Here is a 252,918-nt window from a genome sequence, read left to right on the forward strand (position 1 = left end):
AGCCCCAGGAGAGGCTGAGGGAGCTGGGAAGGGGCTGAGCCTGGAGAAAAGGAGGCTCAGGGGGGACCTTGTGGCTCTGCACAGCTCCTGCCAGGAGGGGACAGCCGGGGGGGTCGGGCAGTGCTGCCAGGGAACTGGGACAGGAGCAGAGGGAACGGCTCAAGGGTCACCAGGAGAGGTTTAGATTGAATATTAGGGAAAAATTCTTCCCTTGGGCATTGGCACAGGCTGTCCAGGGCAGTGGTGGAATCATGATGCCTAGAAATGTTCACTGCAGCTTGGATGTTACACTTCAGCACATGGTTTAGTGGTGAGCTTGACAGTGCTGGGTTAAGGCCTGGACTTGATTATCTTATAGGTCTTTTCCAACCTTAACATGATTCCCTGAAATACAGGCTGTGAAAAAGCAGCTGTGTTTTACAAATACTTTATTGCACACCAGGGATACTCCAACAGCAGACACAGGACTTTCCCTCAGCTGTACCTTATCAATAAGGGATGGTGCATACACTGTTGAAATTCCAGTAGTCTGGATGCAGAGCTGGGGGCACAAGCCTTTGGTCCCTGCCTGTGATTTTATTTTGTTTTCCACCTGAGCTGAAACCCAGAGCACTAACTGGGTCTCAGGCAAAAAAAAAAAAGAAAAAAAAAAAAAAAAAAAAAAAAAAAAAAAAAAAAGAAAAAAGAGTACCAGGTCCCAAGGTACTCAGCCAAGGTCACTGGGGGCACCTGATGTCACTTCATAAAATGAAGTACCAATTTCTCCCTTGCATTACACTAACTACCATAAAGTACATATTTAGTGCTATCTAAACTCGTGTAGGAAGTGCTGGGGAGGAGGCTGTACATCCCTCATTATGGTGATGGAGTGTTTACAACAGCAACCCTTTTAGCAATAATGAATTTCCTCATTCATAGGAGGGCTCCCTAAGGTAAAGGGAGTATCCAGCAATCAAGAGCCTTGAATTTCCTTTGTGCTCACTAAAATGAAACAAATAGACAAAAAAATCCTGAATAGGGGAATAAAAACCCAAATCCAAACAAGGTGTCAATCTGAACACCACAAACCAGCCTTTAAACAGGAAAAGCTGTGCAAGCACTCTGTTCTTTCCACTTTGTTGAAGATAAAACTAGAGCCAATTTAGAATCAATATTAGCTCAATCATGATTGATCTTCCTTAACTTTAATCTTCCTGCTTTAAGAGCCCAAAAGACTTTTTTACAGTGGATACAAGAGGGGAATGGTTCCAGATCTTAAAACACCTGAATCATATTCAGACCAAGTCCAATGATCCTCATGCATTGCCAAAGGAGTCAGAGTGAACAATTTTGTCATTAACGTAGCTCCACGATGTGACTGACAACATCAGAAAGCTGAAACCTAATTCAGACATTTTCTTATTCACAAATGATCCTCTGTGAAAACATATGTTGTTTCTCTTCTTAGCCTGAAGTGAATGGAAAAATACATTGGAATGAGAAACTGAAGTATTTATACACAGCCCTAACTGAACATGATTTCTCATAAATCTAGAAAAAATAGGTGCTGTCTTTTAGCCCCATCCAGCCCACAATCTCTCACAGCCTCTCTCTAGAAAAACACTGTAGGATTTCTGTTATTTTATCCTCTAAAGTAATGGCTGATTATATTTTAAAATGGGACATTATTTCATAGTCTAAATTGGTATTTAATGTCTTTTTCATTGAATAGTTCATGTGGTATTTATCAAGAGTTTCAAAGATAGAAGCAAAACCCACCTAAATAGAAAAGATTTTTTTCCCCCAAACTTTATTTGTGGCCTTATGTCTTTCAATACAGCAATAGTTTTCTTCTAATTTTTCATTTCAGCTTCTTGGAAATACAACTTTTATGTGGCTAAAAATCTACAATATATAAATTACACCTGAACTTCAACCTTAGGTGATAGCAGAGGGGTTGGATTCTCTTCCCACCCTTCCTTCCCACCCAAGAAAAAAGAATAATCCCTGAAGTATCCCTCATTTTTATAGCCATAAAGAGCTTTTCTTATAACTAATCTAAAGCTACTCAGTTGTGAAAAATGACACTGAGCATGATTGAAAGATGAATTCTCCTAAGAATAGGAAAAAAAAAAAAAAACAAAGACATCAAAAAAAAAAAAAAAAAAAAGGGTGTATAGGAACCTTCCATGTCATGTATTTCTATTCTTTCATGGCCTGAAGCTACAAAGCAATGCTTGCATTTCAACAGAGAGCAGGGACAGACTACTTAAGCTAAATATCACTTTTAACTTCCTTTAGGGACCATCAGTTATAGTTGCCCATAAATGTTTTGTAATAGGCAGGCTCATAAATCCAGGTGACAACCTCCCACTTTCAGCAGCTCTAGGAACAGGACACACTTGGAGTGGGTTTTAAAGCACATTGCCCAAGTAATTGCAACTGGGTGATTTGGACTGTTATTTCTTTTCCTCTACTCCAACACTGGTCAAAGAAAATGTATTCTTAATGGAAACTCTTTGTTTCTTCTAAGTATTTTATACCTACAGACAACAAAGCACTTTTGACAGCTTTTGTGTATTATCCTCTCCTAAAGCTCTTTATGCCCAAAGTGACAAACCTCAATGCTCCAGCTCACACACCTAAACCTCATTATTATTATTATTGTTTGCAAATCAACCTGGTTTTCATAAGGACTTCCCAGGTATTGTCAGGGGAATGTCTTCAAAGGTGTCTCCAAGATGAACAACGTGTCCTCCTCCTCCTTTGTGACTCCCAAGTGCTGCCTGGTGCACATCCAGCTCCTCACTCTCTGAAGTGCACATGGGCCCTTTACCTCAGCAGTGTTTTTTTCAATAATTATAGACTCCAGTCCTCTAAGCCTTTTCCTGATTTAAGAGTCCATTTTTGATGACAATAAATCCCAGTCATTTCAACAGAAAGAAGACAAAGGGGAATTGAAGGAAATTATAGTTTAGTCATGGGATTTTTCTTGTTTTCAACAAGGAAGGCACAATACAGGAACACTTTCTTTTTGTCTTTGTTTTGTGTTTTTGTTTGCTGTGTTCTTCTCACATTTTTTAGCCTTTCCTATCTTTTTCAGACAAATTTCACTTCCAAATTCAGGTGAATATTAGGCTACTCTTTACCTGAGTGGCCACTCCTCCCTTTCTCTTCCCTCCCTTCCTCCTGTCTTGCAGTAGGGAGAAACTGAGTTTAATGAAATTCAGCTGAAACTGAACACCCTCATTAGCCTCTGCTATCAGGTTGCCACATTTTTGTCACAGTGACTGAGTGCCTTCTGCTGTTACTATAGCAATTCTGCCCTTATTTACAAAAGTTAGGCACAAATTACTTAACTTTGTTCTCTATTACTGAGTGGATTATTGATTTAAACATCCAGGCGCACAAAAGCGAGAAGAGAAAAGACTCCAGAAAATTTCTATCAAAGATTTCTGGGGAAAAAAAAAATCTTTCTGAAGATGAATTAATTTGGCATCTCAGTGGTGCCATGCTTAGGTGTTACAACACTTTCAGGGGGTCTCCTGGAAGAGGGGGTCATTACATAGTGCTAATGATTTTCACTAGTTAAGGGTGCCCTACAGTTTACTTGGTGGTTCACCTACCCAGAGTAAATATATGGAAGTTGTGGTAGTTCTTTCTTACTGTCTGTGTGTGTGCTGGCTTTAAAAATGCTCAAAAATATTTATGCTGGACCTTGTCTCTTTACTTTTTTTCTTTCCCCCCCCCCCCCCTCCCATCTAATTAGTGTTCTCTTTCTCCTTGTCTCATATACTTTTCTATAAGCCCTCTTCATTGTTGGGTCCTTTCTCTAAGTTTGTTTTCTCTGCTTCCTCGAGAGTGTACACATTTTACCTACAACATTTAGCCTTTATTTCTTCCTGAAAAGTGCTGTGTAGCTCATGTCTCATGTGACAGAGTTTAATGTTAAATTCAGTGACTGAAGAAACTAAAATTTAATTATTTCAGTCATCAGCTGAATAGTCAGATGGAAGCCTTACAGTCCTACCACAGGAGAAGACTTTTCAATAACTCTTGCAACCACTTTAGAAGTGACACTGATGGCTCTAAATTATTTGGGAATACTCATCTATCAACATTACATTTTGGTGGGGAAGAGAGCAAGCTATTTATTTTTAAATCACAGATGACAGTGAAGTTTTCTGAAAAGTAGGGGTAAATGGAAGAAAAAATACAGAAAACAATGCAAACTTGGTTGCCTGAAACATTGGGCACAAAAAGAGTACACCTATGATTTGCCTAAACAGTGCTAATCACATAGAAACATTTTCATGAATTTGGAGACAAAAAATTAACCATCAACATGTAAATATCTGAAGTATAAATAATAGCATCAGAAGATAATATGGTGAAGGCTGAGAATTTTTCTTCATAATGAAGCAACATCATTCATTAAAGACACATCCGAACTCCTCCTTACTGGTCCTGAGTGTAATTGTTGTAGAAGAAACCACCATCAAGTGGTCAATAATTGACATAATGTGATTTTTCTCAGCAGAAAGTGAGCTGTCATCCCACTGTTGCTCTGCTGCCAGGATGTTCACCTTCAATGGCTCTCCTCGTCCTCCTCCTTGTCCTCCTTGTTCTCCTGTTCCTCCTGCATTGTGTCAACAGCACAGGGCATACCTCCAGGCTGAAACATCTCCAAATTCTTTTCTTTCTCCTTTTGTCACTTAATCCAATGTTCCCTTAGTTTCCCTTTTCTTGTCTTTTTGGTGACAACTTTGCCTCCGACGGGGGCCTGTCCCCAGGTCCTGTCCAGGGTCTCCTGAAGGGCTCCAGAGCATATCAGAAAAACATTTATAACTTTTGACTGTGAGCCAAAATGACCAGCAAAGATCATAACCATTCAGGACAACAAGCTCTGATGCCTTCATTTAAGTCTGATTTTCATCTGTCCATGAAAATCTGAATGCGCACTTATTCTGGAGGTGTGAAATTTTTCCCTTTTCTTCTTCAACCTTCTTTTGTTTCTTAAACCCACCATTTTTTTATGCCTTTAATGTCAGTGGTTCAGTCAAAATTTAGTCCTCAGTAAGAACAGTAGCTGACACCTCCCTTTGTTCTCCATAACAATTTCTGTTCATGACTTGTGTGGAAAAAGTGCCTTCCTGCCATGTAGAGCAGAAATGCAAATTTTCCAATCCTTAATTATAATTTGGTTTGCTTTCAGATAAGTTCCATACAAGCTTATTAATTTACAATATTTGATTTGAATCCTAATAATAACAGTGATGGTAAAATAATAACAGTGATGGGGAAATAATAATGTTAGCAATTGCCAAAAGTTGTCAAGCTTTTATATAATGTGATAGGAACAAACCCTGGGATTCCACACAGGAATTAATTAAAAAAAAAAAAAAAAAAAAAAAAAAAAAAAAGAAAAGGAAAAGAAAAGACAAAGAAGAAAAAATGCTTTTCTGCTTGGGAAAAAAAATAGTGTGAGAAAGAAATATTGTTTAATTTATCATCATGGTCTTTTGTGTCTTTCAGCATTCAGCATGCTTTATTTTGCAGAAATGGACTACAAATGAAGAGACTGGAATATGACTCTGTGATAAACAAAAGCATCAAACAGTAAATAGGGAAATGAGAGATAGAATTACAGGTGCAAAGCAATTATTACTGTGCCACAGCATTTCAGCTGCAAACCATTTTATTCCTGCATATTCTATCAAAGGGATCAGCACTTGGCTTGCAGAGCCACTGATGTTTTCAAGGTCTTTGCATTCATTAGAATTTAATATTGTGAGATTTTACTTTGCTTTGGTTTTTAACCTCTTTTATCCCATTCAACACATTGCAGAAGAAAATTCTGTATTGAAATACTGCCTAAGAAAGAAGAATGCACAGGAATAGGATACATTTTATTGATCAACTCTATTTTTTATTTTAAAATTATTTCAATTTTTTATATGTGAGGTTTGTGTGAAAATATCAATTTCTGAAAGGTTTAAGATACTGTTTTATAAGTAAGCCTTAGAAAATACCATTTGAAATATAAATAGTGACCATTTCTCTGTCTTGGACTCAAACTCATGTTAAAAACACAGGAATTTTCCATTAAGAAAAACTACAAGGGTCCACTTTGAATAAAGCAGAGAGCTGTAGTCATACCATGGTCACGGATCATGCCTGAGACTTATTAGGTGCTTTGGTATGAGAATTAGCTATAACACAATAGAGCATAAACTTGATCTCTAACATCACAGAAGGGGCTTTATATAAATGGTGATTCACACCACTAGGAGATAAACATCTCCAGAGACTCATCCCTCTGTCCTATTTCTCTCCACTGACAAAAAATTAAAAGAGCCTACGGTGACCAGCTCAGATTTAGATCTCTAACCTTTAGATAGCTCAAATGAGATAAGACAAATCCTACCCTTGGATTCCTGCACTGTGAGCAGTGATGGATCAGCCACCCTAAAGGGAGCAGCCCACAAAGGGGATGTGCTGAGCAGAGTTGGTAGGGGAGGTCGGTGGATGTCAGAGTGGACAGCCCTGACCATCTGCCTGGCTCCTTGTCTGGGATGCCCAGCACAAAATGTGGACAAAGTGCCTCTGCCCTTTCAGGACTAGAGTTTCCCTGGGTTTGGTTTGCTCAGCAATGACAATGGCCCAATTTGTTCAATAATTAGGTCGGTCAAAAGCAATGCATCTATAGTATGTTCTATAGCAATGAGGTTCTGCAGCATAAAAGACAATTTCTCATCTACTTTTTTTTTTTTTTTTAATTTGTTTTTCATTATCACTCTGCTGTACATCCAGCTAGGGAGTTAAAAAACAAAGGTAAGAATTTACAAAAAGTTAGAAACATGAATTTTGAAGACCTGCATGAAATAACACACCATTAGACACACTGAGTATTCCTGTTCCATGAGTGGTGGGTTTTAATCAAGTAAGAGGATTTCACCAAGGTTTCACCCTAAGGAAAGCTGCAGTAACTCTCTGTTTCCCTCCTCTACAGGTCAGTTGTCCCATATAAAATAATTTTCAAGTATACTCATTAGAATTGGGAATTTTTGGACAGCACATCTGGAAACTGAGATGTGCAAACCTGTCAGATTTTACCATAGGTTAAAATTTAAAAAGCACCTTGAATACATTTCAAAAATATGGTGAATGCCAGTGTCAAATTTTTTATGTGCCAGCTGTGTGTGATCATCTTTGTGTGTGTGAAGATCAGAACAGGACACAGGGGTGCAGGAGGGGATGGCACTGGTGATTCTCTGTTCTCTTGCTGTGGGGTTTTTCTGGTCACTTTGTGGGTGTTTTCCCCCAGACAAAGATTTTTGCTTCTCTGTGTTGTGTTTTGATGGCATTTGTACTCTTTGTTCTGTGCTGGCTGCAAGTGTCACGCCAAAAGATTGATCAGTATATTGTGACAGATATGTAACCTAATGAGGAAGAGTTTTGCTTTCATGATGAGAATGTGATGCTCTTTATGACCCCAGGGAGCACACATGGCACTCGTGTCCTCAGCTTCATGGAGCTGTGAAGGAGACACTGAAGCCAGGAGGAATTCTGATGATTGATAATTTTACTTTTCTGATGGGTCAGATGGTTATTTAACATTTATGACTTTTCTTATGAATACACAAAGGTGTATGGAAGCATAAAGTTGTCACATGTCATCATGAGAATTTAGTCCTGCATGTAAACTGGAGTTTGGACTTTTAGGTGGCATTGTAGTTGCTAGAAAATGGCAATATTAACTAAAGAACTGGAATGGTATTTATACTGATAAAACCCAGGCTTCTGTTTTCCCTGTGTCTGTCTAATAAGAGGAAATGATCTCAAGGTGTGTCAGGGGAGCTTTAATTATGATATTAGGGGAAAAAAAATAAATTCTCCATGGAGAAGATTGTCCAGCATTGGAACAGGTTGTCCGAGTAGTGGTGAAATCACCACCCCTGGAGATATTTAAAGATATGGATGTGGCACCTAGGGATGTGGTTTAGTGGTGAACACAGTGGTGCTGAGTTAATGGTGCTGAGTTAAAGTCTTAGAGGACTTTTCCAGCCTAATTCTATGATCCTTCTGCACCTTCATCTTCACTAGTTGTTCCCAAATAGCTTGTTTAAAACCCTTACTAAACCCCTAAAAAAAAAAAAAAAAAAAAAAAAAAAAAAAAAAAAAAAAAAAAATGGAGTGAGGAGTGAGGGGTTGCTGTCATGCAGGTTTCAGGAAAGTCTTTGTCACAGTCCCACTTAGGACATCACTGATCCTCTATGCATAGAATTTTCTCAGCAAAACTCTCTGGGAGCCCAACTTACTTTACTTTAGTTCATGCACTTATTTTTTAAGCATTTTACTGCTTAAACTCTTCAGATTTCCATACACTAGTCTTCCCAGCTCTGCTACTAGATGGGCCAAGGCCCAAAAAGAATTAAATTTGGCCAAGACTGTCAAGGATAACTCAAAAGGGCTTTTAAAATACATCCATAACAAAAGGAAAGCAAAGAATAATGTGGGCCCATTAGAAAATGAAGAGGGGACCCTGGTAAGAGAGGGGGCAGAGAAAGCAGATTTATTGAATGCCTTCCTTGCATTCTTCAGTGACAGGACCAGCCCCCAGGGATCTCTGGCACAGGAGACTAGGGCAAAGGAATCTTGGGAGGAAGATCTTCCCTAGTTCAAGGAGGACTGGGTCAGGGAGCACCCAGAAAAACACAACACCCACATGTCCATGGTCCCTTATAAGGTGCATCCATGGATGCTGAGGGAGCTGGGGCTGCTCAGCCTGGAGAGGAGCCCAGCCGAGAGGGAACCCCATCCCTGTCTGTCCCTGTCTCAGGGAGGGGCAGAGCAGGGCCCAGGCTCTGCTCCAGGGCCCAGCAACGGCACCAGAGCCAGGGCAGGGACTGAGCCCAGGAAATTCCTCCTGGATATGAGGCAGAACTCCTGTCCTGGGCAGTGACCGAGCACTGGGACAGACTGTGCAGAGAGGGGATGGAGTCTCCCTCACTGGGGATACTCCAGACCCCTCTGGACACAATCCTGTGTCCTGTGTCCTGGGATGGCCCTGCTGGAGCAGGGAGGTGGGACCAAATGGACCCAATGTGGTCCCTTCCAACAAACCTGTGATTCTTAAATTTCTTCCTTAAAAAATCCTCAAACAAGCAAACACGTGCAGTGAGACTATCTGGGAAACTGAAACAATTTCTTTATCAAAACTAATAATTGTTTCCAATATTCATCATAATTCTTCCTGGATTATGAACAGAAATATGTTATTTTTGTTTTGCTTAAGTAAGATTTAATGCTTTGTTTTCATGTACTGCAGCCCTGAAGTTCTAGGCTGCAATGTAAGTAACACATGGGAGCACTGAGATGTTTTAAACCTTTTGCTCTGGCTTTACAGAGTGCTGTAAGTACAAGATATCTCCAATGGACCTAAATTTTTACGTCTCTCTAAACAGACTGCTGTTAATAGTCACTCTTTGAAAATCTATTTGGTCTGTTCAAGACAGCCCTGAGCTGTCAATCATTGCTAGCGATTGGGATGCTAACAGATGGGATCAATTATTCTAGTCCTTCCCCTTGAGCTCAGATGCTGTCCCTGTTGGAACTGTTTTTGGTGTCTGCTGACAAGATAATACTATGAGTTTGGATACTATAAATCAATTCTTACAGTTAATTCCTTTTTTCCAGGTCTGGGCTCTGTAAATCCTAGATCTCTCTCTCTCTTCACTCAGTTTCAAAGGTAATTTTGCCCTAATAAGACTGCTAAAACAAGGTTCTAATTTTGTGTATTCCCAAGGTATATACTCCACTCAGTCTGAAATAAGGTATAAAAATGGCATGTACTAACTCAGTCAGACCTTCAGAGTTGACACAGTGGCTTTCATTTTGCTTTCAGGCTGATACTGCTGCATATTCATTTCTCTCTACTTCTTATTTTATTTTTTTTTTCTAAGGGATATTTTTTTGCTGACTAATAGCACTCCAAAAGGAATTCCTCTTCTACAGTTATAATGTGAAATAGAGGCAGGGAATTTTTTTTTCATAGTTCCATGTGAATTCACATTGAATACCTTGTATTTTTTGTACATTCAATGGCGCATGAACATTTGCTTTGAGCCAATTTGTCCTTTTCCCAGCACTTGAAGTAGCACTCAAAAAATGTTGAACACTGAAATTGTAGTCAGGATGAAAATTAAACATGCAGTTTTCATCTCCTACTTGTGTTTTGTTCTCCTTCAAAACAATAATTACAAGAGAAAAATATTTAGACATCTGTTAATCAAACCTGAAGAAAAGGTTTGGCTAAAACTTTGTGGTTTTGAAGCCAGGACAGCAACTCATACAGTGCTATACTAAGAAGAAAAACAAAGCAGAAATTATTGAGACATTACATGGTAAAGAATGGAGTTCTTGTCTTCCATCAAATGTTGTAAAACCTCTAAAATCAGACAGAGATCATGGACTGTTTGCTTTACATCTGTCTTTTTGCCAGCAAATGTTTGCATTTTCAAGGCTATTTCAATTTTATCATTTAAACTATAGCTCTTAATCCCTTTTTTTCCCGGTATGCTTGAGGAAGACAATGATTCGTCTTTGCTACCTGACTATAAGATGAAGTGCCAGTACTTAATATTAAAGCCATCATTGCTTAGGCCAAATTACTGGTACCTCAGTGAGAACAAGACCTAACTGTGAGAAGAGGATTTGACAGCTCTGCACCTATTTCAGAATAATGCAATTAATCCCACTTTTTATTTCCCCCCCACGCTTTTCAAGCTGTTATCTTAGTTTTCTTGCTTATCAGCACCTAAAGCCTTTATATTCTAAAAGTTTTGAATTTTCTTTGTTGTGAATGAAACAAAAGTGGCTTCTTTGTCCTACACTCAAAGAAGATTTCCTCAAAACTGTGATAATAAACTCAGTGTATTGTCCTGAAATTGTCACATCATGGCTTATGTATTTACCTTCTTCTAACTGACAATGAAGCACATCAGAAACTAACAGGAAAAAGATAAGGAGGCTGGGGTTTATGGAGAAATTCCATTAAATCTGGTATCTAAACTGGGACATTTTAATGAATGGACTTCTGCAGCAAAATGTGACATTTAATGAGTTTCATTGTGTATATAGTACATCACCTCCTGCAGTATCTTGGGAAAATTTCTCTGCTAAAATTTTTGGTAGAATAAGGCATTTCCAACATGTCCCACAATATTTATGCTGCAAATTTTAGAACTTTATAATTATCCACAAAAAGAATTAATTACCTTTTCCTTTTGCTTGGACGAGACATGAGGATTAGAAAAGTGAAAACTGAAAAAATGTTATTTATATTTCATATAAATAATATTGCCAATGAAAATGTTGGCCTGTAAGCAAGTGTGAACACTCTGGCAGCACAACTGTCTTGGTACAGTCAGTACCCAGCCAGACTTTCATGGTTCTTGTCAAATGCAAAGTCATTGCCAACATAATTCTCTCCTTATTGTGAGAAGGGACAAAAAGCATGAATCAACCACTGTGCACCTTGATGAACTACAAAGGTGGAGGTCTCATACTAATTAAAAATAGGAAAGGTAGTCTTACAACCAAGGCAGATAAATGTGTTTGTTTGTCAGATACATCTCTTCTACTCCTTGTTTGGACTAATGATGCTGTCTGGAAGCAGCATTCATTGTATGCAATCCTTATTTTGCTCAGACATATTTGTCATTTTTCCTTGATTTGGAGCCAAGCAAGGATTGTGCTCTGACCTTGGTGCAACAGGCCACAGTTGTAATCAGCTTCAAAGACAGCTGAAAGCTGGGCAAGCTTTGGGGGAGAGTCCTCTCTTAAGGAATCCAGCAGTATTCCAGCTGGTCAGTGAGAAACATCATCTCTGGAGAAGAGAAAAGTTAAGGAAATGGAACAAACCAAATCAGGATCCCAATGGGATTTCAAGATTACTTAAATACACAACAGTCATCTTAGTTACATTGTAACTGAAATAGATAATTGGAGTGAAATCACATGAATAATTAATCACCTTAAATTCAGGACCTGAGTTTTGAACTGAAGCAGACTTTTATATAAGCACCTACATTGTAATTAAATACACACATATATAAATATATATAAGAATTTTAACCTGAAATAAGGTTTAAAATGGAAGATGCCATGACTGAAAACAGTCACAGGAAAAGAGATACTACCTACTTTAGGTCCCATGTATGTGGGTTGACATCCAAATACTCTATGGGTAAAACTAGGACAAGGCAAAGGTTAGAATTTACTTACTAATGGTAATGTCAGGTATTTTGTCACAAGGCATTTCATGAAACATTCAATTTTTTTCCCCCCTTTGTGTGGAAGAGAATTCATTGCTATTTTTGTTAGAATCTGTCCTGTTTTTTCATTTGAAATGTCTGTTTTTTTTTTTTTTCATGATCTACAATGAATTGTAGGGCTATTGAAAGCATATTTTTCAAAAGCTCCTGATGCAGCAGTAAAATTAAACCCACAGATAATGCCTTCCACTGGATCCCAGCTAGGCTGTTCTAAAAGGTGGGATGCTGGTGACTGGGGATTTACTCTAAATACCCATGGCCAGCTACATGACTTGTTTGATCAATAGTGTTACACTTTGTCTGTCCACATCCTGGAGATTCAAGCTGTGTCTTTGTTCCTTAATCCTAAATGAGAGTTTGATTCTCCTGTCTTTCCTATAAGTTCATTATGTGTAAAGTTAAATCTGGCCATGTTCCTCTCTTTCTTTCCCCATAATCTGCGAGCAACAATATCTGGTTTTCCAATGTATCTCTATCTCAGGCAACCTTATAGTTATTGTTACTGGAATTGCCTGTCGCAGAACTCAAATGTTTGGAGTAAGATTTATCCCCACAAGCTTTATGCACATAAAAGTCTGGTGTGTAGTCTAATTTCTAATTGGCAAAGAGATGAAAGTGCCTCCAAAAGCGATTTACCCCATCTCGCACGCCTGTCGCTGGATGGGTTGAGGCATCCTCAGGAAATGACTATTCCTTTCAATTTCTTTTAACTACATGGCTGGGGTTGAATATTACCATGACAGCGCTTACTGGGAAGAAAAGTCTTCCACAGGAAAATTACCTGCCAGCTGGCGATGGCACTGGGCTATAACAGATTGTCACACAGGGAAGGGGAGCGTTTCAGGACAGTGCAGAACACTGCAGGCTCCAAGGGTTAACTGCACACCATGAGTTGATGTTTGCAAGCAAAGAAGTCTGTGTTGACTTCTGTGCTGAGCATGACTGGAGAAATGAAGCTTATTAAGCAACCTTAAATTTTCCTGCTGTCAATTAAACCAGGATGTCTGTTCTCAGAAGACCTTTTAGGAGTCCCTTCTTTTGGGACTTTTCTGTGATTTTTGACCATATTTGTATTTTTTAAATACAATAAATTGTAATTTTTAAGGTTACTTTTTAAGTGTCTTTCTTTTTCTGTGGAGAATGCAAGCAGTGTCCTCAAAGTATGTAGCAGTGGACACCAGGAATTTAAGAGAAATGTTTACATTACAATGATCTAACACTAGAATTGTTGAGCTAGAACTGTAAAAATGCAGATGGAGTTAAAGGGACTAGCAACTTCTAGAGTGAGTTTCTGAAAATGTTGTATGAATAATGAGGATTCCATCATTTCATAAGGGATAAATTGGTAATTGAATGTGCAAAGAGAGCCTGAAGTTATGAAACAATGCTAAAAATGTCGAAGTTATTTCACAGACCAGAAAAAAAAATAAAAAAGGGCTATTTCCAAAAAGGGAACTCAGTGGTTTTACAGGAGCTCTGAGATTCTTGCTGACAGTAAGCTGAACATCTCACCAGAGTGCTGCTATGGAAAATGCAGAGTATGGGATCCTGCACTACACTATGGATATCTGACTGGTATATCATTCTCTGTCTGATGCAAATGTGAAATCACTTCTTGAATCCTCTGTTCAGTTTTGGGCCACTCACCCCAAACAAGACATTTAGTTCCTGGAGCACATCCAGAGGAGGGCATAGAGCACAGGTCAGATGAGGAGCAGTTTAAGGAACTGGGATTGTTTTTCCTGGAGAAAAGGAGACTCAGGGGGACCTTCTGGCTCTGCACAACTCCCTGACAGGAGGGTGCAGTCAGGTGGGGGTCAGGTTCTGATCCCTGGGAACAAAACACAGGACAAGAGGAAATGTCCTCAAGCTGCATCAGGATGGGTTTTTATTGCATACCTGCGGAATTTTTCTCACTGAAAAGTTTGTCAAGCATTGGAACAGGTTACCCAGTTGTTTCCACCACCTCACCATCCTTCTAGGTATTTAAAAATCCTGTGGATGTAGCACTTGGGACATGGTTTAGTGGTGGCCTTGGCAGTGCTGGGTTAGTGGCTGGACTCCATGACATTACAGGACTTTTCCAACCTTAATGAGTCCACGACTGCCTCAGGCAGTGCTGTCATTCCTGTGACATGGAAGTGGGATAAGTAAGGATTACCCTTTTGAGGCCCAACAGGGGAGTTATTCTTCATAGTGGCTAATCTGGAGTTTGTGTAACCACAGACTGTCATGAAGAATTAGTTCTAAACTGTCTGCCATAAATTGTAAGTAGCTGTGTCTTCAATACAGCTACACAAGGACTAGGACCACGTGGATTAGGGTGTATGAAAAAAAACCAAAACAAACGTGGTTTAAATGAATGCTCTTTATGTCCTTGTGAGGAGTCCTTCTACTGTGTGCTGCTAGGATTGTAGATTGGATGTTCAATTTTCCATGAACCATGGGAGTGAAAATCTCCAGGGAGAAAGTTTTCTGTCAATATAGGATCCCAAAATCATTTAGGTAGGAAAAGAACTCTGAGATCATCGAGTCCAACCCATGACTGCTCCCCACCTTGTCACTGCCCACAGCACTGAGTGCCACATCCTGTCATTCCTTGGACACACCTCCAAGGATGTGGATTCAGCACCTGGGCAGCCTCTTCCAGTGTTCAGCCACCCTTTCTATGAAAAAAATTCCTCCTGATTTCCAGGCTGAATATCCCCTGGTGCAGCTTGAGGCCGTTTCTCCTTGTTCTCTGCTTTGTTCCCTGGGAGCAGAGCCCAACCCCTCCTGTCAGGAGCTGTGCAGAGCCACAAGGTCCCCCTTGAGCCTCCTTTTCTCCAGGCTGAGCCCCTTCCCAGCTCCCTCAGCTGCTGATCATAGGATTTACCCTCTAGACTCTTCCCCACCTCCATGGCCTGACAGCACCTGTACTGGTCCCTGACAGCACCTCTCTTCCTTTGCTTGAATTCCCCTAAAGTAGCCCTGTAAACACATGCGATGTCAATCAATCTCTAAACACCCAGGAGAAGAACTGATTTTATAGGTTATGTAGCTTATAAGGGCATATTCAGTCACCTTTAAGTATTTTTTTTCAGAATTACAAATTGTGGGTTTCATATGCTGACATTTGGGGCCTACAGGGCTATTCAATAGCTGACAGGGCTCCCCTAGTCAAGATATGGCAAAAACTACAGCCAGGGATAACATTAACATTCCCAGTTTCCTCCATCCTCACAGACACAGAGATATATTGATGTGGGCCCTGGAAAAGAAATATGTTGCAGCCTATGGAAACAATCAACGACCATATATTTTGCAAGTATTTTATAACATATATTATACAGCATTTGTCACAAGTCCCGTGCGCTGTAGTCAGAACACACAGTAAAGGAAAAGGAAAATATATTAACTTTCAAGGAGTTATTTTCCTGTAATTGTCTAGTCTCAGACCAAGTCTCAATCAGATAAAACCAACCAAATGCTCCATTGATCAAAGTCTCTCCAAGAGGCAGTGCTATATTCAACATTGATCTCTCATTGATTTAGTGCTATTTAAACAAGGCTAAATTTAAGCTAGCATTTTCAGAGAGATAATCAAGAACAGAACCAAGTTTATTGGGACTCTTAATAAATTATGGTGAATTGAAAAACTCTGTTAAACAAAGCCAACTTATTAAATGAGCCCAGAAATTGTGTCAGACTAGACACGGACCAGACTTGACAGACCAAACATATTTTAAGCAATTTAACTTATATTCAGTGTTGAAAATTTTGGTTATATTTCCATAAAGACATTTGTTGTTGCTGTTTGATGTTGTTGTTTTTTTGGTTTTTGTTTTTTTTGTTTTGTTTGGTTTGGTTTTTTGTTTTGTTTTGTTTTGGTTTGGTTTGGTTTTGGTTTGGTTTGGTTTGGTTTGGTTTGGTTGTTTTTTTTTTTCCATTGGGAACATGAGAGAACAAAAATACATGTAGTGCATTACACACAGAAAAATGGTGGAGTTAGACATCTGTTCTGCTTTACCTCCTCCATAAATATAAAGCATCAGATAACAGAAACCAATTCATGTGATGTACTGTAAGTCAGGCACTATTAGAGTCAAAGTTTACTATCTGCCCTAGTAAATAGTTGCAATAATCTACAGCCTGATACAAGGTAAACCATGGTAATAGATAAGAAGAAAGCCATGATTGCTTCTCACAAGTATTCTCCACTATTTATTTGAATTGTTTTGGAACCAACACGTAAAGATTTTCCTATGCTATCACAATCCAAGGAGTGATTTACATTTCAGCCTGTACAAATTCAGCAAAATGAATAACTATTAGAAAAGTAGATGAAGAAATAATGGTCTGGAGAAGTCAGAACTTCTCAAAAGTATTTCCCTAAAGCTCATCCTCTGTAATACTAATAAACCAAAAATAAGAGGGAAAGGAATGAAAGAAATTTGTTTTCCTTTCCACCAGTTAAATTTGAGGGAAGAAGAACATGTTTAGACTCAGTTTCTAAACCACAGAGACCAACAGCAACAGCTGTCAAATGTTGGAATTGGGACTTTGTGGTTCAGTAGCCTTGAGGAGTCTTCTGACACTGGCACTGGCACCCAGGAAGTTACCCTTCATTCCCAATACACTGAGAGGTGGACAAAGCACGGACAGAGCAGTAAAGCTGCTAGTGCAGCACACTCCAGCTGACTCTGAATTTTACAGACAAAGCTTTCCAGTGTAGTCTGAACTGTTTCCATTTATTGGAAGATGGAGATCTATTTTTCTAAGCATTTATAACAGATGCTGCTTTGTACAAAACCCTCAACAGTACCAGAAATAGAAAACACTTAATGATGTGTCTGATTGTATCAGATGCAAACTAGCAATACTAAAAAGTTTCAGATTTTTTGAACAAAAAAATCAGTCTTCAAGAAAAAATTACACATAACTAAAGTGCAACTGTTCTCCATTTCATTTACACATTGTTTTAATCGCCCTTCTTTTCCCCCACCTTAATTTCTTAATGTCTTCTCTAAATGTACATATTTCCATTTCAGATCTTCAATGTGAAAACTTGTAGTATGTGCTTTCCTGGAATTTAGGCAATTTTCTGCAACACTTTTTGCTTGTACTGATTTGAAGATGAACATATTGAGCAATTCTAGTACATTTCTCAGCTGGAATCTCATTTTTATGAGTCCACTTTGATTATCTTTAGATATTTCTGAATGGTTGGTGCTATTTTGTCTTACTGGTGATTCTTATATCTTTCATGTAGCTGCAGTTAGGATCATAAGCCAGTATTTCCTCAATTCTCCATCAGTTTCTTTGGAGTATGTCTCACAGACATTCAACATGAGCAAAATAGAAAAAGGTTAATATATATAAAGTATGGTGGAACTGATTTGGCAGCTACAGCAAGAAAAAAGCTATGTTTTTATTTAATTCAGTGAAAGGAAAGGATAAAACAGCCAGGGGATTATTTTCTTCCCTTTGGTCTGTAAATCCAAATGACAGAAAACAGCATTCTCAGTACAATTTTGTTCCATGAGACTTCACAGAAATATAAAGGCTCAGGGATACAGAATTTTTCTTTCTCATGGTATATTTCATCCTAACTTTACCAAGGATAGGAAGTAGATTCTTCTGAAGTTTTGACATATTCAAATCACTTTGCAAAATTTTTTTTTTCCCTCTACAAAAGAGAGCACATGGCTGGCAATAAAAGACAGAATACAATAAAAAAGTTCCAGTCAAAACACTTCCTGATATGAATTGGGAAAATATAATAATTGTTTCTACTTAGGGTTCCAACTCAAATTTACAAATTAAAAAAAAAAAAAAAATTAAAAATCAGATAATTCAGCTGAAAATTCAGAGATATGTGAGTGCATCGAGAATATTCTTCGTCTTTAATTGCCCATTGATGCTGTTGACCATTCACACATGGTTTTGGATAGTGACCTTGACCTCTTTTGGTGCACAATCTCATGAAATCTCATTTGGACTAGTTCTGCTGAGTATTGAAATAGGACTTCTCAACAAGTGTGACTATGTTTAATTCTCTAGAAGACATTTTTTTTCTTAAGTGAACCAGTAAGTGAAGAGAATACTATAAGTTTGATAGTATGATTTATATATCACAGTTTCAAAGGTTTTAAACTGATATATTTTTATTTTTGGTACATTTGGTTTTGATAATGGTTGTTTAAATGTTTAAGCAAAGAGGAAAAGTTGTGTCTTTGTGCTGCAAAAGCATCCCAAAACTTTGTGAAGTGCAATGAAGCATGGCCAGAACACCAAGCTATGGAAAGACATGGTTCTGATCATGGTTCTGATTTTCCATTACTTTAAAAAAAAACCACCAAAAAACCAGAAAATAACCCCAAGCAAACAACTTACTCTGCTCTCCACTGTTCAGTAACCACATGGGGCCATTTACAACACCCATGACAGGATGCAGAACCAGTAACTCAAGGTATTTAACCAAAATGGCAAATAGAAATTATTTAATCTTCAAAAAACAGAGAGTGTGTTGCTGTTCAATTTTTCTGTGACAACATACTTCATAAAAATTTGAAACATTTTGAAAAAGAGGGGTGGTTTTTTTGTTTGTTTGTTTGTTTGTTGTTGTTGTTGTTGTTTGTTTTTTGGGCTTTTGTTTGCTTGTTTTTGTTTTTTTGTTTTGGTTTTTTTTTTGTTTGTTTGTTTGGGGTTTTTTTTGTTTGGTTTTTTTTTGTTTTGTTTTCTCTTTCCCTTTTATTTTATTTGGTTTTTAAGCAGAAATTTCTCCAACCCAGTAGAGAGACAGCACAGATTTTTTTTATGGCAACAGTGCTTTGGTCTGGTTGACAACCTGGAGATTGGTAAAGGGCTGGACTTGGTAGGATGGTGACTCTCCCACTGGGGTCCTGCAAGGCAACTAATCTTATCAAAAGCCTCTTTGCAATTATTGTCTCCATTTGACTGCTAATTTTGCTAACAACATTCACCCTGCATTATTGAAATAGGAAGTCCAACATAAACACTGAGCCAAAATCTGTATATAATCCCCTAAATAACCAGAATTTGCATCTTAGAATATTTAAGGGGGATCAATTCACTGTTTTGAGGGGATTAAGTCTTTGTTGGGTTGTTCGGTGCAGGCTGCTGTGTTTTGCTCTGGCTACTTCCACAACTTTTTGTGAGGATTCTTGTGCCCACCTTTGCCTGGTTGTTTACACATGTTTAAAAAATTCCGATTAACTTATGAATTCTTACTGGAGTTTATTAACTTTGTCAGGAAGATGAAAAGGCAAGGCAAATTAAGCATCAAGCAGATGTAAATTTTTTTTAAAGAGAAAATGTCTGTTTCTTCTTTCCCTCTCACTCTTGTCAAAACCCACAGATTTTAGTGAATTTTTGGGAAATAAAATAAAATATATTTACATTTACATTTATATTTACATTTACATAAGTACGTTTAGTAAATATAACTTATTTTTATAAGTTAGGATAATTGGTTTATTTTGAGGTAACTGGAAAACTGTCCATATTCCTTTTACTGTATAACCTGAAATATTTTTACCAGACAACTATTTTATATTAAACAAAAATATAATCTTAGCAGGCAACGGAATATGCAAAAATGGAGATTTCTAAGTATTTTATTTTTTTGTGCTGCTAGATTGATTTTAGCTTTTTTGCTTAAGACTCCAACCATATTTTTTGTATGAATTATGTATATAAAAAAGAATAAGTAGCTCTTCTGAAGAAATTCTTAGAATAATTTGCTGTTGTTAGTGACCTCCTCTGTTTTCCTATTTCTAATTTTAATATTGGAGGTAAAATGCTGAATTTTAAAATGTTTATTCTTGTCTTCATTATCATCTGCTGTGTGGCTATAGTGTGTCAGCTGCTTTTGAGGAAGGCGTGACACACATGACCTTGCTTGCAAAACTTGTGAATTTGATAGCCAAAACAAACAGCTGATGTGGGAAAACAAAGATAATACGGAATTTAAAGGAGTCATAGATTGGTAGCTTCTCTCTATTTTTATTTTAAGGAGAAAAAACAGGTCTAATCCTACAGTTTCTAGACTTTCTTTTAGGTGAAATCAATGAATAAAACAAAATAGGTGGCCATCTAGCTAGAATAGCCTGAGACACCACTGAATAAATTTTAAATTTATTGTCCCAGATGAGGTCATACCATATTCATAGAATTAATACAGGTGATCTTAGCAGGGTATTTATCTTACTACCCTGAATAATCTAATTTCTTCCCAGTAGTATTATTGATCCTGTATCTTGGAAAAAGCCTCAAAAACTAAAAACTGAAAAAAAAAATAAAAGAAGGAAAAAATTAAAGCTGTTTTGGACTTGACATAGAATAATTACTTTTAATAACCAATGTAAATCATCATAGTTTCTTGATTCAATATAGTGACTTCTGATTTACTTTGTCTGATTGATGGGAGAATTGCATTTGCACTTTAAAAGGCCAGTGGTTTCATTTTCATAAGTAAAATAGAGGGATTCTTATGAAGCAACTGTATTTATTTATTTGTGGGTGTTTGTGAGGAGACACCAGAAACTACACAAATGTTGCACTGCAAACCACTCTGATGGATGGGTGGTGTGGAGTGCCCTTAATGTGAGATATTCAGGTTTGCATCTCCCCCACTCATATGTTACCACTAACTTGGTTTTATGCTTCATTATTAATCTGTAAACTGTCTGAAGAACAACAGGAGATGAATGTCCAGGCTGAAATGGGCGGGGGCAGTCATTGATCAAACCACTCAAGACAGCTCCCATCGATTTCTTGGAGATACGCATCCCTACATGTCTGCAGTAATATAGGAATGTGCCAAAAATTAAAAAAAAAAAAAAAAAAAGAGGAAATAAAATCCCATATATTTAGATTTTGCTTAGGAGGTAAAAGATTTTATAGCATTACTTGTGTGTGTTGTGGTTTGTTTTATTGGTCGTTTTGACATCGGTAAGTTCTGGTGGCTGTGCTGCTAAGAGCTTTTTAATTGTGAATAAAAAAGCACTGAACAGAAGAGTGGCTACAGCTTCTGTAGGTGGGGAGTTTAGGTGACTTGTTTTATGTCTCTGAGAAGCTTCCAAAGGCCAGGCTTTTCTTGTAATGGTGCAAGGCTGAGCTGGATTGGGCAACAGGCTTTAAAGTTTTCCTTTCTCTTTGTCAGATATTAAAAATTCTCAAAAATTTAAGAATTTAAAAACCAAAAACAAAAACACCAAAAACCCAGAAAATAACCCCCAAAAAAACAAATGAGGAAAACAAACAAACAGAAAAAAAAAATCCTGTGCAATTTAGCTGAAGACCTTCAAGGGGAAATAACTTCTTTCTGGTCCAGATGCATTCCCTCTTCAGGAATTAGACTGAAATTTCTTGTAGAATATTTGCTGAAATATGGGAATATAAATAAATAAATAAATAACAGAAAGAATTGAAAACTTGTATGCAATGATTTTAAAAGTTGTTGGATTAGGCCTAAAATATGCACACATTGGCTTCAATAAAGAAGGATGTATGTGTATACATGCACACACACACACACCTGTAGCCAAAATATGATGAATTGCTGAGAGTTAAAACTGGGCACTAATTTTGGTAATGAAGGGCATGGAATGAGATTAATTAATTATGTGATAAATTTCATTTCTGTCCCTTGATCAATTAATTTTGTGATACATTTAAGTTCTGTCCCTTGATAATATCTAATCGGGATTTGATACAAACCTGGGACAGGAAAAATTAAATATGTCTCATCAAACATTTATGCCTTGCCTTGTTATATGCTGCCCCTTCAAATTCTGAGGAATGAGGAATGTTAAAAGTTGGCAGTGGTGATAACTGATGCCTTTACAAAGCCCCCCACATCCACTCCTGTTCAAACATGAACATATTATACTTTATTTTAGGGGAATTCACATTTACGTTTTTTCATAATTTCCAACATCTGAAAGAAAATTAATCTGGGTATAATAATAGAGAGAGTTATGTAATAGTTTCTTAGCCTAGAAAAAAATGTGCACCTTTTCCGTACAATGACTAATTTTCATGAATCACATAAACAATAAAGGGGAATATTGTTTGTCTTATAATGTCACTTCCATCTTCCATTTATTCCTCTTCAGTAGCTCTCTTAACTCAAAGATTTCAGCTTTGCCTTGCAGCATGGATCTGAAGCACAGCTGAACTAGTTATTAAAACACAGAGTGTTCTGAGCCAAGGAAATAATCAAAATTCCAATTAATGCTGCTGCAGCATAACACTATTGTCATAGTAACAGTGGCATGAAAGTTTACATCAAAAGCCTTGTTAGGAAGTGCCAGTCTAAAAGCAATCAAATCCCTGGGAAAGCATTCAGAAGTTCAAAAGAAACTAATGAAAGAGGCCTTGAGGATGTAATTTCATCAACAGTTATTCTTAGTTAATAGAGGCAACACAACCAGGGTCTTCTGTTGCAGGGAGGTTCTGTGGTAAAAACAAATGTATTAGAGCAATTGTGCTGGGATTAACAGAAACAAAGGGGCTCTGTGCAGAAACCAAAGCACGGATTTGTGTTTGCAAAAGCTAAATCCAAACAAAAGTAGCAGCATTAGGAAGGTTCTGGAAACGAAGCTGTATGGACTGAAAAAACGCGTAGGGATCTTGGTTTGGAGTGCCTAGAAAGGAGGAGTTTGCAGGGTCTTTCAGACTGAGCAAATGCTTTAAATGCTTAGCTGAGTGGTCCTCGGTGTGTGCCCTTGAATAATATGCTGCCTAAAAGACTGTCTGATCTACCAAGGAGGCAGAGAGAGACGAAAAAAGGCAGGAAAAAGTAAAATACATCGGGAGAGCACATGGTGATGTTAGGCAGCATTAGAGATTTTATATTATTTCCATCATGAATTTAAGGAATATACATCACATGCTTTTTTCCTATTGTGTGTTTTTTGTGGGGTTTTGAAGGGGGAAGTGGGTTGTTGTTGATTACAGTTTGAAAGAAGCTGAAATCCCACAAGAAAAATAATTCTTTAACAGTGTTACAGGAAGAGATAGAGACATTGTCATAAAGATGGATATTCTCATGAGAGTTATGCTGCTTGCTCAAAGGGAAGAAAAAAACCCACACAGGATCAGAAAGTCATTCCAATATCTCCTAGACACATGAGGCTGCCAGATTCAAACTGAGATAGAGGTCTTGAATTGCAATCTAACAGAAAACTTGGTCCTCATTTTGAATCAAATTTAGACTAGCTGGTCAAATTTTGCAAGCTTGGATAGCTAAAATCAAGTGAATGTGTCACACTGAAATAATCATTGGTTCACGTCCCCAGTATGTGCAGTGCAGTCCTGTCAAACCAAAAAGAGACAAAAAAGAATAACAGATGTGAAATAGCATCTAAAATCAGAAGAGAAATGAGAAGTGTAGTCTTGGGAGGAAGGGGAATATAAGAGATTCATGCACATTCAGGTAATGTTCTTTTGATCTGCTCTCACTCCTGTATTTCATGCTCATCATTAATGCCTGCACAGAGGGGAGGAAGGATGTAAAACCAGGTAATTAGTTACATATGTACTTTGATCAGTATTGCGTTTTTCTTTATCAAGTTGTTTGCCAATATGCTAAGAAAAGAAATAGAGGGTTTTATTTATAGCAATTGTTCAGCCCAGTATGTTGTCATGAGTGTTTCCATAATCTCTAAATTTAATCCTGTACTTCTTTAATGACAGATTAAAGGTGATTTGGACTTGATTTTATTTCCATCTCATCAAAGCTTTTTTCCTGATAAATTTCTTTATTTTCATGTCCTTGGTCTCAAGCTGCTGGTAACCAGCATGCTTTTTGAGATTATGAACATTAAGAGAGATAAATAAATGGTGAGTAACAGAAAAGTTAGCATTTGATTTAGAAATTTCCTGCTTAGTGCTTAGATGTTGACTGTCGGTTGCAGTTGGTGCTGTACACTGTCCCCTGTAAAGTGATGTAGTGCCTGTCAAAAGATAGGTTCCCCATCACTGTCCTCAGCTTATCATATCCTCCTTTTGCCATTCAACATCAAAGAGAGGGAAAAAAGGGAGTGAGAAGATTCTTCTATGACAGAAACAGGGTCCTTTGTTCTGCTGGGTGAGCCATTTTCAGGCTAATATTGACATGGAAATGAGGATATAAAGAGGGGCATGGCTGTACCCATTCATCTCCTGGCTAGAAGGGAAAGGGGAGCAATACACTGTCAAATCCCAGGAGCGTGTGTAGCTCTGCGTTTGTCCTCCACTGACACTGCAGGCAGGGAGCTGCTCAGCCTGTGAGATGTAGCACAGGTCATTCCCCTTCACATCTTGGCTGGGGGCAGCCTTTGGAACAGGGATTGTGTGTTAACTGTGGCAATTATATATAGGAACTTTCACTGGAACTTTAAAAATGTGCCCTGCAATAGCCTTAGACAGCAGTCAGCACAGGTCTGGCTTTATGACCCCTCTCCTCTCCATCACAGAGTCCCAGGACACCTGTCCATAGAGCTCCCCACAGCCACCATAACTAATGAGGCTGTGGAGCAAAGCAGAACAGCATAGGTCACTCACTTCCAACAGTATGACAAGTGTTGGTTCTGTATAAATTACCTTGTAGGCATGTTTTGTAGAATATTTCATTATTTTGTGTGGCAGCTTCGATAGCAGGAGTATGGGACACATCTCCCATTAGTAGTGTACAATATATTTTCTTGTCAGTTAATCTTGAAAGCTGGCTACCGTTCCTCAAAAAGCCTGAATCTTTCATTTCCTTCTAATAAATACTTCACACTAAATGCATTATTGCTAGAGAGAAGCCAGTAATCAAATGCTTATCATCACATTTTCCTGTGGCCTATGACAAAAGTATTTTCTGTAGTAGATGCTATAGGAGGGCAAGGGAGTAAAATAAGGAAAGGACATCAAAACAAGTGTTAGATTAATAGACTTCTGAACAGCCTGATCTCCTGTAGACAACAGAAAGACTGGAAGGCTCTGAGAACTGTAAGGAAATAGAGAATATGTATCAGTGGGAAAAAAACCCCAAACAACACAAACCCAGCCAAACAACAAGAAAGTTCTGAAGAACTTTAACAGGTAAAGTATCAACATCTCTTTGAATAGCTTGTATATTTTCTCTGTTCTTTGTACTTTACAGTGTGCAAAATGAGAACCTTTAATCTTGGCCCACTTATGCAATTGAAAAGAAAGTTACTGGGGACTTAGCTACACCAAAATTGTTGTTATCAATATTTTCGTAGCATAAATGTGTGGGCCAGGGCAATCAGCCACTATTTCTCTGGCATCATTATCTTTTGTAGCTCCTTACAAAGAATTAGCTATTTTAGATGTCTTATACGTGTTCCAGTTTTATATGGCATGCAAGAAAACAGCACGGCAGCAGCTTGCATTATATTTATTCCAAACAATTATGGTGCAGCTGCCATGTGACTACTGAGAACACAGAGTTGTCAAAGGTTGAAGCAAATGAAGAAAAATAGAACGACAAAACACAAAGAACTCCCTAAAAATGACTGTGAGGAGGTGGTGAGTGGAGGCACGTGAAGGGACAGGCTTAGGATATTAGTTTGCTTTTAGCCTAAAGCATTTTGAAGAGTAAAGATTCACATAGATTTCTAGAGAAACGGGTCTGCAGATAATTTACTCTGAAAAGCAAGATTTCAGATGATAACTTCTTATTGACTGAATCCCATTTTTCTGCTTGCCCTCCAGGAAGGAGCAGGTTTGTAACCTTGGCTTCAACCTCTCAAAGGCTCCAGAGATCCAACTCCCTCTCAGCATGGCAAAACAACAAAAGTAACCAAAGTAATTCTTTCACAAGCCAAGACCTTCCAGGTCTCTAATGTGCCTGTCCCTGTCAGTGCATATCTCCATCCCTTCCAGTCAGCACATGGCACAAAGGGAAGATGTTGAGGTGTTTTGGTCTCAATACTTCCACAGGTTGAGAAAACCACTTTCTATGCCTCCTTACCCCTATTGACAGAGATAAGATCTGTCATTATTCCCACACTTTTTGTTGCCAATATAATGTATATATAAAGCTCTTAGGCTGAGCTTCTTATTAAGGGTAAAATGGTATTTTGTGAATTGGGCCAATTCTAGTGTGAGAGGTCCTTAGTGAGCTGTAGTACAGTTATTAATGAAGGGTAAGGTGAAGAAGCTGCCTAACTGGAGAGTTTCTTGATATTTTTTAAACTGCTTAAAGCCCAGTAATATATTTAAGGAAAATAAAAGTGAAAAATCAATCTGTTCTAATGTATCTGCCTGTTCATCTGTGTAGGTTTTTTTTTACATTACCATCCTATCACAATATCTGAACAGTTTTCACACAAAAAAATCAATAACAGTGGTGTTATCTCTCCCTGCCCTTGCTGGCTTTTCTCCTTTTCACTCCTTCTCTCATGCAGGCTTCAAGTTCATCTCCTGCATGCTGTGAGCATTAGCACTGCCCCTCATATGGCTTGGCCGAGGAAGGGAACCCATTTCACGTGACAACTTGGTGTCCGGAGACTGAGATTTACCCCTTTTACTGCAGCTACCATGTACCCTGATGAGATGTTGTTGTGTTAAGAGCATAGAAATTTGGGAATAAATAAATCTCTTTGCCTTCTAGATGATTCTCAGTGATTAGAAGGGATGGGTGTGGCTGGGTTTAATTTCTGATTAGACCCAGTTCTGTACTTTATGTCTGGTTATGTGCAATAAATCCTAGATGCAGCAATAGTGTGGCTTACACTGTTATTCTGGTCACAGTCATCATCACAAATTCCCAATTAATACAGTTTACTCATTTGACAGTCTAAGTCTGGCCAGGTTCAATAGGAATTTTTATGAACACAGATTCACAAATAATGCAGCTTATTGAAGCAAAAAGTTTTAGATTCTTGTTAGAATGTTGAGGAAAAATTTACTAGACTTGCAAAATGTAAGTGTTATGTACAAGTGTTCCTGGGTATGTTATGGCTTTCCCAGAACCTCGCTTCCTGGTCAAACCACGACAGATGCACACAAATCTTTATACCAAAATGCTATCTCTGCTTTGGGGAGCATAAAGGAGTGAGCCCTCCAACTAGGCTGTAAGGTGATCATGCTCTCAGCCTCTGCCCTGAAGAATTTAAAATGTCAAATTCATGCTTATGGGAGAAGTGGAGGTGAGACTGTAGCCAAATATCCTGTTACTGCTGTCATAAAACAGGGGTGGGGCGGGCAGGCAGACACTTGATGTGTAAATGGTTTTCATTGGATTGGAAAGGATCTGAGAAATCATCTAGTTCCAACACTGCTGGGTTTATCTGCTCCACTGGACTTCAATCACCTGCTGAACTGAAGCATTCTGAAGTTTTTTGTTGTTTTCCTTTGTAGCTTTTGTATCTTTTATTTTTTTCCTTTCTTTTTTCTTTTTTTTTTTTTCCCTAGTTTGCCAAACTCTCCTGACTTTTGCATTCTCTCTGTATGCGACGAGGGCGGCTGTGTGAGCTGCTCAGAGAATAATTATCCCTGCTGAGACCCGAGGAGGCAATTCATCATGTCAGACTAACAATGGGTGCAGATAGCACAAGGAAGACTACATAACTAAGCATTGAAAATTAAGCACAGAGTGCACTGAATTTCCCTGGTGAATATAGAATTTGGGGTCGTTATCTCACATTTTTGCTGAATATCAGTGGACTTATTTTGAGGCTAACTGATGCATCACTTTGGCTTTATTTCCATCTGCCAGGAAAACAGAGGATTTATGGCTCTTCCAAAGAACCCATCAAGCAATGCTATGAATAGTATCAAAGTCTTTTTACTAAATTCTGCTTGCCTTGGGGGTATGTGTAATTATCTCTTCTGATATATTGCATATTGAATAGTATTTATTTTTATTGTGCTGTGCAATAGTACGTTTCTGTTCCATTTATTGGCATCTTGCAGATAGATGGCAATTTAATATAAATTTGTTATTTATTCCAGAGGAAGGTTTCTCTGAGTGCTTGGATCTGGGTAAATAAACTTCATTTACAACTCCCATACTGGTGGGCTCTTTCCTCCTTTCAGACCTGGCGTGCAGCAGGAACACCCACACCAGGTCTGCGCCTACTCCTGTGAATTCCCAGGCCCCAAATTCAGAATCTGCTGAATTCCATGGCAGGGAGGCATGCAGTTTATATAAAATAAGAGAATTTTTTAGGGCTGCATGGAAGAGAGGTGTTAATCAGTTGGGTATGTCTGATGTTAATGTAAAGAAAAGAAATGAAACCTGGCAGAGATTTAATTTTTTAAAGGGATTTCACATATACATACATACATACATACATGCATACATAAAAATGTATATATCTTAATATATATGTGTATGTTTATGTATAGATATGTATGTTTGTGAGTACATGTATATTCTTATCCTTCTTTTAAGGCTTTGATAACTTTGCAGATAAGATGTTTTGAAGATGTTTTCAGCTAGCTTTTTCTGTGAGTAAATTCTCCTCTATCATTAAGAAGCGTGGGCGGGCAATTCAGGTTGGTAATATTAAAAGATAAACTGCTATGACATTAATTTCACTGCTACGTAATATGAAGGGTATTTTGAAATTTAAAAAAATATCCATGAATAATAGTAATTTGTGGTTTTCTGACTATTAATTTGAAATTGGACCTTTAAAATAGTAATCTTAGCTCACAAAACTCTTGTTTCAGATGTCTTATAAGCTAATGAGAGAAGTCAGGTCTCTTCTGCCTGTGTTTTTTCCAGGGAGTATTTTCACTTATTTCACAGGAGGGAGATGGCGAAAAGCAAAAGAAATTTTTCAGAACTTTAGGGTGAAAAAGTTTAAGAGCCAGATACTGAGCAAAACTATTTTCTTACTTTTTACAAATACAGCTGGAAATGAAGCCATTCTCAAAAAATGTGCTGCAATGGACTGGTGAAGTTCACTAGGGGAAAGCCACAACACAAAGCTAGCTTATGATTGAAAGAGTAATGCCTGTGCACTCAGGGGGATCTGCATGTGAATAACTGTGCCAGGGCAATATCCTCAGAAAAATGTAGTGGAAGGAGAGAATATTTCTGTAAGCAGCCTCTGTGTGCACCAGTACTCACCTGGGTGAATCACTCTTTAAGGGCTGGGCTGTTACACAGATTTCCTGCCCCTGGAAGAGAGAGGAGATGTGTCACATCACTCTCACACCCCTCTAAGAGTGTGAAGGGGAAAGGTGAGGTCCTGGCTCTGTCCCCCCTCAATGCTGCCTCATGCAGGGTGCTGCCCGGGCTGTAAATCACTACAGCACAGAGAGAAAAGAGAACGATACCTGGAGACGGACCTTAAGAGTGGAGCCTTGTGTTTGCTCCTTGTTTTAAGCTGACAATAAGCCCCTTATCCTAGGGTTTCTTGCTGTTATCACAAGTAGTGCTTGTCTTGTCAAGATATCCTTGTGCCAGGGAGGAGGCAGTGTGACAGCCTCCCTTCAGCCTGGTGAAACTGGGAGCATCAAACCTCTGTAATGTCCCAAAGCTTCACCTGGCGATTCACACAGTTTAGCAGCTCTTTTGCTTTTCACTGAGCTGAAAGTCTTCCATGCTGTTGGCCAGAAATAATTTATCTGGAATTCTCACAGGTTTTCATCTTTTGCAAGAGTTTTCTATTCAGTTCCATGGTGAGTCTGTGAGACTGGACTGTGAGACTTCATGAAATAACATCAAACCCAGTCCACACTAGAATCCTTGTACTTGGGAAATTTGAAAGGCATGTGAAAAGTTAAATTAGGCTTAACACAGCAAGTGAGGTATTCCTCATGAAATTCAACAACTGTGCTTAACACAGGAATGTTGTGGTAATATTCCTTATTGAGGTGTTAAGAACTGTACAATGCTGGACTAGTTTCAGGAATTGTGCTCTGTGGAAAGCTGCAAGCCTTGTAGGCCTGTGCAACTGTAAGGGCCAAGAAGATCTTCATAATTTTTGCAAAAATAATTTCTGATTGAGTAAGAGAGTAATTTTTGTACACAGAAGAGTGGATTCTGAACTGGAAAACCAGTGAATAGTCTCGGCTGTAGGTTAGGATACAGAGTTATGTGTATGACAATATCAGGGCCTGCTGTGAAGTAACAGTGTTTGCTCAGTGGAGCAGCAGCTCGGAAACACATGATTTGGGGTTTTGATTTCAGGAAAAGAGGGGGAAAGGAAGTCGCAAAATACATACAATGATGCTAACCTGGAGTGAGATTCTAAGAAAACTACATTTTTGTAATTTTGAAGTAAAATGAAGTGCATGGCTATAATGCTTCAACAAACATCTTCACTCTGTGACTTCTGTAATTGCCAGTGCGGTGTAAACATAGTGATGGATTTTGTGATGTTTCTACTTAACTGTGATGCTGAAAATACAGCTTCAGTCTTGATTTGCTGTTTTCACACTCCCAATTCAGAGAAGCTAAAGGTATTTTAAAATCAGTTATGGACTAAGTGGAATCTGAGGCCCTGGAACCGTTTGGTCAGGGAAGCTGTGGCTGCCCCGTCCCTGGAAGTGTCCAAGGCCAGGTAGACAGGGCTTGGAACCTGGGATACTGGAAGGTGTCCCTGCCCCTGGCAGGGGGCTGGAGCTGGAAGAGATTTAAGGTCCTGTCTAAATCATTCTGTGAGTTTATGAATCATCACACATTCAAAATTCCAAAGTCTGGGTTACATTTTAAGTTTCCCCTTACAGGTGGTAATTTTGGAAAGTCAGGCTCATGACAAACTAGCCTATTGAAAACAGACTTGAAGCACTTGTTTCCCAATTTATGCTTCAAAGTCCTGGTTATAGTCTAGTCGTTATCAATATTCCATATTGGAACAAAGGCTGGGTGCTTTTGAAACATAAAATAATTTGTGGTAGTTGAGGCTGTCTTAGCTTCAGCAGAAAACACTCCCTCCCTTCCCAGCACGGAGAACTACAGGAATCTACCCCATAGTCATTTGCAGTCATAATGAATTTTATAACTCAGTGTATAGAGGATTTGCTGCTAGACCATTAGAACATTATAGTTTAGCAAGGTACTTTGGAGTAGTTTATGATTTTGGGAATATTTCATTAGCATTTCCACTTTGGTGAAGATTGTTCCAATTTTAGAGTAAAGAAATAAAGCTGCCTCAACAAAACAGCCTTCTATCCCATGTTGTCACCTACATCTAGGTTGGATATAGAGTAAGGGTTCTGCTCCCAGAGGGTAGTTGTGCACTGGAACAGGTTCCCCAGGCAAGTGGTCACAGCAGCAACCTGAAGTGGTTTAACAACATCCTCAGGCAAACAGTTTGATTTTAGGGCTGTCCTGTGCAGGGCCAGGAGATGGAGTGATCCTTTTGTGTCCATTCCAGCTCAGGATATTCTGATTCTGTGATTCTGAGATCTAGGTAATGACTCAACCAACTCTCAGGTTCCAGAAGCTGACTTGAAAGACAGAACTCATAAGAGGTTTTAAGCTTTCCTTGGTGAGCACTTCACCCAGCACCTGGCAGCTAGCATCATCCAGGGCTGTATGAACCATCCAAATGCAATTTTGTCCTGCGATCCTGAGTGCAGTTGCCTCTTGTTCACATTTTATTCACTTTGAAGTCCTCCAAGCAGGAAACATTGCTCTACATTTCATGGTCTGTGCTTGTTTGTGTTCTGTCCCCACCACTTCTCCGATGTGTCATCGCTTCCTGCTTGCTATAAACACTGAAAATTAATGCAGTAAGTGATGTGCACTCAGAACCAATGTATTATATAAATGGACAGAAAAAATGTGATTATTCCTGTTTAACAGCTGGGGAAATTGAGATGGAAAAAGTTCAGGAACTAATCTAAAGCTGCAGAGGTAGTGGCAGAAAAAAGAAATGTCAGAATCACAGTTTCAAGCTGTGCAGGCCTTCTTCAAGATTGTAAGAGTCATATTTAATTGATGAGCTGATATAGAATGAAGCAGAGTTTGCTATCAATTACAGAGCAACATTATTGTGTCTAACTTTGCTAGGACCCTGAATCAACCAAAGGTCTGTCAGGGCTGAAAGGGCCCCAGTCAATTCTGCTAGCTTTGTAATTCTTAAACAGAGAATTCTTCTAAACTGTATTTATGCTAAATTTCATGGTACCTGATGACCTCAATTAAAACCTCTCAGAGCAAATCAGAAGTGCCAGCAAGGTCCTGCAAGATGAATGTCCATGGCTTTTTCCAGCTAACTGCTGATAGGAACTTGATGATTTTAAAGAAGATTTTATAGTTATGTTGCTGCAGTTTTTTATTGAAGGTGTCAGAATGCCAGCAGTGATAATGCCTCCCAGAATGAGCAGCTTGCTTTCTCTGGTCACTTTCCTAGAGCACATAATAGACATCATTAGCATCCAGATAAATCTCCCTTTATGGTGCATTTGGGCACAGAGAAGAATAAAGCTGTGTTTTCTTGAAGCTCCCAATATTATTTCTGTTATGATCTTGGACAATGGCACAAGATTTTGTAACTTTATTTGACAAGCCAGTAATATCCAAGAATGAAATAATTTCTTAGGAATGGATGTAGCTTGACAAAGAGGTATAAAACCTGCCTGCCATTGGCTTTAAAGTATACATATACCATAACTTGTAGGAAACAGAGAACTGTACAGGTCAAAATCAAGTGCAAACTCACACATAATTCTTATCTTCCTGAATAAAGGTACATAGAAGAGCTAGAAAAAAAAAAGTATTCTTTGCACTTTATGTTACTCAATGTCATCTTCTTGAAAATATGAAGAAACTAGACTGTTTTTCTTTTGGTGACTTGGCAATTCTAAGCCTTCCAAGTAGTCTAGATATTTCTTTTAAAAAATACCCAACAAAACCACCAAACTTGATTAGTTAAAATGATGGCAGAAGAAGTTATTTCATTTGCTTAGAATTAAAGTCTAGACTTATTGAAGACTCCATACATGTTTTCATTATTTTAATTGTAAAGAATAATATTTGAACATGTCTTGGTTTTGCTTGTGATAAGCAAAAGCCTAGTAAAAAATCCACTGTGACAGGAAACTTTTCAGCAAGGATGGAATTAAAAAAATGTGATTCTGAGGAGAAAGTATTTTTAATTGCATGTCTGTTATGATGCTTAGGACTTGAAATTTATTTGTCTAATTAGGGTGAAGTTTAGGCATATTTTTACTCCATTGACCCACAACATAAGCATTTTTTGGTTGAACACAGAGTTTGTTTGAAAAATCTTAAATCCCCACAATCACAAGCATGCAGCAGCCACAGTCTTAAACTGTTCATTTAATGTTTATCAGAGCCACTGTAACGTGGAACCAACCAGCTCTAAGGGACATGACCTTATCACAGTGGACAGATGGCAAAAAAATTTCAAGCCGCGATAAACTTTTTTCTTCAACACTTTTTTTGTTCTTAACATATTTATTGCTGACACCATATATCAATGTTATAGCTTCTGTTCAGGTGAATACTATCAGTTGGCAGTAATGGGTTCAGCTCTGGGAATCTTCCAGCCATTGTTTTTTGAGCTATTTCTGTAAATTCAGTGTCTTTACAAAAACAAGGTGAAAAAGACAAGTTAGGGAGGGAGAGAGGCTGTTGGAAACCCTTCAGCTTGGTTTAATTCTCATGCAGAGAGGAGAATAAATTAATGCGCACACCATGTTTCCCTGGCTTGGATGTCATATTTTCTTGTGATTGGAAAGATCAGCGCAGTGAAGGATGTGTGGAAGAGAGAGAGGGGAAAAGCAGAAAACAGGAAAAAAAATACTTGAAAATGTTGAACTGGACTCTAGCAGTACCTGTTAAATGTCTTCTGCATTTGTAGCAGAGCAATGTTTCCCTGATTAGCATGGAGCCCCTGTTGCTCCTTTGATGTCTGTCAGTCCAGTTAGAGAGCTGTGTTTTGAAGGCACAGTGGGAAACATTCCTTAATAAATGCAGCTGCAACTGGATCATGTGACTTTATGGATGCTCTGCGTAACTGTGCAAGCTACAGATGTATTTCACATGTGTCAAAGTTTCCCTCCCATTTCTTTTTGCCACATTTTTCTTCTGTTCTTGAAGACAGAATATGTTGGCGCTTCTGTCATTGTATTTCTGGGATGAAGAATTGTTGCTTCCTAACTCCAATTCAGCAAGTCCAGGGGGGGATTTTTAGGTGCAATAGCACTTTTCTCTTTCATAGGCAGATATCCTCATGATACATCAAAAGATTTTTAAAAGAGACTACATTTTCTCTGTGCCAAAAACAGGGTCAGCTGCAGCTACTCTTACTTCCTACTTGGTAAATATCTTGGCTGATATTTTTCTGGTATAAATTTGGCATATGTTCTGCATGAGAATTGTGAATACCAGTAGGAAAAAATAAGAGCATCCCACCCAGAGAATCATAACTCAGAGGTCTTAAGAGCAGATTTATTGGGAGAAGATGGAAGGAGGTGTGAGAATTGCCTGTCTCGGCAGAGAGCAGCACTCATCCCTGAGAAGCAGCATCCCTGCAAAGTTGTGTGGTTGCAGATGTATCAGACTTCAAGTGCACAGCGTGTGTTCTGGTCTGAGAGGCTCAGAGTAATTAAGTTGTTCATTCAATTAAACTTAATGTGCCAATAACTTTTTAAAATACAAAGGGCCCATACCTTCAAGAAGAAAAAAAAATACTCAGGCTCCCTTTACAGGCAAATAAACCTGCAATAAATGCTCATGACTGGAGGCCCAGATCTTTATTTATGGCCACAAAGCAGCATTTCCATTAGTTTTAGCACATTCATGCTGATTTCTGTTGATTGAGGACTAGATCATGAAAACTCTAGATAGTACTCCTGTGCCACTTTTAGAAGGAGGCAGAGGGCAGTTGCTCCTGGTCATGTTTTGGGAGTCAGGGACCTACTTTTAATCTTAGTTCTAAATATTATTTAGTTCCTTAAGGCCTTTCAAAACAAGAAAAGGCCTCAATACCTTTTAAAACAAGAGAAAGTTAAAAAAAAAAAGTCAAAATTGATCCAATATGCTCTATATTGAAAGAACCTTCGTCCAGCTCTCTCACTAAGGGCTCCTGAAGAATTAATCAGGCTGATTCTGTAAAACAGGTGAAGGTTTTCTCACTTAACTTTAGTTCTCTAAAAATCAAGAGAATTGACAGCACGGCTGACTACAGAGAAAATCAAAACACCTGTTTCAAACTAAGTTAATAATTAAGTAGATGCATCTACTGAATGCACAGAGAGGCTCACCTAAAGAACTTATATCAATTTAAGATATTTATATTTAACAGAGTTTAACCACACTCAAATTGAAGTACAAGGTATTTTCATTCTTCTGGAGAGCAATTCCATCTCCTCTCTTCCCTGCCCTAAATCCTGGGTTTGTAGAACCTTAGAATGGTTTAGGTTGGAAGGGACCTTAAAGAGCATCTGGATCCAACCCCACTGCAATGTTGTGAGGGGTTGTGAGCTTTGTCAGCTCTCCACAAAGTGACCCAACAACTGATAATAGCTCTGGTGAGGTAGGGGTACCAACAGAAATATTTAATTACCTCTTGATCGTTGTTTTTTCATGCTCTATCCTGTTTTTTGGTTTTTTTTTTTTTTTTTGTTTTGTTCTGTTTTGTTTTGTTTTGTTTTTTTCTTCTTTGTGTCTCCTGTTTTAGAAGGTTTAGAAGGCACATTGTAGAGAAACTGGGCCTGTCTTTATACTGTGCCAGCAAGGACTTCCAGGAAATCTGATCCTACTTTTGAATAACGACTCAAGTTCTGCTGTATTTATTACTGCTCCTGTTGGTTTTCCTCAGACTAATAATCCTTGGGTATGATAAGAAGGGATCATTCATCATCCCAAATAAAACAGAGCAATTGAATAGAAATAACATTCAGACCGACAGCAGGCCAAACCCAGAGCCTTTGCAGAGTTTTCCTTTCAGATGAGGAATCAGTGACCTGGGACATGGAGGACCACGGCTGGATTGATGGGAGGAGGGAGCTGCTCCTCACAACAGACTTTTGGGATGTGGTGTGACAGTGATTACCCAGAAAACAAAGCTGAGTGTAAAGTGGCAGGGCAGGCTGGGGAGCCATGGTGCTGCTGAACCAAAACTGAAGGAAAAGGTGCTGTTGAACGAGCTGGAAAGATGAAATGTGTACTTGGCTGGAATTGATAATAAAGTACACTGTGTTCTGTTTGGCAGCAGAAACCAAGGGCTTATCAGAAACAATATATTCCCATGTAGTGGAAACCAGGGCTGTAATGGCATGATTGAGAAGCAGGATATGTTAAAATGTATAAAAAATTTCCTCATTATACCTAAATCAGTAGGAGACATCCCACTGGATCCACAGGAAGAAAAGAGACTGGTAGAATCATCCTGGCTTACACAGACTAGAGCACATGGCAAATGGGAATTTCACAGAAAACCTTTTTAATCTTCCATTTTAAAGAAATTTTGACAGCTAAGTGCAAACTGTTTTGTAAAGTGTCAACTGTCCAAATAGTTTTCCTAAAAGAATAAAACTAATAAAGGACTATAGAATTAAAGAACGAAACATTTACATTGTCTTTTAAATGAAGAAATAATTTCAATAATGGGCTATTTTTCAGAATTCCATGGGTAAAAGTTTTTACTGGATGAAAAAATTTCCTAGCCTTTTTTTAATTGGCATAACCATCCATAATAATTTAAAGGACCTGAAAAAAAAGCACAGTAAGTCACAACTTCTCTATCTGCAGATCATCCATAGCTTCTGTATCTTGTCTTAAACTATTTTTAAAGTTAGAGAACAGTTATTGCACACTTGACTTTGACTTCATAGATGTAAATCAAAATACAAATTAAAAAAATAATTTTTTTCCTGGTGGAAACTTTTTCTTAAGAAGTACAAAGCAACTTTAGAATTGGTAACCAAAAAAAAAATTGTTTATAACCATTAGTGTTGGAAAAAAGCAAAAGATTCAAGGACCAGGGAGAATATAGAGTCCCTTCCAGTGCCTAAAGGAAGTCTTCCCTGTGAGGGTGGTGAGACCCTGGCACAGGCTGCCCAGAGAAGCTGTGGCTGCCCCATCCCTGGAAGTGTCCAAGTCCAGGTGGGATGGGAGTTTGGATAATCCCAGGACAGTGGAAGATGTCCCTGCCCATGGATGGGCTGGAGGTGGATGATCTTCATAGTACCTTGCAACACAAACAACCCAAAACTTTCTATAATTTTACGTGTAAGTGGCATAAACAAATATGCACCATTTACTCACTCAGCCTGCCCACACTAGCAGTTCCTTACTGAATCCACTGACCCTCTAATACAGAACAGCACTAATTACCAAGTAGTGACTGTTTGTGATTTTATGACGTGATTAATGAGCCTGATTTTCAACTGTATGATTATTGATTGGAACTGCATCCAGTAATTTTTGCATGGATTTACTACTCCAACAAAAGCCTAAGATACATGTGAAATATGGGAAAACTGTGGCACATTTTAGTCAATGTATTAGAGTTCAGCTCACATGCAAGAAATTCCAGGACTGATATTGAGAGCAGCAGAGCATTGGCTGCCATAGTGTGGCCTGCAAGAGCTGGTGGCTGCTGAACACTTCCAAAAGGAAAGAAAGATCCTTCAAATCCTTCAAGCCTCCTATGCAGTCACTGAAGATTTACAGGATATATTTTCCATCTTTTGCAAAACAAGGTTTTGCAATAGAAATGAAATTGGATTGGACCAGCAGCTGGCTCCATCATTCATATAAGCTGAATTTAAAAAAAAAAAAAAAATGGAAACAGAAAAATTTTTTTACTGTAAGCTGAGCCAGATGGTTGGCAATCCAGACTCATGTCAGAGTAGAAATATATATAGCTGATTTGTCCACGCATTTTTTGATTTATTAACTAAAATTGCCAGTGGAATAAAGACAAGTGAGAAATGGTGATGCAAAACCACAAATTATATAAATACACAAAAAAGGACCATATCAGAGCAGATAGTTCACTTGTACTGGCACCACACACAGCCCAGAGGAAGAAATGCTGTAAATTGTCAAGAAAAATTTGTTAAAAATGGATATGCAGCTGACTTTTAAAAAAAATGTCATATCAATGCCTCAAAAAGACAAGCCATGTTAGTGAGATTTCTAGAGGAAGAGAGAAGCAGAAAAAGAAGTGGCAAGGAGATAAAAAGTGCTGCAGATGTTGTAAACAGTGAACTGGGTAGAAAGAGACAAGAGAAGGGCATGACCATATTGAAAGGATTAAAAAATATAGGTGTAGAGGAAAGAAACATTAGGAAAGCATTATGTTCTGTGTGTCATAAGGGGTTTGATCAGCTCTCAGGAAACAACTGCTTCAGTGCAGCCCACACCACTGCTTGGTGCATAATGGCTAAAAGAGGTGGGAAAAAAAAAAAAAAAGATGTTCAATCAGTAAAAGTACTGGATTTGAGTAGATGGTAAATGGAAAGAAGAGGTGTCTGAGTTGTCAAAAAGGAGGATTTTTACTGAGAGAATCAGCCCCTCATTTTGCTAGTCAACAGGGACTGGTTCGAAGCCCAAGAGAGGCACTTCAGACTGGACAACGACAGAAACCATCTAATTTCCCAGCAAGAGAAAAACACTGAAGAGTAGAAAAGATGAGTTATGCACATTGTAGCGTCTCTGTGAAGGATATGATACTATAAAGAGCAGGAACAACTGAGGACAGGAGACCAGAACATGACAATAATGTTGGACTCACCACTGCAAAAAACATGTACGTGTAGCACTGCTCTTCCATAATGATCCAGAAACAGTATGAAAGGCAGAAAATGGCTTTTTTATGACAGTGACTATTTCTCACGTGGGGAATCCTAAGAAAAAAAGAATGGTGTGAGTCGTTTTCCAATAGCTGTGAAAAATTTTGGAAAAGGAAAATTAAAAAAAGAAAAAAACCCTAAAAGAAGAAGTTAACATAGCCAAATGCTCCTTAGCTCTCTCCAGCTGATTTCCAGCAGTTTGATCTGGACTCTAGTGAAGAACACAGAAGCATTATTCTTTTTCTGAGACCTTCTCCTTTTAAGTGGGGAAGCAAAGAACACATCCTGGTAGGTAAAAGCAGTATTTTTCCCTGTCTGTAACCTAAAGCTTCACATCCCTCTTGGTAAAACTATCCCCTGCATTTAATATCACACTAACTCAAACTCATTACCAAGGATAATCATGTTTAATTTTAATTGTTTGTAAATATTACAGTAAAAATCCAATACAAAATATGTATTTGCAAATAAAATACTTCAGCTCAAAAACTCTACTCAGCACAAGGAAAAATTCTTGACTGATGAAATATAGGAGATGGGTGGAAGCCATAGGTACGTAAATAAACTCTCTCATACAGTGGTCTTTTCTCACTTAAACAAAATCATTTTTTACATACCATTGTTTATATCATTTGTTTGCATCTAAGTAGGTGTTTACATTTTTTCACATATTTTTAACTTGTTCATTTTTCTCTTTTGCTTCAATATTTCTACTTCTTCCTGTCAGCCCTTCTTCCATCTTCAAGTTAAATTGCATACTTATGCCATAATTTGTCATGGTAGAAAAAGAGAAACTTGCAATAAACCAGAAATGCTTAATAACAAACAGGTTCAACAATAATTAAAAGTTGATTTGTGAGTAAAGAAAGCAATGAAAGGACCTAGTGTTTTTCATGTCATTCATCTCCTTGGCCACTTTTCTGGCAAAAACCCTGAGCCCTTCCACTGTTTCCTTCCAGTGATTCCCAGTTTTCCATTTCCCTCAGTACTCTTAAATTTATTCATAAACAAGTACCATACATAACTCTGCCTAATTTCTCTTCCCAATACCTAAACTCTTACCCTCTTCTCTGTGCATAGATTTTTTGTCTTATACCTGGGAAAGATTTGCAAGCAATCTGCAAATATGCAGATTTTGATCTGCTATAAACACCCAAATTTAAATGGATGAAGGCTGAGTGCTTTCTACCTTTTCTCAAGTAGTACCATCCGATATTTTCTTCACCCAGATGTATAGGAACTTGATGTCTTTCAGAATGCTGTCTTTCTCTCAAATTTCATTGAATCTGACAAGAACATTAAAGGATATTAGAGGAAGTTAAATTTACTGACAGTTGGACAGGCAGAATGAGATCATAACTGTAGGAAACTTTTCCCTTTAGGAAACCAGGCTAAAATCTGTCACTTCAGAAATGCAAGGTCTGGTTCTTCTGGGCAGCTGAAGAATTCTTTCAGAGATGAAATACATGGGCGTGATGGTGCAGTGCTGGCAGGAATGGCTGACACATGAAATGATTGCATTTCCCTTTGGAGAGGCCTCAGAAACCTGGAAAAATGCACCCATGGGAATCTTGTGATGTTCACCAAAGGGAAATGCAAAGTCTTGAGCCTGGGAATTACTTTTCTCTGTAGTAAAAGACTTCAGGGTTCTAGTGAACAGCAAGTTGAATAAGAACCATCAATTTCCTCTCTGTGGAGTTGCCATAGAAAACCTGAGCAATAATAAGTCTTCCTCATTGAAAGTATTAGTTAAAGAGAGCTAGGAAATATGCTTTTTTTTCCCCCCACAGATTTATGATAGTGTGTTTCTAAAGAATTCTGATCCTAGAGAGAAAAATAATAAGGAAATCATTTCAGCTTTCAATAAAATTTTCCTTTCCATTATACATTTTTGCTCTCAGATGTTTTAAATAAGCAACTTTGAGGTTGGAGTTTTTTCTCACGCTGCCTTGCACACATAGGAAAATCTCAATATAACGAATATTTGCTGAGACACTTCATTAACCTCCTTGAAGCCATCTTAAAACCCCTGCTGATGTAGAGAACTGAGATTTCAGCAGCTGTATGCGAGCTGACTGCCGCAATTGTCTTGAACAGTCCAAAGTAACCTCTACAAGTGGTGTCTTTTTGCTCAATAGGTGTCATTTAAAATTCTGATGTCGACTACCCTCTCTTTTTCTGCACTTTAGGCAAAGCTAATTATGATAATCAAAATAGTAAGGAACATAATAATAGATTTTTTTGTAACTCTGCATTGTATAATTTCAAGTATACTATTTGAACTACTCCCGTTAATTTTTAAGAAGGTTACAGTCAGAAACTGCAAAAATTGTTATGAGTGAGCGCCTCTAATTGCTCTCCATAATCTTCTGACCTTCTGCAGACCTACTTTTCTGTTCACATTTGAGTTTCTGGGTTCTTTCCTTTTCCTCAGTGCCCAGCAGTGGCGTATTTGCTACACGGTTTTCTTTCTGGCACTTGTTTTCTCCTCTGTGAGCTTCTAGTGGTTTCTGCAATTGTCAGAGAGCACGTTTTTATGGAATCACAGAATGGTTTGGGTTGGAAGGCACCTTAAAGATCATCTACTTTCAATCCCTCCCATGGGGGCCATGCCTACTGTACTGTCAGGTTAAAGCAATGCTCTTGAGGTCAAAAATGTTAAACGAGTTTTTGGTCTGTAGCAGGAGGGGGGAAAAGCTCCTGTTTACCCTGATGTGTTTTGTTTAATTAGAAGTTCTTGGGAACCCCCAACGTGTGTAATTCCATATTTGGGGGCTAGAAAAAAAAAGAGCTCCTTGGTCTTAACACAAAGGCACAAAGGCACTCTTGATTTCCATATGGAACACACCAGAGGAAAGGTTGGCAGTGATGTCTGGCTGCTCCACAGAACAGTCAGACTGACAATTACAGTCTGAGAGCAAGGCAACTCCAACTTTTACACTTTCATGTATTCAGATGAGGTCACGGTGAGGCTGTAAATACCTGCATGACCTGAATGTGGAATAGGGAAACTTGGAAATCCTGTAAGAGATTGTTAAACCCCTGTGCCTCCAAAACTGGGAAGGCAGAAGAGCTTGGTGTTCACGTGCAAGGCACTTGTACACTCTGTGTGAGCAGAAGAGATTTTTGTACCCTCTTTCATTAGAAAGTGTAAGTATACTACCCTCTTTCCAAAAACTATTCTTTTCTTCCTCACTTTTTGAGAGGATGAGTGGTCATAAATCCTTGAAGTAGAGTAGAGGGGTCACAAGCAATGAGCACAGTTTAAGCTTTCTCTGTTTTTGTGTGGAATTCTATAGTTTGAGGGAGATGCAATGAAAAAATGCAGCACTCCCTGCTCTAATAAATATTTAGGATCTTGTTCTCCTGATTGAAGAGCTTTGATACAGATTCTTGCCTTGCTGAGAGAAGTTGTGGCTCCTCTGTCACTACAGGGAGCAAAACCATGGGCCTGAACTCCTGAGAAAGTGGCAGGGAAGGAAGAAACATTCCCTGAGGGTAACTGAGTGACATTACAAGTCCAGAAATCATAAATTTAAGTGCCTGCTGTTTTATGGCACTTGGTTGGGTTTTTTTTGTTTCCAACCCTCATTATAAGAAAATTCTCCTTGCTATCCCTTTTAGGAGGTAAGTACCACCTATCAGCCTCATGGAGAGTCATTCCAGTGAGACCTGGGATGAGAACACAGCTGGCTGATAAAACAGAGTTGCTGAGTTCAACAATTGAGCTTTTGGCTGGCTGAGTGCTAATTAGAAGCTTTAGTAGGTCACGTGGCAGAGGGATTCCTATCATTAGCTTCTTTGCATATGTTCAAATGAAAAAGTTCTCGAATAACAAGTTCTTCTTCCACAAATAGTGTTTTGGATGTTGGGGGTGTGAGGGGGGTTTGGGCTCTTTTTTTTTTTTTTTTTTGTGGTTCTGGTTTTTGCTTGTTTTGTTGTTTGTTGTTTTCTTTTGCTGGGGTTTGTTTAGTTTATTGGGTTTTGTGGGTTTTGTTTGTATTGGGGTTTTGGGTTTGGGGTTTTTTTTCTTGGAAATAATATTTTATCCCAGTTTTCTTATAAATTTAGGAAATACAGGAAAAAGATGTAGAGGAAAAAAGAAGACAATAAATATTATCACACTAACCTCCATCCAACAGTTCAGTGGGCTGTCTCCTTTCAGAACATGGGATCTTCTCATGGATTTTGACCTTCCTGATGTTGGAGTGCCAAGAATAATTCTGCCGCTTCTCTTCCCCAAGCTAGCTGATGTTGAGAGAGGGGGGCGGCAGTTTTCCCCCTGGAGCTCCTTGAATCCCAGTTGTCAGTTGTTTCGGCGCAGAATAAAACACAGGCAGCGCACAGGGGTCCCAGGGAAACTTTATTTGATGGTGTTTCTTCCCCTCTTTCTTCCTGGGCCCCAGCTAGGGGGCCAACAAAGACTTATATCTCAGGGGAAAGGCAGGGGCAGACCCAACTTCCAACAAATCAGGAGAGTTGGGAGTAAAAACCCAGGCGGAGAATAACAGGAGTGAACCAATAAACTTCCAAGGAAGAAAAACAGTCTTAGGAAATGGGTAAAATTTGGAGAAATAGAAACTAGAAAACTAGTTGGCGACATTTCTGGGAAAAGGGTGGAGACAAAAGAAATACCAGCACCAAGGAAAACTACTAAATCACAAATCAAACCATAGACCCACTGATAAAACAAAAAGCACGATACAACAAATAATGACTGGAAATTGTGTGACCACCACATTTTAAATCTAAAGATCATGAAGTTTATCAGCAAGTTCTTAAAAAAGAAAAATTTCCAAAACAGGCAAATAAATAAATGCTAACCCCAAAACCCAACCATCTTTGAATATCCAGGTTCTGGATGTCTAGCTTTAAATGTCATCAAAGCATCATTTTAATTTTTTTTTTTTAACATTGGATTTCCCTGTTACATTCTGATGCAGCAAAACCTCAATGGTCACAGCAAAAACTAAATTGCCAGGTTTACAAGACACAGACACAGAAAATTATCACCATCTTCATACCTACATATTAACAAGGACTGCAGATTTTCAATTATTTGACTCCTGTGTGAAACAGACTTTAATTTTTAGGGAGAAAATATAAAAACCATAACTGGATAAAATCTCCATTAAAATTGTTGGTGATGGGGTCTGAAGTACTAAATCAGTCTGCAAATGTGCCTAGCAGTAGGAAAGATCAATCTTTTGGATATATACCTAAGTATAAATAAGAAAGAAAAATACAGTGCCCTACGAATGTACAGATGGCAGAGTATGCCTTGCACAGAATACACAGCACAATATCTCAGAAAAAGGAAAGAGTTTCAATTTTTTATAGTGGACCACAGGCCTGGGAGCTTACCCTCAGAGATTTAACAAATAAGGGCATAGAAGAAGCCTTGCTATAATATTTAATATCAGATTTGAACCAAGCTGAACTAGTGGGGTACCTTTCACTGAGAAGATAATTGATTTTGTCTGGGGAATATATTAGATCTCATTTGTTTGGACTTCAGTGAAACATTCAATATGGTATGCATAGGAAATACCAGTGATATTTAGGAAGAAAGGAATGAATATTATAATTGCACGATGGATAAGCTGCTGGCTACATAGACACCCATTATCTTTTTGAAAGCTGAACTGTATTACTACAGAATATTTATTAATGGTTTTTATCCAGGACTATTCAACACAGACTTTGATAGTGCTTTTTATTTATTTATTTTATTTTTTTCTAATAAAATTTGATATAAAGTCAAATTAACAGTATGTGATGAAGTTTAGTGAAAATGTGGCAAATAGTGCACAGTGTCTTTCTAGTATCATGTAAGTGTAAAGTCTGGATTATATCTCCTTCTAATTTTTTCCCAATTAATTAATTAATTAATTAATAACAATTAATTATTTAAGGAAATAATTTTAAAAATTCTAAAATATGTCAGTTATAGCCTTTACTGCCTGTGGGTCCTGGGCCATAAAAATATACCTGTGAACAAAGCAGGAAGGGCAATGAAAGTTTTAAGCAAAAATTACAATGATAACTTGAATATAAATAATATTAAATGAACATATCTAGACCAAAAATTACAATGTTTCTAGCAATAAATCAAGGGAGATTCAGGAAGGAGTAGTATGTTTAGGATATCAAAAAGAGAAATATATTCCATTTTAAGAGGTGATTTTTTTGTGAAGGGGATTATATGAGATGGCTGTTGGAAAACTGGTTTTGAGGCAATCCTTGCTTCTCATTATTTTTAATGTCTCTGTGTCTTACAATTACAGAGTTCTAAAATGTGCCTAAAGAGGCTTATTTTAGAAGACTTTTACTTACTGAATTACACCATGAGAAGTTTTACTGGTAATTAACATGCTCCCTACACTGCCGGAAATTAATTTCCACAGAGGCATCCTATGGCTGATGGGATCTCTGCTCATTTGCTGTGTCTGGTCAGCTTTTGGCAAAACTTCAACTTTGGGTACTTTCAGTGCAGGCAGGAAAAAAGGCACGTGCTTTTATTTTCTTTTGCGATTAGAAAGGTTTAGAGATCATAGATGAGTTTCACTTTCAATCAAGGCAGATTTACCACCTCTGAAAAATTGTTAAATTATTCAGATTCTTGGCTTAAGCAAATGCCAGCTTTAGGCTTGATGCTAATATACGTTTCATTATCTGCTTATTTCCTTACTGCTTGTTTGCAGCTGTAACTCAAATTAGTATAGTCAAAATTATTTCAATAACTCTAACAAATTATGGATGTAATTATTACGGCGTGCATCTCAGAATGCAGCTTTATTTACAAAGGACACAGCGTTGATTAAAACAGCTTGAATTATGCTAACTGCAACACTGAGCTCTCTTTGCAAAACCATCTGAGGAGCACAGTAATTTGAGTTCAAGGGAGAGGCAGTATTACAAGAAGGCTAATGATAATCGTGTTTAAGGTCATTGGCAACTAAAGTACTTACTGTACAGGAGCCTTCTGTCACAGACAATTATAGTGAAGGGCCTTTGAATGGGGTCGAAACACTCTGAGTGTGTTTCTGTGACAGCTTTGTTCTTACAATATTTATTCTGGTTTATCTGTAGAGCAGTATTAAATTTAGAGTGTCACGAGCCAAGGGGCTCATGCAAAACTAAATTGACAGTATGCAACGATGTGGTAGTTACACCACAGCCTTTCTAATAATGGCACTGCCTTGTTAGATCAAAAGCATCCCCCAGGACCCAGGAGGCAGCACCAGTACTCCTGTTCACGTGGATTAGGAAACCACTGTTGACTGCACAAAGCTGTCAGGAATAAAGAAAAGTCTGCTAGGATCACCTTCTTTTGTATCTGGCCATCAGCCCACAATAGGTATTTTTGAGTGGTGTCCCGTTTTTTGCTTGTTGTGTGTCTATTTTGTTTCATTTCACTTTTGTTTGTGGGGAAGTGGCTGTGTTAGCTTCATGTGTTCTAAATACCTCACAGCCTTCAGTTAGTTTAATCTCACCACAAAAGTCGATGGTTCTGTGAATATTTCAGATTCTTTCACAAGCTCTGAACTTTGGAGATTGTTGTTTATATTACCTGCTATCAAATAATGACAACAGTGTTTGATGGAACCAAGCAGGCTATAAAGATACAATTATATTATTTTTTGTCTTTGAAAATAAATATATTATTATATTATTATATTATTGCTTGTCTGCTAAAATCAAACACAGAACCAAGAGAGGGTTTTCATGGGAACCTCATTTGATGTGAGCTTCCCTATTCTGTTTTTACAGCAGCCATTTTGCAAACTTCAGTCTTTGCAATTTTCATGAGAAAAATTAACTCACCTGGGTCCTGTCCTCTATGAGGATTAGTCAGAATTGAAAGGAAAGATTAAAAAAAATAGTCTATCATTTTGAAAACAGCTTTTTAATTAACATCTGGATGCACGGATTTAAAAGAACCTTACTATTATAATGAAAAAGTAAAGAAACTTATAATAATGTTGATTCATCTTCAAACAGGTTTAGGATTAACTTTGAAAAATTGAGATAGCATTTACAAATGTCTGACCAACTCCATTATTTGTCTGAAAGTCTTTAGTGCAACCTGATGTAATTTCAAATCTTATGCTTATATCACAATTATGAACCAGACTGTCTTATCAAATAATAATTTCCATTATTTTACCCCTTTAGAGAAGTGAGGGAAATAAGGGCAGATTAGACAATGTATTTCCTTGAGCATGAAGTTTTCAACAGTACACTCAGAAGATATGTGAAGACAGGAAACAAGAAAACTATTTCCATAATGCAATGAAAAATTTTTTTTAATACATTTGCCCCCTTCAGTCTTCAGCAAGTTTACTGGGGCTTTATTTAAAACAAAACAATCTGGATTAGCAAAATGATACTTTGTATAATGGATATTTGAAATTGAAAAATATAATTAATAAAAAAAGTAATTTTCCATCCAAGAACCATAGTGACAGGCATTTTGTATTTTCTTTTTTACAGAACCTAAGATGAACATGTATTACTTTACATCAAACTTTGACCCATTTATGCATGGATGTGCAGAATTATTCTACTTATTTAATTTTAAGCAACAACCAAGAAAAGCAAAATCTAAAGCACATACATTACAGTGTGCATTAGCCACAGACATAAAAAAATCAACCACTCCTACTTTAGCAAATTTATACAGAATGCCAGGCAAAAAGATGTGCTTTTTTCCTAGTGTGTATAGGAAAAAAATGTTAACTGCACTTGCTGTTCCCTGGTGAATGAACATAATTTCCCTGTGTTTAAGCCTGAATACTTTTTATACTTTTTTTTTGCATTAACACAGACCCATTTACATGGTTTTGAACAGATGTCAGGCTCAAAAATAATACACATGGCCAGGGGTTTATTTTTCCATTAAGTGATCCATTTCCTTGTCCAGTGGGGGGCGGCGAGGGGAAGCGGGGAAAAGAGGAAAAGAGAAAACAAGGAAAAGCCTATCCTTTACTGCTTGGTGATAAAGGCTGAGCTGGGAGGGTAAAGCCATTCGAGGAGGTCTCGCTGGAAGGTTTTGGGCAGCTCTGGGATGCACACACAGCGACTGGCATTTGGTTTCATCCTTAATGGTGCCATCTCCTCAGCACTGACTGAGAGGCATTAAATATTCATGAGTTTCTTAAAGGCTTTTGGGAAGAAAGTGCTGGAAAGGAGCATTAACATGCTGATCTCTTTTTTTTACTAGCCTATGTCAACGAAGGCATATTAAATAATTAAGTCAATCTAAGCCATTTTTTGCACAGAAGGAGGTTGAGATTAGCAGCCCCTGTGTGCTGGGAGATGCCACCTTTTCCACTGCTGGTGCTTTTAGGCTAAAGAAAACAAACACAGAATGAAGGGGACAGGTTGAGTCTCAATTAAACAAGGCACTAAAGCACCATTTGTTCCATTTTGTGAGCCCCTGTGTTAGATTAGGAGCGCCTTTTTATGGCTCCAGATGGAAATGTGACCTCGTAAAAACCTCCCTGTAGACAATACGTTCTCAGAACTCCACCTATGAAAAGGCTCATGCAAAAATTAATCACCCTGAAATGACTTGGTTTGCTTGTGAAAATACTGATTCTCAAAGGGCTGTCCTCCCAATTCCTGCCTCCTGACACCTTGTGTGATATTTTCCTTTTCTGTGCTGAGCCTCGGAGAGTTGAGGCAGATGGCTCTCAGAGTCTGAGCATCAGAGACGCCGAATCTCCAGGAGGGTGCTTCAAATGCCTTGGGGCATTTGAATCAACAGGACGAAGATAATTTTAACTGAGTCAAAAATGGGCAAAGCATGCGTATCTGTCATGCAAACACATTTTGGGGAGGTCTACTCCTACAGATACATGCACACACACATGAAAAGGTCAGAACTACAGTCTGCAATCCATCAGGCACCCATAGGAATTATATTTTATGGTTTGAAATTTTATGTCCTCAATGGAATTGGGCTACAAAATGCAAAAAATTGCCTTGGAATAATTTTTGAACCTTATGTCATGTAGACATCTGGCTTAGTTTCCATCTTTAAATAGTATTTAACTGCTTGGACAAATTGGGAATATTTCATGTAGGAGGTTTAGAAACCTCTTTCTGTTGTAGTTCATATTTAGAGGTTGATACCACACATCAGAAGGTTCAAGGCTTTGATCTGTAAAAAGGAGAAAAGAAATGTAAAATATCTCTCTGGCATGGCAGGTGATGGCTGGGCTATTAGCTGTTATGGATAGATTCAGGTCTCTAACCCTCATTCCTCATAGCAAATTTGACAGCTCTTACAACAGTCCTGAGACAGACTGGAGGAGGGGAGAAATATTAGATGGGAATTGGTTTCCTCACAACTCTTCCAAATGGTTCTGTTGCAGAACAGAAAGCATTTGAAGCCTATCAACACATTTTTTCCCCTCAAATATATTTTTAATACTTGTTTTATTTGTAGCCAACTCGTTAATTTCCACATATTTAACTGAGAACTCAACAAAAAACATCACTTAAAGGGACTGATTCTAACTGGATTTAAACCATAGTGAACAGAGAAAACAAAACAAAAAATAATACTGTATTATGACTTTATTAAATATTAGCTGTGTAAAATTAAATATTAGCAATATTAGCTGTGTAAACTAAAATCCCTGTTTTAAGGATGATCTAAGACAACAAAAGTCAAGTTTGTTATGTGGCTGTCAAATCAATCATTTTGTAACCAGGCCGCTGGATGGAGAGGTTGCTTCTATGGGTGTTATTTTAGCGTTTTCTAAACATGGGATTATTTCTATACCAGCCACAGGAGCACAGGTGCATATTAATAACGAGTCCCTTTTACTCAGCTTGTGATTTCTATGCAGCATTGTTACCTTCAGCTTTCTTTTTCATTAATATTTAAGGAGAAAGTCACTTCACTATGATATTCACATTTCAGTGAGATCATTCCTGAAATATTTAAAGTGAATAATGCAAGTTTCCAGAAATAGTGATAAATATAGCCTCAGTCGCCTGACCCCATAATACCTGCAGGTGGGGAAATATACTGGAGGCATTTTAAGATTCACATGCCAGATTGACCCCATTTTTTATATCAAGAAAGAGAGACAAACAAGGACAAAGCCATCAGAAGGTTGTCTGATGTATTCTGGCCACAGTGAAGGTCTTTGCAATCGTTTTCTGAGAGAGGATTTGCAAAGAAAGAAATTTTCACTATGACATTGGGGTAGAATTATAATCCCTCTGTGCTTTAGTTTTGCATCAGAAGTTGGTGATAATAACTACTTCATGTTGGGAAATGTGGATTTAGTATTTTTCATAGAACGGGAAGAAAATAATGAACTTTTTTGAGAGATGATCTGTTCTGGATGATCCTCAAATACATCTTGAAATACAGCTTTTCTTTATTGGAAAACTTAATTTCCTTTTTTCTTCCCCTAGAGAGAAAGGAAATAAAATAAAAATATATTTTATGCCAGAGGTTTTTTTTGGTACTCCCTTCCCTGCCTTTGTCTCATGGGATTTTTTACTGTAGTGTTTGCTTCATATTTTTTTTACCTGATCGTGGCTAAATTACAGGCTCTAAGGTAAGAAGCGACAGTTTAAGAGATGGGTCATCATCCATCCAAGAGGGTCTAAATTTATAATGCAGAACTCAATCTGTCTGGAGCTGAAATGAAAGCTGAAAATGGCACCCTGAACTCTGAGCCCCGAAAACTTTCCTGACGGAGAATATGAACCTCTTCCTCACATTCCTTCTGGTCTGTGTGAGAGAAACACATAGAAAGTGACTGGGAAAATTGGACAGAGGACACAGAACTGGGTGGGGAAGTCACACATTGGAGGAGTGTGTGACATCAGATCCCTCTGATGGAGATGTCATCCAGAGGGATCTGGACAGGCTGGAGAGGTGGGACTGTGTGAAACTCCTGAAGTCAACAAAGCAAAGTGCCAGGTCCTAACCCTGGGGTGGAGCAATCCCAGGCACACCCCCAGGTTGGGTGGAGGAGTGATGGGAGCAGGGATTGTGAGTGGCTGTGAATGAAAAACTCAGTATGAATTGGCAGTGTGCACTAGCTGCCCAGAAAGCCAAATGTGTCCTGAGCTGCATCCTGAGGTGCCTGGCCATCAGGTTAAGGAGAGGGATTCTCCCCCTCTTCTCCAGTGCTGCCTCCAGCTCTGGGGCTCCCAACATGAAGACATGGAACTGTTGGGGCAGGTCGAGGGGAAGCCACAAAGATGAAAAGGGGACTGATGTACCTCCTGTGTGGAAGACAGACTGAGAAATTTGGGGCTGTTGAGCCTGGAGAAGGGAAGGTTCCAGGGGAACACCGTAGCAATATTTCAGTATCTGAAGGGGGCTTAAAGGAAAGCTGGAGAGGGACATTTCACAAGGAACTGCATTGACAGGACAGGGAGGAATATGTTCAAACACAGTGAGGGGAAATTAAGGTTATATATACACAAGAAATTCTTGGCTGTGAGGGTGGTGGGGTCCTGGCACAGGTTGTCCAGAGCTGTGGCAGCCTCATCCCTGGTGCAGGTTAGACAGGGCTTGGAGCAACCTGGGATAGTGGAAGATGTCCCTTCCCATGGCAGGGGGTTGGAACCTGATGGTCTTTGAGGTTCCTTCCAAACCAAACCATTCTAGGGTTCTGTTGTAAGCAACCTGCTTTAAAATTATCTTTATGATCAAAAGAACAAATAACACATTTTGGGATATTTTCCTGGTGGGTAACCAAAAAAGTGTTTGACTGAAACCTGTTTAGTGCTCAGGGAATCAAGTGGTTAAAGACAAGAAATTCTTGTCCTTACTGCTGTTCTGAGCCTGGATTTTTCTGGTTTCTGGGCTCTGGCTCAGTTTTAGCAGCTGCAGGTGTGAGACGGTGTGAAGCCTTTAACAAACATGTCTTTTGGTCGTGACTGTATGAAGTATTTTGCACTCAGCAACTTCTTATTTGGCTGAATAAATAAAAAATTCTAAACAAACATCCTTTGAAAAGGCAAAAAGCTGTGTATTTTTGTTTGTGTTTTGGACTCAGCACTTACTAAATGCATAAATATGCATCAGCATGGCTTGTGGTATATGTGATTAGATGCTACATGGGGAGCTTTGTTGTTTTATAGTTACTGCAGCAGCAGCAGTGGAGCACAGAGTACATGAAATTTGGATAATTGTGGATAGGAAACAAGTAGTATTAGTTACAGATACTGCCTTATCCATAAGTTAATCTAGTTTTTTGTTGTATTGTTTGCAACAAGGACTTCAAGGAGAGCATGGCTGGAACTCAGTGATATTTTCTGCCTCTCGTCCTGTTTGAACATGCAAGTATAACCCATTGATACGAAATATGGGGTACTCATTTCATGTAATATGAAGCTGACAAACGAACAGATACTTACATAAATCCTTTAAAGGACCAAGGGAAGCTTATTTAATGCTCTCAACTGACATCCTCATTACTGCTGTTCAACAACACTAGGCTGTTCATGCAATCTGGCTCACATGCCACTGTTTGGAAACCATAAAAACCACAGACAGCCACACGCTGAGATACAATAATTGTCAAGTCTATAGTGCATATTTTCTAGAATTGTTTAATGCTGGCACAGTGTGTGGTGCCAAAAAATGCATAATCGAACAGGCAGTGATCTTCATTGTGGCCATCCCATTGGGGTTTGAAAATTGCTCAAATTCAACCCAGTAGCAGAAAATGACAAAGGGGAGACACATTTGGATAGAGGCTACCTAGGAGAAGTGACAAGTATACCATTTTTGATCCATCAGTGCAAAAGTTCACCGTCATGTGTGGAAAAAATCAACTGCTAGTAAGCAAGGGTGAAGGAAAGTCTTTCAAATTTCAAGTTTAAAAGAACAGATGGAGGTCAGCCAAAAAATATCAATTATTGTCACAAGTCCCCTGAGGTGCCTTGGCCCAGATTTTGTGGATCATTTCAGTGATTAATACCCACCAGCAGCTGGTATTACTGGATGATAGGAACAGATCTATTTGGGTTTTGCAGACAGTTTGGCACCTCTTGTTCATTTGTCCAGGACATATTAATGATTAGTCCCAGGACATCTCAGCTCATCCACATCTGGGATAAAGGACAGAGTGACATTCATTGCACTTCTCTTCTTTTTTAGAACTGTTCTTTTTTGTAATATATTACAGTAAAAACTGAAAAATAAGGCAGTTCACTCTGTCTCTGCTAAATCTAAGACAGAAGATAAAGGTACACAGGGGCATACTGCCCTAAACAGCAATATTGACCAATGAGCTCTAGAGGGGTTTTAGGCTCTGGAAGATGAGGACCACAAAGTCAACAAAGATGGGAATTTTCCAGCAGCCTGTTTTTATGTTTGGGCTTTTTTTTTTTTTTTTTTTTTTTTTTTTCTCTACCTGAAAAAGCTGACTGGTATAAATAGAGATTCTATTGTTTGACTGGAAGCTTTATCTCTACGAGGAAAAATTTATTCAGTATGGCTGCCAGATATGTAAGAATCTGAGACATATGCCCAACATGTGTGGAAAAGAGCTCCACACATTCACAGTTAGCCTGACACATCTGGGAAATGTCAGACTTGCAGAACAAATTATCTGTGTGTCATGCATGTCTCGGGTTGACTGAGCAAAACCAGAGGAGACAGGAAGCAAATGTCCTGCAGCTGCACACCATTGGACTCACTCAGTGTCCCAAGAATGAGCACACATTTTTTTCTGGAGCTAAAGGTGGTGCATGTGGGTCAAGAGATATTTGAAGACACCAGGTGCAGTCCCGTGACGGGACATACCTGACCAAGGTCCTGACTCAGCACAAATGCAGCTCCATCCAGATCTCCCTGGCTTTCATTCAGGAACTTTGGGTGTCAGGAACTTCCACTGAAATTTCTGTTGGCACTCAGCCTCCAAAGTTTTGCTGTTTTGAACACTTTTTCTATTACCATAGCATAGCAACCTCAAAGATTTTGTCCCAGGCTCACTGTGGCAGTGATATCACATATGCATAGGACTGAAAATGGAGAAGCTATTGCTAATATAAACCAGCAGACCAATCAACAAAGGATAGACTCCTTTCAGTAGATTTATTTTTGTCATTAAAAAAAAACCCCTAACTTTCCCTCTGAAAAAATGTTCCGAAAATTGAAATAATAAGAATTAAATTTAATTTTTCTGGGCTACTTCTGTAGATGGAAGTAGATTAGAAACTAGAATGTCTTCACCACTATTTCTCAGTCTTTTAAAGCTAGAAGTTTTCATCTTTCCCATGAATTAAAAAACTCAACAAATCTGTCTGGTAGCAATATCAAACATTTTTTCCAGTGGAGCAGATGTGGTGTTGTATTAACCTTTTTCTTGAAATTGTATTATTTTCTTTCATTTTCTTCCATATGTTTTACTTCATCCCTACTTTCAAAAGAATAAAAAATAAAGGCTATTACAAGTGTTTTACTGTCTTACATAGTCAGTCCACAGGCAGAGGTAGACAACAACAGCTGTGGTTAAATGGTTAAATTCTATCAGAGACACATAACTGAATGCTTGAAAAAGTAGAACTTGCATGCAAAACTTCAAAACACAGTAAACCAGTTTCTTAACTGCAGACATGATAGAAAGGGAGGAGGAGTGGATGTGTACTGAAAAAAACCAAACATATCCAACAAAAAACAATCAAAATAAGAAAGCACAAAAAAATACAACCAAAAGGAGAGAGAACACTCTTGTAATGGTTTGAAGCCTTCCAGATAATTCAGAATATACTGGAACACAAGTATGATTTGCCACAGAGGAGAGAAATTAAAATGAAGTGCCTGTTCACCCGTGTGTAAACCTAAGGTTAATAATTCATACTCCACAGAGTTGTTCCAGTGAGATGTGATTAATTAATGTTTATAAAATACTTTATAAAAATCCTTGAGTTTCCAGTCTTACTATATATAAATCCATGCGATGGTGGACATTACTCATGAATTTATTTCTGCTTCTTTGTGTCTGATCTCATGAAACTTCTGAAATTTTAGGCTCAAATTGAAATGTTAGTCATCATCCGATTTTGGCATCTTTGCCAAAAAGATGCCTGTGGTTTCGTCAGTTAGGAGGGCACCAGAAAAACAGATGTAATTCCAAAAAGCCAAAATTACTCTTGTTAACACTGCAGTCCGAGATCAAGACAAATCTTTATTAAGAGCTTTGATAGGATGTGAACAGTGTGACAGAATATTGAAGTTATTTGTGTACTACATTATATTCTACATCACTAAGCATCAGAGATTTTACCCAGAACTAGAAGCTGAAGATGTTTGTGAGCTTCATTTGTGGACCTCCATAGAAAAATATGTGACAGAGCAAGTATTTTTCACTACTTTTTTTTTTTTTTAATTATTTATTTTTTTAATTTTTTTTTTTTAATTTTAAATTTTAAATTTTTGCTGTATGAACCATAGGATAAAAGAGGTAATTTCAATTGACTGGTAACATGTTAATTTTTTTTTTTTTTTGAACAGCTAATGAAATCTCTGGTGTTATTGTCTTGAAATAAAAGACTCTGAATAAGCTAGATAATAAAAACTATAAGAGGATTTGTCATTTTCTAGATTTTCTAATTAAAACAATTCTTGTGTGGCCCAGCTCTGCATGACTGCACATGTGTCTATGTCTTTTTTGATTTACCTGCTGCTTTAATAACTTATAAATCAATTTGCCAAATTGCAACCATATTTGATGAAAGATTGGGTACCTTAGATAGAGAAATTTTAACAAGGTTCATCAAATTAAGTTGGCAGGGAGAAGAGAGAAAGCCTGCCAGTATTCTAGCTGAGGTTTAGCTACCCTTTAAGCTCCACTTTTCATTGACACCTGACACTGCACACAAGAAACAGCCCAAAAATATCTGTATGCATTGAAATTTTTCATTAATTAATTCATTCATTCATTCATTTTTGCCCTGGAAGAAATTAAGAGATTAATTATCAACGTGAAACAATGGCAAAAATTAAATTGACAAGGCAGAAATGCTTCTTGCTTCAGAGACAGACATTTTGTTTTGCTTTGTAAGTGTGAAGAGCTGAAGTCAAGGAGGATCCAGAATAAGAGAATTTCAGGTCAATCCAATACCATATATTGAGGGTGCATGAGAATATTCTAGGATATGGAGGTCAACAGCAACCAAATACCCCATCCCGAAGCCAGAAAATTGATCAAACTTTAAAAGCAGGGAGGCAGCATGTTAACTGTTTGCAGAGAAAGGCCCTTCAACTCTTCTAATTACCAAATGATGTCTGAGAGTTACTTAGGGAGTGTGTTTTAGCAATTTGGCAAATATTTTGTCAGATCAGTAGCACAGAACACCACATTTCAGTGCCCGTGAATATTTCCCATCTCATCTCAATTTCTATTATAGACGCAGACAATGCATATTAAAATATTTTAACTTAATCTAACATTTACTTATCTTGATGGCATTTTGCTTGCTTATGATGCGTTTTGTTAGCTGTAATGAAAAGGAGTAAAATAGGATGATAGGGAGGAAAAAAAAGCCCAAAACAGCTGTTAGGAAAACAAGAAAGATTTGACATTCCTGACACCACCATGATAATCCTTCATGGGCAAGGAGATTGCATTTCCTTCCCCTTCTTTGAAGCCTGGGTTTGCTGATGGGAAAAAAATAACTGTAATGGATTGTGACCAGACATACTCAGAATATAAACTCTGTGTGAGTGGAACTGAATTGCTCTGCTGAAAATAAAATGCAAATCAGAAACTTTCACACATTCTTACAATCCTAGGGATCCACTTTTGGAAATGTGCTAGTGGAGTGGTCTTAGCAATGCTGTAGAAATCACTGAACAGCAATAGTTTAAAACATTCCCAAAGGTGGTGCAAAGTGAGCCAGAATTGCACAGAACTAATATTTGACTCAGCTTTATTATGTGATGTCTCAGACTCAGATCCCTTGCTGGCATTTAATCGAGGTTATTGAACATTTTGGACTCAACAAAATGAGGCTGAAATTTGGAAGTCTTAAGAGATCTGACTCCATATAATTATTTGTATCAGCATTGAAGATAATAAAATACATATTTGAGTGTTTTTGGATTATAGAACCATAGTATGCTTGGCTAAGGTGATGAGAAAGCTGAATTTTCTCTGCATTTTTCGATTTATTGTTAATTACGATGAAGTTTCGCTCTATAAATTGTACTGACACTCAGAATTTTTAAATGTATGCCAATTTTCTGTAATAATTTATTAAAAAATGTGCAGAAGTGCTTCACAGAGGAAAATAATAAAACTATTTAGGAAAGATTTATTGCACTTCAAGTGGTGGAGAATCTATGGCCTAAGATCATTATTATTTTGCCTTTCTGCTCCCACATCTGACAATGCATGCGGGCAGATTTACCAGTGGATATTCAACAGCTAAGGTTTATAAAACACATAGATCACTTGTAAAAGATTGTTTACGTTGACAAAAAGCTTGCTGAGACTCATCTCTTTTCGTCCCAAAACACTCTTTCATGTTCTCACATTTCAGCGCTCTCCAGAGCAGATGTGCACAGACAGACACATCGGGGTGCACAACTGAACCCCATCATGCAAAATCCCATAATGAAACAGTGCCTTAATCATCAGGTAAAGATGGAGGCAGGAAAATAAATAACTAAAAACTCACAAAGAATTTAAGGAAATAATGATAATAATGTCATTGGTAACAATGAAGTACTGATGTTCTTGTTCAGGTTTCCTTTGTTCTACTCCAAAGAGGAAAATTAACAAGAAAGACTTGAAGACAGAAATGGCAAATTTAGAACAAAGGTTGAACTTGCAGTAAAGATTTTAGACTGAAATAGACAAGAAACAGATAGACTTTTATAAAGAGCTCTTTGCACAGGTTTCTGACCTTTTCAGATACAAAGGTTCCCACATTGCAGCAGGATGTGAAAATTTGCCAACATCCTGGTGAATCTTCCTCACTTAATTTTTCCCAGTTCCTAATTTCCTTAACATAGTCCTTATTTTCTCTGACAAAGAAATAAAATCTAATATTCTTTTAAGCATTTTTTTTTAGTCTTTTAAAGCTGTATCACCCCTCTCCAGTGTCAACTTTTGTCAGCTCTCCTCTCCTTCGGAAAGAGGTGCTGAATAAAAAACAAACTCAAGATACACCCAGTCAAAGGAAGTATTATAAACTGCAGTTGCACAAAGTACCTGCCTTGATTCCTTTCATACAGGTGTCAAGAGAAAATCACCTATTTAGTTTGGTGAAAACAGAGTTAAATCACTTATCAAACCCTTGTTATAGGAGCACAAAATATTTAGACAACATCAACTACTACCAAGTGCTTGGTTTAGCATGTTGGATGAGCTGCAGGAAGTGTACTAATGAAATTACTGTCATTTGGGAAACAGCCCACTCTCTGGAAGCGTGCCTGGATGATTTGATCTGAATCCAATGTAACTTGGAATTTTTATCTTTTTTTTTTTTAACTGAAACATAGAGTAATGCAAATATGTTAATGAACACTATCTTCATAAAAACCTGCTGCTGTACTAAGATATTCCAGGTTGTTCAAGAATTTTAATTTTTAAGTCTGTAGGAAAATCAACTATTTTTGGCCCTCTTACCTGGAATTATCATAGTAATGAAAGTCCCAGTTTCTCAGTTGAGAGTTGAAATGAAGCCTTTGTGCCCAGCAAGATTTAAGCCTTTGTATTATAGTGTTTTTGTCTCACCATATGTTTAGAATATCACAAAAAACAGAATCACCTTGGCAACATTATTTCTACTGCTCCAGTGAGATAGTGGTTTTATATAAGTGCTAGTACTGGTCAGTCCCTTAATTACGGCAGAGACCTGATAAAAATGAAGCATGTTTTTAAAACAGCGAGCTGCATCCTTAAAAAATGCTTCTAATTTTCATTTTCAGATCTAACTGTTTATGATTTTCTCTTTAGGAGGATGCTCAGCCAGGTAATGTCTTTTGAAACTTTGACAGAATCTGCAGAATGGAACTACCATGCTCCAAATCGAGGCATGTGGACTGGAGGGTAGCAAGTATTCCGCTTCTCCTTTGGAATTTAGAAATACAAACTCACACACCAAAATGCTTGCCCAACTCCTTTGTTGTGTATTTTGTTTTAATAATTTTCATAGTTGTCTTAATTTGGTGTGTGCCCAGACTTTGAGTACAGCAGAGGTCTGGAGGCATCTCAGATGCACGAGTCTGGGCTTGTGGTTGGATGAATTCTCTGTCTTAGAGCCCTGAATCGAGAGTGATCTTCACCTGCTATCCCAGCCTGCTCTTCTCAGTCCATTTCAAGAAAGAATAAACACTTTCATGTGATTAAATGCAGCAGAAGGCACAAACCTAATACAGGTGTTTAACTTTGAGTTTTAAAGAATCCATTAAATTCTGAAATGAGCGGGATCTCGTACACTCTCCTTGAACTGTTTTCTGTGGACTAGCTCCGTCATTTATCAGGCCTGGCCTTTAAATCCCATTGTGCATCTCCCAGCACTTTTTGTGCTTTGATTAAGGTTTAGAAACCCACCTCGGACACCAGATTTAGCAGACTGGGAGTAAAACTGGAATAGCTGCAAGCTGAGGGAGAATAGGTTTACATTGGACATTAAGAAGAAATTCGTACCTATCAAGATGGTGAGGCCCTGGCACAGGTTACCCAGAGAAGATGTGGCTGCCCCATTCCTGGTAGTGTTCTAGAGCCCTGCTACTTTCAATGGAACACTAAAATAAAAATTTTTCAGTGTTTACTAGATAAAACTTGAACTGGATACAAGAAAAACATGTAATGCATTCCTTAAAATTAAAAAAGCCCCAACTTTAATATTTTCAGTCAAAAAGTAACAGATTTCTAGTTAATATATTGATCTCATGCATATATAATTTCACATTTGTAATTTTTATATGTGATATGCAAAAATTATGTTCTTAAAATCATATATGTCAGAATGCAAAATTAATGCACTCTATTATTAAAACAAAGGAAAATTCTCAGTGAACAGGGTATTGTAACAGAAAATCTTTAAGAAACCAATACTAAAATTAATTTTACTATCCTCCCTCATTTTTCACAAAGGGTTTCCTATTGACGTGGTTCCAAAATCAAGAACGGATTAAACCTGAATATTCTAGCTTCATTCCTATTAAAAAAAAAAATCTTCTTGTGTTTGGGGGATTTTGAGGTACTTTGGGGGTAAATGGCAGAGCATATTTTTATTTTATTGGACAGTGACCTTCTTAGACTCTTGGCTTGTACTCTGAGAAAAGGACACCTTCCAGTAACAACACGGTTCTGTGGAAGGTGTCCCTGCTCATGGAAGGGGGTTGGAACTGGATGGTCTTTAATGTTCCTCCCAACCCAAACAACTCTGTAATTCCATGATTCTATAAAAAGTGATCACTACAATGAATTTCCTGATAATTTTATAACTGACTTTGAAAAAGCCCTAGAAAACAGAGCTTGGAGGGGATTTCTGAAATACCCGTAAAGCTTGGATTATACAACCCACACAAGTAATGCTATGTTTTTGATTTCGATGCTTAGATGAGGCAATTAGAACTAAGGTAAATAAATGTAAGTAGAGAATAACATGCAGAGTGGTCCAAAGCCAGAGTGGAGCAGGACCTCAAGATTCATTCAAGTAAATTAGTAGTTGCTTTAAACATTTTCCGCCACCGGAGAAGGCCATTAAAAAAAAAAAAAAAAAAAAAAAAAAAAAAAGAAGAGCTTGCTCAATGAAGTGCTTCTTCTAGACTCTGTAGTATTCTCTGAGGATAGACCCTGTAGTATTAATTTTCAAACTGTAAACTCAGAGACTACACATATTTCTTCCTGATGGCCCATAGAAGCTGGACTTCTGTCACATCTCGGAGCAGCTGCCACAATTCTCTCAAACTTATTTGGTATTTACAAGGCAACGAAAGGCAGATAAACATCTTTGGCATGGTACAGTGACTTGGAAATATGTCAGTAATGATTTTGTGGCTGCGCTGGTCCTGCACATGTGTCACACAGGCACTCAAAGTTTATTCAAGGAGCTGCTTTGGGAAACATGAGATAACTTGCTCCCTTTGCAGTGAGAAAAACAACAATTTGGGGTTTTTTGATACTGATTATTTCAGAGTGTTAGAGTATATGGCCCCATGGCATAGAGTGGGTGGATATATATGGCCCTGTCTGTGGGGATCATGAGGCCCTGGCTACCCCATCCCTGGAAGCATTCCAGGCCAGCTTGGGTGTGGCTCTGAGCAACCTGAGGTAGTGGAAGGGGGCTTAGGGGGATTGTCAATCTCCCCTCCAACCCAAACCACTCCAGGATTCTGTGATCTAACTCCTCTCAAAGTTTTGACGGTAACAACTTCTCAGCTGGTTTTTTCATTGTTTGGACATTGGAATGGGTGATGGATCATCCCGTGTAAGCAGGACACAATGAAACACCTTCATATGTTGGGGTTTATTTTGTCTCCTGTGTTCTCACACATACTTACCTGCCCAAGAATCCTATTGGGATGCCCCAGGGTATTGTGCAGAGCTTCCAGCTTCTTCTACAGAAAAACTTGTGTCCCCCAAGCAGCAAGAAAAGCCCACATTTAGCTATGGAAATCAAGCTCCAGCAGTTCAAATGATGTTATCTGCAGAGAAAATTGTGGACTTATACTACACTTGAGTCTATTCTGCAGTTGGGTAAAAAGAGGAAAAATTGTGTATTTCAAGGTTTCTCAGGAGGGTGCTGTGCAACTTAACTGGATACAAATGGTTTTGCTTTTTGCTTGGATGCCAAAGTTTATAGGTTCAAAAACAAGTTCCAGAACAACTTCAAGTTCCAGAACAATTTTATGAAAGAGTCTCAATTAAGGATTGCTAATTTCTCAGATATAACTTCTGATTCAGGTGATTTCTACTGAACTGGGTTTGAAGGGGGAGAGACAACATACCTGAATGTCTTTTCATCTGCTTTCTGGGACTTCTGCTTTGGCTTCAGCATTTAGTTGGATGCAGTATGAAACATAATTTCTATTGTATTGTAAACCTTTAATTCAGGGGGTGTTTTTTAATTAATTGGTGAAATATACCACCATAAACATGGTAAGGTAAGTGAAATATACCAAAATAAGGATCTACAGAAAGTCTCATCTTTCAAGAGGGGAAGGCATGGTGAATGATATTCCTATTACCTGTGCACTGCAAGTGCTTAAACCCAGAAACTGAACCAAAAAAATATACCATAAAATATACTATGAGTTGATTGAAGTAAAATAAACTCTTATCCTTCTCAACTTATCATTTTCTAAAGGTAAATGCAATTTATTTTTTGGTTAAATCATACTCAAACTTATTTCAAATCAAGGCATTGTTTTGTAGGCAGCAGCATAGCAGTTCTCTGCAGAAATGTGAAAGCTGGGGAGAGAAATGATCTATTAATCTGGGACAGTTCTTAGTAGGACAAGACACAGTGCTTTATCTTGTCTAAATATAGGTGACCTAAATGTAAAGGCCTTTACCAGTTCCCTTGCAAGCCTTGCCTACCATTTGATGTGTCTCAACTGTTGGAAGTTAGCCAAATATTGAACCTCTATTTACTTTCTTCTGCTAGTGCTGATTAATGTAGATATCCAAAGTCATCCCAGCAGACTCTGCTCTCTCACTCTCTCTCTGCTCTCTGGCATAAATTTTTACAGAGATTAAAAATACCTAAGATAAGTCACATGCAAGTACTCCACCAAACCAACATCCTGCTCATCTTCACCATGAATTATTAAAACTTGAATTTGATGCACTTGAACAAATTTAGTACTTATTTTAGGCAAATATGGACACATTTAAATGATACATTTAATTTAAGCAACTTTTTCTGGATTTCTTTGCAGTGAAAAGAAGAGAATTATGATTTCTATGTTTAGGAAAATAATGACTGAAAGACACCCAATGGGACACACAGAAAATAGACGGTGTGGGTGTCATCAGTAAAGTAATGAAGCGTATGATCCATTTATTTTTTCCTCTGGTAGTACAAAGATGTGGAAAAAAAAATCACCCTTATTGTACTATTTTATTTCAGATTCAGGCTGCATGATAAATAGGCACAGATTAAATTCTAGGGTAGGAATGCAGTGTGTATTTGTATTTGTGTGTGTCTCTCAGAATATTTAGGGTGTACACGGTGCATATTTTCCAGTGAGAAAGCAGTCACATAGTGCCTGCAAGGTAAAAAGAACACATGCAGTTCTAAAGTGGTAAAAAATTGGTAAATTTTATTTAACTCTACCATTCTAAGACTTTCTGAAGGGAAAAAAAAAAAAAAAGAGTCAAGAAGAGCCGTTGCTGCCTGTTTGATCAGCACAGCTCAAGGATGGTTGGGAAGGGCTTCTGCCTTCAGATGCCTTCCCAGGGGTGATGGCTCTCCTGCTCCAGCTCATACCCACCCCAGGAGAAAGGACCTGCTGCAGCCCAGAGGGTTGTGATGGATGAAATTCCTCCTGCAGGCTCTGACTTGGTGAGACCCCCAGGTGGCCAACAGCAGGTTTCTGAGGCAGAGCCTGAGGTTCAGCACTCACCCACTGCTGGTGAACCATTTGGCAACAGAAAAAATACATGGAGCTGCAGGTCCTGTCTGGAAGATGCTGGCAAAGGAGGACAGGCTGCTTCAGTACCAGGCTGACAAACAGCACAGTCACTTGTATATCTGTGAAATAATTGACAGAGATTTGTGTCCAGGATGAGCTGAGGAGTTCTAACAGTGCTCTTCAAACTTGCTCTTAATTTACAAAATCTAACTCATGGTGGGCAATCTTCAAGCTAGTCAGACCTCCTTATCCACTAAAAGTGAAGATCTTTTTGTGACACAATAAAGCTTCTCCTGTCCCATCTATTTGAACCACTGTGATTCCCTGTAAGGATTTTTATTACTAAGTGACAAGCGGATTGAAAAATCTGTCAGTTGGAAGAACAGAGATGGTAATGAGTGTTCTCAAATTTCTCTGCAGTCCCTGAAGGTCTATCCTTGTTCACAACTTTTATCACAGCAGTATTTTACAGCTTCTATAACTTAAGTCTTTCTGAAGTTTTTTGTTGGCAGGTATAGCATATTCTCTTAGGCTTTGTGGTATCATCTATTTTTCTTCTCATCTTTCATCCACATCATGTTAATCAACTCCTCACAGGTCAAAAAACTCTTCAAAGTACTTCTTTGAACATCTGCCTCCTTAAAGACATCCCTGCTGTATTCTCTGATAACTTGGATTGCATCCAGTTTTGCTAGATAAAGACTTAGGAGTATTCAGTGAACACCCTATTAACTAAACAGGAGAGCAGAAAAAGGTTCCTACATTTTTCACTAACATCTGGTCTGAGCACAGTGGGAGGGAAAAAGCCAGCAGCTAAAGATCTGCATGCACTAGTTGCAAACTGGTAGCTGCTCTCCCAGATGAAACTATATATTTGAAGTATCATTTAAAATCTTCAGCAGGGAGCTATCATGCCATCTTTTATATTAGTTATGAGGCATACCAATGAGGGTTTTGCTGCTATCCTTCCAAAAGTACAAAGCTGAGCATCCTACTTCTCCCCCAACTATTCTGTTGAAAGAGTTGCTTTTAGTTCCTGAAGCAAAGGCAGACACCAAAAACCATAGAGAGATTTGTTTTCTTAAGTGTCTAAAGAAGTTTCAGTGAGAGATCAACTTATTCCACAGTCAGGTACAAGCAGGTTGTCATTACAAATCTGATGTGAGAGGAAATACAAACTTCCCATTCACTTTACTGAGTTTTGGTATTGTTCCCTCTTGCTCAATTTTCCATTCTGTGCTGTATTCTTTTTATTTGATTTACATTAAAAAGTTTCTAAACCATCTTGCATACTCATAGCAGTTGTAACTTCTCTGATCTCTCCCCTTAATTTTCTAAGCCAATCAAATTTCATAATCCACATGAAGGATGAAGCAAATCTTCATCAATTTCTGTTTCTCTTAGTATCACTCATCTCATCTTAATATTCTCCACAAACTCTTATGGTGAGTGCACTTGAACCAAATCTCTGGAGCTTGCCTTATATCTTTTTGTTATTTTACCTGCTCTTGGTCCCCTTCCAGAAAGTGTTAAGGATCACCTAGAGCAGAGAATGCTGCAAGGCTTTCGAAGTTCACTGAGGTGGTAGATGGAAAAATTCAAGGTCAGTTTGGACAGGGCTCTGTGAAAAGTAATCTAGTTGAAGTTATCCCTTTTTACAGCACTGAGGGCTGAACTAGATGACCTTTAATAGTCCCTTCCAACCCAAACCTTTCCACGATTTTATGGTTTTTGTACATTTACTTATTCTGTATTCTCCTCTATTCCTTCTGCCTATCCTTGTCATTACTAATAGTCTGTTTATTCTGGCTTCCTTAAATTGTCTTGCTTTGGGTTATGGATTTTGTAAGTTTTCAGTGATTGAAGTATATTCAATCTGTGTGATTGAAGTATTTTCATTATCATGGCATAACGTGCAATTTTGTTCTGGAGACAGATGTGAATCAACCAAAAGATTTTCCACTGCCTTCAAAGGCACTACCCACTTATACTGGCTGAATGCTTTATGTGTTCAAGTTTATTCAGTCAATGTCCTACATAAAGATGCATCTGTGATTAGTCAGCAGTGTCTAGCAGTGGAGGCAAATTCAGTTTTTATTCAAAAAGCTGAGTGACTTTGCAAAACTTTATCAGGGAAGACATTACTCTTTCTCCTCAGTGTAAGCATTAATGAGAAATTTATTAAGAAGGCAGAAGACTCTGTGTCTTTGGTTTGTCAAAAGCATTTGAGGCTGCCTTTTAAATAGCTGGGGCTGATGTGACGGAAAAAAATAAAAAAAATCATAGATTATAAAGAGGTTAGGGCTGGAAGGGACCTTAAAGCTCATCTCAATCCAGCTGCCTGCCATGGGCAGGGACACCTTCCACTCTCTCAGGTTGCTCCAAGCTCCATCCAACCTGGTCTTGGATATTTCCAGGGATGAGGCAGCCACAGCTTTGCTTGGGAACCTATTCCAGAGCATCAACACCCTTGCGGTAAAGAAAACAATTTTTCCCTGTACCTAAATCTATTATAAACCTACTCTTTTCAATTTAAATACGTTTCCCCTTGTTCTGTCATTTACATGCCCTTGTAAAATGAAAAAGAGTGAGGTTATTTGGATAGAGCTGAAGACAGGTTGGTTACCCTTGGTATTTTGGGATTGCAGAGAGACAAATGGAAGGCGCTGCATAATAAACTTTTTGCATGGGCTAAATGAAATCACAACCATGGTTTACAGTACAGTTATTTAATCTACTAGTTCTATCCTGATTTCCTCTTTCCAGGAAAAATAATTTCAAACTATCTTGTTTGAATGCAGGAAGAGCATAAATGTATAAGATTTTCTCTGGTGAATTTCACAGATGTAAAATAGACTGCTTTTCTCTTCTATTAATTATACCGAATCTATAAGGTAAAATGATATTGGGCTTTTTTTATAAAACTAAGGCAATATAATATTATTATAGGACCTGCTTTACTTTACCCTCCTAAAATTATGTTTTTACTGGGCTTCTGTTCCAAGAGCACCGTGAGAAATGATGGCTTTCTAGATTGTTCATGCAATTTTTGAAATAGTTGTAAGTCCAAAATAACTGTAAAAAAATGATGCGTGACAAAGTGCGAGGATGGGAAAAATCTAATTGTCACATTAATTATCTATTGACAGAAGATATACAGCAGGTGATGCAATGGCTTTGGATGTTCTTGTCTTTATTACCTCTTGGGGAAAGAGTTCAGATCATGAAATGAGTTCGGTGCTCTTGAGTGGACATTTGTCCTCATCACAAAACAACCCCATAATTCAGCACGATGTAACGAAATTGGAGAGCTCAAATTGAGGAGGTTTAGAACCAAGAGCATCAGGGAGTGATAAATCAGGCTGGAGGTGCAGGGCAATGCCTCTTGGGGTGACTTTCACAGTGTCTGTGAGACAATGCCATCCCCTTTACAAATCATTTTGCCAGACAGACATCCTAACTCCACATGCTTGAAGGGACAGATCAAGCTAGAAATAGTACTACGAGGGAGCTTGATCTGGTCAAAGTCACTATTCCATTCTTCTGCTATTAAAAGTTATGAGAACTGTAATTTCATATTTCATTAAAGATTTTACCATTCCTCTGCTAATTTTCTGGGATATTTTTCAGAGTCATAAGCAATGAGCAGTTTGTGATGCACACTTGCACAAATAACAGTCCCTAAAGGGAATGTCTAAATATGGCTAACTGCTGTAAGTACACTTAATTGAATTATATTTGCATAATTGTCCAGGTTAGACACCCCTTTTTCAATTCTTAGTACAAATTCAGGCCCACACTAGTGCATATAGTTAGCTTTAGGAGCTAACCATAAACTTTGTATGATTTATATGAAATACATGGACAGTTTTCAGTTCAATACTCATCATTATTTCAGTGTCACCATCTGAGGTGGCTGCAGTGGTTACCTTTGGTTACTCTTTCTACAAGAAGACCCACTCACAGCTATTTTGCTTATCACAAATTTCACACCTAGGCCATCAAGATAAATGTTCAACATCAGAGAAGAATTTGACACAGTTGTGAAGTCTAAGTCTTCACTATGAGACTAAGATTTGCTTTCTGCATGGTTTTTTTTGGGGTTTTTTTTTTTTTTTTTTTTGGGGGTTTTTTTTTTGTTTTTTTTTTTGTTTTTTTTTTTTTTTTTTTCCTATCTGTCATGACTGAGAGAGGGTTCAAATATCTAAGCTTACAAATAAGAGACATCCAGAAACTATATATATCATAGTGTACATATATTGCCTATATATTTATATATATATTATATATTTAGTGGACAAAATAAAGATAGTTAGTTCTCTTCATTCTAGCTATGCATTCTTACATCTCAGTCTCAAAACAGACATTTTTTGGGTCTGTAAAGAAACTATTTTCAATCATTTGTAGAGATATCAGATTGCTAACACAGTTATGAACTGCCAGTCTGAGGGAACACAGGAGAATACTGCACAAGAGTTCTAAGGCTGGCATGCAAAAGCCAAAAACCTTAAATTCTGCAGTATTCCACCATGACTTACAGCCTTCCCCAGATCACTTCTCAACTAGAGGCAACATGTGATCTGCCACAGCTGTGAAGAAGGGTAATTAACTGCCATATATTATGTATTTGTGAGAGACACCAAGGATACTTTTGCAAATTGTTATTACTTTATTTTATTTATTAGCTGGCTTTAATTATATTCCTGTAGGAACCTGAATTATGGTTCAATTGCAACACGGTCTGATGGTGGAATAAGTTATAGCTGCTACCTTCATGGGACTGTAGGCAACACAGCAAAATAAAGTGATCTGTTTCCTTCTTCAAATCTTCCAGACACGATTAGCTGAGAGAATACTCAAACACAGAAAAGTCTTCAGACACGGAGCTGCTGGTTTTTTTAATTCTCTTAGCTAGGTCTGACAGCTAAATACAATCTTCTGTGATGGAATCAAAATGATTAATTAGGTAAAGGAGCTGCACCTAGCCCCTTGTGCAGTTATGACTTATGTTATCCTCACTGACTCTAACCTCCATCAGCTCTGCTCAATTAACTGAGGTTAAGCATTATAGATTATTGAGGAATTGGGTCATGGTAAATAAGAATTACTTTCCCAATTTAGAAGTAACGGATGGTGAGGTGTTTCAGAGACAAGGCTCAATGCCTAGCATTTGCAGAGCTATCCTCTGCTGTTGATATTGAGTGGAAAAATCTTTATGGATGGGGTTTATCCCTCATGAATTTAGACATCAAAATGTTAGCTGGGAGACTGGGCTGTTTTTTGTGGAGGGAAATACAATCACTGGAAGGAGACACCCAGTTCAGGAGGGATTCACCATATGCTAACTATCCATGCCATATGGGAAAAATCACCAACATCTCTCTCTGTATTAACCAAAGACAGGATCTGAATGATTGGATGTCATCCTCAAGTTCTACGTGATCAAAGTGGAATGAGATAAATACAGAATTTTCTGCCTAAGATGTATTCAATGCCTGAAATTACTCATAGAAAATGTAACAGAATATCCTTAGAGGGTATGAGGCCTCATTCTGCCTGAAGAGACTAACCTGGTATCAAATACCTTTCAAAATGAGCATTTCAGGGCTGGTCATGAAGACATGCAGAACCTGGAGTTCTCATGGGCTTGCTAGATCAGAAAATATGATGATGCAACCTGTGTCTGTGCCACTAAATAATATTTGAATATATCCCAGTAGACACCTGAGCACGTCCTTACTGCCAAAATGTTAGAATGATGCTTATCTTGGTTTCAGATCAGAAGAGCAGCACTTTTTTGACCCCTTGATCAGTTTGGTGCAGAACCTGGCACAGTCCAGGAGTCCCTTCCAAGAGCAGGTTGTTTGTGGTAACCCTGCTGTGAAGGCTAAAAAGTTTAGCAATATGGGAAGATGTTGCTCTGTACCAGATGACCTTAATGCCAGTGAACGGCTATATTTAATCAAGTTAATCCATTTAAGACTTAATTGTAGACTGTATCTATGTTGTTTTCTGCAACCTTTCTTTGTCTTGCAAACTAACTTTAACCAAGGTACCCCTAAAAATATGGAGCCAAGTTCGTGTTGATATTATATGTCCCTTAGTGGAGGAGGGAGGGTTGAAAGGACATAACCAACACTAAATGATTTTCAATTGACTCAAAACTCAGGCATCTGCCTGAAAAGAACAAAGAACATCCCTCAAGGTTTCTCAGGGTGGCAATTTCTATGCTCTCTTACACAGGGAATGACTGCTTCGTTCCCCCCTATGCAGTGTGCAGGATTGGAACAGACACAGATGTTTCCCCTTGTTATTTATTGTCTCAGAGCTGCCATCTGTCCAGTGCATCCTCTTGTTGTCCCTCCACTAATACTTAGCTCATAAACTCTTTGGACAAATGCATCTTTTTGATATGCATATTTCTCTAGGACACTTGACCTAAAATCTCTGTGGCAATACAGATAAAATAATAATAGTAATTACAATGGTGTTAATGCAGACTTCAGCTTTCAGAGACAGCAAGCAGAAAATTCACCTTGAATGGGTACATGTATTTGTATTCCTCCAAAATAATATTTCTCAAGTAGAAATATAGCCACATATATCTAAAAATGTACAGCAAACCATTACTTTTGATGAAGGATTTTTGACAAGTCACAAAATATCTCCAAATTCCCTTGAAAGGAAGGGAGAGTGGGGAACAAAGCATTCGATTTTAATGAACTAAAGTTATTCACAATACTATAACCTCTCCAAATTTTACAGAGGAAAAAAAATCTAGTCTCACCCAGATTATGCAAAATATAATTGGTTGAAGCCCTGCAAAATAATCACAGGAGAAAAGTGAAAAAGGAATATTTAATAACAAAGATACATATTTTTTGTTATATCAATGATCACTCCAGGACAGACACAAATGACACTGACTACTAGTATGTCTCCATGGAAATCACAATCTTTATTTTTGACAAAACTTATGCATATTCTATCTATAAAATTTATAAATAGCAACAACATTAAGGAACTCCAGGGGGGAAAAATGTTTAGGAGCATATACTCTACTTCATGCCAGCTTTAAAAAGGAATAATAAAAAAGACTTATCCAACTGCTTAATCAAGTGGTTCAGTTGGATGGTCAAGGACTGTGAGCAATGGTGATTGAGCTGCTGCAATTCTCTAGTAAGTCATGGGCTGGATGCTACATCACAGGTGCTATTACATGCTGGGACAGAGCTGCACAGCTCCAGGGAGGGCTCTGGGACTCATTGGACAGAGCAATTGTGAGCTCCTTGATGGGGCAGGGGAGTGTGGCTGACAGTGAAGCACTGGCACAGGATGCCCAGATTGGTGGTGGATGCCCCATCCCTGGAAACATCCAAGGTCAGGCTGAACAGGACTCTGAGAAACCTGATCAAGCTGAAGGTCTCCCTGTCCATTGCACGGGTTTGGCCCAGGTGGCCTTTAAAGGTTCCTTTCCAACACAAACTCTTGTGTCACTTTAATGCAAAGCATGTCTGGAGAATATGGCACCTCTGCCAGCCAGCCCCAGCAGGTGCAGCTCGGAGGAGGGAGAGCAGTACCCCTGCAGCCTCTGCAGGGCTGGTGCGTGACTTGTACTCTGCTTGCAACACCTGCCTGCTGTCTGGGCAGGACACAATGGGGATGGGGCAGCATGGGGTCAGAATTGTGAGTCCCCAGGCTCCCTTTGGGCCTGGCTCACAGACACGTTCACACACAGACACGGGCGTGCAGGCCGAGCACACGCTAACCCTAAACCTACATGTGAATGCAAAGCTGAAGGTCACATCCCAAAAGTCCTTAAAGAGTCAAAATGTCCATTGAAATAAGTGTCATTCATTCCTGGGATGGTGCATGCAGAGGAGGAGGCAATAAGTGTATCCATTGTCCTAGAGCTGGTGGAAGCTGGTTCTGCCTTGGATGCTGGCGTAACTCATAGCATTTGAAGACCAGCCATGGGGCATACGTTAAAAAACACAGTATTTTCTCCACTCAGAGTTGCAGAAAAGATATGAGAGGGTATGCTAAATGACACTATAGAACAGAAGAGTCACAAGGAAACCATTAATTGGGCCCTCAAAGAACAACTTCTGCATGAGAGCTGAAGGGAAGGAACTCCAGGACCTGGCCTGGAAGATTCTGTGTCAATGCTGCCTTTTTGAATTATTACAGGTTACTGTGCTCAGCTCCTAATGAGTGGCTCATAGAGAATTGTCATCAGGTTGTACTTTCCTTTTTTTTCTTCAGGGATCCCTTCAGTTTCCGCCACAGACTGTCCTTCCTCTTCATCTTCTTCTCTATCATGGACAGTGAGGACTCTTTCCTTCGAATTTCCCTCACTAGTCCGTGAAAGACATCATCAATGTAGAAACGGAGCGCAGCTGAAGTCTCAAAAAAGGAGCAGGAATATTCTCTGGCTAAGCTCATTCCTTCTTCAGTTGAGACCTACAAAGAAAAGAAAATTCCATAAATATTGCCTAATGCACAAAACATTAATCAACATGACAACATTACAATATATATATAGTCTGACGTCTTAGGCCCTGCAAATCACTGACCAGGAAAATAATCTGACAGTGTCCAACAGACAAGGATTCAAGGGTGAAAGGATCAGGCTGAATTCATGAGGTATTTGAACAGAGCAGACTGGCAGTATCCATTAGCTCAGGTATATTATGTCCCTAATTCTGATGCATCAATTTTTCCATGTATTTCCTCTCTTTAGTACAGTAATCCTTGGTTTGACAGTGCTGGTACTTTTATTCTATAGGCTGGAATGGATGACTAGAGAGACTTACACAGAATTAAGGCCCTAGATAATCCTTGTAGAGCATTAACCTAATCCTGGAGGAAACTTGACTCCTTAAGCACACCAGCTTTCATACCCTAATATTTTTCAGTCACATTAATTTCTGAACATGCCTTAGAGTGGTTTGGTCTTTGCAGGCCTGTAATCCTATCACTGAGCTCATACCTGAGCTGTATGAAGATCCAAAATCTATTTGTTTTTCAGCTCATCTTCCCTAAGTGGCTTTGTGTACTTACTGCTTCTGTAGAATGTGTGAGAAATGTGTCTGTATTTTAAGGAACTGACGAGCCTAGAGGAAAACAACACAGCTCTTTTCACTGACTTCTGAAGCAGGGCTCATTTTTTCTGAAATCTTCATATTGGCTATCTCTTGGCATTTGACCTGCCAGCCTGCTTAATGGAAGGGTGCTCAGCATGCTGATTAATGTGTGCATCAAACAGAGCTTAAATGCTTATTGTAAAGGCTGCCACTGCCTGCCAATTAAGGTACCTTTTACACTTTGAGAGTTCATCCGATAACAGGCAGGAGAGCCACAGAAAAACAGAGAACAAACCCTGTGAAATTCTAAATGTTAACCCAGCTTCCTACCCAATAGACTGTCCTTTCTTTTCAGTATTTGGACATAAATCTTAATAAATGAATTATATGAACTGCATGTATGGTGTATATTCAAATTCTAGGTCAGATATCCCAGGCTTTGTTTTTATTTATATTTGCATATCATGATTTATTCCAGTCACTTTCCAAACATCTTTATGAAAAGTCAAAGCAATACTTTGAGATGGCTTTGTGAAACGCTACCTAATAAGCTATGGAAAGTCTCAATTGCTACTGTCTACCCCAAGACTTATCTTGGTGTTTTGTTTTAGTTGGGTTTGTTGTTTTGGTTTTTTTCTGATTTCTAGCTTCATGTACCCAACATGCCATTTATCTTTATAGGGAAATAAAGCCCTGTGACTCAAGACACAAGCACACTCTCTTATACCAACCATGAAGAAAATGCCCTTTATGATTAAATTATGACACCACCTCATTGCATTTATTCCACTTATCTGTAAGGCTGGATATGGTAAGAAACAGGATTTGGGATGAAAAAGAAAATTAGTTCATTCCAGCCTGTAAGTAAATCTGCACCAAGCATGTGCCTGCATAGCACAGACTTCAGAATTTCTCACCACCTCCTTTTCATTGCGTCACAAACTTTGTAGCATTTACAAGGATCAGGCCTCTATGCTCCAGGTACAGTCTTAATTTAATTAAGAATTTTGTGAGGGTAAGCAGAGAGGTTGTAGGCCAACCTGAATAATACTTCCTGACAAAATAAAAGATGGTTACCACTTTCCAAGTGCTATAATTGCCAAGCTTTTGCAAAAAGAGATGGGTAGCAATATGGTCCTTGTTTTTCTCTGGGCAGCTGTGTAAGCAAAATGCATGATTCACTATGTCTATTGGGCACCATTGAGAAATTGATTGTCTGGATAGAAAACTATTTTCGTTTATTTTGGACCGTATAATGAAGTCTTTTTTTCCCTTGCAATGCCTTATTTGAGATGAAGGAGGAATTTTTTTTTTATTTTGTTAAAGATGCTGCAGTTCTAAGCAAATGATTGCACAGAGATGCATTTCAATGAAGATTTCATACCTTCATTACCTAAAAGGAAGAAAAAATCAACATGAACCAAAATATCCTTATGTAAAATAATGGCAAGGTCATAAATATAATTAGTGTGTCAGCACAATAATACTCAAATATAAAAATTGCCCATTCTTTATCTTTGTGAATTCCTAGTCTTTACTCCACTTTGCTCCTCCTTTTGACTTTTTCTTTCTTTTTTTTTTTTTTTTTCTTTTCTAGGACTAAAAATATGTGTTCTCTATCCTACAAGGAAGCATAACTGCAGGGAAGACATGCTATGCTCTCAAATGAATCAAGACTGCTAAGAGCTGTGAGAAATGGATAATACTCAGGAGAATTAATAATGCAGAAAAACTTTAACTTTCTCCCCATATCTTTTTGACTGGCGGTTAGCAACTTGGCCAAATTTGGCTGCGTTCCTTTAAAAAGCAAGAAAAGTTTGGTTTTGGACTCCAGTTTCCTGAAAAATTACAGAGACAACATTAAAGTTATTAATGGTGATAGTTCATTTCAAAGCACGGCATTTTTCTTAAATCTTGCCCTCAGGAACTGATTAACTGCTTTGGCAAAATTTTAAGAGCTAATTCAGCAGGAGGAGGACACCTGGCACAAACAATTTCAGGACGATTAACTGATGTTTTTCAGCTTCAAGGCTGAAAACATATTTTTTTAAAATATAACATTGTAATAATTATCATTACTGCTTCCAGCACCAATGAATATAGCTATAGTAATTTAACTAATCTATTTGCTGAAGAATCTGTAAATATAAAGAGGTGTCTAGTGAAACAATACATATTTTTCTCTTGGTTCATCATTCGGTCAAGAGGCTAGACACTTATGGAATGAGAAACAAGGGATAAAGCTTGATGAGGTGACTGAGGCCCACATAATTCCAGGGATTTAGCCTGTTCCCATCTTATTGCCAGAAGAGAAACTATGTTGTAGAAATCCATTCCAAATCTGCGCAGCCCAGGGACTTGTTGACAAATTGCAGCTTCCATGGGTCTGTATCAATGGAAGATATGATCTGTCAGCATGACACGGACAGACAGGTCAGGCAGAGAGGTCATTCTATTGAATATATATCTGGGAAGCAGAGCTTTATATCTCATCCTTAGAGTAACCCTTCTTGATTGAATCTGCCATTGTTTGCAAGAGTATAATTCTGATCATATTGATTCCAACTTAGCTATTTATGTGCTGCTAAGCCTCAAGAAGGGAATAAAGGTGGAAGATAGGTGTAGTGAACATAATGAAAAATTAAAATTTCAGAGCTGACAGAAGCTTCCTGAGTTTGGTTCAAACTTTTAAAAACTGTGTTTGTTTGGGTGGGGTTTTGATCAGCATTTACAGAAGGGCTTGAAGCTTGCAGCACAATCAATCAGCAAGATTCCCCAAATCCATAAAAGAGGAATTAAGCCTCACGGATACGATGTGTTAGCGGCTGGAAAAGCCTTATTTTCTAAAGTGCAAGATTCTGAGTGCCCATTTCTGACAGCACATGTGAGTTGAGAAGGAAGATATACCAGTGACAACATATAACTGAATCTTGTCTAGACAAGATATACCTATTCCAACAGCATATGGGACTGTAGGCTGAACTGGGAATTTCCCATCTCTGCTTAGCTGAGGGCAGCTAGAACACAGCCCAGCTTCCTCCTGAGGGGAACCACTGGCTACAAACTTCATTATATAGCATTAGGATTCTGTTTGTGGCTTTTGCAAACCTCCCCTGGAAAATTGCAAGTTCGATTAAATGCAACGCTGACAGCCTGCAAAAGCTGTGATGGATGAGCTGCCGTCTTTATGACAGCCACTTTATGACCCACTAAGGTCAGCTCCCGCACAAAACCACCTGGGCTGGGTGGTGGGTGGGGAGGCACTGGCAATCACTGGCCCCCAGGGGCAGACATAAAAATACCTGAATACTTGTATCTGAGCTGGAAAATGCACAGAAACAGATCAATAGTCTTCCCCTGCCCTTGGACTGTCATTAGCTGGAAAATCTCCATCATGATCAGATTATTTTGTGTTCAGCTTTGTTACCTCCTTTGGTCGCGACAGCATCAGAAGGATCCCAAACTAGATTTCACTGATGGAGATTTTGCTATCAGAGTCAACAGGCTGACTCTGGGTGAGTCAGTGGGGTCTTCAGGCAGGGAAGCAATGCATTTCCATTTGTGCATTTCATCCCTGCATCCTTGAAGTAGTATGGTCTACTTCAGATGGCTTTTGCAGTTTTCCCCTCATAACTGGGACCTCCAGATTGCCATGGAGAAATCTGGGAGCTGCAGGTGGAGTGCTAAGCATTGCAAAGATTTGTCTAAATTTTTGTTTCAGAGTTCTACCCTGGTTGTCATCATATAACTCAGTTATATAATTCTGGATAATTTTATATCCAAAAACCTTGTTCTGTGAGTATTTTTTTTTTCTCTGAAGGCACATGGTCTAGATCAGAGACAGAAAGGTACACATGTTGCTCAACAAAGTGCTCATCTAAATCTCTCTGAGGGAAATAAGAGGAATTTCTGTTGGTTTTGATCATGGTTTGCATTTTTGACAATCAATAATTTATGAGAGTTGTAAGGAAAAACAGTGAATAGGGAGGGCAGCAGCATATTGAACAGCCTTGTCTGCATCAGTAAACAGTAAATAATAAAAGGAATAGGAAAAGTCATGAACTGGACTAGGAAAAGTTCTGAGTAATGTCCCAGAAAGATAGACGCCCTTCATGTCTGGTGGATTTTTTTTTTCTGTTTCTCAATAAGTCCCATTCCAGAAAAGAAGATCCAGGTGCTAAGTTGTTTATAAGCACCTGGATATCAGTTTAGAGATTGGCAGGCAATCAGGAAGAGTCCACATGCATGTTTGGGTCCATCACAGTCCATTCCATTGGCATATCAGAAAAAATAGAATAAGCTTTTGGTAGAGGTGTAAACCCAATACGTATTAGAGAAGGAAATGTGGAGATCAAAGGTATTGCCATTTTTCTCAGTCTCTAATAAGAAACTTTGCCAAAAGAAAAAGAGAAAATTAATCTTATGGTTCTAGAAAAAGAATCCCATCCTGGACAACAAAAGGGGAAAGAATCGTTGCTGACTGACATGAGCAGTGATTTTTTCAATCCTAGCACTGACCACCAATTTTATGCTTAGAACAGAACACAGAAAAACTGTTTCTCATTAATCATGCAATCACAAAGTCATTTACGTTGAAGAAAAACCCTAATATCAAATCCACTCATTAATGCAACAGTGTGAAACCCACCACTAAACCACGTTCTGAAGCGCCACATCTACATGCCTTCTGTAGGAACAGTGACTCCAACACTGTCCTGGGAAGCCTGTTCCAATGCCTGATGACCCTTTCAGTGAAGACATTTTTACTAATATCCAATCCAAGCCTTCCCTGGTCAATTTGAGGCCTTTTTCTCCCATACTACTTCTTGTTGCCTGGAACAGGGAAAAGCTCATTATTTCCATGGATAACACTGTGTCCAGCAAAGGCAGAGCTGGCAGCCTCTATATTGCCACCTGTCTTTCTTACAGCCAAAGGCATTCACTGTAAATATTTGAACTGAGAAACATGTAAATATTTGTCTTGAGAAACATGTGGTGCAAACCACTAAGCAAAGAGCAGATCCATTATATCTGCGTCAGTTTTGACCGTTATTATTTTTTTTCTTGGAGAAGTGTCAAGAGGCATGGTGGCAGAGACTTCCTACAGGCTGGAATAGGGATCTTTCCAAGTGTGAAGTGCTATTGTTCAGGTCAAAGCTCAAACATTTGGCTAATACAGCGGTGGCTGGGGTTTAAGACATGAGCAGAAACATAAAAAAACCAAGAAAAATCAATCTTTCTGTCTTCTTAAGACAAGCAGCACTGTTGTTATTTGTTCACATAATACATGTCGTGGGATATCTTTTCAAAATAAAATGAAAAAAGTTTTCCAAGGCATTTTACCCTTCTCCTCCTTCTTCAGATCTTTGCACTTATAAACTGCCTATCATATTCTCACCACTGAGCAATGTCGTTTCTGAAAGAAGGGGAAAAACCAAGATCAATTCAAAATCAATTTAGTCTGAAAAAAATATCGAAGACTAGAGTTTGTGTGGAACCAGCATGAACTTTTGTGGCCAGACATTCAATATGACTATGTTTCAGGTCTAAACATGTGCACAGCGAATTCAAAAGTCAAATGGAACTCCTTGACATTAAAACCTCTTGTTTCTATCTCCTTCAACATCAAACATTCTTCTTTTTAGCAGAATTTTAACTTAAAGTTAATTACTGCTTAGAAGTATAATGCTGAAACTATTTCTTTTGAAAATATACACATTTTGACCTTCACACATGGTCCACTTCCCAAATGCAAACACTGCAGTTAACCATTTGATTTGACCATGATTCCTCTGGAGCTCATAACTAGTTTCCACTGTCACAAACCAGCATTTTTATTAAACCAAACAAATGCACCTTACTTTTTCCCCTCAGTCCCTGGGTAAACAATTCTCTTTTCAGGAGCCTGCACAATTAATGAGTAACATGGTAGAGAAACTTTAGAGTAGAAGTTCATATCAATACTTTAATGAGAAACCTCACTCCGATTTCACGGAGGCAATTCTGCAAGCTCAGCTTTGCTGGCTCTCTAGACTGTGAAACCTGTGTTCTAGACACATTCTAGACCAGGCACTCTAGGCATTCTAGACTGTTTTATCACAAAAGTGTTGCAATTAGTTCTGTTCCTCCTTCTCCTTCTCTAGAGTGACGTGTCTTGCAAGAGTTTTCCATGTATTCCTTTTGGCCTCGTCACTCTGTGATGCTTTTTTCTGGCTTCACACTAAAATATTTTTGGTGACCAGAATGGCCATGGGTGTAGGCAGGATTAGCAGAGTGAGCCAAGGAGAAGATGAAGTTTTGCTCTGTGAACTTGTGCCTTGAAGAGACTGGATGCCATGGAAATAGCACATGGCCCAGCAAAGCACATCTCATCCTTAGCTGCTCCAGCCTTGGAAGAAATTCACATTACAAAGGCTAAGATATTCCTTCCCTTCCCCTTGTAACTTGGGCTTTGCTTTAGGAAGGAAGGAATGGACAGGAAGGAAAATGCAGCTTTAGCAATGCAGAAAATAATAGAATTGTCCAGCTCTTCTGTAACGAACTTTGTGCATTATTTTTAGTGGATGAAGGGTGGAGAGTATGGGATTGTAAAATTAATTGGTCATTTTTCTAAAGGAAAGCCATTTAATAGTCTTGACAAAAAATAATTTTTTAGACAAAACCAGAGAGATTGATCTGTTCTAAATAATGTACTTCTCAACAGGTTAGTCACAAAGGTGAGACGAGAAACACTACTTAAAGTCTGTTCTGAGCATGGAAGAAACATGTTTCTATTTGATCCAAGGGAACAGCAGATTGTTTAGGGGTTTTGAAAGAAATCTGATGAAGCATCACTGAACAATTGTTCTTATGTAATTCACTATTGACTCCTGTTAGATTAGACTGACACTTTCTCTGTTTTAGTAATTTCTACACTCTTGCAAGAAGACTCTAAGGTAACTACCTATTTTATTTAAATATATCTATCCTGCATTTTCATACATAAAAAATTCTAGATTCAATTTACACTTGAATAATTTATGCACATTTTTCGCATCTTTTGTGATGACGATTACTAGAATTTGTCTAGTCTTTCTTGTATTTTTGGAATTTTATTCTTTTTCCACATTTTGGATCCAGATTATTCTTGGGTCATAGGAGCTACTCCTCCAGGTAATTTTATTCGTGCTTTGGGCAAAGTTTGAAATAAACATCCTCCATGCAGTTGCTTAGTTGCAAATCTAGCAAAGCATGTTTTGGTCTATAGTTTCCAACTTATGACAATGTTGTTTCGTTATTTCACAGATGCAATGCCAAATAACTGAATCAACATCTCATTTCATGCAAGAATCACTACAGAATCAGGGTGCTGTCTGCAGGTTATTCTTTGAAGCTGTTCTTCTCTACTACAGACTTTACCCTTTTGACTTTATCTTGTCAAAAGTGTGACTGATGAGTGGTTAAGGCATCTTTACATCAGGAAGTGTTTCTAAAGAGATGGCCTCAGGATCTGACTGAATGGGATACTCAAAGCCACATGATCCTACATCAGTCAGCAATAGCTCTGGGTCTAATTTGAAGAGAATGTGGAAGTGTTAAATCCTTAGCATCTGTCTTCAAGATGAATAAGTTCAGGTCAATTGCTCAAAGCATTTTTCAGAGATCTGACAATTTTCTAAATTGTCCATCATCTTTAAAGGTTCTTTGATTGCAACACTCAGCTGAAGACATAGATGGCCATAAGATAGTTGCAAAAAGAAGACATTTCTGCATCAGTTTCACATGGGCATCTGCTGTTTTTTGTAAGGGAAAAAAAATCTAGGAATTTCAGCTATTTTCACAAGAAAGGATTCTTTTTTTCAGTTTTTTAAGCAACAAGAAATCAATTATCATCTGCTACCAGAAGACGTTTGTTTTTAAAAAAATACATATAAAAGGAGCTGCAAATGTACATTTTAGACTTCTTTTTAGGCAAATAGAAAATTAGTGGCATTCAACTCTTATTTTAATACTGTTAGTGGTTTCTATTACTTTGTGAGCATAAGTTGACCATCAGTCCAGTAGAGACATCCTCCATATCTTTTATCTATTTGTAAACTTGTGTAAGGTACTTTCAGTTATGTGTTAGGCATTAAATTTCCACTCAACTTCAGTTCTTCATCAGGACATGGGCACTAAGCACACTGGGGACTGAGTAAATAAACTTAATTCAAGGTAATCTTTTCAAATCTCCCTGGTATTATATAACTTTGTCTCTAACAGCAATATTTTGTCCTGAAAGCCCTCAATTGGCACAAAAAGATGAGACAATAAAGAAGGAAGTATCAAGGGAAGATCAGGGGTCTGCTTTCAGTGCTCTATTTCCCTCAGTTCTCTGCTGAAGACTGAGAAATGTGATTCAAGGAATTTTAAGGGAACCAGAAAGGAATCTGGACACCTAAATGCAAATCAAGGAAGAGGCAGAAATAGGTGTATATTTATTTGTGCATGTTTATATATATGGCTGCAAACAAGAACTGTAAATTAAGGGAAAAAAAAAAAAAAACACCCCACAACCAAAGTATTAGTGATTCACAGAAGTAGAATAATCTTTTGAACCAAAGTAGCCAAAGTTTGTGTTTTGCTAAATGTCTCATTTTTAGACACATGGACAAACTATTGGAATTAAGATCTGAATCTTTTGCCTGAGCTGGATGTGTGTTTCCAACACTGGAATAAAAGGGTCACAAAAATATGCAGTAAAGAGTGTTGTTTGTCTTAACAGCACACTCTGCTTCCCATCACTTTTGAGTGCAGCACACATATATTCTGGTACACAGTTTTCACATCTAAACGTACTCTCAGATCCAGACTGCAGGCAGACAGGGAACACCGTCTTAAGTTTCTGCCAGTGAAAAGAAAATTGCAAGACTCTTCTTCCTCCTTTCATTTCCGCACAGTTGTGATCTGCTGGGATTCAGGGATTCTGTCCAGGCAGCTGAAGTGTTTGACAGAAGGGAGGCAGAGGAAGAATTTAAAATAGATTTATAAATATTTGGACTGAAATAGATTTTTTTTTTTAAGAAATCATTTACTGAGTTTACTGAAGCACATGCTAAAATATATGAGGTTTCAAAGTGTCTTATGCATAGTCTACAGAATAATGTTTCACTCTTCCATGTTTCACTTGAGTTGCTTTTTAAAGCAAAAAAGTTAATCAATACAATGATATGAAGATTTACTTGAGCTTCTTTTAAAATAAAAAGTTACTAGATGCAACGAGAGGGGGTTGAGCTGCTATAAAATGGGAGTGGTGAATCATTGTGTTTGTTTGTACTGGAACATGTAATTAATTTTGAGGTTTTAGTAATTTTGAAGTTTATTAGGAAGGTCTGTCAAACAATCTCATTACAGGAAATATTGCAGAGTATCTTTATTAAACTAATGGCATTGATCTTCCCCATGTCAATACTAATTCAGGGAAAATTTTACACTTTTGCAGAATATGAATTGATTGAAAAAATTATGGGAGCTTTATGGAGTCTTTCTTTTTCAGCTTCTTTCCAGTGTGATGAAAGGAGAGCTCCATGGAAGAGAAGAGTGGTTTTTTGTGGTTAGAGGAACATTTTAAGTGAGAGACCCATGATACAGGAATGTCAAACCAGGAGTGACAGCTGAATAAGGAGCATTAAGCTCCATCATGTGATAAGACCTGGCACGTGCACAATGCATAACAAAAACTTGAGTCAGGGGGACTGAATGTGAAGGGGATAAAAAGGAGAAATGAATGTGCAGAGGGAGAAAAATTAAAAATCTTAACAGTTCAGTGGGTAGGAAGAGCTGTAAGAATACTTTTAATTAGACATAACAAGCTCCCTTATTGCTAACTTTGCTCAAATTACCTCATTTTACAGCAGGTTAAGATAATAGAGTTGCATTGTTTCTGTGGTAACTTGTTCATGTATCTGTGGTTAACCTGTCCTGTTGGCCAGCTCCCTGTTCAGGGGGTACTTTCTTTGGATCACCCTTCCATGGTTCCTGCCCACGGGTTTTGACTTGTAATAAAACTGAGATCCCAAAGTAACCAAAGTGGCACCTGACAGCTGGCAGAATCTTAGCTTTGTGCAACATAGCACCAAACTTTCTTGGTTACATCCCCAAGAGGTGCTGGATTCTTTGCTAACAGAAACTTGAACTATAGTGATGCTTGAAGTGATGTTTCTTTCCTAGATTTTTTTTTTTTTTTAAGCCAAGCCAGTACTTTTTCTTATTATTTATTGCCTCAAAGAAAGGACATAATAAACAAGAGAAGCAGAAGAGTGAAGGTGGAAGGATGGTGGCAGGAAGGAAGACAGATTACATCTTTATTATGCTAGCTTGAGGGTAGAATGAGAAAATAGAGTCTTAACAAACAAAATGGAAGAAATTCCTTGCTAGAAGCATCTGTTTAACCTCTTCTATCTGTGATGTATCCTTCCAATTATGCAGATACTCTTGATATATAAAAACTACTATGCTAATACACCCTGTGAACCCAAATCATGATTATAACTGATGAACTCATATTCTTACCTAGAGAAATAGACTTTTCAGCCCACCACTGATAAAGCTGTAGCTCAGCTTACCCAGCAGCATGTGTGAATATGCATCTACACACACAAACACACAGAGGCCACAAATGCTGCTGTGATCAGGTTGAACCTTTCCATTATACCTGGCAGAAAAGGTTGGCCTTACAGCAAAACCTCGATGGCTATTCTGACAAAACACCATTCTAAAGAGCCCCTTCAGGACTTGGAGGCATTCAGCATTAGCTCCTCTGCAGATTAAAAATGGTTTCTGACATTTATTTATTTCCCATGCTTCATGCAGCTGATTAATTTCAAACCTTCAGTTGGGAAGGGCTCTGGAAATGTCTGTGAAAAGGTGAAAAACAAATTTTAGAATATGAAGAAAAACATTTCAGAATGTGTAGATGCTGAAAGCCAGGATGCCCTTTTCTAAAGGTTTTCTGGATTTTTTTTGTAAAGGAAAAAAAGATGTGCTGCAACCAGCCAAGAGAACAACATCTTCTGCATCCTTCCATAGACAAAAAAAAAAGTGAAAATGAGAAAAAAATGTTGAAAATGAAAGACAGGGAACAAATAACACAGAAGACATGATAAATAGTGCTATGAAAACAGTATATTAAGTTGCATATTCAAATAATACATTAAAATATTAATAGTATTAAGGGTGGGGGGAAGAAAGATACAGATTCTCAGGAGTATCTGATTAAATATTGTCAGTATTTAATCACTGATAATCCCAGTGGCTCTTACATAAATCTGGAACCTGTGCAGGTTGACTTCCATGCCTGAACGAGCAACACCACAGCTCCGGCTGTGGAGTGGAAATCACAGAATCATCATAGAATGGTCTGGGTTGGAAGGAACTGAAAAAAATCATCTTGTTCCAATCCCCTGGGCAAGAAGGGCAAGACACCTTCCACTAGACCAGGTTGCTCCAAGCCTCTCCCACTTTTTTTGACGCGGCCCAGGACGCAGCTGGGGCTTTCTGGGCTGCCAGTGCATGTGGCTGGGTCACATTGAGCTTCTCACCAACCATCACACCCAAGTCCTTCTCCCCTGAGCTGCTCTCGAACCATTCTCTGCTTTGCCTGTAATTTTGTGTTGGATTACCCCCGGCACTTGGCTCTGTTGAACTTCGTGAGGCTCTCATGGTCCCACCTTTCCAGCCTGCCCAGATCCCTCTGGGTGTCATCCCTTCCCTCCAGCGTGTGACCCCACTGCACAGCTTGGTGCCATCAGCAAACTTGTGGCAGAGACAGAGACAGATAACAACACATTTGGGTTTGTTTCTTTTCTTCAACAAGCTTGCTTATTTTTCCCTAATGGCTCTTTTTCTGTAATTTTGTTAAATGCATAAATAAGAATAGATGTGGGGGAACAAAATTGCTGGTGCTAAAAGCAATATCTGGTGAAAAACACTAAGTGCTTGAAGCCTTAACAGTTACTGACTGTCACTAGTAATTCTGGACATGCTATCACCCATTATTTTTTTACCTGTAGAAATCAAATGAATGTTATTAAATGTTTTGGAAAATTACAACTTCCTGCAGTAAAGTTTTGTTTTATGTGGTGAAAGGGATATTAATAGGAGGATAGATACAATATATTTGAGAAAAAGGTGTGGAAAAGAAAGAAGAGGCAGTTGCTATGGTTGACACATATTTTTAAAGATGTAATTAAATATTTTCTGCTGAAAGATGTATGGAAATCAGAATCCAGAATCGCAGAATGGTTTCACATGGAAGAGAACTCTTTAGGTCACCTGATGCAAACTCTTGCTTATAGTGGGTCCACCTGGGACAGATCACTTGTGTAATATTCAACCAAGTTTTGTATTTCCTTTTTTTAAGGAAGGAAATCTTACAGCCATTTTGGGGGTTTGTTTCACTGGCTGACCACTCCAGTGAAAAAAAAAACCCAAAAAAACCCCAAAAATCAATTCTCTTAATGAATCATATTTTCTTGTTCTGCAAATATTTTTTTTTTCTTTTCTCATCATTTCACTGCCCATCTCCATTGGTTTTGTCTTCATTCTAAGATGAATGAGATTCCATCAGGCTGAACAAATCCACAAGCTCAGATGTCTCAGACTTTTCTGTTTCTTTTTTGAGCTCTACCCCAAGACCAGCTTTGGGATTTCTGCTGAACTCACTTCACTATGTCAATTTATTTCTGGTGCTGTAAAGACCTAAACAGGTACAGTACTTCAGACACACTTCTTGAAACATAATTCCTTTCTTTCATCTGCAAAGTCAGTCATCTGGTCATGAAAACCATCACAGAACTCAGGTTCTCAGAGATTTTCCTTTTGTAAACCCATGTTTTAGAGTTCCCAGGCACTTTCTTATCCTTCATGTGCCTGAACATGGTGTTTTGGGATGGTTTTCTTCATAAACACATAATCAATATCTTCTGAAGGCGAAAGATACTGAAAACCAAAATAATTGATTTAGCTCTGAACTACTTAACTCAAGTAAACTGAGTGTACACTTACCAGCTGAGATCCTTCACTTCAACCTCACTGAAGCTTCTTTACAGGTTGCTCAAAGAATGTACATGAAAATGTAACTGGTGAGTCAAGATGAGCATAACAAGGGATAGCTCTGTCCCGTGTAAGTAAATATAAGTGAAAGTTTGTACAAATGAAAGATTTTGGACCACAATGCAAGTTTTTGTGCCTGCTGGATTTCTGCTTTATCCCTTTCTGGTGCTTTTTTGTTTTTCTAACTAAATATCATGCTTTAGAAACTTGATTAGGTACTTTAAACCCTTTTTTCTTAGTAGTTTTTTTAATTAAAAAGAGAGAAAATCCAGAGTAGATTGCATACGATCAAAGAAGGCAGGCCTTGATGCCATGAGAAAAAAGGCCTCACAACATGAGACACAAAAATACTGTAGAAGTACTCAACTCTCTTGTCATGGACATGAACAAATAAAGCAAAATTACTGAAGTAAATGAAAAACTAATGCTGTTTCTCCTTAGCTCAGACTCTAAAGAAAACAGTCTGGTAACAAGCAGTGACGCATCTCTGAGCAGATGTTGTACCTGCCCATAGCAAACAAAAACAGGTAGGAGCAGGGGCGCAGTGAAAGAAGGAAAGAGCTTTGAGCACCAGTGGTGTAAGATGATCCAAGAGAAGATTTGTTTTATATCCAGAATGACCGCACCTTTTCATCATATGCAGCTCTGGACACTGAGCTTTACCCACATTAAAAGGGTTGGTTTGCCCTTTTTTTCCTATGCAGATTTGACATTTATGGCAATGGTTGTTTTTCTCTGATGTCTCTGGTGAAAGAGTAATGATTTTAATCTGTATCCACCATTCAATACTACTTTAATTCTGGAACATACACTGAACTTTGGGCTCCATAATGTGATGGTGGGACACACTGCATACTGCAGAAAAGCTTATGTGATGAGTAAATAGCTTAAATGAAAATTACACTACAGCTCATCCACAATAGGATTCAACAGTTTTCAATTTCTTTGGTCTTCTAGGGATTAAGTGTCTGAGGTTGCCTCGCTTCCTTTTCAGTTCCTGGTGTTCTCTGCATTTGTAAGCCATGCAGTGCTGTGAAATCAATAAGGTTACTCACAGAAAATACAAATGTTTAACTCTGCCCATCATTTGTACAAGTTTTCTTGTCTTGGGCAAGGATCCTTTTAGCTGTCTTAGGTGCAGCCCAAAAAAAGAATTTCTGAGCTGGTTGTCAGCAGATTGAATGCAAATAAAAGGAGAGTAAGAGACCAATATCAGTGACATTGTTGAGGAGAGGAGAGGAGAGGAGAGGAGAGGAGAGGAGAGGAGAGGAGAGAGGAGAGGAGAAATTGTGCTCCATATCACTGAGAAATCTCAGTGAACTACTGTCCTGGAGCTTCTGTACTGTCATGAGTCAGTCAGACAGTAATCATCACCTAACTTCTAGGCAGAATGTATTCCTTGCCAGTAAACTGCCATTAGATATTGTTCCATCATTGTCCTTTGTTTTATATGGTTCTTCCTTATAATTATTTATGTTCCTTCACTTCTTATCAGTATATGCATGTACTTTTATCACACTTTAATTTGCCTATGCTAAAGAAATTAAACTTTCTCTAATTTTCTCTGATAGGACCAGCCTGATACAAATGTTCTGTTTCAATTTGAACTTGCCATCATTATCAATAAACAACTACACTTAATCTGAGTTTTCACTTGTATATTTTATAATACCTTCAATGCTTCCATGTCCCTGATAAACAAATCACTCCAAATGCCTCTTGAAGTGGCATTTATTTTATGCAGAACTTCATGATGTTTGTAGTTTATAATCACCCAGCATGTGGCTGATATATTGAAGATTTCTCTCCTGCCTCCAAACTGATGTGTTATAGTAAACAGCCTTGCTATTAGTCCTTAAGGACATGGCCTTGCACTTTTTACAATTGCATTTAATTCCACTTCTATCACTCCTCTGGGTCACACAGCTTTTCCTCTTCAATAATCCTGTCTCTTCTAGATAGAAAATGTTCCCACTTTGTGTTATCAGCAAATTGTGTCAGAACCCTCCTGCATTTTTATGCCTAGGTCATTAATGAAAAAGTTAAAGATCAGCAAATTGAAGGGTAATGCCTAATATCCTCAGGGCTAGATCCAGTTCCAACTAGTGGGGTCAGAATGAAATCCTCTCCTTCTAAAACGTTACTTAAATTTAAGAGTGTGTGTGGTTTTATATGTGTGCAATCCAGCTGTCATAATTTTTTTGCCAGTAAATCACCCGTTTCTGTTGGCCCATCTCAACTAACCCATCTGTTACGGTTGTGCAGAACATAGTGGAGAAAAAGCTGATTTATGAAATGCTGGATGACTGTCCCTATTTTTATTAATGTGTGATTATAACTTCCCAGCTACATTGAGTGGAAATAGTCTAATGGCATTGCTTTCCATGTGAAAATACCGAGCTGACAGAGACTAAATGCTCGATGGCAAGGAGCCATAAAGCTGTGCTGCTCCAGACACCCCACTCTGAGAATAGCCCTCCATTTGGCTCCCAGCACTATGGGGGGCCTGGTTCAAGACCCAAGCTGGTCAGCAGCACAGCTTTAATTCCAATAATCCAACGCCTTCAGGCTTCTCTGTGAATTAACTGCACAGGCTTGCCATTTTTTGGAGATGGGGATGGAGCAGATGGGGAGTCGGAGAGGCCAAACTGTTGAAAGTCAGTGATAAGGCGAGGGCTGGGGGGAGGGAAAAAAAAAGGATTTAGGAAAAAAAAAAAAAAAAAAAAAAAAAAGAAGCCGTGAAAGACAACCCTGTGGTTTGTGTGCTTTGCATTGCCACCTGCCAACCCCAGGCCTTCTGATCTGCTCTCAGTGAACCGTAGAGGCAGCAGTTGGAAAGATCAGATATAAGCTCAGGGCAATCTGTCAGAAACAACCCTGTCACATTCCCCAGCACTGAAATCCACGGAAATAAAATCTATGTGTTTAAAACTGTGATTACCCCAAATATGTTAGAAGCACTCTTTTAACACAGAAAAAAAAAAAAAAAATCCATGAACACTGCTTCTGTCCTGACATTTTTTTTTTTAACATTATTAAAATATTAACATTGATTTTTTTTATCTCTCTTAAGCATCTCTACCATGTTTGTTTGCCTCTGGCAACACAGTTGTAATGTCATTCTCATGATACTACACTGAATTCCATTATACAATAAGTGAAGTAAAAAATGGCAGAGCAACCCAACAAATAAATCCAACAATTATGGTTTAAGTTATTTAAATATATTATTTTTCCACTTTTTGACATACTATCAGCCATACTTGGGCCAGTATTTGGCTATACTTTATTTTTCCTAAGACATAAGACAGATAAATAACGTATGTGTTTGTTTTCTAAGTGCTGGGTTGTTTTTGTTTTGTTTTGTTTTGTTTTTAAGGTATATTTAAGAATGCCCAAACTGTCCTTGAAGTGGCAAAAAGTTGTGAGCAAATTCCTAGTTTTTTTTTTCTAGAATATTTCCATAGACCACGTAGGATATGAGGTATAGCACACTTTTCAAGTTCAGAGCACTCTGTAGACATCAAATTAAGTTTTATATCAACCTGTTGCACGAGATAGTCTTATACTACCTGTCAAATCTAATTATGAGTATCCAAAGCATATTTGGATAATAAGCATTAAATAAAATTTTTTTATCTATATAATGATATTTTTTTTAAAAAATCAATAATTAACTGTATTAAACTGAGCATTCCAGCTGCAGTGGTGACCACCACAGTGAAGCAGGGTACAATGTCATACCTCTTTACCTGTAGAGTTAATGGAACCCCCATTTTATATTTATCCCTTGGGGTGGGTGGCCTATGCCACCCTTCCATCTAAGTGGGGTATTGGAGTATTTTCTTCTCCTGCAAACCTCATTTTGCCTGGGTCACCCACAGGAATAAACTTGGCATTTCATCTGCTTCTCTACAATGAAGCTACCTTGAGCTGGCAGAATTTGGCAAAGCTGGACGGTTTTTGTTGGAGGGAATACAGGAATTATAATGAGGTCAGAGCTGGAATGTACAAGGCTCAACATCAGGATGTTTTCACAGCATTTCTACAAACTATGCTGGAGTATGCTTGGGATGGTTCAGTGAGTTCCAGTGCTTCTTTGATGCCTAAATATAGTCACATCTTTTGAAAGGTAAATTTAAATCCATCACCCAAGCAGTGTAACCTCTTCGGTAGTCCTTGTTACACAGTGTTGTTCCATGCTGCCCAGAAATCCATAAATCCACTGACTGACCACATTATCTAATATACTCTCAGTAACATAATTTCTTTTATTTTGTGCTAGAAAGTAGCAGATTGTTAGAATAATTATCAAGCCTAGCCATTCTTCAGAATACCATGTCTTCTGAATAATGTAGTTTCCCTGAAATTTGTGCAAGGTGAGTTCAGCTCCATGAGAATATAATTTCTATTCCTTCTTATTACTGAAGCAAAATTTAACATGCATTTTCAGAGTATTATATTCTTTTTTAATTTTTTTTTTCATGTTCTGGCCAGTACTTTCAAAATTTACTATTTTGAGTATCTTAAACTCTTAGACTGGTGAATCTCTGACTGGTCTTAGATTTCAAAGGTCAGGTTCAACTGCCTATTCTAGATAAAAGATGGTTTCTAAGTATTCCTTGAAAAAAAAAAAATCTCAAAATCTATTGTTCATGGATTTTTCCCCCTCATTTACTTATCAGTGACTTAACTTTACTCTCACTACAATTGTGTTATTGACTTGTAATACTTAAAAGCGAGGCCAACAAGAGGTGTTTTTTGAAAATCAAATCACATATCACACATACACCATCATCAGAATCACTTTGAAATCAATGACAGTCATCAGTCACCCACAGAAAACCTAACTAGCCAAAGGTCAAAAAGACAGTTGAATTTATTTGGCTGTGTGTTGTCATGCATAATGTTGAAAAAGTAATACAATTAATATTTTACTTACTAATATTGTATTGTAAAAAGTAATGCAATTAAAATACAATTAATATTAATACAATTAGTTAGCAATATTAAGTATTTTATCAGAAAAGGCTTAACCCTTGGTATATTTTCTTTCTATTTTGTGTGGTCTTGGTGAGGCATTAAGCTAAATTATGTTTTTACAGGCTGGTTGTCCTCCCCATCCCCTTTTCAGATATTTGGTGGCATGCAGAACTAGAAAAAAAAAAAAAAAAAAGAGAAGTAGAGTATTTTAGAGGCAATGTAGATCATATCTGACTCTGCTTAGCTGTCCTTACATATAAACATGTCACACTCCATTTCCCATTACCAGTAATTGTGGTTATCAGATAAAGTAGTCATCAAAAGGTGTTTTATGAGCCATTGTGCTTATAGAGAGCAAGCTCCTTCTTTTTTAAAAAAAAAAAAAAAAAAAGAAAAAAAAAAAGAAAAAAATCAGAATTATCCATTTTATATAGCCTGACAGAGTAAGCTTCTTAACAGTCTGTAGATCTGCTTTCTAAGACTTGCAGATATCTCCCTCAAAGCAAAAGCCTCTCTCCCACAAAGAAAAATGTGGTAAATTTTGACCTCTATGACTGTGCTTACAGCAATAACAATAATGATCCCAGTAAGTAGCGCTTTCCACCGAGACACTTTTCTCTTTTGGACTCATTAAGCCTCAGATTGAACCGATTTATTTACCATGGGTTCCTCTAGTCAACATTAAATAGAGGTCCCAACAAATTTATAATCTTCTTCAGTGTTTTTCTCATTAACAGAGTCTCAAATGCACATTGTATATGGACATAATAATATATAATATTTTCAGGCTTTAAAGTACAATTAACTAATTAGATCTCCTTCAGAGTAACACAAAAGCTCTACACTTTCATTCCTCCAGTTTCATCTCAGCACCTTGAAAAGAAGGAGGAAGATTTTAAGTTTCTGGGCTGTCATGCTGCAGTGGTCAAGCACTGCAGAAAAGGCTGAGCCTCTTCTCAAGTACGAGTGGGCTTCAGCTGCAATTTAATTCAGCTTCCAGGCACTGCTGCTTGTTTCAATGCTGGATGTAGCAAAGATTTTGCCCACATCTCTATTTCCCCTGGGGGATTTAAACTCAGAAAGCAAGCCACCCCCCAAGCTTCTGCTTAATAAGGCAAATAGACTGAGCTCTTTTAAGTGTCTCATGGTAATATGTATCCTGCAGGCCTCATCCCTGGGATGATGATATATATTTTATGACAGGAAAAAAAAAAAAAAGCCTTTTTTTTTTTTTTTTGACCCATTCTAGTTCAATACAGTGTGATATAGAAACTGTTCTAGAAGTCAAAAAAGTACTTCTTCCAGTACTACTTTCCAGAGTAGTACTGGAAAACTGAAGTAAGAACAACTCAATTCCAAATCAAAGCACGATGTGAAGATGGGTAGATCTCTTATTGCTGTGGTGTCTGGAGACTGTAGCAGTGTTAGGATTTCATAGTCCATAACAAGATACAGCCTTGAGATTGGACAACTTGGTCTTCAGGGGCCAGAGAAAAGAAAGATGAGCAGGAATAAGACATAAAAAGAAAAAACTGTCCACTTAATTCACAGAAAAAAGTCTATGTGAAGGCAGAGAATTAAAAAAAAAAGTACTCCTGACTCCTTGTGGAACACTCCACCTGCTTCTATATTGCTGTAAATTAATTTGTGACTGGTTCTATAAACAGTGTTGCCGGAGATTAAGATCTCTTTATCTCAGTTTTGTGCTGGCATATGGCCCTTTGGGTTTTTCTAGTGCATGTGTCTGATTTTGCTCTCTGAGCTGCTGCCTTTGGTCTTGGCCATATTCCCTTCATTTCTCTGGAGCATGAATGAGGAAAGCACAGAAGGAGCAGTGGTGATAGACTATCCTTTTTCACCAAGGCCAGTATCTTCTCTACAGTAGTAGCCAGCTGATATCCAAAAAGGACAATAAATATGCCTGCTGCATTAGAGCACAATTTGTAAGCTGAGGTTTTAGTAAATTTTCCTATATAATGTGCTATATACAAATGCTGATGCTCCTGATGTGTATACAGGATATTTTCTTCTTTTAGTCTCCTGCTCAAATTCTTCCCAACCACTGGGGTGTAGGAAAGCAGCTTTCAGGTAAAAAATTAATTCATTTTTCCCCAGCAGTAATAACTGCTTTGTAAAATATCTGCCAACTAACTCTGGCTGCTTGGTGAGCTGGTGCAGGGGACTTCATAAAATTGCTTGTAGTCTGCAGTATCTCCACAATCAAAATCTTTCAAATTACAAGAATGGCAACATTTTGTTGCTAAAGTATGGCCACAAAAGTTATGTTCTTTGACTATGTCAGGCAGCCCCTGAGGCAGGGAACGAAGTGCATCGACCATGTATTGTCCTGTGCAGACTGTCTGTCAGATACAGTTTTTTGTTTGAGAAGTGACTTACCACATCTAAATCTATCCCAATACATAAAACAGACCAGAGACTATTCTGTAACCCTAAATTTATGTAGCTAAAATGGCCCTGTACCCCAAAGAAAGGTCCTTTTTTCTATAATAACTCTCTGAAGTAGTCTGTAGCCTTGCACTCCTTCAAATCTCTCATGGACATCATACTGAGAGCTGTTTTCCTGTGCATCATTGTTTCTGTATGCCGTGGGAAACCTTGGATTTTTGTGGTAGGTGTTTGGGTGGATTTACTGCAATTTGATGCTTTATTTGCTGCTCAGGACTGTTTTGGGGCAGAGGGAACAGAGGAGAGCTGCAGGCACTTGGATGGCTCATGGTGACGTGCAGACTCACTAATAAATCCGGGCAAGATCTCTGAGAAGTTCTCAAGAGTATCTTTCACTCAGGAGACCTTGCATGAGTATGATTGCTTAACTTATTGATATTGCTGTTTTTATTATTATTGCTCATTTATTTAGTAAAAAGCAGAGGCAGTCCCTTATTGTGGAATTAACTGTGGACACTACCACAGACTTTGTTTCTGCCAGGGAAGTTTTTGTACCTGGTGTCTGCAATTATGAAGCACATCCTAACTTTAAGTCTCTGACATTTTTCCTCACTCCTGGTATGCACTATCAGCTGTTTCCCCTGCTCAGTACAGCCTTTTTAAAATATATTTGTCTTATCCCTACCTTCACTATAAAAACAGGTGCTGAAAGCTTAGGAATGTGCATTTTACAGCTGTACTAGATTTGATAGTTGCTGCACCAGATCCATTTAACATATGAGTCTGAAAAACCAATATCCAATAAAACTGATAGAATTATTATTTGTTGCACTTTTACTATGGCAAAATGCTTCACAATGTGCAATATACCCTGATTCATATCCTGTCATTTATCAAGAGACATCTTCTTCTTAGACCCTGTTAACCAGAAAATAAACCTTTTTTTTTTCCAGTTTATGAGGAGTGAAACATGATAAATAATAATGGGAGAAATAACTGTCAAGCAATTTACAAATGATATGTTGTGAAAATATGGCACCTTGATGATTTCTCCTAGGAAGACATATGCTGCAGCGATACCATGATTCAGAAGGTCCTGTTCTTATTGGGAATAAAATTATATGGATGGACAAATATCAGCTTCAAGTTCAAGTTCAAGCTCACAGAAACACAGAGTGATTTGGATTGGAAGGAACAACAGTCGGATCATATGGTCTCACCTCCCTTCTCAAGCAGTCATCCCAGAGCATAGGACACAGTATCAAAACAACAACAACAACAAAAAAAACCCCCAAAAAATAAAGAAAAAAAAATTGCTTCACACAAGATGACAAGGATTTGAATGTGTCCATCCCTTTTTTTGTCTTGAAGAAATATAGAAGGCCATAGTGAGAACCTTATTGTGGATGTCTAATCAAATTATACAAGACTTTTTAGTACCTAAATATTAAAAAAAAACCCAAAAAAAACCAAAAAAAACCCCTATTTATTCATACAAATAGGTAAAATACTTAAGCAAATGGAACATGAAGAACATCAATAAAAATTCACATTTAGGCTCTGATTGGGAGTATCTGAAAAACATTCAGATATTGGTAGTCTTAAACAGGTCATTTGACTATACCCTAATACTAAATTCACTCTAAGAACTTTTACAACCTCTTTATTACATATATGCAATATTATGTAATTTTTCAAATGTGCTTATATAAACACACACACTCTCAGTAGGAGAGAGGAAGGGAGAGAAAATGTAGCTGAAAAGCAAGGCAATGGAAAAGTAACTAAACAGAAAGCAATTTGGGTCTTGCTGAAATGTTGGAGGTGGTGATTTATATGTGTTGATTGCTTCCACAGTATCCAGGCAAAGTACAAGAATTAGCTTTCTCTACCTTTTTTAGTGGTAATTTTCAAATCATAGTGAAGATAACTTCAGTTCCCCAAAGCACAAGATGATCCTGACAATTTACCCCTACAAAAAAGCTCTATGACCTGAAAGCACGAAAACAACATTAGAATCTTATTACAGACTTGGGACCACTTTGGAGTGTAATGCTATTACACAGATTCTTTCTCTGCAGGATAACAGAGAACTAAAAAAATATTATCTATTGTCTTCAAGATTGCTATACAGCAGAAAGGAGAAAAAAAAAAACATCTCAGCAAAAATGTACTTATATCTTTGTAAGTAAGAGTTCATGAAGGTTTCATTACCTATAATTTAATATATTGAATTAAAAAGACTTAGATAACAAAAAGAAAAGCAATTACCATTTCTGGATCCTCAGCCTGGTATTTAAGTACTTAAATTTCAATGTGCTTCATTATTTAATTTTCCTCTCTTTCAGAACATGTCATTTAACATTTTTCACTTAAACTTCCATATTTCTGCTTAATGTATGCAAGGTTATTTCTGTGCTGTAGAGCTGACCACAAATTGAGCCACGGAGACCTTCTGAGATATGGAATACTTAGATTAAATTTCAGCTAGGGTCCCTATATTGAGAATACCCTTGATCCAGAATACACACAGAATGCAAAGATCTGTTTTGATCCCATGAACTTTCAGCACTTAAGTAATTTAATGGCATACAGCAGTTCTGGCTGCCTGTATTTGTTAAGAACAGAAAAATGAATTCACCTTACACCTGAATTGCTCTTTTAAGGACCCAGGCTACCCTTGTACAAGTTGGTAAGCCACAGTGACTTCTTAATTGAACAGAATATTTTAATTATCTAAGAAATTATCTAATCTAGGCCAAAGTTCATCTCTATTTATATCTTTATGAATGCTCATGAAAATAGCAACTGTCATATTGTTGTATCCTGAAATATCAAAAAAAATTTCTTCATCTTGTGCAAATAAGTGGCTTTGCTTTTCTCAGATTATTGTATCTGAAAATGTGGTGTTTTACTCACATTGCTGGAATATATCTAATTAAGTAGATAAGAAGCACAGAAGGGAAGGGAAAGGAAGGGAAGGGAAGGGCAAAAGGGAAAAAGAGGAAAAAATGAAAGATAAAAGGAATAGAAAAAAGAAAAGGAGAAAATAGTGTTTTTTTTTTTTTTTGTTTTGTTTTTTTTTTGTTTTTTTTTTTTTTTTAAGATAGTTTAGGGGGGTTTTATTCGCCAAATATTTTTACTGTCCTTATGTCTAGTCAGGAATTCATATTGAAGACCAAGCATGTCTTTCTTTGTTTTTATAGTTCCAATCTTCCCTTTTATTTTGTAATTAGCACTTAATATGTTTAATCCAACATCCAGCCTAGGAAAAAGGGAATAGATCTTGTAATATTTGTGAAAAAAAGAAACACTATGGTTGACCCAACGGGGGCTCCTGGGATGAGTGAAGAGATCTGAATCATGACTCCATGTTTCAGAAGGCTGATATATTATATTATGATATCTATTATATTAAAATACTATATTAAAACTATACTAAAAGAATAGAGAGAAAAGGATTCATCAGAAGGCTAGAAAGAGCAGGAATAGAATAAATAACAAAGGCTCCTTACTCCCAGAGAGTCCAAGCCAGCTGACTGTGATTGGCCATTAATTAGAAACAACCAACATCCACCAATCACAGATGCACCTGTTGGTAAACAATGTCCAGACCAGACCACATTCCACAGCCATCAGATGTAATTGTTTACATTTCTTTTCTGAGACTTCTCAGCTAGAATAGGAGAAAAATCCTAGCAAAGGATTTTTCATAAAATATCATGGTTACAAAACACAAATACACTTCTGGGGCTATTTAAATAATGTAAAAAGTTAAAATAATATATGCAAGAATCTTGATCTGTATCGCAATATATTAGACTAGAAGTTTACTAGAAATGCATTTAGCAGTTTTACTGGAGAATCTTTTTCCAAATCAAACAAGTTTTAAATTTATTCTACTGATCTTCTGGGATGAACTTTTATTGTGGTGCTGTTCTACATCCATAAAATAGCACAAATACATATTTCTTGCCCCTTTTATCTAGGAAGTTAGATTCCTATTAATTTAATCTAGGAAGTTAGATTCCTATTGATCTGCTCATATTTATGCTTCTGCCACACACGTTCACATGTATTGGAACCATTGCTAACTTTCAAGTTCCTTCTGACATGGTTATTACCAAAAGCAAATATAGAACCTAAACCTGATTGAATTTCCACTTGGTTGCTACACTAAGGATTTTGCATGGGTTTTACATAAAGAATTAATATGGGTTTCTTATCCTATTACCTTTCCAATAGCATTCTAAAACAAATAGAAATTGCAGCTTTACCTGGAGTGATAGAAGAAAAAAGTTATAAAAGTTGCTGCCTCTAAAAACCTGACCACTGACAAACTAGACTTCTTATACTTTTGGCTGCACCTGAACACATAATTTATTTATCTGAATCTGAAGAACTTCTAGTCAAGGACAGGATGAAATGGACTTGATGATGCTGCAGGTCTTTTTCAACCCTAGTAATTCTATGCTGTTTTACTGTGAGGGTGGTCAGACAGTGGAAGATATCGCCCAGAAAAGTTGTATATTCTGTGTCCTTGGAAATATCCAAAAGTGGACACAACCCTGAGCAGCCTGCTGCAGCTGAATCTGCTTTGAATGTGGATATTGGTCTTGGTGATTGTCAGAGGTCCCTACAAGCCCTAAATAGTGACACTGTGACTCTATGAATAAAATAAAAATTATTTTAATTAAATTACTGACCTGTTTAGAAAGAAACACATTCTATAATACCTTTCATACTGTTTGGAACAATTCTATATACCTGAAGTAGTAGGTCACTGCAAGGATAACTTGCCAAAGAAAAACTTTTGTATTTTATATTTTATTCCAGCTGAAAACAATGTGCTCCAATTATATCTGGACACAGAAAAGCCAAATGATTTTTTCTACAGTGGCAACAAGATTCAAGCCTCCTGTGCTATGAAGATTTCCATGCTCTCTGTTTTATTTATATGGACATGTTTTCACAAAGTAAATATGTCATGCATCTGAAGACACAGGATAAATATGTGCAGAACAAGAGACCAGTATATATTTGATGAAAATAACTTTTCAAGTGTCAGAGCAGATTTGAAATCAAAATCCCAGAGAGCATCCTGCTGAAGTGCTGTACTGGAAATTTACAGTCTGGAATTATTCATTATCTTTGAAGAATGTAAAATTAGGGATGGACCACTTGCAAAGAGTAAAACTAATCTAGTGTGAACAAAGAGATGAATTTTTGGGTTCACAAGGTAAGAGGAAATCTCCCATTAATTTTGTTAATTTACTGCACTAGCAAGCGTTATGCATCTTAGTTCATTCCTACAGTGACTACAGGGATGTATGGCTTTGGCAGATCCAGTTTAATTTGCTTGCTTAGAACAAAACCATGGCTCAGATATGAACAGTGACTTAAACACAGCAGTCACAAAAATGCACAAGTTATAGAAGTTAATCTGATTTTCAGCAACATATGTGCAAAAATCACAGAAAAAAATCCTAGGGACCTCTATCCAAATAGGATAGGCACATGTCAAAAGACATTGTCTAATTAAAATGTATTTGTTTCATAACTTTTACGTGGCTATGATTACTGAGGAAAAGTAACAGCAAAGTTCAGCTGCACAATTTGCCTGAGTTTTCCACCCAGTGTTGGCCAGGATAAACACAAACCAATGTCTCTTCCTTTGGGAATTTATAAAAAGTGATGTCCCAAGGAGTCAAACAAAAAGTGACATGAAGAAAATGCTGAAGTAACTTGACACAAAGTAATGATATTTCCAGAGGTCTATTGCATAGGCTTTCCTGTTCTTTTCATTGTTATCACTGACAGAGAAAATACTGAGATGAACAAAAAAAGTTTATTCAATAAGAATATATTTGTTATTGTTTTTCTCTTAGGTAATCCGCTTCCGTCTGTTGCATTCTGTGAGTAATAACACTCCTTATCTCAATCAATTCTGAAACTTTTTTTCTATTGTATATGACTTTTGAGTTCACTCTCTGAAACTGACTTCATCCTTTATTTTTCATAAATGAGAGATATACATTAGTCCTACTTTCTAGCAATGACATTTTTCTTGTCATTTGTTTTCCATGAAATGATGCAAAACTTTCAGGAATTTACAAGAATAGAATTTATCATTTTGTAAAATTTCAACCGTTTAATGTTTATTTAAGTACTTATGAAGTACCTGCTACCATATAAGCTAGTTATGAAAAAAAACCCCAAAAAGTTATAAATTATTTTTAGAACATGGTGTATAGTGTATTCAGTTGTCAAATTAAGCAAAAGAGAATATGTTTCTCTTGTAAAAAAAAAAAAAAAAACAAAAAACCACAAACAAAACCAAACAAGCAAACAAACAAAAAAAAGTGTCTTGGTCAGTGTCCAAATACATGAATGTTTAGCTGTTTAAACTATATTTTTTTAATAATTATTTCCCTCCCTCTATATTTTCTGTGCACCTTACACCCTTTCTGTGTCTTATACTGTACCAGTTTTTCTACCCTGTGAAAACTCTGTTTCTGTTTTCTGATGTTTTCCACTTACTATTGGCTATGACCAGTCACATTATTCAGCGTAATTTAAGTGTTTGATGCACATAGCTCGTCCTCTACTTCTCTGCTTGCAAACACATCACAAGCAGAGTCATCATTTGTCATTGTACACCAGCAATCTGCAGCCATCAATTTGCAAGGCAAGTTTGTTCCTGAATTGTTTATCTCACCAATTACATGCTTTGAATTCAAGGAGTGCAATTTCTAACCTGCAGGAAAGAAACTGAGTGCCAGGAGGAACAGTTCTGAGGTCCTTGGGCTAGGAATCTGTATTCTAGGTCTCTCTCTGGGATAAAAAGAAATTTTTGCTGTTACTATTCTTCTATTCTTCCAATACTTCTTCTTCGTCAAAATGGCAGGACTGAACTAATAATTTTTCACTGAATCTTGCTTGACATAAATTATCAGTGATTTTTATTTTAACAATGTCAAGAAAATTACCAAAAAATTAACAGTACCTCTTTTTTTGCCTTTTTATTGACTAAATATAGAAAAATAAAACTTTCTGTTCTTTGAACAGTTATTTTTCCTCTTTGACCTTAAGAGAATAACCATTTAAAATCAACATCTTAAAAGCTTTTAATGGCTGAAACTGAAATTTGAATTCCTGAACTGAAAAAGCATTCACCTGGAGTTCACCACATTGCTATTAGTTTCCTATAAAGAAAATCTGTCTGGGAAACATTTAGATATTTATTTAGAAATAGTTATTTCCAAGTAGTGATATAACACTCTGTTGTGCTTTCTCTTCCTTCTTTAAGGACACACTGTGAGAAGCAAATATCTACCAAAACAAGCAAACAAATCAGTAAATAAAATCTCCTGGGGGAAAAAAATGCAAACAAACCAAGATGCATCACCTTATCAAAATGTCTAAAACTTGAAATTGCTTTTAAACCTATTTCAGTAAAACAATTCACAGTATTGTTTTGTTGAAGAACTCAAGGTCAACCTAGAACATATGAAGTCATGAGGTTGCTGCGTACATTAATTACCCTTTAAAACAAACTTGTCCCATAGCTTCAATTAAGACTTACTGCCATGAATATTTTAAAGTCACATTATTCAGGAATTATTTTTCATGATGGGATTCTTCTGATCAAACGTTTATTTAATAGCGAACTAAACAGTAGAGCTAGTTTTAGAAGGTTCTATGTGCAATAAGAGAGGGGAAATCAGCCCTTTTAGGATGGGTTTGATCCCATCATAAAATACTTGTCCAAATCAGTTAAAGAAGTGAATTTGCAATACTATCCTTTTCTTTTTTTTTGCCAGAAAAATACTTTAAAAAAATCCACCTTGACCTTTTATGTCTCCAAGTTACAAGTTAGATGATTTTCAACCCTTGGTTGTACAGAAATTTTGGTCATTTAGCTCAGTGAAACGGGGTGATTGCTCATGCCTCTGCAAGCAGATTTAAACCATCACCCCAATTTTCCCTTCTTCATTGTACAGTATTATCCTTTATGGCACTGCTTTGAACTGCAGGTCATAACCTTGTTCATGTCCTCTGACTTTTCATTTATTTTCTTAAAAATACTAAATAACTAACATTTCCAAAATATTAGAAATCTTCCTTCTGTACACAGGGAAGGTACACTTTGGCATGAAACCTGCAGTGCAAATAAATACATTGATGTACACATGTAGATCAGAACATACAGAAGCAAATTCATTCTCTGATTTTCTGTGTTCTGTATAATACTGTAGATAAAAACAACATGTATTTGATGGTCACGTACATGTGCACAGACCTATATATATTTATTTTTCTCTACATTGTTTTTATATATAGGCACTTAGAAGAACAATCAGATATGTCTTGACAGGGGGGGAAAAAGGGAGAATTTAGTTTTACAATGCTATTAGCTTCTCTGATGAACTTTTAAAGTAATCTAGGAAAGACATGTTCATTAGAGTCTCATTACTTGGCTGGATAATTGCTGTTCGTATCAGAAACACAAATCACAAGAAGGGCTTATTAAAACAACCTATTAAACTCAGACAGACAGACTGCTCTGCAGTATCTGCCACTAAGTCAGGTAAGTAGTCCCAAGGAAATTGCAAAATTGGAAAGTCTTGTTAAGGGTATTTTGTTGCCTTTCTGCTTTTAAGAATAGAGCTTTTTCTTCCCCTACTATTGTCTGTTTGCTAATAACTTATCCCATCTAGTGTGCAGTGAGTCAAAAAATAGGATATCTATCATTTTCTACAGCAGATAATTTCATACACTAATAGACTTTGGTGCTAGGAACTTTATTCATGCTGCTTAATCCTTATTTTTTTTCATTTCATCCTCTCACTTATTAACTCCTTTTACTCTTATCTATCTGCCTGCTTTAAGTGATCATCCATTGTCACAGCTGGTCACTGCACATCACCTCTCCTTCTGCTGACCTAACCTTCTCTCTGTCCTTATCCTCTTAACGGGTTCATATTTAACAAATATAGTTCTGATCCAACAAAGCAGATAAACGCTGCTAAATGTTAAGGCACACTCTTTATACTCCTTAATAGTAGGGTAATGTTATGTATTGCATTATTTTGTTCTAGATATCTATAAATTAATTACATTTAATAACTAAAGAACATAATTTTTTCTGCCTCTCATCATTAAAGTAATTAAAGGTGTCAGTAACCACACAGTGCCAATGACCCTCCCATCCAGTATTCCCCAGCACCACCCCAACATTTTAGTGGGTGAAGAAGAGACCTGGCACATGCAAAATCAAATTTTTAACTCAAAAATCCGCAACATCTGCCCAGAAAATACCAGAGGGACATTCCCTTGGGTTTTTTTTGTTTTTTTTCTTCACAGGTTTAATGCATCATGGCAACATTTATAGGCAATGTAATGATTTTGCAGTCAAACTTATAAATATGCCAGTGTTGGCAGCTTTTAAATGTTTCATCAGTTACATACTAAGATGATGTGGAAGGACACATTTGGTAAATATTTGATGAATGTCATCAAGGGCAGAGTTACACTTCAAAGAGTTTCAAAATCAGTAAAAGAAAGTTGTGGGATGTTTTTTTTTCCCAGCCACCAATCTTCTACTGTATGAAAGGTACTAATGGGTACCCAAGGAAATATTTACAAAGACAGTTGTACATTACTAAATTCATGCTCTTATGTCAGGAAGGAAAATGATGTTATTTTAATCTCACTGGGAACTTTATTGACATCTAAAATGACTGAGGTAATAAATATTCTTCATAACCTCTTGATAAGAGTTTTTTGTGGCATTAGTTTATCATAAGACTGCAGGCAGAATTTTACTAATAAACTTTTTCTGTCCTGATAAAAAAGTAGTAAAAATAAGAGAAATTTGAACTTTCTTTTTAATTTAAAATGAACTTTTTTTCCTCTGCAGCAAACAAGTCTTTGTTATTTAAATAAGAGACCTTGTTACTTGTTAACAGTCATTATTTGTAGGTAAAAAATATTTTAAAAACAACTATCACAGTTTATAATCACATAAATAAAAATAAAAATTGAGTAGATGCAGTTAATGAAGAATAAGCTTGAAGATCTCAACATGAGATCAATAAAATTAATTAACATATACAAAGTTTAAACCTGACGCTATGGCTCATATTCAGGTATTCCAGTTAAGGTTGTGTTCCCTTTTTCTACGGTCTTATCAATTATGTTTGATTTTGAGTATGTAATATGAAGAATTTTGCAGTGCACATTCTTATGTAAAAATTAATAAAATGCTAATGTCTCATATGTCCACTTTTGTATATAATTATATACCATATTGTCCATGACGTCTTAATTCTGCCCATCTATCTGCCCATTCAGCCTCATCATCCAGATCAGTAACACTTTCTCAGCTGAATTACTAAAACTTTCTTACCTTCTAAAACTTTGTTAACCATACTTGACAAGGTTGTTGGAGGCTTCTACCTTTTGGAGAGCCAGCTCTACCAGTGAGGAGATGTAGCACCAAAATATTCTATTGCAGTCCCAGGCTCTGCTGAGGATCTGAGGTTCTTTGTACTGCCAGCTGGGCTCATAACTGATATGGAGAGACACTTGAAAAGTAACACAGCAAAAGAGACCCAAAACGTTAAAAGGGAAGAATGCCCTGTGACAATCCAAGACCTCTCCCTGGATGTACCTTTGTGCCTTATGAAAAAAGGTCATTTGGACTCTCTCTAAATCTGGCTGCCAAAAAATAAAAAAAAAAAAAATGTTATTTGCAAGCTCTTGTTCAGTAGGTAGTGTCAAATTTCACCACACATGGTATTTTGCAATAATTATTTGACTAACTCGAGCAGCTACTGTATATAGTGCCCATGGCTGAAATTAAAAAGAGACAAATTGAAATGAAAAGCTGAGTCTTAGCCAAAGCTGAAGGAATGCTGCTGATACCATCTGCTAGTACAGCCCACAGGAACCAGGAAACCACAGAATTAGCTTTATGTGAGGAATTATGTTTCATCTGCTTTTTAGAGAAGATTAACAGGAGCCTGTTGTCCAATTGCAATATCAGTACCCATTTAATATCATTTCTGATTTTCCTAGGAGTGATTTTTAAATCTCAGTTGAGAAGTATAAATGTTTTTTCCAAATGACACAACTCTTGCTGCATTGGAAACCTAGAGGACAGCAGTTGTCCTGTAAATTTTGTAAATTTTTAGAAGTGCTATTAAAGATACAGTCCTAGGAAACCAAAAATTATTAAAACCTTAAGAACCATTATATGTGAGAATTAAGGTGCTATAATTTTAGAGGATTTTTTATTGTTTTTTTTTTATTTTTATTCAAGTCCAAATTATTTCTTCAAATATGTGCTTCACTGTTACACTAAACATACAAAAGATGATTAAAATATTTTTGGTAGACTGTGGTGAAGCAAGACAAAAAAACCCCACAGACTTTTAGAATAATAGAATAATTGATTCCTTATGATGGAAAAAGACTTCTAAGATCATTAAATTTGTCACTGCCAGGTACAGTACCAACACCTGTTCCTAACTGTAACATCTACACATCTTTCAAATCTCCCCAAGGATGGAGACTCCCCGATTGCTCTGGACAGCCTCTTCCAATGACTGACAGCCCTTTCAGTGGAGAAATATTTCCTAAGATCCAGCCTAAACCTCCTTTGATGTGACTTTAAACCACCCCTCCTTGTCCTTCTGGCCCTCCAGCAGATCCACACTCCCACCCAGCTTGGTGTCATGTGCAAAGTGATGGAGGGTGCACTCAATGCCCTCGTCCAGATCATAAACAAAGACATTAAACCAGACCATCTCCAGTACTGAGCCTTGGACGACACCACAGGAAGCAGCCAACAACTGAATTAAATTCTGTTCACCACCACTTCTTGGCTTTGACCATCCAGACAATTTTTCATGGCACAGCTCTGAGACTTGGGGGCTCAGATGTGTCAGCCCAGGCCTGCTGCAGAGAGAGTGATGGTGTTCTGTGCAAGAATATAAAAATTCCTCCAGTGATTTTGGAGACCAGCAGAACATTAATATGAAATGGATGCGTATAAAAAGAATGGGAATAGCTCTAGCCATACCTATGAAACAAGCGGAGGGGGTGACTGGAAAAGATTTTTTGACTACTTTTATTATGGAAAATGTAAAATGAACTGTACATGGGCAGAACATTTCCAGTTAAATGTCAGATGTTGAACCTGAACCCCAGACTCTTGTAGTGTGTCTCTGATGGCTCTGTAATTTGAAGTGGGGCCTGAATTATGAGCAAAGCTGGATATTGTCCTTGGCCTTAACAGCTACAGAAAATCTTCTACATAGTTCAGCTCCAGAAATTCAAAGGGAGTAAGGGTGGTTTATAACATTTAACGCTGAGATTTATGTTTTCCTAACTGTGTTAATATCATGTGCTTACCCAAAAAAGCAACTGACACAAGGTAAAGTGTGAGCTATGCTTTTTATATCAGTCGTTGCCAGATGCTGGTTTCTCAGCTAAATGAGAGTCCCTGCTAGCTCCACAGTCAGTTTTGCTAACTGCAGTAGCTCTATGGGTGCACTTTTCTTCCAGAGAAAGGCCCTAAAGCTTGTTTTGGTATTCCCTTGTTTTGTGCTTTTTGTTTTGCTTTCTCTTCAAAATTAAATTTTTTATTTAAAGGCAACTGTACTTCTTTGTGTGTGTGTGGAGGGGCAAGCCTTTTAAAAACCATCTTTTGGGGTGTTTCTCCTCAGGGAATGCCCTAAGCCATTACAGACTGTAGGATAAAGAAACTTTTGAGTTATTCATCTAGAACTGGATGTGGAAATCCCACTGGTGTTGGTATGGAACAAAATAAGTTTTCAGCAAAGAACAGTCATGGTTTGCAGAATCACATTCTACTTTTCTAATAAATTTGCACGTAGAAACCCATCAGGAGTTAATAAATTATTTGCACAAGGTCTGCATTCCCATTGCACTATATTTTAGAGAAAAACAGTACGGGTACTAAATAAGAAAACTTTCACCAGAGGAAATGAGATCTAAAATAAGTTGTTGTGTCAAGACTAGGATAAATTCAGGGCTCCAATAAAGTCAGTTGCCAAATTTTGTAAATTATGAATTAACTAGCATTGCAGATCTTTTTGTATGCTTATCCTCAGTGTGAAAAGACCTCTAGCAGTAAGAGACAGGTTCCTGACTTTCATGCTGTATAAAGAGGCCTACAATTTCAGCAATTATTAACCCTGCAATTCATCACTTATGAAAAAAAAAGTTGCCAGTGATTTTTTTTCTCACTTCTCAGAGTCTGGTCAAGATATTGATCTTACCTACAAAAGATTTTTACCTAATGTACAACCTGTAAGATTAATATCTTTGTGCTCTTTTACGGACAATACACAGTTTTCAGTTTATTTATTACCAGAGTATGCACCACAATGACTAAGAATATTGCTGAAACAATATTGCTGTACTGTAAATTATTTCTGAAGTACCCAGTTCCTGGATTTCCATTACACAATGAAACTATTTACAATGCCAATTACTAACACTATGTCATCTTATTTCAGATTATGTTAAATACAGGAAATTTAACTCTGAGTGCTACTTCCTTGTCTGGCAACCTAATTGACATTGTAGCTAGAAAAAATCCTATTTCTCTTCCTTTTGAACATATTCTAGAAGCTGCATAAAATTATATAACAATCGAAGTATTAAACAGGGAGATAATAACTGACATTTTAGCTCCACAAATGCATAGTTATAAATCAGATAATTTTACATCTCAGCAGATTTATTAATCTGAAAAAAATAATTTGAAGCAGTGGGATTTTAATAATGATATTCATATTAAATTACTTTCTGAGCCTGACCTCATCCTAACACTACTTTAAATATTTTTAATGTTTTTAATAAGGTAGAAAACTACACAAGAAAAACAAACACACAAACAAACAAAAAAAAACCCAAAAAAAAAAAAAAAAAAAAAAACCAACAAAAAAAAAAACAACAAAAAAACCCCAAAAATAAAACCAACAACAACAACAACCTGAAGAGCATCATGTAACCACAGGGTTGCAATTTTTTATGAATAAGACACAGTTGTTTCAGCAGGCTGTCTGTGCTACTTTAAGCCCATTCAATACTTAGAACAGGAACTTCTCATCACACTGTGCAAATACCAGGTGTGGAAGATGGGTTCAGTTTAAGACAGTGGGACTCTTTTCACTGATTTCAGTGGCATTAGGATTTCTCCCCATGAATTCAGCTTTTAGTGTCTTCTTGTTTTGACTTCACATACAGCCCAGAGCAAGGGTTGATTTATGAGTAGCATTTAGACAGCAGTAGCCTGTGGAAGTATCATTACACATCTAAATCATAGCATCTATTCTGTTTCTTCCTTGCTTTAAGGGGTTGTAATTTGCTGGTCATCTACAACAATATTAAATTGTTTTACCCATCCTGCATACACACTGAGATATTCAAGTTCTTTACACAGAGTAGTGGAGATATAGGTTTGTTTGAAATTTATTTCCAGCCTGTTCCTCATATGAGCCATTTTGCTCTCTGGGAAAGGAATAAGTAAGCTCTACTTGATTTATATAATAGATACTGAAAAGAAATTTCTGTTGTTTCTTATGTTATGCCCAACTTAAAACTGAAAAACATTTTGTCTTTTTTTTTTTTTTTTTTTTAATGTTTTTTTGTTTTTTGTTTTTTTTTAGTTTTTTTTTTTTTTTTTCACTTCTAAAGATTTCAGTGTTTCTCAGAGGCTCTTTTTAACCCATCTTTCTTCTTCTGGGTATTTTTCCCAGGATTAAGGAAGTTATGGGAGATAATTTTATTTCTAATCAATCTGGGCTTAAAGGATTATAACAAATTCAGGATCATAACAAATTTCTCAGTTTACATTTTCTCCAAATGGTCTTGCTGAAAGAGCTGGACTGAAATCCCTAAAACTGAAACTATAGGGCCTGTAAACTACTGCATCTGGGTTTTGAGTTTTGCTGTATTTTCTCTCAATATGTTTCTTGGCCAAATATTCAGCCTATAGATACTAGTTTTAAATACCTCTTTGCTTCACTTGAATTCCCCCAAAAATATATAGAATAAATACAATATCTTCAAAGTTAAATAAAGAATTTGGAAAAAAAATTCCAGGACCAATCTCTCTTTCTCCTACTGTAAAATAATTTCCAGAATTTAAAAAGCAATGTTTTTTTTCAACAGTTTGGCTACATTTATATAATTTCAGGGAAAAAAAAAAAAAAAACCAACAAAAAAACCACAAAGACAAAAAACAAAACCAAAACAAAAACAAAGAAAGCAAACAGGACTGACCTTTCATTAGATATAGGAAAAACTTCCCAAGAATGAATGAAAAACATGTGAAAATTTTCAAATTACTTTTATTTTTGTGGATCTGATAGTAACTCCTGCTTCTATTTTAAATTAATGTAAAAGCTCTATAAGATACGGAAATTGCTTCAAAGGGAATTGAACTTCTACCCCAAAAGTTTTCCTTTTACTTGATACACTTTAAGAAGAAACATTGCCAGTTTCAACATGCTGAGTTCCTAATTTAGAGACTGAATCTAAGGTAGGTAAATAGGATCAATAACACCTATCATGACTCACAAACACGTGATGAAATCTGTCCTATTTTAATCATTTTGCATCTGAAATATTTCCAGTCTCAAGGAGTCATGACATCAGTAAATATATAATCTACATTCATGTCTTCTCTTTAATAGTATAACAGCCAAAGCCACACTGAAGATAAATATTTTATTCAATTTGGAAGTGAGGTATCTTCTTTTAATCTTATATTTATTGATTACAGTGTCTTAAAGGGAGAAGAATGGAAGGTGTAATTTGAAGCCAGTGCTGGAGTCACCTGAACAGTATTCAGTACAGGGGCAGACAGGAGAGCAGATGCTCTTGGGAAATGATGTGGAACTTCAAACACCGGGATGTCTCCAAGGCAGTGCACTCCAAACTGACCTGATATTCCACAGGTCTTGTTTCAACAGCATGGTTTTATTGCATGTTTTGGTATGTGGGACTACGCTGACAGTCAGGTCCTTTGGTGTTCTATGAAGGCATCAAAAGAGCTAAAAAGGAATAAATTTCCTTCTTTTTGTCTCCTGCGCGCATTCTGAGGGTGTTACAGAAATGATCCTTCCATGGTGGATAAGAAGTGTCTCAACATGGATTAAAATCCTAACATGAACATTTCTTTAAAAGAGAAACCAAACAACTTCAAGCTTGCATATACATTTCTAGTCATAGAAATAAATACCTACTATTCTTTGAAGAGCTCTTTCAGCTGGGAGTAAATCTTGCTGGATGAAATTTTTTTATAAGTGCTGAAGCATTTAATGCTGAAGAATTTGGATTACTTTGACATTCTTACAAATATTAACCATGGCCAAAAAACATGGCCACAATCCAAATGAAATAAATTATATCTTAGTCATAACTTTTAATTTGGATACAACACTGTACTGCATGACAATGACAATAACATTGTCAATGCCATATGACAGCTATCTTATAAGCCTGCACATGTTCTTTTCCTGATACACTAAAAATTCTCACTGGGTTTTGTCCTCTTCCTGTCTGACTAGGACAAAAAAAAAAAAAAAAAGAAATTATTTGTTTATGCACTCTAAAATAAAATATTAAAAAAGGGTTCTCAAAGACAGGAAATTACCATAAGCTCTCAAGAAAATCTACTTTGTATATTGAAATTCTGCCATATTTTTACTTCTAACGTATTTTCTAGGTAGGAAAGGTATATGTTTGATGCTTTACTTGTTTAGGTATGCAGCTGTGTATTGAATAGCTGGTAACTGATGCCATATTGGATGCAGTACTTATGAAAAAACAATCTTGACATGTTTGACATAAATTAATCATATAAAAGGCATCACTGCTAAACTGTCTGAACATAAAACAAAGTTCACTTAATATTGCTGAATGAGCTGATGAGGTGAAAGTCTTCTAGGTGACCTTATTCCCTCAGTAAATGCAACTAGGGAGAGATCAGGCAAGATGCAATATACCTTTCAGATCAGCAGAGTTTAATGAACCCAAAATAGGGTCTGGTGCTTCATTTTGGGCAAGGTGTAGTGGCTTTAAACTCGGAGGGAATAGGTGCAAAGGATAAGCAAGAAATTCTCCTTTCTGAGGGTGCTGAGGCCCTGGCACAGGTTGCCCAAAGCAGCTGTGGCTGCCCCATCCCTGGGACTCTTCAAGTCCAGGTTGGACAGGGTTTGGGGTAGGTGAAGGTGACCCTGCACATGGCAGGGGTAGGAATAAGGTGGTCTTTAAGCTCTCTTCCAACCATTCTATGACTCAGTTCAAAAGTTCTTGTAAATCAATGGCAGTTCTTGAGTTCTGGCCACGTGGGATTTTCCACACTCTTTAGTACTTGACAACATGAATAGTTATTATAGTTAAGTCTGTATTGATATATTTACTAAACAAAATCTATATCTTTGGATGTGTGACCAGTATAATCTGACAGAATGTCCTAAAAGGAACAGAGATCAATTTCACAAGAGACATTATGAAAGGCTGCCTGAAAAAGTTCAGGGTCATAGGTGTGCATAAGAATACCTTGGAAATTGAATGATATGTTTTAAGTCCGTCCACTTGGAATTTCAGAACTAATTCTTGACTCCTTCTCTAGGTTCCTTTTACACTTATGGGAAGAGGTAGATACAGCAGGGCTATGTGCACCACCTGTTGCTACTTTTGGAATCTGTAATTTTGGAATTGTTGGGTTATTCTCTGAGAGTGTTTGTCTCTATTGATTGCAGAAAGGATCTTCAAACAAAAGATTTGCTTAGAAATTTATTTTCAAACCTTCTTAAATATTGTAGCAGCATGAATTCCAATTTGGATGTTATAATATTGCTTTCCTGATAAGACAGAACTGTAAGATAATTTAAGATGCTGTAAAATAATGCAGTGAAAATCCATTTTTCAAGGGTCCAGAGAACAGGCCATCTGACTTTTTTCAAAACCACTTAGAGTGCTGAGTTACATTTTACTTTGTAACTCTGCCCTAATCCTAAGAGAAGTTGCTATCTGTGACCTCAGCCACATTGGCTCATACTTAGCTCCTTTTGAAAATTTCTGCAGCTAGGAAATCAGCTGGAATCATATTCAAGCAAAATAGCTCAAAAAAATGGAGGGTATTTTCAGAGTATTAAAATCTGTTTTCTTTTATAGGAGATATTTCCTTTTCTTTAGTAGCTTTCTTAGTGTGCTTATTAATTTATGTCTCCTTTCTATATTTTGTAGCCTACATTCTAAAATTTCTGCTTCCTATTTTTTTCTGTTGTTTGTTTTGTTTTGTTTTAAGGGTTAATCACTGTAACTAGAGCTCTGAAACTAACTGCAAATAACAGCAACTGACTGCTGAATAGAATGAAAAAGCCTGATTTTACCACGCCACACTGAACAATGTGTTACCTCTGGCCCATGTATTTAGCACCAGAAATCACTTTATTTTTTGCAAAATATCCCACAGGCATATTTAGTTTTCACATGAAGCTGTTACATAACAGCAGACAAGGCATATTCAGATAGCTAGTGAAAGGACTCATACACTAATTTTGTTCTTTCTTTGCAATAGCAAGACTAGCATCAGTTCTGGTCCAGGAAACATGTAGCTGTGGGCAAAATTTCAAGCTAATGTGCTCTTCAAAGAGGAGTTGGCTGTTTTTTACCAGCTAAAATTGTCTGTCCATGTCTGACTCTAAAACTACCCTCCCAGGGGATCAGGGAAGTGGCTCCTTATGTAGAGATGTTTCATGGAAAAACTTTCTTAAGACGAGCAACTCAAAAGGCAGAGGTTAATCTTAAGACTAGGATAACCTAGTTATCCTAGAGACCTGTGTGAATCTCTAATGCACCTTGGTTTTTTCTTTTTTCTTTTTTTTTTTTTTAAACTTTATTTTGTACATAGTAGCAGGAGTAAATGCTTGAAGGGATTATCAGGGTTTTTATAAAAAAGAGTACAATGCTTTGCCCTTCCTCAAGAAACACATTCTCATATGATTTGTCATGTCCAAAAGATTCACAAAAGGCATGGCATGGCCTTAAAGGACAAATCAGAAAGGACTCAGTCTGACTGATAGGAGGAAAGCAGCTTTTGTTGGCCTGACCCATGTCAAGTATGGACAATGAGCCAATGTAAAGGTCAGCGTGAACAACAGCCACAGGGAATTCCAGCCTTCCAAAGACAAAGCAGTACAGCCAGTATTCCTGATGTCTGGACAGCCTGAAATGAATGAAATGCTTTATGAAACCGTTTTATACTTAGCAAAGACTCAAGAGACAAATATGTTTCAATATATTTTCTGCAATTTTTTTTTTGTTGCTGTTTGCATCACTTGTGGCACTTTAGGTCAAAATATCCTTACTGATAAAATTATGTGCTTAATTCTTTTCTGTGTGTAAGTCAGATATCTACAATGATCCTAATTCATAGAGAAGGATTCAGTGCTCCCACAAACATGTCCCAACCTCTTAGTCACTCTTTAAGCCACCTATAATGCTGTTCTGAACTGCCTGGAGAAGGAGACAACTAGAAACCATTTTCTGTGGTATGTGTGAACATATTCATAGCAGAGAGTTAGGTAAAAGACAATTCAAAGATTTTTTTTTAATTGTTTCATATGAATAGAAAAAATAGTTTGGGGACATTCAGGCAGTTTTAGTTATCTTTCAGATATCTGCATGCCATGAAATGTAAATATCCTTTGTATGTGAGGTCACAAAAATTCAATTTAACAAAGTCTATAAAAAGCAAAATAATCTCTGATTAGATTTCTTGCCTCCAATATTGCTACAGGATCACAGAATGAACTAGGTTGGGTAAGACTTTTTGAAATCAAGTCAAACCTATGACTCAGAACCTCCTCATCAACTAAACCATGGCACCAAGTGCCACATTCCAGGCTTTGGAAAACACATCCCGGGATGGTGACTCCACCACCTCCCTGGGCAGATGATACCATTGTCCAATCACTCTTTCAGTGAAGAATTTTTTCCTGATGTCCAACCTAAACTTCCCTTGGTGCAGCTTAAGATTGTGTCCTCAGGTTCTGTCAGTTGTTGCCTGGTGAAAGAGACCAACCCCACCTGACTACAATCACCTTTCAGCAAGTTGTAGAGAGAGATAAGGTCACCCCTGAGTCTGCTTTTCTCCAAGCTGAGCACCCCCAGCTCCCTCAGTCATTCCTCACAGGGTTTGTTCCCATCCCCTCTCCAGCCTCGTTGCCTTCTCTGGATGCACTCAAGCATCTCAACGTCCTTCCCAAACTGAGGTCCCAGAACTGGACACAGCACTCGAGGTGTGCCCTCAGCAGTGCCGAGTACAGGCAAAGAATGAACTCCTGATACGACAGAATGACTGCTCCTGATACAGGCCAGGTTGCCATTGGCCTTCTTGGCCACCAGGGCACACTGAAAAAAAAAACCCCAAACCAGCAACCCTCCCCCTGCCGTCCCATCGCATTCACATTCTCTGGAAAAATCCCTTTGTTCAGGATTTTTCTCCTGGGAAGCTAAGAAACCTCAGAGAAGAAGGAAAACAATTATTATCTCATTTGCTTCTCCTTTGTTTTGCTCATGTGGAATATGTTTGGAGATTGTTTACCCACAGGTGATTGTTTAATTGGTTTCTGGTGTGAGTTGTTTTGACTCATTGGCCAATCAGAGCCAAGCTGTGTCAAGACTCTGGAGAGAGTCACCAGTTTTCATTATTTTGTAGCATTCTGTAAGTATCCTTCTGTATTCTTTAGTATAGTACAGTACAGTATTCTTTAATATAATATTGTATCTTAATAAATGAACCTTCTGAGAACGTGGAGTCAGATTCATAACTCTTTCCTTTGTTGGGTCTCCCTGCAAATACAATACCCCCCCCCACTCAAAAAAAAAAAAAAAAACCAAAAAAAAAAAAAAAAAAACAAACAAAAAAACCCAGAACAAAAAACCCAACTTTTTTGCACCTAGAGCCAAGTTTATTGCACAAGCAGGATCCCCAGCCCCCACTCCCTGCAGCCCCTGAGCCCAGAGCTGTATGTCACCTATTTTTGTCACAATTCAATGGTTGAATAAGCTCTATTACTGCTTATCATAACTTGTGTGGCTGTGTCATCTCAAAGACAAACTTGGTGATGATCAGGTCCCTCCTGTGTTTGGTTCATTGGAAAGTGAATTGGAACATATGACCTCTCCTTGGAAGTACCCAAGATTCAATTTCAGACATAGCAGACAAGTGTAACAAATAATATCCCCATCTCATCATTTAATCTCTAATTATTTGCTTGCAAAGTGCAATAATTCATTGTGGACCCACACTTCAGTAGTAAATTAGTACTCCCACACCTTGTGCTGGCTCAGCTCTTGTGACTATAAGACCAGAATTAAAATTCTGACCCACATCTTCAAATACAGTCCCACCCTACTCCCACTTCAGTAGCTTCTTCAAGAAGGTGAATTCATTATGTATTCTTTTATGAGAGGAGATGTAATCTGAGTTACAGCCAGCCAGTTGTCCCAAAGAGGAGCAAATATTAAAACAATATTTTTGAGTTTGTCATATTTTTTACAATAATTTTCTTTCTTTTCTTTTTGCACTTTAGATTTTACACATAAAATGTATATTGCATTCTTGAAGACCAGCATATAGTAACAGTGGAAATAAATATTCCTGAAAGAACTCACATAGCTGAAGTTTCTTCACAGGTTGTAAACAACTTAAATATTGCATGACATGTAAAAAGGCACAAAAAAGGAAATCAATTCCAAAACTGAAAATGAGAAAAACAAAATCCCAATAAAATAAATTAACAAAAATCAAGAAGGGCAAGTTGGTACTGGTGACCTTAGCTGACCTACATTAGAGGGTAATTACTACCCAATCAATAGTCCTTATGCATAACTACGGACATAAATGGTCAATGGAAAGTGATAAAGGATGGTGATCAATAAACATTACAGTCCAGCATGCAGTTGTCCAAGAAGTGGAGGAAAAGTTATTACTTTTATACTTTGGATTGTCAATATACCAATCAGGATTCATCAAAGTTTGGGATTTGAGCTTTTTCCACCACACACTACATCATCATTCTGTTTTAAATCCTTTCCATAAAACTGACTTCAGTGACCTGATTACAGCATGGCTGCTTAGTGATCACCTTCATTGCAATTCCATGTTATTGGCCTCTGAACTGCCCACATTCCTGAAGAACATCTACAAATATTGTCTGGGTGCTTGTGAAAATAGACATGCTCCTGTAAGCAGCTTTGAGATCAGAGTCAAATCAAAATGTTTCTTTGCCAGGGCAATAGAAAAGAAAGAAGCAAGCCCTTGAGCTTTAGATCCTTTGTTGAGATGCTGAAACTCCTGTTGATGGATGATATACAATTTCAGATGTCTAAAACAAACTACAGTAAAATACCTGAAGAAGGATTTTTTTTTTTTAATGGAATCCAAGCAATCTTGAATCTGGCCCTTGATGAAGCCCCAAGGGTGCAAAATAAGTTAATATTTCTCCCTGATCACTGCTAGTGAATCAGTCATGAGCAGTCATTTGAAGTTGCACATAATATTTCAGAAAGTTTTCCTGATTTTTAATTTTTGCAGTCTAATTTAGATTCACTGAGAGACAGCAGTCAGTCAGCTATGTAATATGAAACATAATTTACCACAGCTTTACACATATGCACTCCTCCTCCTACAGTCTAAGAATGCTGATGAAAATTATCCCCAGGACATGTCTTTTATAGACAGCACACAAACTTTTGCACAGGCAGTGTTTAGCTATTCCTTGTGATCCTGGCTAGGATCCACTCCTAAATGTATGGTTCATCCAAATAAAAAATAGAAACCAAAAGTGTTCACATAAAAGGATTATGATTTTAGCAATTTAGAGTTGGATTAAGAAGCTTTCCCCAGAAATTACAGATTTACTGTTTTAGAAATAAGGCAATCTGGCCAATGGACCTTTCTAAAACCTTCTCATGTACGTTGTCTCAAAAGAATCTTAGATGATTTCAGAGTAGATACACTGCTTTAAGTCAAGAGAATGTACACCCTTTCAAACCCTCAAAAATTAATTTTTAGAAGAATTTTACCTATTCAAGAAGCCATCACTACAAGCAATACTATAAATAAAATTACAATGCTATTGATAATACTTCTTTTAGATCCCATCCCTTTGGATGCCAAGAGCATATTATCCTGATTCTTTAATTATATTAATGGCATATTCTGTAATCAAATTGGTGAATGTTGACCCACTGGTGTGGTTCCAAGAACTTCAGCAGGACAAGTTGCCTGCTATGGAATAAGCAGTGTTCCAATATCAAACAAAGCTAAATAAATTTACCTTCTTCCTCCCACCTGGTTAGAACAGATATATTTGGATTTCAGAATATGACAACAACATTGATGATCAACCCCCCTTCCCCACCTTTGGCTTTCCCATGATAAATTTTATATAATGAATAGTCAATTTACATCTGTGAAGTTCAGACTGACACCAGCCTCTGAATCGTTTTATCCTGGTGTAGTGCTGTGGTCTCTTCCACCATGATGCACATTGTCTAAATTGCTTGAATATGTTTATGCACAGCTAATGCATTGTGTTGTAAGGAATAGTGATTTGGCTACACATAAATCTGCCTTTATGCCTGATTCCATGAAAAATGTGTTAGTGGCTTTTGCACATGATTTGTTTGTACCTCAACACAGTGCACAATTGTCAGGCAGAATGGTGGGTGACTGATAGCATCCTTAGATTTGGACGATTGTGGCCTTTTATTAAAACACATTAAATTTCCTGTGTGTGCTATTACCTGTCTTGGGATTGATTAAAGAAAATATGGTGTGCTTTCTTGGCTATGGATATAAGCCTAATTACTGGTGGTTCTCTTTGGAACAACCATATTAATGAAACTGTTTGATCACAAATTACGAACTCCAGTTCTGTGACTTTTACTCAGTAAAAGAGAGTTTAGTCCTGAAAAGCCAAAAGAACTTCCATGAGCAGCCTCGGACAGGGTAGCAACTGAGTTTACTCTCTCCAGAAAAAAAATGGCAGAGATTTTTATGAGGGTAACACACATATTTGATGGTAGCTCTAAAAGGAGCATGTTTGCCTGAACCATGGCAATTTTCCTTGAAGTCAGTGAACAGACCATTGGGCCTTTTCTTTCCTGGCCTAGCCTCATTCCTCATCCCTCACTGTTAAAGTTCATACTTCCAGCACTGAAATGGCCTATTCATTCCACAGCATTACATTACAGCACGGCCTCAACTATTCTATTAACTAAAATTGATTTTTATATATCCACATAGGCACATATCTCTCTAAATATGTACTACCCGTGTGTGTACGTGTGTGTTTTGTGTTTCAGTAGCAGCTTGCAGATCCTCAGACAAGGAGGTTCTGCATGCTTTTAATGTAGACTTGCCAAGCAGGTAAAGATGATCTTATCATTCTCCAAGCATTGACAGACTCCTCATCAGTAACAAAGTTCCAGGTGTGGGTTTAATGAAGAGCCAAGGCTGTGATCTCCTCCTCCTCCTCCCTACACTGACTGGTGTAGTGTGCTTCTGTTACTCTTCTGAGACGGCAATTTCAAGGGTCTTCATTTTTATTGGGACAACATTCCTCCCATCTGTCCACTAACTTAGTTATTAGAAACAGGTATTTATAACTTAGATTAAATTGAGATCTTCCATCTAAAGGCCATTATGATCAAATGTGACAGTACCATAAGAAGGCATTATTTGATAATTCCACAATGTGTGACATAAGGAAATGTGTGTTCCTTGAGCATTTATGAAGTAAAATCAACCTTCTCTTCCCTACTTTCCACAGATCAAATATATGTGCCTAGCTGCAGATGAGTGATAGGGGAAAGCTAAAGTATACAGACTATTAAAATGTTCTATCTCCTTTCTTCTATTGCTCTTCCTAATTACTGTAATTGGATAGTGTTCTGGGAAGTATCCTGGTAGTAGAAGAAAAAAGGGATGTGGTAGCCCTCACAACACATGACATTATCTGAAAACTGTCAAATGACAATGTTTCTCTCAAGGGGTAATACTCCCTTTATTTGTTAACATTTTCAATGCAAAGACCAAATGCTTTGTAGAGAAAAATCAGCCTGGAAGACAGAACGCAGGCAAAGTCAAAGCAAACACTTTTACAGGCCAAATATTTTAACTGTGTTAAACACTTCTGTAATCATGACTTGCAGAATTAGTTTTTTCTTTAACTTTTCAAGATTACTGCTCAGGGGTAGCATTGCGTGATCCCAATGTGCAATTAAACATGTTCTAACTTTGTTCTTTGCTTCATTGAAAAGAGTCATCTTTGTTTTTGTATGCAAGGAAATATCACACTGAATTCCTGTGTATCCCCTTGCATGCCAGGAGCAGTCAAACAAGTCACACACTATTGAAAGAGGTTAAATGTCCTCTGCACAGTCATAATTCACCAAATATATCAGGCAATAAAATCCTGTGATAACTCACTTTTCATGACAAACCCTGTAATGAGAAGTGAAAATGGGGAAAAATTCATCTATTCACTTGACATAGATTGTAACTAGAAAGAGAAAAACTAGACCAGAATTAACTCATTCTTGCAACAACTACACAGCTGCAAACAGACATTTCTCCTTGGTTGCCTTCTTGACTTTTTGATTTATTTACCTTTTTTTTTTTATCATTATTCTTGAATAGCTTTCTAGCAACCTTACTAGAGAACAGTAACTAAAAATGAATAAAAAGAAAGATCTGAAAGTGTCCACCCAGCTAATGTCTTTTCCCATTGAGCAGAAGAGCAATCCAGAATTCCATTGAATTTAAATGCATAATTGAACCATTGCCTAACAGTTATTTCCCCTTTAAAGAAACCTGATTTATTTTAGAGTTTATAACTCACTAAACCCACATATGCTCAGCTGTCACAAACAGATAACTTCTCCCCATTTTATATAGATACTGTAGGTACAGAGCACATGATACATTGAATAATGGACTGCAAGGTAATAAGAAAATGAGGGAATTAGTCACACTCATCTTTAAAATGTATTGTGCCATGATACAAATGCCTATAGCCAGATCCTAATACTGGGTAGATGATGGAAATAAATATGCTGGAAGTCAACAGATATGAATAATGCAAATTATTCATATATTTGCAAGAAGCCATACAAAATGCTGTTGAAATAAGGCTGTTTCTGAGAGCTTTGCTGCATACAGCATTAAAAGACTCTCATGGGGGCTCTCAAATGACTAGAGGGGCTTTTGCACCTTTTTCTCCGTAAACAAGGAAGTCTAAATGCCTGAGACACCTCAAGAGAGCAGAGTGAAATAGTACAGAGCATATCACAAAGATATGGGGATGAAGAAGTGGCTCAGCTACATAAAATTATATGACAGCAGAAAGCTTAAAAATTATTAAAACTATGGCATTTCTGGGACATTTCTGGAAAGCTACATCATGTAGTATCAAAGTGACCTCTGCCCTTCCTGTCACACCACATCAGCTTGTCTTTTGTCACTATGCCTATTGACAGCACGTTCTGAGATGAAGCATGGCACAGTATGGAGGACAATAAGAAATGAAAAGCTAACCTTTTGTGGCACATATTGCATTAAAACACCAATAATACATTTCGATCTCCTCAGAGGATCAAAATGAATGCTCCCCATTGTGGCATAGGAACACATGTTTACAGATTTGAGGTAAAACAGGTTTTCAAAGAAACAGCCCAGTATCCTGTTATTTTGAATGAAAGTGAGATCCTCTTACACTGAGGATTATTTTCTCTCACAACATATGTCATTTTGTTCTCTTGTATGGTGTCAGTAGTGAGATCTGTTCCCTGGCTTGTACCTTTTCAGGAAAGAATAGAAGTGATTTGGTATCTACTGTGCTATGTGCAGGAAACTTCTGAATGGAAACCACAGGAAAAGTTCTCCTACTCTCTGCAGAGTTAGAGCACTCAGAGGAGGTGAGCAATCCCCCTCTGCCTTTCAGATCCAGTTAAACAGGTGTCTTTATCTAAAAAGATGTATGGGTAAAAAAAAAAAAAAAAAAAAAAAAAAAAAAAAACCACAAACAAAAGATAGAGGATGTAAAACAAAAGAAATGGCAGGAGAAGACTGGTGGCAAAGCAGCAGTAAGGAGAATGGAGAAATTCTCCTTATTAGGACAAAGAGTAATAAAGAACAATATGATGGAAGTTGGAAACTATGGGAAAATATGCGTGGAAGCAGGCAGTACAAACAAAAATGCTGATGTGAAAAATAAAGGTGGAGAAACAAGAAGAATCAGAAAGACTGAAATATGCAGAAGAGAAAAAGGTCTCTGGTAGCCTGTAGCCCACCACTTCATATTTCAACTGCTACTTACACTTCATCATGTCTCTGTAACAGCAAGTAATACATTGTAATATATTATTTTTAATTTCTCTATTTCTCAGCTATGAAACAGAACACTGGGACGAAGTATGCTATCATGAAATACTTAATTTATTAGTAGATATTAATTTTTTCCTAGATTTTCCTGACACAGTATACAAGAAGCTGATTGTGGTTTCTTCCTTTCTTTTTTCATGCATGGCTAACCTTCAATGATATCCTTGCAGTGCATAGCTTATTATTTAGTATACCACAAACACTGCATATTTTTACATAAATAATAACATATTATTTATGTTTCTGAGGAACATGGAGATTACAATTTTTTCATAAATCTTAAGCGGACATAAAGAAGACATTTCTGATCGTTTGCAAAGGCAATGATACAGCTTTTACTATCTGATCTCTCTTTGCATTTGTTATTTGAACACTTAAGTTTATTTAATATTATCACAGACATAAATTTATACAAATATGAATGGTAGGAAGAACAAGAAAAAAGAAGAACGACTTCTCACTTTCAATAGGGAAATAGAAAACAACAAATTAAACCAGGGTAATTATTATGTAAAAACAAACCTAAAAAGAGTTTGAATGAGAAAAAAAAACACTGAGGGCTGGTACATGCAGAAAAATTAACTTCTGGCCAGAAGCTGTTGGAGGATTAGATATGTCCTGTAAGCAAGGTAATTTTTTGTTTTACTGATGTCCCTGGGCTGTGCTGGTGGGCACTGCAGGAGTGTGGTCTGCCCTGCAAGGTCACATCACCTGGGCTGTGCCATAAGGAGAGAAGTGGCTGACAATGTCCGACGTAAAGACTCATGTCTTGCAATGCAGAAACAATCACCCTAACTACCTATCCGTAGTTTCCTCCAGAGCTGGAAAGGATATGCCTCTATCCACACGGTTCTGAGCACAGTGTAGTTAAGCAAGACTAATTAGCAGTGCCTTTGAGCAGTGCCTTACAGAGGAGGCTATACTGTTTCTGGACTACAAATGATCCTCATACTTCTCATCTGCACAATTTCTGTTATTTTATGTGAGGTCTGGGATCTCTGTAGTATACCATGGAGACATGCATGCAGTATCCTTACTATGATATTTTCTTTTTTTTTTTTTTTTTCTACAAGTACTTAAAATAAATGAAGAAGGAACTAATTCAAAATTGTGTCTCCATATATTTTACAATATATGTACACTTAGCATTATCTTGAGTATATCCTTCTTCAGGAAAATTTCCAAGATGCATTAACTAAAACTGTCATCTTATGTATAAAACATTTTTCAGATGTTCTTTCATATTTGCAGCATGAGTCAAACTATTCATCAAACCAAAAATGGATCCCTTTCATTTCAACAGAACTGGCATTCATTTATTTTTAATGGGCTGGCTGAATAGCCCATATTATCATTTTTAGGAAATGGATTTTTTTAAATTGTTTTCCACTAAGGTTTGGGTTCAGGTGATATATTTATTCATCATATATTTTTTCTTTGCTGAAAGATTTTTTTCGTTATTAATTACAATTTAATAATGTTCATTATTAAGGCAGACCCAGGCAGACCAAGGCACATATAAGAAAAAAATTGTTGCTTCTCCAATTATGGAATAAGTTATAATTCAGAATTATTTTAATCTTTACTTTCTGGACTCTGTAACTCTTCATAAAGGTAAAAAAGACATGCTGTTAAACTGCAGTAGATTTGGTCATGTATTTTGCCAAGCTAGAACTTGAATTCTATAGTTTTATTTTTTGTTTTGTGAATCAGTCTTCTCTACATGAACAAGTGATGGTGGCAAAAAAATAAATATAAGTCACTGAAAAAAAAATTACCATTGAGTAGGAGTGCACACTTTTGGTTTCACTTTCCCTGAGAGCAAGGCTCTTTTACTTTGCATTTCAAAGAAGGATGATGTGGACTATTACAATCCCCCACTTTGAAGACAAAATAAGTAGTTCTGAACAGGAGAAAAAGAAAAAAGAGTGCATTTATTCTGTATGAGTTCAAATACCCTTACCACCATCACTTCTAAAAGGTATCCTGAGTTCTGGGGTAGATCACCACATTTTCCCTAAATGTTCAGACCTTCTTGCAGCTTTGCTTTTCAAATTGAAGAATTATGGTTTTATTAATGCTGTCTTCATTGGCTTGAATGCACTGGCTCCAAACTGAGAGGACGCAGGGAGAGCGTGTCCCCTCATAGGGGACACCCTGTGAAAGTGGTGAGGTCCTGGCACAGGGTGCCCAGAGCAGCTGCCCCATCCCTGGAAGTGTCCAAGAAAGACATTTCTGAAAACCTGATCGTTTGCAAAGGCAATGATACAGCTTTTACTATTTGATCTCTCTTTGCATTTGTTATTTGAACACTTAAGTTTATTTAATATTATCACAGACATAAATTTATACAAATATGAATGGTAGGAAGAACAAGATGAAAGAAGAACAACTTCTCACTTTCAATAGGGAAATAGAAAACAACAAATTAAACCAGGGTAATTATTATGTAAAAATATGGCTTTAACCTAAAAAGAGTTTGAATGAGAAAAAAATCAAAGCCTGGCTGGGGCTTGGAGCAGCCTGGGACAGTGGAAGGTGTCCCTGCCCATGGCAAGGTGATAGCATGAGATGATCTTGGAGGTCCCTTCCAACCCAAACCATTATAGGATTCTGTGTGAACTGGTAGCTCCTTCTCAGCATGAGCCAAGCCACTTTAATGACTATTATGTTTTCACAAAATACACTGAGTTAAAAACATCCAGAGGAAAATAAACCCACATTGAATGAAAGAACTGGAGAACAGCCAATATCTCAAACTTTTAATAACTGAACCTAGCTGCAAGTGCTTTTTCTGGCCCTGGCCCAAGGCCAGCCTTTTTATTTCCTTAGGTTCTCTAAGCACATGTAATATGCTCTGCATGTTATTTCAATCATCATTAAGTTGTTTACAATGTGGTGAAATAAAGAATTGTTATAAATTTGAAGTTGTGAGAGAGGGATGGGGAAAAAAAATTCTTGGGTCTGCTGAGCAGGTGAGAAAGTAGAAATTAGACTATAACTACTCTAAATAGTTAACCAAAATGTCACAGGTTCCCTGAACAGTTATGGGGTTTTTTTCATTAATACTTATCTCTACCTCTTTTCTTCAAAATCCCTTTACAATCTCTTCCTTTAAATACAATAGGAATAATTCCCTCTCTTTTGCCATTCCTTGTTTCCTCCATATTAGGATAACAAAGCAACACTATTGTCTCAAGCTGCAAAAGCTGGGACTGACAGGGTGTAGAGGCCCCCTGGGCACAGTGATTTTTGAAAACACAATTTAGTCCTGAGGCTCACGTTTTGCATCATTAAGAACTGGTGCTTGGGTGGCATTATCTAATCAATGTCCCTGTCTAAAATGTAATTAGTCTTAGGACTGAAAGAAGCAAACTCAAGTCATCATAAAAGTCAATCAGCCAGGATATAATTTCTGTGAAACTGCTAAATAGATTACTGTTTTCATTCTATATGAAGGTTTTTAATAAACCTTGCTAGGAGACTTTATGTACTTTCAGGAGCTCATTTTATTATTTAATTTATTACAATAAGTCATTTCTCTTTTGTATATTTTAACAATTAAGTGATTATGAAAGTTGTCAGGTTGACCAGCCTGGAATCTTATTTACTTCTTTCCGTAATAATCTCCCATTACCTTTTGTTCCACCAAAGTCAGTGGATGTGTTCCCAAGAATTCCTGAGAGAAGGATCAAGCCCTTCAATTCTTGTGCTGGTATATCATATCCAGTGGAATTTTCCCCCTTTGCTAAGGTCTTTCAGTGCTGCAAGTCAGTGAATATTTGCTGAATAACTTTGCTCTTTATCCCTCCTTTTTTTACAAGTCTCTGGTCTCTTAGATTCTCAGGGGACACATGAACTTGGAAAGGTGACTCCTATACAGCTCTGTCTAAAAAAAATATTACTTATTATAAAATAAAATAGATAGTAAACAATTTAAATATGTTACTAAATATTTTATTTAAAATATTTTACAGAATATATAACTTTGGTTTCTAAAAAATTTCCAAAACAATGTTTTTTTCTGGTAAAACTTGTTCGTAGAAAATCCAATTCCTCAAAAAATGTGAATATTTTCACTTTTATGATACTATCATCCTGTTTCATGTTGGTTAATGAAGCAATGTTAGAATCTTTCCTGTAGTACTACAGATTTCCATGATCTCTAAGTGCCCTTTGAAAGGATATTTTAGATTTCAGGCTAAACCCAAGATGAATGAAAAAGCGTCTCATCACAATAGGCTCCATAGATCATGGCATAATTAACTGATTGTTATAACGTACTTGGGCTTGACTGAAGCTTTTTACTGCCAGACACAGGGTGTGATGAAAGTCACTGAAATTCCTTTCATTTACTTTGATGAGCTTTCTGTCAAGTTCATAGTATTTACAGTGTTTGAAATTGCATGATTTAGTCATAAGTATAGTTGGCCGGAATATATTCCTTTTGTTTCCAAACAAATTACCAAAGCAATGTTTTTTGGTAAATGTTGTTAATTGAAAATCCATCTTCTCCAAGTACTATAAATAGAATTATTTTCACTTTCTGATGGAAAATTTTGTGTTAATATTGTGAAAGGAGGTAATCTTAGTAGTTGTAAAAAAATCCAGTTTAAATAGAAACATTCCAGCCATACCTGGCCATTCCAAATACCTGCTATTCCAATAGGCAGCAAAGTATCAAATAAACATATTGGCAGGATAAGGTCCTAGGCGAACTTTTAATAGCCAAGGGAACATTAGTTGTAGGGTTAGATGCTTTCACAGTGATTCCTGAGCTTTTTACTAATTGCCTGGCCTATTTCACATGAACAGACAACAGTGTTTTTCTGGCAGTACCCTCTACAGATGTCCTTTTGTCTCAAAACATCTGCAGTTGCAAAGGAATCTAGTCATGTGCCTGTGTAGGTGCAAAGATAGCAGGAGTGGTTAATGAGATTTTCAATTTTCTTTTCAATTTTTGCTTTTTTCACCTTAGGAATTTGAATAATTGAAAAAAGATTTGTGAATTACAAGTCCCATTGAAAACCCTGTATACAATAATCATTTAATTATTTGAGTCTTTCTGCTGTTATCACGAATGCAGTAATTGGAATTTCTTTTGCTCCCTGTATGCTGATTGCATTTCTAAGAGAAGGAAAACCTCTTTATTTCGTATTTCTTTTCTGTTCTTTCCCATTATTCTTTTTATTTAAAAGGAAGAATAGTTGGAATCTGCCTGAACATTTCAGAACGGCTAACCCATACCATTACCCATAAGGCTAAATGTCCAGGCTTTTCATCCAAACAGCAGCTATTCACAAATACGGAAGGAGAAATGCTGCTATTGCCTGATTTCTGAGGATCAGGGAATTCTGTGTCACAGAGTATTTTTGTTTTGTTTCGGTTTTGTTTTATTTTTGGGTTTTTTTGTTGCACTGATGTGTTTTTAGTTGCCAAAGGTTGTACATGTATGGTAAAGAGTGAAAACAAGTGAGTTGATATCCTTTGGGATAAAGGACAGAGGCTGACAGTAAATGTTGGTACTTCTCAGAAGAGTGTGCTTTCATATCTTTGCAAACGTGCACTGCACCTTACACTCCACAGCAGGTCTGGAACAAATAAACATCTACAGGCAAAAAAAGGTACTAAAAAAACCCCTTAACCATGAGTTATTCTGTAAAACACTGGATGCATATCACCCTACTGAACTGGCATCCCTGTCATGCATGGCCATCTCCCATTAATTTTAGAGTCCTGGCTTGAGCCATAAAGGAAAAGCTGGTTTTAAAATGAGACAGATATGGGAAAGAAAAGATAGAAAAGACAGATGATAGATAGATAGATAGATAGATAGATAGATAGATAGATAGATAGATAGATAGATAGATAGATGATAGATAGATGACAGAAGATAGCTGGAGGGGGACTTTATACATGGACCTAGAGTGACAGAACGAGGGGGAAAAGCTTCACATAGACAAAGCACAGGTTTGAATGTTAGGAAAAAAGTCTTGACTGTGAGGGTGGTAAGGCATGGTAGATGTTGTCCAGAGGATCTGTGGCTGCCCCATCCCTGGAAGTGCTCAAAGCCAGGCGGATGGAGCTTGGAGCAACCTGGTCTAGAGTGAGGTAGGAGGGCAGGGAGGAGATGTTCTGTGAGGTCTTTCCAACTCAAACCACCCTATGACTGTGTGATAAGAGAGAGATGAAAAAGGTGCTATTTTGATTGCTGTTGCAGAGTAATATTAGCAACACAACTCATGGAATATCATGGAAACCTCTGTCACGTGCAATGAACCCCTGAATGTCACTACCATCACAAAGAGCAAGAAAGAGTGGAGCTGCATCCCCATTTTTCTACCTGATTTACAGTTGTCTCACTACTTGCTACCCAAGAAACCTGTCTAGGAAAACCTAGGTGTCCATGGCCCAGTGTTGCAACAAATCCGTGGCTGTGCCACGTGGAATTCCTGCACTGAGACTGTTTCCTGATGTCTCAGCACACAGAGCAGAGCCAGTGTGTTCATTAAAAATTGTTTTATGTTTAGAAAAATAATATTAACAGTGGCCACATAAAGCAAATAATCTTATTAAGACTAGAAAAGTGAAAATGAGTGATTTTTATTGAATGCTTATTTTGCAAGAAATGTTAACTTCACCAGCTGATTGAGGGAGGGGAAAAAGCTAAAAAATGAAACTGTATCTATAGGGCAGACTAATAAAAAGAGGAAACTACACTTGACATTCAAAAAGAGTAAGAGTACCCAGATGAGGATTGAATATATTAGCTTAAAATATAATGAGATGATATTTATTAGTAAAAATTAAAACCCTACTCAAAAAAAAAAAAAAAAACACAAATCCAAAACAAACAAACAAACCAAAAAAAAACCCAAACAAACAAAGAAAAAAAAAAAACACAAGGAAATCACTTTGCCAAAATTATAAGATATGGCCTTGATCCTTGATCTCCCTGTGGCTCTCCCTGGAGGAAGACCCCCCTTTTTGTGGAAATTATGGATAGAAAGTCAAAACCTGCCTAGGGGTTTTATATAATTTATTTTACTATATGAGAAATAACAATAATGATAACATCGCCCAGACATTGGCATAGAACTTTGTTCAAGTAAAAAAAAAAAAAAAAAAAAAAAAAAAAAAAAACAAAAAAAAAAGACAAAAAAAAAAAAAACAGAAAAAAAACCGTCTAAATGTTTCCCTTTCTGCAAGCCTTTCTCTCCATTCACAGATTTTATATTTTTAAATTATGATTTGTGAATATTTGTGAATCTGTATTTCACAGCTTTTTGATTTTTGATTCAGATTCATTGGATCTCTCTTAAAACTTAACTACTCTTGGCAAAAACTCATGGCAGTATGGTGAACCTTAAATACAGATTTCTATTTCCCACATCTAGATCCGCCCAACAATGTCTTAAGCAAAGAAATTAATACCAATATCTTCAGCTATGAAAATTCAATTAAAAACACCCTGAATAACAGCAACAACAAAAATGCTAACTATCAAATGTTCTAAAATGAAACCATTATGGAAGTTTGAAAAATTGAGATCCTGAATTTATCAGAACGATCAAAGAAACCTATTTATATTTCTCAGGTGATTTAAGCAGAAAGCTCATCTGTGCTTGGAGCATGGGTCAGTTTTGGAGATTATTATAGCTTTTCTTTCAAGACTCAAGTATGAAAAACATGAAAAAAAACCAAACAACTAAAAAACCCCCACAACACTCCTCCACAAAAAAAACCCAAACAAACAAAACAACACAAAACAAAACAAAATAAAACAACAAACAACCACTCAAAAACAAACAAAAAAACAACCCAAGAAACAAAAAAAAATCCTATTAAATGAGTCCAGACACCGTACTGCAGCATTCTCTGTCTGGACAAACTGCTGGTAATAAATGATAAATCAACAAAACCCCACTCACATCTCTCAATTATTGAACTAAAACCAGAGATTGAATTAAAACCAATTATTGAACTAAAACCAACCCAGAACTAAAACCTTTGAGAATCTTTAACAATATACCATTTTCCTTAGAAAATTATCTCCTGATTTGTAATGATCTTGCCTATATATTTTAATTATTTTTAACTTTTTAAATAGATTTTTGAGTAATAACTTCTTAACATTCACCACTGAAGATAAGTAAATCTTTAATGGACTCCTGGTGTAACCAGTTTAATGTTGCAATTAAATTAAGGTTTATGTGAATAAAGGAAAAAGAAAATCAGAAAACGGATTTTCTTCCACAGTATCCAAAATTGTTTCTGTATTTTCACAGATTTGCAGACTCACAGAATATCCTGAGTTAAAAGTGATCCGTCAGAATCATTGAGTCCAACTCCTGGCCCCTTCCAAGGTACCAAAAAATGTATGTCAAAGAATATTTTTCCCATCTCCCCATTTTTTTTTCTGGTCAGCTTCATCTCCAATTGCACTTTGACCACACAGAATTTCTGTCTGCAGTGGCAAGAGGCATCTCTGTGTTTCTCCCACACCACCTGACATTGCTTCCTTAGAACACACACTTTGTTTTTTTGCCTTGGCTCCGAAAAAATTTCTGCTCATGCAAGCTAGCCTTCTGCCTTGTCTGCTTGACTTCCAACATTTTGGAATTGCTTGCTCCTGTGTCCTTATGAGGTCATCACAGCACCTTCAAAAGTATTTCCCAAGGGGACTTTACTCAGTAGTTCCTTGTGCAGCCTGAAGTTATCACAGAATTGAAAAAAGAAATGTTGGCAACTTTGTTTTCTAAATCCTCAAATAATGTACCTTTAGTCAACTAATTTTGAGAATGCAAAAGTATTTTGGTTTATTTTATATACATACTATTATTGTTCAAGCATGCAGAACCTCCCCCCTACTCTCTTTTCCTTAAGTACAGCCAACATGTTTGATACCTGTTTAAAGATATTTACTAAAAACCACTTTGGGCCAGCTATTCCATCTCCTACTTAATTTTGCATTCTGTGATGTAGATTGTCCAATTCATCTGATAGGATATTTTACTTTGGAGATTTAGTTCCATGCTTGACTATGGCAACTTTCATTTCCACTCCATCAACTCCCACACACATTTCTCATTTTCAACACAAATTCCTTTGAAGAATGAGCAAAGTAAATTTTAGCTTTGAGATCACAATTCAGCAACATGTTGTGTCAGCCAGTCTCTCAGAATGATGGATCCCAGTCCATGCTTTCACCTATTTTCCTAGTTATCTTAGATTATTATTTTTGTACTGTTTATGTTGATTCATTTTTTCAAGACAGAACAAAATATGGTTTTTGTCAGTTCTTCCTCTATTTGCTTATTGACAACAGATCCTCATTATGAATTAATTTTTAAATAGGAACATCTCTTCTTCCTCCCCAGCCCCAAGAGACCTCTGTCACTTCTATTTGAACCTGAACAAATCCCAAGCCTTCCCCACCTCTTTCAGCCAGCTGCATTTCTGGTTTCACTCTGTGAGTATCGAGACAGTTCTAAGGAACCAGTCAACCCATATGCCAGATGGCAAAGCCTGGCAGAGACGCTCAGACCAAATATGCTTATCTAGCCTCTCACTGGTGAAGGCAAGCACTCCTTTTCCTAGCAGCTAACTTCGTTTTTCAAGCCATTCTAGCTACAGCTGGGTCTCGAGGATTTTTTTTTGCCCAAGACAGAAGTGGTGACCCACTGAGAGCACGATCATCTGTGACAGCTTCAAAGGCTTCACGGCACATCTCGTGTGCTACATTTAGAAGATTAAACTAGCTGTTAAACAAACTTGTGCAATTTCTGACGGGCCATGCACAGGGCTCACTGGGGAAGTCAGGGGCAAGCTTTTAGAGCCAGAACTCGTGTTCCCATTTCATGCTTATGATGCAGTAAACTTTAGCATGAAGCCATCCAATATCATGCTCTGATGTGTAAGAGATTTTCCTCTAACAGAGATTGTACTGGACCTTCTTCCTATCTCATGACATCATTTTCTCAGGTATCCTCAACCTCTGACATTATACCCAATGACATTTATGCCATTTATGACACAAGTTTATAATTTCTGAAATATCACAAGTCTGAATAACAACTGTGGTTGAAAATTTTAACTTTTAAATGTAATAAGGATTTTTAAACTACCCCTAAGTTTCTCTCCAGGTACAACAAACCTAATCCAAAATAGCTCCTTAAGCCCAGGAATAACATTTTTGAGGATCGAAAATTGAAATCTCCTGTTGCATCCCAAGACTAAGATTATTTCTCCTTAAGCTACTTTTTCTAAGATAAAAATAAAACAGAATCTATTTCAAAAATCAAATAAAAGGAAACATCGACAAAACAAAGCATTTAACTGATCATATATTGCTTCTCTTACGCTGAGAATGAGCCACATGAGGCAGATGGTGAACATTTTGCTTATTTTACTACAGGAAACCATACAGACAATGCATCAGTGAGAGTTTCATTAATACATACTTGGAAAAGAATGAAATTATATAACTTAATAAATTAAATAAATTATTGTGGAAAAAACCCATTTCCTATTCTTACTGAAGGACATGTAAATCTTCAGATTCCTAAAATAGTTATTATGAGGCTTATCACAAGGCTCAGGATATATCCTCGTAAAAGATCAAAGCCTGTGACTTTTTTCCTCTGTAAAATCTGTGAGATTTTTGAGGACTTCTTCTCATTTAAGTGAAAAAAAAAAAAAAAGGACCCTGTATACAGATCATCCATATTTTGTACAGTGATCTGACGATGACCAGCAACAAAGAAGGTAAGTGGGAGTTTGATACAACACTGATATCTTCACAGCTTGTACAATTTTGGATGCGCTATAAAACAGTTTTCATTTTGGTTAGATTGTCTCTCAAAAATATACAGTTTTTGTTGAATTTGATCTTGAAAAAATGCATTAATTTGAAGTCACTCTAAATAATTTATTCACCTTCAATCTGGACACTGAATATAAAAAAAACATTGTTTCTTGCACAGCATCACAAACAGTTCAGAGAAGAGCAAACTCTCCTTCAGAATGGAGGTTTTTTCTGGTTAAAACCTTTAAATTAGAAGTCCATGCAAACCACAGACTGTTCAGGAGTCACTTTAAATATTAAAAGAAAAATCTGATGTTCTTTTCTCTTTGGCCCACAAGACTTCCTAGTTCTATTATATAACCTCTCTGTAGTTTTGAATTTTTTCCCTCTATTTACAAAGTTCTTGTGATTCCCAAATGTTAGACTTGATATAAGTATGCACTGTTATTATTGCCATTATTCATATTTGTAGAACTTTTTGTAAAACCTAATTCTGTCTCCAGGTGGTGATTGATTCTGCAAGGAAGTTTTGCAGGAAGCAATTAATGAATAGCATTTTCATCACTGTCCTTCTCAAACCATAAGTGCACCTGAAATCAGCCACAGAGGATTTGCACTCTATCGTTTTATTATTTCTGATCCTGTTTAACAGATGGTTTCTGAGACTCATTCAGAGTTTCTCTAATTTTTCTCTGTCTATTACAGATGCTCTTGAGTACACACCTATTGTGCTGCGCTCTTACAATTGTTTAATTTAAGCACGCCACATATACCATACTAAATTACAAACACAAAACCTCAGGAGGAATAATGCAGTAGTTTCTATCGGTAGCCTCTGACAGATGGGCTGCTGTAAATTTCATTTTCACTGGGATTTGATATGGTTTTATCCTAGTTTTTAAGACTAGTTAAGACAGACAAGATTTTCAGTACTTGAAGGGGGCCAGTAAGAAAGATGGGGACAAACTTATTATTGGCACTTGTGGCAATAGAACAAGAGGCAATGGCATAAAGCTGAAGGAGGATCCATTTTTATTATAAGATATTAAAATGTAAAAAGAAATTTTATACGGAGAGGGTGGTAAAACCCAGAACAGGATGCTCAGAGAGGTGGTGGATGACTTAATGCATGAAAGATTCAAGGTCAGGTTGAATGCAGCTGTGAGCAACTGGATCTGTTTGAAGATGTCCCTGATTACTGTAGAGGGACTTAAGTAGATGGCTTTTAAAGGTCCCTTCTAACCCAAAGTATTCTGTGATTCTGTGAGTTTCTACGAAAATAAAATATAATAACCTTCCATTTGAGCTAGTCATCCTGACCCCATTTTCTTTTTATCAGTGAAAGGAAATCAGCATTCCCACATATGGCTCACCCAGAGGTGCTCTTTAGAGCGCCACTCATCCTGCTGTAGAGCTCTACATTTTAGATTTCCAAGGAGAGCAGAGATTTTTCCCAACCCTAACGATGTTAAGGGTTGTGAATCTGACCCTGTGAGCAGAGTATAAGGGCTATGTCTGCTCAGGCAGACATCAGCTTCCTTCTGGTATTCAGGGAAGGAATAAATATTCATCTGAAATATAAATGCAGATGTGAACAGACCAGGGCACAGCATTGTTTAAATGTAATTATACAAAACCCAGACAAGAGCTTTTGTCTGGATATTTTGCAACCAGCAAAAGTCAGCTCTGTTTGTTTGAAATTACAGTTTTCTATGGTATCTTAATTTGTTAGCATTCAAAATAGGAGAGGGGAAATCCTTGCTAATCATAATTTAGACAATGATTGCTTGATGCATACATAAATAAATACATTACTCCAGCTGATTACAGCCTTACACATTATCACTTCTTTTGAAGATATATAAAAAAAAATATTTGGTGAGAGAGAGAAGCCAGACCTAGACCTCTTTTGTTGAAAAAGTTAAGATCTTCTGTTCTGTGATAAAACTGAATGGCTCTTTGCTACCAATTTCCTGATATAAGCTCTCAAATATTAATTTCACAAACTTGAATTGAGTTTTATGTGACAAACTCTTAGTTTTACTGAGATGAAAAGCCCTTCATCTGCAATATAGAATTCAGGATTTTCTTTATACTTATCTTTTGTTTTCTGTCTTAAATGATTTGAAAATTGACTCTCCTTCTGGAGAGGAGCTATATTCCTCTGAGCCTATGTTAAACAGGATGTACCTACAGGTCTAATGGACTCTCTCTTCTGAGGTAATTGCAAAGAAATGAAACTGTGTAGCCAATGTTATTAGTTATTAATGATCACTTTAAACAGATCGCTTTCTAAATTCGATTTCTGCTGTCTTAAAAAAAAAGTCCCTCAGAATCTGCATATTACTGAGCCAGAGACACATAGATCTCAATAGCTGTCCTTAAACTATGAATATTGATGCTGTCTGCTCTGTGTTGATCAACAAGACATAACTGTGAAGGAAACTTCGAAAGAGGGAAGTGAAGACAGAGGAGTAAATCCTTTCTGCAAGTTTTTTTCATCATTTTAGTTACACTATCAGTACATGATAGAGAATGAAAATAAAAATTACTGCATGCAACAGAAGTTACATCTTCTTTGCAAATATTTTGATACGCATATAGTTTAATTACTATTAAAAAAAAAGGAAGCTGTCAGAATCACTAAAAGTGTGCAAAGTGTACACATAGACCTGCTTAGTATTCAATGCAGTGCCCCAAAGCACACAGTGATTACCATAGTTTACTACAGATTACTGTTTACTATAGTTTAGTATAACAATGTGGATCTTTACCATTCTAGGGTTTTAAGTTTGAAAATAGAGGAGGGAAAGATGATTTGACATCAGAATTCTGAGATCCTATTGTCAGCTTCACTAGCTTTTTTGAAACATAACCACAATCATGCTGGTCATGAGGTGCTCTGAGAACCTTCCTCATTGACTACACCTGCACACTGAAAATCTCCTGAAAATGAACTGGATGCAAGCAGGCTCAGATGCTAAAATCTAACACTGATTTTATATTCTTTACAGAGCTGGAGAACTTAAAAAACTGATGACAACATTGGGGTTGTTATATTCCTCTTTAGAATATCGTTTCATCTGCAAGATACCCTCGACATCCTGACACCAGCTGTTCTTTTTTTCACAAATGAAATAACATCAGCTCTGTGGCTTTGCTTGATGATCTCTGGACAGTGGTTGATGCTGGTTGTTGTCAGACATGATCCTGACCCCATTTTTAGAGCTCTTACTTCTGCCTTCTTTTTGGATGTCTTCAGCATAGACTCATCTGAGGATCTGAGCTCTACTCACCACAGCTGGATGCTGCAGGACCTATTGCTGGTGTACTGGATTTGGCTGGGGTAGAGTTAGATTTTTCCCAGGAGTTATGTTTTGGGTTTGTGCTGAACACAGGGCTGATAACACTGAGATGTTTTTGTTATTGCTGAGCAGAGCTTGCACAGAACCAAGGCCTTTGCTGCTTTTTGCACTGCCAGGCTGGGGAGGAGATGGGGGTGATTGGGAGTTCAGGAGGAGACACAGCCAGGACAGGTGACCCCAAGTGACCAAAGGGATGTTCCAGACCCTGTGACATCATGCTCAGTGTATAAAGTAGGAGGGAAGGGGGACGAAGGGGGAATGTTTGGAGGGATGGTGACTGTTTTCCCAAGTCACTGTTACAAGTGATGGATTCCAGCTCTCTGGAGGTGACTGAACACCTGCCTGAACATGGCAAGCACGGAATTAATTCCTCTTTTTGCTCTGCTGGTGTGCATGGCTTTTTCTTTCCCTATTAAACTGTCTTTATCTCAACCCATGAGTTTTCCATCTTTTACCCTTCCAATTTTCTTCCTACTCCTGATGGCTGGGCAAGTGAGCAAGAGCTTGTGAGGGGCTTGGGGTTTGGATGGGGTTAAACCACAACAGTTGTCTAAGCCACAGCCTTGTGATAATGTACAGCTTCTCACTACTGATTCCTGGTATTCCTGGCTTTCCAGAGCACCCAGCCCTTACAGCTGTCTAGCAGTAACTAGCCCTGTGCTGGTTTTTACACTGAAGTCACTGATGTATGTAATGATCTTTCATTTACTTCAATAACAAGAATTCATTCATGGGTGAATACTTTCCTTGCGTGTAGAAAACTTATTACCTGAATTCTCATCAGCTTAGAAAATGAGGGGAATTGGCTCATAATCTCCAATGTGAGGCTTCTCAAAATAAGAAAGGAGTCTACCAGGACAACATCTCCCCAGGTCCCAGCAGTGGGGACATGCCTGTCTGCTCCTGCTTCAGCTCCTGCCTACAGGCCTCTTACTGGGGAAATAAAAAGAAGCAGAACCAGAAGCTTGTGAGCGATGCAATCCATTAAGCAGCAAAAATTGGAAATTATGATGAGCCAGTATTCTTTGTATTAGTCTTTTGGAGCAAATGATGAACAATCTCTAAAACAAACTGTATTCTTGTCTTTTGAATGATAAAGTGATTCATGCAAGGGAAAACATGTTCAGTGATCAATGACAATGAGAAACAGGGATAAATTTGCTGAAAATTCTACTGTTGATCAAAACTCTTATGAGAGAATGTTATTTGTTATGAAAGTTCTATGTAAGGTAAATTTGCATACAGTTTAAGCAAAAATTAAAATAGAAAGACAAGCTCTATTAATTGCTGGAAATAGGGCTGGGATCTTTGCAAAATTCTTTCTTTAGGAACCATTTCCTTTGGTCCATAATTCACCAAGTGAATCTATTTTGTTAACTAAACCCATTTACTTAGTAGAACACACCTTTTTTTTTTTTTTTTTTTTTTTTTTTTGTTTCCAAATATCAGTTCCTCTTTACACTTAATAACACCAAAAAAGAAAGAGTCAGTGCAAACAGATATTCACTAGATAGCAAGGAATTATATTTACATAGGACAGATGATTATATAATTGCACAGAAAATTTGTTGCTCCTCTTGAGCAGTGATAGATTGGGTGAAAAGACCAAATTTAGGCAACTGAATCACAGATTTTTTTTTTTTATGTTTGGCAGATGAGGGGAGTCCTACCCAATGAGGGTATACTTCTAAAAGTATCTTTTATGTTGAAAATGGTGCACTACTGTAGCAAACTCCAACTCTTCTCCCAGCATTTTTCAGTACGACTGGAAATTTTTCTGAACTTCTCAATTAAGAGTAAGATTGAATTCAAACAGCTTGTGCATGAAGTGAATTTTCATTCAGGACTGGTGTCCAATTTGTGCTCAGAATATAACTATATCCAACTACTGCTTCTCCCTGGTAATTAGTAGTTTTATAGACATCATTTTTACAGTCATGTTCTTGCATTATGAGATATGTGGAATACAAATTTGCTTAACATTACTTACACCATAAAAACCAGAATAAATGCAGGGAGCTAATGTCACTGCTTCTCGCAATCCAGCACATTTTGCTTTTCCATTTAGAAGAAAATTCTAACTGCTTCTTCAAGGGATATTTTATTACTGAAAAACAAATGGCAATATCCCTTCAATGACAATGCATCAGCTAATATTCATCTATACTAAAACAACTCCAGCCCAAATAATTTTGGTTTCAGACAATCGACTCTGTACTATTAGCCATAGGATAATTAGAATACAACCAATCTTAGTATTATAATTACTTGCAGTTTAATTCTCACATTGACCTGATATTGCACACCACTATGGCTCATTACACTTGTTTTATTAACGCAGTGTACCAAAAATTATGTTAACATTCTTGCTAGCTACAACATAATCTTCTGGTTCACCCACACACAAAATAGCCTCGATTAAAGGTGAAATAATAATAATAAAAATATTGCAGTAAAACGTAAATGCTTAGTTACATTCTGATTTCCAAGAGTCATAACAATTTACATAATTGCTCAGATACTTTTTGCTGCATATTCCTAACCATTCTATTTTGCTTAGAAAATTATATTTATATATTCTTCTCCAACATTCAAAGACACTTTTTTTGTATGACAGCAGGAATTGAAATAAAATGAGTTCATAAAATTAGTGATGCCAATGTATTAGCAGTTTGCCCTCAATATTTTCCTATAATGGTTATCAAAACTGCATTAATCTCTCTTATTGAAAACTATTTATACACCCTAATCATCATTAAAATGTTATTTTGTATTCAGCACAACAAATTAATCTTTTTTTCTATTAAAAAGAAGTAATCTGATTTTTTTCACAGGGTTTGCCCCTTAATGATGCTTCTGTGAAGAAACACACAAGACAAAGCTTAAAGATAAAGAATTAACAGAAGAAATGAAAGGGAGAAACTAGAAGCCGTTAATAGAAATTGCAGACAAGGTTTATCCATCTCCACATTAATGGTCTACTTTTGCTGAAGGCTGTTTAAGAATATCTTTTTCACTGACACACACAGAGATATTTACTGATTCTTAGAATTGATTAGCAGGCAGGCCACAAAAGCAAAACCTGCAGATCTGTCATGGAAAAAGCCACACTACCCACAAGTCTGAGTAAAACAGGAGTGAGGCAACAGCTGCATTCAACTCAAAACATATTAAAATTCAATGTTATTAAATTAGACTGATTTTTTTAGGCCCAAGTCATTAATCTTGGTCTAAAGTTCCAGTCTTTACTTCAAGAATCTAGAGCAAAGAATAATGAGACATGGTATATTTTAATACATGACAGTACGTCATGTGAATACCTGAAGTTGTTTAGTATGACTGCCAACTTCAGAAATTCATATGGGATTTAAAAAAAGTAAACACTGCAATATACATACATACATAATACTTACAAATTATATGTATAGATATATATATATTTGGAATTTTCCTGATAAAAAGTTCACAAGATGGCAAATATTAGGAAAAACAAACTGCATAAAGAGGCAGTTAGAGTAGAACAAGAATCTCAAATTTGCCTGAAATATTAATATTTATTCAGTAGATATAGTCTGTTTTTACAGATGAAGCATTTTACACCAAGATAATCACTACAATCATACAGACTCTTCCTGAACAATTGAATGTAGAGGTGGTGTTTACAGCTTTGGCAAATGAGAACAAAGTGGCAATTTCCAACCATCTCTAACATGTCTCTGCAGTCAAAAGTTCAGTTCAAAGGCAATCAAACATTTGAGTCTTAATTTGGCAGCTTTCATTTGCCCTTATCCGATGTGTATTATGATACTGAAGATTCAGTTCTAGTGATCTTTCCATTATTCCCCCGACTGAAGGAGCAACAAAATCGTAGCAAACAAGTTGAATGACTTCTGCCTTAATGAAGTCAGGGACTGTAAAGTTCATTTCATTCTGAACCCCTTCCATGGGCAGGAACACTTTTGACTGTCAGGGTTGCTCCAAGCCCCTTCCAACCTGGTCTGGGACACTTCCAGGAATGGGGCAGCCACAGCTTCCCTGGACTACCTGTGACAGGGCCTTACCACCCTCACAGGGAAAAATTTCTTCCTAATACCTAATCTGAAGATCCTCTTTTTCAGTTTAAAGCAATTTCCCCTTGTACTCTCATTCCAGGCCCATGCCCAAAGTTCCTCTCCAGTGATTCACTTTAGGTACTCAAGGGGGCTCTAAGGTACCTCTGGATCCTTCTCCTCTCCAGGCTGAACATCCCCAGCTCCCCCAGCCTCTCTTCAGAGGAGAGGTCCCCCACCCCTGGAAGCATCTCTGTGACATCCTTGGGACTCGCTCCAGGAGCTCCTCATCCTCCCAGTGCTGGGAGTCCTAGAGCAGGATGCAGCCCTGCAGGTGGGGCCTCACCAGGGAGGAGCAGAGGGGCAGAGTCCCTCCCCACCTCAGCCTGGTGGCCAGACTTCTTCTGATGCATCCCAGCACACAGCTGGGGCTCTCTGGGCAGCCAGCGCACATGGCTGGGTCCCGTGGAGCTTCTCAACAACATCCCCAAGTCCCTGGTTTGCCCTCAAGCCATTCTCTGCTGGGACTCTACTTGTGATTGGGATGGCCCTGACCCACCTGCAGGACCTGGCCCTTGGCGTTATTGAGCTTTACAATTTTCAGACAGTCCCACCTCTCCAGCCTGTCCAGGTCCCTCTGGGGGGCATCCCTTGCCTCCAGCATGTGAGTGCACCACAGAGCTTGGTGTCATCACCAAGATTACTGAGGGTGCCTTTGATTACACTGCCCATGTCGCTGACAAAGATCTTATCCAGACTCCTCATCTGAGGACAAAAGTTAATGTAACACAAAGGCCTCAAGAAATAGGTTTGATTTTTTTATTCCCAGCATGTCAGATAAATGGGATAATAGCTCTGTCTATGCACCTAGCATTTTCCCCACATAGCTATAAAGATCTCAGCTCTGTGTTACAGAAAGTAAACACTTTAATGTTGCTCTATATTAGCCCTTAGATTCCAATTTGTCCCTCACTATCTCAGACAAATGGGATCAACATAGATCCTTTGCCTTCTATTTGACTAGCCTTAATTATGTATTTTCTGTCATTCAGCTTTATGAGTGTGTAATAAAAGACAGGTTTAATGGGCCAGTAGTCCAGGATGGGAAATCATCCAGCTAGTGAAGCATTGAGGACATCAAATTAGTGGCACTGCTGATCAGTTTTTTCCCCAGCCTGACATCTGTTTGTGAGCACTCATAGCCAAAATTGTTTTGAAAGGCAATGTCAGCCTTAGGCATTGGAGCTTGCATCAGTGAATCTCTCCACCCCTTACTACTGGTTATTTTCTGCTTTGAAATGAGACAATGCATATAATCATGCATGAGGGAGACAATGTTATCTGATGTTTGATCTGTTATCTGATGTTTGATGAGTAGAAGTCAGGGTTCCTGGGTTGTCTCTAATACTGTTCCTGATTCTTGTCTTATGTGTGTATTTAAAATGTACTTTAGCTTAGAGATGTAAGATGGTTTCTGGAAATCTTTAGTTTTAATTGAATTGGCTTTGTTATCTAATGATTTTTTTTTATTTTCCTTGCCAGAAATTATTCTAATAAATATGACTACTGCTAACAAACTCCCTGAACTTAAGATAAAGTGAAAGAGTATTAAAAGATTCATAGACTTTTGAAAAGAAAGAACTCTTGGGACCAGTGTTCTGGGCTGTTTTAGAGTGCAAACTGAACATCTGCTTCAAGCTAACATTTGCTTGGAAAATAGAGTACCTCAGAAAAAGAGACAAGAAAGAATCCCAGAGGAAACCCATACCAACTATCGTTAGCAGTAATTATCATATAATATCAATGATTATATAATAATCATACAATCATAATATAACTACAGTGATTACTCTATATTAACACTGTGTTAATCCTGCTGTACACATCAATGCATTATATATGAGTACATGGAAATGTAAATACTTATGTAAATGAATGTTTTCATGAGACTTCTGTGTGTTTGCCCTCTCAAATTCCGTTGTTATGGTTCATTTTATATATGTGTTATAGCAGAACAGCCGTAACACTGAATAAATTAGAGCACAGCTCTGTCTTGTCCCTCCATGCTATCATCAACAGCAAGAACTTGCTCAGAGACAGGACATGAAAGTAGATGAAACACATGAAATACTACTGCTGTCTCCTCGCATTTTGGAGGGATCCAAGGCTCAGGCACTTCCTGAATTAGGAATGTCATGTTTTCCTTTAAAACTCCTTGCATAAATGGTTGAATTGCTTTTTTAGCCCATTAAAATGTCTTTTATGTTTGCGATTTCTACATCAATGATTTCCATTTAGTTTAGTTATTTACTCGGAAGGAAAGAATTTTCATTTTTTTAACATATACTTAATCAATTAATTCCCCCTCCAATCTTGTATTGTTAAGAAAAATTTATATTCTTTATATTAAAAATATTGAGAATTAAACTTCTAAATATATTGATAATTGTTCTTAAACCTCATCATGTTTAACTGTCATTTTTACTACCCAAAACAGAGTTAAATATTTACCAAAAGATTTAAATAGAATGCCTATAATCTTTTTGTCCAGACATTGATGGTTCTGTTTCAAAAAAGGAATATCTCTATCTACCTGAACTTAAAAAGCTAACAATTTTTTATTTTTCACCATTTATTCCTACCTTTGTTAGTTCTTCTTTTTCACATTTAGTAACATGTGATATATTTTCCTTAAATTTTGGGGTTTTTTTCCCCATAAAACTATTTGGAAGTTTATGAAACTTATGGCCATAATCCTGTTCCTTGTATGTTTGTTGACTTAATCTGTCAGGTACAAGTTACCTTTCTGAAAGCCACTACAACTTTTGCTTGTAAAATGATATTTATTCACATATTTTTTATTCCTATTTATTCATGTTTATTAATATATTTGTTATTCCTGCTCTTTCTTGTAGTAGATATGAATTTGCTCACTAGAACTCAGGTTTACTGATGTTCAGCTCCCTGGACTCTTCTGCACGTGCCATCTTCCATTTCCCTGTTGCTGATTCCATTTTAAGCACAGTTAATAGTTCAGCGATTTTATACTTGAACTCTTTTGGAACTCTAGGGTGAATACCATCTGTTCCTGATGATTTGTTAGCAGATATATTATCAGTTAGTTGTAAAACCTCTCCTTTCTAGCATTTTTATAAGCTGCCCAAGTATTGAGTTTAGAAAGCCAACTAAAGAAACCTCAAACTTAAAGTCCTAATTCCAAATTTTGGGAAGCTTATGTTCTGACTGCAGATCTTCTGTACCAACTACTCCTACCTTGGTATAAATAATGAACTAAACTTTATTTTATTACACCATTTTTTAGTATTAAGCACCCACATTTCTGTCATTTGAAGTAACCTCAGCATTCTCTGTCTTTCCTGTGATTGTTCAGAATAAAACACCACAAAATCCTATCATTTAGGTGCATTATTCATCAAGATAAAACTGCAGATATTGAAGCAGGTAAAGGCAGAGCATTAAAGTCTGACTTTGCTCAGACTGTAGAATTTCAATGAGAAGAACACACAGGAGGAAAAAGGATATAATATAGGCACTTTTGATACTTCCATCACTACAGAAAAGCGGAGATAACCTAAATTATCCATTTTCAATCACTACCTAGACAAATAAAACCATGCACTGAAGAAACTGAAGGCTTAAAACATTTAAGTGGATAATGGCCTTATGGGGTTTCTGAGTAACAGCTCATTACATAATTTCAGATAGCAGGGTAGGGGTTTCTTTTCCATTCCATTTGATTCATGACATTGTGTTAATTTTCTGTGTAAATAGCATATTTTTTTACAGAAGTATTTTCTCCTGAAGATTTGAATACCATGAAAGTTTGCTGTTTCTTTATATTTTTATTTTTTGAAGGAAAACACTCATTCCAATCCTATATTACTTTATTGAGGAACAATTCTGAAGAACAGCAGACTATCTAGTCACAAGTTTAAGGTATTTGCTGATTATAAAAAATGAAGATTTCTGCACTACTGTGTAATTTTGACATAACAACAAGCCTTTAACTTTATTGCACAAGTAAAATGAAACAGATTCCCATTGGAACTGTTCCACTGTTTTTTATGAGGTTTTTTTTTTCATTAATTATCTTCAGTTTCCCTGATGGCCTTTTTACCTGTGCTCCATAAAAACCAATTTCTCTTTTGCAGACGTTCCATATTGGAAATGTCAGGCAATCGGGACAAATATAAAATTATTTTTTTATATTATAGGGATTTAAAATTAGTCAAAGCAGTATTTTTTGCGTGTGTATGAGTTAAATTTAAATGAAATAAAAGTTGCCAGGTTGACAGCAGTGGAAAGCATGTCAGTCTTTCTGTTCACAGAACAATGGTACAAACAGTGGGAGATTCTCCAGCAAATTCTGAAAAATTAATTGTGCCTAGATAGACATATTTTGGCATAAAGAAAAATACAGTTATTATTAATGTGAATTTCTTCACTCCTATTATTAAGAATGTCAGGAAAGATTTTCAGAATTGAGGAAAAAGGCACTTTTACCACCGTGCCTCATCTCACCATGGCTTTGTGCTCCAGTTTCCACAGTGAGTGAAGAGCAAGTAACACTGAATACAACAAAATTTTTCCCCAGAAATTTAGTAAGCTCAGTTGAGATTTTTAATCTAGGAATTATCCTTACACAAAATTCCCTCCTAATAAAAAAAAAGGACCAAGGTGTATGCTTTAAATAAGGAAAAGCAGTAATTAATGAACTGCTATCTGTAAACCACTCCCACACTTCTTTCTCTTCATAAATAATTATCAAACAAGGTTAAAACCCCAGCAAGAGCAAAGATATCTGATAGTGAAAAACTCTCCGTCTCAAAATACAGGAGTATATTAGCATTAAATCCTTTAAAATTCTTATATCACACTTGGGGAATCAAGAATTTTTTGCAGACACCAGCATGTCTGAGGTGGTGATGTTTCCCAAAGGACTTTCAGGCTTCAGGGTCACTGATCACCAAGTGTTGCTGACCTATCTAGGATCTCTTTAACTCTACCATTCTTTTGTTTGTTTGTTTTATTGTTGTTTGGTTTTGATGTTTTGTTTTGGTTTTGGGGTTTTTTTTTGGTGTTTTGGTGGGGGCTTGTTTGTTTCCTGGCAGATCTCAGGGATTCTCAGCATTGCAGATCCTCAAAATCAAACAAAACCATTCTGAAGTTCTAACTCCCTCCTGGTTTTGAGAGCATTGTAGTACTGAAAAGGTTACCTGCCATCACCAGTCATCTTGTAGTCGCAGGAAATCATCAGTGAAATCATCTCGTTCACTTTAGAGGGGATAGAAAAATGGGGTTAAAAGTGAATACAGCTTGTCCATGAGCAGCATTTCTTCAGTGGGTGGCACTGGGAAATAAGCCACACTGCTCTGATCCCCAATCCAAGCTAGAGGCCACAGGTCTGGAGAGTGCTCAACGTGTATTTCACTCCAAGGAAAACATACATCATCTCCACTTTCTCTTTCACCCTCCTTTACTTCTATTTCCTTCTTTGACTACACAAAACACACAAACGCCTTCAATCTCCCCCTGACCTCTAACAAATAACCTATTAATAAAAACAATTAGGAAAAAAGATCTATATTTTTTAATTAAGTGGAGCAAATCCATGCAGTTTTCTTCATACAGGAAGAAAGAGAGCAAAAGAGATCAGAGGGATGCCACCTGACAACCACATTCCTGCATCAGCTCAGAATGAGTGAAAATGCCTGGATAACTCTGAGGATTTGAGCATTCCTCTCAGCCTGACCACCTGCACTCAGCATAATCCTGGGGTTTGGCATCAGTGGAAAATATTCCAGAACTTGGTGACAGTAGCTGATGTGGAGTTTAAATTAGTGGCTAGGAAGGTTTCAAACAATTATCCTAAGGTCACAAAGATTAGTCTGTAGTTTAAGCAGCCCCAGACTAAACACATCTGGCATAATATCATTCAGATTTTAGAAGAAGCTGGGTGGAAAACTGAGCAAAACAACCACCTTATGCTTCCTCAAAAAAAAATTCTAAGATGTAGAAATAAATGGAACCTAGGGATCCAAGGCAATTTTTTTTTTTTTTTTAAGCCAAGACAATTAGTCACATCATTATGTTAGTCTCCACCACTTCAAAGAAAATGTAAAGTGAATTCAAAATTTCAGTGTTGAACTATTTATGACAGGAATACCCTGGGGTGGCCCATGTGCTGATGAATATCCTGTACTGAGCACAATGTTGGTGTTAAATGATGGTATTAAAACATGCAGACAGACACAAGCACACAGAAAACTCTGCATATGTGTGTCAGTGCTTGTACCAGATGACTGAAAAAAATTAACAAGACATATTTTTCTCCTTATTAACATTTTTTAATTGTAGTCAGTGGGAAAAGTTGCATAGATGGAAACAGAGAAAAAGAACATTTCCTGAGCGACAGAGGAAATAAATACACTAATGGTAGAGGGGCGGTCCATCCTTTTCTTCTTTCAGAAGCAATGCTCATCAGGAGAAGGTGGATGGAGATACTAAGCTGTACCAAACCCAATACAGACTAATTTCAAATAAACAGCACACCATACCTGGACTCCCAGACAGGCTCTGGAGTTCTGATCAGCAAAACTATCTGATTAGTAATGTAAATGACTAACACTGAAACCCAAATTTTGATGTTTTATAGACATTTAACATCTTGAGTTTCAAGTGCGATAATGTGCTTTAATGTCTTTTTAAAATAGGTGATTTCCTGGATCTTGAAATAACTGTGTTGCATCAAACAATTTAGTCAGAGGTTTGGAAGCTGCCATTTTTCCATAGATTTTATATAGTAACATTTGGATACTGGGGATGAGGTATTAACACATGATTTTCCCTTAATTTACTTTTTTGTACTGTGGTTTTGAGAGGCGGAAGGGATAAGGGACTTTTTTAAAATTTTTGTTTTCATGACTGCACAACTTAAACAATGTCACACTGTGTGAAATTAAAGTTGCTATTCTTAGGCAAGTTGTTAGATATGATTAAAAACAAATCTCTTAACTTCCCAACTCATCTGGGAAAAAAAAAAAGTGAGTCATTAAGACGATAACACAAGAAAATCTTAAAAAATCAAAGATGATTAAACTGATTAATCTTCATTTCTTTAAATGTTAGGTCATGCTCTTATTATTAATAACACCATAATGAGCTGTAATTAAATTCTGGCAAAATTTCTACTTTCAAGTAGTTTGACCTCCTACTGCAAAAAACACATAGAAAGCTATCCTTGTTCCCAGAAATTCACATTTTTGTACAAACAACCCACTCTGTAAATGTGGTTGTCTATATTAATATGCTACTTTGCAAAGGTATTTTTATTTTTACAAAGTTGCCCTTTACTGTCTCACTTTCAGGACAGCATCTTCACTCAATTAAATTGAAAAAAACTTGCATTAGTTCCACCCTAATTAAGCATATGCTCAAACAGTTTCCTGAATTGGAACTGTACTAAAAAACACGTAAGGGCTGGCCTGAAACCTTGATTCTGCTGCTGTAAAAACAGCAACAAGTATGTAAAGTTTGCATCCTTTACATGTGTGCCCACGTGGGGAAAATGGCAGGATAAATTCCGAGGTAATGTTGATTCCAGCCTGGAAGTGCTGTGGTGTGTTCCTGACTCTTTGTCCTCTGTGTTAACAACAGGTTGATGCCTGGCTTGTACACAGTGCTCAAGAACAAGATTCACAGGGAAATGAAGGTTTCGGCAAATACATGGAAAATTAATAAAATGGCATTTTCACTCAGCCCTGGAGCAGGGAAAGAAGTCAAGAGAGAGCCACACACACCTTGCTATGCTGGTGAAAAATGAGCTATTGGAATCCTTCAGGGATGACGAGCTTTCTCCAAAGTTGTCCTGGTTTCATCTAAGGTAGAGTTAATTTTCTTTTTAGTAGCAGGTACAATGCTGTGTTTTGGATCTAAAATGAGAATAATGTTGAGAACACAGTGACATTTTAGTTGTTGCTCAGCAGTGCTCACTGCAGGCAAGGACTTTTTAATGTCCAATGTTCTGCCCATGAGCAGGTGCAGAAAAAGCCAGGGGAAAGCATGGCCAGGAGAGCTGCCCCAAACTGGCCAAAGGGGTACTCCATACCATGGAATGCAATGCCCAGGACATAAACTGGGGGATCTGGCCAGGAGCTGCCTGTTTCTGTTTGGGGACACACTGAACATCAGTCAGTAGGTGGTGGACATCACTTGTTTCTCTTAGGCTTTGTTCATCCCTCTCTCTGCTTTTCACTATTATTTTCATTAATATAATTTTTAAAGTTTTTTTTTCCAACTGTTAGCGATTTTTTCCTTTTTTTTTTTTTTTTTCTTTTCTTTTGTTTTCTTTTAAATTTTCCTCCCAATTAGCAGCAGAGGAGAGTGAGTGGCTGCATGGTACTTAGCTGCTGGTTGGAGTTAAACCACAATAAATATCCAGCACAGGCATCTGTACAGGCTCCTGACTGAACACTAGCCACCCAAAAAATGATGTAACTCTGTAACCAACACCTTTCCCTCTGAGGAATTCTAAAGAAAGCTGCAGCACCCTGAACCCTCTTGCAGTCAAGCCCTACACTCCTCCAACCCTGCAGGAGTTTTGTGTGGAAGTTTTTTAATGTGACTCGCTTGCTTTAGTTACAAAGAAAGGTCCTGCTGGCATGACTGCTATATGAAAACCTTCACAAAGAGTCAATCTGGTTAATTTGCAGGACAGGCAGACAAATCTCAGCCCAAGTTCGCCTTGAGGAGTAACCTCTGTCAGTAAGGCAAGAGGTGGGAGAGCCTCTCTGTACCTTCACACCTCTCCTCCGAGGTGTTTTCCCAATGAAGTTCTCCCATGACAAGTCAGGATTCAGCGCACGGGGGGAACCAACAATCCCTGAGGCGGATGGTGAAGTTAAAGCAGGTGGAGATAAGAAGTACTGTGAGCCTTTCAAAACAATATAAATTGTGCTGCTGTTTAATATCCCCAGCAGTGAAGTGACCTTGCAACACCCTCCCCTGTGTATACCCCTGGCTACACGTCCTGCTTTGTCCTGCTTCACCTACAAGCAATTAGCTGTCTTTGGTTTTATCTCTGAATATCTAGGTTTTACATTATAAACATTTTATTATCTGCAGTGCAGCTATTGTTTTGCTGTTGTTTCTTCTCCTACAGAGCAGCTTGTTATCTGCATCTTAGTCCCCTTCAAATGTCTTCTGCTCCATGTTGAAGGAATTACAGGACTTACAGAGTGGTTCACTAGAGGTTAACACAATTATAAATTGAGAAATGAGCCAACAGTTTCATTACAATTGTCTGTGTGTCTGATGGCATTTACTGCTGCCTGGGTAATGTGAAGCTGTGGTTTGGGGGAAGTTGTGGAAACATGAAAGCATTGTTATGACAGGAGGTAAACTCTGTATAAATGAATATTTGCTAAGGACACTTGATAATGATAGAATTTCCTTACAAAAGATTACAGCTGCCAAATTTTCTACTACAATTGCATTGACCTGAAAAAACCACATATTTTTCTTTTTCTTTTTCTTTTTCTTTTTCTTTTTCTTTTTCTTTTTCTTTTTCTTTTTCTTTTTCTTTTTTTTCTTTTTCTTTTATTTTCCTTTTTCTTTCTTTTTCTTTTTCTTTTTTTCTTTTTCTTTTTCTTTTTCTTTTTCTTTTTTTTCTTTTTCTTTTTCTTTTTCTTTTTCTCTCTCTTTCTTTCCCTCTTTTTTTCTTTCTTTCTCTGTCAGAAGGTAAAATGCTACATTCTTTTTTTAAAACTGTGTGAGAACGACTACTTAGGACAATGACCCACATAAAAGAAATGTTGAAAAATCAAAGTCAATTGCAACTAAATAGAAGTCAGACTCGTAGAAGAACATGACAGAATTCAGATAGGCATTTTGATAATGCAAGAAAATGATTATTCAAAGGTCTGACAGTTTTCTAGGATTATAAAACACCATGACAACTTCAGTAGTTTTAATTCCAAATATTCAGACAACTGTCATAGCTCAATCAAAACAGGAAAAATGGCTTATATTGTACAGGATTTGAAGCTCAAACAAAGAATATGATGTGATATCATATGAGAAGGAAATATGTAGGCAAGAGCATGTAACTGATGATGGCAACTCCTTACAAATGCAATTAATTTTCATCAGACACTGATGGAAAATAGGACTATGTGAATATCCATGGGAAATGAACAATCAAATGGAATCAAAATGGATGAAAGAATGAATTAAAAATTCAATTAAAAATTCAAATAAATAGAACCCTAGAATCACTGAGGCTGGAAAAAGCCTCTAAGGCCATTGATCCAACCGTTCCCCAGCACTGCCAAGGCCACCACTGCCCCATGTCCCAAGTGCCACATCCACACAGCTTTTAAATCCCTCCAGGGATGAGGATTCCACCACTGCCCTGGGCAGCTGTGCCAGGCCTGGACTGCCCTTTCCACAAAGAAATCTTTTCCTGCTGTCCAAGCTGAGCCTCCCTTGGCCCAGCCTGAGGCCGTTCCCTCTCCTCCTGTCCCTGTTCCCTGGGAGCACAGCCCGACCCCCCCGGCTGTCCCCTCCTGTCAGGAGCTGTGCAGAGCCACAAGGTCCCCCCTGAGCCTCCTTTTCTCCAGGCTCAGCCCCTTCCCAGCTCCCTCAGCCTCTCCTGGGGCTCCAGCCCCTTCCCAGCTCCTTCAGCTGCTGCTCATCAGACCTGTGCTCCATACCCTTCCCTAGCTCCCCTTTTCTGGACATTACATATTTTTGAAGAATTTGCTCTTCTGTGCCATGTTCTCCTCAGGATTTTTTCCATTAAACTTCCATTATGGTTTTGTAGTTGTTGTCTAGGATCTTGTTTATTCAAAAATCAAAGAAAAGATGAGTGCCTGGTTCAGAAGTACAGTCTGTAGTTAGCAGCAGCAAAAACAGAATGAATCAGTAGGTTTGGATCCTAAACTGAAAATATGTCAGAAACAATTTTATAAGTTTTCATCTCACCAAAACACCACCACAAAAAGGCAAAGAAGATAGCTGTCTGAGCTTCCCTCTGCTGTCAGCAGCAAGACAGACTTCTTCCCAGGCAGATACATCTCATTTTATGAGACACTTCTATGACATGTGATAAATCCTGGTTTTCTGCATGGATTTTATGGAGAGTCTATCCAAGTCATTTAATCTCACCATTTACAATGTCTGTAATTAACACAAATGTATACTATATGTTGTTAATAAGCAGCAAAAAATTCATTTCCCTTGACTTGCAGTTCAGGTTCAAAAGGAAAATTGAAACCTTTAATTCTTTGCGTAGGGCATTGCTCTGAATAATGGGAAGCAAGAGTCTGTCTTCAGTAGAGAAACTTCTACCTACCTTACATTTAATGTTTTCAAGGGAAAGTGGAGCTGCTGGTGTTGAAGTATAGACACAAATTTCAAAGAAGTTTTAATCCCAAAAGAAACAGAATTCAGCCTGATGCTAAGGTAAGAAATTCATAATACTGCAGATTCATGATTCATAATATGAGTAAGGGAGCATCTAGTAAACAGTGCTTCATAGTCATGCACTGAAAAATAAAAAGTAAAATATAATATCTTATTCTTGAAGTATTTTCAGTGCCTCAACCAGGCACCAGAAGGTACAAACTGACAATTTTTTGATATATATATATACCAAAAAGTTACTCACACAGAACAAACAAAATGAAAACAAGTTTTTTAAGAAAATAAAGCTAAACAAAAACAAAGCTAAGCAAAAAAAAACAAAACAAAAAAATTTTTTCTGTCTCAGACTCAGCTGCTATTTCAAGGTTTGAGAAGCATGAAAATAGAGCAACTGTCAAAATGAAAATCTAAAAGTTGACATTCACATTGTCTGATAACCAGTCAGCCTATCTTAAGCAAAATACAGAGTAAAATCTCATTGAAATGAGAATATTCCGCTGGTTCTGATCATGAAAACATACTGTAATCCTGGTTTGAGAATTATTTTCTGGTATAATGAAATTTCAGGGAAAAAAAATACAGTGAAACCTCTGTAATACATTTGTACTCTGAGTAAAATATTGCTCATAGAATAGATAGATATTAAATCATAGAATCACAGAACCACAGAATGGTTTGGTTTGGAAGGGGCCCTGAAGACCATCGTTTTCCTCCCGCTGCCATGGGCAGGGACACCTTCCAGTGTCCCAGGCTGCTCCAAGCCCCATCCAGCCTGGCCCTAAATAAACACTCCCAGGGATCCAGGGGCAGCCACAGCTTCTCTGGACGACCACTGCCAGGACCTCACCACCCTCACAGGGAAGAATTTCTCCCTAACATCTGATCTAAACTGACTCTCTTTCACTTTCAACACAGTGCCCATGTTCCACGACTACAGTTCTAGATGAAAAAGGCAGATTTCATGTTGATTTTTTATTTCTGACTAATGGAGGGGGTTGTAGAGGGAAATGCTTTCAAAGGCACCACTCCTCTCAGATTTTTGCTTGAAGCCAGTAAGACAGCTCATGGGTGGAAGGATAAACAACTGCATAATTCTTTTCAGGAGCACAACCATACTGGCAAAACTAACAGCTTTGATGGCAGGCTTCCCAAAGAGGCCAGGAGCTGGAAGAAACATGAGCTGCCCTCCTAACTTAAGGCAAAATGGGCATCATATTATCCATGGACTGAACTGAGCCCGCAGCTGATTCCTCTGGGGTCAAGAAAAAACAAATACAGGAAACACTGCTCCATGAGGGCTGTGATATTTCTGCATGGCTTGAATTTCCAGAGGGGTTCTAACATCCACATTAAGAGTTCAAAAAAGCTCCTAGAAAGAATGTTTTACAGCTCAGACTTATAGCACATTATTAAAAGGAACTTGAGTAGTCAGTTCCCCTATAAATTGCTCAATGTAATTAATATTTTGGAGTGGTTACTAGGTTAATGCTTTTGTATGTTTTCTAAACAACATTTCAGTAATGCCACAGATCCTATTAATTTATTTTATATAAAGCTGCAATTTAGTATAATTAGTATGGCATGAGCTTGAATAGTTTTAATGTGTTTTTTAAAGGTGAATATGTTCTAATTAGATATTTGTCTGTTACACATGTTTTAAATACTAAGAATCAGGTGTTCATCTGGAGTAAAGAGACAAGGTGAAAGTATCATTACCTAAAGTGAAAATATCAGCATTTTTGAACAGCTGGTTCTACATGTTTCTGAAAATCTGATGATAATTAAAGACATACAAGAATGCATTTACTGATCTAATGACTTTAGTGTTTGAAAACACTAAAATTAAAATGTTACCAAATCATTTAGTTCTGTATTTTTCTATCTAAGAGCTATGGAATAGAATGCATATAATACTTAAGGGTTTCTTAGAGCAATGGCTGAAAAATCAGGGAATTGACACAGACAAATGTTCCAGGCCAGGTTGGATGGGACTTGGAGCAACCTGGTCTAGTGAAAGGTGCTCCTGCCCATGGCAGAGAGGATGGAATGAGGTGAGCTTTGAAGTCCCTTCCAATACAAACCATTCCTTGATGCTATGAATGCCTAAACATTAATGGCTTTTCAGTGAGGGAAGGAAGGTGCCTTGCCACCACATAAACATCAAGATAATGATTTACTCTCTTTTCCACCCAGTTTTTGCACAATTTCTCCCATGTTGTTCAGAGAAAATTTAAAATGTTTATTCTTTAGGCTGGTGAATATAACTAAAACTTGCTTTAAGAAGGAGTAGAAAAAAAGCCATTTCTTAGGACATGAAAAATCACTTGCACACATAAAGACTATAATTTCACTGAAGCCATCATAAAATAAAAATATCATTAAAAATAATTAACTCATTGTTTTTTTCTTTTTCAGCAGTGTTTCGCTTAAGTCACAATTTTAATTGCAGATTAGGTTTTTTTCTTGTAGTACTGTTGATAGATTTGAAGAAAGCAGCATACATCATTATCTATACAGCATGGGGATTCACATTTCAAACAACAGCTTTGTCTGGCCAAGCCACTACAGCCCATCTAATTGTTGCAGAATTGCCATTAAATGGAAATGAGGCCTAGGAATGTTGAACTTAATGTTATGTCCTGAAATAACATTAATAACATTACAGTTGTTTTAATGAAATTCATAGGAGAAAAATGTCATTCAAGAAAGCAACAATATTATCCCTGGTGCCCTAGTCAAATTCCAAGCTGACTGATTGCATTCTGACACCTACTGTTTTTCAGCTGTTTGAATTTGGTGTGCTTGTGTACCTCCCTGTTTGTTCATTGATATGTTAATGCCCTACATCACCAGCTCATTGCTGCCTGTCACTCCAGAGTTAGTTGGCTGTCACTTTCGAAGGTCCAAATGCTTTTAATGAAGCTGTAACCATAGTGCACGACCTTGAAAAGATCCCTTTCAATCTACCTTCCCAGGGCTCGTCCAGTTACTTAGATATTGCTTAACCTTACAAGTGAGCATAGATAAAACTTATTTCAGTGTGTGTTAAACGTACAGCACAGCCTCATGTCCCAGTTCTGAAATAAAGAAACATTGGAGAGCATTAATATGTGCTTAAAGCTGGGCACAGAAGTGTCTTTAGGCACACTGGGGCTTCACTTTAGGTCAGGAAGGTACTCAGAGCAGTATCTGCTCATCACCCCCACTTAACCTGGATTTGCTTTGAATTGTGGAGTGGAATCTGAAATTGATGAAATTAAAGTGAAGATAGATTCTAGGAGCACAACTTACACAACTCAGCACCAATTATGCAGACAACAGTCAAGGAGTAGAGGTAGTCAAAATTTCAAAATAATATCCAAAAGTATAAACTCCATAAAAAGTTGCTTTTCTTTACTGTTGGTTCTAATACTTGCTAATGGACACATAGTCATATTCAAAGGCTATATTTAATGGAGCAGATCTGCTTTACACTGCCTTTCTAGTCTTTGACTTAAGGGCCAAAGTCTGGATTGCAGTACTTGAGAAAACCCTTCTGACACTGCCAAATGTGTTGGCATCAGTAGAGGGCTTGTGAAGGGAAAGCATTCTGAAGGCCTAAATTCTCTTTCATTGAAACTTTTTAAAATGTAAGACCACAATTTGGATTTTCTTTGTTCACATATCCAGGCAGAATCATCACTGGTGACTTCAGAGAATAGTTTTTAGTCTGTTTATCACATCCCACAGGCTCAATTTCTAATATTATTCCCTAAAGCCTCCCCGTGCCCCTTAATCTAAAATGCTGTAGGTGAAATCCAATCCAGACATTCATGTACAGTAATTTTCCTGTTTGTGAGACCAGACAAGGTCACCAAGGAGCATGTAAAAGTATTTAAACCAGGCATATATTTTTACATATGTTGACAGTGATTAAAATATAAAAGTTCAACAAAAGCTGAGATCAGAAAGAGATAGTGCCAAAGATTGGTGCAAGTGTCTTCATACCAATGAGGAAAGAGTGCAATGCTGAAACCTCATCTAGGGGTAGCTGTAGGTAATCAATTGTATCCTGCTTTAGGATCAAGTGAATGTCCAGTTCTCTCAGCAAAAAAACTGAACCCACATCCTTCCCCAAACGCTCATTCCTCCCCTTCTGTTCTGGCACCCTTGTTTGTAGCCCGTGTTAAACTGCAGCTGGATTGTCACCACTAGGGTTTTGTCACAGCCTGATTTGGAGAGGAAGCCAATGATCTGGGAAACAGATGTGAACTTTCAAATGTACATAATCAGACCTTTAAGACTAATTTCAGGCTCACTGCTGTCTTGGATTTTCTTCAGGCAGAATAAAGAAGACAGTGAAATGGGGACAATGACAGGATAAGTGGAAAAGAGTAGATAGGATTGGTGAGCACAGATGCTAATGAACCAAAAAAACACCATTTTGTTTAAGTGTTGCATATGTCTTCACAGAAGTCAGATATTTGAAAGCAGTTCTAGTTGTAGATATTTTCTGTTCAGTACCACATCACAACCAAGCCATTCTAATGATCTCTCTCTAGCTCACCTGTACAAACAGTACTGGTAAGGAAGTAAGGAAGGAGCAGAGAGGAAGAAAAAGGAAAAAAAGTGAGCAAAGATTATTAAAGACATTGAGAGAGCCACAGTCATTGACCTTGTAGTTAAAAAAATTCTGTTTCTCTATGGATGGTAGTAGTTGAAATCTTGTATACAGATCAAAGTGAATTCAATTCTTGCATATCCCCTTTTTACCTGAACACTGCATAGCACAGTCACTGGATCTTCAGGCAAATGTAGTCTCATATAGATATATTTTATTCTTTTTTACTTTTTTTTTTTTTTTTTTCTTTTCAGTCAGAGGTCGAAAAATCTTTACTCAAATCTAGTATGTTTGAGGAAAAAAATAAATCTCTGTTTAATGTCTGGCAGTGTCAAAGAAACCATAGGTATTTTCCCACAAAGGTCCTGATTGAAACTCTTTCTATCTTATATATATATATTCAACATATTCATATATATTTACATTCAGGAATATATATAAATCTTTTGACAACAGTCAAACAGTCAAAGTTTTTAAAATAAAAACAGAGAAAGTTTAGATGTGATTTGCCAAGGCTGCTTCAAGTTCCACAGCATATGAATGAAAGGCACCACGAAGACTTTAATTCATTACAAGTTTCTCGCTCTTTGATTAAACCTCTTCTTGTGCTAATAATTCTCAGTAGCACTGCACAACATATGCTGCAGAAACTCCTGAGGCAGCCAAGCAAAACCAAGCCAAAACCAGCAGAGAAGCCTCTTACCTGTCTGAACTCCTCAAGGTCTATTTTGTTTCCCACCAGCACCACGGGGATGTCGTAGGTGTGCCGGACACGATAAATGAGCTCCTTAAACTCCGCTGCTTCTTGAAAGGATTGGCGGTCTGTGATGGAGTAGCAGATAATGAAGCCTTCTCCACCTCGCATATACTGGTCCCTCATGGCTGTGAACTCTGCCTGCAGGACAGGAAGAATACTCTCAGTAATTTGGCAAACAAAATTATCCATCTGTAAATAACGAACTTGCAGAAAACTTCCCCGGTTCCCTGCATAAATTCACATTGCTTGTTTTGCCCTTGTAAACACTGCTTGCTGAAATTTGTGCACCCTTCTGGGTTCATCAACCCCAATAATAAGGATTTCTCTTAGGGCTTTTTTTCTTATTTTCCCATCTAGGGAGCTCTGTCGTCTAAGAATATTAACTTATTTTGCATGTGCCAGCATATAGAAAACACTGTCACATGAATTACCAGAAATGTCTTCAGTGCTGCCAGTACAAACAGATGACTTGCAACAGAATTAATATTAACAGATGTAAAAAAACCTACATTACTACCTAGGAACTGGAGACAGGTACAAATTCCTTATTATGCACTCAATTCAAAAGCTCAGTAATATAAAAAAGACAGCAGTACCTAAAAAAACAGGGATCCAGTCTGCAAAAAGTTCTACTTTTTTAAAAGGTCTCAGAAAAGATGAAGGTTTCACTTCAGTGTGGGGTAACGCCATTAAATGAGAATGAATGATTTTAAACAGTGCAAGAATTGGCCCCATTTCCTTCTCCCACATTTTTCTCATTTTATGTTTATTGTCATGACAATGCTTCTTGTTGCTGGTATTTTATTTTCAGAAGCTTTTAATAACTGCCACATTGTACAAAAAAAAATCAAGATTTAGTTTTCAAAAACTAGTCTTAGGCACTGTGGCTTGAGAATATGTTTTAAAGCCAATATCTTTCTCAAGTTTGTTTGTTTTTTCTTGATCACAGCCCAGAATAACCCAATACCATGGCAACAGTCGGTCAGGATCAGAATCCTCCTGACAGAATCAGTTCTCCAGAGATATTAAGATGCAGGAAGGTCTGATAAAAAAGGAATGCACATATCAACATTGGACCACTTCTATGAGCAGCAGCATGCAGCATAAAATCCTGTAATTTTTACTCTATTGAGAATTTAGGATTTTTTAAAACAGTTTAGTTTACATATATATATCCTCAGCCCTTGCTGAAAATTGAAGGGAAATAGATTTCTTATGCTCTTTTAAGAGTCTCAGCCTTAAATGTCTCTCAATACTTGCTCATGTTGATTGACAATACTTGCTGTGAATAGACTTTCATGTTGACCATTATCATTTATTTATGATGTATCTTTTACCCAAGGGCTTTATATATCATCCAAAACATTTCACCTGCTGCAGGAATAAGTTCATCCAACTTCAAAATGGCAGACTAATAGGCAATTTAAGGGCAGGATTCTGCTTTGAGACTTACTCAGAATTTGAAAATATCTGATTTATCACCCCATAGCACCCCAGGAGAGTTTATTAACTACTAAGCTACAAGAGGCAGTGGGTCAGGTCGTAACGTAGCCCATCCTCTGGAAACTGGATATGCAAGCAGTAGGGCAGCTGAACACTGAAGATATCAAACAGAAAGGATTCCATACTCTGTGGTTTGGACAAGACACTGAACAGAGCTGTGTCTCTGTTCCCAGGTCTCTTCCAGCCATCTACATTAGACAGCTACTAGATTAATAAATGATGCAATACAAAACTATACGTCACATTCAAAGTCTCCAAGTTGAGAGCAGGGAGTGCTAATGATTAAACACAGTCACTAAATCCATTATCTGTCCTCAGAACCAGGCTTCTACACCAGAACAAAGATCTCACTGCAGCCCCCCTCCCATGTGACCCTGATTTTCTCCTCTCTGCACCAGTCCCTTTGAACTCTTCTATACCATTTTTGAGAGGGTAGTCCCCTTTATAGGAGGAACAGAACTAGTCCAGGATTCCTTCAGGATGAGCAGACAATGGAAGCCTTCAATGAAGTTAAATTTGCGGATTAGGCTTCTGAATTTAGCTGGCTGTGCAGCTGCACTCCACTAAGCTGTCTTTTAAAAAGTGGTAAACAACTCAATGCTATTAATGGACTACAGGCTACTTCTAATGCTGGGAAAAGTTATACTGTTAGTTATCTAATTAGCTATTTTTTGCACCTATTATTTATTTTTAGAGGGTTTATACTACTGAGTGGAGCTGATAGCTAAAAGTGCATGTTTTCACATAGAACCTAACGCCCAGCCCAGATGACCTGTCTTCTTGAGTTAGAAATTTCATAAATCAACTACTGTACCATTGTATGACAGCTCTGCACTACCTTTTACAAAGAATGAGCTCTGTTTAAGTGAGGTGATCCACCTCTAGGAAGTGTTCAGAGCTTTGTACACTCATTTATAGCCATTTACGGCAAAACAAGAAGGAATTAGGTCACACATCCCTGTTTAAGTTACTCACAGTAAGTGATGTTCTGGAGCACAAGTACTCCCAGGATCACTCCCCAAGGATGCTTAATGGCTTTCCCTGACTGACAGGAGGCCCTGGGCTCCTAATTTCACACACTGAATCATTCCAAAGGGACAAAGTTCTCAGCTTTTAGGACTGACACTTTTGAGTCAGAATCATCTACCTACACATTCTGGTTCATGCCGGGGCATAGTTAAAACTTTCAGGATAAGAATGAGTTTACCTATGCAATTTTTTATTATGACACATTATTACTGCTGATAAATTAGACTAAACAGGCAAAATACTTTAGCGTCATTTTTGAAATGATCCATTTTCAGAGGCATTAAATATTCTGTGCAAACTGGATTGAGGACATAGAATTGGCTTTCTGTTGTTAACACAGCTAGTCATTTCCATTGCAATTTTTTGATGTTGACATTCACTTCTCAGCTTTTTTCCCTTGGCACAATTGTTCAGTACAAAGTCAAGGACTCCAAGATCAAACATAAACAAGCCTGGTTTTTTTTATTTCAAAAGAAGAGCGTTGTTTGGGTTTTTTTTCCCTTTTTACCAGGAACCTCAACAAAATAATATATACTAAAAGAAAGAATAAATTTAATTACCAATAAATACACTAAAATCTTTGCAAATCTGCATGCATATTATACAAAAAAGACAAAGGACTAAGAAGAAATTACATCTCTTTGGTAATTTTTTAAGTTCATGTCTTACTCCAGATTCCACTTTTTCATGTTTATCTACAGTAAGCAGAACTAAAACACAAGTTGACCTGGGTTTTGTGAATGGTCCGGTGTAGAGACAAAGCATAAGGTTTTACAGATTTTTCAGTGGTTTTATTTTTATATTTTGTCTGGTTCCCTTATCAAATAAGCTGTGCATCTCTCACACTAACATCTTCTTTAATTGTTTCCTGGTATAAAAAGGACCTCTTAAAAATCATTCAGGAATAGTACTGGATACAAATTTCTACTTAATAAAGGGAAAATACAAAACATTCCCAAATTAGTAAATGCCAGGGGAAAAGAGAGAAGGTAATCACACCCCCTCAAAAGGAAATCAATTCTGAAAATTAAAGCGGAGATTTGTCATGCTTACAGCACTTTGCAGCTTGGCATCAATCTTGAGTACTCTCTTGTGTATTATGACTAAGACTTAACTGAAAAGTGTGGTAAAAACTCTTTTGAAACCAAATCATCATTCTTCTTAGGAGATGTGATACTTGAGAACAAGAATCAAGATTGGACAGAAACAAAACAAAATTTTTTCTAAAAGTTGAAAGAAGGCAGCATAACTTTTCCTTTTCTTTCTCCAGTATAAGTGAATGCAGAAAAAAAAAAAAAATCCACTAATCCTCATAAGACTATATATTTCTACCTGTTGTTGAAGAACGCTGACAAGAAAATCTCTTGATGGTTAAGTTGCTCCTAGAGAGATGTCACATTTGCCTTTCTTCAGTGATCAGGCATCTGGCATGATTTTTCACAGGTATGAGAGCAGCCTCACAATGATATCGAGCAGCTTCCTCAACATGCTTGGATACGTCTCATCCTGTGGTATCGAACTGCCCACACCCAGCTTGATTCACTTCTCCCTTATTTATCCCCCTCTAAACTCTCCCTTCCCCAAACTTTTCTGGGAGGCATAAGAGCAGAGCTTGCCTCTGAGGACGGGGACAGAGGAAGCCTTGAGTGTATTTGTACATTCCATGTTCCTCATCTTTAGAACACTCATGTGTTCCAGCAGCATCTTCACATTTTTCTTGACCAATGTGCAATTGCCAGTGTACCTGTAGAAACCTACCTCATTGCCTTTTAATCTTTCAAAATTCTTAATTCTAGCAACACTTTCTCTTTCATAATCCAATACATTCACACTCCAGAAATACTTCCCTACCTACACTTGGGAGAGTGTTCCTATTTCCACATCTTGTTGTCCCGTATTTTCTGGCTTTTTCTAGCAGCTTTTAAGAAAATAATTTAGCAAAAAGAAAATGCCTAACTTGTTTTCTCTCCTTCATCTTGATTGATACTCTTTTATTTCATATTTCATTATGACCAAGAGAATTTTTTCATAAAAACCAATATTTTTAATTAATTTAAAAATCATACTATTATCATGGATATATAAATAGAACTTGTATATTGGGGTTTTTTTTTTATTAGAGACCAGAATATTTTCCAAGATCAGTATCTTAATGTGCCCAGAAGAGAAAACAAAGTCATTGAGCAATAAAGTCACACTACACTGAGATACCTTGATCTTTATGAAGGGTTTGTCTATGTATTATCATCAAAATTAGTCTGGGTCTCATGGTCAGCTCAGGACAGCCCTGCCTTGCTGACTAAAAGAATCTAGAATGATGTATAATAAAGTTCAGCAAAGCCAGTTTGTTTCTTTGCTGTTTTCTAAGTATTTCCTCTTTAACAATGCTGGAGAAGGAGTGCTGGGTTAGAAAATCTTTTATGCAACTTGGCACAGAAGGTGTTTAGAGGCACTTTAAATCAGCAGAGCTCTAAAGTGAAGACGTTTCTCCCAGATCCCCATGTTGTCCATAGCTAAGAGATGGCTTTGACAGCCCCAAAAAGGATAAAAGAGAAAGAAGAAGAAGAACCACAAAAAACCCCAAACAAACAAACAAACAAACAAACAAACAAAAAAAAACAAACCCAAAAACAAAAAAGACAAGGCAACGAGCAGTGGGTCACCATTCCTGCCCCTCTTTTTCCTTGTGTGGTGATGTGTTTGAGCAGTAAACAGAGCTTGCAAGTGCAGTCCTTCCCCTCACTCCTCAGAAGTGTGGTGCTTAGAAATTTAAAGATGAGGCACCTCCGAAGCAAAGGTGTCATGTTTTTCAAACTACACACACTCTCCACACATTTTGATGTCTGTTCTGGCTTTTTTTATGATCTTGGCTTGTATCTCTGGAAGAGGTCAGAGCCTCCCCAGGGAGGCCAGCCTCACAGTTTGAAGAACGTCGCTTTCTATATCTTCATGTCATGTGTTCTGCTTGACTTTAGAACCAGGAATATGCTAACAGATGTTCTTAATCAAAACTGTCTCCCTGATTACCACAGGGGTCATTCTTATTATAAACTGGTTTTTTTTTCATATTTGTAGTGAACACTTGAGGGGTGGGATATATTCTTGCAAACAGGTGGGATACTGTTCATCTATGGCAAAAAAAAAAAAAAAAAAAAAAAAAAAAATTTTGAAAAAGGGGGGGAATTTTTTTTTTTTGGGAAAAAAAAAAAAAAAAAAAAAAAAAAAAAAGATAAAATGAACAAAAAGGACACGGGGAGGGTAAAAAAAACTTCAGATAGTGAGAGAAGAAAAAAAACAATAAAAAACACGTGAAACTTCATTGTTCACACAGAATTTTCTTATTAAAAGTAAGCTGAAAATTTTGTTTTTCTCCAGAAATTTTTTGCCAATACGGTACAATATTACTTTTTAGCAGCAAATCTTTTTTAAAGACAAAGAGCAAACCCTCTATCTCTCTCTGTTAGTAAGTTCTCTTACACACATAAGCACCACAGCTGACTATGTCAGGATTACATATCATCCACCTGGCACTGCTTGTCATAAATTGTGCTTTTCTTTTACCTCTTGAAATAGATTTATCTAATGAAAGTACACTAGTGAGAAGTGCTGTGATAATTATCTGGTTTTCATGGACTTTTTAGTGGGTTTTTTTGTGAACAGAGGAGGGGACAAAACCAAATATTTTTTAAAAAGCTTGTAATAGCAAGCAGCAAAAAACCTGCAGCAGTTACATTTCGAATAAGAAAACATCCAGGTAAGATGTTAGCTGGATATTATATCGTATAAACATCACAATACCAGTATTAATATAGATGTAAAAGGCTTTATTAAATGTGCTTTCTGCCTCCTGAAGAGGTAGTCAGGTATTCTAAATTTAGAATAATCTTTTTATTTAGTCTTCAAGTCCCTCTCTCTACAGTCATTAGAGAGATACAATTGACTCCAGAGAGTAACTCAACCCACCCTCACCCTCAGGGGAGTGTTTAAGATGCCAGGGATGATTTTCTTTTGTACCTCTCTCACTTCCTTGACAGAGACTAAATAGAGAGCCCTGCTTCTGATGTCCACAATATCAGCCAGGCCCTGCCCACATATCTTTCATGCATTTGGATGATAAGGCTACTCCTCCCCTCCATTTTAGACTTTTCCTTTAGCTTCTGCAAGGCTGTTTAATTTCCAACGGAGGGAAAGGATCAAGAGAATGTAGCATCTAATGCCTGAAGCCAGTCGAGGATTTTTCCCTTCACAGCACCCAGCAGTGGGAAATGCTGTTCCTCAGCATGGGTTGAGTAACATTATGAGATAATAAAGGTACACTTTTTCCACCACAGAAGCCAAAGTTCCCAACCTGCTGCCTTTGTTTGCAGGAGCCCCGCCTGCACCAGCTAGAGATTCCCAGCAATGATGCAGCAGAAAACAGGAAAACACAGAACATTATCAACATCACTTCACACTTTCTTCTTTCCTCCCTCTTATTTCCAGCCATCCTTTGCAAATGATAACAACAACAGCAAAAGGAGTTACATAGGAAAAGAGAGCGAAATATTTGCAGCAGGTGGTACTCAACAACCTGTGCCAGCCTAAACCATCTGCCACATCACTGGGAGGAAGGAAGGGAGCTGAGTAACAGCTCAGAGACAGAGCAAAGAAAATGCAGGGGCTCTGGCTTAAACACTGGAGGACAGAGATGGATTCTTCTCCTCTTCAAGTCTCTACACTGCTCTGGTTGAGCATCAAACCCATCTCTCACAACCCTTTTTGTAACCCATTCTAGTAATGATTCAGGAGCAGTTCAAAGTGGGATTAGTATAAATGAGAATTAGCCCATGAGCTTGCAGTGGATTATTATAATAATCAGTCCCTTGATTAATGATCAGTCAGTGTCTCATGCCTTGTAATTACAGGAAAGAATTCTTGCTTCTGCTGTAAAACAGCAATATCCCTTTTCTTCTGTGAATTTGTACTGGGGACAAAATGCACATAACTGATGATGGGAGAAGTATGAAGATCAAAAAAGATTCAGTCCAAGCTCCCAGCAGACTAATGGCTTTCTGAGCTTTATCTGACTGGGGCAATATTACAAACTCCACGTTGTACAAAATCAGTAGACTTTTCTTAACTCTGGGAATGTACAAGGATAAAGCTCAGACAGCCACTGAAATTAATCTGTAATTTAGAAGACAAGCGGCAACCCCCTGTTTAAGCTAATTTATTTACCTGGAAAGGGAAACAGAAGAAGAATATTCATGACAGGTGTTCTTTCTGGAAGACAAAGGTATGATATCCGTTTCTGTGACAAATAGCAGCATTACATTTTAGCTGCTGATTCTTAGGGGTTTTCCAGGTTAGCTCACCTGTGCAGAGTGATTGACAGCACCTCAAGACCTTGCCTATGGGCAAGAAGATTTTCCTGGCTTACAGGGTCAAGTGAATGGATCAGTAATTCAAGAAACACAATTAGACATGCACTGATTATGAAATTCAAGCATAGATTTACATTCATGGTTTTCACAAAAGTTTGGCTGAAAATTTTCTAAAATTATTTTCCCCTCCCAATTTCCCCTATACTTATGTTCTTCTGCAGAAATCTGCTTACTGCAGAAAAGGGTCTTCAGTCCCAGAAAGGAGATGATGTTGCATTATACCTCAGTTCAGGATTCTTTCTAAAAACTAATGTATCCTCATGGAAAGAGATGGATTCCTTCCCACTGGTTAATACATCGCTTATCTCTGAATACAGAAGAGACTTTATGCACAACTAATGTTCTGAATGTAAAGAGAAATTAATTAAAAATAAAGATAGCAGTTTCTTAATATGGATTACTCAATCAGGGTAATTCATGATGACATTGCTCTCATCTTTATCCAAATGAGTCTGAGGCTCTGAACTGGTATGTTAAGCTTTCACCCTCTCTGAAAATAATGGATTTGTGGTGTTATTTTTTCATTGACTTTAAATCATTGTTAGACACGATCTATTTTTGCCATCAGTGAAATCATGTTGTTTCCCACAAGTGGGCTTATAGATTCAGGTTCCCCTTCTCTTTTCAGCTGTGATACTGCTTCCCATGCTGTCTGGCACTGCTCTCAGTCACAGACTATGCAGGACTAAGCTTCATGAAAAGCAGGTGTCAGTATTCCTTCACATCCTGAGCACTGATGATGACAATTTCACTGCCCTTTCCCTAACTGCAGAGCACTTTATATGCACTCACTGTTCTGCATTCACATGTCCTGCATCATAACTTATGCAGAGAGATTGAGCCACACCAGCCTGATAGAAAGAAAAAAAAAAAAAAACAAGAAAAAAAGTAAGTAAAGGGAAATAAGGCAGAGAAAAAGACAGATTTGAGCAACTTCCAATGAAATAACTCAGAACTATAAAATATAACATCACTGAGTGACCATTCTTTCTTACTGAGGAACTAGTAAATACGCTGCACTAGCACCCAGACTCTCCCTCCAGATACAGCTTTTTTTCACTAAGATTCCCAGTGTTCCCACTCTAATTACCCTCCTGCTTCCACATGATAATATATTTTCCTGTTTTCTGCAACTGTGTTTTTGTTAACTTTATTAATCCTGCTCTTCCCAAGATGGTTTGTCTTGTGCAGTAATGAAAAGATGCAGTCCATCATCTACCTAGGAGATGATATCTACTTTTTATTCACCCCTAAATATAGATGAAATCACCATATCAATTCTCCACAACGCCAGTAAAAATTCCTCAGTGCTACACTCCCTAACTCAGAGAACTGCCTTTTCTTTCATATTCATGTTAATGGTCTCTCTCTGAGGGATAAACACCTTAGCAATTTTCTTCTAAATGCAGGCACTGAAGCAATCTTCATTGTTAACTACCTCTAAAACCCCCATATGCCTTTGGTTTATCATGCACCACATAATACTTTCTCCTCATTTTCATTGATATGCAAAAAGGAGCCAGTTTTCACCTTTTATCACAAATGCATCATAAATGGTTAAAGGGAAAAATTAGTACCTTGGTAATTGCATTTCAGTGAACAGCAGAGATTGAAAGAAAAAAAAAAAAAAGACAACAGCCCAGTGGTGAAGAGGTAATGCCTGCAGCTGCAAGGAAGGACTTTGCAGGGATTCAGACATGCTCTTGTCAGCTTCTGTGGTCATCACAGGCTTGCCTCCATCCCCAGCGAGGCCTTGTGCAGCCTTGCAGAAGTAAACCAGGAGGCTGTGGAGTCAGACACCTCATTGCTCTGATAAATGACTGCAAATTACATTCTGACTTGCATATATGCTCTCTCATGATGACTTCCCTAACAAGTGTGCTGACCTTAAAAATTCCACCATACAGGTTTTTCTCTTCCCTCCCCTGCGCCCTACTCATCAGCAGAGATATAATTTAATCTGAGAATATGAAAAGGGGGAAAATGAAGAAACAAGCAATCTGCAGAGCAGCTATTTTAGACTTTTGTAACATTTAATCAATAGTGCACTCATTTCTGCAATTGAAATTTCCCTAAGTGTTTATCTGATGGGTGTGTTCCCTGGGGACCACATAAATCACCACCAAATTGAATGTAAAATACCTGTGTTACAATCCTGCATGGATTTTGTATTGCTTACAAAGTAAACTTGTGGCACGAAAGGACTGAGTTGTCGTGTCCCTGTGACTTCTCAACGTGCTTTTTCATTTCCATGTGCACAAATATTTCTGAATAGTATTTATTTCATTAGGAAAAAAAAAAAAAAAGAAAAAACAAAACCAAAAAACATGAGGACAGAGGCAGAGCTCTAAAAAAATTAGTCATGAGGTACCTTGGTTGGATCAGCAGATCCAAGAGAGAAAGTGGAGGATTCAGGTAGACCTTGAGGCACTTTCCAGTAGGGGCTACAAGAGCATTAGAGAGGGACTTGGGAACACGGTATGGAGTGACAGGAGGAGGAGGAATGGCTTTAAATTGATGGAGAGCAGGGTTGGATGAGATATTGGGAAGAAATTTTTCCTGGGAGGGTGGTGAGGCCCTCTCACAGATTGCCCAGAGCAGCTGTGGCCGCCCCATCCCTGGAAGTGTCCAAGGTCAGGTTGGACGGGTCTTGGAGCAACCTGGGACAGTGGAAGGTGTCCCTGCCATGGCAGGGGTTTTACAATCACTTCCAATCGAATGCACTCCATGATTTTATGATCCTGGGTGACCTCTGTGATATGCTAAAACTCTCCTACACAGGACTAAAGCTCATCTGCAGGTCCAAAAGTTAGAGGAGTCTGTCTCCTTCAGCTTTGTCCAAGGTGTAAGTCAGGTACCACGCTGATTTCTGATGCAGGTATAGCCAATATAGCCACTACTAAGCTTTTGAGATTCTGTCTCATTAAGAGATAAGATCATTCCCTGGCATGGTTTGTCTCACACCATCCCACGGCTCTGATAATGACATGAAACACTCATGACAAAAATTTATTCTCCTCATCCAACAGGCACGCATTTAAAAAAATAGGAATAAAAGTCTATGCAAGCTGTGCAAGCTTTCGTCTATGGAAGTGAGAGAAAAATATATCCAAAAATATAGCTCGTTAAGAAAAAAATAATAAAAACCCCAAGATAATATTTCATATTTTCAGTAATTATTTTATTGAGTTTCTACTTTTCTCCCCATCCTCTCTTTGAAAAATTTGGATTAATGGAATAACATTTCTCATATTATAAAGGTAACAAGCAATGGAGACTAAAATTTGATGAGGTTTACTTTTCAGGTTTTCTGTTTGTTTGTTGGGAGTTTTTGTGTGTTTGTTTGCTTGGTGGGAGGGAATTTTACTTCCAGGTTCTGGGGCAAAACTATTGAAACTGTAGATTAAAAGATATTACTTGGCTTTAGGTTTTTACATTCCCCTTCCTGCTAGCAGGAAATAAAAATTACATTTTTAGAAAGCTTTTTCCAGCAGTCCATCTCATGTGGTTTAGCAAGTGAAATGTTTGGATGTTTCAGATAACACTATATAATTTTTTGCTTTTGCTCTCTTTGTCTGGAGACAACACCATTCAAAGCTTCAGAACGGCATAAAAGACACTTAATTTTGAAAATCTCATTTTTTGGGGGCAACCTACTTTTCCTATGAAGCATTAAAGCCCTGCTCTGCAAAAAGAACCATTTCTTGGTCATTTGTTCAGGGGAAATAGGCACCATGTGGTGCTGTAATATGTGCCTTTTTCTCAGCATTCAAGCCAATTTTTTTAGTCCTGGAAATATTATTATGATGTGAGCTTTGTGAAAACTGATAGAGGTAGAATTCAGTTTTCTGCCCACCGGTGTTCCTGGTTTGTGTACAGCTGCTTGGTAACAGGTAGGTTTTGATAGAAAACCTCTGTAAAATGGAATTCCTGATGAGATTATCTAGGACAGTCACATATATATAAAGAAATCAGGACACATTTAGAGTATGTGCAGTGCCTGCTGGAACTTCGAAGTACTTCAGTACCATTCACTGGTGTTAAGAAAAAGTGCAGAATATTTTCCAGTAATGGGAGAAAAGAAAAAAATTACATTATCATAATCTTGTGGAGGATCTGGATGAAGTTGACTCATATGGAATGTGTTTATATAGGTGTTTTCCATACAATGTACACCAGAACAAAAACAACCAACCAACCAAAACCACCTCAAAGCCAAATTAAATAAAATAATTTAAAAACCCCAAAACACCCCAACAATAATAAAACGAAAACTCCACACTACAAATAAAGGCTTGGAAAGAAAAAAAGATTTTCCAATTTTTTTTCAAAAATTTAATATTATATTTTCTTCTATGTTATTTTATTAAAAAGAGAAAAAATAATCTTTCAGCAGTGTCACTCTGTATTTCACTCTGTATTTATCTGGTTTTGGAAGTTGTAAATTAGAGAAAGATGAAGAACAGTGAGAGGGAAAGCATTTCACATGAAAAAACAAAAAAACAAAAAAATAAAAATAAAAATAATAATAAAAAAACCACCCCCCAAAAAAAAACTGTGCTGAAAGAGAACAGAAAACACTGGAAAATTTCCCAGCATCTGCAGTACCAAACCACTACCACTGACTTTGCTGAAGAGGAATGGTAGCAATGGGCAGGCAATCAGGATTGTCAGACTCAATAAATGCTGATGCTCACCCTAAATGCTTGTTCCCTGCAACATTTTATTGCACCTGTTTGACAGGAAGATAAATGCAGGCCTAGAAATACAAACTGATCCACCCTTTATTGCATCATGATTCACTCATGGACAGGGATGAAAAAGGAAGTTGGGAATCTTGGCTGCCAGTTGCCTCCTCTCCTTTGGTTATACACTCATTTTTATCAGCATATGCCTAGATCTTTTCCTACTGAAGTCAAGGAATATTTTGCCAATGATCTGAAGGAAACTGGTGTCAGGTCCACAATTTCATCTGTGATTTACTGCAACTGTTTTTTCCACTCTGTATCTGTGCCAAATAAGTGTTTCTCCACAATCTGTCCATTGGCAAATAAAATGACTAGGTCAAGGGAGACATTTTAGCTCTTTCCAGAAAGTACAGAACAACTTGTTTCAAGATCCCAGCAAAATTTCAGTGTTATGATTTTATACTTTCTAAGTACGTTTTCAACAGCCTGTGGAACAACATGCTAGGAAATAAAACTAATGCTCTTCTCACCTAATACACTGTGTTAATAGTTGCTACTTACTTCAATATCCCTATGCTTTAAAAATAAAATGGATTTCATTTATGCACTAGTACCTAGCAGAAAGTGCAATAAAATTATTTTCCTCTTATAAGAACATGCTGTAAAGGCCCATTAAGACATAATTACTGCCAAAAAGGCATTTTACATTTCCTTGAGATAAGCTGCACTAGCCTGCTTTGAGATTTCACTTCCATTGATTCAGGATTAGAGCAGCATGTTTAGATAATAAGCAGAGGGGTCTCAGATAACAGCCTGAGTGAATCATCGGACTATAGTGTTTAGTCTGAGAAAGTGTGTTTATCTGAAGGGCTCTTGGGACTAATATGGTTCCTCTTCAAAGCTTGAAGCAGGGGGCAAGAATCATCGTCCTGCAGGTTGGCAGGATAAACATGTCCTGTGATTTGCTAGCAATTTGAGAGATGGATTTCGGTACAGAGCGCACTGCTGTTGTCAGGTTGAAAAGTGTCTGCCTGGAAATGAATTCAAGTGCACACAACTCCAGACAAAGGAAAATCTCCCTGAAATGGCATGCCATCACATTTTAGGGCCCATTTTTCAAGTCTCTGACTCACACCTGGGAAATATACTGGTGCACTAAGTTTATCATAAAAAGCTCACGTTTTAGCAAACAAAAATTGGTGCAATAATCTCTGAATGTATTGTCTCACTGACAGGCACAGAAACCCATTTTTCCACATACTCGCCTGCCTTGTATCTGAAAACAATTTTTGCCTCTTTTACATGTCAGATCAGATTGTTTTCCAGTGAAGGAAACTCTGCTGCTCTTTTAGTGTTCGGCGTGAGGTCTACACAGAGAGATTGGGTAATGTGTCATACAGGGGGAAGCTGTGGCAAGAATAAAAGCTCCTGTGTCAGTCAAGAGTCTATAAATACAGCAGGAGAGATAACTGCTGTGTGTGCTCCATGAGGAGCATGCTTCTGGGCTCCAGAAGTAGCAACATATTTTTAAGCTAGAAGAGAAGGTGAGAAAGCGTAAATGAGCGAACAGAAGGTTTCTATAACTCCGTGTGGAGGCTTTTTGTGCATGGTTGGAGCAGTTGGGGGTTGTCACTCTCAGAGAATAATTGTGAGGGAACTGAATGCAGAATAAAGTGCCTGAGGGCTGAATGTCCTTTCGTTTGCACCTGCAAGTTTGCTGGAAACCAAAGAGTTTGCGTCAATTTGGATTAAACGTATGTAAAAGCAGGTTATTTTTATGACGCATTGGTTAATAAAAGGGAAATCCCAGAACTACCTCCAACATTGCTTCCAAACTCAGTGGACATGGGTGAATTTCAAGGGAAAGTTACTCAAAAAATGTCCCATATGGGTGAACAAGGAAGTTCAAGCTATCTTTATGGATACTAATTTGCATTTGCAGATTTCCATGAAATTTGCCCTATATACTCCTTATGTTGTATTGTAGCTAGCCTTGGGAGTTAAAATCTAAAAAATAAACTTCCTCATTTTTATAAATATTATCTCAATCTCACATTTAATGTACTGGTTTTAATTGAATTGTAAATGCAAAAAGAAAAGTTTAGTGTTGAGAATAGTACTTCTAGTTAAAGAGCCAAAGGCATCATTGGTAACTAACCAAAGGAATTACTGGCAGCTTCTTCTAGATTCAGTTGTTCCACTGAAAAATAATACAAAATACAAAAAAAAAATACAAATAAAATAATAAAAATAAGCATCAATTTGTTGCTCATTTCCTTGCAGAACATTTTCAAGCTTTTTTTTGGTAGGAGGAGCTCAGGTTAGGTCTGCTTATGAAAATCCAGATACCAGGAGCTACATCAGTACCTTCTCCTGAAACTCTCTGAGGCAAACATATTCTGTCTGAAGCTAAATGGGGTGAGCAAACACGGGCTGCCCAGCTGGCAAGTGTAGAGGGTGGTGAAAAGAAGGTGTAGTGAGTTTAGTGAAGCATAACTGCTTGACCCAGCCCTTACATTCTTTAAGAAAATGACTCTTGTTGTGCCTTCTGTTGAAAAACAGTATAGGAAGAGTACAAAAGGGCAAGTGATGGGGTATAAAATATGTATCCAGAGTCCATTGAACATCAGTTTACTTCCTGAGATGCGCAATTGGTCTATGTACATGCACAAGAGAAAAATCAGTAACTAAATGAGCAAGTTTATTAATGTTTCTGGTTTTCACATTGTTTGAATGTTGGTTTTGTTTTTCTTTTTTTTTTTTAACTTCAGAAAGTTGAGAACATAAATGTATTTTTGGAGCACCATTTATGTTTTAAATGCTTCAAACTAGATCAAGCAGATAAAGTATTGAAGATTTTTATGCAGTATCAGGTTTGAAATCACACGTGAGTTTTAAGTCTAGATTTGGCTATTAAAAACTGTGTTAATTATTAATAGTTAATTTGGTCAGTGTTGAAATTCTTAATTAGTCCATAGGTACAGAAGGGAAAGGAGAAATATATTTGTTGAAACATATCCTCCAGCACAACAAAAAATACGTTAAATTCAGTCAGTTTGGCTATTGATTTCTTGTATTTCCCAAATAAGGATGAATCACAATTTTGGCTCCTTGATCTCCTGCAGTGATTAAAGTCATTATTCAAAGTTGATGATGAAGTATTTATGACTGTGAGGACACCCAGACAAATGAGTTTTCCACTGCCTGATTTAGAAGCTGTAACACCGTCTTCAATTTGACATAAAACCAGGGGAAATAAAAATAACTAGGCACCACCAAGGCACACATCAGCAGCAGCACAAATGGGTGCTTTGGATTTTTACCCTGAGTCACCAAAGTCAGAGCAGAATTTGTGTGAGCTTCAGTGAGAGCACCATTAAGTGCTCTGTGAAGAAAGAGCCAATTTCAGCTGCTGACTTCAATGGGAGTTGGATTAGGTCTTGATTTATTCTAGAGCTGTGTAGTGCAGATAGAGAGGCAACAAATCCAAAGACATCTACAAAGACAAGCAGCTAAATCCAGGACACTTGGAATGGACAGCTCCTGAAAAATCATGGGGAGGTAAAGTGGGAAGAGCTTCCTAGTTATGCTGGGAATGTGTTTCAGTGATGATGATCTACATTGGAACCAGGGAATTTAAAATAGAGATTTGCTCATATCAAATCAACTTTTGATTTGTTGATTAATTTCAACATTTTGACAGAAGTACAACAGCTATGCCCAGGTTGTAAAATGTCCTGGGGTGATAAATCTGCTGAGTGTGGTGCTCCTGCACACACCTCTTCTTGCTTCAAATAGGAATGGATGAGGAAAAAGGGGAGGTTTAGATTGGACATAAGGAAAAATTTCTTTTCTGAAAGGATTATCAAGCCCTGGCCCAGGATATCTGGGCAGTGGTGGAGTTACATCCCTGAGGTATTAAAAAGCACATGTCTGTGGCACTTGGAGACGTGGTTTAGTGGTGGGCTTGGAAATGCTGGGTTAATGGTTCCACTTAACGATTTTAAAGATATTTTCCAAGTTTTAAAATTCTATGATTCTATTAAATATCTGCACCACATTTCATTACTTGGTCACTACACACCGTGGTACTCTAATATTGTAGATTTTCTGCTTCCTAATAGAGATACAATTTAGAGATAAAACTCCAGCTTTTGTGTACTACTGTGCTCAACACCTTTCACTGACTGAATTATTCTGATTTCTGTTCTTACCTTGCAACTGTTTGTTCTGACAAAATTAAATCATATCCTCCTCCCATAAATTAAAAATTAGGTTTATTTCTAGTCTTTTCATATGATCAAAAATTTTAAAGTAATGAAAAATAATATATATGAAAATGAATGACAATAGCTGAACTTCCTTTAAATTTCTGGCAGCAGACTGCATTCCCCACCATTTGCAGTACCTAGTTCAGGTGCATTCAGACCTCTAGGAAGCTGAGAACAAGGTTACTAGGCTTTTGCTTCCCAAATATTTCCTTGTTCATTTAAGTGTTTAAGTTCCTTTTTGGTTGTTTTGCTCCTGCACGAGGTGCACACACACTATGGGAACGCAAGAAACTACAAAAGCCTTCAAAGAGACCCTGAGACACACCTGAGGAAAAGATCAGCAGTGGCAGTACTTTGATTAAGCAGTAAAAATATCTTGAGGTGGAAAGAAAATGAACTGAGTCAGGTAGAAGAAATTATTGTATTTAACTCTTTCTTCATCTTTACTGCATGTGAAGCTTAATTCACTGACCACAGGTACACTGTCATAGAATTGGCAGAATCAGGGGATTGTTTGGGTTGGAAGGAACTTTAAATTTTATCCCATTCCAACCCCCTTGCCAGGGAGAGGAGCACCTTCCACCAGCCCAGGTTGCTTAAAAGCCCCATCCAACTTGGCCTTGGAACTTCCAGGGATTGGACAGCCACAGCTTCTCTGGAAAACCTGTATATGCAACCCTATGTGTTACTTTTGACATTAGGATATTTTCCTTATGCATGAGCATTTGGTATTTACATATAATGTGGGGAGAAGATGAAATGTAACAAAATACTTAGACTACAAGCAGACCAGAAAATTCCTGTAACGTATATAGAGAAGGAGGAATGAGAAAAATGTAAGATAATCAACACAGTATTTATTAATTTCATTATTGTGATAGATGTTCCTGCATGCAGGAGAAAAAGGAACAAATTTTTATCTATTGTTTATTTCAGACTGTCTGTCTCATCTGATGAGATTTGGAAGTTATACTGTTCTATACTGCAGCACTCCTTTAATCTTCCCCTTTGCTAATTTCTCTATATTGTTCTGCCACTGCTTCCTTTATGCTTGAATAGGGAACTTTAAGCACTGTGACCCACATCTCTGAGGTTAAAATATTTGAGTTTATCTCTGATTGAATGACTCTCATTGGAAAATTACTCACCTGTCCAGCAGTGTCTAGAATGTCCAAATAGGCTGGCTCATCATCAATTCGGACTTGAGTTTTATAAGCATCCTCTGAAAAACACAGTGCAGTTTTCTTAAGCATGTGAGTGGCTCAGAGAATGGAAAATTATACAGCTTTGCTAGTTTGGAGTAGGCTTTTCATAAGCTCTCCAATCTGACATAACACAGTTTTATTTCAAAAGTTCCTTTTTGAAATCCTTTCTTCACTACAAAGTATTAGCAAAAGAGAGTCTCTTCCATCACACTACCTCAAAAAAAAAATTCTTTTTTTAAGAGGGAAAAATTTCCTTTTCTTTAAGCACAGTCCCCAGGTGTTACTTAGGTCACAAATATTCAGAGGTGTTGTGCTGGTGCTGTGTAAGGGTGGTTTTTTACTTACCACAATGACACATTCAAAGAGATTTCCTAGCAAACAGTTTCATTTTAAAGATTGCCTAAATTATTGGGATAGACTGCTTGTGGCTGGACAGGGTATTGGCTCCGAGTTACTATTTAAACTTCTAAATATCTCCAGAAAGGCTGAGCATAAACTTTTTAAAAAGATATTCTGTAATCTGTGTCTTTACACTCATCATAGATGCAGGCAGAGGAGAAACTCTGCTTTGTGGACCCTTCCCTCAGCACATGATTTTGTCAACTAAATTTAGAAGAATTTAAACAAAGAAAAGCACAATAGCACAAGCTATTTCCCTCACATTATAATTTCATTCCCCTCCCAACATTTGTATTTTCTTCATAAGATTAAAAGGCGCAGAGATACTGGCTCGTGTTTATACTTGAAATAGTCTTGGAAATTATCTGTGCTCTTTAATTGAACAATCATGCAGAGCAGCTTGAGTGGTTTTTGTGACTGACACTGGAAGTGCACTAAGGCATGAAGACAAGACAAGTGCATTTGTTGAACCTGAGAAATGTCATTAACCCATTGGGAGCAGGCTGGGCTTGTCCTAAGAGTCTGTCCTAGCAGACACCCTCAAACTGAAATAATATTGAGATTATAATATGGGATAATATGGCAGGTAGCTGGAATACTTGGGACCTTCCATTTTGTGCTATAAAATACATGTTTCATCGTGCAGCACTTTATAAAAGCATGGGAAAATCTGCTTTCTACCAGAAGAGGAAAAAAATGAAAGCATTTGGATACAAGTCTGTATAGCCTTAACTCAGACCCCTCCTGTCCAGCCAGAGGATTGCTGTCTTTCATGACATAATCACATACAGTATTTCCCCTTTTATTTTAGGCCTCAACTCAGAAAAGAGGCACATGACTTTCTTTAAACAAATATTTAATCCCATTGATATCAAGATGGCCCAGAGGCTTAATTAATTGTATGATATATTACCTTTCTGAGAAAACCAGAGCACTCCAACCACCATATGTTTTGGTTAATAGATCTTTTTGTAGGGATTGCTGAACAAGAAACTGTGTGGCAAAGAGGGACCATATAAAAGGCATTGGACTACTTGCAGTTTAAGTAATTTATTATTGCATGACACTGCAATCTACCTGCAGTAGATTTCTTTTTTCTTTCTTTCTTTTTTTTTCTTCTTTTCCATTAACCAATAATTAAAAACAAAATAGCAAAATATCTAAAAATCAAACATGGTATTTCCTCCACATTAATTCTATTGATACTATCAAGTATTATTAATGTAATTCCATGCAGGTGGGTGTCCATTTGCATTGCATTACTGCATACATAATTAACATATGACTTCTATAAGTTTAGCTTGCATTCTTGGCTTTGCAGCTGGGTTCTCTAAAGACAGAGGTCTGAATTCCCTTTTCCAATATGAATCTTTATACAGAAGATTTAAAACAGTTAAAGTGGAAAAAAAAAATTCCTATTTGAATTTTACTCTGATAAAAATGAAACTAGATAAATCCTGTCTTTTTTTTTTTTTTTTCTGATGAGAGGGTTTACAAGTTAAGAGTTAGTTCTAACTAAAACACTGGCCTCTAAATATAAGCCACAGCTTTCAGACGTCTAGCCTGCTGAGCTACTCCAGGTGTACCTGATATAATGTCACTGTCATCAGTATAGTTTTAGCTGTTAAAAACTGGATCCAGTCCATCTTTATAATGTTTTTTACTTTGTAGATGCAACACTGAATGTAGAAAGACATTTTGTAATTTTCATTTACTTTGCTTTCTCTGACTACTGACCTTAAAACATTTCACAAAGTAATGTTAACATCACTGTCCCATTTTCATTCTTGATGTATTCTGATGTCTTCTGTTGGTGGTAGAGAAACATGTTTTGATGTGCTTTGACCAAGTACATGAATCTAAATAGTTTTCTAGGCAAATATTTTCCACACGTAAGATTTTTATTTTGCCCCAAGAAATGTAGAGATGAAACAGGAAAGAGGTATGATTTTCCTTTGTAATATTCTCTCTGCCTACATGCAAAAAGCAGGATAGTAGAGATAATAAAGAGAAGTCTAAAAATGTCCTCAGCTGGGGCGTGATAAGCAGGGGTATTTTCAACCTGCATGTAGATGGAAAATAGGTGGAAGGTTTCACCCCTAATTTTCTTCAGGCACACATTTAAGAGAAAGTCCTAAAGCGCACACTTGCCAAAGAAATCACTGTCTTGAGCCAACACACTCTCATACCAGAGAACAAATCATAGCACCCACTTATGATCTTCACCTCCTTAATCACCTCCTTAATGCTCAAACACAGTCACTCTTATGAGGGCCACTGCCTTTCCATCTACCTGGATTCACTGATCTCCTGGGCATTTCATTCTTTCCAAGGCAGCAGACAGAATCAAGATACATAAATTGAAACCCCTGTTTCCCATATCATGTCAAAAAGACCAAGAGGAAGAGCTATACCACTTAGTTCTGCTCTACGATTAATACTTTTAAACTGGGATGTTGTCTTAGAAAGTAATGTAAGTAGCGGTTTAATTCTATTTTCTGTCTATTACATGGGAAAACATTTTTATTTTATTTTAAATTATGATGCAGAGAGATTTCAGAAGGCACTACTGTGTAGTTGGTCTTTTTCAGTCCAAGCAGCATGGCACAATTTATGGTCATGGAAAGAGAAGTTCTGAGACCCTGCTGTAAAGAGCAGGAACAAGCTGCTCACATGTGGACAGAGAACAGAAGTGAAGATGCTCCTCTGAAACTGCATCTAAATATAAATGAAACAAAGTGGGAAAATCTTAATCCGGAACACTAACAAACTCACATTCCAATATCCTCCCTTTAAAAATTATCTGCAAATAGTGTATGCTCTATTTACAACACTCCCAGTGTTTGAGTATGCTAAACTTTCTTTAACCTAATTAATTTATAATATGTATAAAATGTTCCCTATAAAACTAATTTGGGCACTGCTAAACCACATGTATTTATGCTTTACACCCTACAGCTCTAAAGAGTGGTATTTAATAAAAGGCCAAAATCCAGCTGATGTTTCAGTAAAACATAAAAAGAACTTACAAAATAGGCATGAATGATAATCAGACATCAGGGAATCAAGCAGACCATAACAATATTGTTCAGATTAAGCTCAGGACTAGCCTTTTTTCTGTGAGGTTGATCATAAAGTCTCAGCTTTTGGTTTGGGTAAAATTCTGCAAAAGAGTAGGTTATTGCATGAAAAAATCTCTGGATGGAATTTACTGATATTGCTAATTGTGTTTCAAACACTGACTGCAGGAATGAACATTTTTTAGGGTACCAAAAGGAAAACAAAAAAATCTCCCACATCCTTGTAATCTGAACAATGTGTGGACATGTGAACGTACTGTGAAAGAATTTTTTTTTCCTACATATAATGTTGAGTTTTTAGAATCTTATTTCCTACAAAGATTAAAAAAAAAAAAAAAAAAAGAAAAAAGAAAATAGGTACAAAATTATTCTCAGAGGATTATATCATATGGCTTCAATGAATATTGACTGTATAATATATTGGAGGGCGTGACAAAAAATGTAGAGATCCAACTGTTTTCTGAATGGTACGTATTGCTTTTAATTTTAAATTCTTTCACCCTTCACTGAATATCTAAATTTTTGGGGTTTTTTTAAATTCTCTTTTTTTCATTTTTAATTGTTCCAGGCAGTGTTACAAAATTAAAGAAAATAAGTATTTAAATCTTATGTTACCCGGCTTTGTGGTTATTTGGGTTTTTTTTGTGTGTGTGTTTGAAATTAATGCATGATCATTTTTTACAGATTTCTTTTTTTACATGACATAATTCTGGACACAGAAATACAGTAATTAATGCAAGTTATGAGCAGTTATCTTAGAGAATCTGAATTAATAAAAAATATATCAGGGTACTTCCTCACTTATGAGCATGTAAGTGCTTCATGACAAATAGATTTGAACGGTGTAAAATTTAAAGGGGAATTTTATTGGGCTTTTCATCTGCATTACAGACATGTTCCAGTCCCTGAAATTTAGGTCAGATTCTTCTTTCTTCCATTTGTTAATTCTGTTTCTATGCCTTCTAAATAAAGTCTCTTTTCTTCTTTGCCTTGTACAATACCAATAGCAGTCAAAAATTGTCAGATTCACATATATAGGTGAGCCAAAATATATTTTATTTGACTGAGGAAGTGTCAAGCCAGCAGAAGGGATCCAAGCTCAGTCAGCCACACCTGGAATTCTGCCTCTTGTTGTTCTCCCTGTGTGCCAAAGCAACGGCAGGAGACATAGCCCTTGGTGTGCTTAGATTATCTGCTACAAATGCATTTTAATTTAGCAATGCTCCTGAATGTAGGATGGTCATGAGTCTTTGCCTGTACGGGTGCTCTTTCTATTTACAGCAAGGAATTTTTAAATGAAAAGACTGGATGAACAGAGACATAAACCACTGTACCAAATACTACACATAAACTCCTCCTCTTTGAGATAAGAATATGCATGTCATAGGAATTACCCATCAAAATACATTGCTATTAAAACCTCCCTTAACATTTAATTATTTTCCTGGACTATGAGTTGTTTTACAATTTGGGTGAGCATTGCTATCAGCGTTTTGCAGACAAGGACACCAAGTCACAGAGGTTGCCCTCCTATAAGCTCTGCACACGTGATAAGCAATGGGTGGTTTAGTGGAGCAGGACTGACAGATTTGATTGCCTTGTATTTTGTAAATACTCACAGAGATAGCACCATCCTTTAATATAATGCAAATAGGGATATTAGTACTAGGCTATTAACTAGGTTATTTAAATATTCCAGTTCCAGCTCTGTTACATCATTATATGTGGTGTGATTCTTGGGGATGTCCTGTGCGGGGCCAGGAGTGGGACTTGAGCCAACTTGATCATGTAGATCCCTCCCAGCTCTGCTTATTCTGTGATTCTGTTTTCTGCAATCAATTTCTATATCTGCAATCATATTTTTCTTCCCAGTGAGGATGATTTTTGTTTCTCAGCATTGAGCTGTATTTGCCATTTGTCATTTGTTTAGGTTTGTAAAGTCTTCGTCAGATCCTTCAGGTTTTACTCAGTTTCATGTTAACAGCACACGTTGCCTGTTACCAGCCTACAAAAGTGATGGTAACAGACAATATTATTCCAGGCAGAAGAATCTTGATGATGGTTTGCAGAACAGATAAAAAAATACCTCTTCCTTTCTAAATCCACAACCAGAAACACTTCCTTCAGTAACCACACGTTCTGAACTGAACACCTCAGCTGTTTCTATGAAAGAGACTTAGGTAAGTAATGCACCATTTAATGTAGATATTACTTCTCTGCTAGTCTATAAAAAAAGTTAAAAAAAAAACAAACCACCAAACCTATTGTGTAGGCCCTAAGAATATTAAAATAATCTGTGAAAAAATAAAACATTATTCATGTTAAGTGCTTATCATAAAAGGAATTCATTTATTTATTCATTGCACATTCAGTTGCATGATAATAAATACAGAAATGTCCGTATCTCTGTTTTCATTTTAGCATTCCAATTGCCATAAATATATTTACAGATGAGATACTGAATCAAAGCTTTGGCCACATATGTCTTCAGAAAATCTACTGTAATGTTTTCAAATGGCCTTGCTAAATTCAAATCCGTATCACTGCTGTAGATTCCATCTATTCCTAGTTTCAATTGAAAACACGTTTCCTTTACTTAGCCTTTGTTCAGTGTCACAATCTGCTTTTAATTTATTGCTGTTTTCTGTTTTAGAGGTTTCTGTTTCTTCAATGGCACAGAAATTACCCAAAGTTCTCAATGGCACAGGTTTCCCAGAGAAGTTGTGGCTGCCCCACCCCTGGGAGTGTTCAAGGCCAGGTTGGATGGGATTTGGAGAAGCTTGGTCCAGTGGAAAGTGTCCCTACACATGGCAGAGCAGCTGGAATGAATGATATTCAGAGTCCCTTCCAAAGAGAGTTACTCTGTGATTATGCAGTTCATAAGATAATTTATAATTTCGAAGAGTGAAAATGCAAATAAAACCAATTAAAAACAAACAAACAAACAAATGTAATGATTCTATTATCTATGTTTGAAAACAAAGAGCAGAACATCTTGTAGTTGATTTTGTCCTCCCAATATAGGAATGACTAATATCTTCAATGGAAAGCAGAAGCATAACTAGATTATGTTCAGATGCTCAAATAAACCTCTTCATTTAATCCTAATCAATGAAAAGTGGTGTCTAAACACTTAGAGGGGCGCAGTGCATAGAACCATAGAATCACAAAACTGCTTGATTTCAGAGGGACCTAAAAGAATCTAATTCCAACTCCCCTGCCATGGAAAGGGACACCTTTCATTAGACTAAAGTTGCTCAAAGCCCTGCCCAACCTGCCCTTGAATCCTTCCAGGGATGTTCACTTCCCTTGAACACCTCTGGCAACCTGATGAACATCCAGGACCGTTGCAGAAGAATAAAAACTTCCATTTAGACCCAGTAAGTCTCATGCAGCCTCACTATTCATTTTTAGTAGTTTTTAGCATCCACCTTCATCGTACTCTTGGCTGACTCCTTTACCTCAGGCTTTGGCTGCATCTGCTTCCAATAATTCACCTAAAAGCTTCCTCAGCCTAATGGGCATTTCTGTTCAGCTCTCACCTCACCACAGTGCTCCTCTCCTAATGCCATTAGGTATCTGTCTTAAAACAGCTGCTCTCAAATTAACTTTCTCCCTCTTTTTGGGCTGCCTAATGTTTCAGAGCTGTGCTCTGCAGGGCAGGACTGATAACACTGAGCTGCTGAAGCAGCCTGATTGATTTTCAGTTTTGGCTAAGTACATGCCAGTTTTCTTGGTGACCTGAAATGCACTCAGTACCTTTTGATTTGGGAAATGGGTTATACATTGCACATTCCATCTTCTATTTTTTTTTCCTTTTTCAGTTTTACCTATAGATGTGTACAAGAACCTCTTCTAGAATGTCAGCTCACTGTTTCATTACTGTGGTGCCCTTTCACTCTTTGCTGAAAAGCACTGGAAGCAAAAGCAGCTTAATCTCACTTAGTCTATGGTAAGTAAAACAAACAAACAAAAAAACAAACAAACAAAAACCCTAACAGTATTATCTGTGCTCTAAAATGTTTTGTGTGATCAGAAATCTGAGGGAATTGAACTTTGAGCTCGTTAAATTTAGTTTCTCTTTTCCTTTTGTGTTCTCATGATCATGAAGTTTATTAACAAAGCAGTTGGAAAAGGAGGCAATGGCCTGGCAGCCTTCAACAACAATAAAATTAAGAATGATTGTGGTGAACAGTTTTGCATGGGAGAGATTTTCTTCTATATGGACTAATCAACAAGGATACAAAGCACAATGTACAATAGAAAATTCAAGGTAAGACACCTATTTTCAGACAAAGGAGGTAAAAATATAAAACATTGGTAACCAGCAAGGCAAACTCATTGCTACCTTTTCTGGTCTTGCAGCACCTTGCACCCAGTCAGATCTCTGTCATCAAGGCCCAAAGTTTATAAATTACAGCAGGATATGTGAGCATAACAGTATATGTCACTTTATCCACTCTGGAGAAAAATATTAGGGCCATTAGCAGATTAAAAATTAAGCACAAAAAACACCAATGCAAATATCTCCTTCTACAGAACCAGTGGGTATTTTTATAATGCTATACTTTGTACTAATTTTTTACTCTTTGCAACATTTTATTTTCTAGCTGCAGATGAGCGTTTCCCCCTCCAAACTAGAATTATTATTAATTAAAGCAAAATGCTTCTTCACAAGGCCACAGAGTGGTTACAAGTTCTGGTCAAGATCAAATTTATTTTACAATTTATGTAACCAAGATGAAGTCTAGAAACCAAGGCACCCCTTGTCCTTCATTTCCCCAAACACAGGGATAGAGAAGCTCATTCCATTCTTACACAGCAACACATTGTGAAACACAGAATTCTTCTGGGTTTATCCACCTCCTTTAAATGATAACTTTCTGCTGGGATTCAGCATGGATTTAACATTAAAGAAGGCACAGTTGATCTGAATAATTTGGTCCAGTGAAGCAGCTTTCAGTTACAATGCAAATGCTGTTATCAACAAAGCCACCATTTATGATTTTAATCTGCAAATATGCACATATGTGACTAATATTGTGTTAATCATTGCATAGGAAAAAGTTTGTTGCCTAGAAAACTTGTCCAGGTCTTCATCAAAACCTGCAGTACTGTCCTCCAAACAAGCTAAATTTTACTTGTTAAATGTTCCCCACCCAAGTGAATAAAGCTATTTTTCTCAGAGCTAGGTCTAGCAGAAAAATTACAATTTCTCTGCAAAAGTTACCAATTTTTGCAGCCTAAGATTGATGATAACTCAGGAAAACCATTGCACTTGCTGTTAGGAACTGCTTGCAATGTAGATAATGCTACTAATATTTAATAAAAGCATAACATTCCTTTCTCTGCTTCCAGAAAAATTTAATTTCATTCAAAGGCATACATGAACAAAGTACTCCTGTTTAATCAAAACATGATAATTAACAGAAGTCCAAGTACCCTTATCTAGGGGAACAAGGATAGCAGGTAGCAATTTCACCACTCTTTCAAGTCTGTGCTTGTGCGACTGAGTGGGAGAATCCGAGGGCTACGAATTCACTTCTTGTCATTTCAGGGGAAGTAATTAGCAAGTTGGCTACATCTGCATGGTTATTAGCATGGATGGTGCCTTGGATTTAGTAAGGTGTAGATGGCTGCTGGCTTCCATGAAAGAAAGGTTAATGGAAACATTTGTCCTGCGATGAGGAATTTTGAATTGAGCGTGATAAATCTTCCGCCTCTGGAAAACCCTGTCATGGGCGTCTCTTTCAATTTCAAAAATCGTTTGTGGAATAATTTTGCTAATCACAATATACAGGATACAGGTAAGTAAGTTTTCCCTACTCATGGGCTGCAAGTCTTGCTTCAGGTCCTTCTAAGTTCATGACCCTAATGGTAATTACAGTTAAATAATTGTAATTGCAATCACCAAATGAGGTGGTGACACCCACGGCAGAACCGCCAGGCAAAGGCCACAGAATGAGTTTGGTGTCCACTCCAGCTACAGCCATATAATTCCCAGGAAGCTGGACATCCTCACCTGCCACAAAACACGACACTCCACCCCACTTTTAGCCCCAAGAACCAAGGCTTTCTTTATTGTATTTCACATTTCAAAGAATTATTCATCTAACTAACATGAGATGCAGAGGTTAGAGTGACATAGTCATGCTCTATCACTTTGCATACTTACACTGCTAATTAGAAACTACAATATGTGTGTGGCCTCACTGTGGATAGCAGTTCTGGGTAAACATATAAACTCTCCTGTTTTTGGTGTGACCATCCAGATGCTGACCTTGCTTGCAGCCAAAATCAGTCAGGATCTAAAGGTTCAGAGCCCGATTCCACAGATCATATGAGGGGTTCAACCCAACGAAAAGATGTCAGTGAAACTACTACAAGAGAGCTGAAAAGAACCTAAGAGGAGATATTGCCCCAGTTTTCTTTTTTGGGTTAATATTAGGGTATAATTGTAGGCCTGAGAGTAGGACGGAAGAGCTCAGCTCTGAGAATATTCTCTTCTGCCAGCAGAACAATTTAAGCTCTTTTTCTCCTTCAAACTACTAGATTTATCAATCAGAGACTTGGTGGATCAAAACAGGGGAAGCAAAGGTGCTTTAGTGGAGTCAAACCAAAACCACCCATTGCTGAATTGGAGGTCTTCTGCCCTGTACAAAACTGGTATGAAGAAAAAAAAATTACTGTTTTGTGTAGAACAGACAAAAAAATTTAATAATGGTTTCTATTCTTGGCTGACTCTTTCTACACTCTGAATATAGAAGATATTATAAAATGATTTTAATAAAAATGTTTCATTATTGTAATTATTCTTACTATTGCTACTATTATAAAAATATACCACAGAAATGCTTTTGTATTGTCACAATTATATGAAAAGGCTTTTTTCTTCCTTCCTCTGTTTTAATTTGACTAATCAGTGCTTAAGAAGAACAACCACCAAGTCACAGTTCTATAAAGTTTTTGGTTATTTTTTGTATTATTTCTGCATTTAGCAGATACACAACTAATCTCAGGTTTCCAGAAGAAATAGAAGGGTAATATACCATATTTTGATCCTCCACACTTTGATCCTCCACAGATCCTTTTCCATGAAGAGAAGATGGCCAAGGCAGGAACACATTTTATTTCCAACACAAAGAAAATTAATTGAGTATGGAAAATAATAAATATAAACCATTAGCAGCTAAGGGGTACTGGTGCATTTTTGAATGTGTAAACAAGGCAAGCATAAATCTGTCATGACAGCACACAGGGTAAACACTTTTCTGTCCTCTTTTAGCCATAGCAAGCACTTGCTGAGCAGAGATTTTGGATAAATAGAATAATATAATCATAGCAACCCTCATAGTTGTCCACCAACTGGATTTAACTCTTCTGACCACCACTCACCACCTGCCAGGTTTTACTCATAACAAACAGAGTCATTTGTTTGTTTTCTTAATTTCTAAAGCAATGGAGAAAGGGAAGTCTTATCACCAGCCAGATTATCATTTAAGGTAATTCTGATTAGATAAATGTTCCAACTGAGAATATAGAGAGCCATGAAAGGTCACAAGAACATTTAACCAGTTTTCCTGCTTTGGAGATGGTCAGTAGCCAAAGGAATACCACACCATGGCACAGGAAATTGCCACTTCTATTTTTGACAACAGGGATCAACTTGTGAAGGAATTTTGGCTCATGGACTGGTGTCTTGAGAGTGAATGCATGAGATGCTTGACTGGGTTTTCACACCTTGCCTGTCCCATAAATAAAACCATTTCTGATCTCTTTCATTCCCACTTCTACCACTTTTTCCACATATTTGTTTCTACATGATCCATTTTGACTTTTTGAGCCTTGAGAACTATTTTTTTCACCAACTTTTTTAAACTCAGTAACCTGTCAGGCAGCTATTCCATATTCGGGTGGTTTACTTTTTTTATGGAATACTACTGAATCAGCTTGAAAAACCATTCAATGAATGCCAGATAGCCAGTGAGGCTGGGAAAAGGGCAGAGATGAAGAGCGGGATTTCCTCTTTTTCTTCACCAGTGAGTTTTAAGATTTGTCTTATTTCACCTCACAAAACTACAGACTCTTTCAGTGTCTCCAGTGCCTGCTCCTAGCAGGTGATAGCTCATGCATCAATCCTTGCCCATGCTTTAGGGTAAAGAATAGCTCCAGGTATTAATAACTAATGGAGATACCTTTGTATATTAGTATATTATAATATTAATAGCTCTAGATAGATAGCTCTACACTTGATCTCTACACTTTTTCCTCCTCTGAGACTTCACAGCATGGTGAAGCAGGGGCTCATAGCTGAGGCTGCTGTCTGGCGCTGCTGTGCCTGAAATGAATCTGCCAGTAGAGCTGCTATGTTCAGTTTTCTAAGGGCATGTGAGATAGACACACACCACTGCATTGCCAAGGCTGAAGTGCAAGCCAAAATCCTCTTCAAGGTGTTCTGACAATGTCCAAACTTTGAGGAGGTGTTTGGCGACTTGAGAGGGGAGATCAGCCCTGAATCAGCCCTCTGGGGTACCTATTCTCCAAAAAGACACTGACTGCATTTGCTTCTCTGATATTGCTCGTATCAGAGATGTTACTAAAAGAAAATTATTAGATTAAGCAAGGTTTCCCTGGTGTTTGAAAATGTTGATTGAAAAAGAACTGTCACCTGATGTAAACAGCCCTAAAAATAATTCCATGAGTTGTATGTGTAAGAAAACCCAAATATTGGACATTAAAATTATGACCACGATTTCAGGGGTGATTCCCCTTGAGTACAGAGAGAAAAATGCAACCTCGTGTTTGATAGTTTTTTGTATGAAGTCTGAAAACAATTTAGGACTGAACAGCTGCTTTATGACAGCAAAGTTCAAAGAAGGAAAGTTTAACATTAGAGCAGGAGATTGTGTGTCTGAGTAACACAGCATGTTTAGAATAGGAGCAGACTAGTCCTTTAACAAGAAAAACACTGAAGTTCTCAATAGAAAGAATCAAACTTCATCATGATCTCAGACTTCATCTAAGACAAACATATCTCATACTGAAACGTTGAGAGATTATCCCACTATCATTAATGTGCACTTTAGAGAAAAAATACTGCATTTAAAAAAGAAATATCTCAAAGAGAAATAGGATTATTTTTTGCTTTCAAGTCAAATTGTTTCCATCAGAGAGAGAAAAATCTGCTGTGATTTTCCAGTCTCCCCTCTCTGTACTTTCAAATAATTTGTATTTTCTTTCATAGTAGGACAAAATAGTAACACTAAGCAGAAGGCGTGTTATTGCCTCCTTGAAATCTAAACTAACTGAGCAGTTTGGACACTTTTTCCATTCTTAATTTCTTGATGCTGTTCCCTACTTTTCTATACATGGCTTACTTTTTGCTTACTATGGAAGAACCTACACTGCCAGACATATGCCAGTGTTCTCCTTCCTTTTGCCACCTTAGCAAGGACAGTGCACAGCACGTCTCACTCTTCATTTTCCTCTATCCAGATACTCTGAGAGGTAGCACAGTGATTTTTGAAGGTCCTTGTTCTGATAAGCTGTCAGAGAATGCTCCACTATTCATCTTCAGGCATCTAGATTTAGAAACCTACAAAATATTTGTCTATATGCAGGGTAGGTAGCTAAAACTCCTTACTCTGAAGTGTGGATGCTATCTCGTTGCCCATACTGGAGTCTTGATGTTTGATATGCTCTTGGGAATGTTTTCTGGTTCTAATTCACTGGACTGGAAGGGCTCTGGTGATCCATAAATCCTGTGTCACACTCACAGAGGACAGATATCAGCCACACAGAACCTCTGGAAGATCTACAGCCTTCTGGGTGGGGATCCGGAACCAAAGCAGGACTGCAGGGCACAGAATCCTTCACAGAACACTTTAGGTTGGAAAAGAGCCCTGAGATCACTGAGGCCAGCTGTTAACCCAGCACTGTCAAGCCCATCCATGTCCCCAGGTGCCACCCCTACAGGGATTTTAAATCCCTCTACGGGTGGAGACTAGTGACTCCACCACTGCCCTGGCAGCCAGTGTCACTGTTTAATATCCCTTCAGAGAAAAAAAAAAAATCCAATGTAAACATTCTCTGGAGTAAGTTGAGTCCTTTTCCTTTTGTCCTGTCCCTGTTGCCTGGGAGCAGAGCCCTACTCTCTCCCCGGCTGTCCCCTCCTGTCAGGAGCTGTGCAGAGCCACAAGGTCCCCCCTGAGCCTCCTCTTCTCCAGGCTGAGCCCCCTCATCTCCCTTGGTCACTTCTCATCAGACTTGTGCTCCAGACCCTTCCCCACCTCTGTTCCCTTCTCTGGACACGCTCCAGGGGATTTCAAATGGCTCCCACAAACTGTGATAAAGGAAGTGAGAAAAGAACTGAATCTCCACTCCTAAATCTCCTTGAATCTCATATAACTGGAACCAAGATACATGATTCATGTGCAGTATTTATAATTGGGATGTCTAAATGTGAGCCTTAGTCAAACAGAGAATTCATAACTTCTGCTTTTTTTGATATACCTAAGTAAAATTGTTTTACACCAAAAGTGATTATTAATCTCTTAATAATGCAAGTAATACCAACAGACGGCAAAATGAAAAATAAAAACACAATTTTAAGAATATGGTTCAAAGGCATGCATCAGTATTTTTGTACATTCTTCATTTCTTGTTTGAACAATGATGAATATGGAAAATAGAGGCAATATTGCTACATCTACATAATCAGTGTGAATACCCTTGGGAGAGAGTCCTTGGAGAAAAATTGATCATTTTATATGAGTTTCTTATGCCATCTCAGATAAGGCCAATAAATATATGAAGAATGATGAATAAAAGAAAAAAAAAAGGAAAAAAAAAATTTTGGGGCTCAAATCCAGTTGTGACATGCTCAGTCCAATCTAAATATTTATTTTTGATATAAAGAAAGAGAATGAGAATTAATTTAGTGATGGTCTGCACATGCATTCTTGTTTTATACAAGAGCAGAAATGTTATAGAAACTTTTTGCACCCTAAATATAAATGTGAATAAAACTTTTGTGGCAAGATGCCTTTCCCCAGATGTGTCCCACCTTTGTCTTCTTTAATTTTTAATGAGTTTGTATTTCCCTTGCTTTATACTTTTTCATTATTGTACCTTCAAATCAGATACAATCTTTATATCACAGATATTTTTTGGTATGCATTATCTAAAGCTAGAGTATTTCCAGCTACATTTTACATTTTTCTGTCTGAAATTCAACCTCACACTTCCAACACCTTATTAAAGATGAGTAAATGCATTTTATTTGATGCATTAGTGAATGCACCAGTTCGTTAGGGGACCTCATGGAAATTCATGTGCTTAATGCTAGAGTGCTTTCCATCCCACACCCATTTCAATTAGAGTTTGACATTGACACAGCCTTAATGCCCTCAACTGCTCATTTGACACAATCTCATGCAGTGATATCTCACCAAAACAGGAAGCTGCTCTCGCATCTCGTTTGCATTATGTATTCATTTTAAGATTAGTCACATGGTTAATGAGCATCTTGGAGCCTGTCCAGTTTGCTGCTCTCTGTCGTGTTTCCTTTCCTGACACTCCACTTGCATTAACTCTCTGTGATGTTGCCAAAGACTGTGCAGACTGTAAATTGCTCTTAGCCATTTGTTCCAGAAAATTATCACATCCACTGCCATTTGGAATTTATGCCCATTGTTGACTACAATGAAATATTAAATGTGTGCTAAAATAATTTTATTCTCACAAAGTGCTAAGCCCTGATTTTTTTTCTTACATACAATCTAATACTAATTTTACCCTTCACCTTCCACTTGACTTACAAAAGTAATATGTTTCTGTCTCAAAATTTTGAACTGCAATGATTGTAGCAAACCAAAAAAAATGGCCATTATAACCATTTGATCTTGAAGTGGCATTAAAATCAAAGTGACAGCATTAAAATTAGCAATTCAGGTAGCATTTAACTTTTTAATCAATGTTTACTCTATATTTTAAATGAATACTGACACATCTCTTTCTGTATTTATGTGTATGCACACAACATCAGGTAAATTCTTCAAAAGTCTACATAAATCATAAATATAGAGAGAAAGGCATGTAAATAATTCTAAACCTATTTGCATAGTCCTTTCAAGATCAAAATTAACACATTTGAAGTGTATGTGTGCATAACAAACTATTTCACAGGAATCCATGGAAATGAAAAACAGCTGAAATTGTTATTTTACTTCCTTCCCAATGCTTAAAATGGACAATGAAAAGTTCAAAATTATAAAGAGATTATCAATATTTTGGTAGATCCAGGGTCATCAACAACTTCCCTGTAAAACTGAAAGTGATCAATTTCTGGGATTTCAGGGACAATGATGCTGTTTACAATGGCCCCTCTATTTCACTACCATTTGTTTTAGGAGAATTAATTAGAAAAAGTCCCATCAAGTGCAAGTAGGGACAGCATCATTTCTGTCAGCACTACCTCTTTAAATCTTGGTTAAATTTGAACAGTTAAGCACCATGGTCACTGCCACCACAATTTCACACCATAGAAAACAAAGAGAATGTAACTGGTAGTGCAAGAACATCAGGAAAAAAAATTATGTGGGTATTTATTAGATTCTTATGTACATGTCAAGCAAATGAGACAATCCACCTTATCTTAATGCTCAGCTGGAGAGCTATAGTCTCAATAGTTTGGTTAACACTGGGAATCTGTGGATTATCATTTCAACACACCATAGACCTTTTTCTTCTGGACAGGATCACCCATTCAGTGACCTCCACAGAAACCTTTGTTCCTTAAAATGACCAGAGAAATAAAACTGCAGGTACACAGAACTATTTATTTCCAAAGAAGTACCCAAAAAAAAAGTGAGGCCAGTTGCCCATAACAGTTCAGGACAGCACATAGGTTCCATAAAGAAGATAAAAACTGAGGAGGAATGGAAGGGGCCTGAAATGTATGGCACAAGGAAAAGGCAATAAATTGATATCCAGAGAGATCAGGGATTGCAGAGAGAGAAGAAAAACTATTTAATTTTCTGCTTTGTCACTCAGCCTGCTTGAATGTAAATTTCATAGGGGGCCTGTTTTGTAATTTCTGCATCATCTGCTGCTGGATTACACTGAGGAAAAAACCTCTGCCTGGAGATATCACTGCTCTGATCTTAGAGGATAACTTCGGCATGACACAAAGCTTCTGTGTCTATCTCCTCATGACCTTAGAGGAATAACCTTTTCTCCTGACATCAGCATAATCTTGGTCCTGGAAGTGCTCATTTTGGATCCCCTTATTTTTCAGGCTGATGGTCTAAATAGTAAAAATATCCTTACCAGTGGATGTGTAACTAAACATGAGATTAGCTCTGTGAGTTGAGACCAGTAGCTTAAAAGTAGTAAAAGCAATCTCAACAGTATAAACTTTTTTCAGTGGGCTGTCATTTGAAAATTATGGGCTTGTAATTATAAATGCGACAGCAAGTAATTCCTTCTACTTGTTTTTTTTTTTTTTTTGTTTTATGTACAATTTTAAGGAGTCATACAACAAATTTTCCTAAGGAAAAACATACATACTTAGCCCAAGATCATTCTTTTCTGTTTAGTATGCGTTTTAGAACTCAGATAGTAGTAAGACTTTTTCAGGTTGTCCTCATCATGATCTGATAAAGAGAAGTGCTGAAGAGAAAAACTTGTACTTCCAGTTCTATGTCTAGCCAGCTGGGTGAGAGGGAATTCAATAATTCCCTGCTCACTTTTACCCTCTCTCCTCTTCTTTAGTGTTGGTTTTACTGAGTAGAAACACTTTCTCACTCAAGGAGACCTTCATCCTGATCAAGTCCTCAAGGCATTCCTGCAGTATGTGCTTGGAATGCACTATAAGCTTTCCTTCTCTTCATGATTATATATTATTCATATTGTGGTGGTGTCTAGAGACCAATAAATTAAGATTATGATGAGATACAATATAAGAATAAATACTGATGGCAGGTGAATAGCTAATAATAAGGATGGATGTATGTACATAATTTAGTGATGTCAATAACTAATAATGTTCCTCTTTTCCAATTAGATTTAATGATTTAATTTTTTTTCCTGAGAAAAGCAAATGAATTTGTAGCAATTCCACAGTAGTTTTGCCTTCTTTAGAGATGACACATCCCATTGGTGTTTTGCAATTTTTTTTAACAGCTATAAAATTACTAGTGACATGAAGAGTGTATACATTTTTTCCTTATTAAAGTTATGACCATTTACCAAGAATTAAAATCCAGGAAATGTGGAATACTATAGAAATAAAAAATAAAGATAAAAAATGTCATTGTCTGCTCTGTAGAGCAATACAATAATTTTATAGAAGTAAAAGGTGAGTTGGAAATACTTGAAAATTTCAAAGAAAACAAAAAAATTTTTGGCTAAGAGGAATTGATTTCTCTTTTTTCCCTCCAAAAAACTCTTTGTAAATGTGGATGTTTTTAGTGCCTTCTCCACTTATTGGACCCAGATTCTGCCATCTTTTCCTTGTTACAATTAAATATTGCACATAGTGTGTATAAATGCAAGTATAAATAAAACTAAGTAATAAAGACACAAATTAATAAACATAAAGGTCTGACAGTCACTCAGCATTTAAAGTTATTACAGATTAATTACAGATAAAGACATATATTATCATAAAGTGTAAAATAGATATGTGTGAATTTCTATAATCACAAGTAGGTAAACCCAACAAAGTTAGCAGAGTGTGTAATCCCAGAGCACAACTGTATTAAATTGAGTGGTCATTTGATGTTGCTCAAGGAGGTCAGCTAAGACTTTAATACTGGAAAATAGCACTAAAATAACAGAACTTAAAAAAACCCAGACAAACAAACCCCACTCCAGATTGGAGTTTTCATATTCTTTGGCAATTTTGTTTCATATTCTGTAGTTATAAGTGCATGACATTAATAGTTACAATGCATTGGCAGAATCCTGTTTTTGAAAGAGATTTTGCATGAAGTGCATTAGGAAGAAATATCTGTGGTAAGACCAGGACACAACTCAATTTTCATCATGAAATTAAGGTGTAATCTAAAGTTTTCAAATCTTGCTTCTATCTAAGGGTCTTTTAGAAGCTGTCTCAGTCTCGGTCTCACACAGGCAGAGAAACTGAAAGGTGAAGGTGAGAAAAACCTGTACTCACCTATAGTTGGGTCATGGTAGTCAGGGAACCGATGACTAATGAACTGCATTGTCATTGCTGCAGAGGAAAAAGAGAGAGGGAAGAAAAAATAATTATATCACCACCATTAAATAGAAATAGCCAGAAGAACACATGCATAAATCTCTCACGCAAGTATTAGCTCAGGTTGTGAGCATAATTTTTTTAATGTCTACTTCTGCAACAGTGCATTGGCTCTACATTGATAACTCAAAACTGATAAATGAAGAACAATATTAATTAAACCTCTTTAATTGTCTTAATTTCCAAACTTCATTGTACTACTTCTGTGTTAAGATCTTACATGTTTTTAACACTTGGTAAATACTGTTAATCTGATATTGCATACAGATGAAAATTGCCATGACAAAACCACAAAACATGACTTACAGAACTGATTCATAAAGGTTTTCACAGTGCTATAAAATGCCACTAACTGTGGCATTTCTGGTGTATTTAGTGATACCTAATTCATTAAACTTGATGCAGCAGATGAAGGCTCCTCTTAACCACCCAGAAAACTTTTCTTCTGAGGAGAATGTTTCATGACTGAATATTAACTCATGTAACTCAGGAAAGTTACATGAGACTTCAGGAAAACTGCATTCTGCCATTTGGAATAGGTGGCAAGTTATGAAAATAGAAAATGAAATAGGTGGAAAACTATGAACTGGAAGTAAAATTCCAATTTATGCAGAAACACATAAACTTTCATGTCCTGTCTAACATAACATGACATCTGAAGTTCATTGGCCTTGAAAAGCCATGAAAGTAAAGTTGGGTATTCAGTGACTACAGTAACATCATAGCAAATAGATGAACTTGGGAAGTAACACTTTCTTTGTTGCTTCATCCTCATAAGTTTGAATTTCAACTAATTTTAATCTCCCAAACAATGACAGTTGTAAATAAAAACCTTTCAAAAGTTAAATTGTTAATTCTAATTAAATAGAAGAGGGAAAAAAAGGGTCAAAGAGAATTTTTTAAATACTGCTTGATTTTTAAACCATTTTCTTTCCATTTTTTTTTTCCGGCATTAAAATTCATAGATAGTTGTTTAAAAAAGTAGCCCACCTGAAACATTATTATCAGTCACAACACATGAAATCTAACATGAGATTTTGCCTCATGTCTTGAACATCTCAGCTGCTTTCAACAAAATGCACAACAGAGGTTATGAGCAAGATGTGAGATATTTAAAAAATCTGCATATAAATGCATTGACTTTTCAAACAGCATTGTCTTAGTTTCATGCTTGTCCTCATATTTTCAAGAAACAGAGGCTAGGGAGATAGTTTTATGAAATGATAAAGAGAAGAAGTATTAAACATTTATTAGCATGTTAATAAATTATTGCATCTTTAGACAAATATAAATGCTAAGAAGCAGCATTATAAATTCATAGATACCCAGAGAGGGTAACTGTGTAAGAAAAAGCTCATTCAGTCCATATATATTACAGGGCAATAAATCTATGTACAGTCACACTTGTGTCTTCTGTATTACATGTTTTCAGATGCATCACTTTTAAGCACTATGCACATTTGACACTTTTATTTCCAGGAGAGATACCTGTTTTGGTTTTTTTTAATCATGACAGATTTTTAGCCACCTCTGTTCTGATTGCTGTTGGTGGTTTATGAAGAACAAATTCATGTCTGATGTGATTTGCCTAGTTTGCTCTTAGAAGCTGAGGCACCTAGCAGAGATACTGTTCATATGGTTTATGCCTACACTTTCCCAGCTTTCTGAGGCCCTGTACCACAAATAAATTCAATTTGCTTCACTACCTGCTACTTTTTCTTGCCAAGCATTTTTTAAAAAAACACCCCAAACTATTCTGCATCTGATCTCATTCTGTTCCCTTCTGGAGCTATGCCTGCGTCACAAAATCTGTAGTTATAATTGAAACAAAAATTCTAAGAGGACAGGCAGAACTCATGGTTAATGTTTTTCCTCTCGCCTGAGACAGCCACGAGTCAATACATCATTTATATCCTCATCAAATTCACAGGATTCAAGAGGACTGAAATAAGCATGACTGAAAGAATCATGTTGTATTAAATATCAAATTTTCTATTGCGGCATCAAAAGTGGAAGTGTTCCAAAAGAATGTGAACGTAAGGACATGGTTTAGTGGAGGCCTTTGCAGTGCTGGGTTAATGGCTGGACTTGAGGATCTCTGTGATCTTTTCCAATCTGAATGGTTCTATGTTTCTATGATTGTATATAAAATGAATCTGGAGAGGGACAGGATTTGAGAAAGGTGTCAAGAGAAGCACACGCTTACTCAAAGTAATGAAATGAGAACACCTTACATTCATCTCCTTCAGAAAATGATGAATAAAACTCCCTTCTTTATTCGTTTTGTCCCACAGGTTCTTCCCTGACAGCCCTTTGTCACAGGCTCCTCCTAATCACCAGGGGAAGGAACTTCTTTGGCCTCTTTAGTCTTTGTCACCTCTCACTTGGGGATTTAGCACTTTCTGGCAGAAGGAATTGAGGTACACTGATCTTTTTTAATCACTGAATTACAATGCAAGATAAGGAAACTGGTGTATAGGTAGTGGGATTTGCAGCCCATTTTCCTCTGTGTGTTCCTTAAGATAAGAATTTGCATTTTCTGCTATACCCAACTTCAGAAAATATTTTCAGCGCAGGCATAGCTGGTCACTTCGTCTATGGGAAAGGAACAACTGATTTGTGGCTACAAAAAGTGAGTTCCTTCTATCAGGAGGACGAAGGACAAGGAAGTCTCCAAATATCTGATGTGCAACTCAGCTAAGTCCAGTTTTACTAGGCATTCCACAGACCTGGCTGCTGGATATGCAGAAATTAGCTCTGAATGATGGCTGAAGGTTGGTGAAGTGCTTCCCAAAGGAAATGGACCTTCAATCACCACTGGCATAAAACCATGAAGCTCAGCTGGAGCCTCAGGAATTAGACCTGCCCTATCTGGGCTTCCCAGCAGGACACCTGCCTCAGCTGGAATATGCTGGCTTCTTCATTGCTACTAACATCAGCTCCAAAGTCATTTTCCAGGGTGAATTAATTTTGAAAACTAACAGAAAAATGGTATTGGTATTTCATGCTGTGTCTTGAAAATATTCGCCTTGGTCCCATGGTTTTCCTCATCCATTACCTTTTTTTTTCCCCATATAAATTAACACTCACACCTAACAAATTCAAACTGTCATTGAATATTTTGTGAACTTTCCCCTTTGGAAATCCAAATTGTACTACACCAAATTTTTACAGGTTTATAAATTAGGGATCCTTGATTCTCATTTATGCCACACATAAATCACAAAATGTGGCTTTAAAGCAGGATTTGAAAATAGAATAAATTCATAAGACTGATTATTGAATAAAATACATATACATGTAAAAACAATGTCAGCTAAGAAATGGTTAAAAAAAACAAATCAAACTAAGCAAAACCCTTTTAATCCATAGCAGATATTGTGAAACATTTTGAATTGCAAGTTGTCTGAAAATTTTTAATGAATATTTTATGACACTGTGAAGATAATTTCATTTAAATGGGACATGTACATCACACAGAAGCTATGATAAGTAAAAGGATCATTGTTTCAGATGAATAGCATCTTCTTTATATCCATCTGTGGCTAAGCAAATGCAGGTTGCCCCAGCTGAGCAAATGTAAACCTGACATGCATGAATAACTGTGCAACTTCAGATTTTCCTGTCTTTTTAAAATAATAAAGGGGTTCAGATCCTTCAGATCAAATCCTTCAGATTTTTTTTTTTTGCAAATATGCTACAATGTTCATTGACTATCTAAAAAGCTGTACATTACACCTATGCTGGCACAGAAATATATATGTTTTCTTTAAATAATAAACTTAGTCCTACCTTCTACTTTCAATATAATTCTAAACACCTCTTAAAATTATTTTATTATCCACTAGTAGAAAATGCCATGCTTAGCAAAAGGCTGAGGTCACATATTTATTCTGAATCCTTTTGACCAGTACAGCAATAATAAAATTCATTTAAAGAAAGAATTAATCTTAAAAATATATGTGTGTGAGTAGGTTCACAAGCCAATAGGAAAAATATTTTGATACTCCTACAGCTGTGAAAGCAGATAGAATAGAATCCCACTCTTCTCCTAATTTGTTCTAAATTTTATTTGTAACAAAAACTCTAAAAGCAGTCCTACACTATTTTTCAAGGTTGGCGAGTACATTGCAAGCTTACACAATATTTGTTATGCTAATAATATCCGTGATGTGAATATCTCATTCTTCCTGTCCCTCTTTATTGGCCCAAGAGCTTGCACATATTGACACTCTCCTGGGTGATGGGGTGATGGTATAATAAATCTGTTTCCAACAGAATCTTTACCCTCATCACAAATCCTACACTGTAAACACTCCAACAAAATTACCACAGTAGGTGCATCTCAGAGACCAGTGATTCCATAGAGTAGATTCGCATAATTTAAAAAATCCTTCCAGTGGATCCTTAACTCATGTTTTCTATGAACATTGAGCTTTCAATGAGACCAGTGTAGAAGATGGACATTAAAAAAATCTAATATGGGGAAGTGAGTGGATTTGGGGATTACTTAATGAATAATGGGAAAAGAACAGAGCACGTAGATATTATTAGAATAGAGAAGGTGGTAAAGAAAGTGCAGGGTCTAAAAACAAAGAGAGCACCATAATAAGAGACATCGTCATGGAAAAAGAGGAAATAAAAATGTTTTATTCAAAATTTAACATGCCACCTTGCCCCTGTCTATATGGAACATTAAAAACTTTCTAAAACATGGTCAGGGCAAGATGGACACACATTATTTTATTATTAAATAAATATTTTGCATATTAATAAATATATACAAATTGTATTTTATCAAAATTAGACTATTTCAATAACTAGGCAAGAACTATATTGCTACTATTTTATTTCTGAAATACTAAAAAGTGAACAGTTCTGGTCTGTCTGGTGGTTTCATACCCACAAGATCTTAGGAGTGGCCTTCTAAAATATATTGTCTTTTCAAAAGTTCACGGCTGAAGACTGCAATGTTTGCTTCTTTTTCATTATCTTGGAAAAATTACAAGCATCCCTATAAATAACTATGATTTTTTAGATTGGCATGTTAAATATATCATCATTTGAAGTTATTCCTCTACCCATTCAATTTTAACCACCAGACACCAACCAAGTGAGGTTCAGCGAGGGCAAGGGCTGGGTTCTGCACCTGGGCTGGGGCAGCCCTGGGTGCACAGACAGAGTCTGTGGGGGATGAGATCCTGGAAAGCAGTGCCATGGGAAGGGACCTGGAGGTCCTGGTCAGTGGCAAGTGGAACTTGAGTCAGCAGTGCCCTGGCAGCCAGGAGGGACATCCCTGTCCTGGGGACATCAGGCCCAGCATCACCAGCCGGGCAAGGGAGGGAGAAGATTACAGCAGAGCTGGCATCTGCCTCTGGCGTGCCCGAAACATCAAGGTCCCACTCTGCTCTGGGCTGGGGCTGCCTCACCCTGAATACTGGGAGCAGTCTGGGTGCCTCAGTATAAGAAAGGTCTTAAGGCTTTATAGAGCCTCCAAAGGAGGGCAACAGAGATGGTGAAGAGCCCTGGGGGAAGCCGTGTGAGAGGGGCTGAGGGCACTGGGTCTGTCCAGCTGCAGAAGAGGAGGCTGAGGGGAGAGCCCAGGGCAGCCACAGCTCCCTGTGAGGGAACAGGAGGGGCAGGCTCTGAGCTCTGCTCTGAGGTGACAGGGACAGACCCCAGGGAACGGCCTCAGGCTGTGTCAGGGCAGGTTTGGGCTGGGTATCAGGAAAGGTTCTTCACCCAGAGGGGGTGTGGGCTCTGGAACAGGCTCTGCAGGGAATGGACACAGCACCAAACCCAACAGAGTTTGGGCAATGCTCTCAGGGACAAGGTGGGATTGTTGGGGATGGGACTCAGACATCCTTGTGCGTTTCTTCCAACTCAGAACACTTTTTCATTCTGTTATTTTGTGAATAGTAGGAGGTGAAGACAGGGTTTTTGTTGCTTTTTTTTTGTTGTTGTTTTTTTGTTTGTTTGTTTTTTGTTTTGTTTTGTTTTGTTTTGTTTTCCATGAATCTAATTTGCTCTATGAACCGCATTAATACACACAGTAACTTTGTGTGGGGGGATAGAATATAAGAAAATAAAGATAGTGGAGAAAGTAATCTCTCCCCTAAGGAATTGCAGCTGGGCCAATTATCAAAGATTAGGAGCAGGCGTGACTTTAACAGGCCACAGCTGTGACCAATGAGAAGAAGAGTGTTATAAAAGAGTGGGTTGGCTGGTGGAGGAGGGAATTGGAGTTAGTTGTCTGCTTTGTGGGGCAGAAAGTCAGTGCTCTGAAGAGCTGCTCATGAGAAAACACCAAAAAAGTTATGAAACTTTTGTGGTAAAGAGACAAAAGTGTGGAACTTTTGCAATCTGATGACAACAACTTTGAGTTTTTGTACACACCAATAATTATGAAGTACATAAGGAAAAAATTCTCTAAATGTGATCTGATAAAGATTTCATCTGTGTTCAGTTTCTGCAAGTTTAATGACTCAAGGTCAGAAAGACTGAGAAAAGCAAAAAAGTACTAAAATTAAACCAAAATTTTGCTTGGAAAAAATGAGAATATTAGCTATGAATTAATTTAGGCTATGGACTAGAAAATATTTTTAGACATTATATGAGGGATCTTCTGGAACAATATTCATACATGGAAATTGGAAAAAAACCTCTTTGATTTTAAAGAGATTTTTAAGTTAAAGGATTGAATCAGTGAAATATTACGTTCTTTTGGAGAATTTTTCTCACTCTATTCTCAGTTTCAGGTAGGGAAATGTTAACTTAATAAATAGCGTTTTAATAAGTATAACATCTATAATTAGATACACGACTATATATCAATTCTGGTAATGAATGTTTGGTTTCCTAAAATATTACATGCTTTAGATCTCAAAAACTTTATAAAACTTTTTGCTTTCCAGGAAGAGACTTTCATATGGAAAGCAATGTTTTGGAAAACACAAGGATTATTTAATGAGCCTAGATTTATGATCTTTTTGGGGTGGGAGAGTTAGCAGAAGAATCTGAAGGAATTTCATATACAATTAATGAAGTCACAGCCTGCCTATCTGCAGCCTTTACGATTTTGAGCAAAATATGTTGTATTTCTGTGTTTGTTTTCCTACAATTTCCTAAGAACCTTTTTCCCTATCAGCTCAGTGACAGTTTCCCAAAGGACTATGTGACTGGAGTATGTAAGATATTTCCTTTGGTTTTATTTGCATTTATTTTATCTACACATGCAGCATAAACATCACAGTATGTTTTAGAATTGATAACTGGTTAGGGTTTAGCCACCTGAACAAAACAAAAGGAGTGGTGGGGTCAGAGAAGCATTTATTTGGGTCAAAAAGACATGTGAGAAGAAGAGTGATGTGTAACACAGGGTATTTTTTAATGTACTTCATGAAATTTAAAGAGTAAAGGGCAGGTACCTAGAGATACAGACCAAAATTTCTAGCAGTAAGGTATTTTTGTACATTGATTATAGTTATTTGTATGATTGCCCCTTGACACGGTAAATTGTAAAGTGTACAGCTAGATCAAAAAGTTTGATTTTTTTTTTTAAATTGGTTGCAGTAAACTCAAAGATCTCACCCCACAGAAATGCACTCTTATCTTTATAGTGCCAGAGGGTGTGAAGGTTTCTAAGCAGAAGTTTTAATGTCTTTTACTCTGTTCTTCCCCAAACACCACTACAGACTAGATGCACTGACAGATCAGTCTCAAGATGCCTTTGTTGTGGCCCAATACATCCATTTTTACTTTGTCATGCCCTTCAAGGAATTGGCCAAAAGCTTTACCACTTCTTTCAGGAGTGAATGCTGCAAGATCTGTGAGCTGCAATTATTAATTTTTTAGGTTGTTACAATGTATTATTTATTGAGCATTAGCTCTGAAAGAAAGGTAAGCAGAATTTTATTTCTGTGTTAAGCACATTCTGGTGTACTAGCAAAATACAGAAGCTTTTTGTAACACAATCTCTTGCATAGGCTGGGATGTTGCTATAGCATCAGATTTCTATACTCTTTTTTTGCTAAATTAGTGTGTGGTTTTTTCACCTATAGAAGCAGAGGTCCACTGAAAAGAATATCAGGTATCGGAAAGGAATAAAAAAATCTTAAAATCAAGAGTCTTTTAAATTTAATTTGTATTATTAGAATGAAAATTAAGCACACAAAACCGCATGCAAATTTTAAACAGAAAATCAAGTTACTAGGGTGGCTGGAGCAGAAACAGGGAACTCTTCCTTATCCACTGTAACCCTTACCACTGTAAAGTAAGAGCAGACTGTAATCAAAATATGCTGAGGTGGAGCTGGTGATAACAGAGACAGGCTGATGTTTTCTTTGTAAAATAGTCAGTTTTTAATTACTCCTCTTGCATCAGAATGAAACCAAAGACTCAATGCAGAAACCTATATGTTGAGACAACGTGTTCCCTCAGAGTAAAAATAAATAATTCAGAACAAGATGAGTGGACAAAAAAGTAGAAACCATATTTTGTTTTGGATGATCTTGAATGAATAGTTAAAAATCACTCACCACACAACAGTTCTCACCCCAGTCTTTCCTATAATCATTAGATGTAGAGATATTAATTATCATTATTTTCCTTTGAGATGTCATTAGTAGAAAAATGACAGATACTAGGCAGTGGTTACAGTTTTCCAGCAGGGACTGAAGAATGAGCAGAGAAAGTGTGCAAAAAATTAATCCTAGACATGAGAAAATTGTAGGAAAATGCCATTGAGGAAAAGTGCTCTTGTGTCAGAAAAGTTTCATGTCTTCTGAATCAGCACAGTCTAGTGAAAAACAGCGGTACTGAAGACTTCTACCTACCATTAATATCTACATCCAGACTCAGTTCCAGGTCAGAAGGCAGAACACGCTGAGTTGTAAAATTTGTGTTAAAGATTCCATTTAGTGGTTAAGGAAACAAGGAAGTGGATGAGAGTTGCATTTATTGCCCACATAAGAGACATCATCATAATGTGAAACAAATTAACGATAATGATAAGGTAGATTGCTACCACTTACAAACCATTTCCTCCATAGTGTATCCCTGATCCCTTCCCAGAAATTCTCCCACAAAAATACTGAACATTCCCTACCCTGCTTAGCTTATGTGATTTGACAAGATGCCTTAATAAACAGAAATTACTGCTGGTAAATGCTACCATTAGTGCATTTTCCCACCGTGTTTCTTCCATCAGGTTAAAATCAGAGAGAAAACTTAATGTGTCTTCTACTGTTCTTCAGTTAGCAAATCCAATGGCAACTTAAGCCTTCCATTAGTGAGCAATCCAAAATATAATGACATAAATAGGTTTTAAAGCAGGCTCCAGGATAATGTGATTTTTTAAAGCGGAATACATTAAATAAAGATAGAAAGACTCAATTTTCACATATTATTTCAGAGAAGAATAGAACTGTTCTTGGACCATTGCAGATAGACACATTTCAATTAAAGTCAATGGATAATACCCATTTTTACAAAGGGAGTAAGGCAAACTAGAAGTACAGGGTCGTTCTTCATACAAGGGACTCTGGCTTGCTGCTACCAGCCTCAAGTGTCATAACTTCACTGAGAAAAACACTTCCAAAAAACGATAAAGTCATTTCATTCAATGAAAAAAAAAAAAAACACAAACAAAAAAAACCCAAACAAACAAACAAAAAAAAACCTCTCAGCAACCACATTTATTTCTCTCCCATTCTTTTTTTAACTGTTGACATGTTTCCCTGTAAAGATAACCTGAGATGCCCAGGCTTGGTTTGCTGCTGTTTCAGGTAGCGCCAAATTGAGGTTGTTTGCAGGTTTGCTAACATAAACTAGTGCTTAGCTCTGTGCTACCTTCCATGTGAAATTACACCCCATACATCAAGCAGTGAGGAATTGGCATTGACAGCAGCTGTATTTTCTTGTGAGTGGGAGAGAGTAGCTGCTGTTGTGTAACGTGGTACCAACTTTTCTGAACATCAAACCTATGGTTTGGAAAATTGATGACATCAAAGAGAAAGACACAACTCTTCCATTTAAATCCTCTCAGAAATCTTATTCAGGGTGGAAGTGGAGATAAGGTTTTTGATAATTCTTTTCTTTCCCATGTCAGGTTTTCTTAATGTATCAGTAATAGGGAATTGAGGATAACATCCAAATTCACAGATACTGTAGGCAGCTAATTCCCTTTGACTAAACAAGCTTTAGGTGATTATCTGCCCATGTTGATCTGATCTATAACCTTTTGTTCCTCTCTCAAACACTCAGGTGTTATTTTGAAAGTTTATAGAACCAGGAAATTCTTTAGGATGGAAAGGACCTCCAAGCCCAACCATTCACCCAGCGCTGCCCAGGCACCACTAACCCTTGTCCCCAAGTGCCACATCCTCATGGCTTTTAAATCCTTCAAGGATGAGGTCTCCAACACTGCCTGGGGCAGGCTGTGCAAATGCTTTACAAACCTTTTAGTAAAGAATTTTTTCCCTAATAGTCAACCTAAGCCTTCTCTGGCACAACTTCAGTCCATTTCATCTTGTTACCTGGGAGGAAATATTGACTTCCACCTAGTTCCAGCCTCCTCTCAAGGCAGTTGTAGAGAGTGATGGGTGTTGTTGGTGATTAAAGTTATGATCTTGTTTCCTGCTGCTGATATAACTTCCATTGAAATTAAAATACTTCACTGTGAGAAAATTGGTTTATGATGAAATTTGAGACAGGAAACTGTACCAAATGAAGGAAAATTTACTTGTTTGTGGTGATGGCATCAATATTCTTGAAATTATGAAACTGATTTACTAACACTACTGTTATATATTTTATAATAAATTACATATATTTACCCTTCTACTATAAATTAACATGATTAATTATGTATCACTTTCACAAATATTTTTTCATTTCTGTTTATTAAGGTAGCTTAATATGCTGGCTTTCCTTTTCAATGAAAATGTAAACAAAATCTAACATATTATATTTTTATCAGAAATTCTCTCATCGTTTCTTTCAATATGTGATACATTTTTTTCTGTTAATAACCATGGTGGTCAAATAATATTTAAAGTAGACTAACAAAGAAGGAAGCATTTCTGAAGATACATCTTAGGTCAGAAAACTGGCTCCAGAATATTGTTAAAATCCCAATAAATATTTCAGTTCCTCAAAAACATTTGATTATTCCCAGAATGTTGTCCTCTGTAATTTATTTCCTACTCATATATTTCAATTTACATTTCTCTTAGTGGAGTTATTTATCTCAGTGGAGCTAAACCTGCACTATATGAGTGGAAAAATGTTCCTCACTGCTGAGGTGACTTTGCACTCAACATATTGTACTTGTCATATCTCAGATGTTTTCTCTCTTAGCTAATTAGGCAACACTTCACAACAAAGTCAAACCTGCCACATTAACTCTTGCACCAACATGAGTTCTTAATGTCTTTGCTACTGTACTGAAAATGTTTCTGTCAGACCACGGAAAGGTGAGGCTCCTCAGTTTATTCCCCCTGCATCCACACATGAACACCTCCAAATCTGAAAGGCTGGTAATTATGAACTGTTCCTCAAAAAACAAATCAAACTATTGAGCAAGCCTGGAAATGAGGAAAATTAGATCTTCAGGATGGAGAAGTTGTTCTGTGTTGTAACTGAGAATATGGTTATGCAGGGAAAATAAAATCACTAAGGTAACAATATTCATCGAGTCAGAGAAAAAATTGAGCTTAAAGGGACTTCAAAGACCAACTCTCTGCCCTGGGCAAGGACATCTCCCACTGGTTCAGGTATCTCAAAATCCCATCCAAGCTGGCCCTGGAATTTTAGACTTGCCGTAATAGACATCCTACAGTTCTAAAGAGTAGCTTTAACATTTTAAGGACATGGAAAGGAATAGAATATCTTAACATATAAATACTTCAGAGGCTGAAGTTAATTGGGAAGAAGAGAGTTTCTAGATCCAGAAAACAGCAGGTAATTTGGAGAGAAACCAGAGGGAAATAATGAGCTATCTCAAAGGACAATACCAACCCTTATGCTTTCTGTTACTTTCACTTTACGTAGTAATCACTGAAAGACTCCTGAGGAAGTTTTATGCAATTGTGTCAATCTGAGGAGAGATACAGAGAGGTGTTTTAAGCTTTTGACACTGCTACTAGCTCTCTGTTATTTGATTATCACCAGCATCTCTTCCGCTTTTTTTTCCAAACCTGCAAGAAAACCAGGGCAGCACCAACATGGAGAGGAACTCTGAGATTTACAGGATTGCCACATAGGATTTGGCTGTGAAAGCATTCCTTAACTGTTCATCTGAAATTAAGTTAGTAAAACCATGAAATTTTTGAGAACAAACTTAACCAATCCCTTCAACATGACATTACGTGGAGTAAAAAAGGCAGGGGGCATGAGATCAAGCATTTTGCACGAGACCTTCAAGTTATTGATAGAGATCAAAAGACTACAAAGAACAGTGACAAAAAAGTGAAATGAGGCCTCTCATCCTCTTCCTGCTCTCTCAGTACAAACTTGGCTGGAAGTTGGCATCTGCCAAAAGCACATTCATATGGCTTGACACATGTACACCCTACATTATACGGAGATATATAAACAGCAGGCACAGTTGCCAGACATGTTTGGGGGTGAAAGGTAGCACTTCATGCACTAAAAGAGGTGATTTATTACAGCATTAGTGTGCCACTGAAAAGGTCAGAAGGCTGCAAAACAAATACAAAAAGTTTTAGAGGGCTGATTGTAAGTTCGCAGAGAAACCCTACATTATCCTATTCAATCTTGTATCCTCAGTGTGAATAAGAAATGTTAAAGCTCTCAATATGAGCAACATGGAAAGACTTGACAATGCTGTTGGGTTTTTTTTCCCTACAGCTGGAAGGAGATGACTCATGACCCAGGAACACTTAGGCCCCAGAACAGGCTGAGTCTCAGTCTTTCATTCTTCTGGGCTAAACTGACTTTCATGTATTTCGTAATGCACTCTCTGCCCTTGGTGTCATTTATTCTGGTGTGAACCAGCTGTCTCAGGGGTTTATGGTGCTATACATCACCATCACTTGATGGCTGACTGAAGCCCTATTTGGTGACCCTAGACCTTTCCATGAAGAACCAGCAGCAGGTAAAAAACCCCAACCAAACCACTGACTGAACAAGCCAAAGTGAAACAACCTTCCAGATCTTCCCACTCCCCACAACAAGCACAGTGTACTTATACAAGTCTTGAAATTTATATTAGAGGCAAAATTCTACTCAGAATTTCTGAAATTTAATTTGGAACACGAAACACATTGGGGTGAGATAGATGAATAAAAACATTTTTGAACTTTGAAAAATATCCTTAGACTCAAAATTAACTTCTTGTTCATAAAAGGCCGTAAAAACCAGATATATGTAGCCATTTCTGGATTTTCCTAATTGCTGTGGAAACTTGTTCTATAATCAGATCTCCTTGAAAAAATAATTTTGCCCCATGGTCAGGAGATTTTCTTCATCTGCTCCATTGTAGGACTAAGATTTGTGCTTTCCCATTCTCTACAGTAATTACAACATTGAAATTTTGTCTTGGTGGTGCAGAGGCATCATAACTCATCTCCTTAAAAATTACAACTTGGCAGCTGAAAACCATAGAGAAACTTGTTTAAGACCCTGATAAGCTAATGACTGCCTTAATCACAAACAACCCACACATATTCAGGTTACAACAACTGGAAATGTTCCCTTGAGTATATATATATATATTAAAAAGCATTTAGGAGGACTTTTAGGGGCCCAGTGAGTAAGATGATATTGAAGTACTCTGCATGCTAACAGTGTGAGGACACTGTGCTATGCTGATTCAGAAATGACTCAGCTCAGTTACCAGAAAAGGGGAGAATCAGGTTTTTTTCAAAGGTACAGTGATATAGATGTGACAGAATGACTCATCTGTCATCAGTGTTTTAGTCAGCAAAGTCTTTGGCTGAATGGCAAGTATTTATAACTGGAAAATAAAGTCACTCAATCAAAAGGAAGTAAGCAAAAAAGATCTGGATATTAAGCCTGGTTTTTAACATCAAGCTATGAGGTCACTGCATTCCATAACCTGAACACCATTTTAGTGCTAAATCAAATCCATTGAAAATTCTGCTTTTTGAGTTTCTCTCTGTTTCTGATTCAGAGAATTTATATTCTGCAGCACTCACCTGAGCACAGAATGAATAATCTCTGTCCATTTGCTCGTGAAAATATATTTTTTCTTCTGCATTATGTCTTTCACTGGAGGTGTTATTTCAGTTTTCCATGGCATGCATGATAGAGCTTGGAGCATCTTCCTTAGAGAGATCCTTGCATGAAGGTTTTGAAGGATATAAACCAAGATACACAGAAATTACTGTGAGCTTCTCCACTGATATTAGCTGGCATTTCATGTAAGTTTTCACTTGTGCAATGCTCTTTCCACAATGTCCTTCAGCAGGAGTATTTAAATGTCTTCAAAATAAACCATAATGAGTGAAATTGTGACTCTGGGGTCAGTGGAAAACCTTTCTATTTAGGCTGAAATTTCTCTTTTATCTCCATATAACTGTAGTTATTTGCCTTTATGTTTTGCAAATGAATACACTTATCACCTATAACTTTCCTTTGGTGCATGTATGGTTTCGTGACTCAAAATATTGATGTTTTTTATAAAGGGGGAAAGAAAAAAAAGAGATATTAAACACAGCTTTCTGTTTTTGAATTTTTTTAGTAAAAAAAAAATCAACTCCTGATGATTTTATAAATTGAAAAATATCTTTTCTTGCAAAGAAAAACATTTTTATAAACATTCAGATTTAGAACTCATCTAATTCCTTTAGCCAAGACATAAATAAAGGGCTACAATTATACAGGATCTTCAAATCTGTGCATAGGTGGAACCCAAGCAAATATAGAGTATATGGACCATGCTCAAATTATTTGCTGCCAATTGCAAATTGATTGATTTCACTCAATAATCAAACAGCAAGAGCTGTCAGTGTTATTTGGGAGGCCTTTTTTCTCAGATATGTTATTTCATACATTAGATTTATTTTTATTCAGAAGTTTTCTAACAATGAGAGAATTGATGCAAATATATATAGAGAGAGATAGATACAGAGAGAGAGGGAGGGGGTGAGAGAGAGATAGAGAAAGAAAGAGAGAGATGCATCAGTATTTTCTGGGGGAAAAAAGAAAAGATACCTCCAAAATGTTTTCATGTTCCAGTTATCATCAGAGTGATGTAACTTCTTAGATGCCTGACCCTGTAGGAGCTAAGGAGAGCGATCACAGCACCAATGGCTGTTCATGTGAATTTGCTTTATTTTCTGTGTAATAAATTTACCTCTCCAAAAGCATTTGGCATTTTTTTCTCCTTACTCTGATATAATGTTTGAAAAATAACTTAGTGTGGGATCTTTAAATGCTTTTAAAATTGTCAAAGATGTCTGTAAAGCAGTCAAGAAAGCAGAAATAATGCAAAAAGAGCAAATAATAGAGGTGAATTAAACAAAATTCTGGTTACCATCAGAACATCAAAATGTATAATTTCATAGGGAATGTTCATTGCTACCTCTAATCATGTATGCTTTTGAAGTTGAAACTGGAGCACTTACTTTACTTTAAAGGCAATGAGGCTATTTGTATGTTTAAAGACAAAATTATGCTCATGTGAATTGCCAAAATTGAGTATAATCTGCTAATTTGCAAAATTTAGCAATCCTCAGTGAATTCTCTTACTATAATTTTAAGTTAGCAGAAAGGTGCAAGATTGAAAATCAAATCAAGGCAAAGCAAAAACTATTCTGGAGAGATTCAGATATTTAGAGACTCTGTTATTAAAACTATGTATTTAAAGAATAAATAGTGAAACCTGCGAAATACATTTGTGACTTTTAAAATATTTATATATGAAATAAATAAATATTTTGAGAAACAAAACTTTTGAAGAAACTAAATGTCCTACAAGACTTGCATGGCATCTTGGTAATTGGTTAATATGTTGGCATAGTTGACACTCAGTTTTTAAACTTTTTTATTGACGTTGAAGCAATGTAGATAAAATGCATCATAAAAGAAAACAGAATTTTGTAAAATCCCCTGAGAACTTACAGCTCAGGAAGACTGCTCTGTGATGGTCTCTGAACTGGTGTGTGGAGACCAGTGATTCCTCAGGGCATTTTTTTGAAGAGCTAAATCCAGTATAGTAGAAGGAAAAGATAAATTTACCTCCCACATATGGGTTTCCTTTGCAATTAGGTCAAAACCAAGTGCTTATGCAGCTGTACAGATGATAGTTTTGCCTCTTTGGCAGTTTCAACACTCTGAACTAAACAACTCCTTGTTTTTTAACCATAGCAGAGGTCAGACAAACAGAAGGTCTGACAAACCCAGGGAGTGGGATGAGGAGAGAAGCTTTATTATTACCCTAAAGACTTCTGGCTCACGGTTTATAGGGAAGCCAAGTAACAAGTAGCAAAAAACATGAAATGCTTATGGATGTCTGTGGAGTCCAGTTATTCTCCTCTGTCTTTCTGCCTTCCCTTAATTTACTGTTTTAATCAACAGACCTATTTTCTGCCCCCTTGGACACCCCCATCCCCCTGACGGGTTTGGCGTAAATAACAAACAGCTCCAGCCCGTGGCTTCGCCAATATGGAACACCAGATACAAAATGAGTTACTGTAAATAACACTGGGACTTGTGCCGTAAAGCTGTCACCTTTACGTCCAGGATTTCCCTTCCTAATAGACCCACACGCTTCCGTGTTATCATCCACAGTAATTTTTTTTCTAAAAAAGCTGTAGCTGCTATTAGTCAGATAGAAAATCATTTAGGGGCAGCAAGCAAAGGCAGGTTTCCTTAATGAACAGCAGGGTCAGCAATAACCATTACGAATTTTGAAGTTATTTCTCTGAAAGGGAGGTTCTGATTCTGCACTCCTTGGCTTTTATGATAAAACTCCTGAGTTTTAGGGAGCTGGGAAGGATCTGACCAAAGTCTTTAATAAAGACTTGTAGGTCATTGAAATGCTGAAGTAATGATATTCCAAACTACAGCGGGGGATTTATTTATTTTAGGTGGGTGTATGTCTGCTACTACCCTACTTGTTCTTTTAAATTACAGCTTGAATCTAATTTCCCAGCTATAAATAAAAGCAAAATTAAGCAAACCATATATGCAGTACAGTCCGAATATGTACAGCATAGCAGTTTGAAGCTGACGTTTGGCTTGGTAAGGAGGAAATCTCAGACGATTTTTGAGGTCTGTTTGCATAAAACAGTCAAAATTTCAAAAGACGTTTTGATGTAGTGTAATATTATGAATCTATTACATAAAAATGCAAGTGTTTAAGTGGGTGAGTTGGTACATCTGTATGAGTTCTTTATGGCCCTTCATTCCTATTTTTAAAAAAATATTTATTGTCACACTGAAATTCATGCTTATACTAGGGAAAGACCCTGCAATTGTAGCTTTTGCCTGCATATAGACATCTGTGTTCAGTCCTAGATTTGAATGACTTTCAAATTTGTTTTCTGTCTTCTAGTCTCCATCTGATGTTCACTGAAGCCAGTTTAAAGTGATCCTTGGATCATATCCACAGCCCTAAAGTGAACATTTCATTTCAGCAGCTCAGGTGCAGATGTTTGATAAGGCAGATGTTTGTGCCCAAGTTAGGCAGAATGAACATCCCAAATGTCACAGTTGCCTGCAAGTGCTAGGTTTTGACTCGAGAATCTGCAGCAGGTAACTTCACCTTTAGAACAGGTGCAGCAGCTTACACACAATATTTAGAATTTAGTTGCATGAGCCATCTGAGCACAACAAACATTACAGCAACACCCTGAAGCTCAGAGCTCTGCCAAACCTGAGAATCACCATCTGGCCCAGAACCAGTGGCTGGGCCATTTCTGGGAAGAAACAATTTACAGATTGAGCTCAGGTAATAAACTTCATGTCTCTCATTAAAATAGACTTGTGATGAGGGTGCACTGACTCAGGGATTACAAAAACCTAAAACAACTAATCCTGCACTGATCCTCATCTTTACCCAAACTAATTGCTCAAAAGTATATTCAAGCTTCTTCTGTGGATAAAATTTAATTCAGAATTTTGTAGTTCATTTTTTTCGATGATGCAATCACACTTCCCTTTCATTTCAACAACATTCTCTTGTGATTTTTTAATGCCTTGAAGAAGTCACAAAGGAACTGCATCCTAGGCACAAGCAAGGAGCTGAATTTCCACTGCTTATCCAGCAGTTAATGCTGTCTCACCGTTCTTCAGAAGAGCTGGTTTGTCACTCCCAGTTTTAACAATGTACTGCTCAGGGCACATAAAAAGTCCATCTAGACAAAAGAGGAGAACTACAAGTGGGAGAAAATTCTTATTTCTTACCTCTTACCACAATTCCTTCCTTCCTAAAAGTTGTCATGGAACTTTGGGTGACAACAGCTTGAGCTTCACCCAGAGCCAAGTGAAAAAACTTCACTTATTTTGACTGCTTTTAAAGTAACTATTGCTAAAATAACTATGTGAGAGGAACATTGCATGTAAGTAACTGAAAGAGAAGGAGTGCTGTTTATCTTTTCTCTATGTATTATTATTTTTTTTACATTTGAGAAATGTAGACAAAACTAAGCATTACATTAATTATCTGAAGCTTCTCCTTTGCATAAATCTTGTGGTTGAATTTGCACTGCATGCAATGATGAATACTGAATAAGCAGCTAGAGGCATCATCCAACAATAAATCATGGTTTTACCTGCCCAGTTTTGCATTTCACACAGAAATGTTAAACACAGGGTGAAAAATGATGCTTATATACACAGTCATGCACATAATTGTTTGTAGAGACACACATGGACATATAAACACACACACATGTACATTTATATTCCTAAGCTGCAAATCATTTATTTTTGCACTGCCATAATGCCATATTTGAACCTCTATCTCTCAACTTCATTTAACATGTGATATTCAGGTTGGATTAAAGGGACACAATGAAAATCTATTCATGCACAACATAAAAAACACAAACTTTTCTTTGTTTAGTGACAGTACTGATACAAAAATCTATACTGTGCTACTAAAAAGAATATTAAAATACATTTACTGAGGCACCACAGGTTAATAAACACATTTTCCTTTAGGATTCTGTGGAACATACAAATTGTATGCTGAATGCAACCAGAAGTCCATTATAATTTGTGTGACACACTCTTTTTCTGTTAAGTAGGCAGCATGTATATCACACGCAATCAGTTTAATTTACTTATTATATTTCCTGATAAAAAAAGACAGGGCTTGAGGAAAAATATTAGGAAAAATTATGAAATTACATTTCAAGTTAAATCAAGTAGAAACTTTTTTTTTTTTTCCTGATTAACTGGGAAAGTGTAAAATTAACATGTTTGCTTCTGGCAATATTTATATCGGAAATATGTTGATTACTGTGAAGCATAATACATAACCTGAAAATATGGTGAATTAGATCAAATTAAAGATTCTTCTATTTGGAATATTTATGGAGTATTGGGTGGAATATATTAATTAACCTCAAAATTTCACTTAATACACAGGGATATATATCTGACATTCAAATACTATCTGCTGACATGAAATATCCTCTACATAGTCCATAGATTGCCATTTGTTCATATTCATACAAGAGGTGCTATGAAGTCTTACTTCATGAATCCTTTGTGGAACTAAGTAAAAAGGTTTCAAGACAACTACACTTAATATTTAATGTAGACATATTTTTAGTATTTTAGGCCTTGAAAAGTGACATACCACTTTTATTTCAGCCCCAGGCACAGTGCCTAGTTGTCTGTAATTCTGCTTTGTTTTGATGGTGACACCAATATAGCTGTACATGTCAGCAACCGAAGAATAAAGGAAATTTTTAAAATCTGAAATTGCAGGACTTGCCAGGGTGGCTTGTTACTAGCAAATAATAAAAGCCTCTAAGCCAATATGATTTATTTTCTTTGAGTGCTGTTTCATGGCAGTAATCTCTATAAACAGCGGCAGTTTGATTTCACAGCTTGTGCACCATTAAGTTTCATAGAATTAAAGCATCATAGAGTGGTTTTGGTTGGAAGGGACCTTAAAGCTCAACAAGTTCCACACCCTGCCAATGCCTTCCACTATCCCAGCCTGCTCCAAGCCCTGTTCAACCTGACCTTGGACACTTCCAGGGATGGCCCACCACAGCTGCTCTGGGAATCCTGTGCAAGAGCCCCAGCATATTCATCATAAATAGAATTATTTGAAAGTACTGCCCTGAATTAACTTTTTCTGTTACAAACTGTTAGTCCTCATTCTTTAACTACAGGCTCTCTGTCTTTTCCTGTAAGTCTCCTTTAAGAAGGACTCAAAGAGGTCTTCCCAGAGTCTTCAGCTCTTGAAGCTGAAGAACTCCAGCTCTCAGCCTGTCTCCATAGCAGAGGTGCTTCAAACTTTTATTCACCAGTGACTAGGAAGCATTCTGGAAATCTCTGCTGAGTTTATAGTACAAGACAGATGGGCAGAAGAGATTTTCTTAAACTTGGAGGAGACTGCTGTTGCAGTGACATATATAAAAGTATATTTAAAAGAATTTACAGCAATCTTTATATCTGTCACAAAACAAAAGATGCCATAGTTACATTATTCAACAATTGGTGAATCATGTCTTGGAATTTCTGCTTTCTCCGGTGGGCATAAGGGCCTTTATTTACACTAGCTGTAGATAGCTATGTCTTAAAAGTTTAAGTTGGGTGAATTTCACATAGGTAAAATCCTATGTAAAAAAGCCATATATCCTGTTTCTTTCAGTTCTTAAAGTTTTAAATATTTCCATATTGTCAGCCCAAAAAAGTACCTAAGTACAACAGATAAATAGCTGCTGAAATATCTCCACTGTTTACTATGCTTAGCCTTAAATTCTCCTTTTTGTCTTTTTCCTCCTTCATTCACTTGTTAAACCTCCTCTATTATTTAGGCTATTTAGTAAAACTTGTCCTAGATACAATTTGCTATAAATATTTATCTTTATTTAATATTTATCTAACCTCTAGAGAGGTTTTTTTATTGTCTGAGGAAATTGGAAAAGGAGAAACAAATGAAAAAAAAAACCAAAACAAACCCCAAAGAAACCAATGAAGGAAATGCACATATATATATATTATATATATGTAACTACCAATACTAATTTATAAGAATTATAAGTCCTATGATATGATGGAGGCTTTTGAGTTAATAGCAGTGAAACGAGACAGGATTTTAACTCTATCAAATTGTTTCCTGCAAAATAAAGGTACAGCTGTTGCCAGCACTAATGGATGTGTTTAAGATGAAAAGGACAAAAACTGTTAAAACCGAAGAGAACCTTAATGGAAAAAATTAGTTAAAAGCTGTCAACACAAAACTGAAGCTTTGGGAAAAAAATACATTTTAGGTATTTGTCTCTTTCATTCTTTCTGAAATAATTAAATTATCTTTCCTCTAGTTATCAGACCTAAGCAACTTTGGCATAAACCTGTGGTATAAACTCATTGAATTTTGGATCAATTCTATGTTGGCAACACCTAATCCTACTAAGAATCTCTGGTACAGATGTTATTCAGTGAAACTGCAAAATTATCTATTTATGAAAGCGTAAGTGTATATTTAAGAAATTTTTTCAGTAGGATTCAAGCATACAGTTATAGTTGAATGTGTTTGGAGTATCTGCTCTGAGTTGTGGAGAATTCATCCCATAAGAAAATTTACAAGACTGTTTTGAATCACTGAGAAAAGATCATAGCAGACTTTATTTTAAGGTCATAATTTTCAAGTATTAAATATTGAACTGGGGAAGATTTGAAAATGTATACAGTGGCAATAATCATTCAGTCTTTTAGGGTGAATTTGGTATTTAAAATGTTTTTTCTTGTGAATGTTTTTCTCTTTTTTCATTGCTGCAGCATTTGGAGGAAACATGCACTAATTTGGTACATAAATCTTTTCTTAGCTCCTGTTACTAAATGATGCCATTTTACTCAGCATGACATATGAATTAAATAACAAGATATAATTTCAGAAAGAATACTTGGCATCATCAGATCTGATAGCACTGTGCCTCTTGAAGCATTTATAGAAGATAGGTGTTTGATCCTGAGAGTGATTGCTTTTCCTACTTCAGTTTATTCATGCTCTCATCAACACTGAAACACATTTTAAAATAAAGAACTCACTGAATTAAGAAATTATATCTCTGCATGTTATTTTGTTCTTGTTTCTAAAGTAATCACAACGTGGAGGTTTACAAGACTATTATTTCACACGTGTATAATAATTTTCATGGTAAAACCACTTCAGAAATGCTGGATACGGTGACATACAAATTCACAGGTAAAGAATACAGACATATTAGTGGTTTATTGGCCACTTGATCAGGTAGTGAACTTGGAGGGGTGATTTAGTATCAGTAGGAAACACACACCAGAGTACACAGATCTCTGCAATGTTGTGATTTACCTGTTCATTGCCATGCAGCACTTTATAATTTCAATAGAATGCCTGGGCCAGTGATTTCTGACAATTCAAGGAACGTATGGGAATCTTTAAATGCTGAGTGGTAGGTGAATCATGTCTCATGCAGAACATACATGGGATTGTGTTCATCCCGATACCAGGAATAGTTTTCCAGTGGGCTTCACAAAGAGTATAGTGAAATACACATTTTTAACTGCCTGGTGATTTCATGATTCTGCAAATGTGTATATTGTTTATAGGATCCTTCTTCATTAAAAACATTTGCTGTCCAGGAAAGGAATTAGATGACTCTAAAACTGTCAGATGACCACTCTTAACTAGAGTTTTAAAACCAAACCTGCTTTCTTCTTCAGGAAGCCTAATACCACAAAATACGACAACACAGAGAGAATTTCAAGTAATAAACTGGATTTCACATGGAAACCATGAGCAAATAACATATTTTAATGCAAACCATATTTTATTATGGTTTGCATCATAAATCCAGGGTATCCCTGAGTTTTATGTATCAAAGTTCATATGCAAGGCCTTGTGGCCATAAACTTCACTGTGAAAATTATGTTCCAATTTCAAATATGCCTGTAAGATCATCAGTGATAAATAAATGACAAAATCTGTGACAACAAGGCATGTCTTTTGACAAATATCCTCAGTATTTAAAGTAGCAATACAAGATGGCATATGCCAATGAAAATTCATTTTATTCTCCATCATTACTCTCCCATGATGTAGCACATCAGTCAATGGAAATTTTAAAAAAAAAAAAAAAAAAAAAAAAGAGATATATGGAATCATTTCACATTGATCCAATTGATTGGCATATATAGAATTGTTGACCATGCTGTGTCTGATGGGTCAGCATTTGTCTGCCTGTCAGTTTTATTGTGTGTGCTGTCAGTGTTATTGGCCCCCAGGGCTGTCTGCATTACAGTGAACATGGTGTGCCGTACTGGGAGGACAAGACTAACTGGAAAATAAAGCAATTCATAAACAAACTAAGGGAATGCCTTCCCTGTGTGATAGCAGCTCGGCACATGCAAAGATAGATGGCATGTGCCCTGGATAAGGGCCCAAGTTGAAAATATGCCACTCTAGATTTCTCACAGCATAAACAGTGAAGTGCAAGAAGTAAATGAAGACATAAGAGTTATGGCGTGCAAATGCACTCCTGCACAAATAATTGTTACTGTTCCTAATGATCTCTTTGGGAAAGGTTGCAAGACCCTGTTGCTGGCTGCTAGATCTGGTAAAGCAGGATCTGGGCTTGGGAATATCTGCCCTGTTCAGTGTGCTGCACACAACTGAAATTCCTTTTCCTCTTTCTTCCTCAAGAATGGATTAATTTCCCCTCTCTGAGTGGACAAAACAGACACATCCCTTCTGTGCTCAGTAAAGAAAACTACTCCCTGCAAGCTGATTTACTTGACATTTTCTGCCCAGGTATTCCTCGCTGTGTGATTATAGTCTGTCTCCATCTTAGCACGTTATTAGTCTAGGTTAGTGGTGCTCCTTCAGAATACCTCAGAAGGAAAAAAATAGTGTGAAAGATTCATGAGATTACAGGGAGACAATTTTACAAAATTGTTCCTGCCTTCTCCTTCTAGGTTTTGATCTGATTGTTGCAAAGTGCAATGCAATTAGAAACTGCATGACTGTTTTTATTACAAGGCAAACTATGCAACATCAAAGTAAAATCTTCAGTCCCACTGAGCTACACAAGCTGAGGGTAATTGCAGAGTTTTAGTGGCCAAGACTTGAAAATGTGAGCAAATACCTCCATACACATCACAAGAAGCTAAAACCATAATAACATACTTAAAAACCACCAGTTTCTGCAATACAAGACATCACTGATTATGAGGATGAGAGGTTAAATTACTCAAAACAAGGAGATTTTGACTCATCTGCAATATCATATGTATCAAAAATTAGTCTGCAAAGAACATTTGTAAAAGGCTTATTTATTTTAAATAAATATGTATATTTGCTATTTAGTGCACATATGAGAATTAGAAGATCATGTAAAGACTGTTGTAAGATTTTTCCAAGTTCATTCCTAAAAGTCTATTGTGAAGATAAGCAGCACATTTCTCTTGAGAGCTGTAAAACCAACAGACAAGTTTTCCTTGATATACCTTCATTTTGCTTTCTCTCCTACAAGAGAATGAGTAGCATTTTTTTTTTTTTTTGGTTAATGTATGTTAAGAATCTTCACTGTAAGAAGCATACCCAAAGACAGCACCCTGGTCTAGTGGAAGGTGCCCTGCCCATGGCAGGGGAGTTGGACCTACATGATATTTCAATTCTTTCCAACCCAAGTCATTCTGTACTTCTGTGATTCTGTGATTTTATGATCACAGATGATTTTATGCAACAAACCTATTGGCTAAGACAATTCCTGAAAATTCATTGGCAGATTTGGATATGGGGTAGCAGGTATCTGGATCTGTATTGCCTATTCAGGAAATATTTAGCATTATGAATTCATATCATTATTCTGTTTGGAAAATGCGTCAGAAGAATTCAAGATCAGAATACTGTGTCATTTTATAATTATACTAATTTAAGTGGACAGCTGATTAAAAATCATGCAGTCTAGTTCCCAAGTGTTGCTCTAGACTCTTGTAGATATGTTCTTTTAACATATATTGTGATAATTTCTGTTACAATTGACTTGCAGTTACACAGGATATGGCTGCCAATAAAGTTGGAGAAATAATGACTCTGGGAAAGTTAAAACCACATTTAAATATTGCCAGTTAAAGGTACTCACTTCTACATCATATATAAAGATAAGACGTTTCAAAAGAAAAGTGTAATTAAAAAGACATATAAATAATTTAGGAGCCTGAAGACAACAGATGCTGCTCAAGCACATTTTCAATAGTTTCTGCACACTGAAAAGACATCACTGAAGTCTTCAGCAGCAAAGAACACGGTCTGCAGAGCTGCTCTCAGGCACCAGGAGCTTACAGCTGTCCACAGCTTTGGTGTGGGCCAAAGGGTGCCAGATACCAGTCACTAGGTTAATGAGCTCTGTGCCACTTACTCATGCCAGAAGGTAATGCATTCTTGTCAGCAAGCTAAATCATCAATGAGGAGATAAAATAGCAAGTGGGAAGTGCAATATCACCCTCTTTGCGCCTAAAAAACAAAGCAAAAAAATGGTTTAAAGTCCCTAATGAAAAATCGAAGTTTTACAGTGGTCCTGAGCTTCTGCCACACTGTTAAAATAAAAAGATAACACATTGTGGAAAGGCAATTAGCAAATTCTTGATTTTTACAGGAGTCATTTGCATCTTTGATAAGCCTGAATCAAAGGATGAGAATGAGACCATGGCATATTTGACTAGGAAGAAAAGCTCGAGTAAATCGTAAGAAAAGAAATTACTGTTTTCCCTATATTTCAAAGGTTGCTCACTGTCAATTAATGTAGTTTCATTTTAACTGCAGGTTTTTTTGTTAATTAAAGTCTTTTCTTCTGCGATGTCTCTATGGAGTGTTAAAAGCGCTCTCTCTCCAACAGAGGCTTGAAATCAGCAGAAAATGATGATTGCTCCTGGCTCACAAAGAGCAGATTCATTTTTAAGAAAGACAGGCTGGTCCTGAGAGCACAGTAATAGCTATCACTGACCATTTCATTTGTAAAAAAATTATTCCATTTTTTTTAAATAATTGCTTGTTAAATGTAGCTTTGATTAGCTTATGCTTATCCCTTACCTTGGAACATAAAGACAAAGTATTCACGTAAAAATGAGCTGTCAAACATTCCTCTATAGAATATTCTGTAAAAGAGGTTATCATCCAGCAATAAAATCTTGCTTGATTTTATTTCCTTTTATTGTGTTGAAGTATGGGAAGTATCTTTTTGCTTTCTGTCATATGCACTTGCCCAGCTATCATTTTATTTAAATAGAGTCTTCCATTTTTTCCTCAGTTTAGATGCTGAGCTGATCTAACAAAGAAGGTTTCACCAATCCCATCATATTTAATCATGGCTGCCTTGTCTGAAGCCTTTCCCTAAAATGGAATCGCCTCAATTTATTATATTGAGTGTCAGATCAAAGTGCTATAAATTATTTATTGTTTCGATTGTTGGTTTTTTTTTGAATTCTTGACCTGATTATTAATTCTCAGTATATGTACAAGCTGTGCAGGAGCATGTTTTCCTATGGAGAAAATATTTCTAAAAGAGCCTGAAGGCTCATGCAGTTTTTCTATAAAGTAGTCTTTGAGTATAAACTTAAACAGGGGTCCCCACCTTGATTTTCAGAGAATCTAGGCCTGAAAGTCACTTTTGCTGTGCCCCAAATTATAACTCTCCAAATCCTCACTTCCCTGCAGAAACATCCACTACCAGCATCTGAAGATTTTTCCATTCAGTTTTCCTTGCAATATATCTGTTTAAACATCTCTTTCTGGACATTCTCTGGTAAATGGATCTGAAATTTACTCTCATCTAAATTCTTTGGTAATTCATAAACTCAGCATACCTCAGCAAAAAAGCTGCTCAGGAAGGGTTTTAGAAGTCTTACTTTATCAGCTCTGAAAATGCATAAGAAGAATGTAGCAGTGCAGCCATGCTCTTTTAAACAGTTACAAAATCTCTTGAAAATAAAATAATTTTTCATCTGATTTCAATTCTTTGATTCAGACCTCTCAAGTGGAGGATTCAACAGTAGGTTCTGTTTCTGCTTGAGAAAAATGGCTCTTGAGATTCTTTATTTTTGTGCATCTCCATTACTTCAAATGGGTCAGAGGCACAATTTACACTCAGTGTACACTGAAGGACCATTCAAGAAACATTCAGGGAATGAAATCCATAAAATTTACTCAACCTAAGTCTCTTCATCTAGGACAGCCTTGACATTCCCCAACAACTCAGATTCTTCAGGTATTTGCATTCTAACTTTGTACATTTTTTTGTCAGAATGAAGTCACTTGAAACTCTTCCAAAGAGCAGTTCTGCACAGATAGAAGTAGGTTAGGACTTAGGAGAACTATGAGAAGTTGCTTCTTGTCAGCAGAAACCTTAAGTGTGTTAGTCTCTTTCTTCCTCATGCTTGACTTGGCTTACCTATGTATGAAAAACACAGTGGTCAATTGAGAATATTGCAAATAAATACACGTAAATGTATCTGGAATAGAAATGGCAGTGAGCTGTCCATGTGCTATTCCTTACTGCTGACATTTAGTTCAGTCTTGCCTCCCTCTTTTTATTTTTTTTATGCAAATTATTAGCAGTGTATGTTCATACAAAAGAAGACCAGAGCTTTTAGAACAATAGTCTGTTTGGTTTCCTCTAAATAATTTAGGCATTTCATTCTTTTAAATACTCACTATGGTTTAAATTTTTATTCCTGTATGATAAATAATCAAGTGCCAAAATAGATGGTATCATATATGATCTGCTCTCTTTATATGCTGCAAGAGACATTTTCCCAGCATTTTGTAAATAACCCCATTCTCCATCAAATAAATCTGCATATTAAGATGAAGGAGAAAAAAAAATTAATATCAAATAACCTCTCAGTGTGGGAGGTCATTAAACTATTCTGTGTCTGAGCTCTTTAATTGCTCTTTTGAACACATGAGGCTCGTTAGTTTATAGAAAGGTTAAAAAAAAAGCAGATATTAAAATGTAATTCAATTTATTCATTGACATAATTTTTAAATACCTATTTAATTTCTTTTTTTTCCACGGAATTGCTGGCATTGGTTATGTTCTATGAATAGAGAGGGCTTTCCAGGGCTTTTTGTTGATACAAGGACAGCCATTGTTTTAGGTATTGGACAAGGATCATCCCTTTCCCCCAAGACAGTAACTGCACATCTAAACCCTTAAGGGCTTCCTTCAAGTGAAGGAATATTCATATTTTTGTATCCAAACCCAAGAGCAAGATCTTACACGTATGAAATGTAAAACTTGCTCTGTCCTCCCCACCCTCTAAATATCACAAGTGAGAAGATTGTTTGATGTATGAGTGCTAAGATAGAGATCTGGAAAAGACTTCTGTACCTGAGCCTAAAACTTTTTAATAATATTAAGTGGGTTTCCATCACATAAGATGTCAAAATTCATTCTCAGTGACTGAATTGGCATTTTGCTGTGTTTGTGTATTCTCAAACTGGACAAATTTTAGTCTTAACTGCTTCAAAGTACTTATAACAATCAGGGATTCTTCGACATTTTTGCACAAAAAAAAAAAAAAAAAAAAAAAAAAAGATAGCATTTCTAAGAGCACTGAATTTCACATAAAACTGAAACTCAACTCCTATCTGATGTCAGTGTAGAACAGAAAATCTTGTAAAATTTCTGCTGTGTATTTGTCACTGCATGGGAAAAACTCTGGGAGCTGAGGGAAGATTAGGGGTAGTTATGTATAAGAATGTACAGTAAAACTTCTGGTGCAGTTAAATACAGATTGGTGATTATGCCCCTGTTCACAGCACAATGAAATCAACATAAACCTTGCTGCTATCTTCAGCTGGCTTTGGGGGACCATGTTAACCACAACCTTATTCACCAGAAAGGAAAATCCACCAAACATTCAGCCACTCACAGAATATCCAGAAGTGCCACCTTTTCCATTTATTTTTTAACATAGAGTATTATATTTTTGGTTTCTTAGATTATTGTTGAATAAAATTACTCCCAGAATTTTTTTGTTTTTACCTTCCTTTGACAGCCTGTTATCCTCAAGTGGATCATGAAAAGGCAGGTGCACAGTGTGTTTTTTACGTATTTTGCAATTACTGAATTGATTTTTGTAAAGGTCTGTTTTTGGAGTAACTGCGCATCAATTTTGAAAAGTACAATATTTAATAGAAATTGGGCTTTAGCTTATTTTTATATATTTCAAGACACTTGACAGTAGTAATTTCTCTCATAAAGGGATGTTGTTCTCTGTAATCTTCTCCACAAGCTTTGTAGCTGTATCGATGTGCTATTAAATGGAATTTGAGACAGGTTCCATCCCCTTTGAATCTGGCAAAGGCTGTGTGGTTTGCATTTCTCTCCTTTGGAGCCTTCTGGAAATCCTTCTGGAAACCTGATCTAATTCCAGGTATGTTTTCTGCTAAGTAGTTTTATGTGGTGACAAGGGTCAAAAAGAACTGTTGATGTTTTTCCCAATGCTATTTTCGTTCTAGAGGGCCTCAGCTTTCCCTTGTTTTCCTGAGGTCTGGCTGTGAACTGAATGTTCTGATACAGAACATTGGCTAGAAAGAGATACAGAAAAAAGTCAGGGAAACCCCTGGGGTTTGTCCAATAGCTACTGGAGAGCAAGATATTCAGCAAATTGCTACTAAAATCCATATAATTTTTATGATTGACTTTCAAGACGGAGTCTAGAGGAGCAATAGAAACTGAATTCTCATAAGATCCCTCTTGGCTGACTTTCTTAAGGGATGAGAGCAGTTGCAGAGGGATTTACATAGACAGGAGCATTGGGCAAACATCACTTTTGTGGAATTCAACAAGAGCAAATGACAGATTCTTCATCTGGGATAGAGTAATACTGGACACAAGTATTACTTGGGGGATTACAAGGATAAACTTGGAGGTGAGTGGCGAAGTAGCAGCCCTGGGAAAGGGAACTTGGGGTGCTGGTGAAGAAACAGGTCCAGCATGAGCCAGCAGTGAGCCCTGGCAGCCAAGAGGACAAACCATGTCCTGTTCTGCATGAAAAGCAGTCTGAAAATTAATTGGCTCAATCAAATTGTGATCAAAATTCAAACAGAGAAAGAGTATTTTCAGACACAGGCAGACTTTCCAGAACACATCATCTGATAGAAACCTCAATCTGTATGACCCATTTTAATGGTATGGCCAAGGAAATTCCTCTCATGGAGTGTAAGAGCCTGAAAGAGGATGCGGGACTCCAGGCAGCTCTTCCAAATGCAGTTTATTACATCCAAGGTGTTACAGCAGACAGAGCCTGTGCCTACAGCTGTCAGCTGCAGCTGCAGGCAGGCCTGGAGACCCTGAGCTCAGGTTACAAATGCATTATATACTTTTCTTTGCTGAGCACCTTAATACAGTAGAACCAATCTATACCTTAACTTTTATCTATAGCCTATCACAACTACTATAATTACCATATTCATGTTACTATTCTCCAGTCACTAAAAGTTAGTACATTACAGTTTCAGCTAGAAGTTGTTTTTCAGTTTTCTTGCAGTGGAAAATTCTGAGACCTTTTTTCTACTCACAACATCGGCAGTCTTGTTTTCCTGTGCTATCTTTCTGCTGGGTAAAAACATCTTCTTGTTTGAGGCAGGTTTATCCTTTGCTCTAAGTCATAAAAACCCCTTCTAACTAACATACCCTTTGTCTCCTTGGTTATCCAGTAAAACTGGCTCAGTAATTCCTTTCTTCTATATCAAAACTTGCTTCCATTTCTATCCCTTCCTCAGATTCTACATTCAAAATCTTCCTGCTAAACATCCATATCTGTGAGACTTTCTTGTCAAACATTCATCCTTCCCAACAATGGAGGCTACCACATATAAGAGAGTGACATGATATCATTCTGCTTTTGGAAATCCAGTCACCTGAAGAATTGCCCAGTTACATCTAAACATGTGTTTCTGCTCAATGTCTTTTGACATTTTAATGGAATGCAGCTCATTACAGCCACAGCACTGGTCAGGGACGATTGGAATTGACCTGCAGCGTTCACTAATGGAGCTGCTGCATCCCTGAACACACACAAAGCAACTGTAAAGATTGTTTTCCAATGAATTACGCTCATCAGACTTATGCCAGTTCTCAGGAAATTTTAGGGCTTTAGTGTTAGGCAAAATAATATAAAAAGAGATGCCCTATACTGCAGTGACACAGGAATTGTAACATGACACAGTATTTGAAATGTAAAGAGAAAATACCTATTTTTTCCAAAATATAAAAAAAGAAATTGACTAGATATATCTGTTTAATCTGAACATATGGCGACAGAGAGAAACAGAAGCAAAGGGGTGAGGTGGTGACAGCCTGGGCACAAGCAGGTGCATGATTTGGGTCCCCTCACCTCAGTTTTGCAGCTCAGTGCCCAGCCCCACCCCATGTTCACGAGCTGTTTACACATATTGCACCAGACGACTCCACTGCTTGTGGAGGAAAGCAATTTATTCAACTCAATTACTGTAGTCAGCCACTAGATAGCTTAAATTACATATCATCTGTCTCTTATGCAAAGTTCTCACTTCATTTGTCTCTTTGATTGTTTCAGATGCCACTTTGTCTTACAAGAAATAACCTAAAAGGCATCAGACAGCATTTATCAAATATCACATTTTCTAGGTCTAATGATTTGTAAATTTGACTCCCATTCTAAAATAGGAAAGTTAAACTCAGGGATAAGACTTTGGCCTGTGACTTAAGAGGTCGCTATTCACCTCTTCGACCTAATAATGTCTGATATCATAGTTTTCATTTCAGATTTTCCATAGTATCCAGAGGCAAAATATTATCCCAGCTCTTTTAGTTGGAAGCTGCAGTGAAAGAGCTGTTGTCAACTGCAAGTTTAGAGGTAAGTACACTTTACAGAACTATTATGTTTGTGGGAGACTAAATTTGACCCAGACAAGTAAGCATTTGACAAATAAAGGTATAGCAACACCAAGACATATTGGAATTTATTTATCTAATAAGATGCATAGTTTAAAAAAGGAGCTCTCCTTACAAAAAAAATTTCTGCTGATATAGATCTATACAACTTTCTGGAAATTTAGTACACAGTATTAAGTAGTACTTAGCATAAAGGAAGAAATAAATTCTTTTGCACACCCACTCAAATGAATTATTTTTTATTATTTAGATAATTCACCTTTATAACATGCTATCTTTATTCTTATGTGAGGGAATGGAGACAACACACAATCGTGCTTGCTCTCACCACAGAAACGCCAGAATTGCTATTATCCCTAACTTTTCTGTTCTCTGGAGGAATTAATTGTCCTGAAACCCAAGGGAAAGAAATATCATAGGCTACAAAGTATTTGTTGTCTCGGGATGAATTTTTCATGCCCGTGGATCGCTGACCGTGATGAATCAAGTGGTGCAGAACAAGAGATCAATCAAGAACAAGCGCCAGCGAAAGTGAGAAGCACGGCAGACAAAGTGATATCGATGTCAGAAGAGATGTCTGCTCCACAAAGCTCTGACTCATCGTTCACCAAACTCTCTAAATATGGTGATACCATTTTGAAACTGTTGACTTAACTTGCTTCAGTGAAACTATGAATATCAAGTAACTGTCTAGTAAGAATTGCCTAGCTGAATGCAAGCAAAGCAAAGTCTTGCAAGCTGTCAGCTGCCTTCAATACTGCATTTCTGGAAAACCTAGCTACTCCAAGATTAAAAACATTCCTTGCAGAGATGTACTTTGTGATGTTGCCTCTTTCTTAAGAGATCTCTAAACCTCTTTGCAGTAACATACTTTTTGCAAAATATATACAGAAATCTAGGGTACCTTCTGCAAACAAAATTATGACTGTCTAAATAACTGATTCCCTTTTTTGTCTATATGTAGAAGCTAAACTGTTTCCCTTGCAAAATATATGAAAAGAAGATTGCATTAGGACAGCCAGTGCTTACTGCTTGCCTTGCTGAGAATAAAAAATTCATAAATCTAACTTACTTTAATAAAAGTGGAATGTAACTGGGATCTTTGCCTGTGGGCATGTTGAAAGTTGCTGTGTTAGGGAACTCCAAAGTTAAATTCATCAGTCTGCAGGAGCTAAAAGAAACTAGCTCTTTTAGGCTAGGGACTGAAAATTCTCACATACTGAGTAGATTAAGGTCCAAGGAAGATACACATCACACTGATGAATATTTAAACTATAAACTATATATTTTTTATTTAAACAAGGCCATTCTTTTCACCACAGCTATGGGTGGTTTTAATAGAGAGAAGATATATTAAAAAAATAAAATTAGTTATTCCATCAGACACATCTTATGTAAATAAGAGGAAACACTGTTAAACTTTGCATTAATACGAACTGCTACTGAATGCTACTATTCATCATCTTCAAAATTTCTTGGCATCAATTACATCAATCACCCTTGCCCAGAGCTGAATTATGGCTATTCCCACCTACCCTTTGACAGTTTTACATCCCAGTTGCTCACTAATACAGGTTTGTCTCAAGCAATAGAAAGCATTAAGTGGCTAACACTGCCCTCCTCAATCCATGAACTTCAGAGAGCCTAGACATCTGGATTCAGAATATCATCTGGATTAGTTAGCTTTAGTATCCAAATTTCTCCCCATAGAATTTATTGAATGCTTCTTTCTGGCAAATCCCACATCTGCCTGAGTCTTGAACTCCTAAAGAGATGTGCCACATTTAAATCCATCACGGTTTGAAATAAACTATTCATTTGTCTCCTGGAGTTTCTTTCTGGGAGCAAATCTCAGGGAAGAGGAACAAAATTGGATCCTGCCCAAAACATGGACAAGAAGGAGTTGGTTGCACCTCCACATCTGCTCAACAATCCAGCAGTTTCAGCAACTAAGTATTATAGAATCACAGAACAGTTTGGGTTGGAAGAGACCTTGAAGTTCCACCCCCTGCAGGGCAGGGGCACCTTCCACTACCCCAGGTTGGTCCAAGACCCATCCAACCTGGCCTTGGACTCTTCCAGGGATAGGACAGCCACAGCTGATCTGTGACAGTGCCTCACCACCCTCACAACCAGGAATATCTGCCTAACAACTCATCTAAAACTGTGCACTGCAAAGTTCTGTTTGAAGAGATATACGCTTAATTTACCAGAGAGTATTGTAGATTCTCATATCTGGAGCTATTATGCCGAGTTGTATCAGCTCTACAGAATTTGTCTCATGTTTAAGGTTATCTCCTAGTTTGATCATTGAGGTGGCATTACTGGATAGAGTTCAAAGAACTTGTCACCTGGTACCAGTTGTGGAAGTATGCTGCACATAATGGCAGCTTATGGCTGAAACATCTGCAAAGATATAACACTCAACAGCTTTAAAATGATATTTTGCATTTGAAGTTCAGGGAGCTTCTTGAATACAAAGGAAGGCAAATACTTCTGGTCTCATTTTACTGATGAGAAAGAGGAGCAGATGAGGAACAGGACACTAGACCACAAAATAGGACAAATATGTAAATACAGAAAAGGTAAAGAGTCTGTCTTTCAGTGCAAGTTTTGACATCAGATTACCAGAGCAAAGTGGCCCCAAGCTACAGTGCCAGGATATTGGGAAGCTTAGACCAGAAAGGTATTACTCATTAATTATGTTTGCAATAGCTTTCTCAATTCAACCAGCGTATGCACCAGCTGCTGCAATACCAGGGATTTAATTGCTTCACATGATGTAACTTAAACTTCTTTTTCTTTATAAGTAAATGATGAGTTTATTAATCTGGCATATTCATGAATTGAAAAACTTAAAATTAAAATCTAAGCAAAGATTTATGGCTGTCTAGGGACTATTAGGCAGGACTTCACTAGAGCTTTCTGTATCTTTTTAATGTGCAAAAATTAACAAATACATTTGCATTTTTCAAAAATAAGTATGGCCCAAGATAGTGATGGGGAAACAGCACAGAAATATACACCCACAAACCACAGTTTTAAGCACTATATTAGATCTGATGAAATAGGGAAGAAAATAAGGAGGGGTTATTTTTATCTATATATTTTTTGTGGCGCTTATGTCTGTTGAATTATTGTAATTGAAATAAAGAGAGACAAAACCTCATCTGTCTTTAATAGCTATCAATATTGTTCACTGCGTTCTTTAGTACTGACTACTGCATTTCTGAATCACCATTCCCTGCCACTGAGCAAAAAATGCTGAAAAGGCCAAGAAATGACCTGGCCTTGGAAAAAAAAAGAAACAAACAAACAAAAAAAAACAACCAACCAACCAACCAACCAACCAAAAAAAAAGAAAAAAAAAACAAACCACAACCATAAACCTGCTTGGACAATGAGTGCTGCATCCAGTATCACAGAGATGATGAGACCAACAGCACTGCTGTTGGGGGATCTGTCCCTCATGGCACCAGCTCTGCAGGGGGAATGCTGCTGGTCCATTCCACTTGCCCCACTGCTTTGTGTCTGGCTCCTGCATTGGTTGATGCTGGCCCAGACCTCCTCAGCTGTTATAGAGCAGCTGAATTGAACATTCATGAGCTTCAAAAGCAGTTTGGCCTCCAGACTGACCTGGAAATACTGTGCTATATGGAGAAAATGAAATTAAAGGTCTGCTGTGGAGGATAAGTGCAGTACTGGTCACTATGGGCTTGGAGAGATTCCTTCCAGGAACAGAATCTAACAGATTTAAGTTTCCTTGGAACTATAGGTACTTTAGAAATGGCAAAAAAAATGTTGGTGTTGCTGACCCACCACTTGGCAATGATGATTTAATTATGCCTAAATATGCTAACCTCATTTCAGCTGCAGTAAAAGTGCTGTGCCATAGACTTCCTCCTGTGTGGAAAAGAATTCAAACACTATGTAAATAACTCAGCACCTGGCCATATGACTCATCTGGATTCAGTGGTGGTGCTCCCCAGAAACACAACTGGACAGAGAATGTTTCAGATGGCCTTCAGGAAAACCATACACATGTAAGGCGTACAGCACAAATACCTCTATGCCAACAGCAGTCAGTTTCAAACTATCGTGTTTCTACCAAAAAAAAGTGAGAGGAAAAAAAACAAAAAAACAGTCAACTTATAAACAAGGAGGAAAGAGTGGAAAATAATGCTGGCTCCCCAAGGATTTGTGGCCTCCAACTTTTCAACAAAACAGAAGAGCATGTCAGGACTAATGTACAGTTATTTATGATGTTATAGACACAAACTACAAAAAAATCCCACATTTCCTTCACTTCTCTTCATGCTATAAATTTCTGTACTGGAGGTGGCAAGTTAATTTTCTTCACAGCAGCCCATATGGTGGCAGGTTTTGGTTCTGTGACTTAACCAGTGTTGATAATTCACCAGTGTTTTGGTCACTGATGACCAAAATGTTCTGTGCCACATCAAGGCTTTTCCTTTTTCCCTCTGTGCCTCCAGCAGGAGTAGTTAAGAACCTGAGACAGCTCATCTGAACTGATTAATATCAAATGATATCATATTCAGGAATAAAAGCTGAAGGAAAGCAGGAAGAAGCAGAATCATTCATGGTTATGGCATGTATATTCCTGAGCAGCCATTATGAGACAAGGCCCTGCTTTTCAGGAATTGGCTAAAAATCTGCCTGCAGTGGGAATTAGTAAATAAATTCTTAAATTTGCATGTATTCACAGCTTTTGCTTCAGCTGTTAAACTGTTATCTCAAGCCACAAGCCTTCTTTCTTTTCTTTCTCTTTCTTTCTTTCTTTCTTTCTTTCTTTCTTTCTTTCTTTCTTTCTTTCTTTCTTTCTTTCTTTCTTTCTTTCTTTCTTTCTTTTTCTCTCTCTTTTTCTCTTTACTTTCTTTCTCTAGTTTCCTTCCTTCCTTCCTTCCTTCCTTCCTTCCTTCCTTCCTTCCTTCCTTCCTTCCTTCCTTCCGTAGCACAGAAATATTAATCCTATTAGCCGTTCTCTTCCATAATGTATCAAACACAAAACATTCCTGAGGTTCATTTCTTTTTCAATGCTCTTATAAACTGTGCTCTAATGTTAGCTGGACTCAATATCTCTGATGATTCTCTCCAATCCTACAGAAATGGCAATGGCAATTCCTTCATCTTTCTGTCTCTCTCCTCCATCCCACTTAACCACGCACTGTTTTAACCACTTTAATTCAGATATTTCAGTACGTAGGGCAGAAAATAGGGGTCAAGGCATTCTATGGTAATTTCAAAGAGAGAGTCAGGAATAAACACTGTTTTTTTTTCTTCAGCTGCACAATATTTCCCTATTTCCCTCCCCTCCCCACCTACTCTGGCGTGAGTGACTTCCCCATTAAGATGCATTCATTTGGCTGGAACTCTCAGTGTACAAAAAAAAGAGTTGTATTCTTTCTGCTCTGCTGCTAAGGTCAAGCTGCCAGTTTTCTTTGTGACGTGTGAGGCAGTACAGAACACAAATCGCATTTCCACTGTCTTCAGGTCTTCTTTTAAATGCCACAATACTGACAGTAATCACTGAGCTGAACAGATATGACACACAAGACACTGACAGAACAAATAAGGCCCATCCTATCTTGGTTTTCCACTAAATAAACAAATATGTATTTGGTTGTCAGTTTAGCTACAGAGGGTTCTGAAGATAGGTAACTTTTGAGCACTGTGCCATTGAGAGAAATTCATCGTATGTTAAACATCCTGAGATTTATACAAATACAGAAATAAACTAGACATATAAATTAAAAAAATGGTAGCAGAAAAACCTTTTCCCAACAGATGCAAATCTAAGCCCTTCCACATTGCCATTTTCCTGGTAAAATATTTTATTGGCAGGAAATACACTTACAGTAAGTTTATGGGAAAAATAAAAAGAATTTTGAAAGATAGCATGGGTTCTGCACCATTTACTAACATCAATAGGTGATATTTTACATTTCCTGCTTCTCTCATAAATTCTGTCATATACTTAAGGGGAGACCCTGCAAGAAGAAAAGAGATAGAAGTGGGTGGAAGGAATTAGTACTCAAAAGGCGAGTAATTCTATCACCAACATAATTTTTTTTAGCAGCTTTTTATACACTAAACCCGAAAAGAATTATTCATGATATTTGTCTATGGCATTGAACTTTGACTGTGAACCAGGAAATATTTGATTCCCTCAGAAACTTTCATCACAGTACAAACTGGTATTGTCTACCTAGGTCATTTCCTGAGCAATCATGTCTACTACAACGTATCTCTTCTGTTCCCAATCCACATCCTGCTTTTTGTTGTGACTAAATTAATATCGGTGGTGCTAAAGATATTCCCAAGTGTTCCAACCCTGTAAAGTACTCACTGTCTGTGATTTTTACTAACTTTATTTGCAATGCTTGGAGTTAGAAGGGGAACAATTAACAATTTACTGGAATAAAAATTTCAATTTATGCATTTTTCCTACTTACAGCCAATCAGAATTGCATCTTATTCACAAGATTAAGAATGTATTTGAATTATACCACCCTAAAGTATCCTAACACACAAAATTGGTTTAAGTATTGCTAAAAACTTATTATACTAAAACTCATACAGTATGTACAGTGATGCTTTAGAAACATAAAACACAGGTTTGCAAACCACTTTGATCCATAGTTATTTTTAGGTAAATGAAAATAAAGAAAATAAACCTTCAATCACCAAGTAATTCTATTCTTTAAATACACTGTCACTGTCAATCAGCCCAAGTTGTTATCTCGCTGGGTTTTACACAGCTTTCTATAAATTCTTTGAATAACACATTGGCACTAACAACTATTTTCCTTAAAGAGTGAACAGGCATGTTACTTTACAGTAAATAAACCTTTCATGGCCATGTTTCAGGGATATGTGTATTTAAATCTGTTTATAGTCACTGGCATTTTGTTTAGATTTTTCCTCCTACTGCCACTTGTTCAAAATTTATTATAGTGAAGTAGCAGTTTGTTTATATTGTTATGAGCAGTAAAAGCTGGGGAGTGAGAGCAAAGGTAAGAGCAGGGTCGCAAAGGATAAAAGAAAACATATAGAAACACATATATTTGTTTCGCATCTTGCCATTTTTTTTTTTTTTTTTTCCCTGATTGAGGGAAAGCAGAATTTTATTTCTTGGTACCAAAGGAGATATCCCTCTAGCATCACTGTGATTCATAATTCCGCTGAAGATGTTTGTGTGAGGATGAATCTTGTTCTTCAAAGAGCATAGAAAAGCCTGATAAATGCTGTGCCTCCCACTGATTTCACAGGGTGTTACATATTGCTGAGGCTGGGACCCACAGACTCCTCTCCATTCTGGATGGCTGTCAGAACACCAGACATGAGAAGCATTGCTTTGCCTAGCACCCCATAAATTTATATTAATGTTGGATTTAAACAGCTTTGTACATGGCTGAGGAGAGCAAAAAAAGCCTGTGCTTAGAAGACTTAGAATCACAGAATCATAGAAAAATTAGGGTTTGAAAAGAGCCCTAAGATCATCAAGCTCAGACATTAACTCAGCATTGACAGAATCACCACAAAACCATGTCCCTAACGTCCCCATGCACAAGTTCTTTTAATACTTTCAGAAATTGTGAATCCACCACTGTCCTGGACAGCCTTTTGCAATGCCTGAACATCCTTTCTCTGAAGAAATATTTCCAAGTTTTCAACCTAAACCTGCTCTGGCACAGCTTGAGGCCATTTCCTCTTGCCCTATGGCTTGTTACCTGGCAGAAGACATCAACCCATGCCAGTCCACAACTGAGATAATGCCTCTCCAGCTTCCTACTCCAGAGAGCCTCTGAGTGAGAAACATGGGTTAAGAAGTTCACAGAAGCAGGAGAATGATCCCCTAACATGACCTCTGAGTGCATTTTGGCTACCAGTATGTGCAGCATATATGGGATATGACCATGGACTCTTAGCACCTTGTAGGATAACTGCAGTGGAAAGACAGGATCTGAAACCAATGCTCTTTGAAGAACAAATTTCTGCATTTTCCTTCTATCCCTTTACTCTTTAATCATTCCTTTACTCATCTGTTTCTTGTTTTCTGTTTTCTCAATCCTTTTCTATGTTTTAATTTTTTTTCTATTTTTCTGTTCTTAATTGTTGATGCCTGCTAACATTTCCCATGAAAACTGCTTGGATTGCTTATTTTATATCTTTTCTTTTGACTTTTTTCTGACCCTTCCTCATCATCAAATATCAGAGCCAATTGTCATTTTGAGCATGTTATCTGGGGGAAAAAAACAAAAAAAAAATTGGAACTTTATATGATGCACTCCTTGTTATGGCAGGCATTTAATAACTTTTAATTATTTTGGGAAAGATTTGAAAAATGGGGCTTTTGACTTCCACTTTTATAGGAACAGACTAGTAAACAGAATGTGCACTGAGAGAGAGATTATGTTGCAAATTTGCTTTTTTGTTTTACTCTGGGAAATCCATTGAAACTGCTCTAAGTGGAAGAAAGGCACAAAAACCTGGTTTATGGAGCTCATATATTATACATTATATATTTGTATGATGTAATAGATTGTTCTTTTTCTCCTCAAATCCCAGGAGAGAAATCGTGTGTTTCTAGAGCTTATCTACAAACATATGGAAGCTCAGGAACACAGCCTTGGGCTGTGCCCAGTGTCAGATACTGCACAGAGCAGAGCTCTGGCATGCTGTGTGTGATGAGTGATCAAATGATCACGTCACCCGGCAGCCCAAGTAAGATTATTCTCCATGAAGAAACATCTAATGACTGCTTTTTAATCAAATTGAGAACATAATTTCTATATTAGAAAGTCCCCAAAAAAAAATTAGAGAAAGGGGATTTTTAAAACCTGACAGGCATTCTGGATGATTTAAGAAGCTGTTGTTTCTGAAACAACTGAGAATTTGACCACACTTGGGTTTGGTTTTAAACATCCTGAATAAAAATCTAAAATAACAGTAAACATTTTGCAAGCTGCTAAAGAGACATTTCTATAAAGACATTGCAGATCCTATTCAGCAGAGAAAAGTTCAGTGTAACACAGCAAGCTCTCCTGCAGGTAGTAAGCCAGAAAAGTTACTGAAGGAATCACATAATTTGACAGAGCAATCAAGTTAGTAAAGGAATCAGGATTTGACAGAGAACATGACTTTCAGCTAGGACTCATTTATTTTGGGCATGTGAAAATGGACAAGAATTACAGAATTGCATTAGCACTTCAAGGAGATTGTAAGGAAAGAAATTACACAACAGCTCCTCTCATAACTGTAGTCAATGTAAACTGAAGAACTACACGTGTCCGTCTCTCAGCTGATTACTGTTCATAAGCTCTTAGTTTGCCAAAGCTTATGAAATTAATTTTTAAAACTTATAAACATTTGTGAGCCCACCTTTTGGACCCCTGAAACAAGTAGTTTAGTTCTAGGGTTTTAATGAAAAGGTAAAACACTGATTACGTGTGTTGAAAACGTAACTTTTTTGGAGACTTTGGCAACAATACACAACTTGGCATCTCCTGAGGTAGCCTTTTATGCACACATTGGCACCCTCATCTTTTGGATTTTCCCCACCTTGAAATAAAGTAATTTTAGCCAGTGTCTCCACTGCTTAGTGGGCAGGTAATGCTTTAGCAGATTTCTAGGGCTTGCAGAACAGTGTCTTCCCAGCACAATTCCTCTGAAACTGGGACCCTGCACAACACTCTGGTAACACCCAATTCCTGTCCCTGGAGTTGTGTGAGCATGATGAAACTTCCAGCTTCCAGGAAAGAAAATTAGACAGGTTTGCAGACATAAAGGGAGACTAATTTAGGTCAAAGAACAAATTAAAAGTGGAAAAGGATTACCAGAGGAATGGAAGGGAATAAAATGGAATGTATGGAAAGAGAATAGATGAAAGCAGCAACAGAAGAAGAAGAAAAAAAAAAATCTTAATTGTGCTTTCAAGAGTGTCCCTAATGGAACTAATCTCATCCAAATTCTAGCAGATAGCACATGCCAAAAATGCTGCAGATGGCTGGGCTCAGCATCAGGGATGGCTTGGAAGGGAAGTGGTTCCTGTGGCTGCCTCAACAGATTGTTTACAGCAAAGGTACCGACAGTGCCCAGTCATTGTCATGAAACAGTGCTTGTTGCCTTGTTTGAGACTTTAATCTGGGCATTTCAAAGGGCAGATTTTTGTGTGGCTGAAACTAGGAGAGGCCTTGGTAGTCCAATTCCTGTTGCTGAGGAATAGCCTGGAAGGTTTTCTGTCTCTTTACAGCAAGGACCATGAATGGGAAAAGCTGAGCAGTGCTCAAGTCACTGAAATCTTCACTCTAAGTGAAGCTCTGCTTTAATGAATCACCGTAAAAAGCAGACTCATTAATATAGCCTCCTGTGAGTACTAATCACTTAGAATGATAGAATACCCTGACTTGGAAGGGGTCTTACAAGGATCATCAAATCCATCTCTTGGCCATCCCCAAAGAATCCCACCCCATGCCACAGAGCATTGTCCAAAGGCTTCTTGATCTCTGTCAGTCAGTGCTGTGACCATTCCCTGGGAAACCTGTTATTGCCCAAACACCCCTTGGGGAAGAACTTCTTCCTGATATCCAAGCTAAACCTCCCCCAGCCCTGCTTTGGGCCATTCCCTTGGGTCCTTCACATAATTGTTCACATAGAGGCAGTGTAGGTGAAGATCCTGAATTGTTATATTACATTTCCACCCATGGAACAGAGAACAGCAGGAGGTGAGCTAACAAATCTGTTTGCCTTCCATCTGCACCACTACCCAACAGACACATGAGGTAGCCCATACTTTTAGGGTGCTATTTCAGCATGTTTCCAGTTCTACTGGAGCCTTTATAGTCAGAAGGACACATTTAAGTTCTGTCTGAAGCAACATAAATGACTTTTTTTTTATATAAAACAAACAAATCCAATCTTGAGACTAGCCTAAGCATCTTTGTTTAGCAGTCTGAACACAAAGAAAACTACTGGATATCTCCATTGTTAGTGCCACATCAGCCAAAAGTCCTGATGACTTTTAACACATCTCATAATTTTGAGGATGATAGTACTCCTCTTGTGTAAGAGAATTTGAAAACTCTAAATGCTTTTCCTGTTCTGGTATATTTGCTCTTTAATGTTCAATCTCTGTAACATGTTCTGTCTTAATGTAAAGGACTTGGACTAACAAAACTTTCACCAGCTGTTCCTCTCAAAACTCTACCACAATCTGCTCCATCTTGCTTTTAAGAAAATCATTAAGGGCACATGCCCCTCTTACTGACCAAAGGAAGTTTGTCTTTAAGACCTCATATACCTCTAATTATACACATTCTAACTGCAATTTCATCACTTGTTACTCTCCACAAAGTAATTCTGGCTGCTTTCATCCTCAAATTTTGGAATATTTGTGTTCTTCTCTTGATATTCATTAATTTTAAATATTGTGAGTTCTCCATCCCCTGTTCCAAAGGGGCATGGAAGTGACCAGCTTGTTTTCCTTATCCAGGTGGATATTCATCATCTGGATGTTATGATGGGAGAAGCTGGATAAATCAACCCATTCACACCACAGCTGCATCCATTTACATTGGATCTCTGTACACATATGCAAGTTGCACAATAAAGAATTATGAATTACTGTCTACAGCAGCTATTTTAATATAGTCATAGTCGTTTGTCATCATAAATCAAACTGTGTCACTCCTTTTATCATCGCTGTTGGTTTTCTTTGAACTCTGTCCTATTTATCAAGCATCTTCTAGTGCTGAAGAATCCAGGACTCCAGTCAGATTTCACAGCTCTGTGTTGGTATCTCACATGCAGAAACCTCCACACATTAAATACAGAGGGCATAATTGAATCCTCCAACCCTATAACCATTGAACTATGTGAACTGCCAAAATAATGAAAACGTCTTTTACTCATTTCCCTGAGGGAAACAATTCTGTCCACAAGGTCTGCCCATAGGCAAAAGAAATTGATTAATAAATAATGTATTTAATCCTTTTAAGTGGATAACATATACACTAAAGATAAATTAAGAATATCAGAAAGGGGTCCAGAATAATTTGAATTCTCAGATTTAATGGTCCCAAATAAGATAACACATGTGAAAATGCAGAATTTAGGTCATCATGAGAGTTGTGATAGCACAGGTGACTGCACTGGGGGAAAGAGAAAATAGCTTCAAGTTACTACAGATATTTCTCTGTATGTGACCTCTCTGAACTACACCTGAATAAAAGAATTCAGTGTTCTCTGAGGAACAAAAAATAACTCCACAGAGGAAACCAGCAGGCAATTTTTCTTCTAATAAGGCACTAATAGAAGAGCATGTCAATTTTTTGGGATTCATACTCAGAAAGTTGATATGGAAATATTGGAGCTCTATAATTAATCATACAAGATGCTCTGAGCAGGAAAATAAGGATCTACAAGTGAAGTTTCAGATATTCAGTGTATTGCAGAAGATCAAGGTGTGAACTGATCATTGTCTACAAGTACAAGCAGAAAACACAGATTTTTCTCAAAGTTGCTAGCAAAGAGATAAGATAATATGTTTAGAAGTTGGAATTACACAAAATCAAGCTTGGAGCAAACTCAGTTATCTACCTGTCAAGAAAACTAAAACACATGGACAGTTTTGTTATCAAAGACCACAAACCTACCAGTAACTCAGCCTTTGTACAATTCTAGAGCTTAATCTGGTTTATGAGAAAACTGGAAGTTACCCATACCTGGAGATGTGATTGTCTGGCTTTGGTGTCCCTTCTCTACAAGGTGTTTGCTTATTCATGGCAAAAAATACAATGTGCACCACTATTATTTTGCATGAAACATCTGAAATTCTGCATCAGAACTATGCAGGCAGCATAGTTCACCATGCAGTGACTAAAGGAATTTATATGTCATTTTGAATGGTCAGTACCCTTTCAGAACTGTTACCAAAAAGGAAGTTTGCCTATAGTAAAAAGATATATCTCCTTTCATCCTTCCTTTTCTATTTTTTTTTTTAATCTGAATAAGTGGAATAATTTCCCTGAAACAACTGAGGAAATAAGAATCTGGATTACTATTTTTTTGTTTGTTTGCTTGCTTTTCAGACAGAGAATAATAAGGGAACAACCAATTATTTTCAGATGGCATACACGTCTGTGTCTTTGTTAGCAAATGTCTCTATTTTTTCTCCACTTAAATAAAAATTGTCATTTTTTTGCAGCTAGAGGACAAGAAAGAAAAAATAAAACAGCAAAAACTACACTTGTGTTGACTTTGAGTGGTAAAAAAGGGTCTTAGCTTGCCTTAACTCTAATCCACAGCATGCCCAAACGTTGAAAGGGAACTTTTTTCATCTTGACTAATACTGTGCAGTAACTAAATCCAAAACCTTCATCCTGGTCATTGGCCTGCCTCAGGACATGAGAGAAGGCCAGACCCTTTTTCCTTTGATTCATTTACCAGGCATTTAGGGAAGCACAGCTGTACCTGAGAATATTCCTGGGGAAAATAAGAAACTGAATGAAAACCAACTCCCGCAAAAAAAAAAAACCAAAACACAAAAAAACCCCCACCAAACAGTGTCTGGAGGTTGCTCTGTGGCACCAAGCCCAGTGATGGGGTAAGAACAGCATCAGCAGGCCCAAGTCTTGCTTTTCAAGCTCGGCTCTTTTAATGCCAGTGGAATCTCTTCCTTTGCCCTTCATCCTTTTCAGCATAACCTGGATCATACATTAATTTGTCTCCAGGGAGTTTGCAAACAGCTGCAGTGGGCCAGCTCTCCAGCAAACACTCCATGCTGCTCTATTTACTGGGGACTCTTGTTATGAGGACATGCTTGAAAATAATAAGCACATAATTTGCTTTATCAAGGCAGAATAAGAGGTAAAACTGCTCCAGAAAAAAAAAAAAAAAGGCAGTTGAGCACATAAATGAAAGAAAATTGCAGATTTAATCTAATTCCTCATACTGAAGTTCTCACATCACAGAGAACATAATTGTTTTCACACATTTTGGAAGTCATTGTGTACACATGATCTTGAAATTAATTGGATGAGTCACCTGCATCAGTAGAAACACAGCCTTTATGCCACGCTGGAAAAAACGAACTAAACAAAACACAAAAAAACAAAAATAAAGGAAATCAATGGGTAGAAATACCTCCTTTGGACAGCCCAGTCTGAGAATACATTTCCTCATACTATTCCTCCAATATCCTTGAGAGAATCTTTTCTTTATTTCTTCTCTTCCACTTTTTTTTATTCTTTTTAAGATTGAAGGCTGAAAATACATTCCTAACTACTTTTCAACATACAGTCAAACAGGAAATATATTAGCTTAACAAAAGTCTTTAGGCAATTTTTTAAAAATATCTTCAAATTTTGTATGGTAGCAGCAGATCATCTGGCAATCTGTCTGAGAAATGATCTTCCATAAGACAGCTAAATAGAAATTCACTTTACACCTATGATATACCTATGCTATGCATAAACATGTAATTTTATTTGCCTGGAATAACTGCAGATCATATTCAACCTTAAATAAATCATCGTTAACCAGGGTTAGGAAAAAAATAATCAAACAAAAACCCAAGAAAACACTAATACAATATTTTTATTCAGCCAAGAAGATGCACATAAAGGTGCAATCTGATCATTGTTTGAAGATTGCTTAGGTAATAATTTTTCATCAGAGGGAGGTTTTTTATTTTATTCAGTTGCACAGGAACATCAATTTGTTCTTTTTAGCAGTCACTTTGCAAGCGCTGGGTTAATCATCACTAATGTTTTGCAGAATGTGCTGCAGTTAAGTATGGTTATCAGTGGAACTGGTCTGCTAAATATAAGGCAGCAATGGGACTGAAAGGCTCTTTTGTGCATGTTTTTTATTTGTAACACTGAAAAACAGAGCTAACCCCACAGGTGTGATCTGCATCAGGCAAGGACCATGAGAGCACTTTGTTTACTGATCTCTAAAGGTATTTGTGAGCAAAATGGGTTTCAGAATAACTAAGGTTCTTAGGCTTTGAGCTTACACCAGGTAACTTCAAGTAGGTTTCAGTGGTACTGAGGTGGCCTGATATTTGTCATCAGAGCAGAGAAGAACAGTTTATTAATTATTATTACATTATATAAATAAACATATTGGACAGACATATCCTCCTCAATTCCAGAGATTTGTCCATAGATTGAAAATATGATACAAAAATTCTGTTTTCATAAGTCTTAGAAGGGATAACTCATTCTAGGGAATCTATACTCCATAATTACAGTACAGAAATCAACCCCTATAAAAAATTTACAGCTAGCTTTGTACATTTTCATTAGACACAACTATTACCTGTTTCTTCCAGAGCTGGGGTTTGAGGTGGTGGGTTTTTTTTCCTCCTATAAAGTAATGTCAGATTTTTTTTTTTTTTTTAATTAGTATTAGTTTTCCAGAATTGATTTTGAACCGTGAGAACCCTTAAGTAACAATTCTCAGACCATTTGCAGTTTACACATTAGTACTCTGCATGTGATGGGCGTCAGACTGGGATACAGAGTTCAACTTTACCAATTCCTATGAAATTTACACCGCACTGAATAGGACAAATAAAAGGATGCTGGCTGTCCTCCTGGACTGTCTGCCATCTTTGAGCAGAAAAGTGAAGAGACAAGCCTGACTAATCCAATGCCAAAATAACAAACATTTTTGGTCCCCTCCTCATTCTATCCCATGCAGAAGTGTCACAGGTAGAGAGAAGGGGAAAGTTGGAACCCCAAGACCAAAATGCCCAGGGGATATCTGGAAGTGAACTACATCCAGGGTAAAAAGAAATCTAACGTTTTTGCAGCTTCGTACCTCTGGAAAATTCATTCCAAACCTGAATTATTTAATATTTGAATGAATTGAGGGATGGAAAGGCTTTTATCCAAAAGAGGTTTCCCACTCAGCAATTTAACCCCAGCTGATACTGTTTTTACCTTGACTACAAGCAAAGAAAGAGGGAAAAGACAGGAAAAAGAAGGCAGGATGTTATCAATATATCAAACCACATATCACTGATTTCTCAAAATCAAAATTGGAAGCTGAACTTTTTTTTTTTTTTTTCTTTCATCCTTATTCTACTCTGATTCACTTTTATGGATAAATTCATATTTTCCTGGACGCATTGAATCTAGGTCACTAGGAGAAAGCAGAGCTCATCTTGTACAATGAAAGTAGTCATTAAGGCCTTTTTCTGTTTTTAATCCAGTGTAAATTAATCCTGTTTATGTAACAGTCAGAATGAATTAATGATTTATAGAATGACATCTATTTTTACTTTTTATCTCTCTCTGAATTCTATCAATTGGACTATCTTTCAGCATTCTACTGAAATATTTCAGGTCCACGGCACATCAGAAGTTCAGAGCCAGTAAATGTTGAACTGCCAACCTCCTTTCTTATGAACTCTTAATAATATTTAGTTGCTGGGGTATTTTTTTTTCAATGAGGAGTTTCACTATCATGATAACAAGAGAAAGTTTTCATACTATAGAATTTCCTAAATTCCCACTTAATCCCATCTTAGTTTATTTAGATTGCACAATTCTACTTGTTTTTCGTGTGTTTCTCAGCTTTGGAGATGTATCATATCTTGTTCAATCCACAGATTTAAAGGCTTACTTCTCCAAATTAACAGCTAACATTTTCTGAACACAGAAATTTGAATTAACTCAATTTGTGACTTCAACTCTTATCTAATAATAAATGTAAACTCAGAAATTCCTCCACGTACATGTAAAGTTTGGTTGTTGTAATTCACTCATGCTATGAATGCAGTTTGTAAAACTTTGTGGTGAACAAGTTTTCAAAATTGCATTATTCCTACAAACATATGTTTGGGGGTGGGGGAAATTGCTGCCATCTTTTGGACACACTCAGGGAAAAAAAAAAAAAAGAAAAAGAAACTAAAAGATGCATAAATAATGAAAAAAAAAAAAGCTATTTTACTGAAAGTTCGAGCTGGCACATCTTAGATACCTTCTTTTCTATGGAAAAGATAACATGAATTTGCAGAATGCACCCTGAGATTACCAATATTTTGTTCTTTCCCATTTTATATGGTGATTATATAGCAACATCTGTATGAGAACTGCTTGCTTGGTTAAGTAATACTGATGGGAAATAGCTTTAGCTGAAAGATGTGCCACTGAAGTTGAAGCCAAATACAACAAAACCACAAAGATTATGGATACGGAAAGAAAATTATGTTTACTCACAGTTTTTAACTTTTTGCAATACTTAATCGTATTGCTTGAATATAAATAAAACTTGTTTGATACACACAGTTGTTACAGTTTAGTGTCACAGCTATTTATCCTGAAAATTCCTTGGAATCTAGCTGGAATGCATTATACCACATTATCCTGCTTTTTTGTAATCTTGTTTCTCTTTCTGTTGTTCTTTTGAATTTCCAGAAAACGTAATCAAATTCTTGTTGTGTGGCCAACTCAATATACTGACTTCTGAGACAAACTCTGCATGTTCAGCAAAGTCTTTGTAAGAACAGAGAATGCTGGTTTCAGCGAGAATAAATCAAAGCTGATAATATCTGCGAAAAAGAAAACACTGTCCAGGGAAAATAATGACTCGTCTGAAGAGATATCATTGTCAGACGCTAGCATATCTTGCCAGCTGTAGACAGGGATATTAAAATATGCTGCAAATCTGCTTCATAGCCTGTAGTGAGACTACACTGTACTACAGGCATGCTGTACCTGTCCAGAACAGAGAGGAGACTAAACTCAGCTGAGCCACAATGGCACTACAAAATAAAAAATAAATAAATTATTAAAAAAAAAAAAAAAAAAAAAAAAAAAAAGGGGGAAAAAAAAAAAAAAAAGGGGGAGAAAACAGAGCCACTGCAGGCATCCCACACACTCTGCACTGTACAGCTGACTTTGCAGTTAGTTTGATTTCTGCCTGAGCACAAGGACCCTCAGGCCAACAAGTTACATCCACACTGTCCAGCAAACCACCAGCCCTCACCGAGCAGGAGAGTGACACGGGCACTTGCTGCTGAACTCACAGCAGCAGCCTGGCTGCTCCCTCCTCACTCACAGCACACCCAAGGTCAGCCCTACACAAATAACCAATTAAAAAGCCTTGCAGCGCTTCAGTCTGTAACAAATTAAGCTGACTCATTGCCCCAGTCACGAACTGTAGTCTTTTACCCAAGCCATGTGCAAGAGAAAGAGGAAAGAAACCCCTCATTAAACGATGTCCTTTTCCGGTGAACTTTACGCTCTCAATTCACCCCTTCTCTCCCAAAATATTGTTGCTGAAACTTACCGCTTTTGCCAACTCCCCCTGCTCCCAGCATCACCACCTTGTACTCTCTGGAGCCTGATGAAGAACTGCTCGAGGAGCTGATCATTGCATTTTCTAGCTCCATCTTGCACGAAGCAGCAGAAGGGACTGAAACAGAAGAAAAAGCAACTGGCAGGTGTTTTCTCTGATCTTAAACAACTATAAAAGCTGTGTTAGGGGGGGGAAAAAAAAAAAAGGCAGAAAAGGAAGGTATAATGCAAGAGCTGTGATTTAACAGCCTCACACACTGCTGTGCCTGTGTTAGCTGGAGAAGGTCTCATAGCAACCACTTTAACAGCTTCCAATAAAAATCTCTCTCTGCCCCCTCCCAGCTCTGTATCGTTCTCTGTTTCTCTTCCTGGACAGCAGCAGTTTTGTGAGGCTTAAGAGGTCTGGTACCTCTGGGGCTGCAGCGTCATTGAACAAATAGATCAGATACTTCAGCTACATAAAATGGATCAAATTTCTTAATTTTGAAGCTTGTTATTTTATGTAGTACTTGCTTGAATCTTAAAACAAGCCAGACAACCTTCTTTTCACCTTGGAGTTGAATATGCATCCTATAATCATCAAGTCTGCTGGTTTTACACTTGATACTATTACAAGTGAAACAAGCAACAACTTTTAACAGCCTTTTTTCCTCATGAAGCTTGCAGCAAACACTGAAGTTTTCTAGGGCTAGATTTGTCCCCAGATCAATACTCATTTTAATTCATTTGCATCAATTATTTGCAGAAATAAACCAGATACTGTGGGGGAAAAAAAACTTTACTTGTTGTTTCCTTCCTTTTTCCATACAATTTCTGAAGGAGACAGGGACTGAAGGAAGGGGAATATATTTGTTCATTCAGAAAAGGTGTAAAAAAAATCAACTTTTTAAATGTATTTAATACTAATATGAAGTGATTTGTCTTACCAACCTGGTGAATGACATTCAGTGTGAAAATCTCTCACTGAAATTATTCAGTGAAGACTTACAACAAAACACAGCAACTCTTCATTGATTTATGATTGTGTTTTTAGAACAGCTAGTCTATTTAAAGAACATGATAAATAGTAAGGTACTTTCCCAGCTTTAACTGTTATTTTGATATTTTTGGGGATCAATAAGCATCTACTGCAAATGGGTGGAGAGCAAATCTTGTACTCCTTTGGAAGTGCTGGGCTTTCACAACACAGGTGACTATTAAGGAGACATGGAAATGGATGCAGGAGAAGCAGCTAATAAAGTATTTTGGAAGTCAGACACCTTCATTTGTCCACTCTTCCAATAATTTCACAGAGAGTAAACACATGGTATTTATTACTTAGGAATAGCTTAGAATTAAAAATGGAATGAGAAATGGAAAAAAAAAATCATAGGCTGGTGGAGGACATGATTTAAAGAAAATTAAGAAGAGGAAAAGACATAGAAAGGCACATAAAATTTAGAAAGGTAACTTAATGGGCTAAGAAAATATGTTTTTTAAAAAGGACACATACAGAGATATGACGATAAAAATAATTAGAACAGAGAAGGTGAACAGAACATGAATACTTGTTTTTCTTCCTAATAAAAACTGAGGAGATAGTGTTTGGAACAGAAAGTAGCCCAGGTCAAAAAACAACAAAAAAAAAAAAAAAAAAAAAAAAACCACAAAAAAAACCAAAACATACACACACATTAAAAAAAACCCAAAAAAAACCAACTTAGAAAAGTAACAACTAAAATAGGAAAATTTTTAATGCTTGAAACATGGGCAGTATAACTGATCTTGTAATGAAAAAAAATTTAAATACAGAGCAATATTAACTCTGTAGTGGACTATTAAAACCACCATCTCTTGCTTAAGGAGTACTCACATGAACAGATCCTGGAAAAACAGAGATAAATCCAGGTAAGATGGTCTGCTTTCAGTCAGGCAGCAAAAGAGGGCAGAGACAGAGCCACTGTGTTGTGAGAAGTCCTCCAGAGTCAGGACCTGCCACTGTCCTGAGGGACTTCTGAGCCAGCCCTGCTGTGAGCAGCTCTGTGGTGCCAGGGCAGGGTGCCTGTATTTATGTCTGGATGGCAACCTCAGACCTCAGAAGGGTTTGCTCATCAGAGCATAAAGTAGGACGTAAACAGGAAATGCTGCATATAACAAAATGGTATCTAAATATTGAATTTCAGCAGGAGCAGACAGGTAGGTCAGTTAATCCCTGTTGCGATTAGAATTTAATTTTAATTAAAACCAATCTTGTGTGCTTATTATTGATATAGTAGATAAAACTAGTAATGATATCAAAACCACTGCTTAGAACAGCTGGGTTTTTCTGGTAATCTCCCATCAACACAACAACCTTCCCCTGAGGAGCTTTTGTTCCCATACCTGGCAGGAACATTTGGCTCACATTAAAATGCCAGTAAAGTGAGTGACTGTGGGCATGACATAGGAGGCAACCTAAGCAAAATGTATTTATGTATAAAAATATTAGCAAACATAATGTATACATGATAGACAGAAATTAGTTAGATTTTTTTTCCCAGCTGTTCCAGCTGTTTGTCATAGAGAAGTGTCAAGTCCATTTTTTCTTTTGTTTAGAGATGGAACATGGGGAAGGAATTTGTAAAATGGAAGTAACTATAAAATAGAATTATGTTAGAGAAGGAAGATGAGTAAGGCAACTAAACAGAAAGCCACTTCCTCATTGTTTAAGAAAAACAAGAAAAAAATTGACAGCGCTTTTTTGTCTAAAAGAGCAGAATTAGGTATTTGTTAATGAGAATTAAACACTTAAAATACTTGTTTTAAAGACACATACATGTTTATTTAACATTAGCAGTTTATTAATTATTATTACATTATATAAACAAACATATTGGACAGACATATCCTCCTAAATTCCAGAGATTTGTCCATAGCTTGAAAAGGTGATACTGCATTCCTATTTATGATACAGGACTTGTTCTAATTGGTTTTCATCATAACTTGCTATTGACAAACAGCCTCCTCTGCCCTAATTTCATTCAATTCAGTAGTGGAGGAGAAATATTTAGCTTTATTTCCATTTACAATAACATCAATTAGTCTTCCTTCTCCCACCAGAGCAGTAAAGTACAAGGGTTTGCTTTCAGTCTGCTGACAATAAAAATTAATACTGAGATGATTTGAAATTACCTGGCCTGAAACACTTATTAATATAGGGGGGAAATCAGCTGCATAAATATTTTACAGATAACAGGAATAAACTGTACTAAATCTTTTTTGTACTAAATCTGTACAACAATTTAACCTGAGGTACTGGAGTTTTTTACAGTGTGTGACATTCCACAGCAAATTCTACCCATCTATTTTATCTCTACTTCACTGCTTTAAAGACACATTTATCATGATGTAAATTCATAGAAAGCTGTCCTTAGGCAAAAAAAAAAAAAAGTAAGTGCAAAGGTGGGAAAAAATCTTGGAATACTAGCTTGTAATGAATCATTTATTCAAGAAATTTAGTTCTATTCCCGTTTACATATTGCTTATGACTTTATGGCAATTCTGCTGATTTTTCTTTTTTTCTTATTTTCTATTAAAATTCACTGTAATATACAGCAAGCAATCAAACCATTCAGTATTCAAACTCTAGCAACTGCTTTGTTTGAATTCATGTTTTGTTAGTTAAGGCTGAAAAGATCTTAACGACACTTGGATCTTAAGAAAAAGAACATACAGATATCTTAAAAGAGATGAGCTTTTTTTTTCTAGAGAAAATGCCATTAGGAAACACACATCATTCATCCTACATCCCCACTTGCTCTGGGGTTGTTGAATAAAGTAATGAGATGTTAATACAACATGTAAGTGTTCTGAAATTGTTTCCTAGAGCACTTTATGTTGAGGAGATTTTATCAATTAACCTGGATAAATATTCCTGTCATTAGGCAGGGAGCTCATGAGTTTAAAAACTTGAATAGCAAGCAAAATGCAGATCTTGACTGACTTGTGCTCCATTAAGTGATGGGTTAAAGGCATATGAACTGTCTAATAATAGTGAATATACATGAGCCCACAGAGATCCATGCCATTATGGAAACACTGACCAATCTTTTGCCCCTCATGTTTACACATTAGGTACACAGAGGGAGAAAATATATTAAAAAAAATCCTTCATAAAAAGGCATATAAGGCCAACCTGCTGAATTGCTGAAGTGCTGCTATGACAAGTAAGAGTGCTAATGCAGACATCATTGCACAGAACTGGAGAACTGATTCAACCTGCTCCTGAGGAAAAAAAAAAACACATTTGGCACACCAGCTTAACTTGATCAATTCTGAAAAAAGCTAGCATAATAAAGTAATTGCTAGGGGACCTAAAAGAAAAATTCTAAACTTAAATTTTACATTAGCGTGCTTAATATATTCACTCTCAAATATGCTGAACACCTCTGAATCGTGTTGCTAAGGGATCTCCAACAGAATACAGAAGCATCTCTGTGGTTTTGGATTTCAGATTCCTACTAGAAATACCCAGTGTTTCAATCACTCACCTGCCACAGGCACACTGACTTCCTCCAATAATCCAAATCCCTTTTCTATTCTGCAAATTACTCATCTGTGGGATGATTCATTGTGTCACACCTGGTGTAGTTGACTGGACATTTGACAGCCTCACACCTTGAAGATGCGTCCTCAGCTGCTAAATAGATGCCTTTTGTTCTGAACTTCTCGTTGCTGTCCCTCATTCAGGCACATTTCAGCCCTGCCCCTGCTGAAATACCTTCTAATCTAAGCCTTACCAGCATGTCATGAAGAAAAAGCAAATGGTAGGAGGAAAGATGCAAGGCTGACTGTTAGCTGTTAGCAGAAACTGTGACACTATTTCAGAGTCCAGAGAGTAAAGCAGCATTTTGCTTTTGGTCTTGTCAAAGAAAAGTTTGTCACAGAAAACAGCTCCCCTTTGGTTATCCCAGGTCAAACAGCATAACTAACACTGTGCCTGCTGTAAAAGGATTTGAGAAATAGGGGCAGTTTGTCACATTCTTGAGAGCACTCATACAATATTAACTTTAAAATTCCTACAAGTGATTACTCTAACTCCATACAGAACAGAAACATTGAAGGTCATGTCTTAGACTATTTCAAAGGGAAAAGCTTTTTTCTCTGGGTTTCCAATAAAGTTTCACAAATGATTTATGATCCTAACTGTCTAGAAATGCTAATGATTCTGGGCCATTTATGGATTTCTGTTGAATTTTAATTACACCCACAGATAAGGCTTCTACACTTTAAAGTGCAAGACTGATATTCAGAATGTGAGAATCTTAGAGATGTTAAAGCCTTACTCCATATGAACAGGTTTCCTGTGAGAATGAATGTAGGCTTATTTTAAATTGATACACCTTCTAGTACTTTCATTAAGAAGGAAAAATATAAGCATGACTGTTATAAGAAATACCATATAAATAGCATTAGAAGAGCTTTGAATAAGTCATCTTTTTCATTCCTGCCCCACGCCACAAATCCATGAAAGTAAAGTGAACAATATTTACTTAGCCTTACATTAAAGTCTTCCAGAGTGAGAAATTACTCAGTTTCTGAAATGAATGTCCTCAATATCCTATTAGAAACATCTCTGAAACCCAAATATCGTTATTACACAATAAGATTAAAACTTTTAATCCTATTTTTGCTGCTATTGTGAAAAGATATAGTGAACATACTAAGGACATATTTATATATTTGGCTAGTGAACCAAACAAACCCTGTAAGTATGGAGAATGTTGTTCTCAGTATTCCTGTCTCTTCTTTTTCTCTCCTACTTTTTCACCAGAAAAGTTACTCTGAATTCTCCTTCACAGGTCATTTATTGATCTTTAATGCTACTAGTGTTCCCAAAGACTATCCACTGCTTGTCTTGAAGTATTGGTCCCAATTCTGTCCAGATTAGTGTCTCAAGACTTCACACAATATGGATTTACACCTACTATCCATGCATGTCAAGCCTGATATAGTCTCAATAAACACAGTCAATCAACAATAAGAGACAGGTTTTTTTTCTTTTATTTTCTGATTTATATTTGAATGCCCTCTGGGACACATCACAATCTACTGGGATTGTCAGAAATTCTGACTTTTAATGTTGTGCCAAACTGTTCCGCTGTTCCTCTTCAATCAGCCTTGTAGTGCACCAGGAAAAAAAAAAGAAAAAAAAAAAAGGAAAAAAAAGGAAAAGATAGGCTCTTGAATTTCATCTGTGATCAGTCATTCATATGCTTTCACCTTCATTGTATGTACTGAGTAAATGTAAGATTAGCTCTAGCTTCACCAGGGAAATACCAAACAGAATAAATTTGAATTTCTCTGACTTAAACTTTTTTTTATGTCATAGATTATTTTCCATTGCTATTTATTTTCAAAAAATAAAGTTGTTTATTGGTTTTTATTATTATAAATATATATTTATATATTATAATATATAATATATATTTATATATTATAAATATGTATAAAAATATTATTATATAATTATAGTTATTATTCTGCAGGTTGAACAGAAGGGAGCACATTAGTTTTTAAATCTATAGTGATTAAAAATAATCAGAACTGAGTGTATAATTTTGCTATACAATGGTAAGAAACACAAAGCCAGTTCCTTTAAAATCATTAGTGAAATGTGTTTTGGAGAAAATTCTGGTGTTTGGCTAGCTAAATCTCTCACTGGACATGTTTCCCATGTTGGAAAGAGGAACATTTAGCAACATTTGGAGTAACAGAGGTTTGGACTCATCTACATAACGGGCTGAGCAATACTTTACAAGAAACAAGACAAAAATGAATATATGTACTGCTGTTGTCAGAACAGTAGTGAAATCACCTCTTGACTAAAAGTTTCTGTTGCCATTCAGTGCATATCTGTGCTTGATTTCTGACCAAACTACTTATTTTGACAGCATTCAATCTGGTTTAAAGTAACCAGTTTCATATGTAAAAACTGAACTGGAAACACTGGAAAACTTGTATGAAAGATATCACTATGTTTTACAAATCTGAAATAAACTCTCTCATTTAAACACTGCCAAGTGGATTATGAGCTAGACAAGCATGCAAGTGCATTTATTTGGAAAGTTCCTACAGAGCTGTGTTGTAAAAGATTACAAATATCCCACTTGTCACTCCCAGTGCAATCGATTTGAGATCTGCTTCTACCAAAGACACCAGACACTGCAGTCTGTCTCTAGTTAGTCTGTTAATCAGTTTAAAGATGCTATTCCTACAAAATACTGGAAGATCAATAAGCTTACGTGTTAGGAAAAGTGCTAATCTAACCTCTGTATAGCATGAAAAGCAAAGCAGTGCAGCAATTTTATAATGTTGTTAATTAACCATGATTGAAAAAAATCCATCACTGTTAGCTTCATTGTACCACCAATTGTTTGACCATAACAAGCTCAGCTTTAGCATAAAAAAAAAAAAAGATGCAAAATCAGAATCCTGGTTCTTTGTATTGAAATGCCTTATATGTCTTACTGGAGTCAAATCGCTCAAAGAACCCCACGAGAAAATATTTTTTATTAGATTAATCTTGTATTCCATGCTTTAGTATCAGTTTTCATATCAGGTGTAGATTTATTGTTCTAAAAATAAATTAATTTTCAGAATTCTTTAAAGCTCAGAGTTTTGGGATAAAGAGCATATTTCTCTGTACATAATAAATGTATATTATGTACCAATCTTGATGCCAGCTGCAATTGAAATGCTAAAAAATATGCTCACCTTCCAAATTTCACTCTGTTATGTCCACAAATCTCTGCTAAGATATTTTGCTTCTAATGATTATTAAATCTGGAATCAAATGTATATACATTCATTAAACTCATATATTATAATATATATATGGACAATATAACTTAAACAGCACACTTAAGGACTTAAAACGCTACTGTGGAACATTCCCAAACCCACATTCCACTCCAAACCCCATCCCACAGTGATGAAAAGTTTCACTATTTTCTTGGTGACTATGATGTTCCAGGGCTCCAGGAGGTGAGAATTATATTATTTAGCTTTAATTTTCTGTCTGTAAGAAATAAAAGTAGTGAAAACAATTTTTTAATTAAAATCTTATTTTTTTTTATGACAAACAAGCAAACAAACTTGAATGGTAGGCACATCTGCTCAGCACTCAAGTCCAAGACACTTTTTCCTTCCATAGGATCAGGTTCAGAGTTCTGCCACAAAAAATTCTGAGGATCAGAACACCTGCGTTAGACTCAAGTTTGCAGAACAACATAATTCTGTATGTGTATATAAGACAGTTTTTTTTTACTTTTTGCAGTCTCTGGATACTGATGTACCTGCAAAGCATGAGCACATGAAGAGGGGTAGGCTACAGAATTTTTTCCCCTTACTTTTGCTGTTGCTGTTTGCTGTGGATGGAGCTTGACAATATAACAAAAGCAAAAGGCTGAGACAGTAATGGGTCTTTAATAGGAAGGAGCACACAAATACCATGTTAGACAGAGGGCAACAAAGAGATCAAATGAGTTATGCTTATGCTCCTCCTATTAACTATAAACAGTAAAGAATTCTCCAATAGTGGCAACCAGCCAAGCCTCTGAAACACACCAGATGAAAGACACGGCTCTTCCAGGACCTTAAGTTGATTTCAGGAATCCGTTTTTAGCTGAGCACCATCTTAGGACAGTCCTGTAATATCCTTATTTTACAAATATTGAGTCTGCATTGTGTTTCTATTTTCTATATTTATCCTCCAATTCTTGGGGCAAGAAGGATAAACAATTTAATTTTGAAAATCAAAGCAAGTCTAATTCTTGTTTTGACTATTTTCTGTGGTATCTTTTACTTCCATGTGGATTTAATTAGAATTTTGGGCATATTACATATGAATCCAAAAGGGTTTTTTTCCCCTGTGGAAAGATCTTCCAGGTCCTCAAGTGTGAATGAAAATAAATGCTTTTTATTCACACTTAAGTGACTTGAGACCTTGCACCTTCTAAGAGTATTAGAATTAACTGTCCCTCTCTACCACCATACCTGGAAAGACCCTTCTCTCTCTGCATTCCAACATGGCTTCATTGTTTTCTGAAAGTTCCTCAAAAACAAATTAAGATACTTATTTTTCCTTGAACAACAGCTTCTAATTATATTGCTTCAGGTTTTAGTAGAGCATTTAAGTGGGTTGGCCTTGTCTGGCCATTCACTCCCCTTCTCAACTGGACATAGGAAAGAAAGTATCAGAACTGTGCTGGGGCCAGTTCTGTTTAATATTTTTATTAATGATATGGATGAGGGTTTAGAGTCTTTCACTAGCAAATTTGCAGATGACACTAAGCTGGGAGCATGTGTTGATCTGTTAGAGGGACGGAGGGCTTTGCAGAGGGACTTGGAACGGTTGGATGGATGGGCAGAATCTAATGGGATGAAGTTCAATAAGTCCAAGTGCCGAGTCCTGCACTTTGGCCACAATAACCCCCTGCAATGTTATAGGCTGGGGATGGCATGGCTGGACAGTGCTCAGGTGGAAAGGGACCTGGTGGTGCTGGCTGACATTTGGCTGAACATGAGCCAGCAGTGTGCCCAGGTGGCCAAGAAGGCCAATGGCATCCTGGCCAGTATCAGGAATAGTGTGGCCAGCAGGAGCAGGGAGGTCATTCCTGCCCTGTACTCGGCACTGGTGAGGCCACACCTTGAGTATTGTGTCCAGTTCTGGCCCCTCAGTTCAGGAGGGACGTTGAGATGCTTCAGCGTGTCCAAAGGAGAGCAACGAGGCTGGTGAGGGGCTTGGAACACAAGCCATATGAGGAACGACTGAGGGAGCTGGGATTGTTTAGCCTGGAGAAAAGGAGACTCAGAGGTGACCTTATCACTCTCTTCAACTTCCTGAAGGGTGGCTGTGGTGAGCTGGGGGTCGGTCTCTTTCTCCGGGC

General features: G+C 37.2%; 1 protein-coding gene across 1 annotated transcript; it reads right to left on the reverse strand.

The window, feature by feature from the left end:
• Positions 1 to 71,871: 71,871 nt before the first annotated feature.
• On the reverse strand, positions 71,872 to 243,105 carry RIT2 (Ras like without CAAX 2). The gene is made up of 5 exons (XM_041469646.1): positions 243,003 to 243,105; positions 192,487 to 192,543; positions 173,773 to 173,846; positions 155,657 to 155,848; positions 71,872 to 72,099 (listed from the first exon to the last, which is right to left on the reverse strand). Exons 1-5 carry the CDS (start codon positions 243,103 to 243,105, stop codon positions 71,872 to 71,874), a joined length of 654 nt encoding a protein of 217 aa, XP_041325580.1.
• Between the last annotated feature and the right edge of the window lie 9,813 nt (positions 243,106 to 252,918).

Source organism: Pyrgilauda ruficollis, unplaced genomic scaffold (genome assembly GCF_017590135.1).
Source record: "Pyrgilauda ruficollis isolate IOZ18807 unplaced genomic scaffold, ASM1759013v1 scaffold104, whole genome shotgun sequence".
In the NCBI taxonomy this organism is placed as follows: domain Eukaryota; kingdom Metazoa; phylum Chordata; class Aves; order Passeriformes; family Passeridae; genus Pyrgilauda; species Pyrgilauda ruficollis.

Coding starts and splice junctions, on each gene's coding strand:
- RIT2 (XM_041469646.1), bottom strand. CDS start 243,105: ATGGAGCTAGAAAATGCAATGATCAGCTCCTCGAGCAGTTCTTCATCA. Junction 192,544..243,002: donor AGGGGGAGTTGGCAAAAGCG/GTAAGTTTCAGC, acceptor TTTCCTCTGCAG/CAATGACAATGCAGTTCATT. Junction 173,847..192,486: donor CTACCATGACCCAACTATAG/GTGAGTACAGGT, acceptor TGTGTTTTTCAG/AGGATGCTTATAAAACTCAA.